The sequence below is a fragment of the Ctenopharyngodon idella genome, chromosome 20, assembly GCF_019924925.1.
Source record: "Ctenopharyngodon idella isolate HZGC_01 chromosome 20, HZGC01, whole genome shotgun sequence".
Taxonomy (NCBI): Eukaryota; Metazoa; Chordata; class Actinopteri; order Cypriniformes; family Xenocyprididae; genus Ctenopharyngodon; species Ctenopharyngodon idella.
The window spans coordinates 13,688,298-13,947,794 of NC_067239.1; the positions used below are offsets into that span (position 1 = coordinate 13,688,298).

The following is a 259,497-nucleotide window of genomic DNA, read 5'->3' on the forward strand; positions in this document are numbered from 1 at the left end:
CCTCTTTTGTGCTAGGAAATAAGTCTCCTGACAGTTCTCTCCCAAGTGGTTCCACTGTTGTTAGCATTAAGGTTGAGAATGATTCAGTGGGCTATATAACACTTTTAATTGTCAAGAAATTACTTCTCTTCAAATGTTTTGGTTCAACATACTTACCTGTTGATCAAACATTGCCTTAAACTTACACCAGAATTTTTTTATTTCATTTTATTTAGTAACTTTTAGGAGGGTGTACTCATTTTTGTTACACAACATTTTATCACCTTGATAAGAAAATCTTATTTTCCTGAATAATTTTGACATGCTTCTTTGGTAATTGATTAAGCAGACTTGCTGGAACATTATATCTCTAAAGAACCCTAACATGTCTTCTAAGTAATTGAGTAATTGCTACTTTTAGGAGTTTCAGAGGGGGTGTACTCATTTATGCTGCACACTGTACATATATATATATATATATATATATATATATATATATATATATATATATATATATATATATATCATTTATTCAACAAAAAAAAAAGACTCATGACTGAACAGCTGTATTGAGAGGCAGGAATAACATTACATCACTTCTCATCCTCTGAAGAATTTCCTCCAGTCCACTTTCTTGTTTTTCATGAATAAGCTCTTTATATGGGTCCTGTGTCTATAGTCCAAGCAATGAGAGCGGAGGAGGAATCAGATACAAGCTGGGAAACTGCATGGTGTGTTTTCAAGAGCTAGTACTGAAAATTAGCATTATGTCAGGGAGAAAAGATGGACCTTGCGTCATAAATAACATACAAGTAAATATACAACTGAAACAAAGTAATTGACGTGGGTTTGTAAGTTTGAATGCATTTCATTTCAGGGTGGTTTTACATCTGACTGACATATAATAGCTGACAGAATAAGCGTTAAATCCCATCAGTGTGGTTTTGTTGCACAGAAAGCTTTATATTCTTATCTTTTGACAGGTAATGATGGATAAACTTTATGTGTTTTTACAACTGGTTTTCACCCTTGTGAAGTTGGGTGAATATGTATTGTGGAGTTCAGAGCCTTGGAAAGAGCTTTTTGTGTTTTTAGCAGCTTTCATTCACTTCATTTATTCATGTCTCAACGTTCTTGCTATTAAAATGAATGGCTGAGTGGAAATCCGGTATAGGTCATGAAAACACTTTTCCCCTTTTCTACAAATCTTTATCAGACATCAGGGCACAGATGTGAACTAGATTACCCCACACTCCCCCATAATATTCTTCTCCTGCACTCTCTCTCTCTCTCTCTCTCTCTCTCTCTCTCTCTCTCTCTCTCTCTCTCTCCCTCACTCTCTTGACCACAAAAGAAAGAAATCATTGAGTTTCTCCCTTTTTATAAACACTCCCTCCCCTTCTAGTAGTCTCCAAATAGGGGCACAGACTTTCAGGTTCCCAAACTTTGTTGGAAGAAGTGAAAAGAAGTTTAGGGCAGGCTGATTATGTGCTCCACTTTTCTGCCTTTGAATGGCAAAGCACAGAACAGAGCTTTGAACATTTGAACAGACACATGGCTCTAACTTGTGACATGGCAGAAGATTCTGGTGAGTTCTGTCAGTTTTTGGCTTTGTGAATTTGATTTTATTCACATTTCTACCTCAAAAAACAAGACGTATGTCTTGATAAATATGGCAGAGATAGTTTATGCATTTTTTTCTGCATTCATGGTCTAAAATATTTTAAACTGACCACTGATTGAGTGCATGTTTCATTGCTTTAGTGATTTGTGTAAATATATCCTGTTAAACATATCCTGTTACTCTTAGGAATATCACCTTTCATTTGACATGTGCAGTGACAGTGCAAGGAGTAAGATACTCAACCTTTAAAAAAAAAAAAAAAATCTTTTTTTTCTTCCTTTGCGCATGTGAGTAGTTGTTATGGGTAATTACAAACATTTTCTTTCATAAGTAAGAGTACATTAAGCCAAAAACTGGAAAAGCGACTTTGTACTTTCCATTCAAAGAGACTTGTGGCTTATTTGCGTAGTCTTCCAATACTGAAAATGTTTCTCTGATGGATGAGTTTCAGGGTGAACATGACAACATACATACACTTGGCATTAATACTGAAGGTTAATTGAGCCCTTTTTTATTTGGACTGAGCATCAGACTTTGTTATCATTAAAAAGATACTGCATTTCCTCAGCTTTGAACTGGTTTGGCATTTATTTTTAGGAATGACACAATGCTACTATAAAGGTGCCTGAAGGAAACATAAAGGTCAAAAACGCTGTTTAAATGGGCTTTTATGGTTCCAATAGTATCATTTAAGCATCTAAAATGTTTAATTGTTTTCTCCGTTGTAAAAAATTACAAGCTTTGGATTGGCAGAGCGTGCAGTTGTGTGGGATAAAAATGGAGCAGCTAATCAAAGGCATTTGTGCCATTGTTCATTCACAATGTTGATCAGTAAATCTAAAAATAATATCTGCATGGTTTAAGAACAATATGATTCATTCCAAGGTATGAAAAACAGTTTCAGTGTTTCTCATCTCAATACATTTGTCTCATTCAGACTCATTCAGACTATAAAAAAACCCTCCAAAAACATTTCAGCATTTAATTTTCACAACGAAAAATAATGAAAGAGATTCATTCATTTTCTCGAAGTGCTTCAGCTAGGACTAAATGAGAAATAAATCAGTGCTTTCATCATTGCGTGCACAGCAGAGCAGAAGTTCATTACAGGCTGTGTTGGTCTGCTGAGTTACAGATATTATCCTTCCTCCATGGAGCACAAATGTCAATCAGCATGAATGAACAGCAAATTACTGCTGTGGAGAGGGCAAAGATGCTCTTGATGATACTTGTTTAAATTGTTCTTTACTAAAAGAGCTTGATAAACATTTATAGTGTCATTGATATTTTTTTTTTTAAATGTAAAAAAAAAAAAATGCAAACAGATTGGATAGGATATGTAACCAGTGACCTTGTTAAAGTTTCATTTGCAGAACTTGATTTGACCAAGTGCATCATGTTACTGGATCAACATCTTTGTTGATCCTGGTACATTCCAGTCAACCAATTAGATTTGAGCGAAGTTTACAGTTTATGTTAAGTTTAGGCTTACAACCAGGGTTAGGTGCTTCTACACCTGTGTTATTCACCTATCATTTTTCTCTGATTTTAGAAATAACTTATAGGTATGGTTAAGTTTAAGGGTAGGGTTATGGTTAGGATTACATTTTCAGACATGAATGTTGTTCCAGGATCAACAAAATATGTTGACCCAGGAGCGTGTCTAACTGCAAAATCAGGATGTGTCCTTAATGCAACCCCACAGATCAAGCCTTTAAAAAAGATGACTGCAGATTGCTCAGATATATATATGAGATGTATGAAATTTTCATGCTGCTCAAGCGAGCTGAACTTTGCTCTACCGCAGAACCCAAAATGCTCACTCTGTGAAAAAGAGCTGCTGTCTACCCTTGAAGACAGATATCGCATTTCACATGTTTCCAGATGTTGAGAGGAGTGTTGGGACGCCCTGGAGTAGACAGGACACTGAAAGAAATTGTGTGAGTGTTCAGTTCAGTCACATCTGGAGACATGAGGGATGAGATGATGAGTCCTCTCTGCATCAGAGAACAGGAGCTATAACAACTTCACTGCAAAATTCGGTTTCTTATCCAGCATTTTTGACTTGATTTGCTGCAAAAATAACTAAACATCCTTAATATAAGGTTTAATTAAGATGCAAAATTGTGTAAGATAATAAGAATTGTTTTCAGAGAATATAGCCCATTATATATTTTTTTAGTAAAAAAAAAAAAATGTTATGTTATGTTATGTCTAAATGTTATGTTTTAAACATGAAATATAAACTTAATTTAATAGCCTATGTGTTCTTTTTACATTTAAATAGCTGCAGTCTTGCCTCTCCAAAATAACAGTCAACATTTTATTTATTTTATTTAACCATTTTAGTTTATAAAATCATTTAAAAGACTTTTTGGTGACATAGTGGTGGCCACTGTCCACTATGCATTGTAGAATCTATGAAAAGGAAAGAATGCCAGGATTAACAAGAGCCTGTGTGATTGTATTATCTAAAATGGGACTCACACTTTTTCTTTGAAAGAGTGAAGAATGAGAGAGCGAGAGAGGTAGAGAGCACTCATCCTTGTACATGCAAGACTAAACAAACAGCCTCCCTTTCTCAGAGGGTCATGTGCTACACCTCAGGGTCCTCACATAAATGAATGTGCTCAATACACATACCAGCAGGAAGCCCCACACCACATGCTCCGGAAAAGCCTGTAAAAGTGACTGCTTCATTTAGCTTTCACAGTACAGTTGGCAGACAGTATAATTTTGTAAATAAAGCAAATTCTTTCATTCCCTGACCTCTCATTTTCTGTCATGTTTTAACATAATTTACAGGAAATTATTGGAAGATATGTGTATTTTTCCTTTTAATCAGTTTGGTATAATATAATATAATATAATATAATATAATATAATATAATATAATATAATATAATATAATATAATATAATTAGTAAGACGCGCGCCAGTATCGAGTTCTCTTTCGCGCTTGAACAAACAATAATACACAGAATTATGCCAAAATGCCCGTTTTGTCGGGTATCCTCATAAGAGCAGTCTTAAATGAGTTAAATAAGGTCTTAAATTAACTTAAAGAGTTGTGAGAAAATGAAATGCGATTCAGATCTGCGTCATGTTCGGCAGCAGCAAGTCTTAAAGTGACAGCAGCCTAATAAATCAGTTGCTGTGATGTCATGTTAATCAAAGAACAAAGGTAACAGAGAAAATTGTCGCTTTAATAAGGATTTATCTATATTTGATTTATAATTCATGCAGTGAAGACTGTAAAGTGTTTGGTAACTTTATTCAATTTCTGTATATTTCCTACCTGTTAGACAGGTAAAAAGATGCCATTAAACAAATATTTAAAATATACTGTCTTTAAGTTGTTTCTACATTAATTTGGAAAGTAACTGTGAAATTATTACAATGTAAAAATATTAAAAACTTCAATGTATCACAATTAATCTTAATATTTTTTTAATCGATTGACAGCACTAATTATATTATATTATATTATATTATATTATATTATATTATATTATATTATATTATAGATTTTTAGTCTGTTCAGATTTTTAGCCTGTTCTCAAAGCAAATCATTACTCAAGCTTCTGTTTATTTCTTCACAGATGAGGTCAGAGCTTTGCAACAGTGGTGATTGTGTGGAAAAGCTCTGTCCAGCTTTGAGAGGCTCAAGAGGGACCTCACATTTCTCATCGCTTGAGTTCTCATCCATCACTCCGTCAAGTCCCAGGTCATAGAGGTTATTCCCTCTTCTGGGTCATGATGAGGCTACACTCAACACTGGGCACTTGGCTCTTCACACTCCTAGTGATGCCAGTCTACTGCCAGAGTGGTGATGATGGAGAGTGGGGATCAGGTGACGTCTCCGGGCCTGTGGTCACTGGCAACTCCTCTGCTTCAGTTTTCCATGCAGCCGGGGATGAGCCAGACAGAACCAGCCCACTTTTTCAAACCCTGCCAGATATGGAAGGTGGCGACTGTTATGTTAACTTCCACACCAGCCAAGTCATGTCAAGGCGGTTACGAGCTTTCAGAGAGGAAGTTACTTATCTAAAGGCTCTTCAACATGGGAACCAGGCAGTGATGGAGAATCTGATCCAGTTTGTAGGAGCAGAAATGGGAGATCAACGCTATGAGGAGGTGATCCAAGAGAACATTGTTGGAATCAGGGAGGAACATGTGAGCTGTGAGAGTGTGGTGACAAAAGCAACAGAGGAGATGGAGAATCAGCTGCAGGGAGACACACAAGACACTTCGGCTGGAATTCAGAAGTGAGATGAGTTGAATCCTAATAAGACAGTCATATCCTCATATCTTTGAGGCAAAACTCCAAGGTTTTTACAAATTTAAACTGCTTAAAGGCAACAAACCTGAATCAGGGGAATTTATAATACGTGGGCGAGAAAATTTTGAGTCAGAATTGTACGATTTGGTCAAAATGGTGATGGAAGATCAGAGGTCATTCTTTTATTATTGTATTTTAGGAATTATTTTATTTGGATTTTGTGGATGCACCAGTATTAAAATATCAATATGAAAATCTCTATACTAATTTGTCTAAATATACAGATATACTGTCACATTAACCTTCAGAAATCATTCTAATATACTGATTTGCTGCTCAAAGAAACATTTCATATTGTTATCAATGTTGAAAACTGCTGTGCTGCTTAATATTTTTGTGGAAACCAGTGATACTTTTTTTCCCAGTATTCTTTGATGAATAGAACGTTAAAAGTACCAGCTTTTATATGAAATATAAATCTTTTATTAATGTTTTTAATGTCACTTTTGATCAATGAAATCGTTTTTTATAATTTATAATTAAAATGGTATAAAGAGTTAAAGGGATAGTTCACCCAAAAATGAAAATTATCCCATGATTTACTCATTCTCAAGCCATCCTAGGTGTATATGATCTTCCTTCAGACGAATACAATCGGAGATATATTTAAAAATATCCTTATTCCTCCAAGGTTTATAATAGTTGTGAATGGGGGGGCCATGTTTTGAAGCCAAAAATATTGCGTCCATCCATAAAAAAAAAGTAATCCATACGACTCCAGGGGGTTAATAAGGCCTTCTGAAGCAAATCTATGGGTTAGGGTTAGAAAACCCCTAACCCCCCCCCAACCCTAACCCTTGTAAGAAAAATATCCATATTTAAAACTTTATAAATTCAAATAACTAGCTTCTGGCGGATGACCGTACGCAGAATGTGCAAGTCGGTTTGCGGTGGAAGAGTATTCTTTGACCTGACGCACCACATAATGACGAACGCGGAGGCGCAGAGGATAGTGCAAAACAAATCATCGGTCATGGATTATAAGTCTAAAACAATCATTTTTAAAGAGAAATGGTGGAGGATTTCAATATAAGACAAGAGGAGCTTAAATTTGTTGCACAGCCCTATTTGTTTGAACCGCGAGAGGTGTCTAAGCTTACAATACTCCAACATCCTGCATCATACATCGCGTTTTGAGGATTACTCATTTGGCGATTAGTCGATTTGCGCATTCTGTGTACGTTTGTCCACCAGAAGCTAGTTATTAGAATTTTTAAATATGGATATTTTTCTTACAAAAACGCATCGCTTTGCTTCAGAAGGCCTTTATTAACCCCCTGGAGTCGTATGGATTACTTTTTTTTATGGATGAATGCATTATTTTTGGCTTCAAAACGCAGCCCTCCATTCACAACCATTATAAACCTTGGAGGACTAAGGATATTTTTAAATATATCTCCGATTGTGTTCATCTGAAAGAAGATAGTCATACACACCTAGGATGGCTTGAGGGTGAGTAAATCATGGGATAATTTTCATTTTTGGGTGATCTCTTTAAAGTTACTTTCTAAACCACCAAGGCTGCATAGCTTATAGTAACACTTTCAAGGTAAAGGATAATAAATACATTACAACCAAATAAAACTCTTAAAAAGAAAGTGTTAAAAAGAAATATATGCTTATAAACACAGTAATGAGTTACAGAAACATAGAGCCTCAGACTAACCACAATGATGCTGCTTTGCTTCTGGTCTCAGGGTTTTCCATCACCAGCCTGGATGGTTGGAAGGAATGCGAATTTCAGCCCCTTTGAGGCCCATGGTTTAAGAAAAAAAACGAAGCTGAGGCCCTAAGGAGGCCCCTGTTCATTTCCTCCTTCTCCTCCATCCCTCTCTCTCTTTCTCTCTCTATGTCTGTCTTAGATTATTTATTTCTGATGTTAGATCTGATTTATGTTTTTATCTAAGGATAAAAGAGGAGTCCCTTGCCTTTGAAGAAATGCTGCGTACCGCGTCAGCCATCGCCACTCGACTGGAGAGTTCCTCAAGAGCCCTGCACGTGGAGATGATCGAACAGCTGAGGAAGAACACGAGACAGCCGCGCTAAACTAAATGACCCAGTGGGAAGCCGTCCAACCTGGAAAAATAGCTAAAGTGTCACTTCTATATTTATCCACAATATTTTAATAACAGTGATACCATGTCATCACTTTAAACAGTCTATATGTGTTATCTCCTGTCCTTACACAGTTTTTATGAAATGGCATTATTGTCAGAGGACTGAAACTATATTTTTCCTCTCTTGTCCGATGTTCATTTGTGAGCCATAATGAAAACATAATGGCTTTGTGTACAAGGAAATTGAAAAAATGATCTTGGCAGTGAGGTGACATCTTAAAAGAATATTTTCTTTTCAAGTACAGACAACCCTGCAGCTATGGTCTGGCTGTCTTGGCGCTAGGGAGCAGATGGTGAAAAGACTGTATGAGGGTCTGGAAAACAACAAGCATGAACTCATATACATTGGAAAGAGAAAGCAAGGCGGAGAAAGAAAAAGGGGAAAAAAGATATGGCAATGATGTCACAGAGGAATAAATGAAAACATGACTTGGCAGCCTAGAGCCAGAATCTAAAGAAACAGATGAAGAAAGCATCATAAATCTTTGCAACCGAAGAATGTTAATGTTCAGTGTATTCCTCTAATAGTCAGTTGTGGTCACTTTTGCTGTATGTGTATTTTGACGCAATTCTGAGTATATGCTAGTGTTTATATGTTCAGATAGAGCCTGTGTGAATTAATGAATTTCAGTGACATGAAATATATAAATATCAAAACTTTTATACTTAAAAATTATTGATGGTAGTCGTTCTTTATGTGCCATTGTTTAATATGATATTCACATAAATTCAACTTTGTGTTAAAAGAATATCAGGGTTCCCACAGTTCTGTAAAACTTAGAAATATCAGGGAGTACATTTTTTTGTTTTGTTTTGTTTTTGAAAGGTCATGGAAAGTTCTATAATGATTATAGATTCTTCAAGTAATTCCTCAGCTTTAAATTGCTCTTTGTGCGTGAACTCTTTAAAGCTGCAGTCCGACATCTCTGTTTGAAACTTGCAATTGCAGTTATTTGCGGAATTATCATCTTTATGTCGGTTGTGCATCGGCAGGGTTCCTCAGCGCGGATTAATCTAATATTTTGAGGAGAATGTGTGGCTGTCAGTCACCGCACCGATAGATACTGTACAGGCACTTCGGAATCACAGATTGTAGTCTTGGAAGTGTGACCAAAACAAGAATTTTCACCGGAGGATGTCATCTGAACAAGTAAGTAACAAATCGGCCACTTTTGTTTAATGGTGATTAAATCTAACGATCGCTTAGCTCATATCACATCAAACCGTGCAAATTATTGTTATACTTTGTTCTCAAATGTTAATGTGAACAACATCAGCATTGCATGACTATGTGTATTTAGTTTGTATTAGAGTTACCTGTAGATTTCAAGTTCTGTACATTCTAATCTCTAATTGTCCATTTGTCACACCATTCAATCTGCCATCAAAATTATAAGTTTAATTATTCCAGCTGCTGTGAGAAAAGGCTATAATTGATCCACCACCTGCAGCATCCTCCACATGCCATATAGCATACTAGCTGGGACTCCTTCTTCATGTAAACAGATGTGACGTAATGACGCAAAGATGAACTGCAGCATGCTCAAATTTCCCACGGAAACCTACCAGTACCACCCGAATTAGAAAACAATGCAAGCATACCGTTGTGAATCGGGCTAAGGTAAGGAGATAGTTTTGAACACTGGCTGGTTATGTACTTGCTCAAAAATTGATTTTGGATTTTTTTTAACGGACAGCAGCTTTAAATTGCTTAAGTATAAAATCCAGATAGGTCTATCACAAACGACTGTAAAAGTCACAGCCGTTAGTCAGAAGGTGTGAGATTTCTGAAATGCAACTTAGAATAAGGAATTGTAACAATTAGGCTGCTTGAATTTGTAACAGTTATGTAAAAATGGTAATGAGACATAATTACTGCCTACTTGTATGACTAAAATATTTATATATAGGCCTAGGCTATAAATAATAAAGTATACATCTAAACAATAGGTAAGTTCAATTATATCAGTTAAATGTAGGCTACATTAATACTGTCACAGTTATGTTCCGTTCTGTTTTATTTTATTTTGACATTCTGATCCAATATACTAATTATTCCTGCGATCTCCTACGTATGCCTGGTTGCGTTTTAATAACAATTTTGTTTCTGGATATTCCGTCGTTTTATTCGTGCGTGTTGACAACATTATGTTGGTTATATGGGCTATTCCTCAATCCATGATCGGTTCACAGAATCGTTCAGTATTCCAGGGTGTTTAATCAGCATGGATGTTAAATTGCTGTTATGAATAGATTCTAAATAGAGTATCTGTCTCTAAACAAACTAGAAAACATGCGTGTCAGTGCACATTCTGCCTGAGTTCTCGTTTCCCTTCAGCATTTATTCAGCTACCCTGACCTCTAGCGGTCATAAGATTCAATAGTTGAATCACTTTAAATCAAGATTTGTCTCCAAACGCGTTCGCGCACGTATTCATTAAATGTTCATTATACTGTTTATATATACAAGAAGAAGAACAAGAGAAAAAAAAAAAAACATTTAGATGTGTTGCTAATTGAAATTGGGCCATTTGAAATCGGGTCAAGATCGTGAACTTGTGATTAGGTCCCTCCCTCACTCCCTTTCTGCCTGACATGAAAGTGGATGGGCGGACTGAGAGAGATGCTCATTCTGGAGTAAACCCTGGAAACAGCAGGAGCCGGTCATGAGTACATCTGTGCACTTTGTGACACAAATGGAGTTACTCTGGGATACATCTAATTCTAAAAATCCTTATTTTTGGATGCAAATGGAAATAAATGATACTTTTGCAGCACGGAATCTGTGTTCCTGATCTTAAACTGAACAGGTGCGCAAAAATTAAGCTTATCATCGTGCCTTTTCACGTAGAGAGAAGGAAACTTCGAGTTTGGAGAAATATGGATAAACACTGGATTTATGCAACTTAAATCGAAACATAACGCCGATTCTGCCAGCACTTAAAATACACGTGATAAAAAAAAATAATAGCTAATTATAAATAATAACTTAATAAAAATAATAATAATAACTTGTGAGGAGAACATATCGCCTCGAATTGCCTACAACCACCAGCCCCAGATGTAGTAGCCTATGACACCACAACAGAAAACACAGAAACCATGAAAAAAACTGAATTCTACGGAAACTGTCGCGTGGAATAGAGCTGGAAAAAATAGAAATGCTTTGAAACTAATTGGCTGTATGATGGAGCGCTTTGAGAATCAGTTCCTGCGGATTACTCTTCTCTGCACTATCCTATGTGAGTCAAGTAAGTTTCACTTCTGTTTCTTCACATTTTTCCACAAATTTTGCTTAAGAAGGGGACTAAAGGAAAGCCTAAAGGTAGCCTATAGCTGCTTTGTTGCTGGTCTAAGTCTGGTCTTTCAGCTTAAACCAGCTAATGCCACACTGGACCAGAAACACAGTCCATTTTAAGATGGATTTTTTATAGGGATTACTTTTAGGCATTACTAACGTACTTTGATCAATTTCATTTATTTGCTTTCTTTGCTTTAAAAAAAAAAAAGAAAAAGAAAAAAAAAAAGCTTTTTTTAAGCTGGTTAGAATGAAGACCAGCTTATTTTAAACCAGCAAACCATCGTGAGGGGTGCGCAGGGGTACAGTATATTTGACTTTCACAACCACATTCAGAGATGTGTAGTGGGCATTAGAATGGCACGCACGATTGCCAGTAAAACGAAACGTCCTCTCCACGGCCAAGTCTCTATGGCGCTTAAATCAAGGCAGATTTATTGGGCTTGCTCATCACTCTGCGTTTACGCTCGCACTCTCCACGAGCGTCTCTTCATTTATGTGGCCGCTCGCTGTCAGCTGCCGCTGGACTCCTGATGAATGAATATCACACTGCGGGCATCTGACACCTCCCGCGTGCGCTCGAGCTGCAGCTGGATGCACTTTACCGCCGCTATTTGCATCGGATTTGCTTAAGGACATCCTGAGCTCTGGAAAGTTTCCAGAGTTGAACGGAGATACACGAAGAAGCAGGTTGCCATCCAATTTCAGGTCCGAGGCTTTGATCTACAGCCTAGTAGACTGTATAGTCAAATCCGTCCACCTGCTCTGCTGCTCACACTCACAGACTGGAGAACAGACGCGCTGTTTGAGAGGCTGCATAACTGACGCAGGCGTCACCATTCCAAAATGGAATTCTGAATGAGGCTAGGATTCTGATGTTCTTTTACATAAAAAATAAATAAAAAGATAAATAAAAATTCACGGGACCCAATAGTTTCTATAGTAGGCTACTACAGTGATTGTTACTTAAGAAAAAAATCACAGTAAATTCACATGAGATCTAATTTAAATGTTGTACACTGTAGAAAATATCAGTTCACATTTCCAAACATTCATTTTGCCATTAATTTTAAGGTTTTAAGCCAGTTATTTATATCCTTTGCTGTAGAGTGTCAGTAGGAAATATCAGTTCACATTTCCATTTTGCCATTAATTTTAATAATCCAGTGAGATTTTTGAATACACAAGGAGTCTGACAACAGCCGGTGCTCCACACGGAGATCTCACCATCATCAAATCCATCTGTGATTACATGAAGAAACATGAAACTGAGACAAACTAAATCCAGAAGAACTGTGGCCATGTCTCCAAGACACTTGAAGAAACCTTCCTGCAAAGCTACCTGAAAAATGATGCCCAAGTGTACCTGGACAAAAGCTATTTTAAATGAAAAGGGTGGTCACACTAAATATTGATTTTATTTAGTTAATAGAAGTTAATTGATAAATAAAATCTATTTATGACAGTATTTTTGAAATCATCCTCACTTTACAGCTTTTTACAGCTCACTTTTTACACAAGTGCCTAAAACTCTTCACAGTACTGTATCTTTGCAGGAAGGTTTCTTCAAGCGTCTTGGAGACACGGCCACAGTTCTTCTGGATTTATTTTGTCTCAGTTTCATCTGTTTCATCTGTTTTTGGAGCACCGGCTGTTATCAGACTCCTTGTGTATTCAAAAATCTCACTGGATTATTACAATTAATGACAAAATAAATATTTGGGAATGTGAACTGATATTTCCTACTGACACACTACAGCAAAAGATATAAATAACTGGCTTAAAACCTTTTTTGGGGGGTGATACTTATGTATATACAGTATATATATATATATGTACAGTATATATATATATATATATATATATATATATATATATATATATATATAGGCTACAGTGCTTAACAAATTTATTAGGCCACCACATAATGTAAGGCAGAAAAAATAGTAAAGCACTTTATTATTTTTTTATTCAGTTATTTACTTGCAGTCCTTAATAGAAAAATAATTAGAAAAATAAATAGTTTTAATGGTTGAATGCTATGCTTGATTAATTTCTGACTTCTTAGAGAAGTTGAATGTGAATTCAGTCTGACATTCCTTACTCCTGTTCAAAATGGTGAATATATATATATTACAATTGTAAATTAAACATTTTTTAAGACAATTAGAACATTAGTGGGGACAAGACGAGATGACAGAAATGATTGTAACAAGAGGAATGTATGGACAAAAAGTTATGACAATAATTAAAAAAAAAAAAGAAGTGTAAAAGAAGGATTCTCAATCTTCCATAATTTTGTTTATTTTTATGACAATGGTGAGTAATACTTTATTTTAGTGGATATATGGTTAAAAAATAATGATAATAATAATAATAATGACTACTAAGAAGAAATATCTCTTTATGAAAATAAGCTATATGCTATAAATTAATAATTTGGGTTAGATATGGGTTATAGGCTGTTTTCTTCTAAAAATATAAATTCCCAGCCTCAGAGTAATAATAGCAGTAATTGAACGGCATGACCTGTCCATAATATGCTTAAAAAAAGCAAGAAATGTGCCAGAGGTGAGAAAATATTTTCCTCCCCATCTGCAGGCCACTGACTGTATTCGTTAGCTGTGCTTGGGTTTCACATCATGTCCCACTGTGCTAATGCCCTGTGGTGCAGACCCTAAATCTGACTTGTTAATGGCATGTTGTCATTCGCCCAGAGTGTGACTCATTGTGCCAGCATGACCCTAGGGAGCTCACTTCACCACACAGCAAATGACTGCGCTCAGAGAGCAACTCCAGCCACGCTACAGCACTCAAATAGCAGGCCTGACACATACTATGTGCAAACACTGTCCTCAGGGTTCTGTGTTAATGCCTTCTCAGCTCAGAGATGAGACCGAGTTGGCCAGCTTAATGGTGTCTAGGCTCTGTCCTGCATAGGTGTCAACCAAAGGTACAGAGATTACAGGACATCTCCTCCCGGAAAAAAAAGAGAATCAATCATCATTCAGTTAGCCACACAAGCCCACATATATCATTAAAAATTGCTGGCTTTTTTCATATATCAGGTTTTTTAAGCAATGTTCAGATAGCATTTTTTCTTCTCAGTATAGGTCTAAAGGAAAACTGAAATATAGCAATTTGTTATACAATGGTTAGGTATGGTTCTCAAACCTAGCAGCGTTCTAGTGTACACAAAAAAAAAAAAGAAAAAAAAAAAGGTGCTATATAGCACCAAAAGTGGTTCTTGGCTCGTAATCATAGGGGAACCACTTTTGGTGCTATGTAGCACAATATCTTTAAAGGTGCTCTACAGCTCCTTTGTCAAATGGTGCTATGTAGAACCCATAAGAGGTGCCATATCGCATTTTATTTCTTCAACAAAAATGGTGCTAAACAGTACGAACAGTGGTTCTTTGGCTCGTAAAGAACCTTTAAAGGGGCTTAACGGGGTATTTGTACAGCAGTGGTGCTATATAGCACCTTAACCACCCCAAAGTACCACTGAAGAACCATACAGGGACTTAACAGGTTCTGTATATGGTAGCAGTGCTATATAGCACTTCAGTCATCCCAAAGAACCGGTAAAGAACCGCTGAAGAACCACTGAAGCACCAAGATTTGGTACTATACAGCACTTAAAGTGGTTCCCCTATGATTACGAGCCAAAGAATCACTTTTAGTACTATATGGCACCATTTTTTTTTAGAGTGGCAGCAATGGAACTGACAGGCTATTCCAGATAGCCTGTCAGTCGTTTTTGCGTTTAAATACAAGAGCCTCATGGCAGTGTAATTAAAAAAAAAAACTTTTAAAGCTACACTATGTAACTTTTGACCCTCTAGCGGTTACAAAAATAAAACTGCATTACAAAAATCAAGTCCTGCCCTACATTTCTTCTTGTTTGAGAAGCTGTTTCACTCAGATATACCTCACAATAGGGAAGAAAAGACTATCACAACTTCCATTTCATGCCGACTTTAAATACGGGAGTGAATCCTCTAAATGATCGTTCTGTATTGATATGGAACACAACTCACTCCCGAAGTTTCGATGATTGACACCGTTGTAACCACGGTGAATTGACAACCGAATTTAGCTGCAGTGTGTAGACCTATGTGGAAAAACAATGGAAAAGTAGCACTGTGGAAAATGTGTTCTATGTGAACTATTTCTGCAACATCTTTGTATGACATAGGCTATAGTAAGAATAGTATGCCTGTGATAAGAGTGTGATATTTCGATTGGGTCATTGAATCATTTACTCAACCAATTCATTAAAACACACTGATTCATTCAGGAACGAAACACGGGTTCTTTGTTTGGAAGTATTCTTGTTGTCAGATCAACAACAGAAAAAGTAACAGGCGTTATTATTGCCTAAAATATGTTACTTAATATTAACTTCTTGAACTGTTGTTTATAGGTAATATTATACTAGCAAATCATACTGTTTTCAGCTGTGATTACCCGCGGCACTCGGCAGATACTGTACCGTTGATTTTCAGAAAAACAGAACTCTTGCTCATGTGATATTGCTTAAGTTTAAGGTTGTGGAATAATTTGCCTGGAAACATTTTTGAGCACATCCATTACTGCCAGTCAACAGATGAGAAGTGATGGTGCGTGTAATTATATATGATTAGAGAAATGAATGAGAGTTAATCCCTGATGAAGCGCTTTAATACTATATGTTTTACTTATTTAACATGCAAATAGTGTGGTCAGTGAGCCCTAGATAAATTAATAAACTAATAGGACAGAGAGTCTATTAAGTATTTAAAGTCTAGCTTGGCAAATTCACACACTTAATTAATGATTTGTCATGCCATTCTCAAATCTATAAGAAAACTTTCAAAGTGCTGAGTGTGTGAAACCGCTTGCTTCTAGCACTCGGGATGTTTTGTACTGAAGTTCAATACAGATCAGATGATGGAATTTAGTTTAAATGTGTGCATGACTGACATTATATAATGACAAGCTGTGGATAGGATAATAAAACAATATAAATTGTCTCCACTCTCTCTTGATTGTGTGTGTTAACGTGGAGTCAGGCTAGATTAGTTATGTGAAATACTCACTGTATGTTTAAACATATAAAATGTTTTGTTGTTGTTGTTTGCCGAACAGTAGCTGAATTAGATAAAAAAAAAAAAAAAAATCACACTAGTCTTATAAGATATCTATATTGGAATTTCTTTTGAAACATTTTATTTGACAAAATATAAATATTGGCTGTACATTTTTTAAAAAAAGTTTAATGTCTTTTCCACTGGCAGTTTCTTGTTGTGAGAAGATTGACTCACACGCTGAAGATGAACTCTTCAAAAAGCTCTTTGACGGCTACAACAAGTGGTCAAGGCCTGTACCAAACACCTCTGATGTTGTCATCGTCAAGTTCGGTTTATCTATCGCCCAGCTGATTGATGTGGTAAGGTACTGCAGGCTATAGCTTGAAAAGATGAAATAAAGAGTGACACCCAATTTATCATGATTTCAACATGTTAGCACCTGAAAATTCCTACTACCTGTATGATTTAACATGAACATGATGAACAATTTAAAATTAGGCTATATAGAGACTTACATATACACTGTAAACCTGAATCAGTTGGCAAAACTCAAAAAAAATTGAGGCAATCAGTTGCCTCAAAATTTTTAAGTTAAGAAATTCAAAGTTTAAGTAAGCAGAACTGGCAGATTTTTAATTTGTACTACTCATACATTTTAATTGTTCGTAACTTGAGTACACTCATAGATTTAACTTAAAATTATGTAATCTAAATGTAAAAATTTGTATTAGTGTAAAACTAGCTAGCTATAACAAGCTAATCCAGAAAATGCTAACTTGCTAATTTGCTAACATGTTAACAATAGCATGGTATAGCACTTGTTGAATTAGTACAGCAATATAATGCATTTAACATACTTGCTCTCAAACCAAGCTGCATGCACCATTGTCACCATGATGGTATAACGCTCCAAAAACCCACATTAACAGAAACTCTTCTAAATTAGCATAACAAAACATTAATCACTACTAAATTTCCCACTTAACATTAATCTTGTACAAAAAACATTATATAACATACTTTTAGCATGTACTCTCCCTCTCGAGTGTCATCGAGTTTCAGTTAAACTTAAATTTGTCTAAATTAAAATAAGTTCATAAAACTCAAATTAATTAAACAGTTCAGTTTACATAAAATATTTCAGTTCGGTGAACTTGAAAGAAAAAGAAAGTGCTAAATACTCATAAAAGTTAATTTGACTGAACTAATTTGTTTAATTTAAGTTTGTCCGACTCAAACCAATTAATTATTTTGAACATTAGACAGACTTAAAGCTATATATGCTCGTGTCTATGCATTCAAAAGCTAGGGAATGGTAAGATTTTTTTAAAATGTTTAAGTCTCTTATGCTCACAAAAGGTGCATTTATCTGATTAAGAATACAGTAAAAACAATAATATTGTGAAATATTATTACAATTTAAAATACCTAAATTTATTTTATTATATATATTATAAAATGTAATTTATTCCTGTGATGGCAAAGCTGAATTTTCAGTATCATTACTCCAGTCAGTGTCACATGATCCTTCAGAAATCATTTTAATATGCTGATTTGCTGCTCAAGAAACATTTCATACTATTAATGTTGCTTAAAATTTTTGTGGAAACTGATACATTGTTTCAGGATTATTTGTTAACTATGACACTGTAGTTAACATAGTACTATTTTATGCTATTACTATTATACATCTACTATTACTATTATACATCTACTACTGCTTTGTCAGATTGCAATGGAGATAAATGGAAGAAAAAACACAAATGTCCCTGTCATTAGCTTACACAGATTTCCATTCATTTCAAACCTTTAAAAAAAATTAGGAACCAGTTTGTAGCCTATATTTAAAGTGCATCCTTGATCAATATTGGAGAACAACGGTCTGTTTTGGCCCAAGGCATCTAAAGATTAGTATACTTGTAACAATACATAACAAAATGCCAGTTGTTTTTCTGTTTTGCTTACAGATGTAGTTAATTATTCACTTAATAGAGGCAGTAATGCCAAACTTACTGTAAATTTCAAAGGGCCCTAAAACCTTAGAATCTTGATGAACTAGGGTACATGGTCCTTGAAGACTTCAAGTCCATCAGAAGATTAAAATGTTAAGGTGTCTGTGACCTTTCTGAACCAAAAGCTTTCTGCTGGAGCAAACCCAGCATCCTGACTCATCTAATACCTACTGTCCTTCCTTCTTTTTGTCCTCCACAGGACGAGAAGAATCAGATGATGACAACAAATGTCTGGCTAAAGCAGGTATGTGCAGCAGGAAAGTTAATACATGGAACAGAGAAGAAAAAAAAGTTTCAAATGATCTGGCACCATAAATAAGAGCAAAGCTGGTTAATTAATAAAATGACTAACCTCAAATTGGCAAATATAATAGTGGTAGACATTAAATATTTGTGGCCTCTCTCTCAGGAGTGGAATGACTATAAACTACGCTGGAAGCCTTCAGACTACGACAATGTGACTTCTATCAGGGTTCCGTCTGAACTTATCTGGGTCCCGGATATAGTCTTGTACAACAAGTGAGTAACAATTTATCTAAGCTAAACAACACAACAGTTAAATACAAAGAAATCAAGCCAGAGCATAAAATATTAACCGTGTAATGCTGTGTAGACTGCTTTAAATGCAGAGTCGGTTCTCAGAAGCGCACAAGCAGTGACATGATCTATAAGGTGTATGTAATACAATGCCATTGGAGTTGCTCTTAAACTGAAATGAACTCGCACACTTTTTTAGACTACCACCTACTGTTTGAGTGAGGTAATGCAAAGAGGCAGTTCATACACTGTTTACTGCTGGATCATTATTATTATTAACAAATCTGTCCTGTCTGAAACTCCACGTGAAAGGCATCATTTATAACATAACAGCTTATAAAATAATATGAATATAGTTTGACTATACTGTTTTGCAATTTATTTATTTATTTAAAACATCATTAATCCTGTTATTTTCCTTTTGTGATATGTGATATAAGTAAAATAGCAAAATGTCCAAAGTCCTATAACCAAAGTGTGTAAATTTAGTGTAAATCTTATTATAAAATGGTTAGTTCCTGTCCTTGATTCTGATTGGTCAATAGTTGTGTTTTATTCACGATAAAACATGGCTATGACCACTTCACCCAACGGTTCAGTGTATCACTACACAACACCCTTAGCAACCACTCTTAGCAACGTAAACTGTATGTTCTCAAATGATATTGTTCATTGAAGCTTGTTATGAGGAGTGTTGTGAGAAAAAGATTGAGTGAGCGAGTTTATTACCTGCATTCAGATTTAGCATTTTCCTTCAGGTCAGTCCTATGTTCATAATAAAAAATCTGTTTAAATGTCCGATGTATCATCTTGTCCTTTTAACATTTAAGGGGTTTTCCCGTGACTAACAGCACTAGTCAAAGCATTTATCAGTTGCATCTTGTTCCGTTTTCAAAAATTCAGTCTTTTCAATAAAGTCTTCGCTACTGACTGACACACTCATAAAGACAGTCTTTGCCACCATTTAATGGCGTGAAAATGTAACTTCTGTTGCTGTTTACGGTCAGGGACTATTTTTTTCGGGCGGAAGGAAGGCTTTTAGAAAATGTTTACTTCATGAAAGTTGCATTGATACATATTTCTGGCTTTGATATTTGTATTGTGTGGTTATTGCTTACTTAAAAACATCATATTTATAGCTATTGTTACTGTCATTGTAGCTGAAAGCATGCTGAAATACCTCTTGTCCCCTTAATCTGGTACACCACTTATGTATTTATATATTTTTAGTTAATTAATATTGTTTTGTTTTGGTTTATTTTTATAAGGCTTCATTAATCAGTTAAAAGTCTAAAAAGTCCTATAACCAAACTGTGTGCATTTAGTGTAAAACAGTTTGGAAAATAATAATACAAATAGTAATAAAACATCATATCCATTGTTACAGTCATTGTAACTGCAAGCATGCAAGTTTAATTGCTTCAAAGCAAATATTAAAAAGTGGCAACTGCTGAAATAAATGTTGTTGTCCTCTTCAGTGCAGATGGGGAGTTTGCGGTGACCCACATGACCAAAGCCCACCTCTTCCACACAGGTAAAGTGCGCTGGGTTCCACCTGCCATCTACAAGAGCTCATGCAGCATCGATGTCACCTTCTTCCCCTTTGACCAGCAGAACTGCAAGATGAAATTCGGCTCGTGGACTTATGACAAAGCCAAGATCGACCTGGAGCGCATCGAGAACACGGTGGACTTGAAAGATTACTGGGAGAGTGGTGAGTGGGCCATCATCAATGCTGTTGGCACCTACAACACCAAGAAGTACGACTGCTGCCATGAGATCTACCCAGACATCACCTACTTTTTCATCATTCGCCGTCTTCCGCTCTTCTACACCATCAACCTCATCATCCCCTGCCTGCTCATCTCCTGCCTAACCGTGCTGGTTTTCTACCTCCCGTCAGACTGCGGTGAGAAGATCACATTGTGTATCTCAGTCCTCCTCTCCCTCACTGTCTTCCTGCTGCTTATCACAGAAATCATCCCGTCCACCTCGCTCGTGATCCCGCTCATTGGCGAATATCTGCTCTTCACTATGATCTTCGTCACCCTGTCCATTGTTATCACGGTCTTTGTGCTTAACGTCCATCACCGATCGCCCAGCACTCATAAGATGCCCCGCTGGGTTCACTCAGTCTTCTTGGATTTGATCCCACGGTGGCTGTTTATGCGCAGACCTGCACCGGACAGCCGTCGCAGGCAGAAACTCCTCCTCCTGCAGCGGCAGGGCCAAGGAATGACGTCACGGGTGCTTGGACCGGCAAACACAAGCCTCAGTACCTCTACTAGCTGGTTCAGAGGGGAGAACTCTGGGGAGGAGTCCCGCAGGCGCTTCTGTTATAAGGACTTAGAACTGGGGACACTGTCCTCTGCGATCTCCCTTTCACTCCAAACTGCTTCGCCCTGCCCTCTTGGCTCAACTCCACCTCCTCTACAGAAATTCAGTCCCTCCCCTAGACTGGAGATGGGCACAGCTTCCAGGCAGCCCTGTGGAAGAGCTAATGTCACAAAGAGGCCTGACAACCTAATACCAGACAAGCCAGGGTTTCCGCTCTCCCCCAGTGTCCTGCAAGCTCTGGAGGGGGTTCACTATATAGCAGACCACCTGAGAGCAGAAGATGCTGACTTTAGTGTAAGTGTCTTTCAGATTTCCTTACATGAAAAATACAATGAAAAAATGTGAATACTACCGTTCAAAAGTTTTGGGGTGGGTAAGACTTTAAATAGTTTTTGAAAGAAGTCTTAAGCTTATCAAGGCTTCATTTATTTGATAAAAAAATACAGTTATATTGTGAAATATTATTACAATTTCAAAACTGTTTTCTATTTTATTACATACACTATATTGCCAAAAGTATTGGGACACCCCTCCAAATCATTGAATTCTGGTGTTCCAATCACTTCCATGGCCACAGGTGTATAAAATCAAGCATCTAGGAATGCAGACTGCGTCTACAAACATTTGTGAAAGAATGGGTCGCTCTCAGGAGCTCAGTAAATTCAAGCGTGGTACTGTGATAGGTTGCCACCTGTGCAATAAGTCCATTCGTGAAATTTCCTCACTACTAAATATTCCACGGTCAACTGTTAGTGGTATCATAACAAAGTGGAAGCAATTGGGAACAACAGCAACTCAGCCACAAAGTGGTATGCCACGTAATCACAGAGCGCGGTCAGCGCATGCTGAGGCGCACAGTGCGCAGAGGTCGCCAACTCTCTGCAGAGTTGATAGCTACAGACCTCCAAACTTTGTGTGGCCTTCAGATTAGCTCAAGAACAGTGCGTAGAGAGCTTTATGGAATGGGTTTCCATGTCCGAGCAGCTGCATCCAAGCCTCACATCACCAAGTGCAATGCAAAGTGTTGGATGCAGTGGTGTAAAGCACGCCGCCACTGGACTCTAGAGCAGTGGAGACATGTTCTCTGGAATGACGAATCACGCTTCTCTGTCTGGCAATCCGATGGATGAGTCTGGGTTTGGCGGTTGCCAGGAGAACGGTACTTGCCTGACTGCATTGTGCCAAGTGTAAAGTTTGGTGGAGGGGAGATTATGGTGTGGGGTTGTTTTTCAGGAGTTGGACTTGGCCCCTTAGTTCCATTGAAAGGAACTCTTAATGCTTCAGCATGCACAAAGCAAGGTCCATAAAGACATGGATAAGGGAGTTTGGTGTGGAGGAACTTGACTGGCCTGCACAGAGTCCGATAGAACACCTTTGGGATGAATTAGAGCGGAGACTGTGAGCCAGGCCTTCTCTTCCAACATCAGTGCCTGACCTCACAAATGCGCTTCTAGAAGAATGGTCAAAAATTCTCATAAACACACTCCTAAAATATTCTGAAATATTCTACCTGTTCACATAAGAACAGCTTGGACTGTTGAAATGTTCAAGTTGTTGCTTAAGACCCAGCTGTATTCCTTAGCTTTCATTTCGAGTTGAGTTTTGACACTGTGACATTTTCTACAGGGTTTTTGTTTAGTTTATTTGTTTGTGTATCCTGATATTGTTAAGCACTTTGGTCAACTATGGTTGCTTTTAAATGTGCTATATAAATAAAATTGAAATTTAGAAGTAAAAAAATAATAATAATAATAATTCATACTGCTCCTAAACTTTTGAACGGTAGTATATAAAATGGCAATTTCAATATTATCCTATTTATTTTTTATTTAATATTTATTTATAATATACATAAACTTTTTCTATAGTTTTCAAGTTACAGTACATCATCAAATTTAGCCTGTTAAAGGCACAATATGTAAGATTTTTGGATTAAAATATCCAAAAACCACTAGAACAATGTTATATATTTTGTTGACTTGTGTACTTACATTATCCCAGATGTTTCCAATAATGTTTAAATCCAGAGAAATAACCAATTTTACCTGCGTTACCCTCGATTTCCGGTTTTATAGTGTAGAAACCATGGAAACACCAAAAATGCTTTAATATATTATATCTTTTATTAGACAAGGGAACAACTGTTTGGATACATTTATAGACAGAAAACGAATCACTGTTATATAGCTCAACACGTTTATTCTTGTTGTTTGAATCTCGTTTTCTTGATTATATTAATATGATATTCTAATATCGATCTAGCTTACTGAAGTGTGCAACAAGCGTCTCATAGAAGCAGCTGAGCGAACACACAGAGTAACATTATAACATCATTTTCAACACCCTCAAATGTATATGATGTGATAAAACAGTGCTGCATTACTCTACATACACTTGACCGGAAGAAGCTGAAGCAGCAGCTGTGGCATAATAAAAGTTCTGCTCTCGAGACGTGTCGCGCTCATCTCTCATTAGCAATCACTCCAGTGATTCAGCTCCCACAGCACGCAGCCCTGTCCTGCTTCATACTACAGTAACGTTAATAATCTCATCCATGAACATGATTTCTCCCTGAGCGAGTCCCGTCGGATTCTTTTCGTCTGGCTGTGAGGTAAAGACGACATATCCCATGATTCCACGCTCAATGTTGTTGTCATTAAGCTACGCCTTTGTTTTGAACAGGTGACCTTTAGCAGCGAAAATTTACATATTGTGCCTTTAAGATCTATTTTAAACGTTCGAGAAAGAATTTGTCAAGTCAACATCAAAGTTTTACAAACTTCTTTCTTTTATAGTAACATGTTGTGTTACTGCTATAATAATCCACTCATTTGTCTTATCTCTTCACACAGGTAAAAGAGGACTGGAAGTATGTTGCTATGGTAATAGACAGAATCTTCCTATGGATGTTCATCATAGTATGTTTGCTGGGAACAATCGGGCTCTTTCTCCCACCCTGGCTCGCAGGCATGATCTAGAAAACACGCCAGTGAGTACATTATATGAACAACAAGGACTTCTAAATTATGGGCTTCCACAGGAAGAACCAGCATGGGGGCACAAAGCCCCTCCTAGCAGGGATATTTCCCCTGCATGGGGTAAGAAGATGCATGTTTGACATCAGGAATGTGGCACCAAATGCCTGATATTTTTTTTAGGACAGAAATTGAGAGGAGAGAAGCTTGTATATGAAAACGCTTGTATTTGAATGTACTGTATAACCTTGAATATTATTGTCCAAATTAAAAGTGCCAACTGGATAAGAGACTTGGTGACTTACTATAACCGAATACACAAATAAAATCACTGCGGTTGGTATTTCTCATGTCTTGGTACTCTTCATATCAAGGAGTGTACACTAAAGAGATAGAGACAAAGTGGTTTGTGGGTATGCGTATAATGGTGAGTCTGTTTGACTTAAAGAGAAAGAGAAAATTCTGTCATTTACTCACACTCATGTCTTTATAAAACTGTATGCATGTCTTTGTTCTGTGGAACATGAAAATATTTTTAGAAATGTTTCAGTGTTTGGCAACAGTTTGGTTACCAACATTCTTCAAAATTTCTTCTTTTGTGTTTTGCAGAAGAAAGTCATAAAGGTTTGGAATGATATGAGGGTGATTAAATGATTAAATTTTTGAATTAACTATTCCTTTAAAGACTGACTATATGTAAGAATTTTCGGTAACACTTCACAATAAGGTTCATTAGTTTACTACATTAGTTAACATGAACTAATAATGAACTCCACTTATACAGAAATTATTAATCTTTGTTAATGTTAATTTCAACATTTACTAATACATTATTAAAATCTTCTTAACATTTAGTTAATGCACTGTGAACTAACATGAACAAACAATGAACAACTGTATTTTCATGAACTAATGCTAACGAAGATTAGTAAATACAGTAACAAATGTATTGCTCATGGCTAGTTCATGTTAGTTAATACATTAACTAATTTTTAATGAACCTTATTGTAAAGTGTTACCAGATTTTCATTTATTAATTACTTTTTTTAAATTTTTTTTATTACCTATGTGTAAACAGCTTGTAATGAAAACAAACAAACAAAAAAGACCTTCCGTGACTTCCTAGGTTGTCTATCAAATCCTGTAGACTGATTTTTATGTAAAGGACTTGGGTCGTTTTTGCTGGGAAAATCAAAAGGGTGTGATGTTTTTGCGTGCTCCCGAGAGCCTCTCTTCTGACACACGAAATGAATTTTGCTTCTCAAATATACTTTAGGTATTAAAATTAGACTATGATGTTGGCATGATGCCGGTGAATTGCAGACCTGGTGCAAACATATCCACATCGCTATGATCAGATGCTTTCTTAAAGGTAGGGTAGGCAGTTTGTTTTTTAAACACTTTGTTATACTGGTTGAAACTCTCTTCACATCCTGATAGCAATCAATAATAGAAGTGGTCTAAATATTAAAACATGTACATATATCTTATGTGGAAGTCTCAGGACCAAAAAAAATGTTCATCCAATCAGATACCTCTGCTTGCGCAGACATTACACATCAACAGCGCATTCCATAAGGCTATGCAGAATTGCTGACAGACAGCCACTGATTGCCAAAAAACAAACAGCAGCCACCTGTTACAGTTCCTCCTGAAACAAAACAATGAGTTTATGCTGCGTTCACGCCATGTCGTAACAGTAATTACGAGATGGCAACCCGCAACGTTCTACCTGAAGCTGTTCAAGTGATCAGACTTGGATTTATGCATTTCTATGTCAACACTATCAACGCCAAAATTAATCTGCAGCAGTCAGGTGGTACAACTCTGTAAGTTGTTTACGATCATTATTATTGTAATGTTATGTGCTTTGAGACATGAGGTATTTTAACCTGTGAGAGTGACACTTTACAGACTCTGCTATGGCTGTGTGCATTCATGTGTTTTGAAGGAGGCGTGGCTTTGGAGATGCTCTGAAAAGAGGGTGGGATATTATGTTTTCAAAGCTAACTTGCTATTGCTAGCCTCTCTGCAATTGCCTACCCTACCTTTAACTCGAATCAAGTTCAGTCTTTTGTACGTTATGTGTGCACAAGTACAAGCACAAGCATGCAATAAGTTGCTGGCTGCAGTTCACTTAATGGCCACCGGTGTCGCTAATAACAACGGTTTCTGAATTCTACATATCTCCTTTAATACAGATACCAGTAACAACATCTTTTAATGTTGTTTGCAAACATAAAAAGCATATTTGCTTATATGTGATAGTTTATATAGTTTTGGTCTACAATACATAAAAATGTAATTAATAAGACAATATGTCCAGAGGAATGTTAGGGTCATGTAGACGGATCAGCAAGCTAGTTGTTATTAACATTTATACAAGATGTTTTCTCCAAACAAAATCTAAAAACAAACTAAAATACTTGGATTTCTGAATCATAAAAGTTTACATGGAGCACTTAACATGATATGACAGCAGTAAAACTATTGGATGTTTCATGTTCCATATTGGTGTTTGTGTTCTGTTAATACAAACAGGTGATTCAATCTGTCCTGTACTCAAGCTGTGAGTCGGCATGTCCCAAGCTGCTCCTCTAGTCTGCGTCCTCAGGTTTGGGTCTGGCCAGGTTCGAGCGCACCCGTGCCTGGTCTACAGCATCTAACAGGTTCTTGGCATCCATGGCCAAACTGTGGGCCGCAATCAGCATCTGTTTCTTGCACTCTTCCTTCAGAGAGGTGATGGCGTTCTGCTGGGCCAGACGCATCTTACTGATGAGCTCAGCCAAGTCCTTATTCAACAACTTCTGAGTGCCTTCAATCTGAGAGCAGAGACAAAGCAATGTTGAGTTTACCTTTGTGCTCTTAAAGTCTAATATGTATTGGAGAAGATTAAACTTACTTTTAGCGACACTTAGGGGGCATTTCACTATGAAAATGCAAAACCGTATAGACCATTATATTGTTAGGGCCCTATTTTAACGATCTAAGCGCATGGTCTAAAGCGCACGGCGCAAGTGCGCTTAGGGCGTGTCCAAATCCACTTTTGCTAGTTTAAGGACGGGAAAAATGGTTGGCGTGCAGTCTAAAAGGGTTGTCTCTATTCCCTTAATGAGAAATGGGTGCGTTTTGGGCGTAACGTGCAATAAACCAATCAGAGTCTTGTCTCCCATTCCCTTTAAAAGCCTGTTGCGCTCGCGCCATGGCGGATTCGCTATTTACATAGTGGAATTTGCAAGCGGAAAAGCTGAATGCTTCTGTTCGGATCTGTTCGTGCGCGAGGTTAAAGCGTGCGAGCAGACCATCTACGGGACAAGCCGGATTCCACCAAAGCATTTTTATCTTTATGCACACAATAATAATCTTTTACATTTTAATTCTTTTATTTGTAATATTTGGCATGTTTGTTTGCTGCTGCGCGTCCCTGTGTGTGTAATAAGCAGAGTGTACGCGCATTGTGCACCCGCATATAGGTGCATATTACTAACGAAATATTGCAGCATTTACTTTGCGCCATTGACCAACTGAAACCTGGTCTAGTCTATTTCAGTTGCCTTAAAATAGTAACGCACCAACATTGCACCTCAACACACCTCGTTTTCAGACCAGCACGCCCATGGGCGCACAATTGGGCGCAAATGCATTTGCTATTTAAACAACGTAGCACAGGACGTGAAAATGATAACTGCGTCGGGCTGAAACTAGCAAAAAACACTTGCGTCGCGCCTGGTGCCACATTGCGCTGGGTGTATGATAGGGCCCATAGTCTCATGAAATCAGGTCTAATACCTCTGTTCTACAGGAATCATGCAGAGTTGGTAGTATATCATCCACACTGTTGATCAGATTTCTTAATGAGAGTCCGACAGTCTGCAAATGAACAGGCAAAAACATTAAAAGTGTGTGAATCCACATAGTACAAACCTCAGACCAAAAATGTAATCAGTTTTAAATCTAGGCTTTTTGTTTTTGTTGTCACTAGGTGTGGGCGATATGACCAAAATCGTATTTCACGATGGGAAATTTTATTTCACTGTTCACGATATAGTTTCAATCTCATACATTTTAACTAACTGAATATTGCTTGTTCCTTAGCTAGCCATATTTTAACCATGTTCATACTTTTTAACTTGAATATATTTTTTTAACTTAATAAATTATTTTAAAATCAACAGATTTATGATGATTTGAATAAATGCATTTTGAAAATATGATTATTTGAACAAAATAAAATAGATGCTAATAGTCTATGCCATTAAATCTTACCCGTTTCATTTATGTATAACATACAACAGTATAACAGTGTAATCCAAATGGATGGAAATTTTACCGTTCGATTACAAAAATATAAAATTTAGGCATAAATATTTTTTAATGTATAGTCTTCACTGTATGAATTAAATATAAACTGATTCTTATTACATATAAGATACAAAATTTATTCAGTCAAGAGAAGTGTGATTTTGTCTGTCTTTTGTTGTTCACCATTTTCTTCTAGAGCTGCTGTGCAGCCAAAACTATTTTGCTGTTATCACTGTATAGCTGCTTTGACACAATCTGCATTGTAAAAAGCGCTATATACATAAAGAAGACTTGACTTGACTTTGATTAATAATGACACAGACAGCACCAGGTATATTACGCTGTCAGTCAGTCTGAGTAATGCATTTAGTTTTTCTTTTCAAAGCTTATTGCACTTAATAACTCTTTTTAACATCACACATCCCACTCTTTATTTTCTCATTCATTCATGTTTCTTTATCACTAATAAGTGTCAATAAATTTAAGTAGTACTCTACATCTCTATGACAGACACTTTATATTGTCACTACGATATATCCTCATATCGCCCAGGCCTAATCTCACCTTGACAGGAGAGATGTATTCAGTAGATGGCAGTGTGTTAATGTCATTTTTCAGCTGCACCACCACTTTCACCACGTCCATGACACACTGGTACACATTATCCTCTGAGCGGTCCAGCTCTGCTGTAGGAGTAGGCTGAAAGAGAGAGAACAGACATAAAAATGAATTATGGTTACAATCATTGTACTCGGAAAGTGGGGTCAATTATTTACACATTAAACATATACAACCTGCATACTGTACATAAGTGTAAATGAGTCTTTACCTGCATTGCAGTTCTGGGTGGTTTTGAAGGAGGATGATGCAGTTCAGCTTTAAGTAGATACAGGGAACAGTCAGTATAGGAGGTAAAAGGTTAATACGACACAAGAATTACATTAATTTTCTCATCAAATATAAACACATGCAATATAATTTGCAATAGATTGACAGCCATATCTTGATTTGAAATTAAGAGTAAAATTATCACTTTGAATGCACTTTTTTACTGGAACAGAGGACTTACCATAACTAAGTGGCAGTTCAGGTGCCTGTTAATAAATAAAAAAAATCATTATTGGTGTTGTCAAGTTATCTGACAATAAAATTTTAGATTCAGGTTTTTTTTTACATAGTACTATGAACTGAAATCTGGAATGAAAATATAATTGATCAAACATGTAATATGGATTTAAAAATTAAAGAACATACACACCTCAGGAATATTTGTGTCCTCATGAACCATTGGGTCCTGAGAAAGAGCAGTGAGCATGCAATGTGCATTATAACAAATATTAAAGACAGACCTATATTTCCATACATAAGAGATGGGTAAAAAGGTTTTCCTCCTTACCAGAAGCTTCTCCTCCTTCTTTAACCATTTTGTATCCTCCTCCATCTGCTCTTTCTGCATCTTCATAGTATCCTGCATGCGATCCTTCTCCACCTGCCACAGCCGCTGGGCATCTTCCTTACTGGATGGCCCAAAACTGAACTCACCCTCCTACCCCATACACACACACACAAACACATATAGCTTCTAATGAAAGTCTGCAGTTATTTTATAATTTATTTATTTATTTATTTTTAAACATATGATAATAAAATAATGAAATCAAATAAAAATACATTTAAAATAGACATCATGGCCTAATTTTACCACAAGACTGAGGCGTCGGGGTGAGGTCTTGGGAACGGACAGGAGGTTGGTTGAGTCCACAGGTGACTGGTAATCACACGGGCTGGCCAGGTCTGGGGAACTGGCACATAAAGCCTCATTAAGCTGGTGAAAATAAGAGCAGAACAGACTGAATTAATATAAAATTAAATATATATAAATTCTAATTTTTTACATTTCTCATGTACAATATTATACTCCTATATACAGTATAGGTATATGCAATATATGATTAAATATTCAATTATTCTATATTTACAACAATTCAGTGCTTAGTGTTTTAAACCTAAAAGTATACTTTTCCTGTAGAACATTTAAACAAAAAGAACAAACTACCTGAAGATGTAGGCCGACTCCAAGGGTATTTCCGAAGCGGGCAGTATTGACTCTGGACGGCTAGAGGTGTAAACAAAATACACTGACTGTTAAGAGGAATGTGCTGCTGTAACTGAGTGTAAGGGCAAACAAAAAGCAAATGAAAGCTCAGAGCTACCTTTGGTGGAGGTTCACTAATGTTAAACTTGGGCTCCAGGTACCGGTTGTTACGGACTTTGTCTCTCTCTCTCTCCACCTCCGCCTCCTTCTCCATTTGGTGGACATCGCTGTTAAAAAGAGTGTGTTAGTTACAATGAATATAAACACAATGGAAAAAGATTAATAAAATGTCAGTTAATGCAATGTTCTCACCACCACCAAAAAAAACAAGATCTCATATCAATAACAGTAATTATTATAGGGCAGAAACCTGATGTTGCAGGCTAGTTCAGTGAAGGTAGGTCTCTCGCAGGGGTCATAGCTCCAGCAGCGGGTCATGAGTGAGTACAGGGCAGGAGGGCACTGCTCAGGTTTGGGCAGCCTGTTGCCCTGTTCCAGCTGGTTAATCACATCACGATTGTCCAGCCAGTGAAATGGCTGTTTACCTCGGCTGAATATCTCCCACATGCACACAGCTGGATGGGAGCAACACGAGAGAATAAAATGGACATGAGGAGGAATCACATTTGACTCTTCTCATTCTCAAATTTACTTATTTGATTAGTGACTCTTTTTTTTTTCCATTTTACATCATATGTTCCTTTGTTTAAAAAATTTCAAATCGTAAAACTTTATTTCCATGTATGGACTTTTTAGCCCACTGTATGCATATAAACAATCTAAGTGATTTCCCAGAATGCTTTGTGTTTTAAAAATGTATAAGCATTAGGTAACACTTTATTTTACATCAGTCTGAAAGCAATGATTGGACGAACATTTTTTGGCCCTGAGACTTCCACAGATGATATTTGTACTTTTTTTTTTTTTTTTTTTTTTTTTTAAGTTTAATTTAGACCACTTCTATCATTGATTGCTATCAGGATGTGAAGAGAGTTTCAACCAGAATAACAAAAAGTGTTTATGAAAAAAATTGCCTACCCTACCTTTAATCTTGTTTAAAGTGGTGGTATAATGCCACTTTTACAAGATGTAAAATAAGTCTCTGATGTCCCCAGAGTGTGTATGTGAAGTTTTAGCTTAAAATACCCTACAGATAATTTTTTAGGGTGAGCAAAAACGCTCAGTTTTTGTATGTGTCCCTTTAAATGCAAATGAGCTGCTGCTCTCAAAAGGGGGCGGAGTTTCAGGAGCTTGTGTTAGCACTTAGCAGGGCCTCACAATACCTCATGCAGACTCCCTAAAAATGTCAGAAACTGTTCAGCCTTTTGTGTTCAAAATGGAGTCGGACAATGATATAGAGACTCAAGAAGAAGTGACAACATGTAGAATACAACAGGATGCTTCTGAACGGTTAGTTGATGAATTTATGTAGCTGATGTGGATCTTAAAGTCATTCATTAGCATATTCTGTCATTATAATCTATAAATCGCTCCTGTGGGAACTGTTGTAAGATGCTTACAGAGCCAGAGAATATATGCTGCATGAAGAAAGAACAGGTATAGTTTAGTTTAAGTACGGTTATATGACTTGTCATTTTGTCATCTTGCTTTTATGACATGCTGCTATTGCATTTGTATTACATACTATAATGCAGAAACATGGCCTCAGCCCCTTTGTTGCGTGTTCTCTAAAATTAAAAAAAAGTGAAATTGCAATGAACCACCCCTTTAATGTTAATTTCAACATTTACTACTCATTGTTAATGTTAGTTATTAATGGGACCTTACTGTAAAGTGTTACCTTTTTAAAAAAAATAAATTAATACTTATATTCAGCAAATATGCATTAAATTGATCCACAACATTAAAGACATTTAATTCAGAATAAATTTTCAGTTCCTCTTTTCTGAAAAAGTGAAGGCCAAACTCGAGTAACTGTTTTGGGATCTTTTTCCTTGCTTTTTCCTTGCTTCAGCACTGAAGATGGTGCATCTGGAGGAGCAGCACTCTTATGTGAAGCCATCCATCAGAGAGACTGAATGAAAGCTCATGATTCACATGGCAGCTGGGGCCCAGAAACAGAGGGGTCTCTGTCTCTCTAGTCACGTGTTATTTACCCAATGTGTCAGTTAGGGGCTTCAGAAATAAAATAAAATCTGTTGATGTCTCAAGCTCAATATAAAGGAAGATACTGTATCAGTTATTTGAAGATTAATATAAATACAGTACAGAAAAAGCATAACAGTTGTGTTTTATATCAATATGACTCTTTAGTAATCATACCAAGAAATAAGAACTAGCAAATTGTTGTGAAGGAAATTGAAGTCAGTTATTGTATGATAATTTGTATAAATTAAGTTTGATAGTGGGCCTGGAGCACTGAATAATGTTTTCAATCAGGAGATGGTTAAGCATGTCAAAACAGGAAACTGGTTTCATAAAAATGAATTATGTGCCCTCTGAGAACTTTACGATGACTAATAAAGATAGAGCAATTTTATAAATACTTGTTTCTACACACCAGACTTAATTAATTTAAAGTATAAATATATACAAATTTTGGGGGGCAATATTTATTAGCATTTGTTAAATCTGATTATTTTCTTTTATTCACTCACCAAACATCCACACATCACTGGCCGCAGTAAAGCGTCTGAAGTTAATGGATTCAGGAGCCATCCATTTGATTGGTAAACGAGTAACAGATGCTGCAGACATAATGCAAGGTAATGAGAAATTGCTACGCTTCCTAAACAAAAAATAAACACCAACACAACTAAGAATGTTTTTTAAGATTTATGTAACGTGGCATTAGAGGTGTTTACATGCAGTTTCAACAGGGAATGAAACAATGAATCATGAAATGATTAAAAAAAAATTACAACTCTTATGAGTGTGTAAAACAGCTGAGGTAACCTTTGTAATATTCTTCATCCTCAATGTATCTGGAAAGGCCGAAGTCACCCAGCTTCACAGAATCAGGGGTGGCAACAAGCACATTTCGTACAGCTATGTCTCTGTCAACCAGATGACAAACAACAACAACAATGAAAATTTAAGATTAATGCATGGATTTCACAATGTCTTAGTATTTGGTTTGTCTCTTTTGCTGTAATGACAGCAGCACTCAAGCTGCATGAACTTCACATGTTTGTGTAAAACCTGATGATCATGTTTACTTCCAAGTATGGACTTTTTGGCTCACTGTATGTATATAAACAATTTGAGTGATATCCCAGAATGCTGTGTGTTAAAAATGTAAACACATTACTACAGTACATGCAATAACAGTTAAAAAGTGTAGGGTCAGTAAAATGTTTAAAAGTATTCATTTCAAATAAATGCTATTATTTTGAACTTTCTACTTAAAGAATCCTAAATTATATATATATATATATATATATATATATATATATATACACATACACATATACACCAGACGGATGATAGAAAATTAAAAATACTGAAATGAATGTCACACCGGTGGACCATGTTCATTCCCTGTAGGTAAACAAGCGCTTTGCAGATCTGTAGGCTGAAGAGAACCAGAGTCACGCTGGTCAAACTCTGCTGATTTTTTGTCAAGTACTTCCCCAGCTGTAAGAGCAAAATATGTACTTTTAGAGAAGGATTAGTGTGGAAAAATAAAGCCACTTTGAAAGATTTCCACTTTATTAAAGTGGAGCATTACACATCATATAGAAATACAGTTTTTCTTCAGCCCTGAAAGGCATTTTTCAGGCTCTATGATGGTTTCTAAAGGACTGACTTACTGTATTAAATCACGCCCATGTTTGTGCTTACCACTACTTGACTGACAAGAATCAGTGGTGTTGATTCATTTAATACTGAACTTCCTGTGAGTTTGTAAACAGTTTATGATGGTTTTACAGAGGCTGTAAATGTTAATAGAACCACATCTATGGCATTCACTTAATTGAGTTTGCTACATCAATCACAGCCGTTCAGCAAATGGAATTACACTATGGATTGAAAGGGAATTTTATTGATTTAATTTAAAAGTTACGTAAACCATCTCATATAATATATTACTACCCTTGCCAAAATAATCCCTCAAAGTGACAACATTATTGGCCCTACAATTTTCCAAAAGACGTGTTTTGACATATAATAAAAATAAGAGTGATAACATCCAGCATCAGGGCTCTTGCTTACCTCTCCGTGCTGACACAGCTCCATGACGATCCATACCGGGTCTTCCTCAATGACACCGATCAGCCGCACTATGTGTGGATGATCTAGGTTCTTCATGATAACTAGACAGATGGGATGTTATAATGCAAAAAGAATACAGTTACTTATTATTTAACATTTAGCATAGTACCATTGTACCATGCCTTTTTGTATATTTTTGCTAGATTCCAAATATGTCTGTATAGAAGGACCCAGAAAATGAAAATCCATCATCATTAACCATTACATAAAACTTGAAAATCTATTTTGTGAAAACTACTTATTATATATTATTAATAAATTGTATGACTTTTTTATTTCTACCAGATAAAATATTTTAGCCGAACGTGACAACTAGAAACGTATATTAATTATAAAATTTTTTTTAAAAAATGTCGTGTTCAGATTTTTTTTCCATATTCAACTTACTAAAAAAGCTTTTTTTGTATGCTGAATATGGAAGGTGGTCTGGCAGAAGATAGATATTTTACTTTATAACTTGTTAAATATGGATATTTTCGGAAGACCTTTATTAACCCCCTGGAGCCGTGTGGAGTATGTTTATGATGGATGGATGCACTTTCTTGAGCTTCAAACTCGTTGGTCCCATTCATTGCCATTATAAAGTTTTGATGCATCAAGACATTTATTAATATAACTCCAATTGTGTTCATCAGAAAGAAGAAAGTCATATACACCTAGGATGGCTTGAGGGTAAGTAAATTTTGGGGTAATTTTCATTTTAAAGTGAACTAATCCTTTAATTTTCATGACTTTTTCACTTTTAAAATTAGGCCTCCTTATACAGTATTTCACATATCAAAAGAAAAAACAGTTTGTGGTGGTGATTTAAAATAATAATTATCTGATTATCTAGATTTTTAGTTGTTTTGTATTATTTTAAATCACTTTAAGTCATCTTGAGGCCCCCTTGGAAGTAGGGTGACCACCTGGCTATTGATCTGTTGCAGGACAGTAGATGTGATTTTGCGGGTCAATCCGGGACACGATTACTACGCTATGTAAATATTGATTTATATTTGTTGGCAAACTTGGCATATGCACCAATTAATGTTTTTGGCGGTGGGTGCCCACACTATAATGTTGCGCTTCTGGCAACATTAAATCCTGGAGAGAAGACAATTCTAGATTCATGGCTGCACATGCAGGAGGACAAAGTTTGAGCACGCACATGTAATATCTGAGCGAGAGCGCGCGCGCACGTCCAGAATCCACCTGTGAGCTGAGAGATTGCTGCTCGCGCATTTGATGTGCTCGTGTTACAATAATGCACTCTCGACATTTTTCATTATAATAACGCCAAAGAACCCACATTAAATTAACTATTAACGTGAAAAGCAAGTCCTGTCTGAAAGTCGCAATCATTTTTTTATTGGTTAAAACAAATGGAGAATATCTAATGTTTTTCCGCAGGTGCTCGACCATTTCCGTGGGTGGCGCTCGAGCATCAGCGCATGTTCGTTGGAAATATTTAACATCAGGATGGATGATTACATGCTTTAAATCATCAGTTTGGGCAGCTTTGAGCAGCTCTTGATGTTCTTATCCAGTATGTGAGATGGAATTCCTACTGGTGTGTAGTTGTGTTTACTGACATTGATGAGGACCGCACTTAGCTATTCCTTTGCGCTGTCCACTCAGTTGTCATCAGCGGGAAAAACCTCTCTCTATGTTTGTGTTAGTTGGTTATTTTCACAGCTAGAATATGACGGCTGTACAATTAGATTTTTAAATGCCAGTCACAGTTTTTATTATATTTCTTATTGTGGTATTGCAATTCCAGGGATGAAAAAAAATTATAATACCGACATAAATGAAATGCGGGACACTATTTAAGTCTTGCGGGACAAAGCTCCCAATTTCGGGACTGTCCCGCAAAATGCGGGACGGGTGGTCACCCTACTAGGAAGTGTGCTGAAGGCCCCTAGTGGGCCCCGGCCCCCTGGATAAGAACCACTGGTGTAGAAGAAAAATGCAATAAATAAATAAAAAGCAAGTTAAATATAAGTTTTTTCTTGTGCATCATTTCTAATCAAGCTGCAATTTTTTCAAATTATGCAAAAATATTTATTAAATATGTGTATGTAAAAGACATAAAATGCTAGCTATGATATTAGCCTTAGCAAGATAAAGGAGTCTGAAATTTTAATCCAAAAATATTTATAATGTTATTTCCACTAGATAATGTTATTAAACAATATATCATTTGAGATATGCTTGAAAAAATTGACAGTTGTGACAGACAATGACAGAATTCTCTGGTGATTGATATGTACTGTATATACACTTGTTGTATATACACAAATTAAATATGGTGTACTCACACTAGACGCGGTTGCCTTGAACCGAGCCCGAGCGCGATTGTCCCCCCTCCCCCCTCCCCCGCTGGCCTGCACTCATATTGCACTTAACGTTCCGTGCCGGAGCATGCTTACGTCATATACAATGCAACTTTTTGAATGGAAGAAAACAGGAAGAAATGCACTTTCGCGCTAATATATTTTATGTCATTTATGCCGCGCAAAGATTTTCACTTGCACGTATCAGAGGATTACAAAGGCAGCTGACATTAATGGAGGAATTTGCAGCTTTACTCGCAAACTACAATTCCCTTTCATCAAAGGTGAGAAGCAGACCCGTTAAAAACCCAAATACACTCGAATTACTTACATGAATTGATAAGTGTACTATCAGAGTAGTACTAAAGATGTTTGCCGTCGTAATGATGACAGTAGTACACACAAAAAGTAGCAGCTGTTCCGTGCTCCGGCGCGATTAGTGCTCACACTGCATGCAAACCGCGCTCTGGCCCACCTCTTCCAAGCGGGCCAGGGCCGGCTAAACAAACCGCACCCGGGCAGGGTTTGGAGCGATCACACTAGTCAAACGAACCGGGCTTTGGGGGTCAAACGCGCTCGGGCACGGTTCAGAGCGCCTAGTGTGAGTACACCCTAAAAGTCCACAGGTCCAAAATTTCCCACAGTTGAAGAAACACCCATCTCTTGACGTCAGACACACTTATGTCATAGGCTTTAATAAGTACCTTAAGTTTTCATTCACATACCTGCTTCACCAACAAACTTCTCTCTGACGTCAGGTGCACACTCCTTACAGGTCTTCACCGCAACACTGATCTTCTCCCCATTCTAACCAAGACAATTATTGAAAATTCTAATTATTCAATTAAAATATTCATAATCATGTTAGTTAAGTCACTGATGATAAGATTTACTAATGTTATTGTGAGACATCTAACAACATTATGCTAAATGTAAAATGAAAAATCCAGATTTGACCCACTAAAAGCATTTTAGAATTTGTTGCATCATCACACGACTAAAGTGTCTGGAAGTACTGCTTGCCTTTTTCTGGTAAACTCCTTCATGAACCTCCCCAAAGAACCCTTCACCCAGCATACGTTTCAGGACAATATCTTTCCTGTACAGGCCCACCTTTGCTATTGTGAAACACATGAAAAACTATAAGAGGACTCGAACATCAATACAAAACATCAATACAGTACAAACAATAGCGATTTTACAGTGCTATAAAAACAATTCCTTTACATACCAGGTGGTGGCGGCTTTTCATCTGGGATTTCGCAGTATATATCAGAGTCTGAAAGATGGAGTTGATGTTATTCACATTGTCGAAAAGATGTTACAGTAAATATCAAGCTGGGTTCCTGAATGGGACTGTAAGTAAAGGAGGGTCTGATACTCACTGCTGTATCTGAAGCTTTCTGTCTGCTTCCTAACAGCAGGAAAGAGTGAACAGCACTAAGGACAAAGTATCTAAAAACTGTGCAATGTTTAATCAGCATGTCCAGATCTATCTCACTTATTGTAAATTATTCCATATGAGATCACTTTAGAGTTATAGTAATTAATATTCGTTCTGTGGAGAAGAAAACAGAGATAGAGGAATGTTGATGTACTTACCCAGAGGGAATTTCAGGAAGAGAGTTTCGCAACTGCACTCCTAAGATAGCAAAGATAAATCACAGTTTGCAACACAGAGATATATGGCATTTCCCAAACCCACATTAATCAAAAGACATGATTCAAAATGCACAACGTTTAGAAGAACGCTGCTATAAACTTTATTCTCAGATTAACTGGAAAACTTTTAGTAATTTATCTCATTGGTAAATGCCTCCGAAACTAGCTCACACAAAATCCTTTAATTGACACTTTTCCAGATGACTATTGACATTTGTAGACGTTCATTAATTGGGCCTTACCTTGAGATTTACTTTTATTTGGCCCAGCTATCAAAGATGAGTCTGTGTGGTTAAGCAGCCGACAGTAGCCATCGATCAGATCAGCCATGTTCTCCGCAGTGGCAAGAGACGCCACGCTGACAGAGAGAGGCTATGAATGGAAAGAAGGTCATGGCTAGTTTAATACAAGAGTGGCATTGTGGATATAAAGTTTAACATCCTGAAACTGAAGTAAGCACATTCTTACCTGTTTGGCACCCTCAATATCAATAAGTAACAATGTTCTGCCATCACTTTGTGTGTTATACTTGATACTTCGGATCTGTTTAAATTCAGCAAGACAGACAGCCTGGGGAGTAAAAGAGAATGAACTTGAAACAACATCTGGAGACTGACAACTATGGAAGCCAGAGAATAAAAAGGTAATTGCAACTTTTTATCTCACAATTCTGACTTTTTTCTGTCAATTTTGAGATTATATATAACAATTTTGACTTTTTTCCACAGATTTGCCAGTTATATATCTCGCAATTCTGAATTTCAAGTTATACATCTTTGCAATTCATAATTTTTTCTCAGAATTCTGAATTTACATCTTGCAATTCTCACATTTTTACTCAGAATTCTGCATGTGCATGTGATAAGGTCAAGTGTCTAAACATTTGGGAATAAAAACAGAACTGTGAGATGTGAACTCAGAATTATTTAACTAGCAATTGCGGGATATAAAAATGCATTTCTGACCAAAAAAGTTAGAATTACGTGATAAAAACTCAGGTCCCAGGTCCAAGATAAAACTTGCAATTACCTTTTTTATATTTTTATTCTGGGCAGAAATAAGCTTCCATAGACAACTGACATGAGAATGAAAATTAAGTGATTGTAATTGAAACGCTGCTCACTGTGGAGTCTGCTTTGGTGCGTTGACGAATGCCTTTGGGACCAATGACTAAATCCACTGCTAGACTCCAGCCTTGCTGTGTAGATTAAGAAGGACTTCAGTAAATTAAGTAGTACATTTTTAAGCAAGGCCACAACTCTTTGAATAATCCCCAACATTTTTTAACACCTAAGTTAGGAAATGTGTGGGAACTTACCACTAGCTCACAAGGGAATATTTCCTCATCAAAGCTGGAGAATTCTCCATAAGTCTCGAAGAACTTGACCATACACTCGTCCTCTTTTAGTATAGCATACTGCTGAAACGTCTGCTGGATGAGCTTCCGAAGTTGCTTAGACTGTTAAAACCAAAATTTTACAGTTTAGATGTAGAATTTCAGTGTGTTAAGCTCTCATAAGCTGACACTTTTTTTTATTATTATTATTTTTTTGTTTATTTTATCAGGGTCCTGATGACCCTGAGAGGCTTTATTTGGTGATACTTTTTTTTCCCTTCTCTGCTTTTTATTCATTCAGTCAAAAATATGTCATATGAGCCAATATGAATTTATGCTGAATTTAAATGTCTTACTGGTAAAAGGTTTGCAATTGGTATTATAGGTTGTGCCGAACAGCTGGTTAAGGAGAAATGATTACTAGTACTATTTAACATACAGAAGACAACTTCAACTTTAACTTGGGAAATGCCATCCAATCAACTATTGTCACTACTGAAAAGCGTAAGACAAGTCTAACCTTCATACTGTCAATAAGTCCCTTAGGAAAGAACAGGTCCAGACCAACATCTTTTCTAAATAAAAAAGCCACAATATTAAACAAAATCACCTTTTTAAAATGACTTTTGTAGAAATGAAAAATATGAACTTACTCTAGCAAGTCAAAATTTGTCTTTTTCTCTAGACCTTTGGCATTCATGTCTTTATAAAATCTCCTGAAAGACAGAACAAACCACATGTGTGAATAAAGTAAATTGAATTGTAACTGTGCTGGAAAAGTTCTGGAAAAACTTTATATACTGTACAGCACTGGAAATATAGTTCTCAGTTGTTGGTCATGAAGTCCTGCAGTTACACTCAATAACAGACAAACAGAGAATGCTGTTCTTTACCTGATCTCTAAACAGCCTAGCTGAAGTGCCATGCCATCGCTAACTTTGCTAGCATGAAGTTGCATGTAGTCACTGCGTACCTGGCACAAGAGGAACAGTATTTTCATGCACTGACCAACAAAAGGTGACTACATACAACCACAGAGAGGAAGCAAATCTGGAGATGTTTGCTGACCTGTTGATAGAAATACAACAGGAAGGTTCTGTCTTCTTTTATCCTCTTCATGAAATCAACAGGAATGTAGCGAATTCTAAGGTCATATCTGAAATAAAACACACATATATATGCAAAATAGAAATAACAGCCAGTTTATTGGTAATGTGAGTGGGAGTGTTGACCACCGTCATTGTCCCTCACCTCCACTCTGCCTCAGCATGATGGCTCTCATAGCGTTGCTCAACCTCTCCTACAGTCAGGTCTGGGTGAAGCCAGTGGACCTCCTCAGATTTGAGGTGTTTGAGCCTCAGCCCAAAGCAGCCTGGGTTCTGAACATTTGGGCCCAAACGCCCACTGTTCAGAATAGACTGGATGATAGTCTGATGGATTTAAGCAAAATACCACATGTTCAGACAATGTGTTCCAACATTTGGGATATTATTACTAGAAATACCATGAATTAGTTTTGCCAATCATATACGCTAACGTTCAAAAGTTTAGGCTCAGTAAAAAAAAGTATTTCACTCAGCAAGGATGCATTAAATTAATAAATAGATAAAGTGATAGTAAAGACATTTATAAATATAGCTGCAAGCAGCAATTAAGGGGCCAAGCACAAAGAAGGCACAAGTCATGCCAACATGGCTGGGAGCATCAGATCAAGCGCAACAGTGAACAATTAAAGACCTATTAAGATCATTTTAGGCAAAATAGCTGAAAAATCATAAATGCAGTCAATAATAAAGATTTACTGGTTTATCACTTTCTACCAATAGGTGGCACTGTGACCAAATTAATGTGGCATGGTCAGCGTGAGGTGACAATGACACTCGCAAAGTTTGGTGTCAATATGTCAAAGCTTTGCAGAGATACAGCATCAAGAGTCATTTTGGCATCAAGCCTCAAATTCGTAGCTGTGGTATACGAAAACGGTTTCGTCTATCAACACGAAATCCATAACTTTTTGCAGGAGTGGTCTGAAGATGATACGATTTGATTTTGGTGAAAATTGGACCAACGGTCTAGGAGGAAAAAGTATGTTTTTAAAGAAAATCAAAATGGCGGACAGGAAGTTTGGCTGACTATGGCAAAATTGGCATCAATGTGCACAGAATGACCCATGGAATCTATTAAGACCAGTCTCATTACAATAGGCTACATTTATAAAGCTATTAGCATTTTATAATATTTCATTATAACATTTGACCACAAGGAGGCGCTGTCTCAACCTTTTTAGTACCTTCAGAGCATGGTGCCGATGGCACATACTGAGTTTCGTAATTGTACACCAATGCATTCATAAAATATAACATTTTATATCATGATACTGTATTGTAGTTAATGGTAATTTCATGTTTTGTTCAATTATTAAGCCACCTATTGCCCGATCTCCACCACTTTGTTTATGTGTCCTCAGAGTGAGCCCATACATGTGTGTGTCAAATTTGGTGAAAATATCTTATTTCGTTTCAGAGTTATAGGAATTTATATGTATGAGAACATAAAAAATGACCCATGGGCGACTTTGATTTGACTTTTTTGCCACTTCCTATCAAAATTTTGACATTTGGGCTACAACATTTAGTTAACCAACTATGGTTCCATGTTTCCTAGGCTGGTTTCATCTCGATCGGACTAATGGTTTTCGAAGATATTTGCAAAAGTTTTTTGAGCGCTAAATCACCGTTGCACAAACCATAAGGACGAAACCTAGCATGTTTGGTATCGTTGGACTCGGCAAGGATTCAGGAATCTAAGGAGATGACTCCCATGAAAATAAGTCAAACACATCCAAAGTTATAAGCATATAAATATTTTTTTTCTCCACTAGGTGGCGCTGGTCTGAAACTTCTCAGGCTCATTCAGGGCACCGTGCTGATGACCCATACCAAGTTTTGTGACGATACGCTAATGCGTTCATAAAATACAGCATTTCAGCACAAAATTCAAAATGGCCTCTGCCAAAATGGCCGATATGGGAAAATTCCATATCATTCCACTCATGATATTGGGATGCCCCAAATCTAACAAGACCACATTTATGATTTTTGGACAAACCGTTAAAAATACACATTTTTCATATCTCTGGACCAGTAGGTGGCACTGCGCCGAAACGCTGCATTTTGCCTCAGGTCATGCTTGTGATGACATGCACCAAATTTGGTCTGAATACGCAAGCATTGCGGATGTCTATTTTCGCAAATGCTACGTAAAATTTGTTTGCACGTTTTTCGGAAACGGTTTGAGAAATCAACTTGAATTCCATAACTTTTTGTCAGCATGGTCTGAAGATGATCTGGTTCAATTTTCGTGAAAATCGGAGCAACAGCCTAGGTTTTAGCAGTTAAAAAAAGTAGGTTTTTTGGATAAATTAAAAATGCCGGGAAAATTTTCATGATGGAAAATGACGTCATAGGGTGCAATCGAATTGTCAAGCCAAGGAATCAGAAGAAAAAAGGATTTTGTTTCTAATCCTTATGGTTTAAAAGTTATTAGCATAAATATGAGTGAAATTTTGGACAGGTGGTGGCACTAGAGGGATTGAGTTAGAGACTCCAAATTTGCTATGGACACATTTCAGACTGTCCTCTATCAGTTGACCAAATTTCACAACTTTTTAACATATGGTTCTATGGGCTGCCATAGACTTCCAGAGCGGAAGAATAATAATATGAAAACTAACAATTTCTAAAGGTGCCTATGCATCTTCGGTGCTTGGCCCCTAATGATACAAAAATTTCTATTTCAAATTTCTGTTTAGAAATTTCTTTTTAGAAACCTCTTTCAAAAACATTTAAAAAAATCTTACCAACCCCAAACTTTTGAAAGGCAGTGTATGTATACCTTGATCTGCCATGAACTGTCACATTTGACCAGTTTGAAGTTTTTGCTGAGGTTGTTGCTGCTACTGAAGCACACTTTGATGATCTTCACAGGGCCGCCATCTCCAACAGGACCCAGGTCAGGGCTTTTGATTCCCCCATCCCAGTCCTGTGTGGGTAACTTCCAGGAAAGGGTGCTTGCATCACTCGCCATGTCCAAGTAACGTCCTCAAAGATATCCACACACCATTACACAATCATCTCATCTGCTAGTAAGAACAGGGTTTATAGTTAGAAGAATCATTTGTGGCATGTGCTAAGGCTTTAACAATTAAGACACTGTATAAAATACTTTTATATCACTTTTACCATTTTACAGTAGGAATTGTAATTACAGTAGGATATTCATTTTGAGATTTGCTAAAGATTACATTTAACAGTGTTTTTAAATTATAGTGTTTTTAAAGATTAACTGTAAGTGAGCGTTGGATGGTGGCAAAGGTGATCTACATATAAAAATAAGGTAAATTAGCATGCATAATTAAATATACAATATCAACAAATACTGCTAAATAAAAAAAACTCTAAAATCGGCTGATAACTGATATATGGTAGGCTACCCATACCCCTAAACTGTGCATTGTTATTAGACAACCTGAAAAACGCAGATTCCAAATGGATGTTATACATGCACATCCTACAAAATCCATTAGACCAAACCAAAGTTTACACTGTGTTTGCTCACACTGGTTGTGTTTCTGTCCCCACACCCATGTGATTGCATTTTCTTGAATACAGAGCTGATACAATATTGATTATTGATTTGCAGTGTGATGTCATAGACTGTTCTGAGATTATCAGAGGGTGTTTGACATAAAATCTAAAGGCACAGCAAGATTGTAGTTTATAGGAGGTTTATGAATGCATGTATGTGAGCATGTGCATCCGTGTGTGTATTCTCTTTTAGGGCCTGTCTTGCTGTTTTGTTTGCCTGAAGCAATGAATTCCTGGAAGTAAGGCTTCTTTCACTCAAGCACGACCTGTGTTTGTGCACAAGCAACCGGAACAGTCTTGTGCAATGCATGCATATGACAAAACCCATGTGTCTCTGTTTCTTTAAATGGTGTGAGATTAAATAGTGTGAGATCCATTGCGGTTAATGATGTTTACACAGGGCTAAAGTTTAAGTGTCACATGAGTAAAGTTGACATTATTTTTAAAGTATTGTTAGTTAAAAACAATGATGAAAACATCAGTGTAGCAACCAGAATTACTTGTTAATATAACACAGATAACAAGTATGTGGGATTTGACCTCTGGAGGCTACAGTTTTTGCAAGCTAACGCTAGCTCAGAGATACAGAGCACACAAAACAGAACTAGCCCAAGGGAGGAGTTCTACGTGCAAACAGCATTTTCAATTACCTGGAAAAAGAATGTCAATGTTATGTTCTAAAACAAGAATTTTAGTTTTATGTCTAACATTTTTAAATTACACTTTTATAAGTAACTGATTTATATAAATTTATGTTTTGTTGTTTATATACTGAAGCATATGCCCTGGCTGAGAGCAGAACTCAAGAATGAAGGAACAAATAAATTATACATAAATCATACATTTCGCTACACACTCTTGTGTTCTGGTGTTCATGTTATTTTACACTTCACAATGATAATAAACATTTTAAAAGTCTGATGTTCTTGACATTTTCCCCAATCATCCCTTGTGTAATAATCAAATAATAAATATCTTTAATTATTTTATTGTGTGTGTTTTCCTGAATCCTGTACTGTACTGACTTGCTGTAAACGCCTATCAAAGGGTGAAATACTTGGTTAAGAAACTGACAACCATAAACACTTCTAAAGACGAAATAAACATTAGGCAGACCACACTATTAAATCCTAGAGAGCAGCAGATTGCGTCGACAGAATACCTACATGCTCTATGGAGGCACTGGAATGCGCGTGCACATAACCGTACCTGCGCAGACTTGCCCTCTCAAAACGCTACATAGTCTACATAATTGCATGTAAAAGAGTTTTAATATAAAATTACGTATTTTAATTAATAGCATGTCCGTATATTACAACACTTTGGAATGTATTGCACGTTTTGTGATTTTAATGAGTGACTTAACTATTAAATTAACAATTTGATGTTACAGTAATAGGAAAACAAACAGTTAGTACAATGTGTTGCCCATCGCCGTCAACGCTCTTTTCATTTAAGTTGCTCACTAACCTTGCAAAGTTGTGCTCTTGGTTTTTTTCTTATTTCCTTTATGTTCCCAAGACAGTCAAAGTCCAGCTCTCAGAATCAGGTAGATAGACTGTTCAAGCCACTCCCAGTCACTTCGCTCGAGTGCACTTCCTGCTCTTAGCAGTGTCAAATGCTATCCGTTATAGGTGAGAGCAAACGGTCACCGCCAATTACACGTCAATTGCACACATTTGATTTGAAACTCCATCCACTTTGCAAAAGTCATAATATGTTTTAACTGATATTTTATGAGCAATGATCAAAAGGAAGGATTTTTTTTTTTCATCAAATAAGCATTTCTAAGAAACCATTTTTTTCTACAGAAACTGTGAATCGATGTTTTTTGCATTAAACGCGACTGACATCTAGTGGCCAAATAAGTAAGTGCCCTTTCGTAAGGTGATGCAAACCTGTCCTGTCCTGAACGTTTACATTGTAAATTCGTTAAAATAACCATTAGTGACACATTGTAATTTTATGTTGAATAAAGGAGCAATGTAACATTGAGGAGCTCGTACGGACTTAGACAAAAAAAATGCGAAACCACAGCCAAGAGAGAAAAACTCCCCTCCAACCCACTCACGACCAGATGAAATCTCCAAATTATCCAGTCTGACAGAGTGTGTTAAAGAAGTAAAACATTGGATGACTAGTAATTTTCTTCTATTAAATTCTGATAAGACTGAAGTATTACTTATTGGACCAAAAACCTGTACACACAGAATCTCTTAGACTACAATTTGCATTTAGAAGGATGTACTGTTACTCCATCCTCGACAGTTAAAGACCTGGGTGTTATATTAGACAGCAACTCATAGTCATAGTTCATGCTTTCATGACGTATAGACTAGATTACTGTAATGCATTACTAGCTGGTTGTCCTGCTTCCTCAATAAACAAGCTACAATTACTCCAAAATGCAGCTGCTAGAGTTCTTACCAGGTCAAGAAAATATGATCATATAACACCAATTTTATCATCTCTACACTGGTAACCTATTAAGTTACGTATCGATTATAAAGTATTGCTACTGACCTATAAGGCCCTAAATGGTTTAGCTCCTGCTACATAACTGACCTTCTATTGCCCTACAATCCTTCACGCACTTTAAGATCACAAAACTCTGGACTTCTGGTTGTACCTAGGATCTCTATCTAAGTCCACTAAAGGAGGGAGAGCGTTTTAACATTTGGCTCCTAAACTCTGGAACAGCCTTCCTGATAATGTTCGGGGCTCAGACTTGCTCACCCAGTTTAAATCTCTTTAGCCAAGCATTCACATAATGCATCTCATATCAGATCACTTTCACATGACTATCTTTGCTTAATGTTATGAACAGCAGCTACGCTAATTATTCTCCATTTGCTTTGATGTTTTATCTCGGGACACCTGTCCCGAGGTGACTAGAGAGTACATCAGCTTCAGTTTGGATCCAGCCTCTTAAGAAGACCTCAGATGACCAACACCTTTGAAGAGACGGCACTTGCGAGGACTTCAGATGTTGCAACATCTGGATCAACATGCACATTCCCAAATTTCTATATATCCTAATTATTGTTAATATGTAATTCATTATTTCCAGGAGCTCATTGCTTCTACCTTTAATTAAACTGCTAACAGTGATTGTAAATTAAATTGCCTAAATTATTACTTTGTTAGCTAACTGCATGATTATATGTACATTTCTGAAACCACATACATTGGACAGTCACCTCCGATACCAGATTCTCTAAATTGTAATGTTGACATGCTTTCTCTGTAAAGCTGCTTTGAAACGATATGTATCGTGAAAAGTGCTATACAAATAAATGTGAATTGAATTGAATTAAACATAGAGTATATTAACTTTAGAATCTTAACATTAGCTTTGGTTGATCGTTAAATTAACATGTTTTTTTTTTCTTCCCCATAACAATTAGATTGAAATCTAGAATTAAAATAAAGCTGAAAAAATAAGAATATAGCCTAATTAATACTAAAATAGCAATGCCATTGCCCACCTGTTGAAGACCCCATATCAATTCAGCCAATCAGATTATGGCACCAGAACTTAGTGTTATGGGTTATATGTTAGTCTGTAATATCTGTGCACCAGAAATACACCACAAAAGTTCTGCAACAAATCATAAATTGTCTTCCTCAGTAGATGGCAGTATATACACAGAAAAACAGAGTTACCATCAGCCATTGCAAAAGATCTCAGCATAATTCTTTGTGCAGTGTCTAGAAAATGACAATACGGTTGATTTCCTGTTCACAGACACTGCATGGACCTTAAACTTACTTCTGACAGCTTGACCCCTCAGGATGAGTGAGCCATGCGTGAGGGACTTGTGCAGACTCCAGTGCTGTGGGCAGATGGAAATCGCACTGATCAGATGTTAATAATCAGACTGTTTAATGTGTAGAAGAATCACAGTGTAGACACGCACACCAAGAGCAGACTCATTTTACTGAGCTTACTGCTTCAATTACGTTAGATTTACCATTTCTGTACTGTAAATGAACAATATTTTGTTCAACAATTTTAAAAGTAGCCTATCATCTTTCAGTTTCTTTCTTGGATCTTTGATTTGTGTCCAACTATATGATGAATGAAATTAGAGCCGTTCCTGCATCAGAGGTTGTGTATTGGCGGCCTGTTCTGAAACATCTCAACCAAGAAGAATTCCAAATGGGAAGCTTTAATGGGACACGTTTAAATGCTCATTATATTGATGGTCACACCTATTGCTCTTTTTTGCTGTCATCCTGTCTCCACATTGATATAAACGAGTTGAGCAGTCGTTTAACTATGCACACATGCTCTTTCTCAAGGTGGTACACTGTAAAAAAAAACAACATCATTTTTATCATTTTATTCATATAAGTAGTTTTCCATTTTACTATAGTTAAATGACAACTGCATTGTGTCTTCACAGTGAACACACTCTAAGAAACCCAGTGTACTAATATGAAGGAATTTTCCGTATTGATTTTTCACAGCTGTTTTATCCATTATTTACCTGTCATTTTTAATTGGCCAACACATTGCATTGTGTTGTGTTTCAGGGTTAAAGGAAATATGGGAGACTGGGGATGGAAGTTACATTTTTTGTTTGAGCATCAGTAACTCAGTGGTTGTTTGTGCTAGATCTCTCAAACTTTGGTACAAATGTGGCAACATCTGTCCACTACAGTTACCCCACTACTGGCTAGCTCAAAAAGGTGATGGGAGTGTATGATATTGATGACATCACCACAGCTCTATTCTGACTTGTCAAACTGACAGTGTGAAAACTGACCCACTGTTACAACACTCCCAGTCCGTGAACTTAAAGGGTGATTTACACACCCTCAAGCCATCCTAGGTGTATATGACTATCTAGAGGGTTAATAAAGGTCTTCTGAAGCGAAGCGATGAGTTTTTGTAAGAAAAAAATCCATATTTAAAACTTTATAAATTCAAATAACTAGCTTCCGGCATACGACCGTAAGCATACTAATGGAGCGTTCAAGTCCTCCTGGGAAGTTCGTATTTACGACGGCAGGTGCGTTCAAGTTACTTTCGTCGTAGTAAGATGGCGGCGTACCTTCTCTTAATTAATTACACATAGATACAGCACTTCTACTTATTGAAAATGAAGAACAAAGAATGTGCATCAGGTGTGTTTTGCTCTTTTTTTATGTTTTTAGTGAATTTATGAAGCCACTGTAAACTTTATCATTACATATTATATTGTTATATTATAATGCTACCATATTTTGTGCAGGCAATTAGCTTACTTCATTGTAAATATAAAAGCTGGACAATGTCGCTGCTAAATACCTATAATATTGTAGTATTCCGCCATGTTTCGCACTGACACGCCCCCAACTCGTACAGATCGGGGCTTAAAGAAAATCCCGAACTTCCCACTCGTATTTACGACATTGTGGGGGCGTTCATGTGCGTTCAGCGCCTCTCGCGGTTCAAACAAATAGGGCTGGGCAACAAACTCAAGCTCCTCTTCTCTTATATTGAAATCCTCCGACATTTCTCTTTAAAAATGATTGTTTTAGGCTTCTAATACGTGACCAGTGTTTTCTTTTGCTCTATCCTCTGCGCTTCCGCGTTCGTCATTACGTCATGCGTCGGGTCAGGGGTTGCTCTTCCGCAGCAAATGGATGCATATGGCCATCTGCCAGAAGGTATTATAGTTAATAAAGTTTTAAATATGGATATTTTTCTTACAAAAACCAATCACTTCGCTTCAGAAGGCCATTATTAACCTCCTGGAGCAGTATGGATTACTTTTATGATGGATGGATGCATTTTTTTTTTTTTTTTTTTTTTTGGCTTCAAAATGTGAACCCCCATTCACAACCATTATAAAGCTTGGAGGAGCAAGGATATTTTTAAATACATCTCCGATTGTGTTCGTCTGAAAGAAGATCATATACACCTAGGATGGCTTGAGGGTGAGTAAATCATGGGATAATTTTCATTTTTGGGTGAACTATCCCTTTAACGGATAATGTTCTGCCAGAAAATTACCAGTACATTTTCTCTTTTTCTAATAATAATAATAATAACTTAATTTTATATAGCGTCTTTCTGCAAACTCAAGGTCGCTTTACAATTCAGTAACATTACTGTCATGAAGTAGCATGTGCTGCAGATTTTTTTTCTGTTGCTGTTGTTTTTGGTGTCTATTATACTGTATTTTAAAGACCTAGCCTGAATTGATTTCGCTGTAAACTTCTAAATACAGTATTTTATTGTAACAAATTGCTGTTAAATATTGTAAAATCCTGCCATTTGTTTTTACAGCTTAATGTTTATCGTTTTATCAGGATCATGAATGATGAACAGACACATTCACATATGACAATCCATTAGATACAGTATACGCAAGTAGTCCGCAAGCAAACTAGCAAGGTCTTCCTGAACAGGCTCATTTTAATTAGAGTCAGGTATCTCATTTCTACACAGAATCATCCTATACTACTCAGAGAAACATGTGGGAGGACATCACACCTGTGGCTCATGACACCCCAATTACTGCTTTGCTGCTTATCACAGTACAGGCCGGCTATTACTGCTGCTTCTCACTGTACCGCTGAGGGCAAAGTGGGCTGTGCTGGGTCTCCTATGTCATAATTAAATTAGACTTTATTACAGTGACATCAAGCTTGTGAGCAAACACACACACACACACACGTGCACTTAAATGTCAAGCATCAATGGATTAATGAGAGCTATACAATTACATGTGCCATATGTGTTGTCACATATAAACTGCTATAAAATAGAGGTTGATAATATTTATGAATTTAAATATGGTCATAATTTATGTGCCAAAAATTTAATATGATGTTTTTCAGTTTTGATAAATAAATACTCTATGTGATGTATTGGACCGGAGGTCAAGTCTATTTGCTTACTAAAAACTCAAATGTAAACCATAATATTTTGACTTTATATGTAATAAATAATTTAATAACCATTTCTGTGCTTTTCAACAAATGAAGCTAAAATTATTCTTGCATTTTGTATATTAATAGTCACATATTAAAGTGACAGTGACAGTAAAGACATAATGTTACAAAAGATTTCTCTTTCAAATAAATACTTTAAAAAATAATAATAATTACTTTTAATTCATCAAAGAATCCTGAATTATGTATCAGATAAGCAGCACAACTGTTAATAATAAGAAGAAGAATAAAAACTGATAATAATATAAATAATAATAATAAATGTTTCTTAAGCAACAAATCAGCATATTATAATTATTTCTGAAGGATCATGTGACACTGAAGACTGAAGTAATGATGCTAAAAATTCAGCTTTGACATCACAGGGATAAATTGCAGTTTGAAATATATTAAAACAGAAAACAATCATTTTAAATTGTAAACATATTTCACAATATTACTGTTTTTACTGTATGTTTGATCAAATGCAGCCTGGTTGAGCATAAGAGACTTCTTTTCAAAAACGTTTAATCTTTTACATTTATAGAATATACATTAAAGAGTATAAAATATTTAATATGATAAGCCTTTTTGTCAGTCCTGTGATTTTGTAGTGGGAAAATGCATGAATGTGGCAACTCTTACTTTCAAAGGGTTCTGGGTTTCTATTTAAACCTAAATTGTAGCTGTAACTCAGTAATTTGCTACAAATTCCAGCACATGGTCATCACATTATTCCACACGCAAACAAAACGGAAACCTCTGCTTGACAAGTTTCCGCATTTTGCCATAAGTGTAGGGGGTAAAACCAGCCATGGTAAAAAGAGGTGTTGACATGTCCCTGTCATTAAAGATGCCTATGGACAGACAGTTCACACTGAAAAAGCACAGTTGATTTAGCACATCAGGCCACATTAATGTTAGCAGAAATGAGGTACAGGGTGAAGTCCCTTTTCCCTGTTGTTCATGGCAGTTTATGTGTGTTGCTGTTTTGCACATTTAAACAACTTCTGGAGATATTGCTCAGAGACACAACTGTACATGTCTCAACAGCAAGTTGGACCTCAGAAAAGGCACAGAGATATTGACAGACAGAGATAGACTAGTGTAAAAACTTTTGTTGAAGGTATTTTATATGCAGAAGGTATTCAAGCCAGACATATCTGAAAGAAAGAGACAGGCCCTTACTTGAATTTGGAGCAAGGCATGCAAGTATAGCCCTGAGTAATTTTCACAAAAACAAAGGCTAAACAAACATTTGGCAAACCTCTAACCTTAAGCCAGTTCCTAGATATAAAACAGTTTTATTTTTCAATGTCCTGGTGGCTTTCTGGATGGATTAGACAGTAGTGGGACTTCTGGGACAGGAGACTGTAGAGGGAATATGGCTGAGAGACTCAGTGACTCCCGTCACAGTCATGCCTTGAGACACGCACACATACACTGGGGACCCGGAACGCACTGATGTGTATCAGATTTGAATGCCCCTCCCTCCAAAACACAAGGGCCCAACAGTGTGTGTGTGTGTGTCTGGAGAGACATACTTCTGTGAGTTTCTCTCCTTAGGCTGTATACTGTGAGAGCATGTGACTTTTTTTTAACAGAGAAAATGTTTCTTGTCTAACACAAGCTAAATTAACCATATGTTTCTATGTTGTTGTTTTTTCATAATTCTTGATAGATTTCTACATTTAATTGAACTTATAGGATGATGTAAAAAAAAAGGTCTAAATAATAATGTTGATCATTAGCACAGTTCATTAATGACATCACAAAGCACAACATCACAAGAACAAGATTCTAAAATCATATATTTAAAAAGCTGATATTCATTTGACAGTCTATGACATCATCAAAAGGCGCCCTGAAGTCTGTGTGGTGCTGCAGCAAAGTAAGTTTTACGGTGCATTTCAAATGGGATATATCGCCCTCCGCCACTTCAAAGGGCCCTTCAGAATTAAGGATTTCAAAGGGTACAACTGATGGACACTTCGGCCCCCATGATCCTTTGCACAGGGAAGTTGTTTGACATCACAGAATGGGTACAGGAGGCTCAGAGTTCGATTTGACCTATAAATGTATGTATAGTATTTTTTTCTATACTACTGTAATATTTATATGAGTTAGATTTTATGGTCAAAATGACATTGTACTTCAACAAAAATACTTTACAGCTACATTTATTAGTCCATTCAAATATTTCAAATACATAGACACAATATACATTATATTTAACGTAAAAAAAACGGCAGTAGCTTATAATGTTACTACAGTAAATTAATGCATATTAATACATTGAGTACACCAGGGGAAAAAAGACCAAGGTGCCTCCTTGATTGTCTCGTTAAGATGATGCAGAAGTGCGTTCCAAAAAAAGAGTTTTTTTGACCCCTACACCCTTCATCCCTTCGAAGCTCACACTTCGAAGGGTAAAGCCTTTCAAGGAATTAGGGCATAGGGATGAGCCCTTCCGAATGGAATGCAGGGTATTACTCTTAAATATTTGAAAATTTCACCTTTTCATGGTGTGGTGACCTAAGATAAAAAAAACACATATCCAAAAAATGCCAAAAAAGAGCTTTTATTGTTAGATTTTTTGAAAAAAATGTTTTGTTGTGAATAACTGTGATTAACTTTAGTGGTCAAGCTCACTGTTTGATATAGGTGGCCAGTTGATAGCCTGCAATATAAGCAGAAGTAGAAGTTTCATCATTCAGAGAAAAGTTTTTGTCATTCTGTGTTCTCTGTTACACCACAGTCAGTGTCATCCATTACACTGAATGACAGTATCACTGTATAACAATTTTAACATCTTATTTATAGTAGGCTACAGTTAAATGATGAATGTTTAGAACTGACAAATATGTGTTAAACTTAATAAATATTAATATTTTAATGCATTTTTATTGTTTTATTTGTATTATTGATTCATTTTAGATGCCCACGAACAGAAAGAGTTGCTACATTAGCCAAAAAGCTAATGTAAGCCAAGTAAATGCAGACCCAGTAGCTTGGGCAGCACTCTTTGTTTTTGATTGCATTTGCAATTGATTGCAATTGTCAGAATAATAGGTTATCAACCCTTTTTGTCTTTGACCCTGCCCCAGGTTTGTTTACTAATTGTTTTGTGTCATTTTGATTTTGTATGGATTGCAAATTTTTGCGTATCATTTGTGTATCCTTGTTTAAGGATGTCAAAATAAATGATGAGTTTGAATCGCTTGATAATGATGACGTCTGTTCATATTCATCTCTTCCATTCCTTGTTGCCTTGACATTCATTACCACCATAACAACACCATGGCAAATTACACAAGGTAATTACATCAAGCTTGGACAAGTTTCACACAATGACTTTTTTGGTTTCTACCCCTTGCCTTTTTCTTTCTTTTCTGTATTATTAAACCAAAAGTATTTTAATTAGTCCTGAACCCCCTCAAAACCAGTTTGAGTGGGCTTAAAACTAAATACATTTAAAGTATTTTTCAATTAGGGCTTCAAATATTGTAGTAACCACAAACGATCACAACTCAAACTACATGTTTTTACGTGCTGGTAAATGGACAACAACAGAAATCGTGTTTGCCTAAGGAGGTAACCTGTCAGGGTTCTCCTCGGACAGTTCTATCGGTCTTGTCTTTGTTTAATGTGTGTTTGTTTGTGTTGTGCTTGAGCACATGGCTCTGTCTTTGTTTGTGTTGGCCATGTGCTCTCTTGTCCCGCCTCCTTGTTTCCAATTACCACGCCCTCTTGTTTAGTCCTTGATGAGTCCTCGTTTGTCTGAGTGTTGTCATCTGTTACTCATGTTCTCGGCTCCCTTTATATTGTGCTCTCTTTCCCTCATATTTTGGCATTTCATTAATCATTGTGCCACTGTTTACTTCCTAGTACTTTTCTTATCGCTTAAGTCTGTTGTATGTTATTTGTAGAAGTTAGTTTTTCTTGTTATTCTAGTCGTGTCTTGATCTGCCTTGTTCCTGAGTACCCTTGATATTATTTAGTATTTTTCCATTTTGTGTTTTTAGTTTTTACTTTAGTTCTTAGATTACTTTAGTAATTAGACTTTTATTATTTTACTAGTTCTCTAGTTTTTTTTCCCCTTGTAGCTAAAGTTTGGTTTTCTCTTTATTTAGCTTACTACTTTAGTAGTAGTTCTAATCCTTGCTTAGCATTGGTTTTGGCTATCAGTCTTGTCATGTATCTATCAGTCTTGTCTTGTGTCATCTTGTCTTGTCTAGTTCTGTAGGCTGAGGGTCTGCTCACAGTTTCTACAAAGCAGTAAGACCGGTGCTGTGTGTGATTGTGCCCTGTTTGTCTATCCTCTTGAGTTGTGAGATCCCTCCCGGTCAATCATGTTTCCCTCCAGTCTTGCACAGCCTTACCATCACTGCTCTCCAACCCTCCGTCATCCAGGGCTGGCCTCTCTCTGTCTGCCTGTCTTTGTGCCTCCAACCTCCTTATTGTTTGGACTGTAATCACCACCTCTTCCTCAATGTCTTGTCTAATAATTTGTCTTGTCAATAAACCTGTCAACACTCATTCTGCGATTGGCAAAAGTAGGATGCTTAAGCATTGGAAACATTGACAAAACAAATTAATCAAATGATTATATATTACAAGGCCGTAACATGTCTTGAACATAATTTTGAGAAATAATAATTTTAAACTATTTGCAATTATTTCAAATTTTATTTGTATGCCTAATATGTTGAAAAAGTAAAACATTTCTGGTCTCATCACTTTGTTAGGAATTACATGAATCAGGTAAACTTTCTATTCAAAACGGCCATATTTGAGAAAAAAAGTCGAGTAGTTTGCATCACTGGATGTTACTGTCGGCTGTTTAACATTTCTATCATACAACAGTCGACATGTATTAATTGTTTCGCTATTTACATCTTGCATCACTCTCTTTCAGCGTTAAACTGATGCTTCACACTGGAATTCACGCTCTGCTTCTGTGAATGGTAAACCCCGCCTACTTTGATTTAATTGGTCATCTCAATCATTTTGACATTGACGAGCGCTGTTAGACTGCCAAGGCAGACCAGACTAAAAAATATAACTTTTAAACATTTTTGTCATCCTAATAAAATACAGAGCACTGCATTGTGAAGCAGAGCAGTGCAAGAATTTCAAATATTAGGGGGGACAATTTGGCCATGTCTAAATAGTCAAGTCAAGTCACCTTTATTTATATAGCGTTTTTTACAATGCAGATTGTGTCAAAGCAGCTTTACAGTGATAACTGGTATATAATTTTGGCTGCACAGCAGTTCTTAAAGAAAATGGTGTCATTGTCCAGCTTAAGTAAATTCAGTATTGATTCATTCCGTTGTAAGAATCAATAGTTATTCATTTAGATAATTTATCTATATCAGCACTGGTAAACAGTGATGTCATCATCCAGCTCAGTTCAGTTCGCATACAATGGTGTCGATGCAAGCAGATCAAAAACATTGTTGAATATCAAATGTGTCCCCAACTAAGCAAGCCAAAGGCAAGTAACCCAAACTCCAACAGGTGACATCAGGTGGCAAACAGGTGTTAAAATGGAGAAAAAACCCAGGTGAAAAAAAAGTACATTTTTATAATGTACTTAAAGTGCTCTATTTTCATGCACTAATTTTGTACTTAAGAAGTACTAAAGAAGAATTTTTAGTATATTAAGATAATCTTAAGAACATCTAAGTGTACTCAACTGTGCTATTTTGAGACACCATGAAATATGAACTTAAATGTGCTTTTAATATACTATCTCTGTATTTAAAAAATGTATTTAGATACTACTTACAGTACATTTGAACCAATAGTGTACTACAAGTGGTAACTAAATATATTTTTTAAATACAGAGATAGTATACTAAAAGCACATTTCATGGTGTCTCAAAATAGCACAGTTGAGTACACTTAGATGTTCTTAAGATTATCTTAAGAAGTACTAAAGAAGAATTTTTAGTATATTAAGTACAAAATTAGTGCGCGAAAATAGAGCACTTTAAGTACATTATTGAAATGTACTTTTTTTCACCTGGGAAACTTTGGGAGAAACCAGGCTCAGTCAGGGGGCCAGTTCTCTGGCCAACAGCGAACAGTGCATGATTATGATTCAGGCAGCTTTCATAAGTCTGATTGGGATCGCAACAGTCAAAGTATTTATTCCAGTTCCATCTAGTTGAGGATCATATTCATCACGCTGGTATGGAACGGTTTGTTGAGGATCTGTGCCACTGGCTATCGTGTCGATGAGGCCTTCACAGGGGATGATCTAGTTGACACTTCAGCTGACACTTCAGGGCTGCGTTGTCCTCGTGTCAAGGCGCAGGTCCTCGATCTCACCTGGATACGGATCAAATCCGGCTGACTAGGGTAAACCTCGGGATAAACAGAGAGACTAATATTAGCATAGATGCCATTCTTCTTCTGATGTAACGAGTACATCTGGTGTTTTAGGAAGTGTTCCCGGTTCCAGCTGACCTAAATATTGGGGGGGACTTGTCCCCCCTCAATGTCTATGGTGGTTACGGCCCTGATATATTAAATATATCACAAATGTAACGGAGCGGTCCCATTTTCTGAATTTTCTGAATTCTATAGAAATCCACATGATTGGAAATTCTGTGTAAGGTCGAGATATTTCCCCATGCAGATTTCGAAATGGGTTTAAGTTGGTCATGACCAACATTGACCAAGAAAGCTGCTTAGTTTGAAAGTGACTTTTGTGTGAACTGTGCTTAATACATTGACAATAGAGTAGACCTTTTTTTACCTGCAAAATTTCATCCAAATTTCATTCATGTGACCGCAAAGTCTGTATGATGGTTGACATTTGACTAACAAAAAATCCTTTAAAATGTTGACCCCCTCAACTTCACTGTTATTGTATAATATAAGATCCCAAAGCTGTTTCACTTCAGGTCTTCTTTTGTCTATTTTGGAGTTGCTCTTAATGTCATCCTCATTTTTTTTCTTCTTCAGCTCTTCTTTCTCTGCAGAGAACGAAGTCAGCGGGGCAGTGTTTGGAGCAAACCCAAAAGCTGAGCCAAACTGAGCCCTTCTTATTCTCTCAGGTCACTAAAACTTACAGTACTTTCTCTTATTCTGCTCTCTCTCCCTTTCTTTTATCCACTGTTCCCTTCATTCAAAACACAGTCGGGGTCTCCAAGAAATCTCAGCAATGGTCCCTGACCTTCCCAGCCTTCTGTTCGCACTCTCAGGGGTAAATGAATGGGCAGCACTCAAAACAGAATGATTACTTTCACAGATTGCTTACCAACTCCCCCATTGCAATTAAACAACATTAAAGTTTAAGGTGAATTGACATCTTTAAAAATTAAGGAGGCAACAATATTGATCTGCTTCTGTCCTGTATGTGGGGGCTGGGCGCTTTATCAGTGTGGACGTTTGAAATGTGCCAAGTGGGTATAGGCAAATATTGTTGTGACTGTTCATTACTAATATTTAGACTCTTAAAAAAATATAATGACCACAATATAGCTCAAAATTGTGCATTTCAAGCTTTACTGTTAAATTAGGCTAATTATTTTGCAAATAGTAAGCATAGTGTGCAGCATTATTATTCACAGACATGAAATGTGCATGACTAAAAAAAAAAAAAAAAAAGGTTATGCTGAGGACAAAAACAATGTCAATTTCCACTGGTTAGTTTGTTTGTTAAAACTGGAGACTGTTTTTTTTTCTTTAAAGGGAAGAATGTTGCAAAAAGTAATTGCATGTTGTTTTGGCGGAACTGGGCAATTAGTTTATATGACAGACAAGACACTGGAAATATTTTTCTTCCAATCTTCCACTGATATTGTCTATTTGCAGCACCTCAAATTCTTCTTGTTCCAACATACATATGCAAACATGCACCTACACCTCGGGTCTCATACTTTTTGCTGCAAGCTTTGCGAGTTTTTGCAAGTTGTCATGTAAATCAACATTATGACCACACAAACATCCCCCCCCCCCCAACCCCGCACAAACACTGGCAAAGGCCATTCAATATTTCATTCTTAATGTACTTTCCTCAGCACTTACTCATGCAATACTGTCAGCCTGTGTGTTAATGCGAATTTACCCACTTTTTCATGCTGTCTTTGCATGTTTGCTATGAAGTCTTGACACCTAAGGAAATTTGAACGTGCTTACTGATGCACTTTCCTGATTTAAAAGTGATGGAAGTCACAAATGACTACTACTTTTATTTTTATTTTCTGTTCTTTTCTTTTCACAAAACTCTTCCCCACCAAGAATCTTAAAAATAGCTGCAACAAACGTTCTGAGCTCGAGGTTCCTCACTGATTCTCTTGGGAAACTGAGGTTATAGAAGTTAGTTATAGAAATACAGCACTATTGGTTGGCACCAGGTATTAGTTGGCAACAGGTGCCTTGTTGCCAGGGCAACTAGTCAGCATGCGTGATTTCGTAAAGTGAGAAATAATAAAGTTACTGAAAGATTGAGACCTTTTAATATGTTATGGCAATGTTTGCAGTGACAACCTTTCACCAGTGAGTTGACTCCAATATACTGTTAAAGTATCTGTGGGATAGTATAATATTGTCAGAGGTTAGAATTTCTATCATTCACATGTACACAACCTTAGTTGTAAATGTCACTTGTTTAGTTTTTGAGTAGATTAACCTTGGTTGGTGTGCAGATAGTCCGTAAAATAGGCTCCAATGTACTGCTGTGTTAAAATGAAGGTAGGCCTATTGATTTTTCACAGGTGTTTTTCCTGTATTTTGAATTATGCATTGACCGTGTTGCATTTTAGGGTTAAAGGAAATGTCAGTAAACTTAACGGATAATGTCCTGTCAGAATTACCAGTATAGGCTACCGTTTTCTAGAGGTTTTTGTCTTACAGTGCAGATTCTAAATGGAAAGAAAATGTACAGTATATTGACATGGCATATAGGAAAGTTATCCTTTAATTTATGAGAGAAAAGCATGATAAAAATAAATCAATTTTCAGACAGGTTGATTTGAAAACACAAAACAGTCCAGAAACATCTGGCCACTTCAGATCTTGTGATGTATCATTGCATCTCTACAGAACCATACAAATTATTGTAAAAATGAAACAAATGCAGAGAGTTCTTTAATTTGAGAAGCTGAGTGGAGTGCAACATTTGCATTGTAAAAATGGAACAAATAGTTGCCAACTCAAAACTTAGCAACTTAGTAAGCATCTTCAAACAAAATAATGACTGGAGATGAATGAAAATCTGAAGAAACAGCACAAAATGAGCCATCCATCTTCATTCTGTTTACCTTCAGGATGTCACCATTGTTTCCAGAGGATTCATCATGCTGTTCAGTACTATCCCAGAAACATATTGTGCCTGGCTGATGTTCATAATTCATCAAATGGCTCTAAGTGACTCAGACAGTGTCATCAAAAAATGGGCTCAGTGTAAATGTGTTGATCTTTAAAATGCGGTATACAGTGGATTGTGGTTCCTTATTAATGCTAGTTGGGCATATCAAACTTTCATCAGGATTGAAGGACATGAGTTAACTGCTCACTGACATTACACCTGCATGAAGTAAATGGAGCTTGTTAAAAAGTCAGAGCTCCCTCATAGCTGTATTCTCTCATAGATTGGCAGATTTTAAAACACTCTTCTTACAGAGCACCCGAAACAGGAAAAAAAGGGCATGTTTGACAGGTGATATCATCAGATTTAACAAATGTAACCTTCATTCTGCCTTACTTCAAGGAGATTGAATTCGATGCTGACCTTGTGGGCTACATGCAAAACAAACACTCGTCACAATGTTATAACTTACGAACGAGTAAATTCTTAGTCTTGAGAGTGAATCAAACACATACAGTACAGCAAGACCAGGGTAGCCTGATTCCTGAGACGAATGACTCTTATCATTTGTTTTGAATGAATATTTCAAAAAGACAAGATACCGGCTTAAAGGGATAGTTCACCCAAACATTTTGTCATTACTTAACTCACCCTCAAGTTGTTCCAAACCTGTATGAGTTTCTTTCTTCTGTTGAACATAAAAGAAGATATTTTAAAGAATGCTGGTAACCAGACAGTTGACGCCACCCATTGACTTCCATAGTATTTTTTTCCTACTATGGAAGTCAATGGGTGCTGTCAACTGTCTGGTTACCAACATTGTTTAAAATATCTTCTTTTCTGTTCAACAGAAGAAAGAAACTCATACAGGTTTGAAACAACATGATGGTGAGTAAATGATGACAATATTTTCATTTTTGGGTGAACTATCCCTTTAAATCATGAAACACTACGCTGTACATCTAACAGCCTCTATGTAAGCAAATGGACTTAATAACTGATTATACCCAAATGAATCAGAATTGAAACCAGTCATGTTAAAATCTAAATGGAATCAAATTTTGTAATTGTAGTAACAAAAGCATTTGCTGACTTATCCAGAGGGTGTCAGATACTGTACCAACTCACGCACATTAATTCCACCTGAGGTTTACTCATGTGCGCCTCCTGCTCTGGGCCAGATAAACCTGACTCAAGGGATGAGTCCGTTTAATGGAGCTGAACACGCAAGCCCTTTCTGTATATCTGGGTGAGTGGCCCCATAAAGATGGAACTCTGTTTACTGAAGCAGGTAAATAGAGAGGAACCAAACAGTCATGCCTCATCAATCAGAACACACATAGAGCTGTTAGTGCCAGGATCCACAGTCTGACAGTTCTCTCTCTATATGATCCATTCTTTTAGAACCCTCTAATTGCAGGAAATATTTGAACACACACAATGAATGATATATTTGTTTTATTTTATTTATTTTTATAAAACTATTTGACCATCAATGGAGAAAGCTCCTCTTTTAAAGATGGTGCAGTTATGACATCTACCAGCAGCAGTTAATAGGCTCATGCTTGCTATGCAGACTTTGACTCTCTTCTAGTATTTGTAACAAGGTTGACCGAAGTGTCCAAAAATAAGTCATGAACTGGGGGAAAAAAACAGAATAAATAAAACATAGGCTTGTTCAGTTACCCTTTGGGTATAGGAGAAATTCTGTTTTCCAAATATTAAAACATAAGTGCCGATCAATGCTGGGGGCATTACTGAAACCCTTTGGGTTTTAAAGCCTGTAACACTTAGAAATCCTTGCACAACAAAACAGTCCTCTTTCTATACTGCAGGCACGTCCCTAGTACACACATTTATTTCATGCATCCATGCACACACACATTTACGTGCACACAGAGTCTCATAAAGTGATTACTCCTGACAGCTCTACTTTCTGTGATGGGAAATCTGGGGTATTCACATCTGAAACAGGCACATCTCTTTTTCCAATCCTCTCCACCAACAGGCCATTTTAGCAGAAACAAAAAGTGCCACATACCAATAAAAATGCCATGAAATTTTAAAGATTTAGCTCAATTTCTTTTTCTAGAGCCCCAGGCATTTCAGAGCTGACAGTCAACTGAATATAGGTATAGGAACACTCAATAGCTCAGAAAAAAAATATATATATTGTATATTTAAAGGGGCTATATGTAGAATTCAGAAATTCTTGTTATTAGCGACATGTTATTGGCCGTTAAGTGAACTGCAGCCAGCGACTTGTGCTTGTGCTCGTGCTCGCACTCGCACTCATAACACCGCGTCCTAACCAGACGCGATGCGATAAGATTCCAGCGACGATCAATTTGACTGTCCACACTGCTGAGAGCAATGTTCAGATGAATATGTGCTGTGCGCTTTCCTCTCAATAGCAAAATAAACACTCAAAAATGACAGCGGTGAGAAAACAGCAGTTAAGAAAGCATCTGATCATAGCGATGTGGATATGTTTGCACCAGGTCTGCAATTCACTGGCATCATGTGGACAGATGAGGTAATTAAAATTACACTATGTCCTAACCAGACGCGATGCGATAAGATTCGAGCGACAAGCAATTTGACTGTCCACTAGACGCGACGCAACAATGAGAAGCGATAAAATCAATCAAAAACCACAGCCAATCAGAAGAGAGTGCGGACGGGCTCTCTCGGCAAGAGCACAACAGACACAATGAAATGGGCAAGTTATTTACATAGTATAATTCATAAATATTACACCATTTAAACATTATTTAAAGTACATACGGAGTGACTGAACCAATCTTTGTCATAGAATACACTTGTATGTTCGCATTGAGTTGAAGTTTGAACGTTCTTGTGCCCATTTATTTATTTTCAAGATTTGAGGTGAATTAGTGTTGTTTTCATTAAGGCTAAAAAGCTGGGAACATAGAATGATATTCAAACTCAAATTAAACGCTTAAATAAAGCACACAAACAGTAACTGATATGATCATTGCCATACTTTGTGTTGCTGTTCCAGCCGTGACGTCGAGGAGAAATAGAAACTGTTTCTAAAATAGAATTGTCGCGTGTCGCCGTCGCGGCTGGTTAGGACAAAAACTCTGATTAACATGGAAAAGATGCCTTTTATTGCGTGTCGCGGCATCGCGGCACGTCTGGTTAGGACACGGTGTTACACTTATGATAGTTTGATTATAAAGTATAGCTATTTGAGACTAGACTATATAGATCTGGCTATGTGAGACTATAGTTTGAATCCCTTTTCTTTGCATGACACATTGACATTACAGTACAGAATGGCTTGTATAAGCATTTGTTTTATGTTTCATAGAATGGAAGAGAGGCTTAAAAACGTCACATCCTTTTGATTTTCCTTTTGATTTTGAGAGTCCTTCACATAAAAACCTGCCTTTCATAAGGTCAATTCACACCATACAGACAAATGCCAACAAACAAGTTGGCAGTTGGATTTAGAATTTTATGAAAAATAACTGTCATGTTTACACCAGTGTTGCCAACTATTTTCAAAGGAAAGTAGCTAAAGCCTGCCCAAAAAGTCGCTATATGCCGCCAGATGACGTCATGCGTGAATTAGCATATTTGTGACGTCATCATGTCGTACTTGCATTCTGCTTGCCGGTAACACTTCAGCATATGGGAACACGTATTCACTATTAACTACAACTTTTGCCTCAGTTAACTCCTAATTAACTGCTTATTCACAGCCCGCCTAATGTTTTCTCTCCTAATGTGCTCACAAACTGTATTTTAGTATAATATAATATAGCCGAATGTCCAATAAAGCTGTTCTCATTTCCTCTATATTTAAGCTCTGTGATAGTGAGTAATATAAGTGATAAGCAGACGAGAATGGAAATCAAAATGATCAAACTAAATTCTTTAAATATAAAAAAAGGAGAAGCAGATAATGGTTTGTGGCAACACTCTCATGCGTAGCTCGTTCATTCACATATGTCAGATGCAGTGCGCACATCAGAATGTGGTGCTATTCCTCTCAGCCACTTACTAAAGTGACTGCAGTGGGAAAGCAAGACCTTACACTCGCGGGACAGTACTGAGGTTTGTCCAAAAATTCGCTAGATTTGTCGCTAGGCGCTTTTTTGAAAAAATAAAAAAAAGGGGTCTGAAAAGTTACTAATCTAGCGACAAAGTCGCTAAGTTGGCAACACTGGTTCACACTGCCCCAACAGACACCAACAAACAGTGATTGAACATGGTCATTCAGGTGAAAACCAACTCCGACCAACTCCAACAGACGCCAGCAGAGGTAACACAGTGATCAGACAAAACCCATTTAGCAAACGTGTTTGTTGGTGTTTGTGCGGTGTGAATTGGCCTATAGACAACCTAGGAAATTGGGGAAGGTCTCGTTTTTTAACTTTTGTTACAAGCTGTTCATACATTGGCAATAAGAAAGTAAGAAATATTACATGAAAATTCTTGCATATAGTGGAAATTTCTTGCCTTTAAATGTGGAAATTTTTTAAGTTCCACTTTGTGAACAATTACACAATACAGAACATACAAGCCATTAATGGCTCAGAAGTACAGGGAAGGTTATTTTGATTCACATGAGCAGATGGTATACTCTCAAAGAACTGGCTTCTCAGCTGTCTATGAGCAATGTAATGGCTTTCAAAGGCAACCAAGCGTTTCCTGTTCGAGGTCCAAAGGCACCTAATTACTAAAGAGTTTTTAAATTTGTTTAATTGGAACAAGTGCTCATGAGATTATGTGCATTAGAAATGCTTTGGGGAAAAATGAATACAGAACAATCATTGCGCTTTTGCGGTGAGTAGTCCTAACTGACTGCATAATAATGTACAGCACTGGATCTCAATAAGGGGGCCGGGGACCATTAGGGGCATCAGTAAATTTCCAAGGGGACTCGATATGAAGTAAAATGTTTTAGAATAAGACAAAACAAGCATTTAAATCAGCCAAAACAACCAAAAAATAAGACATTCCTTAATTTAATTCACCCCACACCAACCTTTTTTTTTTCTTTTTTTTTCTACAAAGAACTCAAAAATCTCCTGCAGCTGGTTGTCTTATTAAGTTTTCTCAACTTTTGATGTTTTACAGTGTAGGCCTGGAAAAGTCGTGTATAATAAAATCATATAACTCAATAGGCATTCTAGTTATGCCGAAATCTAAAAAATGTATTGGGTCAGTTATAAATATATTTTTTTTTAAATAATAATACAAATAAAATGTATTCATTCTTAATCCTTATAAAGTAAATAGCAAAAACCTGGAAAAGACATGGGGCCCTCATTTATTGTTATGGACAATGGACAATTGCAGTCAAAAATGGTTGAGAACCACTGTCAAATTTTGTAAGTTATTCATATAAGATACGCTATTCTGTGTTAAATTTTAAACTGAACTGATGTAGCCTATAAAAACAATTTTTTTTTTTTTTTTTTTGAACAGCAGTATATTTGGTTTGAACAGCATGCATATGCCATCCAGGTACCCACTGTCCCAGTGACCCATTGTTTTCATTTTTCAGTCTTTGACAGACCTTTATGACAGAAGATAAGAAATGCATTCTGTCTGTGTTCCTTCAGATTCAGTCATACAGCACTTCTACTCTTCAGTATAGAGAACCATGTAGAATTGTTGCTCTTTATATGTCGAGCAGCACATTGATACATCCACCATCGTACTGTATAAAAGAGTGAATACCTGCATGGATAAATCCAGCTCTTCTGCTAGAGTAAAGATGCTTCTCTGTGCGCTGGCGGAGGGCTTATTATTGGATTTTTTTTGCCCAGAGGGTAATAAGGCAGGGAAGGTAACAGCCCACAGGAATGAAAATGAAACCAGCAGACCCACCATGCCTCATCTGCCAATGTCTACTTATCTGTATCCCACAATTTCACATTCTCCTCCAGATCACCTCCAGATTTCCTACGTATCTCAAAACACTGAAAAAAGACAAGACATGCTCGAGTGGCTTTAGAAGTAGAGGGATGAATTCTTTCTCTAGCTTGTCAGAAGTCAAGCTGCGAAGGCTGTCCCCAAGAGATCCCACATTTCCCTCCGGGCATAATTAAGTCAGTCTTGCAGGTAAAGGCATTCAAGTGGCCTATACTTTATGAAAAGAGGTAAAAATACCTCTTTAGCCAATCAGACTATAAAAAGTTTTAACTGTAAATACCCATTATAACATAAACATGCCTAGGGTTTTAAATTGACTTTGAATTGAATGAATCATCTTGTTATGAACTGTGAACAGTATGTTTGCCTGGAAAATTATATTAATATTCTGTTCATAAATATATGATTTCTGTTATCCCAAGGGTCTTCAAACTGGGTCCAGAGAACCTCAAGGAGGTGCTTGGGGGTTTGTGAAAAATTTAAGGGAAAATGTTTTTTATGCTATTATTTTTTAAATTATTCAGACGTGGACAAAATTGTTGGTACCCTTGATAAATATGATCAAAGATGACTGTAAAAACAAATCTACATTGTTTATCCTTTTGATCTTTCATAAAATTAGCAAAGGTTAGACTTTTCATTGAAGGAAAAGAAGTGAAAATGGGGGGAAAGTCACATTATGAAATATGTTTTTCTCCAAAACACGTTGGCCACAGTTATTGGCACCCTTTTATTCAATACTTTTTGCAACCTCCTTTTGCCAAGATCACAGCTCTGAGTCTTCACCTATAATGCCTGATGAGTTTGGAGAACACCTGACAAGAGATCAGAGACCATTCCTTCATGCAGAATCTTTCCAGATCCTTCAGATTCCCAGCTTCATGTCGGTGCTTCTTCTCTTCAGTTCACTCCACTCATTTTCTTTAGGGTTCAGGTCAGGGAACTGGGATGGCCATGGCAGAAGCTTCATTTTGTGCTCAGTCACACATTTTTGTGTTGGTTTTGATGTTTGTTTTGGATCATTGTTGTGATGGATGATCCAACCATGGCCCATTATAAGATTTCTAGCAGAAGCGGTCAGGTTTTGATTTTTTATCTGTTGGTATTTTATAGAATCCATGATACCATGTATCTGAACAAGATGTCCAGGACCTCCAGCAGAAAAATAGACATTAAAGATCCAGCAGTATATTTAACCGTGGGCATGGGGTACTTTTTATCCATGTGTGCACCAAACCCATCTGGTGGGTTTGCTGCCAAAAAGCTCTTTTTTTTAGTTTCATCTGAGCATAGAAGCCGGTCCCGGTTGAAGTTCCAGTCTTGTCTGACATCTGAATATGCTGGAGATTGTTTTTGGATGAGAGCAGAGGATTTTTCTTGAAACCCTCCCGAACAACTTGTGGGGATGTAGGTGCTGTTTGATCATTTTTTTAGGCTTTCTGAGACTCAAGACTCAACTCTGCAGTTCTCCAGCTGTGATCATTGGAGAGTCTTTGGCCACTCAAACTTTCCTCCTCACCGCGCATTAGGACGATTTAGACACACGTCCTCTTCCAGGCAGATTTGTAACATTCTCTGCAGTTCTCCAGCTGTGATCATTGGAGAGTCTTTGGCCACTCAAACTTTCCTCCTCACCGCGCATTAGGACGATTTAGACACACGTCCTCTTCCAGGCAGATTTGTAACATCTTTAGATGATTGGAACTTCTTAATTATTGCCCTGATAGTGGAAATGAGGATTTTCAATGCTTTAGCTATTTTCTTACAGCCACTTTCTATTTTGTGAAGCTCAACAATCTTTTGCTGCACATCAGAACTATATTCTTTGGTTTTACTCATTGTGATGAATGATTAAGGGAAATTTGGCCTTTGTGTTTCCTCATGTTTATACTCCTGTGGAACAGTTCATGATCACCCTGGTGTGCTAAAAAATGTAAATGTATTTTACTCATAAAAAATTCCAGAGGTGCCAAAAATTGTGGCCAATGTGTTTTGGAGAAAAACATTTATTTCATAATGTGATTTTTTTTTTTTCCCCTCACTTTCAATTCTTTTCCTTCAATGAAAGGTTAGATTTTTGCTAATTTTATAAATTAAAGATCAAAAGGATAAACAATGCAGATTTATTCATTCTATTTTCCAAAGACATGCGATTGATCATGAATATTTAATTCTATTGACAGCCACATAGTTACAACTTAATCACATATAGTTTTATGGGGGGGGGGGAACTCCTGTATTATGCAACCAGAAAATGGTCAGAACGTCATTTCACATGGAAACTTCATGACTTAATGCAGATTGCATGTTTTATAGTTGTGCTGACATAGGGCAGTGCCCTTTTAAAAGAAAAAAGAAAAAAACTCACTAAAGGGCACTGTAGAGAGTAAAAAAGAGCACTATAGGGATACTGGGATGCTCACATGCTTAATTCATGTCTTCCGTGTTTCTTCTGAAGAAGAATGAGAAGGGAAAACAATGCTTTACAATGCAGTTACTCAAGAAACAGAGTGATATCTGTTCATTTTCTGTGCCAAAACCAATATTTAAAACCAACACCAGGTGAAATCTGTATATTCTTTCCCCTAGCCCTAAACAACCCTCACAGGAAGCAATCTGCATTTTTATATTAAAAAATAAAAAAACAAACAAAAAAACATAAATTAATATGATTTATAAGCTGTTATCCTCATGGGGACCAAACAAAAAATTCCTCACAAGGTCAAAATTTTCAGGTTTTACTATATTTATGGGGACATTTGGTCGTAGAATTTGTAGTACGTAGGGTTCACCAGGACCACACACACACGCACACACATTGATGGTGTGATCATCATTTAAAAAATCTCCTGCATTTTCACATTTGTAAATGGAAATGACATGGCAGATTCTTTAATTTTTAGATGTTCTTGTGCTGGTGTGTATAAGTGGATGGTTGTGTATATGCTTCAGATGTCATTCTTCTTACATAAGTCTGTACAGTGCCAAGCCACACCAGGCCTTCACAGTATGAGACTGTGTTATACAACTGAAGTACACCACCAGCACCATGCTCATTGGTTTCACAAAGTGACTAGACATGAGACTGCCTTTCGGAAGACAAGATGATAGCTGAAACATGAACAATAATGAGTGCTGGTTTAAAACTGCTTTAAAATGTCAGGCAACTGCTGTCCACAAGACAAGACAAGAAACGCTAACATAGGCTAATGTTAAAAATAGGGTTTTAAATAATCTTTAATGTATCCTGAGTATCCTTTGAAAATGAATAGTATGTTTTGTAATGGCTACTACTGAGGCATGTTGTCTGAGTAAAACAGACAAAAATCTTCAATCATTAACGGTTCTTCAAGTGACACCAACCATATGTTGAACATTATAAAGCTTTGCGTTGTATTTACATGCTGCTGCTTCGCCAGTTGTCATCAATCTATTTTTATAAAACTGGCCTATTCAGAAAAACATTTTGAGATTAAGTTACTTTTTATGGAAGAACAAACTAATGTTAAAGTGATATTTATGTATGTTCTTGAAACATTGTCTTGATATATGTTTATGGGTGACAGATTATTTAGTTTTATCATAAATACTGTAAACTTCCATTCAAAAGTTTGGGTTCAGTAAGATTTTTTTTTTTTTTTTTTTTTTCTTCAGTAAAGACATTTGTAAGGTTACAAAAGATTTCCATGTCAAATAAATGCTGTTATTCTGAACTTTCTATTAATCAAAAAATACTGAAAAAAATCATCAAATATTATTTCCACAAAAATAATAAACAGCACAACTGTTTTTAACATCGATAGTAATAATAAATGTTTCCGTAACACTTTACAATAAGGTTCATTAGTTAACATTAGTTAACTGCATTAGTTAACATGAACTAATAATGAACTGCTCTTCTATAGCGTTTAATAATCTTTGTTAATGTTAATTTCAACATTCACTAATGCATTAATACAATCTTGTTAAAATTAGTTAATGCACTGTGAACTAACATGAGCAAACAATGAACAACTGTATTTTAATTAACTAACGTTAATGAAGATTAGTAAATACAGTAACAAATGTTAGTTCATATTAGTTAATACGTTAACTATTTTTAATTAATGAACCTTATTGTAAAGTGTTACCAATGTTTCTTGAACAGCAAATCAGCATATTAGAATAATTTCTGAAGGATTATGTGACATTGAAGACTGGATTAATGGCTGCTGAAAATTCAGCTTTGCAGTCATAGGAATCAATTATCAAATATATTACATTAAAAATTGAATTTAATAGTTCCCTGTTTACACAGTTTAACACATATTTAACACATATGGTAACTTAAACCTCAATCAATTTTCTTGTCTTACAAGGTTAAGTGTTGGTGGCACAGTTGGCTACCGTTGCCATGGAGACGCAGTGGCCCTAACAAGAATGATTGCCGTGGTTTAGGTCTGTGGTAATACCATGGAATATAGTTCTGAGTATGAACACTCAATCACTGGCTTTATATTTCCACCTATCGCAGATGAAGGAAATTATAATAAGTCTTCACCTTATAACTATAAAAAACTGTGCCACATTTTCTATAACAATAAAATGTAGTGTTACTTAATAGTTTTACTTCAACAAAATGTTTGTGGCAATACTGAAAAAAGGTCAGTCAATAGAAAATCTACTTTTCTAAAACTTACCTTGTTGAGATTGTTCAGCACATTAAAAAACATAAATATTGAAATATTCAAATATTTTCAAACCACATAATATACTGTATGCTACATGTCTGAAAACATGTAGTATTTAAGTAAAATTGCTAAAAATAGCTAAATTGCATTTAGCATGTCACACCAGGGTTTACACGGACACGTGATGTGTGTAAATCTACAGTGCTGGTACGAATGTAATACTGCATATCTCTTCTCACAAAGCACTGAAGAGGAGCTGCCTGTCAGTAAATGCTAGCAGACTGTCATCATTAAGATCGACCCAAGGGATCAGGTATTCTGTTGTAGCACTGCCTCTGCTGTGGCACTGGAAGGGAAGTGCTGTATCTTTAGCATATGTATTAAGAGCATATAGAGTCCCCATATGTGCATGTTGTGCTCATTATCTCTGGCTATTGTAAATCAGTCTGATGTGGCATCACTGGGGCATCTGCAGGTACTGAAAATAAGAAAGCCATTAGCTTACACTGATATGTTTGTCTGATCATTCGACCAGAGATGCATTTCCCAAAAGCATTGCTAAGCCTAGTTTTGACGTGAATGCTTAGCGTATGCTTACAGCCAAACACACAGCCTTTTAAAGTATATTCTATTTGATTGCATGGGCAAATACAGGTGTTCAACATGTCCGCACTAGACAGTTTCATACTTGTTATCACTGATAAACATTATACTCTGTACTCGTTTAAGTAAGCAATAAGGTACGAGAGGCTGTGCTGTATCATGAATAAGTCACGGCTGAAGGGCGTTGTTAGGCACGGCGCGAAGCGGAGTGACTTATTTACGATACAGCACTAGCCTTGAGTACCTTTTTGCTTTTATAAAACAGTTACCACACAATACAAATATTAAAGCTAGAAATATGTATCAATGCAACTTTCATGAAGTAAACATTTTCTAAAAGCCTTCTGCTGTAAAAAAAAATAGTCCCTGACCGTGAACAGCAACAGAAGTTACATTTTTGCGCCATTAGATGGCGGCAAAGACTGTCTTTATGAGTGTGTCAGTCAGTAGCGAAGACTTTTATATTGAAAACAGTGAATTGTTGTGAACACGGAACAGACTGTCTTTATGAGTGTGTCAGTCAGTAGCGAAGACTTTTATATTGAAAACAGTGAATTGTTGTGAACACGGAACAGACTGTCTTTATGAGTGTGTCAGTCAGTAGCGAAGACTTTTATATTGAAAACAGTGAATTGTTGTGAACACGGAACAAGACGCAACTGACAAATGCTTTGGCTAGCGCTGTCAGGAAAACCCCTTAAATGTTAAAAGGACAAGATGATACATCGGACATTTAAACAGATATTTATTATGAACATAGGACTGACCTGAAGGAAAATGCTAAATCTGAATGCAGGTAATAAACTCGCTCACTCGATCTTTTTCTCACAACACTCTTCTACATAATACAGTAAGCTTCAATGAACAATATCAATTTAGAACATTAGGGCTGTGTATTGCCAAGAATCTGGCGATACGATACGTATCACGATACAGGGGTTACAATACAATATATTGTGATATATTGCGATACTGTAAGAAAGCTGATATATTGTTGGGTTTTTTTTTTAGAAAAAGGATGTAATTTTAGAAAAAAGTAATAAAGAACACACCACCATATATAAAGCCTTACAAACAACTTTATTTTATTTAATCAATACAGTATCATTTGCATTCATATCACAATCACTATTTTGTGCAATCTAAGGGAAAATAGTAGTGACTGCAGGATTCTTTATGTGTATATGTTTTAAAGGTTCAAAGTATACCAGTTTTTAATTTCTAAACTATTTAACAACTAGTGTATAGTCCATTTCATGACTGAATGTCTGTTTGTTTTATATGTAATACTGTAAAGCTGCTTGCTTTAGCAGTCTAATGTATAAAGTGCTATTTAAATAAACGTGCCTTCACTGAAGTGCTGAACAGAGCTGTTGCAAACATATCCACATCGCTATGATCAGATGCTTTCTTAATGCTGTCTCCGATGTCTTTTTTTCTTTTGTGTTTATTTTGTTACTGAGAGGAAAACGTGCAGTACATATTCTATCGAACGCCTCTCTCAGGAGCGCGGATGGCATCGGCAGATTCAATGAGTTTCCCGAGTTTTGGATTATATAACATGGTCTATTTTGCAAACAACTGACTCTTGTCGATCTCCTTTAGTGGGTTCTTTATTTGAAGCCAAATGAGTCAACACTTCAGCTCTGTATGCTACGGGAGCGGAATAATTCTATCGTCTTTTGAGCTGGGTTTGCTAATGCTAACACTATTGATGCACCTCGCGCTTCTCATGGCTACGCGTCAGTTTACGTTCTGAGATAACGCTGACATCTAGCGGTTGGGTTTTATACAGTCTGTGGTTTAAACCGAACACAAACCCACGAATATTGGATGTAAATAAATAAATAAATAAATAAATATCGATACAGTGTTTTTGAGAATCGATACAGTATCGCCAAACATAATATCACGATATTCATGTGTATCGATATTTTCTTACACCCCTAGAGAACATACAGTTTACGTTGCTAAGAGTGGTTGTTAAGGGAGTTGTGTAGTGATACACAGAACCGTTGGGTGAAGCGGTCATAGCCGTGTTTTACCGTGATTCGTGAATAAAACACAGCTATTGACCAATCAGAATCAAGGACAGGAACTAACCGTTTTATAAAATAGAGTTATATCTCTTAATCCTCTCATAAAAGCAATCATCAACACGGTTGTTGTTGTTCCGTCTCATTGGTTTCTTTTTCGACTGTGAAACAACAGGCCTTGGTAGTGTTATCATCACTAAAAAAAATGAATTTGTGCAAAAAAAAACCTTAAAGGGTTAGTTCACCCAAAAATGAAAATAATGTAATTTATTACTCACCCTCATGCCGTTCCACACCCGTAAGACCTTCGTTAATCTTCGGAACACAAATTGAGATATTTTTGTTGAAATCCGATGGCTCTGTGAGGCCTACATAGGGAGCAATGATTGGCCATCACTATAGAAGTCGTTATTTTGGTTTTTTTTGGCGCACCAAAAATATTCTCATCGCTTTATAATATTAATATTGAACCACTGTACTCACATGAACTGATTTAAATATGTTTTTAGTACCTTTATGGATCTTAAGAGAGGAAATGTCATTGCTGGCTATGTAGGCCTCACGGAGCCATCAGATTGTAACAAAAATATCTCAATTTGCGTTCTGAAGACTAACGAAAGTCTTACGGGTGTGGAACGGCATGAGGGTGAGTAATAAATGACAGAATTTTCATTTTTGGGTGAACTAACCCTTTAAGGCGCACATGTGAGCTGAGCATACATTGTACATGCGGTTAGAAAAATCTGACTGCATGCGTACAGTACAAGTGTACTACTGTATGCTAATGAGGAAATTTGCATCACGCGCACTGTACGGATACCCTAGTGCAGTGTTTCCCTACCCTGTTCCTAGAGGCACACTAACAGTACACGTTTTGGATGTCTCCCTTATCTAACCCATATATTTCTAGTTGAATCAGGTGTGTTTGATTAGGAAGAGTTAGAAAATGTGTAGTGTTGGTGTGCCTCCAGGAACAGGGTTGGGAAACGCTGCCCTAGCGTACAAGTAAAAACGTCTTGGTTACTGTTGTAACCTTCGTTCCCTGATGGAGGGAACAAACATAGGGTCGATGTAATGACACTAGGAGTCGCACCTCTGGTACTTCAGAAAAGGCCAATGAGTATTGGCGAGAGGAATTTGCATGCCACTCCCTCGGACAGACGGGTATAAAAGGAGGCGGCTTGCTCCACTCTTTCAGGTTGTGCTGAGGAGCCAGGAGAGTGTCTTGGCTATTTCAGTGGGTATTTCAGTGCTGTGGCATGAGGGACACAAAGTCTCATTCCCTCCGTCAGGGAACGGAGGTTACAACAGTAACCAAGACGTTCCCTATCTGTCACTCACTTTGACATTATGTTAATGTGATGACACTAGGGGTCCCTATACAATGCACCACAACCAGCTGAACTGTTACAAGGATTGGCGGTGCAGATATTGGTGGTGCAGATGTTGGCAGGCTGCTGCATACCTAGAAATAAGTTCATTCGTCCATGTACTAACCTTCCCAATGGCCAAAGTAATCTTCCGTAGTCCCCTGTACCACGAGGGGGCATTAAGAATGGCAAGATGGCGCCGGTGTACATGGCATGCCATCTCTCCTATCCAGTTTGTTTTTTATAGCTGTATTACTAACAACATTTTTTATACGAAATGCTACCTCCGCACTGATTTATGATCGTCATACACTTTTAAATATTAGGAGCTCATACGAAAAAGTTTTTAAAGAAGGAAGAGGCGAGCTGCAGCTCCCTATTACTAAGCCGCCGCTGATTATTCCCACCTGGTTGAAACAAGAGTCCTGGCCTCCATTGGAAAAGAAACGGCGCCGCCGTGGAAAGCGGGGAGGAAAGTTGGTGAAACTTAAAGCTTACCTGGTCTCTCTTCCGAGAACGCCTCGTCCAGTGGACGCGCTGTTATGGGGATTGCGTGGTGGTCGGGTGTTATATCGGCGCTCGGAGAGCGCGCTGCCGCGGTGGATTCAGCCAGTTGAACCGGCGGGGTCCTTGGCGCCTTGTCTACGGCGTACCTTGCATCTCCATTGGAATGGAGTTCATCTGCAGAATCTTCGCCCTGTACCGTTTGGCCCGCAGCAGTCTGACGACGCCTCGGTGGACGATACGGGACCAGCGATCAGGTTGGCGATGATAAACGTCCGTTCGTTGAGAAACAAGACCTTCATTTTAAATGACTTAATTAGAGCCCGAAATTTAGATTTTTTTTTTTTTTATTTATCACTGAAACCTGGTTGAACGTCGGGGATATGTCTGCTTTTTGAGAAGCGGTGCCTAGTAATTTTACAGTTTTTAATACTCCCAGAGAAACGGGAAGGGGAGGTGGTGTGGCTTCTATTTATAAGAATATTTTTATTTGCACTAGACTCAAATTTGAGCCTTTTTCAAGCTTTGAACTCCAAGTCTTTGAAATGCATCTATTATCTCCGGTGCTATGTGCCGTTGTCTATCGACCGCCTGGATTTAATAAGAACTTTTTGTCAGAATTGTCTATGTTTTTAGCAGACATTGTTGCGAAATATGACAAAATACTAATACTGGGGGACTTCAGTATTCACATATGCTGTCCGACAAACTCTTTTACAAAGGATTTTTTAAATCTCATTGACTGTTGGCCTTCAGCAAATGGTAAATGGTCCCACACATATTCATGGTCACACGCTAGATTTGATTCTGTCACTTGGTGTCAGTCAGTGACATTATCATAGATGATCTCCTGGTAGCTGATCATAACCCTGTTTTATTTACTGTTTTTTTTTGTCCATGTCAACCAAAGAAAGTTTGTGCCACAAAGAGACTGGTTCGTGATAAAGTCAACTACATATGTGGACTTTAATGGATCTTTTATGTACTCTTTGCAGAATGTAAAATCGGACCTCTTATCACCCCATCTTAGTGTGGAGGAGACGGTTAATATTTTTAATTCTGTTTGCTTGGATACATTAGATCAGGTGGCGCCTCTAAGGCAGGTGCATAGAAATCAGCTCCACGGTTGAATGAACATATCAGGTCCCTAAGAAGGGAATGTAGAAGGGAAAGAATTGCTATGCTATCTGAATTTGAGCCCATCTCCATGTCCACTTTGAATGATATTTTTTTGTAAGCTGAAGCCTACTTTTGATATTATTCCGACATCTCTGTTAAGGCAAATCATTGAAACGGTCGGTCCGTATATAGTTTCTATAATAAATAAAAGTTTTATTTCAGGGATTGTCCCCGACTACTGTAAACACGCTGTAGTTCAGCCCTTACTGAAAAAAAGAAAATCTGGATAAGAGCGTTCTCTGCAACTTTAGACCAATTTCTAAACTTCCATTTCTGGCCAAGATTTTAGAGAAAAGTGTTTTTATTCAACTGGAGTCTTTCCTTGATGAAAATGATATTTATGAAGTATTTCAGTCAGGTTTTAAGAAATATCATAGCACAGAAACAGCATTATTAAAGGTTTTTAATGATATTTTTTGGCAATCGATCAAGGGAATCTGACTGCACTCTTGCTTTTAGATCTCACAGCAGCATTTGACACAATTGACCATCATATTCTCATCTCACGACTTGAAACATGTGCTGTCGTTTCTGGAAATGCCTTAAAGTGGTTTAAATCCTATTTGTTAAATAGAAGTTTCTCTGTTGGTATGGGTGAGTGTACATCAGCCTCATCATCGTGTGGTATTCTCTTTATCGTGTGGTATTCTTCAAGGGTCTGTGTTAGCACCGCTTCTCTTTTCTCTTTATATGCTCCCATTAGGTTCAATTCTGCATAAATACAGTATGTCCTTTCACTGCTACGCAGATAATACACAATTGTATGTACCATTCAAGTCAAATGATTCCACTACATTGGAAAGATTGTTGGCTTGTCTGAATGATGTCAAGGCATGGATGTCTATAAATTTTTTGAGCCTAAATGAATCGAAAACAGAATTGATTATCTTTGGTCCTTCTGAACTTGATAACGCAGTTAAAATTAAGCTGGGTCCCCTGAGCCCCTTTAGGAAACATCATGTAAAAAATTTGGGGATGATTTGCGATAGCACACTAAAGTTTGACAAGCAGATAAATGAAATTGTCAGAACGAGTGTTTTCAAACTGAGAATGATCTCTAAGATTAAGCCTTTTTTATCCCAGAAAGATTTGGAAAAAGTTATTCATGCATTTATCGTCTCAAGATTAGATTACTGCAACTCTCTATATTATGGTGCTCAAAATAAAGTCTTAGACAGACTGCAAATGGTCCAAAATGCGGCTGCAAGAATGCTCACAGGCACTGGTAAATTAGATCATATTACCCCGGTGTTAAAGTCATTGCACTGGCTGCCTGTTTCTTTTAGGGTCAATTTTAAAATTGTATTATTTGTATTTAAATCTCTACATGGCATAGTTCCATCTTATATTGCTGATCTAATTCAGGAACAAAAGCCAATAAGATCCATACGATCTCAATCACAGAAACTTCTTGTTGTTCTCCGGTCTAAGATGAAATCCAGAGGGGATCGCGCGTTTGCGGTTGCTGCCCCTAAATTATGGAACAGCCTGCTGTTATATATTAGGAATGTACCGACGCTCGGCCAGTTTAAAAGCCATTTGAAAACATATCTTTTTACGATAGCGTAAAGGTTGCGGAGGTTGCTAGTATCATATATGCGTCTTCTGATCCTAGTTAGGATGTACTTTGATTGTCTTTTTAAGGTTTCTTTTTACATTACTTATATAACTATATGGATGTGATCCTTTTTTTAAAAGTTGTGTAACTGCTCTAACACTGTTACCTTTAAAGGTTGTGTTTTTCCGCGCCATTAACCATCTTTTTAGAGGAGTATTTAGCCAGGTACTATACCTGAAGAAGTAGGCAAGCGTTTGGATAGAGGAAGCAATGGCTTTCTGGTGCTGTTAAAGCTTTCTTTCTGAGGTCCTATGATTGAGGAATTTGTTTCCTTTTGGACAATCAGTAAGTAGTGTTGGGTTTTTTTGTTTTTTTTTATGCATTGTATGTTTTTGGTGATTTGAACTTAATATGTAATTGTATTGTGTATGTATTGATCACTGAGACAATCATGCATGCTAATTGTGAATGTGTCTTTTGTTTAGATGGACCTTTATTCCTATGCTTTCTTTCTTATGAGGAAAGTAGTTCAAAAGGTTTGTTTCCACGGCCCGCTTTGTTTGTCTCTGGACTCGTGAACACTTGGGGCGTTTTACACAAACACAAAGAACTGGAGGATTTTATATGTGGAAGATAGGAGGATTCATTGTTACATCAAGTTTGACTTGCTTATGTCATCAAATTCATATTTTCTATTTGGTGTTTTGTGCAATGTAAATGTTGGTGGTGATTGATTGTGATGTTGAATATAATATACGTGAAATTCTTTTGGAAGTTTGGGTTTGTTGCTTCAAATGCTTTGTTTGATAAACCAAAGGAGGTCAACATTCATCTAATAGTACCTAGTTTTAGGTACTATTAGATTACTTAAGCTAAAAAAAAAAGGGTAGCGGTTATAGTTGTCTTCTGCTTATTGTGTTATTGTTTGTACAGCACTATGGACAATGTTGTTGTTTTTTTTCAGTGCTTTATAAATAAATTTGAATTTAAGACCGTCTGGCAATGGGAACCGGTTGCTTCAGCCATTTCTTGACCTTTTCTATTTATTTATTTATTTTTTTAAATAAAGGATAAAAACTTACAGCTGTGCAGACCAGGAGTTTGAACTGGGGAAAGTGTTATTTTCCTATGAAGAAAAAAGGACACTACGGAGGCCACATCTTGCCTGAACGGGGAGGTTAGCATGTGGAGAATACATCACATGGACTTACCGAATCGGAAGTATCACACATGGAAAGAAGTCTCTGTGGTGGGTTCTGCCTGAGAAGGGAAAAACTCTACACCCACAGTGACTGGTGGCAGAGCGAGGCTCTGCCCAGATGAAGACATAGGGTTTACCAATAGGGAAACCGAACAGTGGAGAATACATCATGTAGGATTACCATTAGGGAATCAGCACATGTGGAGTGCTCAGTTCATAGTACAAGGGCTCACCTGAAAAGGGGCATACCAAAAGTAATGGGCCTGGCAGCGAATTCCTCCTCCGAATTTGGCTACCAATAAGTGCTGGAGAATAGGAGAGCGTCCAGGGTTCGCCGGACATGGGGAACTCACACCTCAGGGAGAGCAAAGGCGCTACGCACAAGTGATACACCCGGGCAGTTGCTCATAATTTACCTGTTTGTACTTGGGACGTAATCGGCTCAAACTAGAGATTGTAAATAATTGTGAAGGTATTGGGCCTGGTGAACTGAATTGCATAGTCAAGTTGAATTGTTCTGATGAGCCAGCAAAAAGGGTTGGAAGCACTAACCATGCAAACGCAAAGTGTCGCAGCGATTGTGGCCATCTGATGGAAACAGCTGTGGACTGCATCCAGAAATTCACAGGCGAAAAGGCATCTTTAAAAAGATGTTTTTGCCAGTGTTTGCTCGTTTACAGGAAACTTTCTCTTTTATGGAAAGATTCTCTTGCTAGAGAATATTCTCTTTGGGAAATTTCTCTTTCTATTTGCTCATTGAAGCGCCCAGGGGAACACAAGCTTAATGGTGCCTTAATGGTGCCTGTGGGAGAGAGAACCGCTGAAATGTCCAGTACAAGAATCCAATGAAGCTTCTAGGACATCTCAGGAACCACATGCCAGTGGTTCAAGTCTTTCCTCTCAGGTAGGTCCTTCGGGGTGTCATAGAGGGGTTGAGGTGTCTAAGTCACAACATCTAGCTACTGGGGTGCCTCAGGGCTCAGTGCTTGGACTACTTCTCTTCTCCATCTACATGCCATCACTAGTATCTGTCATTCAGAAATATGGTTTTTCCTGTCACTGCTATGCAAATCTACCTCTCATTCTAGCCAGATGATCTGACAGTAGCTGCTTGCATCTCAGCCTGCCTGACAGACATTTCTTGCTGGATAAAGGACCACCCTATTCAACTCAGCCTTGCAAAGACAGAACTGCTTGTGTGGTCTCAGCCAACCCAACAACTTCTCCATTCAGCTAGGTTTGTCAACCATAACTCCATCCAGGACAGCCAGGAACCTTGGAGTTGTGATTGATGATCAGGTAAACTTCACAGACCACATTGCTAGAACTGCTTGGTCATGCAGATTTGCCTTATACAACATTAGGTAGACCAGGCCCTTCCTATCGGAGCATGCTACCAACACCTTGTCCAAGACTTGTCCAGACTGGACTATTGTAATGCTCTCTTGGCAGGCCTTTCAGCATGCACTGTCAAACCTCTGCAACTGATCCAGAATGCTGCAGCAAGAGTGGTCTTTAACAAGCCGAAGAGAACACACATCACACCTTTCTTCATAAACCTGCACTGGTTGCCAATTGCCGCTTGCATCAAATTCAAGGCACTGATGTTTGCCTACAGAACAACCATTGGCTCTGCACCCCTATACTTGAACTCACTGCTTCAGACTTATGTGCCCTCCAGAAGCTTGCATTCTGCAACTGAATAGCACCCTGTGGTGCCATCACAAAGAGGCACAAAATCACTTTCATGGACCTTTACCTTGACTGTTTCATGCTAGTGGAATGAGCTGTCTAACTCAACCAGAGCTCATCCATTTGCCAATTCTCATTGGATTTTTCTGAAGTATCAGAGGTGTTTGGGGCTCCCAAGTGTGACCCCTAGTGTCATCACATCAACTTGATCAGTTATATATTCTAATTCATGACCGGTGTTTTGCTTTGCTCTATCCTCTGCGCTTCCACGTTCGTCATTACGTCATGCGTCAAGTCATGCGTTCACTCTTTCGCCGTAAATCGATGTGTACGGCCGTCTGTCGGAAGCTAGTTATTTTAGTTTTTAAAGTTTTAAATATGGATATTTTTCTTACACAAATGCATCGTTTTGCTTCAGAAGGCCTCTATTAACCCCCGGAGCCATGTGGATATCTTTTATTATGGATGGTTGCACTTTTTTGGGCTTCAAAATCTCATCCTCTATTTACTGTTATTATAAAGCTTGGAAGAGCCAGGACATTATTTAATACCAAAAATGTTAATATAACTCCGATTGTACTAGTCTCAGGATACACCTAGGATAGCTTGATGGCGAGTAAATCATGGGGTAATTTTTATTTTTGGGTGAACCAACCCTTTAAGGCTATGAAAATAAGTTATTAATAATTTTATAAAGATTAACTTAAAGTGACAACCATCAGTTAATATTTTAAGTCTGTTTATGAAGTATTTACATAGACGTTCAATGTGGATGAGCTTAAAGGGAGCACACTGAGATTAAATTGGAGCAGCAACAATTTTTAATTAATAAATATTACATTCAATTTAAAGGACACAATTTTGATAAATAATCTAGGTCATGTACTAAGTTTATACATATTTTAATATGAACAACTATTATTGACAATATCTATGAAATTATACTTCTTCTTATTGATGTCACGCTGAAGCAGTGTGATTTTTATAGTACTGCACCCTTTAAGCTCACCTAACAATAATATGAAGTCTTCAAAAATTGCAGCAGTTTAAAACCACAGACCATCAATAAACTGTAAATGTATAATATTATGGATTTAAAAGTACAAGCCAGTAATGCCTGAAAAGTAATATATTAGTGTAGCAAACAATCTTATACAGCTAGTAGGCTAACTATGTTCTGTAGCATCTGCGCTATGTTGCTCAAACTATCTTTTAGAACTAACTGTAATAATTTTCCACATGCAGGTTCCAGGTTATACTATGCAAAAGTCTAAACATTAATCTCTTAATTTTGCAGTAAGTAGTTATAACTACCCCCCAAAAAGGCTTAACCACCTTAAAAATGCACATTTAAGAGGCTCCTCTTTTGGTGAAAGTTTTCAGACAGCTTTCAAAATGGCCGCCAGACAGTGTGAATGGATACCCATATCTCAGTGTGCAATGGTCTGATTTTCTTGAAATTACAGGAGATATGTAGTAACAAACACATCAATTGGTTAAGACATCAAGTAGGATAATACATTATTTTTTCTTTTTATAATCTGAGCTCAAAGATGGTAGTGTGCTTAATGGGTACTTGAGCTTAATAGGTACGTTTACCCTATACTTTGGGCTTTAGCCAATTGAAGAGCTTGCATGTGCCAATGTGCTCTAGTACCCTGGAGGAATGTATCCACTAATTAATCAAACATTGGTAAGCAAAAAGCAAAGCAACGGAGAACAAAAATAGCAAAATGGTCATCAGATGTCATGTAACAAAGTTACTTCAGTTTCGGGAAACAGTCATAACAAGCTAATTAATAAAGCAAGTTACGCTGTTGTACAGGAAACGCACCCCAGCCCAATATAGCAACATTGGCTGAATCAATGGTTTGAGTTTCAGGGCGTGGTTATATGTTTAGCCGACCAATGGCAAACAGGGGAACCTTTTATTTTTCAGAAATCATGTTTGAAAACAATTTACTTAAAAAATAATAAACAGTTCTCACTCAGAAATTTCAAGTAAATTTCACAATTCACAATGGCAAGTAACTGAATTAAATGTGTGCTAAATTAATATTCACCAATATTATTGATCTGACTGTACTGATGCTGTTGTATGAGAACGGAACTTAAGCTGGACGGTGATATCATTTCTTGCGGAACTCCTTTTATAGTTTAAATGAATAATAATTGATGATCTTTACAGCGGAACTGAATCAACACTGAACTGACTTCAGCTGAACATGATCATCCGAAATGCATAATTATCCTGTTGTCACTGTAGAGTGACAACTGTATCTGTATTGTATAAAGTGCTATATAAATAAAGGTGACTTGACTAAAATTATGAAGTAGAAAGACTGAAATAGTATTTTCTTGTAAAACACTCCAATAATTTTTGTTTTATTTACAACTTCGAAAGATTTTTTTTTCTTTACTTTTCTTTTTACAGTGTATCACACTGCACTAGAAAGAATCAGGCAAACATACACTAACATCAACAATTTTTGGCATTCTCACCAATATCAACAGCAATATGTTGACTTGAGAAACATTACCAAATGTTGTAAAAATGCATTGAATGTTTGATGTACTAATTAGATTAAAATACAACATTGGCCACCAGCCCCTGGAAAGCTGGCAGACAGACTTTGATTTTAGTCCAGTAAGTATTTAGAGAAGCCTCGTGTCTTCTTGCAAAGATGGTGTTTTTTGGCAAGACATCACACAGTGTTGAAACACTGACAGATATTCAGATATTCTGGTATTCTGGGAAATAGCTTGTCCAAGAAAGAAAAGAAAATAATATATATGTATATATATAATTAAATATCAAAACGCATGTCTCTTCCTGATATTATTTTCACACTATTATATGAAGCGAAGAGAATCGTGTGGGTGGTAGCCTCAACTCTTCAGGAAGGCTTCGTGCTAAGTATAGCTGTGTTGCTCAAATAGTTTGTGTTTTATTTTGCCATTTGAAATGGAGTTCTTTTGAGCTGTGTGTGGTGTTTTGAGATGACTGATATCAAATAAATTGACCATAAAAGTAAACACAGTATCTCTGATTGTTGGATATGCAGCAGACATTGTTCCTAGCACTGCTAGAGCATTCAGAATCCCCTTTAACAATGCTGGAATTATGATGCAACATAATCGTAACATAAAAAACCTTGATGACATTTCCTCCCTCCCACAACACTATCATGTAAACTAAGTACTGTCAAATTATTATGACAAATGCCTCACTACATTGCTTCTCAACCATTTGGCTTGACACACAAGAAGCTGCATCATCAGACAGTTAGTCTGATGGAGCACAGGAAAATACAGCCTAGTTCCTTTTCAATAGGGGTGTAACGATACCCTCATGTCAAGATTCGATACATATCACGATACTGAGCTCACGATATGATGTTATTGCGCTACTCCAAGACATATGGTAAAAGGTTAACAAAAAATTAACTGTTGATTAAAATGCTAAATTTGGTATTACATTGGAAATAGACTTGGACTTGGTGCTGGTAACCCAATGCACAGGACAATGGTGACGCCAGAATAAAAAAATTCATGAATATGAGGCTAAAAATACAGAATTATTTTAGATGAATATGCTTGCACTCTGTCACTGACTACATATATTTAAAATAATGTAGGCCACTTTTTACTGGTAACATAAGACATTTGGCATTATCAGGACCCACAAATATTCCCCCATTGCATTATTATACATTATATTCAACATTATATAATAGTGGTTTATTGAAGTACTGACACTAAAACTCTGTAAACTTGAATTTTTTTTTCTCACACAGTCATTTTCATTAGTATTCACAATAAATATGGTCACTATACATATTGTTGCATTTTTGTATTGCCATATATTGTGACGCTATATACAGGTGCTGGTCATATAATTAGAATATCATCAAAAAGCTGATTTATTTCACTAATTCCATTCAAAAAGTGAAACTTGTATATTGTATTCATTCATTACACACAGACTGATATATTTCAAATGTTTATTTCTTTTAATTTTGATGATTAGAACTGACAACTAAGGAAAATCCCAAATTCAGTATCTCAGAAAATTAGAATATTGTGAAAAGGTTCAATATTGAAGACACCTGGTGCCACACTCTAATCAGCTAATTAACTCAAAACACCTGCAAAGGCCTTTAAATGGTCTCTCAGTCTAGTTCTGTAGACTACACAATCATGGGGAAGACTGCTGACTTGACAGTTGTCCAAAAGATGACCATTGACACCTTGCACAAGGAGGGCAAGACACAAAAGGTCATTACAAAAGAGGCTGGCTGTTCACAGAGCTCTGTGTCCAAGCACATTAATAGAGAGGCGAAGGGAAGGAAAAGATGTGGTAGAAAAAAGTGTACAAGCAATAGGGATAACCGCACCCTGGAGAGGATTGTGAAACAAAACCCATTCAAAAATGTGGGGGAGATTCACAAAGAGTGGACTGCAGCTGGAGTCAGTGCTTCAAGAACCACTACGCACAGACGTATGCAAGACATGGGTTTCAGCTGTCGCATTCCATTCCAGCGTCAGAAGCGTCTCGCCTGGGCTAAAGAAAACAAGGACTGGACTGCTGCTGAGTGGTCCAAAGTTATGTTCTCTGATGAAAGTAAATTTTGCATTTCCTTTGGAAATCAGGGTCCCAGAGTCTGGAGGAAGAGAGGAGAGGCACACAATCCACGTTGCTTGAGGTCCAGTGTAAAGTTCCCACAGTCAGTGATGGTTTGGGGTGCCATGTCATCTGCTGGTGTTGGTCCACTGTGTTTTCTGAGGTCCAAGGTCAACGTAGCTGTATACCAGGAAGTTTTAGAGCACTTCATGCTTCCTGCTGCTGACCAACTTTATGGAGATGCAGATTTCATTTTCCAACAGGACTTGGCACCTGCACACAGTGCCAAAGCTACCAGTACCTGGTTTAAGGACCATGGTATCCCTGTTCTTAATTGGCCAGCAAACTCGCCTGACCTTAACCCTATAGAAAATCTATGGGGTATTGTGAAGAGGAAGATGCGATATGCCAGACCCAACAATGCAGAAGAGCTGAAGGCCACTATCAGAGCAACCTGGGCTCTTATAACACCTGAGCAGTGCCACAGACTGATCGACCCCATGCCACGCCGCATTGCTGCAGTAATTCAGGCAAAAGGAGCCAAGTATTGAGTGCTGTACATGCTCGTACTTTTCATGTTCATACTTTTCAGTTGGCCAATATTTCTAAAAATCCTTTCTTTGTATTGGTCTTAAGTAATATTCTAATTTTCTGAGATACTGAATTTGGGATTTTCCTTAGTTGTCAGTTATAATCATCAAAATTAAAAGAAATAAACATTTGAAATATATCAGTCTGTGTGTAATGAATGAATATAATATACAAGTTTCACTTTTTGAATGGAATTAGTGAAATAAATCAACTTTTTGATAATATTCTAATTATATGACCAGCACCTGTATTGTTACAGCCCTACTTTACAAATGACCATATATTATATGCATGTAATGTATATTTGTTTTTGTTTTTTTTAAAAAAAGCATGGCAATTTATAGAACTGTATTGCCCATCACTAATATGTGTAGCACAACTTAAAACACTTAAAACCATATAGGCCTGAAGAGGAAAAAGTTAAATCAATCCATAAACATAATTGATTCCAGTGTGTATCATCAATATAGCAGATTTGAATGTGCGAAAGTGAATATATGGAATGTGTACTTGCGATCGCCTGGCTTTTGGGACAGGGCTGAAGTCTTTTGCGCTCTCCTTACAATACTTCCTTACCTCTGTGTACTGTCAGGATGGCTTATTTTTCAACTCTAGTCATTCCACATTTGACATCTGTGAAATTTGCCTGGATGGTTTCAGCAAATGATCTTAATTTACAGAGTAACTCTCAAGTCCATCTGGAGGGATCTGATTATAGAAAATAGATTCAAAAGTCCTCAGGTCAACACTGTTGGCAAGGTAGGACATTTCCATGGAGATTAAGGTTGAAGTTGTCAAGGAAACAGCTGCACTGTATCACAACTTGGAGACAAAGACAGAAGTTCTGTTGGAGTTGGGTCAGTGTGTCAGGATCATTCCATTTTTTTTTTTTTCTGACATTTGAGATTATCAGAGATTAATTGAATAATTGACAATAACAGGACAATATCGACTAAGTTAAACATACTGTGTGTAATGCAATGACATTTCTAATAATACAAAAACTGTGCATTATAATATAAGTTAAATGAAAAAATGACAAGATGAGCAAATTAGCACAATTAAATTTTTATTTTATAACATCAGTGTATTACACTGTATATAACAAATTATTAATATTCATGCCAGTGTGGTAAAAATAAACACTTTCCCCCACCTCCCTCAGAAATATTATCATAACAATATTTTTTACACTGATAAAAAGGCAGTCTCATTTACAGTGGAAAAGGAGCTTAATAAACTCAGTGGTCACTGCTTCCAAAAGGGTAAGAGGAGCCTGGGCAGCACTTCAGCTATGAGGACAGATGAGAGCAATGCAATTCTGCTGATGTCTGAAAACATGCCGGTCTGAAAGAAAGTGATGATTGACCCTACCTCCAGTGTGTGAATGAACAGAAATGATTTACCTAACACCTATTTCTATACTGTTAGAAGCTAGTTATAACCTCGGCTGTTTTTTTTATTTTTTTATTTTGTTTTGTTTTTTTTAATTCAAAAGCATGAGGTTCTTTTTAGGTAAATGTCTAATCTAAAGTTCCTATATTCATTCAATTTTTCATGTTTTATTGTTGTACAGCACTGAATCACGGTGGACTGAATCATTTGGCTTATTGACTGATCAACAAAAAAAAAAAAAGGTAACACTTTATTTTACAGTGCTGTAGTTACACGTTACTACATGTACTTACTATTGTAATAACTGTAAATTATGCATAATTACAAGTAACTAACCCTAAACCTAACCCTAACTGTAACTCTATAGTAAGTACATGTAGTTAATTAATAGTACTCAGTACTTATTTGAGTTATTACAATGTAACTACGGCACTGTAAAATAAAGTAACCAAAAAAAAAAAACAAAAAAAACTTTAATTTCAAAAGGTTAAACAAATCTCAAGTGATTAAAATAATCATGAATATAAATATGGTAAGTATTCATTCTTTATTGTGACTCACCAAATCATCGCTGGTGCAGCCAGCTGGTTTGTAGTCATATAAATACATAATGTTAAATGACTCTCACTTTTGTGTAGTCTCTGATGATTTAAATACATCTATCTGCAAAGTCCAAGTTTTGATGAGTCAGAACTGCGGCTGTAGAACATAAACCATGAAGAAAAACTAATATTCCAACCAAAAGTAATACAAAGGCACAAGCCAGGAAATGGATACAAGAAGAGTTCCAAGTCACTGAATATCATTGGAGTTAAATCAGTAATTAAGAAATGGACAAGCTTTAGTCGCAGCTTTATGGGAGAGTAACAAAGAGAAGTCACTGTTAGAAAATGGCATATGACATCTCATCTACATTTTGCCAGAAGACATGTGGGAGATTCTGAAGCCAGCTGGAAGAAGGTTCTGTTGCCTGATGAGACTAAAATTGAGCTTTCTGGCCATCAGGCTAAACGGCATGTTTGTTGTAAGCCAAACTGCACATGATCAGAAACACACCCTCATGGGGATGCTTCTTTCCAAAAAGGCCCTGGCAGGTTTGTGAAGGTGGAGGGTAAAATGAATGCAGCAAAATACAGAGAAGTTCTGATGAAGTTCTGGGAGAATCAATTTCCAGCAAAATGGTGACCTCAAGTATAAATCTAATGATTAATATTAACAAATTCAAAAGTCCGGATGTCAGTCAAACTGAGAATTTATGGGTTGCACTTTACTTAAAGGGTTAGTTCACCCAAAAGTGAAAATAATGTTATTTATTACTCACCCTCATGTCGTTCATGTCGGAACACAAATTAAGATATTGTTGATGAAATCCGATGGCTCAGTGAGGCCTCTATTGAGAGCAAAGCCATTGAAACTCTCAAGGTCCATAAAGGTACTAAAAACATATTTGAAACAGTTCATGTGAGTTCAGTGGTTCTACCTTAATATTATAAAGCGACAAGAATACTTTTTGTGTGCCAAAAAAACAAAATAATGACTTTTCATCAATATCTAGTGATGGGCCGATTTCAAAACACTGCTTCAGAGCTTTACGAATCGAATCAGTGAATCGGAGCGCCAAAGTCACGTGATTTCAGCAGTTTAGCCGTTTGATAGGAGATCCGAATCACTAATTCGAAACAAAAAATTCATAAAGCTCAGAAGCTTCATGAAGCAGTGTTTTGAAATCAGCCCATCACTAGATATTGTTGAAAAGTCGTTATTTTGTTTTTTTGGCGCACAAAAAGTATTCTTGTCGCTTTATAATATTAAGGTAGAACCACTGTAGACACATGAACTGTTTCAAATATGTTTTTAGTACCTTTATGGATCTTGAGAGTTTCAATGGCTTTGCTCTTAATAGTGGCCTCACTGAGCCATCGGATTTCATCAACAATATCTTAATTTGTGTTCTGAAGATTAACAAGGGTCTTGCAAGTGTAGAATGACATGAGGGTGAGTAATAAATGACATTATTTTCATTTTTGGGTGACCTAACCCTTTAAGATATTCATGCAACCCGGCAGAGCTTGCCCCAATTCAGAAAAGAATGGGGCAAAATTGTGCCATGCAATAATTTTGTTTAACAACTGTAAGAAGTTCTGACCAATGGGCAATGTAGACATTTGACATAAAAGAGTATAAAAAAAAAAGCCAAATTATATCACGTGAGGTTTAATGTTATAAAACAATACAACACAAAAACTTTAAATGGCATGAATCCTTTTTAAAGGCACTGTAGCTAATATTTGGTGAGAGACAATCAATATTCCTGTTATTAAATAAACTATTGTAGGTCAAAAAAAAAAAAAAAAAAAAAAGCGTTAAATAAATGAATTTTCTTTAAATTCCTTCAGTTTATTTAGTTTATTTATTTTTTAACATCATCCCACCATCTGCTGATTGTGTTACAATGGCCAGCATGTATTGATAGTCATCAAAAACTTCCTGTATTGACATGTATACTTTTAATGAACAGTATAACATTGTATTTGTGATGTGTTTTTTGTGATTTAGTGCCCAGGCCTCTGCCCATTTTGTATATGTGTGTGCATGAAAGGTCGCAGCAAAACACTGCTTTGGCAGGCAAATATCATTCTCATTGGCATTAAGTTTTATACAGTTCAAAAATGCAGCATGCAGTCAGATGCCAGAGACCAACGCCTCACTGGAGTCCAACACTCATCAGCTCCAGCGTGTGTGGATCGGGCACGTCATCCCAAACCCTCCCCACTCCAAAAAGTTTCAATACCCAGTGGAGTTGAATACCCTCATAATTTTGTGAAAACTGTGTGTAATCCTCGGAACAGGCACCCTGGGGTTCACGCAGTGAGCCAGCTCCATTCGATTACGAGGCTCACGTCGTCTGCCACACTATTACAGCTTTTAGCATCTATTATATCCATCTCTTCAATTTCATGGGAGACTCAAAGAATAATCCTTTCACTGTCTGTGCTCCTCTCTGCTGGGCTGAATGACAGGAAAAATAACTCAAACAGAATGACGGAGCACGGGACACTGAAATCTCAAGGCATGAAACCAGTAAATGAAAAAAGCACATAATCAAGGGTGTTATTTTTTTTATGATGCTCAAAGTTTGAGATATTATTAGAGGATATTATTAAACCATGTCTACACCAGACGCAAGCAGCGCAGTGTAATGCGTCAAAGGCAAATAAAACCCATTATAATCAGTGATGCTGTCTACACTGGATGTGGCACGGCGCGGCATGACGAATCAGACAATAAACTGATGCCCCGTTCTATTTCTGATGTACTCCAGGCACTTGCGCTACTTCTGATATGAAGAACAAATAGATTTGCAGTGGCCGCTTTGTGTCGTCCAGTGAAGATAGCCTTAGGGGTGGGCGATATACCAGTAGACACGATTAACTGGTAGAAATTTGTCAACCGGTAGACATTTTGGACTATCTTCTCTATCGCGGTTATGCTCACGCCTTGCTGTGCTGCGCGGTCATGAAAGCTTATCATTTGCATGCGTTTTTAAGCATTGCAGTTTAAAAACAAGTGGTTTTAAATATGTGCACGCTCTCAGAGAGCCTGTTTGTCAGTGCTGTCCGAGAGACACGCGACATGAAACCGCTGCTCATAGAGCGTGTGAGGACTGAACTGAGTGCTTTTTGCCGCCTAATTGGGCTTGAACGGTTAAAATTACAAATATTTATGTGTCAAAGTGACCATGTATTTGCAAGCAAACAGAGCCATTTATGTCTTAAGTTAAGGTACAGTTGAGAAAGACAAGGCATGAGTATAATGGATTTGTGCAGTCAGTCTTAAAAGGACAGCATCCAAATTTACCCTCTGTCATTATTAATGCTAATCAAACAACAAAAAAGAGAGAAAATCCCTCCCTGCTCGCTTTTTTTAATGTAGTATTGCTTGAAGTTTTTTTTTTTAGGTAGGTCTATTTCATTTGTCTTTGTTCTATTGTAGTTTTCTCTTTCTTTAACACTGTTTACTTGTCTTCAGTAAGCTTGAGAGTTTTTTTAAGGCTAGTATTCACTTTTTAAATGATATTGAAAATGGTGATAAGAATTATGTAATTTCAATGGTATGAAATAATGGTATGAAAAAAATTTATATTAAAAAAAAATAGTTATTTTTGCTTTTTTTAAAGCAAAAATAACTATATTGTGATATATCGTTATGATATAAAATGACTCATATCGTAATATAAGATTTTGGTCATATCACCCACCCCTAGATAGCCTCAAGCTGTTGTGGCACGGCGCAGCAACTGTCACGTCCGGTGTAGACAAGGTGTAATTGTTATTAATATTTTCATGCTTCAAAAAGTTGTCAGCTTGAAAAGTTTACCCGAAGATGAAAATTCTGTCATCCTTTACTCACTCTCATATCATTAAAACCAATATGACTTATATGGCAAAAGGTGATATGTTAAAGAATGTACTAGCACCTCTTTTCCATATAATTTAAGTTAATGGGAATCCAAGCTGTCAAGTTACAAAAAAACACAACTAAAATGTAAAATTCACCAGTACATCAACATTTCTCATTTTGTGTTCCTCTAAAGAAAGAAATTCATACAGGTTTGGAATGAAATGGTGATAAAATGATGATTTTTTTTTTTTTTTTTTTTTAGTGAACTATCCCTTAAAACAATTCTCAACAATTCAAATCATGGGGTTTGGAAATACTACAACCAGTAAATGATATTTCTCTGAATATCGTCATCTTTCAAATGTTTATTTTGCTTAAGTAGCGGAACAGTGATGCTGAGGGTCATTTACATATCTGTAAACCTAATAAGGCTTTTATCACCATCCACTGGTGACAAGTAATAATGAGATTGGTAATTTCAGCAGGACACTGATGTAATATTATTAGTACAAAAGTACTAATGTCTTTGGTCCCAATGAACATCATAACCTCTGAAATGATGATTAAACAAAAAGATTAGTAGTGAACTAATATTATTATCTGAGCACTTACAGTGATGAGCATGTGTTTATCAAAGACAAAACCAAATTAGGGAATAAGTAGAGGGATATACAATAAAGGCTATTGCTTTGAAGTACCGTTGAAGGACTGTTGCTTGTTTGTGGATTGCTTTAAGACAGAACATTTCATTTTAAAGGATCTATAGGCAGTAACAGTAAAATTAATACAACCACACTCCTGTTGTTGTAGTATTAATCTTAATAGTTTCTCTTCTGATCCCCATTCATAACTGAACATCCCTTGTGTTAGTATGAACATCACCAGAATGGACTAATAACATTACAACAGAACTGATGGGAAATAAGAGGTGAAGGAGCATTAGTCATTACGCTATAATCCCTCTAAAGCACCCTTTATGCTGATATGCAGTGAGTCACTGCCTGTGAATATAATAACATAATATTAGGAAGGTTCCCCACAGCACTTTCAAATGACCATCCATTAGGTACTTTCAAAAACAACACCTTAGTAGGCAGTTTAGTGTGGATTTAATCTGGGTACTGCATTAAAATGTGAACGTTTTGAAATATGCATCTGGACTGAAATTAATTGCGGGTAGTATATATTGATATCTATTGGGAAACAATACCAGGGATCCATGACCTTTTATATGAAACACACAATGTTGATGTCATGCAAAGAATTCAATGCATGCTTGTACAATTTCCAAATGACCTGAATGTGTTCATGCTTTCCCAAAATGCAGGCCCCCTTTGTGACTTGCACTTTGTATGTTTGCATAATTGATAAGGGAAAAACAATTAGTCCCTAGTCCTACCATGCCAGAGCTAAATCCATCCAGCATGCAGATATATCTCTCTAAAACATGTAAAGCAGCTCCCCAAAAACTGGGCTAAGTCATTTCTCTCTATTATAACATTCCACAAAATAATAATGATAATGGAATTTGAAACAGCGGTGGTAATGAAATGGGTTTCGCATATCAAAAGTGAGTTTAGTTATTGGATTATCTCCTTAAACACATCCAAGAAATCATCTATGCAAACAATCTCACAAACTTCCAATCATTATGCTTATAAAGGAGAACTGCATACTGGGTTAAAGAGATAGTTCACCTAAAAATTAAAGTTCTGTCATCATTTACTCACCCTGATGTAATTTCAAATCTGTATGACTTTCTTTCTTTTGTCATATACAAAATCTTGAAAAATGTTTAGTGTTTTTTTTTTTTTTTTTTTGTCCATACAATGAAAGTCTATATTTTGGAACGCAATAGGCCTACATATTCAATAAACGAAACTCACTTACTGATGGCTGCTTTCAAATGTTCATGTGGGCTTTGTGAAGAGCACTTGCGGAAAGCAGTTGTGTATGACTCTATCACATAAGCAGTTAAATTAATTAGCAATTAATTAAGAAAATGTAGATTTTTTTGGAATCGGATCATGACTCCCAGAATTGGAATCAGATCGGATTGTGAGGTGCCTATAGATTCCCACCCTTAATTGGAAGTAAATTCATTATGGATCATTACACATTCTTTGCTTTGAAAGTACCAAGTACTCAAACAGTGAGAAAAAAGAAATCCTGTATAGAAAAAAAAGAGATGTTATTCAAAATATTCAAAATGTCTTCTTTTGTGCTTTGGAGCGACATGAGGGTGATTAAACGATGGCAGAATTTTCATTTTTGGGTGAACTATTCCTTTAAATGATTGTAGCTATTAATAGCCATTTCACAATTAAGAATGACCGATGGAGGTATTAAACAAGCCTGATTCTGCCTTACAGCAACCCAAGATCCCACATCTGGGGCATCAAGCTGTCACTCAAAGAGAAAATGCCCTGAAATATCACCTGGTTAGAAGATCCTGTGTGCAATGTCAGAATAAAATCATCTCCGCATGCAGCCGATTCCGTACGTGTTCAAGCAACTACTATCCATAGAGAAGATTTCATTGGCAGGCCAGATTCCAGCTGGACATGCAAGTATATATTTACAACAGCAAGGATCCTTCCCCTAATCATCAATATTCACATTTCCTTCCTGAGTAAGAGGAAGGGAAGTGATAAATAAAAACAGCATATCAATATCTAAATATATTTCTCCTAATTCAAAGGGGTCCATCGTCCCCCTCCGTCTCTGGAGTGACAGGCTGAGAAAGGGCAAAGATGTCCTGGCACTGAAGTGTAGTTTTTGGCGAGGAGGTCTGAGGAGGTGGGGAAGGTTTCCTCTTCTCCGACAGAAGTCTCAAAATCTCCCCCACCTGGTCCTCCAGAGCTGCTAGCCGGCTATTTAACGTCTGGATGTCACCTTTTAGTTCCAGCTTTGCCTCATACAGGCTGTTTTGAAGCACAGCCTGTTCAGGGACAGGCTGAAATTGAATCCCCCGAAGGGTCACGTTACCCACTCCGGGACTGGGCTGATCGTATGGGCTCCTTTCCATCGAGGCCCTATCGTACAGGCTCCGTGAATCACCTACCCGGTCAATACGCAAGTCACTCTTTGTTATTCCGCTGTCGCAAGAATCAGTCTTGTGTAGTGCAGTATTCTCATCAGTCTCATCACTACTATTACCATTTCCACCAGGACCCCTTTCATCAGATCCCCCACCCTCTGCTTCCTGGCTCTTCCCATTCCCTGAGATGACATTCAGGGGCTGGGACACATCCCCCCACTCCTCTTCCTTCTGCTGCGGCTTCTTCTCTAGTTCCAGTGAAAGCATGGGCGATGATCCTGATGCAATGTTATGGAATCGCATCCAGCCTCGTCCCCTTCCTCCTCTGGGTCTCACGGGACTTGTTACTTTTAGACAATTCGAGTCCTCTATGCCAAAGCTGGGCTTGAGCTCCATAGCCTCATGGTCTTCACTCCTGTTGGGTTCCTCGGTCTGAACGTAGGCTAGAGCGTTCTGGATTGGGGTTATCTGTGAGACTGTTACAACGCTAGAACCACTGTTCCCGTTTCCTGAGCCAGGGGCCCCGTTTTGCATGGTGGTCACATGTTGGTGTTGAAGGGGATGGTGGCCCTGGTACTGGGACTGATATTGCTGCTGATGAAGCTGGTGGGACAGTGGATGGAGGTGATGTTCCACCTGAAATTGGTTCCTTTCCAGGTCATGCTGGGATGAACCTTGCGTACGCATCTCCTTCTGCTGCTTAAATTTTTGGAAAAGTTTGCGGACAGGATGGTCCACGGGGATGGACAAGGTCACCTCGTTTTTCTGGTGTCTCCTCTCTTCTTCCTCTTTCTTCACATCAACAATCTTGCGAAAAACAATCTGTGGAGACACAATGATATGTAAGAAATCTGAATGTTTGGACTCCTTGTCTGCACTGAATTAATTAATTAAAAACTTGATTCAAGCTCTAAAGAAGCGCTACAGATAGAATGAACATAAGACAGCATGAACATTTTTATGCTGGTTGAATCATCCACTGATTAATTACATCCGAACAAGAACATATTTGTCACGGCTAACATTGCAGAGAGTAAATTTGTCAACTATTCTTCACACTTGTGACCTTTACATACAGGGGAATAGGTCACCATATATAACTCCTGATAATACTTTAATCCCATAGCTAGAGAAGCCAGTTTCTGCCTCAGAGTATAAAACAATTAAATGTGTTTGTGTGAAATAAGTAAGAAATAAAGTGACATTTTGAAATGTGCAAAATATGTTTACCTTCATGGATGCAACGGCTTGTCACTGGGGCAGCACCCTCAAAGTGGCATCTTTGTATCTTATTTACCCCTAAAAGGTTCATAGTAGTACCTTACACCTTTCAGCAGAAGATAAGGTAAAAAATTGTCCCTTTAAGGGTACTGCCCCAGTTGTACCCCTAAAGCAGAGGTGTCCAATCCTGCTCCTGGAGGGCTTAGTCCTGCAGAGTTTAGCTCCAACCCCAATTAAACACACCTGAACCAGCTAATCAAGGTCATACTAGGCATACTAGAAACTTCCTTGCAGGTGTGTTGAGGCAAGTTGGAGCTAAACTCTACAGGACAGTGGCCCTCCAGGACTGACTTTGGACACCCCTGCCCTACAGGGTACAGGTACAAGTTTTGCACATTTTTTTCTGACACTGCATTTATGAGATATAAAGTCATACTGTGAGATATAAAGTCAAAACTGTGAGAAACATGGTTGCAATTGTGAACTAAGTGGCATATATCAGAAATAGTCACATTGTGGGATATGAAGTCAGAATTGGGAGATGTAAAGTCACAATTATAAGGAAGTTGCAGTTGCGAGATATACCTAGTTCTGCCACGAAACTCTAGATAGCACAGGGAATGAAAGGTTCATTGTTTGCTATAAGCTGGTCCTACAGAATTCCTCTGAAATCGTCTACCTCCCCCAGCTCCACCTGTCTAGATTCACTATGGATAATATTATGCTTTTTGCGCAGCAGTGGCATGGCTACATGCCAACAGCAGCGTGTCTGTTATGTATTGGCAGTAGCAAATCTCTATACATGCTCTGAAGCAGCAGCAATAACAGCAGCAGCAGCATGTGTAGCAGATCTGGTCCGCCAATGTCAAATTCATTAACATACCAAACTATCCCGAGAGTTATTATAGAAATAAAGTCACATTGTGACATGCAGTCACACTGCAAAGTATAACAATAAATAACGAAAAAAAACTTTTTACTGAATGAAACATTCACTGAATTTTGGAATGGGAACTATTATGTTGTGCAGCTGGGTTTATGTTTCAGCAAGAGCCCTTGATGATTTACACATCAGTGTAAAAGATGTAGTATTGCTCTCATGCTGGCAGCCAGTTACAGTATGGGGTCAAGTGCCATTGGCATGGTTCCTGAGGCATGACAGTATTGAGCAGGACAGTAGTACGCAAATGAAACTAACAACACTGGAGTTGTGCCCACTGGAGTGGTGGGTCAACATTCAGGTTCAGGAATATCAATAGTGTCTAAAGTTTTAGCATTTAAACCACCAATACCCAGAGGCTACCACAGATCTGTACACTGTTTCAGAGCTTTCACCCAGCAGCAACACGGCACCTCGCAGAAATAGATCGCCTGCCTGTCTTCCTTCCCTCCTCATCGCATCTCTTTCAGCTGTGTGCATACACATGGCACTAGCTTTGATCGCATACGTTTTAATTAGAGAGTGTTAATTAGCCACCCAAGCCCCCAAGCTGAGGACCCTAGGGAGGTCTGTACAGCCCCACCTGACATACTGAGGAGGTCATGCGGCCACACGGCTTGTTATTTTTAATGGGATTTCATCACACATTCAAAGACCAGCCTGGAATAACGCATTTTGTTTTGTGTAAAACTCACACTTGTACAGAGGTATAATCTTTATATCACTTACACATTTTAGTTACCATGAACTCACAGAAAATTACTGCATTCTTTTTCTTCACTATCACTGTAATGTGCGATAACATAACAGCGACCATGCTGACTTTAAAAAAAAGAATTCCTCCGGGCAAACATTGGTCTGTAGTGTTAAAAATAGAACCGAGCGTGTCACGTGCCCTTTAGTTATCCCTGTGCAGTCTTTCGGCACCCTGAAGTGCTGCGTCGCATGTCACTTCTCATCTCCCAGGAGGACTCTGGTAAATAATGAATCCAGCCCCCTTCTGCCTCTTCATATTATTTAAATGTCGCTTAGTACGAGCAGAATGAGATGGGAGTGATGGAGTCAAAAAAAAAAGTGAGAGTGGGCTAGGAATGCTGTGTAGCCAAATACAAAATAAGTGCTAGGGCACAGAATGAGAATGCTACAAAAGAAACAGAGGTGTGTGCTGTGATGGATGCTAAATATATTTGGAAAATGGCAGGAAATTGTTCTAAAAAATTGTGTTGGAAACAATAATCATCACATAACTGCTATTAACAGTTGTGACATTTAATTTGCATTCTGAAGTTAACAAACATCTATTTAGTTGCTATTCAGAACAGTTCAAATTTGGGTTGTACTGACATTAAAAGTCTGGCCAATACTGATAAGCTTTTAAAGGGTTAGTTCACCCAAAAATGAAAATTTTGTCATTAATTACTCACCCTCATGTCGTTCCAAACCCAACCCAAACTTTATTCAACAATATCTAGTGATGGACGATTTCAAAACACTGCTTCATGAAGCTTTGAAGCTTTACGAATCTTTTGTTTCGAATCAGTGATTTTCGAAGTCACGTGCTTTCAGTAAGTGAGGCTTCGTTACGTCGTAAGTGTTTCGAAATTTCAATGTTCAAGTTAGGAGTAATTAACATGTATGAGTTCCACAAACTCAAAGCTTGATAGTTCTGCTTACTTAAAATTGGGAACATCATAACTCAAAAAATTTGATGTAACTGATTACCTCAATTTTTTTGAGTTAGCCCAACTTATTCAGGTTTACAGTGTTGGATTTTACCAAAAACAGCTTAATTTGTGTTCCGAAGATGAACGAAGGTCAGTAATTAATGACAGAATTTTCATTTTTGGGTGAACTAACCCTTTAATTATTTTTTTGTCAAGTCAGATAATCCATTTATTAAAATTCAATGCTATTTTGTCTAAATAAATAGAAATTACAAAAAAGTAGGAACCATAAAATTATTATATACAGTATAAAAAAGATATACATTTTGAAATTGGCTAAAGATTACATTTAACAGTTTTATAAATTATTAGTGTTTTTAAAGACTCAACTTTAAATGTGTTAGATGACAACAAAAGTAATCTTAAAGTAAAGAGGGAAAATGAGCATATAAATTAAATATTCATTACCAACTGATACCAGTCAATTAAAAAATAGGCTATATATAATATTGCTATTAACCAGTATGGTACCAATATATAATGCATCTCAAGTTTAAACAGCCATATGTGTATCTGAGCAAACTTTTAAAACAATCCACATGCTTTAAAGGGTGAAGGGCAAAGCTGCTTAATATAGATAAATAATATTCTCTTTCCACTATTACACTGCATTCTCACATTCATATATAATGGTAAATGATACGTACAATATATAGGCGCAATGTGCTGTGCCCTTGGAATAAAAAAAAGAGCTGTGAATTATGTGGAGTGCCATTATGCCAGAATATAAAGAATTTACTCTTTAGCCTCAGCTATGCACGCTGTTTAATTATTCCCTTTGTGCAGCCTCTTATTGGATAATGACAATTATCACAACGCTCAAGCTATCTGCTAAATAAAAGCAGAGACAGAAAGAAAAAAAAACATGTGTCAACAGCCTGCATCTCTGCTGCAGAGGAAAACTGATTAGGGATTTATAATGATCTCTTAGCATCAATGGGGAATTTTAATGAAGAATCCAATATTTCATTTACACTCTCTGGAGCCAGTGTTATTATTCTAACATTCTTCACCTGTGTGAAGTGACTTTTTTTCCTCTTCCAACAAAGATGGATTGTATAATTGGAATAATTGCACAGGCATGCTGGGTCAGTCTTGTTTTATTTAACACAGCTGTGAGTTCATTTCTGGACAGAAACTCAAACTAATGAGCTGTAGTATTAGAGTAGTGTTGCTGCATGTCTGAACATAAAAAACTGTTCAGCCTGCAATTCAACAGAACTGTCACCGTAAGAGTATCGGGGACAAATCTACACAGCATTTCTTCTAGATTTCCTGAGATAACATCAGCCCCACACAGCAACAGCGAATCAACCAATGGAGTAAGTTAGGGGGCGGGGCTATCTGTTTGGCCAACCAATGGCAGACGATTTCGCCTGCCATTCAAACGTTCAACAGGGAACCGAAGAAACAAATTTTTTTTTTTGCCGTTGTGTCAATACACTGAAAATTATTGGGGTCCTACTGATTGTTGTTTTGGACCCTATTGACTTTCATTGTATGGACAAAAAATAAAAAAAAGGTTGAAACATTCTTAAATCTTCTTCTGTCATTCAGGTTTGGAACAACCTAAGGGTGAGTAAATGATAACATGAGTATATGATAACAGAATGTTTATTTTTGTGTGAAATGTCCTTTTAAGATGAACAACATTATCAAGAAAAAATGTCAAAGAGGTTAAGTTTACCAGTAGAAATTGTCAGTGTAACACATAAACACCAACTTTAAACCATGTGGAACGTCTTTAGTGGTACTTGATGCAAACAGATTTTGGGACAGAAGTAGAGCAGATCAACGAGCTCAGAAAACAGGCTACATGGTTTCAGAGGAAAAAAGACAACATGAATGATTTATCTCACTTATCTCACTTCCCTTGATTTTAAAGTGCCCCTATTATGCTTTTTTGAATATTGCATTTCATGCAGTGTGTAATATAGCTGATTGTGAATGTAAAAGGTCTGCAAAGTTTTAAAGATCAAAGTGCACAAGAAATAAAGTTACTGTCACCTAAAAGAATTCGAATCGACTCTGAACTGCCAAAACGAGACGTCAGCAATTCCAGTTTCACTTCCTGTTAAAGTGAAACCTATGTAGGTTTGTAACAAATTTGCATAATGGCAGCCTATGTTCTTCATTGGCTGCCCGCAAACAACATCTACTTTAACCCTCAAACACTGTTGTTATAGCTGAGGCCTGGAAGAGTTTGGTTCATGTTGTCGACATGTCGAGAAGATGCAAATCTACTTTGCATGCACTAAATTCAAATATGGTAATGAATGTTTTGTTTCTGATACGTGCTGTAAGCAGTAAACTAATCACTACAGATTGGGCTATCTGACCTCTTCAATAAATAAGGTGATGTGCGATGTACACTGCTCAAAAAATTTAAAGGAACACTTTGAAAACACATCAGATCTCAATGGGGAAAAATATGCTGGATATCTATACTGATATGGACTGGGTAATGTGTTAAGAACGAAAGGATGCCACATCGTTTGATGGAAATGAAAATGATCAACCTAGTTGATCATTTTCCAGAGGACTGAATTCAAAGACATCCCGAAAATCAAAGTGAAAAAATGATGCAGCAGGCTAGTCCATTTTGCTGAAATTTCATTGCAGCAACTCAAAATGTCACTCAGTAGTTTGTATGGCCCCCACGTGCTTGTATGCATGCCTGACAACGTCGGGGCATGCTCCGAATGAGACGGCGGATGGTGTCCTGGGGTATTTCCTCCCAGATCTGGACCAGGGCATAACTAAGCTCCTGGACAGACTGAGGTGCAACCTGGCGGCGTCGGATGGACCGAAACATTATGTCCCAGAGGTGTTCTATTGGATTTAGGTCAGGCGAGCGTGGGGGCCATTCAATGGTATCAATTCCTTCATCCTCCAGGAACTGCCTGCACACTCTCGCCACATGAGGCCTGGCATTGTTGTGCACCAGGAGGAACCCAGGACCCACTGCACCAGCGTAGGGTCTGACAATGGATTTCATCCCGATACCTAATGGCAGTCAGGGTGTCATCGTCTAGCCTGTAGAGGTCTGTGCATCCCTCCATGGATATGCCTCCCCAGACCATCACTGACCCACCACCAAACCGGTCATGCTGAACGATGTTACAGGCAGCATAATGTTCTCCACGGCTTCTCCAGACCCTTTCACGTCTGTCACATGTGCTCAGGGTGAACCTGCTCTCATCTGTAAAAAGCACACTGCGCCAGTGGCGGACCTGCCCATTCTGGTGTTTAATGGCAAATGTCAATCAATCTCCACGGTGCCGGGCAGTGAGCATAAGGCCACTAGAGGACATCGGGCCCTCAGGCCGCCCTCATGAAGTCTGTTTCTGATTGTTTGGTCAGAGACATTCACACAAGTGGCCTGCTGGAGGTCATTTGTAGGGCTCTGGCAGTGCTCATCCTGTTCCTCCTTGCACAAAGGAGCAGATACCGGACCTGCTGATGGGTTAAGGACCTTCTACGGCCCTGTCCAGCTCTCCTAGAGTAACTGCCTGTCTCCTGGAATCTTCTCCATGCTCTTGAGACTGTGCTGGGAGACACAGCAAATCATCAGGCAATGGTACGTATTGATGTGATATCCTGAAGGAGTTGGACTGCCTGTGCAACCTCTGTAGGGTCCAGGTATCGCCTCATGCTACCAGTAGTGACACTGACCCTAGCCAAATGCAAAACTAGTGAAAAACAGTCAGAAAAGATGAGTAGGGGAAAAAAAAATGTCAGTGGCCTCCACCTGTAAAACCATTCCTGTTTTGGGGGTCATCTCATTGTTGCCCATCTAGTCATTAACACCAAAGCAGCTGAAACTGATTAACAACCCCCTCTGCTACTTAACTGACCAGATCAATATCCCAGGAGTTTACCTGACTTGACAAGCTATTCTCTGATTATAAAGTGTTCCATTAATTTTTTTGAGCAGTATATATTATGAAGAAACTAAAGTGTTTTTTGACTTTGGATGTATATAAAACTATTGTAGAAAACATCAAAAACAAAATGAGGAACCTTTAAAATAGCATAATAGGGGCGCTTTAAATGAAACAAACTAAATATTCACCAAACGCCTAACCAAACTGCTTTTCTTTATAAGTATTGTGACATAAATTAAGGGTAGCTATTAAAAAATGTTTGGTATACCTGACACATGCAATACTTCTAAACAAAGCAATTATTTAGCTGAACTATTTAGGAACTGCTCTCAAGAGATGTCCAACTTAAATGGTACAGTTTCTCATTTATATGCCTAAAATGTGAGCTCTGGGAAATACTGTAAGAAACTCATAACAGCATTTTATCAAACAACAACAAAAAAAAAAAACAGTCTGCAGTTCTGAGAATAAGAGAGTGTTTTCTCTTTATCATCTTTCCTCTTTAATGCACCTTCAATTTGGGCTAAGTATGCTAAATATATTGTGCTAAATATACAAGAATGTTCATTTTTCATTATAAATTAAGTAAAATGTCAATGATACACACTTAAAATGAACGTGATAATTACAGTAGGTTTTACACAAATTGTGGAGCTCATGCAGCTCGATTGCTGCTGCTATTAAGGCAAAAGAGAGACAAACCAAATACTAAGACATTCTGAGTATTCAGTTAGACAGATGCCACAGAATAGAAGCAATTTAGTGGTTCTTTGTTTTGCATGGCAACATGACAGAGGTTTAAAAGTGTGTACTCATGAAAAAACAAGCCTTCAGAGTTCATTAGCTCTCATGTAACACGTACTGTATTCAGGCAATAGGCTGTCTAATAAGTTAAACTCTCAAATACCTGTTTCTTTATGAAATACATTTAGTTAAACAACAAAAAAGGTCCCTTTTCAAAAGAAAATATTCTCACAATCTTGTTTATTCCCCTTGGACTTTGGCTGGCTTTGATAAATACATGAAAGGAATGAGACGACACTTTCATCACTCATGACAAGAGCCACATGGAACATAACATGCGCTGACAGTGACTGAGTGACAGACAGCAGGAATGGTGACAGTTACACCGCCTGCCATTTCCTTGGGGATGAGGTGGATTATGAGAAAAAGGCCTTAATGTACAAAAATCCATTTATTTCTTCTCATTCAGGTTGTTGTTTTTTATGAATACCATTTCCTTCTCACAAAATATATTGATATGCATTAAGATAAACATTATAAATGCTACTGATTTTGCTACTGATTACATTTACAATATTTACTTTTATTTAAATTGGTTATTGATGATAAAGCTACCAATGTTGACATCACATTTTTGAAAACTAACACAAAAGTAAGCCTTAGTTAGGGCTATAATGGGAGATAAACATTAAAAATGTTTTGAAAAAATTAAACAATATATGTCTAAATGCCCCAAATTTGCAATAAATAAATAAACAAAATGGAATAAATAACTAAAAAGTAATAACAAAATAATAACATACAGCATATTTTAGTTCAGTAAGCACTGTGGTTAAGTGGTATTTACAGTGATGCACCATGAAGCTTTTCACATGTGAAGGTTAACAATGAAAAAGTATGGAGAGTTTTCTAGTTATAAAATCCGTTTCCAACTTTTATATGAGCTTTTTTTTTTTATTAAGCCTGTGTTCTCTTGGGTATTCTGATACAAGAGAAGAAGAAATGTGATAAACTGTATACAGTGTGTGCACATGTAATGTAAGAGTAATTTATATTTTATATGTAGCTAAATTATCCTTTACTGGTTTGGTGTTTATCATTCTATAGAGCAATAAGCACAACCAGCAATGGAAAATGAATCAGAAAGTCAAATGCACAGCATGACTGCTGACACTTCTTTTTCTTGAGAAGCATGAAAACATTCTCCCTCGTTCTGGTTTGCATTGTGACACGGCTTGAAAAGGTTACAAGTCATATTATACCCAGGTGCAGAGATCCTTTTTTTATATTACATGATAATCAACTCACAGGGTTTATTTCTGTGCCTGGTTTGAAATTATTCAAATTACTCACATTAGCCCTGCTGAGGTGTAGTAACAGCAGCTGTTGAAAGCCTTCCAGTCTCTGTGTTCTTTCGTACAGCTGATGTAGCTTTAGTTTTGTTAGAAACTGTTGAAAATACATCCATTTGCAGCTGAAGATAAATCAAATATCTTTGGACTGGAATGCCAGTCTAAGCAAGTGGTTTAAAGCTGAACCTAATTTGATCGCAGTCACACTCTGCTATCCCATGAGCAAAATGCAACTACTGTATATGGTTTCTTGCTTATTCTGGGTTTCATTTCGTCAAACTTCTGAACAGTCCCACTGAAATGTGAATATACCAAAAGCAGAAAAAGGTCATTTACAGTGACTTACACTCAAGATGAAATACAATATTCCTCAATACTCCACTGGTCTTGATTATGAAAAAAGATGATAGAAAAGTCAAATAATCAAAAGATGCATTTGGGATTGTTTGAGCTTATTTCTGTTTTTTTTTTTTTTTTTTTTATATATATATATATATATATATACTTACAGTATGGAGATCTGCCTAGCTGCAGAAGTTTCCTCCAGTTCAATCAAACACAAATAAAGTCTTTAGACTCACTCAAAAATTACAGGAATATGTGTTAGAGCATGACTGGAACTCAATTTTGAAAGATGACTGCACACTTCTGCTTTAAGCGAAAAGTGTATATCAGCCGAAAATAAGCCATACTATAGGTTGTAAATAAATACAGGGGCAAATAAACTGAAAAATGAGACCCGCAAGGGCATTTGTTTTTATGGTTTTTATTACTATAGTAGTTATGTTTGGGTGTGAAACAACTTAGTGACATTTGCTGTAGGAGATTTGAAATTTTAAGAAAATAAGCTCATGAGTTTTGAAAGATTCAGATGATTTTCTGCAGTGCAAATGGGTGTAAAAGCAAAAAGCACAGAGAATTGAAACAAAAGTGCACTAAGCCTTCCAACACAGCAAAATCCAACAGTGTAGATTAATGGGATCTGGCAAGCATTTTCTTTCGCAGCCCCCCTCCCATTCAACACTCCTCCACTTTGCTACTTTAAGTATATCGGGATGCTGAAGATCTGCCAGAGATGGGGTCCACTTCACCCTCCATCCCAATGCTGAGGCATCACCAGCCTGGGAACACCCCGCTCAGCATTTTCCAAACGCGTCCAGCCAATCAGCAGATTACTGCCCACTACTACAGAGTCAGGACTATGATAGTCCCTCTCAGACGATCACGTTCATTTCTCTGCATTCAGACATTCAAGTGCCTCTTTTCACTCAGCTATAATGCTTCCTGTCAAAAATACAATGGCTACAAAGAGCTGGTGCCATTTTGCAAGCCATAAAATTAGAGTCTCTGCTTGGGGATCAATACCTATCTTGGCCTTTGCTCTCTCGAAGCCAAAAAGCTGCATTTAATCAATTCATGTCTCTGCCTACAGACCTGGCAGCCAACTTCAACAGAAACTGCAAAGTCTAAAGGATCATTTCCAGATCAGCACAGATTTAATGACAATCTAGTGGAATAAATCTTGAGATACTAACAAAGAAGAAAATCAGCCAAGAATGGACTAAAATAAGTTATTATTAAATCATTATTCATTCAAATAATAAGTTAGATATTACCTTTCTACGATATAGAAATAAAACAAATATTAAAAGTTTTGGGTTTCATTTCTAAAGAAAAAAGGGCTCTTCTACTGCTAGGATTCATGTTCAGTATATCAAGTTTCAGATATTATCTATGTGCAATCTTTATGTTGTTCAGGATTATTGAATTTATTTAATGTCTCCACAAAGTTTACAGACGTAATATAGACTGAGTTCAGGACAAATGCAGCTTTATGGATACTTCTGAAGTAATTTTGGTACATTGATCTATCCCTTAAGTAGAAGCCTTATGGCCCATTAGAGTTACTATTTTTATAGATAATTTCCACAGTGGCTATAGAAAATATTATAGTGATAATTATAGTTGTTTTGGGTCCCGCACAGTTTCCAGGAAGCATATGTACAGATATCTCATACAGCAGATGCTGTGCCCTCTGGAAACAAGACGGAGCAGATCTAATTGTTTCTATTTATTATTTACCAAAGAAAAATGGAAAAAATGTGTCTTGCCTGTTTGGGAGACTACTGACCACTTTTCTTCCACAACACCTCTCAAAATGATCTAATACTTGAGTGTTCTCTGTTTCATGTTTTTAGATGCCCATGTATGCACACAGACACACAACCATATGTACAACCCGAATTCCGGAAAAGTTGGGACGTTTTTGAATAAAATGAAAACTGAAAGACTTTCAAATCACATGAGCCAATATTTTATTCACAATAGAACATAGATAACATAACAAATGTTTAAACGGAGAAATTTTACAATTTTATGCACAAAATGAGCTCACTTCAAATTTGATGCCTGCTACAGGTCTCAAAATAGTTGGGACGGTGGCATGTTTACCATGGTGTAGCATCTCCTTTTCTTTTCAAAACAGTTTGAAGACGTCTGGGCATCGAAGTTATGAGTTTCTGGAGTTTTGGTGTTGGAATTTAGTCCCATTCTTGCCTGATATAGGTTTCCAGCTTCTGAAGAGTTTGTGGTCGTCTTTGACGTATTTTTCGTTTAATGATGCGCCACATGTTCTCTATAGGTGAAAGATCTGGACTGCAGGCAGGCCAAGTCAGCACCCGGACTCTTCTACGATGAAGCCATGCTGTTGTAATAACTGCAGTATGTGGTTTTGCATTGTCCTGCTGAAATACACAAGGCCTTGCCATACAAATGAGCCTTGGCCCACAGGACACGACGGCGCTTCTGGACCATTTTCAAATATGACTTCCTTTTTGCATGATAGAGCTTTAGTTGGCATCTGCAGATGGCACAGCGGATTGTGTTTACCGACAGTGGTTTCTGTAAGTATTCCTGGGCCCATTTAGTAATGTCATTGACACAATCATGCTGATGAGGGCCTGAAGACCACGGGCATCCAATAAAAGTCTTCGGCCTTGTCCCTTACGCACAGAGATTTCTCCAGTTTCTCTGAATCTTTTGATGATGTTATGCACTGTAGATGATAAGATTTGCAAAGTCTTTGCAATTTGACATTGAGGAACATTGTTTTCCACAATCTTTTTATGAACTCTTTCACAGATTGGAGATGCCCATCTTTACTTCTGAGAGACTCTGCCTCTCTAAGACATCCCTTTAATAGCTAATCATGTTACAGACCTGATATCAATTAACTTAATTAGTTGCTAGATGTTCTCACAGCTGAATCTTCTTAAAATTTCTTGCTTTTTCAGCCATTTGTTGCCCCCGTGCCAACTTTTTTGAGACCTGTATAGCAGTCATCAAATTTGAAATGAGCTCATTTAGTGGATAAAAGTTTAAAATTTCTCAGTTTAAACATTTGCTATGTTATCTATGTTCTATTGTAAATAAAATATTGGCTTGTGTGATTTGAAAGTCTTTTAGTTTTCATTTTATTCAAATTTAAACCGTCCCAACTTTTCCGGAATTCGGGTTGTACTACAATCAGACAATTTTCTCATATTTGCCTATTCTACACTAATTTGATTGATTGATTAATTTCTAAAAAAATCTTACTGACCCCAAACTATTGAATGGTAGTATACAGTTTATACACACACACACACACACACACACACACACACACACACACGCACACAGTTTGAAGTTTCCAAGTCTATCACATGTCCTTTTTACAAATTCAATAAAACCTCATTATGTGTCAGCTAGCTAGATAACAGTACCTTGGTGTCAAAGAACGACAATGACATGTATGAGATCAATAAATGTAATTCAAACATCACAGTTTTTGAAAAGGTTTCACTGAGGGACAGATACAAATAACCACACCGGTCATTGCACCAAACAACTGTTCTAAGCACAGCTTATTATCTGTGTGGACACACTGTTTGCTGTTGATTTCTGTATGAATCTTTCTCTTGTTGCTGAGAGAGCATCTCTCTGCCTGTCCTGTTGGTAATGGAGGGGATGACAAAGTTGCTTCGCCCACCTTATTGGCAGGGGTTTGCAGCTTTCTGAAGGCCTTGTAAATCTTGTTAGGAGGAAAGCGTGGCAGGTGTGGAGGATTCTGCTTCCTCTTTGCGTTTGCTGCCGAGATGAATCAGCTCAGGCAAAAAAAGACTCCGATCTGACACTAATCAGCAGCCAAAGACAAACAGTTGTGAGCCCTGTGGGTAATGGTGAAGTATTCATTTGAGATTGGTTTGGATTGTCTGCTGATCTAGCAAAGGGATTGTCTAGTAAACATATGGCTACAGAATGGGATAGACACTCTCAGGCCATTATTTTTGAACTGTATGTTATATACAAAGCTATCTGTCAATATCAAACAATCATAGGTTGTCAGTTCAACAAATCTTCATGTGATCTACTCTAGCCAATATGAACCACAAGTTACTTTAACTGAAAAAAAAAAAGAAGAAGAAAGTTCACAGGAACAGGCCAAGCGCACCGCACAGCTAATCCATGAGTTGATGTAGAGCCGTGAAAATATTCACTCAATAACACCCTGGACCACAGGCCTGGGGCTCTGCTGCTCGTTTTTGAGAGACCTTTCCTTTTTAAATAAATTTACAGGGCTTTCACTAAGCTTTTTTCCTTCCAATCAGAACCTCAGTGAGCCGTTCAGACCAGTGGTGTAGTCTAAGTGATACGCAGGTATACGGCGTATAGTATACCCACTAGGAAAGGTCAAGGATTTTCCGTATACCCACTTAAAAAAGTGCGAGGATACATAGCATCCAATAAATAGCAAAAAGCTTTGTTTTGTTGCTTTTGACATGAAACAAATTCTCATATTTTAAATTCTCCCTATTTTACTACAAAATAAAAAAACAAATACCGTTTTGGCACCCTTTAATGTGGCGCGACATAGTACCTCAGCTCAAGAGAAGCAGCAGCGTGAAGTGCACATGAACTCATCCTCTCTTTCACTTTAATACCAGTTACAGCGCAAAATAAACATGAATGAACATATGAAGGTATGTTAAAAGATACAGTACAACTTACCGAAATACGCATCATGTTTCGTGTAATCGCTTAATCTGTGTTTCAACCGCGGAAAGACGTTATTAACAGCTTGTAAACAATGTCACGCAACATCACATTTACCTCAGAACAAACATATTCAGTGACCATAAACTCGTTAGTCAACTAGAAAAATGAACTCTAGAGAGGAGCATTTAGCTAAATATAGTATAGTAAATATAGTTAGTAGGCCTATTATATCTTTATTATTATAAAAATCTGTAACTTTATTATTATAAAAATATAAAAAATTCCCTTAATTTAAGTAATGTAATTTAAGTTTGTATACAAATCAGTTCATTTTAACCTTCAATATTAATGTAGTACCAACTGATTCCCATGTATATTTTACAGCATTAGTTGAGAGATTTTTTTTTTCTTGAGAAAATTTGCCATGTACTGTACCTGATATAGGCTACAGTATATCCAAATAACTGATATCGAATCGAATTGCAAGCTTGTAAATCGAAATGCCTAACTATGACGACAGACTGGCAGGAAATGGTGCAAAACAGAAAACAAAGTCCAAACAGGGTGATATTGTGACATACTGATATAAGCCTCATCTTTCCATTATTGTTAATAATAGTTGCAACTTGCACTCTTAAATGTGCATTGAAAATTGCCAGCTGATAAAACCTATGCTCCAGGGACCATATTCATATAACATCTGAGGCTAAATGTAGATCTTAACTAGTTGAGTTAGATGGTGATTGACACTAACAGTAAAAAATCAGCCCAGTCTCTCCAGCTGTAAATGTAATTGGCTGTTAAAGTCTTGTGTTGCTTATAATAAATTGACATGTTGATAACACACACATAAGCAGTTTTTCAGAATGCTCTCAATTACATGTAGCCTACAGATGCATGTTATGCATTATTGAGTGTGGTGGTGCTTATAGAGTGTCGCTCTGGGACGGGTGAGTATGAGGCTGGAAGGGAAAAATCACAGTATACTCACTATAAAAAACTAGACTACACCACTGGTTCAGACATTGACCAGTGAAGATAATGAGGGAGTCTGAAGGACAGCTGAAAAAAGTTTGAGTTGAAAGGCTGTGAATCTTTCATTTTTCTAATTATGCTGCCTCAAGACACATTTTTTTAGGACAAATTCTAAGGCATTATCACATGTTCACACAATCCCAGAATGAAATATGATAAGCTCAGTGAAAAAAGTAAGTCCAAGATGTTGGACAAGGTACGAGAAATAAACATATAATAGCCCACTACTGTTCAAAAGTTGGGGGTCAATACAATCTTTTAAAAAGTAATTAATACTTTTAATCAGATGCATTAAACTGACCAAAAGTGTCAATAAGGACAATTATAATGTTACAAAAGACACTGAATACTGGAGTAATGGTTGCTGAAAATTGAGCTTTGCCATCACAGGAATAAATTACATTTTAAAATATATTAAAACAGACATTTTAAATTGCAATATTATTATATTATACTATTTTATTACAATATTATTGCAATAACAATATATTTCATAATATTACTGTTTTTACTGTATTTTTAATGAATGCAGCCTTGGTAAGCATGAGACTTCTTTCAAAAACATTAAAAAAAAATTACTGACCCCAAACTTTTAAAGTAGGGAGACAGGGAATGGGGATGGTGACATTACTGTCTGTATCTTAGAGTTCTTTTAAGCCAGTGCATTTAAAATGTGATTAAAACTAGTTACAAGTGTCAGCTATTAAATGTAGTTCCAAGCGTAGGTTCGGGAGGAGCCTAAATATTCAGTCCTGTCAATCATCATTATGAGCGTATATAAGCAGCAGTCACTGCATCATCCCAACGACAATTCTACTGGCATCCATCCTCCTCCCCATCTCCTCCTCTATTTCTTTTATTCTTCCTCTGCGCAGTACCGTTATAGGGGGGTTTAGCTCGGAGCTAAGTTTGTTTACCACTAACTATTAAGACTGAATGGGCAGGAGAACTTGTGAAATTACATAGCTGTTATCTTTGCAGCACAAACAGAAAATGTGTGGTTTAGTTTTAAACACGAGGAGTGAAATGTTACAATTCACCCAATAGTCTGGGTTAGTTGTAACAGACCCTGGGGTGAGATGAAACATTATGATATCCACCAGAGTGAGATGTAACATTATGAAATAAGGATTATAACAAAAAAAATCAGTTCTGAAAGCTTTTTATTCAACACAGACTTTTTAAACATAATTGGTGTGTGTGCGTGTGGAACAAAAATGCTCATTTTACATCCCTCAGTTTGTCTTTCTCTTCCAAGACTTTGGCCGGGGGTGTCCAATCCTGCTCCTGCGGGCCATCATTATGCAGAGTTCAGCAACAACCCCAATTAAACACACTTGAACCAGCTAATCAAGGTCTACTAGGCATACTAGAAACTTCCAGTCAGGTGTGTTGAGGCAAGTTGGAGCTAAACTTTGCAGGACTGTGGCCCTTCAGGACTGAGTTTGGACAACCCTGACCTGAGGCATACTAAAAAAAAAAAAAAAACATAAATACAACTAAAAATGTACTTGGGGTAGGCTGAAACATGCTTCATTGACGTTACAACTAACCCAGGGTCTTGTAGCCATGAACTAGCTCACCTTACAGCTAACAGCCAAAACATTAGCGCTAACGACTTGAATGAAAAATATCTACACAGATATACAATAACTTTGATGAGTTTAACTACAAAGCAGGAATTGCCATAACAAAAATAAATTAAGTAAAAAAAAGTTACTTTCTTACATCAAAATTAGTTTTTCTCCTCTAAAATCTGCTGTGTCTGTCACAGGGCTCTACTTTTCTGCATGTGGAATAAGGACTAAACCGAGCATGTGTGAAGTGAATCAGGTGATTTGTAACTTGTTCCTGATTGGAAAAATTGGAATTGTTACAATTAAGCTGTGTTACAACCATCCCCAGTCTCCCCCTATAAATAAATATAATTCATTCAGTAGGCTATAGGTTATCACTAAAATAGTCCAGTGTAATGACAAATTGATTCTATTCTCATACACACAAAATTTAAAACAATGTAAGTTACTTTAACATATCACTAATGTCAGGTTAAGACTACACAATATCAGCCCTTTTTTGGCAAAATCCATTTGACGTAGGGTGTCGTGGTGATTCATAAACGACAATGGTCGTCGGGACACAAGAATGAATCATTTCATATAGTGTGTCATAGTGGACGCGTCTGCGACTCTTCACAATGTCACGAAATAAAGACTAGCATGTTTAATTTTTGTCAGTCCTCCACAACAAGCTCCGTCATATCTGTGATGCTGACCAATAGGAGCACAGAAGCTCTTCTGTACACAGCTTTCAAACATGGCAAAACGACAGAGAGATGATAGTATTGGTGCTTTTAAGGTGGAATTATGCAATGGAGGAAAGGTTCGTGGAGCTATGGCAATAATACTTCTGCCTTTATGATGTTTTCTCGAGGGACTACCATGACAGAGTGAAAAAAGAGAAATGCTGGTGAAAGATAGTGGAAACGCTTCATTAAGCTAGTACAATCATTGTTTGTTCATGCTCTTGTTTCCGGAAGTCAGTCACTAGTTCCGCCTTTTCAATGACATCACACAAGCCTATAAAGACGGCAAGCGGTGATTAGTCGGGAAGCAACGTGTAGTCTGACATGTTTCTTGTCCACGACACGAAAAGAATTTAGGAGTCAAAATCGCATAATCTGACACAGTGACTATCGTAACAGACAAAAATATTGTGTAGTCTCAACCCAATCTCACGGCAATTCGTACGTATTTTTACGAGTTGGCTAATTCGTACAAATTCGTACAACCTCACTCGTACTTTTTTTGCTAAATCGTACATATTTTACGAGTTGCAAAATTCGTATGAATACCCCTAACCTAGCCCCTAAACCTACCCGTCACTGGGGTTTAGACAAATGGTATGAATTCATACGAGTGAGGTCGTACGAATTTGTATGAATTAGCCACCTCGTAAAATACATAAGAACTGGTCGTGAGATAGCGTTGGTAGTATGAACCCGGCATAGGTCTTCTCATTTTTGCAATTCAAATCAATGTTTGACTAACACAACATGAACATTGGTCATGTTGTGTGTAGGGTGAAGATGTAATGACAATAATTTCATAATATTAGTAAGAGGCAACACTTCTTGTTATTATGCATGATAAATGTGCGTGTTGTGTGTGAGTCGGTGTGTGTGCGTGTATTCCCGCTGATTTGACTCATGCTTTATTCAGAGTGTGCGCTGCGGGGGGCCGTTCCTCCTCGGTAAAGTCGGCCCATCAGCAGCGTTACCCAGTCGACTGAGCACAGCAGGGCAATGGGGCGGCCTCTGTCACTCCACCAACAAAGAAACCAACGCTCTGCCCTTAAAACACTTCACACTATTTTCACCTCATCCTGGTCAGTATAATTGATGGTTCTCTGCTTGACGTAACCTCTGTGGTAAGCCTAAGTTAGCATATTCAAATAATAATCAACAGTAAAACCCATCAGAAAAATCACAGTATGTATACTAAAAGACACTATGACAAAATTAATATTGCAACAAGAATTTTTCAAATAAAGCATGTCGTCTACTAATTAAAGATGTATCCTGAGCTCCACAAATCAACTGCATGCAAAATTCATGATCTCAAAGTTACTCAGAGACCTTGAAGAATCACAAACCTTTAAATCAATTAATTTGTGCCCTTAGCAAAGTATCCTCTCATTAGACAGGTCCTCTTTTGCTGTGGCCAGAGGAAATAAATTAATATCGTGGCTCAGTGAGTCCAGTCCGTGTCCAAGAAGTCCAGCTGCTCTATGAAAGAATTTACCAATTTAACTTGTTTACTTGGGAGAATGCAAGATCTCCTCCCTCATTATTTAAAGATGAGCTTAACACACCTAATTTGTTTCAGAGCATCCTTTCCTCATTGATATAGATTAGATATAGCAACAGAGGAAATCTTTGCATCTAAATATAGGTTTACACAATGCTTACTAATTATGTAACTCAATGGCGGTAAAGTGCACAGCTGAGGTCTCCTAATTGTGTTGTGAATGCACAGGGTCTTTCTTTCGTCAAGAGATCCAAAGTTCTCCATGGGCGGTCTGTCAGAATGAATCATTTATGTATTTAAGGAATGTGAGGTCAGGTCTGAAAGACACAGCAGAGCTCTGAACTCATGCCAACACAGCACACAGCAGGACTGCACACCACACATTCAGGTCAAAGTGCACCAGGATGTGCTTGAATCTCTGAGACAAATAATCTGATTGATATGAGATGGAAAATATAAATAGATCATACATTATATACACTGCCCGGCCAAAAAAAAAAAAAAAAAGTCGCTATTTGGATTTCAAATGCTCTATCAAAGAATCTATAAATAGATAATTATTACAGTGATTATTATGTTTCTAACATGTTGTATGTTTGGCAACGGTTCTTTTAACCCTTAAAGATGGAGTATATAACTTTTAATTTCTTAAACAACCACGTAGGAAGACACATCATGGCCATATTCCAGGATGACAATGTCAAGATTCACCAGGGTTAAAATTGTGAAAGAATGGTTCAGAGAGCATGAAGAATCATGAAATCATCATTACATGAATTGACAACTCTGAGTCCAGACCTTAATTTCATTGAAAGTCTTTGGGATGTGCTGGAGGAGACTTTACAGAGTGCTCACCTCTTGCATTGTCAATACAAGATCTTGACTAAAAATTGATGCACCTCTTGATGGAAATAACATCACAACATTTATTTCCATCGAGAGGTGCATCATTTTTTGGTCAAGATCTTGTACTGACAATGCAAGAGGTGAGCACTCTGTAAAGTCTCCTCCAGCACATCCCAAAAACTTACACTGAGGTTAAGGTCAGTGCCAATTCATGTGTGAAAATGATTCTTCATGCTCCCTCCCAACAATTCTTTCACAGTTTGAGCCTGATGAATCTTGACATTGTCATCCTGGAATATGGCCATGATACATCTTAATACATGGTTGTTTAAGAAATAAAAAGCTTCACACTCCATCTTTTAGGGTTAAAAGAACCGTTGCCAAACATACAACATGCTAGAAAAATAATAATCACTGTAATAATGATCCATCCATAGTATTTGCCTATTAAAATCCAAACAGCAACTTTTTTTTTTTTTGTCCGGGCAGTGTATATTATGAAAAGCGAAACTCAAGTTTCAAGAGCAACAACATTTTCATGAACCACTGCATTTACCATCTTTTTGCCTAAAATAAATGAAAAAATAAAAAAGTCAATCATTTTAAAAGTGAACAAATGACAGCAAAGGTAATCTAAATTTAACAATGTAGGAACTAAGCATGAACAAATAAAAATCCAATATAGACCAATACTGATAATTAAAAAAATAATAATAAATAATAATAATGCTGATAACCAATATGTTATACATGCCGCAAATCCCTAGCCATTTTTATCCAAATAGACTATGTCATTCGCAATGCTTCATGGGATTGTTGCTTCATTTTTCTGGTTTTCATATGTAGTATTTTTTGTTTTAAATCAAAGTTTATCATCATGCAATTCATCGCAGACCTGGTTAATTTTGTTCAGGTTTTTAATTTCATGACTTTTAATGCAGAAAATGAATGGGAAAAAAAGTCTTCTTGAACCAAGACTGGAGAAAAAGTGGGCGATCGCGCTTGTATTCTATTCTCCAAGGCTTTTCAACTATCAGAATGGATTCAGCAAAGTCTGTTGCCATTAGAATGTGATACACATGTATGTGTATGTGGCGCTTACCCGCTTGCGGAGGTTGCAGGTGAGGATGAGGTTTCGGGAGAAGGAGTTGGCGAAGGCTGTGTAGAACTCCAGCACTTTGAGTAACGCATCCCTCCTGATGACATGCAGGTCGCAGTATGTCAGAGCCCTCACATTAGCACAGGCGTGTGCCAGCGTGGATTCCTTCCAAAACACGTCTCCAAACACATCGCCCTTACCTGGGACAGAAGAGAGGGATTATAGTTTTAAATTACACCATTAGTAAAGTTGTAAAGCATGTAAACCCTTTGGATTTGCTTGGATGTCTGTATAAAATGATTCCAGTGAATTTTCAGCATCATTACTCCAGTATTCAGCATCACATGATCCTTCAGAAATCATTCTAATTTGCTGATGTGCTGCTCAAGAAACATTTCTTATTATTATTAAAGTTAAAAACAGTTGAGCTGCTTAATATTTTTGTGGAAACCGTGATACATTTTTTCAGTATTCTTTGATTAATAGAAAGTTCAGAATTTTTTACTGTCACTTTTTGATAAATTTAATGTCTTTACTGATTCAAAGTTCTAATTATTAAAATGACTTGAAGATCAGATCACATTTAATGACCAATTTTTGCAGAAAGGGTTCACGTGTTTTACTGCAACTACAGTATATTGATAGGGCTTGTATATGAGCTTTTACTCTAAATCAGACAGACTACAGTAGGACATAAGTATCTTCTAAGTTCTCACACCACACTCATGAGAGAATCTGTACAAAGTACCCAGTCTTCAGCGCTTTTGATGAGGGGCATCATTAGGAGCCCAGCAGGTTTAGCCTGGTGGGTTCAAGTAAATGCCTTGGGGCTAATTAACTCGCAGCACTCGCATCTTATTTCATTTTATAATCATTAAAGCAAAAGAGCATCTGATCTGATTCCCCATTAGAGAGAAGAAGCATTAACTTCTCTACAGTGTCTCATAAGGTCTAATGTCATGTCGTTTGCGGTTACAGCGCGTCAGTGAAGGGCACGTCACATTCTTGCGGCAGCGGTACATCAGCAAGACTCAAGAGATAAAGAGATCAAACTCTTAAATGTGCGCATGTGTTATTTACAACAAAATAGCCATCTGTTTTTATTGTTCATAGTGGAATTGGTGCCAGGCTCAGAGTTAAATACAGAGTTAGTAACTGTTCCTTTGTTGCAGAGACATTTGGTAAAAACAAAAATAATGCTACAACAAATTAGCCAGATGCACAAGGCCAGGATTGTTGTTGCTTTCTCAAATTCCAATAGGACGTTTACGAGCCTGGACTTACTCATCTTTTACAAGAGCGGTGTGTATTTGTGCTTTCTCTGGTCATCGTTATAGCACTGCAATGAGGCTGTGTGAACTATCAGTGCACATCCCTGTGAAACAGAAGACTCAACAATCAATTGACGAAGAATCGGTCCCCACAGTTCCTTTACAGCAGGATAAGGAGATGCCGTGGACAGAGTAACAAATGCTACATATAGCATATGTAGTTGACTGTAGCCTTTTATGTTACTTCAGAGAATGAACGTTAGCGAGTTCACTGTGCAAGATTCATTTTTTTTAGAATCCACTGCGTTAGTATTGTGTCCTTTATAAGTTTATTTTTCTTCACTTGTCCAAATTTTGATATGTTTTTGGAGCTGTGGTATGTGCCCTCAGGAAAAACCTGCAGAGCTCTGAAGTATTACAGTACTACAAACTGCCTAATTGTGCAGCATTTGTCTTTCTTGATAGGATGTGGGAATACTGGGGTGTTGTGCAGAAATGATTTAAAACAGTACCAAAGTATATATTGAAATAAAACAGGGTTCTGTTTTTATTCAAGAATATCCAACCTGCTTAAAAGCAGAATATACTGGATACTGTCACATGTTTTACACCACTGAATATTTCTTAGAGTGGCGTAATTATTGAAGTCTATTAAACAAAATTTTGAATTGCTATTGGCCAGGAAAACACAGCTGATCTTCTGTGACCACAGAGGGGCATGTTGTCATGTTGTATGGGGTAAGGTGTTACAATGGGAACCCACTATAAACAAATATAAACTAATAAAAATGAAAAAACCTCCTATATAAATTTATATTATTATTATATAATACTATAATAGTATATAGATAACACTAAAACAACTGCTCATTACAGCAGTTTGAAGTAAAAAAAATCTAAAAGGTAGAGTAAAGAGGAATTTTTAGCAAGATCTATACAAGATCTCTTCTTTCAGGGAGTCCTGGTTTTATAATGACAAAAAATTTAAAATTGCATCATATAAACCATTTGAGAATATAATTCAACATTCCTGTTAAAACCTACCTTTATATATTATATGTGACCCTGGACCACAAAACCAGTCACACAGGTATATTTGTAGCAATAGCCAACAATACATTGTATGGGTCAAAATTATCGATTTCTTTTTTTATGCCAAAAATCATTAGGATATTGAGTAAAGATCATGTTCAATGAAGATATTTCCTACCATAAATATATCAAAAATTTATTTTTGTGAGTGGATATGCATTGCTAAGGACTTCATTTGGACAACTTTAAAGGCAATTTTCTCAATATTTTGATTATTTTGATGTTTTCGCAGTGATTCCATACAAGAACTATTTTTGGATTCCCCAAAGAACCTTTAAGTTCTTAAAAGAACCACTTTTTCAAAGGGAATATATATATATATATATATATATATATATATATATATATATCAATGCTAGTAAAAAAAAAAAAACTTTATTTTTAAGAGTTTACATTTAAGTAACTGGATCATAGTAACTGAGATATAGCTCTTCTGACAACTCTCCAATGTGACAACTAACCCCTGACTTCTCCCTTAAATTGTTGTTTTTCTTCCCAGAGTGGAAAGAATGATTTAGCTCACCTAAAATGGCAATAACCTCATCATCCTGAATGACCTCCAGCGATCCAGACACCACGAAGCAAAGAGTGTCCACACTCTCCCCTGCGTGGAAAATGAGATCTCCTGGAGCGCAGTGTGTGGTCTGGAACTCTACCGCCAAAGAACGCAGACAGCCGTCACTGGCCAGCCGGAAGGCAGGGTGCTCGTTGAAAACCTGGCGGTTCAGGTGCACACAGATGTCTGCACGCATGTCCTTAGGACAGATGGACAGAACCTAACAAGTAAAGCAAGGAAACCTATGTCTTAATGACACATTCTTTCAAACATATGTACACAGTCCAACGAAACTCTTCTTGTTGTAGCTGGGATCATTTGTTCTATTTTTGACCTGCAACTACATATTAAATGTATTTTTGCTAAAAACATTAGGAAAAAGTAATGTATAAATCAGAAATAAAGTACCCTATGGGATGATACCAGAGCACTTCACTTCATATTTGGGTCCTGATCACCCTCTCAGGGTTTATTCTACATTAATGAAGAGATGACTGCGCATTATCCCACTTATTACACAGCTACTTATATAAAATAAAAAATATAAATAATGTATATATAATATAAAATGTAAAAATTAAAAAAAAAAAATGATGAAAAGTGATGAATGAATGAATGAATGAATGAATGAATTGAATTAAATTGAATAAATAAATACTGATTTAAGTAAAAAAAAAAAAATGGAATGTGGAATAAGCCAGTTATTAAAATAATAGGCTACAGCACAGACTTGCATTGGTAAGCAGATAGCCTTACTGCACTTCATTACTTAGGCTAGAAAGAAAAAAAGAAGTCAAACAGAAACATGTTCAGTTGCTGGTGGTATTTGGAAATGTCAGCTTCTGAATATTTCACTTGTGTGCTGTCTACAGTGAGAGCTAAATTAACACTGAGCTGAAGAACTTGAGGTTATTACAAAAAATAATCAATATCATTTACACTGTAATGCTATTAACATACTAAGATTAGCTGCCCATTGACACAACTGATTAACAATTAACTTTTATGTATAATAACAAAAGATGATTAGAACTGATTCAGCCAGTTAATCAACTGTTTTTTTTGTTGTTGTTTTTTTTGTTTCTTGATTCCAATAAAAACCCAAATGAAGTCACCCATTAGTGAGCTTAAGTGTCTCATTTAGATTTTGGCAATAACAAAATCGCAAAATTTCACATCATAACAAATAGGGATTTATGGAGATTATTATTAAGACAAATATGTACTATTATCTGTAAATATATCTAACTGTTTGTCTTCATACATTCCATATACAGTACAGTGTACATATTATTTGAATGCATTAACAAAAAATTCGGTGTGTGTATATGAATATGAATAGTATGTGTGAATGGGGTTACAGCATTAATATGACATCATTAAGCGTCCATAAAAAATGTGTCATGTACTGGACGCTTCATAAGCGAATGTTTCCATTATGAGCAGAAGCACATGCATGCAGGGCGTTCAGTGCATGGAAAAGATCTAATACACTTCACTTCACCAGAATGCCATTAAAACTCTGCAGAAACCAATTATACTTTGTGCCTCAGTCACCTGTACAGGATCTTTCTGGTCAGGACTATTCTATAGTATGTTCAAATTTGCCCTTTATGCCCATTGCCATATCTCAATAAATGGAGAGGATTTCACACCCCACACTGCATTCTAACCAGTTATGAGAATCCTTTAGAAGTCTAAATTTGAGCCAGGGATTGAATAGATCTACTATATTCCCTGAGGGTTGATGTCTCCTGGGATATAATGCAATTTCCCATTCCTCTTCTAGAATGAAATAAAAATGGGGTCTTGATGGAGAGACACTTACACAAAATGATGGCCTTCTTTTCTCCACCTCCACTATTTTTTTGTTTAACGTTTCTGACAGAATGATAGCATCCATCATAAAAAAGATAAACATAAATGATTTCTCTTTAGTTCAGCATTTGGGATCACACTGCCTATATCCAAACATCTTGATTTGGAGTCCATAGTTAAATTCAATTCAGAAAGAGAGGATAGAGATTTGCTCATGAGCCATTAATTATGTTACCACTGTAAAGATGAAAGAGAAAGTAATTAAACAATGCCTTCCATTGTCAAAACTCAATCCTTCGCCCTACTGATGTAAATAAAAAAAAGTGTGTCTTTCCCAGTCAACAAGAACTGGTGGAATCTGCCATGACTGCCCATGTCTTAAGATTTTAAACCTGTATAAATAATTAATAAATTATAAAGAGTTAAATCAATGGCAATTTTTTGCACATAACGGTTCTATAAAAAGTAACAAAAATGAAAAAAGACCCCACAAAAAAGACGCTACTGATTTTTTATGATGACAAATTTTTAGTGTGATGTTAAAATGCCCCTCTAACTTTTATATTTACATGATTTTTGATCAAAACAAAAATATCTGAACTTTTATAGAAATTATATTTCTCCATCAATATTCAATAAAATTAAATAAGCGAAAATAACACATTTCCCTCAAGGGGCCTTTTCTGCACTTACATTTACAGTATGTGTTCAGAGTGCATCAGAAAGAGGAACAGGTTTACTCACCTTCTCTGTGTCTATGCCTTTGGTCATGGCCCATGTGGACACAATGTAGTCCATAACTCTCTCGCTCAGTCCTTTAGGCACCTGATAGAGCTTCAGGAAGTCTCTCACATTGTTCAGCATCTCATGGTAGCGATTGGTGTTCGTGTACATCTGCTGAAAGATGGTGGTCACGTTTCCAAAGATAGTGGCGTACAGAAGAGCTGCAAATCAGAGAGGGGAGAGAATGAACAGGGCACTTTTGAAAGCTGCTATTTATAAAAATCAAAGGCTAGACTGAAGTGAGAGTGTCTAAAAGTATCTGAAGGGAAATGGGCGTGGTGAATCGCTGGTCAAGTAGAGCTTCATATCGATGCTAGTCTGTGAAATAGAGATCAGATGCAATTTGGACTTTCTCAGTGTATTAAATCCCAGTAATATACCTTATCTATCACATTTTCTATAAGCAAAGTACAGTAAAACCCGCAGCACTGTTAAAAACGTGATTCTGACTGACAACTGAAAACAATTATTTCATTTACTAACTCTATGTATGCACATATTTTTGGATATATATATTAGTATTGTGTGTGTGTGTGTGTGTGTGTGTAAATATGCTGTATATATCAGCAATTATTAGTGAAAGGCACAATATTTCTTAAAATATAAAGTAAAATGTCTATTTAAATACAGAAATAAAATGTAATCAAACTTATTACTAGATACTACATATGCCAAATGTCAAAGAACATTTCAAATATTCACAGAAATCTCTTCTAAGCAACAGCCAGCTACTGTATGTAGCTTTTTAGACTGCTAATATATATTTGCAAGCAGACACTGGCAATATCCCCCTAATCCTATCCCAACTTACACCCGAGCGTTTCCATGGAAACACAGACCAAAATAGTTTCTGAAATCTATTGTTATTTTGTTACCAGTATGTTCTCAGAAGGTGGACAGGAAAATGGCTTAGACAGAAAGGATGATCAGCATTGGCAGAGAGGTAAGATTCCGTTGGAAACCGAGAGGTGTGGGTAATGCACTTTAAATCACATCAGTGATTGACAAGATTCCAGTCATTCAGAGAACAGAGCAGGGTCTGTGCACCAGTCATCCTTGCATTCACCCTCTTTTGACACGCATGCCAAAGACCAGCGGGAGCTTGATCAACATTAATGGTCTATGCAAACCAAAGCATTAATTAACTGCCCATGTGAGTGAACGCAGGCTGAGTGATGATAATAGCGTTTGCACTCTGATGCAGCAATTCATTTCTAGCCAAGATACCAGTGATGCAGATCAATTTCAGGCCGATGATTCATTCATGTGTCAGTCGTCTGCCTGTTTTTACTAGTGTAATCAATATGAACGAGCGCAATAAAGACTCATCAACAGCGACATATTTTTAACTTGTCTGGTAGTCAAGAAATATGTGCATAGGACGAATAGGTGCCAATCCACATTATAACACACACCTGAATGATAGCCGACAGGACAAAGACAGTGTAATTTACACACAGGCAATTGCAGTAAATTAAGTTCAGTTTTACATAATGTACATATGTGTTTGATTAGTAATTAAGCAGGGATTAGTCAGAGCTTACAGTTAATTGATAAGGTTGTTTTTTCAGTGGCTGAGTTCACTGTTATTATAAAGGTTATGCAAGAACATGATGAACTAGAAGAAACAGAGCTAACAAAATAGGAAATCTCACTGCATTGCATAGACTATGCGAAAATTGAAAATTTAGAGGAAAAAAAGAGAAAGAGAGAGAAATCAGAAACAATAAGGAAGCTCATAAAGAACATAAACTTAACTGGGAAAACAAATTAGTTTGTTTGATACTCTACACTCTGAAAAATGCTGGGTTAAAAACAACCCAAGTCGGGTTGTAAATGGACTTACCCAGCAATTGGGTTGTTTTAACCCAGTGGTTGGGTTATATGTTTGGCCAACGTGCTGGGTAGTTTTATTTAACCCAACTATTGTTTAAAAATTACTATATGGCTGGCTTAAAATGAACCCAAAATAGGTTGGAAAATAAAAATAATTACTAGAGGCAACAATAATAATCAAAAGGCGAATATTTATTAATATTAATTTGATAAATGTTTATTGTTTAATTATTATTCATTAAACATTAATAAATGTTAATTTATTAAACATATGAATAAATGTTAATTTCCAACATATTTTGGGTTCATATTAAGCAAGCAATACAGTATTTTTTTAAATGATAGTTGAGTTAAATAAAACTATCCAGCAGGTTGGGCGAACATTTAACCCAACCACTGAGTTAACACGTCTCAGGTTACGCATGTAACCACGGTTCCCTGAGAAGGTGAATAAGACGCTGCGTACCCTTGTGGGCGCTATGGGGAATGCCTCAGGCATGACTGGTGTCTGAAACATGAGTGTAAATATGACAATGAACTTGACATTGGCAGGCGGCAGCCTATGACGTCAACGCAGGTGTGGATGAGAGTATAAAAGGGCACCTGAGAAATACGTCATCCACTTCTTGTCTTCAGGAACACCTGAAGCATGGCAAAGGGATGCAGCTCTCGTTCCACTTCTCAGGGGACCATGGTTACATGTGTAACCTGAAACATTCCCTTTCGAATGGGAATGCATCCCCTAGAGGGCGCTATGGGGAACTGTATACCCACGCCACCATGCTGAAGGGATGAGTGCCTTATTGGCTTAACTAAGTCAAAGACTCAAAGGAGTTCTCCCCCCTACACCAGCAATGTCATAGACCAGAGCTTCTTGAGAATGGAGGCCTCAACAGGATGCCTCAAATACGATACTCTGAAATGACTAAGGTCAGTAGCCAAGGAGGCTCCAGAGAGCCTAACAACCCAGCATACTGCCCCACCGCCTAGCCGAGCTCTGGGAGCGAAGGCCTCAATATGAAGGCCTACTACGCCCCAGGCTCAGGACATCTCGTAAGGAGGCTCACAGAGAGCCTACAATTCACAGATGCTGTCCTAGTAGAGCTCTGGCAAGCGGAGGACTCAATGAAGGAAACTCTCTGAAGCAAGAGGAGGCCTGTAGATGCTCGCAGTAGATGGCTGAGTTCTAGGAGCGGAGGCCTCAGCATGACGACTCTCTAAAGCGAGAGGAGGCCTAACCACACCCCACGCGTAGGATACCTTGCAAGGAGGCTCATGGAGAGCCTACAACCTGCCATATTGTGTCCTAGTGGAGCGCTGGCGAGTGGAGGCCTCTATAAAGATAACTTTCTGAAGCGAGAGGAAGCCTGACAACACTCGCAGTAGATTGCCAAACTCTAGAAGCTGAGGCCTCAACATGATAACTCTCTAAGCGAGAGGAGGCCTAACTATGCCCCACGTACAGAATACCATGTAAGGAGGCTCACAGAAAGCCTACAACTCAGAGATGCTATCCTAGTGGAGCTCTGGCGAGGAGAGGCTTCTAAGAAGATAACTCTCTTAAGTGAGAGGAGGCCTGAAGACGCTCGCAGCCCTAGAAGCGAAGGCCTCAGCATGAAGACTCTCTAAATCGAGAGGAGGCCTAACTACGCCCCACACATAGGATGCCATGTAAGGAGGCTCACAGAGAGCCTACAACTCACAGATGCTGTCCTAGCGGAGCTCTGGCGATCAGAGGCCTCTTTGAAGATAACCTTCTGAAGTGAGAGGAGGCCTGACGACGCTCGCAGTAGATGGCCGAGCTCTAGGAGCAGAGCATGACGACTCTCTAAAGCGAGAGGAGGCCTAACTACGCTCCATGCATAGGGCCTGGTCGGAGCCTTCAAAGAGGACGCCTCATCTACTAAGAAACAGTAGAAAGACACTGACACATTCCATTAAATATGGAATCCCTTATGATCTTTATACCTCAGCATAGAGATCAAAGGAAAACAGAAGGCTCACAGGGGCAGGCAGTATATACAGACAGAATTGTTATCCACAAAACCTTCTTGTGCAGCCATAACAGATCTAATCTGTCATTGGTACAATAATAATAATAACTACAGCACTTTTCTGTCTCTAATTCCTCAGAATTAGACACATAAAGAACCATAGTGCTATTAAGAAAACAAGAGGAGCCAAAAAAGGAAGACTTGCTCTGCCTACAAGCCTTAATCCCACCTCACCGAAATGACGGTCGCGGGACCCAACTGCAGGCGCTCAACTCTCATCCCTCAAGAGAGAGTCAAGCCAGGGTGGAAACAATTACTGCAACCGCATCGCAAAAAGCGCGCATATAACCTCAAGCGTGCCAGTTCAACGACAGATTCTAACACTCTGAAAAGAATCATATGAGAACAGATGCGAATGCATTGTCTTAAACTCCTCCGAGAGCCGAACATGCACGTGCAAATGCTAACTACAATCCCTCAGGAAAGAGCAGAAAGGAAAGAGTTCCTTACCTGTCTCTTGTAGTCCGTCTCATGAATGCATCATACCTAGCGCATCCAGCATTCTCGAAGAGAAGACAGCATTCCACCCAAACACACGTCCCACATCCCTCGAGAATAGGGATGGCGCGAATGGAGCTTTCATTGAGAAATCCTTCAATGCGTGCATTCTTCTCCCTCTGGATCTAAACGCACGTGGCCTAACTCATGTACAAATAAACAGAGGATGACGTATTTCTCAGGTGCCCTTTTATAATCTCTGCCGCACCTGCGTTGATGTCATAGCCTGCCGCCTGCCAATGTCAAGTTTATTGTCATGTTACAGTCATGCCAGATGTATTCCCTCTAGGGGACGCAGCACGAGTTCCTATTTGAAAGGGAACAACCCAATCGCTGTGTACCATTCAAGTTTTGGGTCTGTATTATTAATACTAATTAATACTGGAGTAAAACTCCAGTCTTTAGTGTCAAATACAGCTTAAAACTATACTGTTTTTTTGTTTTGTTTTGTTTTTTTGCATGCAGAAAAGAATATATTTAGCAGAAGGTCCATTCACCAAAAGTGATGATGATGTGATTTGGAGGGGGGATGATGCACATGAAATTATGATATTACTCCATCTCTTCAGCTCTGTAGTCTTATTTGCTCTCCATGAGCACCAAGCCCCATCAATTCTGCATTACTTCACATTCATGGCCTAATCAAATCTACTGAAGACATGATAGTGGGTGGTCCTCTCATGAGAAGGGAATATTATATCCCTATGGGTGTTGAATAAATGTTGATTGATGGAGTCAAAAGAATGGTAGCGTGTTAGCCAGACATCATTTCTCATCGTCATTTCTGGCACCATCGTTTTCATAAATGTCTTCTCTTCTCCACTGAAGCAGACATTTTCTCATTAGGTCAGGGTAATAGCCAATTTGATGCCATTTTATGGGGCGGTAATGGGAATAACAAAGGCCTTGCAGATGCACTTTTGATGATGGCTGATGAAATAAGAAAGAGTGGTACCGGACTGGAGAGGATTTTCGATTGGACTGAATTTCTCATGTGCTGAATGCAGAAGAAGGAAATAGTCACCCTTGCCCTTTGCAATTACAGTAAAATGATACATGTGCTAGGAGGAAGCTTGCCTTGTGTCCTTTACTGTATTCAGCAGGATGGGTTTTGAACTACTGAGTGCGTGTAGAAGGCCAACCTATAAAAATGTTGTTGTGGGTCTTAAAACAGCCCAGAATAAGAAAATACTGTTTATTTAGAATCATCAAAACATTCAAACGCAGGGTTTCCCAAACAAAGGTTCACAGCCCCTAGCGGTTTGTGATGGAACTGCAGAGTTTTGTGAGATTTTGATATAAATGACAATGCCAAATGTTCATAAATAAAACTGCAAAATTTTGTTAAATAAAGTATCTAAATGGTTTTAATGGTCATTATACAGAGGTAAATTATTCTTTTTCAAAACATAAGTATATCATTAGAAAGTTTAAAAATTGTGCAATATAATTTTTTTTACAACTCAGTGCTTATTATTAATATATGAAAATAAATAGCAATTGCTATAACAAATGCTGCAATAAAATTGTGATATCTTTGTGGGGATTTTAATTGTTGCATAAAAGGTCAATTTGCAATAATCGTAGAAATCGTGAAATCATGATATTTTATCATATAATAATCATACAGTCAAAAATTCACATCATGACATCCCTATATTAAGGTACTTTGAAGTGAGTTAATTTTTTCTTAATGTGCATAATCATGAACCTCATTCAATATCATTAGATTTTTCTGAAAACAAGACCTAATATCTAATATCTTAAGTCAATTTATCTTCTTTTAAGGATGTTTAGATGTAAAAATCAAGTAACATGAATGATTTTTTCAGTGTTGAATCACAATTACTGTCCTTTTGAATAATGAGCACAGTAAAATATCTACACAAGGCACAGCGATTCCCAAAGGCATCTGGGGTCACAGTAACAGTCTGTTCAGGCAGGTGTTAATAGCAACGGTTTTGATTCATTCAAATCCCGGTCTTTCATACACTCAACTTTGGAAAAAGCTCAGTCTCAGAACGATCCCTCAGAGCACCTTCACTCAGAGCATCAAATGAATGATTCATTGCTGCATTGAATAGGTGGCAATCTCTAGGATGTGACAGTGATATTAAGAGTGATGACAGCACTACAAAGCGAATCCCTTGTAATAGCTCCACTGCTCAATATCCAAGCTCTTATTAAATATTTACAGGACTGACTCATGCGCTGCCCGGTGGCACAAAGTCGTGAGATGCAACCCCGCAGAGTCCACACAAGCTCAGCGCGAGTAATTGTGTTGAACACATCCCAAAAAAATAAGCGCAGCAATGCAGAGCCATATTAACAAGATTAGGAAGGCGATGACTTAATACATGTAAGTACAGATGATTGTGCAGGGCTGAGTCCCAGAGCTCCACAGTGGCTTGATTTTGTTATGCGTGAGAAGTGGGCCTGTGAGCTCTGAGATGTATGCGGAGGAAATGTACTGTGTAGTCAAGCTTGCTATTCAATTCCTCCTCTGGCCAAAACTTTCATACATAGAAAAACATTGTCTGTGCAGTGTTTGTGATGTCTTGAGAGACTGTAAATGTACTGTTGGTGATGAGACAATTCTATTAGGATTTACCACAATGTATTATTTAGTACTAGGGAAAAGCAACATACATACATACATACATACATATTATTTTATTATAATATATAATATATATATAATATATATATATAGTCAAACCAAAATTTATTCAGACACCTTGAACATTTCATTCATTAATACAGTTTATTCACTATAGTTTAAGAAAAATGGTAATAAAATATGACAAGATCTCAGTTAAACTGTGTCAGAAAAAAAAAAAAAAAAAGTAATTATGTCAGATAACACTTAAGCAAAACATGGTCAGGTCAAAGTGTCTGAATAATTTTTGGTTCCAAATTTTTATCAATTTTACTGGTAATCCACTGTATGAAGAAATTTTGGGTAAGTCACAGTTTACTTTATTTTACTATCCTCACTTACATAAATGAACTATAGCGTCCTGCACCCACTAGTAAGAATATATAAAAAATGTCTTAATAATTTTTGGTTTGACTGTATATACATATTCCAAAACATACTGTGTTTACAACAGTTAAACCTATATGATTTAAACATTTTAGATACTGATTAAGAATAGGCAAAATGGCATATTTTAGTGCACAATAGTAGCATTTAGTGTTTTTAAGGTCTCAGCAGTCGTTTCTATTGAAGAGCTGAACAGGAATGTGGTGTGATGTCCTTCATCAGCATGGTCTGTTTTGTGTGAGTCTATCTGTACCTCTTTGAAGTGTATAAGACTGTGGGAACCGTAACTCCATCACAGCTTGATCAGGAAGAACTAAACCACAGGGAGCAGGTGCTGAAAGCCAGGTGTTTGCAGTCACCATACTGACATCAAATTCAGATCTTACTGTAACTTCTTCATGGAGAATAAACTTTGTTATCATTAAAATAACTGGTTTAACCCTTCTTTCTTTCTTAGGAATCCACAGCATCTCTGGCTTCATTTAATGCAACATCTTAAACAAACAGTAGTTGAGCTAAGGAGAAAACCTTTCGCTTTCTATCAGGAATAATGATTAACACTAATTTGATGATGTTAGCTTAACCTTAAAGGACTAAAGATTTAAAGGTCAAATTCATCATGTCGTCCCACAACAGCTTTTTGTTCCGGAGTAATGGATCTGAGTATGACAAATGCAGGGACAGTCCCCCTGGGGCAACCTGGAGTTAAGCACTTTGCTCAAGGGCGTAATGGCAATAGGGTCATGTGCTGCACTTTAGACGGTAATGAGCATGTAACTCTGACTGAAGAAGAACAATTAAAGACCCCCTGTGGTGAAAATCAAGTTTTTAATGTTTTTTATACGTATGTCTATGTGGTGTTTTTAATATGCTTTAAGACAAACCATGTGCAAATTCATCAGTCAACACCATTGATGAATATTTTCTCCTTAAAACTGCAGTTTACCAAAGACAATCTCGAAAACGTGCCGCCTGTTCTCTACGTCACAAACACGTTGTAACCAATCTCGTCAATGTGCAGGGTGGGCTTTAGCACAGTGGTTCCCAAACACGTTCCTGGAGGCCTCCCAACACTGCATATTTTCAGAGGTGTAAAGAGTACCTGAAAACCATACTTGAGTAAAAGTACCTTAAATCGAAAATGACTCCACTACAAGTTACAAGTCGCCAATTCTAATACGACTTGAGTAAAAGTCTTAAAGTATCTGATTTTAACAGTACTTAAGTATTTTACTCATGCTGAATGTAGGCTCAGTCCTGAGTGACATGCCAGTGAAAATAAGAAACAATTAATTTGTAAGATGAGAAATCAAGTTTATTTTCTAAAATCAAAATAAAACTGAACACCTCAATATTGCAATAAATCAAGGTCGACGCAACCTTTTAAACGTCTACAGCTCAAGTGCACAGAAAGGCCATAAGTAAACCAATATCCTTCAAAACGGTCTTGTCAGTATAGCGGATAAATAAAACAATGTTAAGTAAAATTAAATAGTCAAAGTCTACTGTATGTGCTGGTTTGAGCCTCATCACCAGCTGCAATCATTTCCTCATCTAATAAATAAAACATCTGCGATCAGCAACTACCTGCTAATGCGTAAAGTATCCTTGTTGACAAGTTTTGGGTGAGTAAAGGCAAAATGCACAAGATATAGTACCTTCAATGCCCTTAGATGGCGATATCGCTTCTTTATATCAGAAACAAACTGAGGCAGAAAAAGTTAGCTGCCATGAAAAATGTAATTTGTAAATGCATTACTCATCACAAATGTAGTGGAGCTAAAAAGTACATTTACTGCTCAAAAATGTAGTCAAGTAGAGAGTAAAAGTTGCCAATATCTTTGATACTCAGTACAACTACAAATAGCCAAAAAGATACTTAAGTACAGTAACTAATTACATTTACTCAAGTACTTTACATCTCTGCATATTTTGTATCTCTCCTTTGGGCCCATCCACACGGAGACGAGTTTAGCTGTATATGCAAAAATTTTGTATCGTATAGGCATTTTGTCGATCCGGCGTTTTCAGAAGGTGAAACCGCTATTTTTTTTAACCGAGTCCCAGAGTGGATAAATCTGAAAACGACGCCCTTGCGTTTTCGTGTGTACAGCCAATCTGTATATTTTGTGAAACGAACCAAGAGAAGTCAGGTTAAATCGGGGATATTTAGCAATATAGCGGGTGAATTATGAATATGATGTATATTACTATGTTATGATGAACTATAGGCCTTTCTCCACTGATGTTCTAAGTTGTTCAAAGTGTTTCTAAGCATGCTGATTGTTAGAAGGCAGCTGTCTGACTGAGATGGTGAATGGGAACATGGTTTGTTTAACATTAGCAACACATTATTAGCTGTTTGATAACGCAAAGGCTAATCATATCAACTACCGTTATGTGCCTGACGTAGAGAGCAATACATAAAACGCATTACCATTCTGAAACATTGACTTAGACGAGCCTGTATAATTCGCTCTTCTACTGAATCAGTTTCTGCTTCAAACATATATGGCTAAATTAAACCAGTATTTCATGTTTTCTTAGCTGGTGTGATTGAGTGGAGGCGGGGATTAAAATGCATATTCATGGATCCGCGTATACTAAATGAAGCAAGGGTGTAGAGTTACATTCAAGCTATTTTTAAGGCATGAAAAAATTATTTTCACAATTATTTTCAGCATTTGACATGCTATATGTTCATACAGCTACAGTGCTATACATTCCAGTATACTTTATGTTCAAATAAACAGAGCTAAAGGCCATGTTCATATTTTATAGCACAAGTGAATTTGTGTTTGCTGTTTGCTGACACATCACACCCTAAAGCAAAGCGCACACACCTGCTAAATTCGCCCACATTCTCTTAGAAAAACACACATATTGTTGCAGGGGATAGTTGATATGTGAGCTGTGTTAAAGGTAGACAGTGTGTCCTCACCTGTCCTAACATCTATTTAGCTCTAATCTATCTACCTACCTACTTGGCTGTCTTTTTGTCTATCTACAGTGTCTATCTATTGTATGTACTTACCTATGTGTCTGTCTTTCTTCTATAGCCTATATTATCAACATACCAGGGGCATTTCCTCCGAGGAGGCAAGGTAGGCAGTGCCTCCTCAGAAAAAAACTGGATGAGAAAATAATCGATATTACAAAAATAATACAATGCAAATGTTAGAAAATTTGACATTAAAAAGTGTAAAAGTCACTCGTTTTTCTAAAGAAACACTGTCAAACAGCGACACCCGCAGGTGAAGTTACAGCAGTAGTCCGTGTCTCTTGTGCCTCCCTTTTGCTCAAAGAAATAAAGCAGAGCCCATATAGCGTGCAGGTGGGTTTAGTGGGGGGTAATTGAGAATAAATGGGGGAAAGTCACATGAGAGGAGGCAGTGCCTCCATTGTGCTATGATTGGACATGATCGGTTATGATTGGACATGACTGGTTTGTGCGATAAATCCCGCCTCTTGTTTTCATGCGCGTTCTCGTCGAATCAGCCTGAATGAAGACAGTGATGGCGTCAATGGAAAGACTAATTAAAAAGTAAGTAAACAACTATCACTTGAATATCACTGCTTTATGTCATGTCAAAATCAAACTTGAAATTGCCTGAAAACATGATGACTCCGGGTGTTTTTAGTGAGCCATCAGCGTGGTGAAATTAAAGGTACATCTTCGTGTCTGTGACCACTGACCAGTGTGTACAAGCTTGATGACTGCTGAAAATAAATTGACTAGTAAAAAGAAAAGCTGAATATTAGTTTATAATAATATATTGTTTAAATTGTTACTGCCTTTAGTTATTATTTGAGAATAAATGTAAAAATGCGTAAAAACACTAACGTTAACTTGATGAAATTTATACTTGGTTTTAATAAATAGAACATTACATAGTGTAAAAATACAAAATAGAATTGTATTTGGTCTCTCTTTTTATGTAATGTTAACTTAACCAGGAAAATTGTGTAACAGGGACATAAATGAGGACTTTGCCTCCTCACTTTAAACCACCACCGCACAACACTGCTATATACCTACCTAGCTGCAATCTACATGTCTATCTACAGCATCTACAGCAGCTACTTACCTACCTACCTACCTGTCTGTCTGTCTATCAATCTCTTCCCCAACTGCAGAACAGTGAACTCCCTGAAAAATCTCTGTAAATTTATATATAGACATATCTCAGAACAAAAAGGAAAGAAATAGACTTGATTGACTTAATTTTATTCAATAGTGCTGTTTTGGGGTCTTAACGAACAGAAAGTCAAACATTAAATGTATTTATAGCTGTGCCTAGCACCATACACACATTAAAAATAATGCCAAATGAGAGGAAGAACCATGAAAGACACCTTTCGTCATTACCAATGGAGTTGTGTGAGCTCCTTTGATCAATCTCTGTGCCATCAGCAAAAACAAATACAAACAGTTGTTACTGCCTCAATGTGAGTACTAAGCACCAATCAAACCAAAGTGTAACTATATGTATCTGTAAAACCCCAACAGACATAGATGGAAATTAAAAGCAGAAATACTGATGAGAGAACGAGATGAGATCTCTCAGATCAAACTCTCCCACTTAATGAAGATGTTCAAACACATTCTTCAAAGTGATATTAAAACACACATCAAGAAAAGATGCATGTGATGAGATATTTTCTGTCCTTTCTCTCGCTTCCATTTTGTTCATAAATAATCACTGGGAAACTGTTTGACGTTATGTGAGCCTGTCAGCTAAGCCCTGACTGAAATGTGCTGCACTCCTCTCCCTAGATGTACAGACGTAAGATTGCTGATGTAGTGATGGGTAAAGATGTCTGAATAATGTGACTCATTGCTAATGAGGTTTATATTAGCATTCTTTCAGATTGATGAGTCATCACCCAGAGATCTCCCTGAGCATGATTTATTCAAGAGGAGAAAGAGTTGTTTCTTACACCTCTAATGATCAGTACGAGGGAAATGGAAAGTCCATCTGGAAGGTAGAAGTTAACAGAGATTTAATCAAGTCATATATATAGATATATGTGATTCTAGCTATATATATATATATATATATATATATATATATATATATATATATATAGCTAGAATCACATAAGGAATTTTCCCCAAAGGACAAAACAAACCAAGACCTCATGATTTCTCTGTATTATATAACAGTCTTGAGCAATGTACTGAGTTTATTTAATGTACAGTCATAGCTAGGTCATCATACAGGCATGTCACTTTCAGTTCCCTATTTCTGTGTGAATAAATAAAGGTTATATACGCTTTATTTACTTTATAGGTAAAGAATATATACTGGGCTCACTAAAGGAATTATGCAAATCAGGTAACGAAAAGGGAAAGAGAAAGACTGAACGACAGGATCGTTTATAAATCTGCCACAATCAAGGAGTGGAGGATCCCACATACTGTACATATTGCTTTTTCATTTACAATACTAACAAATGTTGGGTTGGTGAGAGTCGTTAATTGTTAAGATTAATTCAAAATACTGGGGCGACAATATTTGTGTACTTTATCTAAATTACCTGTGAAAGCAATATTGTATGATAATAAAATCTACAGTGCTGCAATCTTTCATCGTTTTGACTAATACTGATTTACATATAAGCATGCATGGAAAATTCCTTCACGGATAACACTGCTGCCTATTAAGACTACGGATAGTTATTAGTGAATAAAGTCAAATCATGTTTTAGCACTGAAATACCACAATAAATTGCCTGCAAGGGTTTAGTGAATTAACCCAACAGTATTTCTGATAAGATTCAGTAATTTTTCAGCCCTTATAGAGGGATGACCCAGATGAGTCAGTAATTGTAAGTTAATGTAATGCTCTTATGCTTGGAGGAATAAAGTCGACTCAGTTCCAGCATTAGCCCAACAGGGATAGATGCCTTAACACACCCGGTCAGGTTCAGCAATTACTACAGAGCCTGGAGGCACACACCATTTCTGTCCATCACTCTATTTCTCTCTCCCTGTGTTGTACTTCTCTCCTATATCATTTCATATCCCTTCTCTGCAATTTGAACAGTGCTATAGAGCAGGACAAACACATTTTGTCCTCTAATAGAATTAGTAATTGATTCTAATAAGTCATAAAAACAATGTCAACTGCATTATGATAAAAAGGCATACTATGGTCATTAGTCTGAATCTTCACGACAGCAAGTTCTTGGCACATGACTATGACATTAGAGTCAAAAAAGCAGAGTGTGTTTGACAGTACATTCCTCCACAGCTGTCATCCAGCATGCAGCCTGTGACTCCTGTGTGCTGTCATCCAGGTGGAGATGTCCAGGGTTTGCTCATGAGCAAGTGCCACATTCACAATCAATCTGTAAGGTGTCACTTAAGCTGAAGATTTATAAGGTCCACAGCAGGGTCAAAAATTAGCCAGGGCTCCAGGAGAAAATACCACCAAATTACCCAAATTATATATATACATACATACATATATATATACACACACACACATATACATATATATATATATTATACATATACTACCGTTAAAAATAGAGTAAAAACAGTAATATTGTGAAATATTATTACAATTTAAAATAACTGTTTTCTATTTGAAAATATTTTAAAATGTAATTTATTATTGTGTTGGCCAATCTGAATTTTCAGAATCATTACTCCAGTCTTCAGTGTCACATGATCCTTCAGAAATCATTCTAATATGCTGATTTGCTGCTCAAGAAACATTTATTGTGTACAACTGTACAAAATATTTGTGTACAATATTTTTTTTTCAGGATTCTTTGATGAATAGAAAGTTCAAAAGAACAGCGTTTATTTGAAATATAATCTTTTGTAACATTATAAATGTCTTTACTGTCACTTTTGAGCGATTTAATGCATCCTCGTTGAATAAAAGTATTAAGTATTAAAAAAGTATTAAGTACTGACCCCAAACTTTGAATGGTAGTGTATAATGTTACAAAAGCTTTGTATTTCAGATAAATGCTGTTCTTTTGAACTTTCTATTCATCAAGGAATCCTGAAAAAAAAGAACACAACTGTTTTCAACATTGATAATAATAAGAAATGTTTCTTGAGCAGCAAATCAGCATATTAGAATGATTTCTGAAGGATCATGTGACACTGAAGACTGGAGTAATGATGCTGAAAATTCAGCTTTGCCATCACAGGATATATATATATAGTGTATATGTAACTGACTAGATTATGTGCCAGTGTTTCCTGTCATTATTAGTTATGTTCCACACCTGTTCTCTGTTTTATTGATTGCTCCCTGTGTATTTAAGCCCTGAGTTTTCCTTAGTTCCTTGTCCAGTAATTGTTATGTTAGTTGTTTGATGTATTCTCTCAGTCTTCATGCCAATTAAAAGTCTTATAGTCATTCATTCTGTGTCCCGCTCCTTGTTCCTTGGATTATACACAGCAGCCCGTAACAGCCTCCTGTGCTCTTTGAATACTGCTGTAGAGCAGGACATATTTTGTCCTCTAATGGACCCGTTTCACAGACTGTGATGATGTGATTCCGTTATTAAAATAGTAAATATAGCGTTTATAAAGTTTTTTTTTAATATTTTTTATTTAAAAAAAAAAAAGTTAAAGTACATTTATAAGACAGTAGTTTGTGTTTTATTATTTTGGCATTAAATTTCAGAAAACTAGTTAATAGCCGCTTTTCCACCATTGGGCCAAAACGTTCTCTTTGCTTAACTGTTCCATTCCGTGCCGATCCGGCCCAGCCGGAATTAATTTTCATTCGGTTTCATTTTCCACTGTGGGGCTGATAACAGGCCCTCTTTTGAATGTTTGGAATGTGATACAAATGCATCAGATGTTGCCTTGGTAACGCAGGGGTTTACTGATGATATGAGATATAAATAGCAACCGCATTATGGAGAATGATCAGAATTCTTTTAATTTTATTATTAATTTGTGTTTACGTTGCTCAAATAGCATGCTTAGCCAGCTGCAGAGAAATTGGTAGCCAGGCAACAGACAAGTGACCAATTCTGAGTTGCGACATCACTACACACATTCTACCAGCACGGTTAGACAGCCGTGCTGAGAATTCTGGGCCGAGGAACGGTTTGTAATCGTGCCAGGCTCAAGTGGAAACATAACTCGAACAGTTCAGCCCAACAGTGGAAAAGCGTCTACCCAACTATGAAAACTGGCGCTTTTGAGAACCCCCGTGGAAATGTGAAAAGGGTTCATAGTATTACTTATATATTATATTATACTTATTTAAATATATAAGTATAATATGTATATACACTGCTGTTCAAAAGTTTGGGATCAGTAAGATTTTTAATGCTTTTAAAAGAAGTCTCTTATGCTCACCAAGGCTGCATTTATTTGATTAAAAAGAAAGTAATATTGTGAAATATTATTACAATTTAAAATGACTTTTTTCTATTTGAATATATTTTAAAATGTAATTTATTCCTGTGTTGGTAGATCTGAATTTTTAGCATCATTACTCCAGTCTTCAATGTCACATGATCCTTCAAAAATCATTCTAATATGCTGATTTTCTGCTCAAGAAACATTTATTATTATTATTATTATTATTATCAATGTTGAAAACAGTTGTGTAATTTTTTTTCTTTTTTTTCTTCTCAGGATTCTGTAATGAATAGAAAGTAAAAAAAACAAAAAAAAACAGCATTTATTTGAAATAGAATCTGTCACTTTTGATAAATTGAATGCATCCTAGCTGAATAAAAGTATTAATTTCTTAATTCAATTCTTTAATTTCTAATTTTGGAAACTTTCCATAGTCATTTATGCATTTATTGGAGCACTCACTTTCTCAATAGTGAGATCAGCAATCTCTCTCGGCTTACAAGAACAGAGATTTACAACATGCATAGCCTACATCTTCCCGAAACGAACCCTCCTTCCCCTGCTGCATTAAGTAACCTCCTCCTCTCTCTGCATCACAACAATCAATACACCACCTCAAAAAGGCACTGAGTCCCCTAAAGCAGAGGATGCACCACAATAGTGTCTATCACTCACATGTTCCACATCTGTCTCCCAGTAGTGCCCGCTGGTTTTGCACTCATTTTCAATTCTAGCTTTGGTGCAAACATTTTGCAAGCTCATTAGGCACATCCTGATATGTACATAGTTAATATTATCTGAACTAATCCAGTGACTTATGAGTCTCCAATTAAGATGAAATAATTTTACATGCATTCATAATGTAGTGTATAATGCTGTTCTTAAATTAGACACAATTTGACAACAAACTCAGCTGTTTATACTGTTTCTGTACAATAATGATTGTAGGATCAATATACCTGTCATTTGAATGAACTGCTCAAACCACGTATATGCAAGATCAATAAACCCTCTGGACCTTAAACTCCTGACACATTCTAGCTCCCACTTAAAATGCTGCACATAATGATGCATTGCATAATACATGTCAGCCACTGTCCTTGTTTGCTGTAAGACATGATGGGCAATCTAGTTTCTTTTTCCCATGATAGCAGCAAGGGAAAAAAGATTTGTTTTTTCATAATAGGTGCAAACCCAAAATTTATTTGCAGAGTAAACAACAGATGATCATCAGATGTACGCATACAGGAGAGAATACTCATTTGAGTAATTATACATATTTTTTCCCCCTTTGGGTTTGATTGCCCTTCAAATAGAACAATGAGATTTTTGTCAGGTGCATTGAGAGTAGGGCTGTCAATACAACTTGTTATTTTTGTACAATTAATTATATAATAAATAAATGTAATTATGTCCTGTAAGTCATGCTAAATCCCATAGTAAGTAATGGAATGCCAGTATATAATGTAATTAATTTGATTAAAGGGGTCATGACATGAGAAATCAAATATTCCTTGAGCGTTTGATATATGATAGCTCTTTGTACCATTAAAATATCCTTCAAGTTTCATAGCTTAAAACATCCTCCTCATTATAAACAAAACATTTATTTAATCAAGCTCCAAAAACAGCTTGTTTGAATATTGTGGGATCTGTGACATCACATGGGCAAATACATTTGCATATGACTGCCTCTAGAGCAATACATCAGCGAACAGTTACACATCATCACACCATAGGCCCTGCCCACTATCACTCAGTCGATTAACGGCTGACACCTGTCAACACCAAATGCAAGAGTCACGTCAAAAGCAAACAGATTATAATCACTGATGTGATATGCTTTCAATTTCTGTCGTACTCCACGCACTTGAGTCTGTCGACAACAGGACAAATGGAAGAGTGAAAGAATGTTTGCTCTGAAGCGGTCTGTACAGTCTTCAGAAGGATCCCAGCATCAGGAACAAGTGGATGGTTTATTTTTAATGGCATCCCGAATCGCGTTGGAGGATTATATGTTTATTCGGAGCATTTGACTACAGATAGTTTAGTCAAGTCGAGTAGAGATTGTTTCAAAGCAGCTTTACAGGGATAAACAGGAAAATAATGATTCAATGAGGCAAACAGAGTTCAATTTTGCTGTAAAGCAGCTCTAAAAAGAAAATAGTGTCACTGTTTAGCTGAGGTCAGTTCAGTGTTGATTCAGTTCCGTTCAATAAAGTTCATCAATTATGGAATGAGTTCAATTCAGCTATAAGCAGCTCTGGAGGAAACAGTGTTGTCATCATCCAGCTCAGTTCAGTTTTCATAAAATAGTCTCAGTACAGTCAAATCAATAATATTGCCAACATTAAGGGCCCTATTTAAACAGCGCAGGTACATTTAGGGCGTGTCCGAATCCACTTTTGCTAGTTTAACCATAAAAAATAGTTGGCGTGCCAGGCACATAGTCCAAAAGGGTTGTACCTAGTCTCTTAATGAGTCATGGGTGTGTTTTGGGCGTAACGTGAAATAAACCAATCAGAGTGTCATCTCCCATTCCCTTTAAAAGCCAGGTGTGCATGGCGGAATATAGACACCCTCAACCTGACGAGTCAGTTTAAATTCATGTGTGTATTTCCACGATTGATCAAATAATTAGCCAATTTCATTCGTCATTACTGCAAATAGGTCATTTTGATACATACAATGACTATCCATTATGACATGTAGGCATTTTTAGTTATGTACACAATAATAATCTTTTACATTATAATCCTTTTATTTTTAATATTTGGCATGTTTGTGTGCTGCTGTGTGTGTGGAACAAGCAGAGTGTACACACGTTGTGCACCCGCCTTTAGGCGCATATTACTAACGCGCCCTTTAAATAACAACAAAATACTGCGGCCATTGACTTTAGACCAGGTTTTTATTGGTCAATGGTGCAGTCGTTTTCAGTTGCCTCAAAATAGCAACACGCCAACAATGCGCCTGAACAAACCTTGTTTTCAGACCAGCATGCCCATGAGCAAACAGATGGGCAGGAGTGCATTTGCTATTTAAACAACGTGAAAATTATAGCCAATCATAACAGTGGCCGTTTACTGGCAAGCCTTAAGGGTCTGAGGGTTAGAATAAGAGTTGAAAATAATATTTTTTCTGCATATTTTTTTTTTTTTTTTGTGTGTGTGTGTATGTGTGTGTGCAAAAAACTTTATTAACATAAGTGAACCTCAAATAACATTTTAAAATGAAATATCCATGTCATGACCCCTTTAAAATGTTAAATCGCTTGACAGCCCTGCTACTATCAGAAGAACATGGTTTTATGGGAAATGCAAAGGGATGGTAAAAACAGTCAGTGCTCAGCCACAGTCAGTAATTAGCCAGAGACAGCAGATCAATAACTTCACAAATGCAGGAATGGATCACTGTATTGCACTGAATGAACAAGCTAACACATCACCTATATTTGTGAATACTGCTGCTTATTGACTTACGAAGCATGAAGCAAAAGACATCCAGCACAATACTGTGTGCAACTGGTGAGTGGAAATGACTTGCCCAGTGGGGTTTTTCAGACATCTTGTCATAAGCAACACATGCAAACTGTCTAACATGCCCAACATTTTTAAGTCTCCTTGAAATTATAGCTGTTAAAATAATTGTGATCTTATCAATCTAACTGTGCTTATTCCCTTTATTATTTATCATTGCCCAAGTGAAAAAGAAGTACACTTTTGTACTTATATTTAAAAGAAGAGAAAACTGAATGTAATGTTTTCAGACACTTAATTGCATGTTAATTGTAATTAAATTAAAATCTATTATAGTTTAAATTAATAATAAATGCAATTAGCAGATCCTTGTGTTTTTGGCACACTTCAGTATACTGAAGTACATCTTTCTATGCAATTTCATCATTTCTTCTATTGTCTTTAAAATGTGGTCAAAGTGTTTTGCTGAATGCTTACAAGCATTTAATGTAAACTAAAATATAGGCGGTTACTTTATTTTAAAGTGTCATTAACTGGGTTTCCATCCAAACGTGAAGTGAATCTTTTCAAAGTTCACAAAAAAAGAAAGAAAAATGAATGCGAATTAGGTGTGCTTCCATCAAGTTGTTCGAGTGGATGACGGTGGTATGGTAACCTAGTAACCAACAGTAAATAAAACACTGTGACCGAGCGTTCGTGAAAGCTTCGCCTAAACACTAATGAATATGAAAATAATAAACAAGAGCCGTCTGAACTCTTCTCGACTTTATTAAGCGCCACACACATGTGAGAGGACAACCCCGAAAAACCCACGACATTTTAATACAAAAGTGCACATGACTCTTGTCATTCTACAGCAAGCACCAAAGGGAAAATGCATTGCATACACACATATATGAAAAGAGCCAGTACATCCAGAATTAATGCGTCGTAACAGAATCAAACATGTAAGCAATAAGGTATGAGAGATTGTGACTTATAGTCCCTGACTGTGAAAAAACAGTCCCTGACCATGAACAGCAACAGAAGTTACATTATTATGCCATTAGATGGCGGCAAATGAGTGTGTCAGTCAGTAGCAAAGACTTTTACATTGAAAAGACTGAATTGTTGTGAACACGGAACAAGACAAAACTCACACACGCTTTGACTAGCGCTGTCAGTCACGGGAAAACCCCTTAACTGTTAAAAGGACAAGATAATACATCAGACTTTTAAACAGAATTTTTATTATGAACATAGGACTGATCTGAAGGAAAATGCTAAATCTGAATGCAAGTAATAAACTCGCTCACTCGATCTCTTTCTCACAATACTCTTCTAGATAATACAGTAAGCTTCAATGAACAATATCAATTGAGAACATAGCAGTTTACGTTGCTAAGAGTGGTTGCTAAGGGTATTGTGTAGTGATACACAGAACCGTTGGGTGAAGTGGTCATAGCCGTGTTTTATCGTGAATAAAACACAGCTATTGACCAATCAGAATCAAGGACAGGAACTAACCGTTTTATAAAAAAAATGTGTAACATGTCTGTTACAACACCATTAGTGGAAACAGACGATTAGTCACGTGGGTTTAATGTTCGCTAAGTCAGAATTTATTCGGCAAATGCGTTTCCATCTCCCATTATTCGCATTAACACTTTTTCGCACAAGTCAAAAACCACCTCAAGCGAGCATAAAAACTTTATTGCAAATTAAGGGATTTTTTTCGAAATTGCACGTTTCCATCACTCGTTTCTGATGCGATACTTTAAAATGCACATAAAAACAGGGTGATGAACATAGCTAGTATTACAGTGTAATTATACAGTACATTTACGTACTGAGTAATATCAATTAACAGCATGTACTTACTCTAGGGTAGGGTTAGGAATAGGGTTTGGTTTAGGGTTAGTTGCTTGTAATTATGTATAATATACTGTTATTATTACAGTAAGTACCACATGTAACATATGTAGGAGACTGTAAACTAAAGTGTTACCTATATACTTTAATGTCATTTCTATTTAAACTTGTGTCATGTAATTACAATAATGAATAACATACCACAGTTAAAGGGTTAGTTCACCCAAAAATGAAAATAATGTCATTTATTACTCACGCTCATGTCGTTCTACACCTTAAGGACTTCATTCATCTTCAGAACACAAATTAAGATATTTTTTATTAAATCCGATGGCTCAGTGAGGCCTGCATTCAAAGCAATGAAATCTCCTCTCTCAAGATCCATAAAGGTACTAAAAACATATTTAAAACAGTTCATGAGTTCAGTGGTTCTACTTTAATATTATAATGCAACGAGAATACTTTTTGATCCATAAAGCTACTAAAAACATATTTAAAACAGTTCATTTGAGTTCATGTTACCTTAATATTATAAAGCGACGAGAATATTTTTGTGCACCAAAAAAACAAAATAAACTTTTCAACGATTTAGTGATGGGCAGATTTCAAAACACTGCTTCGGAGCTTTACGAATCGAATCAGTGACTCGGATCTCCTATCAAATGGCCAAACTACTGAAATCACGTGACTTTGGCGCTCCGAGTCACTGATTCGATTCGCAAAGCTCCGAGGCAGTGTTTTGAAATCGGCCCATCGCTATATTGTTGAAAAGTCGTTATTTTGTTTTTTTTGGAGCACAAAAATATTCTCGTCGCTTTATAATATTAAGGTAACATGAACTCACACGAACTGTTTTAAATATGTTTTTAGTAGCTTTATGGATCTGGAGAGAGGAAATGTCATTGCTTTGAATGCAGGCCTCACTGAGCCATCAGATTTAATAAAAAATATCTTAATTTGTGTTCGGAAGATGAATGAAGGTCTTACAGGTGTGAAACGACATGAGGGTGAGTAATAAATGACATTATTTTCATTTTTGGTTGAACTAACCCTTTAACACTATAATCAAATACTTTACATCTGCTTTAGGGTGTTGACTAACAAATGTATTTTAAAGCACAACAAATGATTATTAAAACATATTGATGTAAAATGTAAAGTAAAACCTTTAATATGACATTATTACAAAGTGCACTTTTTAGTGTTTTAAGTGTACTTAAGTGTGTTAAGAAACATGAACAAGTAGACGTGAATGGTGTTTTATTTCATTAATATATTATCTGCTAATAGTTTTTTTAAAATATACTTTTAAGATTTGAAGTACACTACAAGTGCACATTCAATACAATTATCTGCACTTCTTTTTTACAAGGATTCTTAACATCCATTTATAAAAAAACATGACATTATTAGATTAGGAGCTTCTGCACAGATACTCAAACTTAAGAAGATCTTACATTAGACATGAGATTTTACATGAACTGAACAAGGCAACAAGCAAAGTAACATTAACTATCTTCTCATATGCATGCTCATATTTGCTTTGGGCCTGTTAACAGATGCTCCTGTTGTTTGTTGACATGCTGAGAATGCACAGACACTTGCTGACTTTAATGCCACTTTACAAGATGGGATTCCATTAGACATAGATCTGTTTCCTCTGATATTGTCTGCTTCACTGAAGGCAAATATCTCCCCTGTGCTGACTGTAAAAGTCCCCTACAACAGTTGATGCTCAAAGATAGCTCAAAATGAGCCACGGAGGGTCATTACGAGTACTGCAGAGTTCTATGAGATGGAGAAACTATCATATCGGTGTACCAGGAACGCATAAACCTTTGGAAAGCCCCTGGGTGAGACATTACTGCTGACTGAACATTACTGCAGTAGTGCTCTGGTCACTGCCAAAGAAAGGAAGAGGTTTCTCGATAGATTCGGGACTTATGAGACAGTGGTCACATGACAGTGTGGCCCCAAGAAGTCCTGATACACAGAGCATCAGTTCCCTTACTCAGCACACACCATAACTCTTATACTGACAGTATTAAAATGTTGTGCTGCTCGGATTCTTCTGAACTACAGTCATGCATGTGTCTTACACCCTACTCAAGTGAGCGAGTGCATGAGGTAAAGAGAGGGAGATGTGGACCTGGCAATTTGTTATGTAATGTATGTATGTTTTATTAATCAGTTCAGACAAGGTCTTAAAGGAATAGTTCATGCAAAAATGAAAATCCTATTATTTTATTGCCTCCATGTGATTCCAAACCCATCTGATACTTTTTTTTCGCTAGAACACAAAATGAGAATGATTGAAAAACAAAATACTTTTACATACAACAATAGTTTATAGTGAGCAAAAAAGACTTGAAACTGATATTAAGAAAATTTAGAAATGTTGCCTTGGCAAAAATATGAAATGAAATCAGCTTAAAGGCTCAGTTCACCCAAAAATGAAATTTGTAATTAATTACTCACCCTCATGTCGTTTCACACCCGTAAGACCTTCGCTCATCTTCAGAACACAAATTGAGATATTTTTGATAAAATCTGATGGCTCAGTGAGGCCTGAATTACCAGCAAGACAATTAACACTTTCAAACGCCCAGAAAGTTACTAAAGACATATTTAAAACAGCTCATGTGACTACAGTGGTTCAACCTTAATGTTATGAAGCGTCGAGATTACTTTTTGTGCACCAAAAAAACAAAATAATGACTTTAATCAACAATATCTAGCGATTTCAAAACACTGCTTCATGAAGCTTCGAAGCGTTAAGGATCTTTTGTTTTCGAATCAGTGGTTCGGAGCATGTATCAAACTGCCAAGGTCACGTGAACCATTGAAATTTCGAAACATTCATGACGCAATGAAGCTTTGTTTACTGAAATCATGTGACTTTGGCAGTTGATACACACTCTGAACCACTGATTCGAAACAAGCTTCGAAGCTTCACTTTCTGGGTGTTTGAAAGCGTTAATTATCTTGCTGTCAATGGAGGCCTCACTGAGCCATCGGAATTTATCAAAAATATCTTAATTTGTGTTCCGAAGATGAACGAAGGTCTTACGGGAGTAGAACGACATGGGGGTGAGTAATTAATGCCAGAAATTTCATTTTTGGGTGAACTAACCCTTTAAGTTGAAGTAGTAAAGTTCCTAAGAATATATATACAAAAAAAAAATAAAAAAAATAGATACATTTAAAACACAAAACAAAAATAACAAAATTACTGAAACAAACTAAAATTAAAATTAAAATATCTAAATAAAAGCTCATTCCAAATATGAATAAATACTATAACAGTACATATATTCTACTAAAATAATAATTCAGAAACAGAATCAAAATTTCTGAATGATTCATTCACAATTCAGAGTTCAACTCACTGACCAAATAACTGACAGCAATTCTCAAGATAACAGCTCACTGGAAGTGAACATAAGCAGTGAATATAATCACTTTGTGTTTCACAGAATAAATGCCATAAGTCCTGTTGGGTTTGGAACTACACGAGTAATGATGACAGAGTTTCCTTTTTTGAATGAACTGTCCCTTTAAGGGCCCCAGTAGCAGTACTACTTGCTCTCTCTCAGTCCCACAAATATAAGTAGATCCTTAACAAGCCTAGAAGCCCAGGATTTACATTTAAAAAAGGAAGAACAAAGCAAATTTATGCAACAAAGGAGAAGAACAAGAGTCTAAACTGTAGCTCTATTTCACTTAAACAAAAAGGCCCTGATCATCACAGCTGGCTTTAACATGGTGATTAGTCTAATGGTAATTCCACAGATCTAATATAAATCCAGTCCCATTCATACCATGCATTAAACATGTATTCACCAACACCACACAAAAAGTACATCCACAGATCCGTGATAAGCACAAATATGACTCAGGCAATTAAACTCAATTTGTGTAAATCCACTGGTCTTTATGAATTCATATGGTTCATTAATGCAAAATGTCTGCTACATCATAATTTACTATAAGCTGGATTTGGCTAATGTAGTACAACAGAATACAACACAATGCACCATATTGTAGCACTGTGAGATAAATCCACAAACAACACAAGACTTTCTCCCCATCTGCTGTCATTTGTGTTCGCAGAGAGAAGTATGACAGAAACTCAGACGGTGCAGAACAACCAAGCAATAAACCAACAGCAAGCACTGCGCTACTACACATCAGGAAGTGATTAGCACCGCGCCACTCTACTGCTAAATCTGATCTGAAGCCAGCTGTGCTTTATAAGCTAGAGTCTGCCAAATTAAACTACCTTTAGTAGCTTTCTAATTAAAACTTTAAAGCTGAAGCATGTAATTTCTGCGCTACTAGTGACACTCACTGAAAGTGTAAAATTGAAAACTCACACCACATACTGAGCCACAAGTGTCATACTATTCAAATAAACAGAGCAATCACTGCTAAAATATATTTGGACATTTTTTTGAAAAAAATAAATAAATGTAAAGGGCTGTAGTAAATTTTATAAATAAATAAAAAGGCTGTCACGATTTCCCTGTGTCTTTTTTCTAGGTCTTTTATTTTTTTATATTGTTTTGTCTGACTATGTCTGGTTTTCATTTGCTGTGTTTAGTTCTTGTTTAACATTGTCTCTATAGTTACCCTTGTTAGTCTCTATGCTTACTCATCACTCACACTTGTTCCTCATTGTCCATCTTGTTACTCGCGCTGCATCCGAAATCGCATATTGTCTGAGTAGGTACTACATTTAAATGTGAACTTCTTTTGCAAACATTAAAAAGTATGTTCTATATAGTATGAATGTGCAATGTGATCTCATGAGAATACGCGTGTATTTTTACTTTTGTGTTTTTTTTTGTGTTTTACTTTTGTGTATTTTTATTTTTGTGTTTCTACCACACGTACATTTACTGACGTTTTCATACACACAAAAATGTACAATATTGACGTATTTATAGCACTAAAATGTAAAATACTTACATATTAACAGCAATAAAACGTAAATTATTTATGTATTCAAGTGTGAATGTGTATGAATTCCCATGTATTAATATTAAGATCTTAGATCCTCTGCCCCTTTGAGGTTGCCCCCGCGTTCCCATTTCTGCCCCCCAGAACACGATTTCTACCACGGAGAACAATGCTAGTGTTAGCATTACCAAACCCAGCTCACAAGACGATAGAATTATTCCGCTCCCGCGGTATACGGAGCTGAAGTGTGGACTCATTTTGGCTTCAGCTATAAAGAAGCCACTAAGGAAATCGACAAGAGTCATTTTGTTTGCAAAATAGGCCATGCTAAAATCCAAATACTCGGGAAACGCATTGAATCTGAGAGCTCGCTTAACATCCCGACGTCATCCGCGCTGCTGAGAAGCATTTCGATAGAATATGTGATAGAATATATTTCACAATATATCGTATTGTAACCCCTGTATCGTGATACGTATTGTATTGCCAGATTCTTGGCAATACACAGCCCTACTATTAATAACTTAAATTCTGCTCAGTACCCCATAAAAAACTATTACTGCCAGAGAGGACTGCAACTTCTCATTATTTGAAATACTTTTGGTACCATTTTTGACATTTTCACAATAAATAAATGACTGTAATTACGCTTGTTTGTCTGTTATTCTTTTATTTATAACAGTACGTAGTTTTAAGAAATGGTTATGGGTAGGTTTAGGGGTAGGTGTAGGATTAGAGGCTCAAAATATTGTTTTAATGCTATATTGTTACTAAAATTGTCATTTTCCTACACATTTCTGTCCATTATATTTTATACTTTTAATATTCTGTATAAAATGGGTATGTTTAGGTTTGGGGTGGGGTTTAGGGATCATACATTTATCTACAAAACGATAAAAGGGAAATTATACATATATCTTCATGACATGAAAGTTTCATAAATATTTTACATTTTTTCACTGTAAAAAGTAATAATGCTACGTTTAAATGCTGCCAATACATCCATATTGTACATTTCAGCACCAATCCAAACGTACAAAAATGTACGTTTTGTGTCTTTGAAAGTTACGTATTAATATCTACGTATTAACAATGAGACCAGGCTGGAATGTGGGTAGTATGAATGAAATTTGGACGTGCTACATCCGCTATGTTGTTACTGTCACATGACCTACCAGCGACAGTTGCGTCGCTTCACCGCCATTCATAAATCCTCTCCTGTGGCCTTATGGGATAGTAAAGTGTCCAGCGAATGCACACTTCAGCATCTCGCCGGAAGCAGTAGGTCATCCGGGGACTTTTCGCCTACTGTTTTTGAAATACTATGCATTCAGACATACTACTCTGTTACTGTTTTTCACATACTATATAGGAGAGAAGTATTTGATTTCAGACGCAGCGTCTGTGTATTTATACTCTTGTGTTTCAGTCTGCAGTTGTCAGGCGTTATCTTTACACTGCAGTTGTAAAGCTGCTACGTTTCTTGTTTCCCTGGTTGGATTATTGTCTGTGTCTTCATGTTTGGATTATTGCCATTGGCTTCTTATGTGAATTATCTTTGTGTTTGTGTGTTCATGGAATAAAGATTAATTGGTAAAATATTCTCACCTCTCTTCTTCCCTGCATACCCGCGGCAATAGAAACCCAGCAATCCTACATGTGTCAAACGGTTTGGATAAATTGATGGATGGTAATTTTTTTAATGTCAATTTATGTTGTCGAAATAAATTTATCTTGTAAGGATGTTTAGATATTTTAGAAAACAAGACAAAAACACTCATTAAGAAAATTATTTTTTGCAATGATGTTTTGAAAAAGGTTGACTCATGCATGTCTCTGCATATTAAACTAGGATAGAAGGTAGTATTTTAGCATCTAAAAAATTACACACTCAACCTTGAACTGTAATCTAACTGGCATTTAATTTGTCAGAAGTATTGCACAATATGTCTCTTCCTAACTACGTATTCAGCAGTGCCACGGATCACCACTGAATCACTCCTGGCTGCCTACCACTCGCCATTTCAGCCAAAAGCTACTAGTCACAGCTTAGTTTACAGTAGCTCATGCTATCTGCTAGCCCTGTGGATCTCTAAAGGATTACTGAAGGAACTGCTCAGTAACTCAAAAGCTGACCTGCACTACTACAGTACTTAGGATACTTGGAAAACTCTGAAGATAATAGCTAATGATTAGGTGATGAAGAGCAAAATGCAGCGTTACAGTCTGAAGAGGTTTAAAGCCTGCACAAGCTTTTTCATTTTTTATCAAATGTTCCAGTTTAGAGAGAGAAGTTTCAGGAAATATTTTCAAAGATGCTTCGCAGGTCTTATTAGGACATGATGCAAATGTTTTTCTAAACAGAAATCCTGCAAGGGCAGAAAATTGTTTTATATCAAATTATGTGATGTTATATGATACCTATCAATGTGTCTGCAATGCTTTTAAATGGCACTTAAAGTTTGCTGACGTGCTGATTGTTGAGAATGTAATAAGCACTACGCTGATGCTATTTTAAGCGCATCCCTACTGAGAAGATCAGCATTAAACCATACGGCATGATATTAAAATTCTGCCCAATACCGATAAGATGAATATTTTCCTGTTTCATAATTGGCCAATATCAAAATTCTACACTTTTTTGTCTAAATAAATAAAAAATTTAAATATAAAAATTAAAATCAGTTATTTTAAATGCTACAGGTTAATTTAGGTTTATTTTGACTTTATTTTATCATAATGTAAAGTATGAAGATTAAATTTAAGTGAGTGTAAAGATGGCAAAGGCAATCAAAAACTACCATGTATAATTAAATACACAATATTGAGCATTACAAAAAACATCTCTAATATCAGCCAATAACTGGTAAGGCACCGATATATCGCACATTCCTAATGTCCGTGCATTAACCAACCATTTGAGGCTCAAGCGGTCTAGTAAAGCATCCATGAAGCAAGGAAACCATTTAGTGATACTTACAGCCCACCATCATCATGGCCACAGAGAAGATCTTCTCCCCGTCTGTAGTTGGTGCAATGTTCCCAAAGCCAATGGTGGTGAGACTTGTCATGGTGAAATAGAGAGATGATATGTAGAGCGTGTGCTTACTGGGACCACCCTCCCACTGGCCAGAGCCGCTGGCATTGTAGCGGTATGGTGTGCCAATACTGATAGCTAACTGATAAAGCCAGCTGTCCGTTTTGATGCTGTTGGTGGCCTCATCGATGACCTCGTAATCACCAATGCTGTACCAGATGCAGGCCAGCCAATGTGCCACTAGGCCAAAGACACACACCAGTAAAACTAATACAGCAGCACCGTATTCCAGATAGTGGTCCAGTTTGCGTGCCACTCGACCCAGGCGGAGTAAACGCACCACTTTCAATGAGCTGAACAGGCTGCTGAGACCCTGCCAAAGAAAAAGAGAGATGGTAAGAGCATGTTAAAACTAGTTGACCTACAGACACAAGACAAAATAACACTCAAAACTAAGAAGATCTGCCATGAACACATGCAAGTGTGCACATCTTAATCATTATTTTCAAAAATGATGGGTATATACATATGAGATGAGATGACAGGGTCTGCAGGTTCTCTCTATAATGAATCTCTCTGTAGTTTTTCCCGCATGTTACTACGTTGGTCGCATCAAATGACTTTGATTTCACAAACAAAGATTTTATTATATTTTATAATATATTATTTTAATAAATTAAAATTATTATATTTTAACAAAACTGCTTTACTTTTTTATTTTTATTTTTTTTTTACAATACATATAATAAAGGATTATCCCAAACTATTCAATTTTCAAGAATTTCATCCTTTTAATAGGACTTTTTTCCATTATGAGATCAGGATAGTTATAATTTTTTTTATAGAAGAGTTGTATTCAAGTCATTGTATGCATAAAAATACATTAATACATCCAGACAAAGAAAGAGCATTATGACCTCTTTACATTTTACTTCTATGCAGCACATTGTTGCACAGGTTTAGAAGATTACATGCCTCTCTGTGTGTGCAACATTAACATATCAGACTGAAAAGAAAACAATCTGGGTTAAGAAAAAGCTTACATTCATAAGGTGCACTTAAAAGGCTTAGTTAATACAGCTCATGACTTTAAAAAAGACAGGAGTGGATTTCAAGGTGAGATCTTCCATGTCCACTTGAACATGAATAATTTCAGGTTGATGGGTGTCATATAGCTCCAGAGACCTGCTCTTTCAGCCTATAGCCACTTTGATCTGGCACCTTTCATGTCAGAGGAGGAGGAGAGGATGTATAGCTTGGGTTCCTTGACTGATCACACCACACAGCACATCCAAAGAGAATCTTAGATCTCACGAGTGAACAAAGTTGTTTTATTGATCAGGCAAATTCTTTTAAGCTTATGAAAGATAACAGCTAATAGTTTGGATTTATGTTGTCTAGTCAGTGTCATTAAAGGGTGGAATAAATATAGTCTTTTTGGCTCTGAAAGCAAAATAAAGAGGATGCTTTCACTCAGCTACGCCTACACTTGCACTGTATCCCTTTGAACAAAAGCTTAAACATTGCTTGTCAACTTCAGGTCAGTGCAGATTATAGGTCTTTAAAGAAAAAAAGCCCACTCTGATTAACATATATTTGTTAGAGTTTACTTAACATACACAAATACAGCATTAACTCATTGGTAGGCCTACAAAGAGCATGCAGACATTTTCTGACATATGGGGGAAGATCTGCAGAATGGACTTAATATGGGGTTAAACTCAGTTGAAAGTGCTACAATTCTAAAGGGTCACTTAAGTTCACAGTGACAGAGGTTTAATCACTGGAGTTTTCTTGCTAGTAGGCGTTTCTCTACAAATGCAATATCAAAGTGAATCAGGAATCAAATCGCATGACACAACTGTTTGTGCTTTCACCGGTTTTACCCACAGTACATTGCTGCTCATATGCTTAACATCACCAGTGGTCGCTGTCACTCCCATTGAAAATTAAAGACTTGTTTCAGTGTAGTTGAAAATTCGGGTCACACCAATATTACAATTCTAGTCAATACAATAAGCTGATAATTGTTTACATTATGTCATTGTGCCATAATAACATTTATTTCAATCATGGCAACTCTTAAAAATAGTTTTAGCATGTTAATGAGTAGAAAATGTTAATGTATTTGGTCTTGGTGGACTAGATATGCTACGCTTCTGCTGCAGCTGCTTATTATTGCTGCTGCAGAGCAAGTATGGACTTGCTACTAGGGTTGTCACAGTACCAAAATTTCAGTAGTCGGTACCAACACCAGTAAAATTTTGCAGTTCTCTGTACCAATTTTGGTACCAGAGCAAAAACTGTTGAATTAAGTACTTTAAAAAAAATTGTCCCATATTTGTCTCATCCATTGGTTATCACTGTTGCAGTTTCCGATTCAATCGTGCATTAAAATACAGTTGTCAATCCAGAAACTCTGCAGTGTACTTAGCAGGATGAAAAACTAAACTTGTATTCAGATTGTGAATGGGTAATAAACAGAAAGCAAGAGCGGAGTCCTCCCTTTATAATCACTAAGGCCGTCAATCTCAAAAGCGCAGGCTCACTGAATTCTGCAATCTTGCAAAAACTCCTGTTGTAATAAAAAAAAAGCTGTCTAATTGTACAATGAATCTCTTATTTACGTTGTGTTTACATGTTGTTATAATTAAAGAATTCACACATGCAGCTCACTTTGAACAAAACAAAACCTTGTGCATTTTCAGCAGCGTTAAGCAGATTCTGACTAACTTACTCGCACCTCTGATTAGGGCTGGGTATCGAATTCAATACTTTTTAGGTACCGACCGAATTGCCTCGATACTATCGAGTATCGAAAAGTGTCTTGTCATTCGTTACCAAATTTCGATACCTCTGAACAGAGCCGGGAAGAGAGGGCGGAGAAATGCTTTCGCTGTCTCGTTGAGCAATGTAATAACGTTGCACTACATTGTTATTTATATCTAAATATATAAAACTATGCGCGCGAGAGAGCGAGTGACTCAACGGTTTAACTTTCAGTTTATCTCCGAAAAGGACGGGTGAGTATCTGTAGTATCTGTACACTACAGTATCTGTAGTGAACCGGCTGCTCGCATAAACAGCCGGTTCACTACAGATACTGTGAACAGAAAACAGAAGGGCCGCACAACCTGCACAAACAGCGGGACGCGCAATGTTTTTTAGACTAGTTACAGACCGGTACAACACACAGCGGCGGTACATCAGCGTTCGTTCCTCAGATCTATGGAAACACGCGACCGGTTCGTGACGGCCTCTAGTTCGCCTGTACGAGCACATGCTCTGGCTCCAGAACGCGAACAATTCTGGTGGAAAAGGGATATCAGCATCCTCCTGATACTGCCATACTGCGGATAATCTGCGGGTCGGGCCAAGTAATAAAAAAATAACATTCAAATTAATTGCGGGTGGATGAGAGATGAATCATTAATGTGTTGATTTTAATAAAGACAAGGAACTCTCATTTCAAGGTAAGATGCAACGAACGTGCGTCACTCTTTCAACTGAACATATTTCTCTTCAGAGAAAATCAATCAAGGAAAACATGTGCATAGAACACCTCCTAATGGTCATTATAGAAAACACAAAGGAAAACCCACATGAGATATTGCTTTATAACTTAACAGTTTTAACTAAAAATATACACAAGCTTAACTAACAGAAAATATATAATTATATATTATATATAATTATATATCCAGCAATGATGTAAGGAAACAGTGACAATTTAAGTCTGAAGGGAGTAAAGCCTGTTTTAGGCTGTTAAGGAAATGTAATTTAGCCAAATAAGAACTTTAATTTTAAATAAATGTTAATTTATAAGCAGCCTACTTTAGTGTGATATGTTACCATATCATCATGCTTAACACTGAGAATTTGAATAATTGTAATGTGATGATCAGGTGCAGATAATCAGATAAATCAGAGAATATCATTGGACGGTTGGCGGGTAGATGCACAGACTTTGTCTTTGTTCAATTTGTACAATGAACATGGGTTGGAGCTCTTTATTTTGAACTCTCAAAGTGCACCAAATTAATGAATTTATCATTAAAATGTACAAAATTTTCTATATATATATATATATATATATTTTGTTAATAATAATTAATTTTTTGAAAAAGAAGAAGAAGAAGAACAATTGCTGAGTGATTTAAAGATCTGCAGTGAGCCTCACATACTGACTTTTTGCATTGAAAACTTAACTTTATTAAAACTACTTGCACTGATTCATTGTGTTGGTTACAGTACATTTTGTTCATTTATGTTTTTTTATTCCTTTGTGCAGTGGCTCAGGCGATGAGTCTCTGAGTCTGTAAAAAAGTCAACAAACTTAAAAAAAATTGGTATCGAAAAAGGTATCGTTCAGGAATCGGTATCAAAGTCAAGGTATCGGTACCGTATCGGTATCGAAACTTTTTGAACGATACCCAGCCCTTCCTCTGATAGGCCACTGCATTTACACGCTCAACAGATATGATTGTGATTGGCTACAATGTTCAACGCTTGCAAAAACATGCTGTAAATAGAAACCTTTGATGCTCAGAAAGTGCTCAAACAAACACGAACAAGAGCGTTTGAAAGCAGCACCTATCAGTGGGTACAGATAATACCCGCCATTCAGTACTACCAGTACTGCAGAAATGCTGGTACCATCAACTCTTTATTTTTTCAGTTCCGACTGGTACACGTTTGACAACCCTACTTGTTACTACTAACAGATTCACAGACATGCTGCTGTGAGCATGTAAGATATGCTGCTGCTGCATCAATAAACTAGCCGATCTAGGCAGGTGGAGCTGGGGGAGGTGGAGGGTTTCAGAGGAACTCTGATATGTTCAGCAAGCAATCTCATTGGCTGTAAGATCAGCAGAGCCCAATCAGCTTATGCCATGTGGTAATGATGTGATTGTTTGCTAACTGCAAGTTAGGACCTATCAGCCTGTGCCCTCAAGAGTTTCATGACTGAACTAGATATTTATATTATGGCCAATAAACAATAAATGGCCAACATTAAAAATCCATACTATATTGCATAAATAAATTAAAAATAAATCACTAAAAAACTAAAATAGACTGAAATGCTACAACTGAATTTAGGCTTCACAGCTTTATAATGTACAGAATGAAAAATGGATATCCATTTTGAGATTCACTATAGCTTACATTTAGCAGTGCCATTAAATTATTAGTGTTTTTAAACATTAACTTTAAGTGAGCGTTAGATGATGACAAAGGATCTGTCATCTAAATGTAAAAACAGAGGAAATGAGCAGGAACAAATATTCAATAACTTTATTAATAAGCATTACTAAACATTAATTGAATTAACATGAGAGAGCAGGAGCATGTATATGGCTTCATGATGATGGTTGTTCAAATTCACTGTCAAAATCAGCCATTTCTTATTGTATTTAAGAAAAAAAAAAAACTCTTTAATGTAATTTCTATGATACATCCAAAATGTTTCACAGTCAAATGTTTTCTGTCTTCTATAGGACAACTGGGAGGTTATCTGGAGGACAAAATGGAACAACACGTTCTCTGCAGACACTTGATGGAATTCACTTTTTAAGCTGGCAGAGTGAAAATGAGGGGGTGAGAAGTAAGTATACCTAATTGTTGCATGCATCCTCAACAGCTTTGGACTGTCAGCCCAAAACTGTTTATAAATAGTGGCCGTGATATGTACCTCACAGGTTTAATTAGCATTTCCTCCACCGAGGATTTCTGCTTTTTTGTTCCAGCCGTCACATAATCAAAAGGCTAATTTTTCAAACATGCTTTATGTTCCTGAAAGGAGCAATTTTCCCTAGACACTGACACAGAGGAAGGAAGGTAAAAATAGATGTGTTCATTCTGCAATATTGCATGAAAACCTAAGGCTTTTATTACGCTAGCAAAAAACTGATGCTAATTTTGCCAACACAGTCAACTCCCCAGGCAGAGCAGCTCCTAATGGATACTTTTCCAAGTAATTTATCATTTTGAGGGCCTATATCTAATTTGCAACTGTGCTTATGTAGCATTTAGTAAACCATAAAGTTTTTTGTCTTTGTCTTTAAGGCCAAACAGATAAGTAGCTGAAAGGGTGTGAACATTAGAAGGTTATGTGTGCTCATAAATGTTCAGTTAGATGTGACGACCCCACAGATGTACCATGGGATAATGAAAGAGAAACATTAATGCCTATCGGTGAAACATGTTTTGTGTGGTTGTGTGTGTCAGGGCATGGAGAATGAAGCTTGCACCATCTAATTTGAATTGACTCGCATCTAAAATCACTTTAGATAAACAAACACACTAAGGGGTTCAGCATTCAGAGCAACATTAGCATAAATTAGAGAGCCATTAGTGCATCTCTACTCAACATTGAATAGGGGAGAGGTTACTGAACTGCTGTACAAATGAGAAAATGGGGCAGAAGAGCCATAAACAACTCAAGAAAGGAGAGCGAACTTACAGGCAACACCGAGTCCTCCGCACGTGTGGCGTTGCGTGGAGAGTGGGCCGCAGCTGGCATGTGGCCCACCGCAGAAGAGTCTGCAATGGGATCCTAAGTCAGAAAGACAGAGGCAGACGTTTCACATCACGCCAAACTGCACTCTCGCATGCATGTAATAAGCTCAGAGATGGACTTCAGGATTCAAGAGACCTATTTACAGATATTAGATCTGCACAGCAACACACTGAACGTGTCAAAGTAATTAGTATGAACAGAACAGCAGCTGTAAGCAGGCAGGACGTCAAATCAAGATGCTAAAAAACACGAACATTATATAACAAGTGTCCTGTAACAACAACTGACATGCACCGTCTGAACAATGTAAGTGTGAAATGATTAAAGGAATAGTTCACTTGAGAATTCTGTCATCACTCGCTCACCTTCATATTGTTTCAAACTTAAATGACTTTATTTTGTGGACCAAAAAATATATATACATATTATATATAACACACACACACACACACGCACATATAGATATATAGATTAATCCTTATTAAAGCTACAATTTTCTCTGTTACCTTTGCTCTTTGGTTAACATTAATGACAGACATCAGAGCAACTGGTTTATTAGGCTGCTGTCACTTTAAGACCTGCCACTGCCAAACATGATGTGGATCTCATTTTGGCTACTTCTTCAGTGCAAGGGCTTCATAACTTCCTTTTATTTTCCACAAAAGAAAGAAAGTTTGGAACAAGATGAGGGTGAGTAAATGACAGATTTTCCATTTAATATATATCCCTTTGATATTTGCAGAAAAAGATCAAGTATTATACAACACAAGTCAAGAGACCGGAATAGCCAATAGACAGGGACATGTGGTCCACAGGGGACACAAAGACAGAACAGGCTCCAGCTCATAGGAGAAAATCTGACAGCTGCACATCAATCCCCATGGCAGACAGCCACACTCTTGCCAACTGCCTGTACGTTCAAATATTTATAACACACTTTGCAGCATTTTATTATGAGCAGACTTTTTTTGTTTGTTTGTTTTTTGTTAGTGATATCACAACTTTTCTGTTTGCTTAAGTTTCAAAGGCATTTAAGAGCATTTAATAAACTGCAAATATTTTTTTCGGTAAGTATTTTTGTCATTTAAAATCTAATAAAAATAAATCTAATAAAAAATATTCTTATATAATATCATTTATGTTTTCATTATTTTCATAATATTACTTTTCTAAATGCAAACTTTTCTGCTTAAAAAAGAAACAAAAAAACTGTTTGCCAATGGGGTATGACATTAAATTATTTCAACATCATATTGATTATTCTAATAAAAATGTTAAATATTATATGTTTTATTAGATTATTATTTATTGGAATACTAACTATTACTTTTGCTTGAGTCTCCTGGCCCAATGGCATAAAAAAAGCAACATCTGAAAATATTTTTATAATGGAGTCTTGAAAGAGATTACAGCAAGACAATAAAGAGATCTCTCGTTTCTCATTTTGGACTCCTCTCTCTCAGAACTTTCTCATGTCTTAGTTGTGTCTACTTTTTTTTTTTTTTTCCTAAGGAATTTTAGGAGAAACATCTGAGACTGTTGATACTACAATGAGAGATATATGAGTATCACTACTAAGTCTCATAAGCAATAAAATATTCCTTTAATGGAGTCTTGATAGAGACTCCAGACAATAAAGAGCTGTTCTATGTTTTTTCCACCACATTCTCAGTTGGAACTCCTTTTCTCTCAGATATTTCTCATTTCTGTCTACTCTCATTTATCCTAAGGAATTTTAGGAGAAACATCTGAAATGCTGTTGATACTAAAATGAGGGATATATGAGAATCACAACTAAGTCTCATGAGCTTAGGAAAAGCAACCATTGAGCAATACATTTTTCCTCTGGGTGGCACTGACATTTTTAAAATATGCCAGTGCAAGTTGCTTTCAGTTAAAACAGCCCAAACATGCATTTTAGTGTGGGACTAGGCTTAAGTCTTGTAAACTGGGGGATAGTGTTGATAATTTGCACTGCATCTTCAAAACCCTGTTTGGATTTCAGGGCTCAGTGGGCATCTAGCATTAACACCTGCCAGCTCAACAAGTGTCCTGTTGTGGTTTGTGTCAGGTTTGGGAGACAAACAGAATTCATTGGGGGTCAGCTGAGAAAGCTGGGTATGACATTTCAACAGCAGCTGTGTCAGAGACCATCAGCTTTCATAAAAACACCTTCTGCTGGTAAATATATACAGTATGCACAATATAAACAAGCACATTGGCATGTAACGCACACATGCATAAATGCATGGAGAAAACTGAGATGCTTAACTCAACATTTCCTTTATTCCCTCCCTAAATTCCCTAATGCTTTTGAGTTTGATCAATCAAATCATCTATTTCTCCTCTGTTCTCTATCCTTTTAATTCTCTATCTTGATCTGTTTCCTTCTTTATTAAAACGTCATCTAAAGCTGTTTTAGACAAAGATGTAGGTCATCTCCTCACACTATTAATAATAAAGGTTCTTAAATGGTTCTTTACAGCATCATAGGTTCAATGAAATTCCTTATCAAGAACCATTTTCGCAGTATTGAGTTGCTATATTGCTCTATGAAAATTAAAAAGAAAATCTTTGATATTAGGCTACATTTTAAGTTTTTCACCTCAGCTTATTGCTTTCATAACTTTTTAATAACTGGTGACTGGTTTTTTTTTTGTTTTTTTTTGACAAGATAATGTAAAGTGTAAGAATAACATGGGCTCTGAAACAAATACAGCAAATACAGTACATTTATGAAGAATTTGTAACATCTTCCACTCCAGAGATTACAGCACACAAGTGACTGTAATTTTGTTTGATTTTAAGTGTATTTCTTTAGATTTCATTATACTCCTAAATTTATGGTAAACTAAAAATGCAAAAAACTATTGAACATAATACCCAAAAACTTCCCGCTGTATAGTCCAATACCATCTCACTAAAAGTGTAATATGAGTTGCCTTTGGTCACAGAATCATCCCTAGGAAATAAAGCAGCCGCTCAAACAAACATTAGTTTATCTCCCCTATTCCAACTACAGACCAAGTATCTGAAGATGTAACCTTAGCTGAACTCAGCCTGCACATGCAGATTTCAACCACATCAAGAGTGATAGAGCAGTGCCTGCACGGTCCCAGATGACACAGGAACACTTTACTGAGATCCGGGCACACTGCAGTTTTTGGAACTTCATTGTATTCCAATGATGCAGAGACTAATGCATTCCAACAACATCACCACAATGGGAGAGGATGTCTGTTGCCTGGGCAACTGTGAACTTACGGGCACCAGTAGGAAGCCGAAGAGTTATTTTATTGGATAAATATATCATACCATGCATTTGGAGATTAATAATGTAAAGAAGCTTAAAGGAGAATCATATTTTATTCTGAATGTCCACAGTCGCCCAATTCAACCTACAGCCATTAGGACGTCTGCGTCCATTTAAAGTTCGGATGATTACTTCCTTCTCAGCGCTCTATATTAGTTGGACTGATGCCTCCAGACAGATAAAAAAAATATGGCGAGTAAAATCTCCCGCTGATCCTCCAGAAAAATGTCAAGTACACAGAAGTACAAAAAGAGCACTGGAAGTGCTTTACACTCAAAACACAGGTGTAAGAGTTTATCTAGGCACTTTAGTACGCTATAATTCATTTCAAGAACACTTAAAGGGATAGTTCAGCCATTTATGCCATCATTTAACACTCACGTCATCCCAAACCTGTATGATAATGTTCTGCGGAACACAAAAGAAGATATTTTGAAGAATGTTGTTAACCAAAACCATTCAATATTTCCATTCCATTCAAAATATTCAATTATATGAACAACAAAAAAAAAAAAAATCACTGGAAGCATTTCTCAAAATATCTTCAGATTCTACGATTCAACCAGCTCACTTATCACTGAACTGTCTGGCTGGGTAGAGGCCATTTAGGCTAATGCCCAGTACAGTGAGCAGCCACTGATACGGAAAAAGATGGCAGTAATGGATATAGTTTGTCAGAGTTTCAGCCACTAGAAATGTTGGGGAAGGATCCACTAAATCCCAATCCTTTTGGCGAGAAAAATAAAGCATTACTGACACGCGCAAAAGCACGTATTCAGCAGCACCGCTCATGCAAGTGAAAGACAGAGGAACAAAAGCTGCATTCGTTTCTTCTCAGTAAGAGATGGAAATGTATGCTGGAGAAGTCCTGTGCAAACAGTAATTACCACAAACAAGATCCACAGATAAATAATAACCAACTTTAGTAACATGGAGGAGGATCAATTATAATGCAAGAGCTGAGCACAGAAAATTTGATTGGAATACTCCATAAACGTAAGACCAAAGTAATAAAAGCAAAGAAGATGAAGGGTTATTGATTTGTGCTTTTGCCTATAATTGGTCATCTGAGAACAATCAGATGTGTTACATCTGATCAAATAGTTACAAACTGTAAACAAAAGATTTTAGTGTGGCAGTAATTTGGATGAAAGACATAATGCAGAGGGTAAATTGTTTCAAAGTCTTCTGCAGTTAAATCATCATTCAAGCTGCTAAATTATTTAGTTAAGTCATTATGACAGCAGAGACCAACAAATAAAAGCTGATGAAACAGGATCACATCATTCATACATCCTCTCCAAATGAGTGTGAATCAGAGGATATACACTATGGCTAGGGATGGGAATCATAAGGATCTGATAACAATTTGGATTACTCTTAAAGATTCCTGAACTGTTCCATTAATGATTCTTTTGAATTAGAGAAAGAAATATTTGGGGAAAAATACATTTAATTCTAACTTCATATGACAAAATAATGTCAATGTCAAATCACTGTAATATGCTGTTTTGGTGCTCAAGAAACATTTTTTATTATTATCTGTTAAAAACAGTTGTGCTACTTAATATTTTTGTTGAAACCATGATTTTTTTCAGCATTCTTTAAAGAATAGTTCAAAAGAAAAACATTTAAATTTTTTTGGTTACAGTGTAAAAGTCTTTACTGTCACTTTTAATCAATTAAATGTATACTAAATTATTTATATCTATATCTATCTATCTATCTATCTATCTATATATATATATATATATATATATATATATATATATATATATGGTAACACTTCAGTATAGGGAACACGTATGAACTATTAACTACGACTTTTCCCTCAATAAACTCCTAATTTACTGCTTATTAATAGTTAGTAAGGTAGTTGTTAAGTTTAGGTATTGGGTAGGATTAAGAAAGTAGAATAAGGTCATGCAGAATAAGGCATTAATATGTGCTTAATAAGTACTAATAGATAGCCAATATTCTATTAATATGCATGCTAATAAGCAACTAGTTAAAAGACCCTAAAATAAAGTGTTACCGTATATATATATATATATACACTGTATGTAATGTGTGTGATTATTATTAATATTTATATTTTTATTAAAATTCTAAATTAATATTGCTTAAATAAAAACTTGTGCTTACCTCATCCACGTTTTCAAAGGCATTGATGATGTCATAGGGCAGGCAAGACAGCAGGTCTATGACAAACCAGGTCTTCAAGTAGTTCATACGTATGAGCTTTGGGTCAGATATGACCTCTCCTCCAGGTCCCACAAAAGTTGTATGAAAGTTCAATACAATATCCACTAGAAAGATGACATCCACCACGCTGTCCAGTACCAACCATACCAGGTTGTTCTGTTTGGTCTTAAATGACACATTATAGGGCACCATGATGGCCGTGTAGAAGGTGAGGATGAGGATGACCCAGTCCCAAGTGGTCTTAAAGGTGCAGTAGTGCAATATAATGTGAGGTGGAGTTTTAGGAGCCTCTTGCTTGTATTGAGGGAGGATGTCAGAGCCCAACTGAAGTGCCTGAATGAGACAGAAACTGAATGAGTTAATAAAAATGACATAGAGAAATGAAAAAAAGAGGGTCAGACACTGAGATTTGTAGTCATCAGCATGTTTTGGATGGACTTTTGATGTTCTGGAGTCACCACGTTTGACACCAAACTGCTTTGCTTGAGCAAAACCTACCTTTAATCAACTAGCTTTGCTATAAAGTCTTTTTTTGCTAATTTAAGCATAAAGGCCCGTTCACACCAAGGACAGTAACAATTTCATTTTTACCAAGGACGGTAAAAACTTAGCCAATCACAGCTTAAAAGAGTTTGAGCATTTAAAGTGGCAGATGACAAAACTGCACAGCACGATTGCAATAAACAGAATATTATCACCTGTTGGTGTGAACGGTAATATAGTTATAATTACAGTAATCATTCTTGGTGTGAACGGGCTGCAATCGATTTTGTTAGAATTTTGCTTAAAACAATGCCAATGGAGTAAAAAAAAATCTTAAAAAGTAAATTGATCTTGTATTAAGGATGTCTGTATATTTTTTTACCAGAAAATAAGACAAAATACTGATTAAGACAAGGTTTTGTTTTTTGTTTTTTTTGTTTTTTGCAGTGCAGTGCAGTGCAGTGCAGCAAAACCACCACAAAAAATAATGCTGGTCTAAGCTGGTCTTTTTCCTATAAAAATTATGCACTGTAAGGTATATATACTATGCTGTACCTCATGAATTAAAAGGCCATTCATGTTGTAAGGGCAGCATAAGATGTAATACACCCAAGTTTTAGAGACATAAAGCTTACGTCAGCAGCTATTGGACAGCTGAGTCAACTATCATTTGTCTGGAAATGACTTTATTTCTGCAATGTGGGACTGACAAAGACAGCTGACCTTTTTATATGTGCATATAGATTATATGTGTGTGGGTCAGGTTTTTCCCACATTGGGAGGCTCAGATGTCTCCAAAAAGACAGTAAATGGAAATCAGGCATAAAACCTGACCACCTAAAGGTCCTAGCAAGTAAAAAAGCTCAATACAGTTTTAATGAAAATTTAAAAATGCAAAAAGGCTTCTATGAAGGTTAAGTTTATGGTTAAGGGACAGAAAAGATTATTAGCTTAATCAATGGAAAGTCCCTAACCAGATGAAAAAAAAAAAAAATGTGTATGACACTTACCTCTGCCAGTCGTGAATGCTTGTGGCTGACCTCAGTCTTGTTCATAGGCGTGAGTTGCTGAAGTGTACCACGGCTATTGGTTAACGCCCTGGTTAGCCTTGCAAACTTGGTCCATCCTGCCACACAGAGCACCAAAATGATGTATCAGCAACTTGAAACACTTTTTTGCATCTTCTCTACCTTACTTCCTGTTTACTTTACTCACAAACACACTTTTCCAAACAACTAGTAGCACTGCTGGCATCACGGTCCACAACCGAAAAGGAAAGGCCCATGCTGATTTCCACTGAGGCTCTTTCAATTGCTGACACCAGTGAAAATTGTTCTTCCTCATCGCTTCCTTCCAAATAAAGTCACATATTTTGTGTATCCACGTTCCAAGTCTATGCCATCAACATGTCGCAAACTTAACCAGCCTACTCTTTCCTCATCTATTCACTTTGAGACATAAACTTAACATTTGGGGGCTCTTCACAAAGGCGTAATGTTTATTTCTTCTTTTTTTTTAAAGTTATATTTATGGGCTATTTGTGCCTTTATTTGGAGAGCACAGTAGAGAGCAGACAACAAAGCATTGGGCGGAGAGAGGGGGTTGCGATCGGCAAAGGACCTCAAGACGGGAATCGAACTCGGGTCGCCGTGAACACATTTGTGCCATATGTCGGCACGCTAACCACTAGGCTATCGGTGCCAACATAATGTTTCTTTATGACTTTAAAATGAAAGCATCATGACATGGTGGAGACACGAAGGGAGAAGTTGCATCCAATGGGGAGCCTCGTTTGAAGTCATTGCTTTCTTATTAATAAAGACCGATGGGAAGTTTTTTCTCTTGAACTCAATAACCCTAAAGTCAGTTGAGTCCTGCACAAGAAGATCTTCACCAAGTGATTACAAAGTGTATTCCAATGTAATTGCAATGTTTTACCACTAATCTCATCCATGCTCTTTTTTCTTTCAGGATGGACGGCCCATTTTTAAAAGCTTAGATGGTGGGAAAAGAAGTAAAACATTAATAACAGTGTGGCTCTCCCATTTAAGTCACATCTCATGAATGTACAACACAACAATACCGTGAGTAAGTCTGAACACATCGAGGCTCTTGCAGCCACTCTCTCTCATTACAACAGGGACATAGAGGGGAAGTCTTTCTGCACGGCCACATGAACAATGAACTCAGTGAAGGGATAAGGAGGGGAAATCAGCCGTGTGCACTTATTGGTAGGATGTATGAAAATAGCACGCTGGTCTGTTCAAGCCCATTCAGCGGGGAACAGCTTTATGTCAGAACAAACTGGCTACATGTAAGTTAAAAGAACTTTCTAGGTTCATTACAAGTTAAACTCAATTAATACAAGTCAAGCATTTATGTTTTCTACGAGAAAAAGTCATTTTGACTCATCCCTCCTTTTCTTTTACAAAAGCGAACACCCGGGTTATGGAGTCATTTACAATGGAACTGAATATGTATTATTTGAGCTGTAAAGTTGTTTAAATTGTCATTTTTTACAGCCGTTTTTGTGTTTATAGTGTAACCTTGTCAAGGTGACAAAGTTGTAAAAAAGTTTAGCAATCGATTTCTTCACACTAAAAACATGTTAACACTCAGTATTGTTTAGGGTTTGTGGTGTTTTTTATACATATACAGTATATGGACATATTGGACAATGAAACTGAAACCCCAGGTTTTAGACCACAATAATTCATTAGTATGGTGTAGGGCAGGAATCCTCAAATAGCAGACCGCAGTCCAGTTCCTGACCCTGGCTTGGTTTCAACCGGGCTGCGAGACAAAATGACAACTGTAGCACCATTTTACCGTTTCTACAGTTTTTAGTTTTTAGTGAAAACCAACGAAGCTGTTCACACCAAAAGAGCTCAGGGCCGTTTATGGTAAGGATCATTTGGAGCTATATACTAATATTTTCAGCTTCATTCAAGCCCTTTCTGCCCTGTGCGCTTAGAAATTAGTTAACTTTGTTTTCTGTTCATAATGAGATCAACTTGATTATCTTATTATACTTATTTTAAACAAAATATAAAAATGTTCCAGACATTAAGGAGAAAAATTGAACCCCTATACAGTATATTTTATCATTCACATGGCCTTCTGCCATACATAGAGGTATCTAAATGTAAAACTAATAACAGCCTGATAAGACATCTCATCTTACCTTTTAATATTCATATCCAGTTGGGCTCAACTGATGAAATATATACAGTATATATTTTTAATTCTCAGATGCCACTGCTTTGGCTCTCGGGACCGATATCCTCATCTTTGTTTACTATTTTGACTGTTTAAAAAAAATTTTATTTTACAAAGTACTACTGCTGCCCAGATGGAAATATATATAACTGTTCTTTAATTGAATACTCCTGGTGTAGGGACTCCTTTTGTGGCCAATCAATTGGTCTTGGGAATGACAGATACAAGTTGTTCACAGTGGTCAGAGGGATTTTGAGCAATTCCTCTTCCAGAACAGTGGCCAGGTCACTATCTGATGCTGGTAGAGGAAAATGTTTTCTGATTTGCTCCTCCAAAATACCACAAAGTAGCACAAAAATATTTAGATCTGGTAACTGTGCAGGCCATGGGAGAAGTTCAACTTCACTTTCACCTTCGAACCATTCTGTCTGAAGTGTTGCTGTGTGTATTGGTGCATTATCATGCTGATACATGGGTACAATGTTTGAACCATTAGGTGCACATGGTTTTCCGGAATGGTTTGGTAGTCCTTGACAGTGACACAGTAGGCAATGCCATGATATAGCAGCCCAAACCATCACTGATCCACCCTGTGCTTCACTCTAAGCACGCAACAGTCCCGGTGTCAAGACATTTTGGGGCTTCTCCACACCGTAACTCACATGAGAGACAGTTAAGGTGGACTCAGAGAACAAATACATATTTCAAATTGTCCACAGCCCAAGATTTGCACTGTTGGCACCATTGAAACTGACATTTGGTACTGGCATGAGTGACCAAAGGTTTGGCTATAGCAGCCAGACCTGAATACTGACTCTGTGGAGCTCCCGATAAACAGTTTTGGTGGAAACAGGAGAGTCATATATAGGCGTGAAACCTCCAACACTAAATTGTCCAGTAAAGGAATGAGACGAAAAAATGAACTATGTCACAGACAGAAGGAAGAAAAGGAGAAAAACAATGGATGGTTCAGGCCATCTGGCTGTCTCAGGGCAAAGAGTCACTGCACAGGACCCCTGAGGTCTCTTCCAGATATAGTCCTTCAACAGGGGAAAATGGCGCTAGGTAGCCTGTGTCGAGTAACCACAAGGCAAGCCTCAGAGAAGTCTCTGTTTGGCCATCGCAGCCTCATAGAACACTATCAGTCCTAAACTACAATGGAGCATATGTTTGCCCAAATGCACCACATCTGGCAGAAGAGTGGCAAACAAGGTCTGCTAGACTGCAGACATGCAACAGTGAAGCAAACACAGACTAAGGGGAGACTTCACTTAGAATCACACTCACTGATAGCAGCGTTTATTTGCACATGATATTTGCATTGTTTTGCCACCCAATTCACTAAAGGAATTAAGCAAATAAGGTAATGATACACATGAACAAACAAATTCTGAATGCAATTTTCTTCAGGGTTTATGGCTCAAATAGTATGATATAGAAGAACAATGAGCTCATACTCGAGGAGAAAACACCTTTATTGATGTAAATCAATAAAGATCTTCATCTTTAACAGTATAGCAGACTAGTTACATAAAATGCATATAAATACAAGTTATTACTCTATATCTCCCAATAATATGTCTTAGTAAGATGATATTTAAATACTTAGTTTTATGATTAGCTTATTATTCGAAAAAACACATGTGTACCAAACCTAGAGGGGGATGTATTTAGAATTATACTAAAAGACCTTTAGTATAAATCAAACAACAGAAGGAATGTAGTAGATTGTGTACAACAGATTTTCCAGCAAAGTTTTGATCATGTTGATATGTTGAGGCCGTGGAAATTTGTATATTAAATATTATACAGCAGGCTTTGTGGGTTAATATGCAGAAAATGCACTAAATATATGCCCATCTATAATGCTTTTCATATAATTTGATCAACAGCTGCCATGATCAACAAAAAGTATCTCTCTTTTAAAATAAGATTTTGTTTATTGCTTGTGCTGGCAGTATAGTTAATCTTCCTGTCTATAACTCTGAACCTAATCATAAACACATGTTCTTCCTTTATTTGATTGCTGCTAACTATGTTCCCTTGAACTTCTACTGGCAAGCTCTCAATTTATACTTGTGTCAGTGCTGAGGTCTTAAAGTATACATTTGATGAGCTGAAAATCCTCGCCAGGTAACTATCAGATGCTTACAGAAAGATCTGGAAGGATCTCAAAGGGTTTCACTGTTGCCATGGAGCCCATATTCATTCCTCATTTTCCTTCCCTATTTGCTATTATTTGAAGTTTGTGCCCCTGGGTAAGTCACCATCAATGAGATCACGCTGATAGGTCAGAGGTCCTCAGAGAGAGGACACTCGCTTGTGGTTTAAATGTATTCACAAATCATTTAAACGCAAGGGACGAATACACAGTCAACACAAAATAACCCAATGTGCATTGGGGGCACTGACGCCTAATGGTGCTTTATTATGCAGATGCTTTGCATATTTCATTGGACCACCAGTGCAGAGCAGAGCCTTACCGACAGGAACACTATTCCAATGGGATTTTGAGCCCAGCATACATGGAAACATACATGAACACACATACTGTAATTTTGCTTTTAGCTCTATCTTCTCCCCAGAGGGAGCAGAAACAGTCACATGGATTGAAGCTCTAGGGAAGATCTCTATTATACAACTAATTACAAAATACTTCCTGTGATGCAAATAACACTAAAAGCTTCACTAACTATGCTCAATGCATGTTATTCTTTACCTAAAAAAACAACAGTGGAAGCTAAAGTCTGGATTAAAGGAGCAGTTCACTTCAAAATTATATTACTATTTAAAATGTTTAAAATAGTAACATTAACAAACATTAATAATCTGATATTATAAAAGGTGATAATGTGTAAATACTAGGGGTGTAACGATTCACTCGTTTTCTCGATGCATTGATTACAAATCCTGATGATGCATATGCATCTATCTTGAAATGTTTTTTGAATCGTGAATCGTTAATTTCGGTTGATAATCGATGTAAAATGCTAAGAATCGGATTAATAGCGATTCCATAGCGATTCAGTGCTTTAAAATATATAAACATTAAATTTCTACATGCGCGAATTGATGGAGAGCAGATGACAGTCTCTATTATAACAGCAATAGTCCTGAGTCAAACCGATCAAGCCACTGATAGAGCTGCCAAGTCATTGCGTAGTCACTACTGTTGAAATAAAACACTTTCATTGCGTGGAAATGTCACCGTTATTTTCTATGAGATACAATACTCAAGTTTTATGGAAATGGGTCATACCATTGACACTACATAAGCAGTTGAGGTAAGACCGTGCATTTATTGCATGGACAGAGCAAACACATAATGTAAGTGTCTCATACGCACAGTTCCAATGAATGATAAATGAAATTTAACTTAATGTTGTTAAACTGAATGTACGAAGGAAACTGCTGAAATAACTACAACCTTAACAACACTGAAATGACCAGGCGGTTTATCTAACAGTAAGATGCGCATTAAAGTTGCGTTCGTGTTACTATAGCAACAGTAGACCCACCCAGCGCGCTTTCTTTCAGAATCATCATAAGGGAAATGTTCTGTATAAAGAGAAGAGGGCTTTTCTTACTATTCCGTGAAGAAAAGTTAGTTTAGGATTAGTTGGGAAAGTGCATGATATTCTTGGGTAGTCTCTCCATGTAAGCATTAGTATGTTTAATGTACCTGGAACACTTTAATAGGGTTGTGTAGCCATTAACACTATCCTGCACTATAGTTAACATGAACTAACAATACTTTTAAAGCCTTTTAAAATTTTGGCTTATGTAAATTTCTACAAATGCCAATTTTTAGGCTATTAAAATAATGTAGCATCATTAAGAACTAACATGAACTAACATTAACAATGGACAAAAGGGTTTTTTTTGCCCTTACTCTCTGACCTCCTGAAGGCCGCTGTGTAATTCGCACTCTGACTAAGACACATTGGGGAAAGCATTTCAATAACCCTATGATTGCATATAAAAATGCAGAATCGAATCAAATTAATCAAATCGCATCGAATTTTAATGTGAATCGTCTCGAATCGAATCGTTCTGAATTTGCAAAAATCGAATCGAACACCTACGAATCGTGAATCAAATCGGTTCGCTATATACCTAAAGATTCACAGCCCTAGTATATAGTACAGTTCAGTTTGGGAGTTTTAACGTTCTTGAAAGAAGACTCTTATTCTCACCAAATTTGCATTTATTTCATACAGTAATATTGTAAAATATTATTACAATTTTAAATAACTGTTTTCAATATTTGATATATATTAACACATAATTTATTCCTGTGATTGCAGAGCTGAATTTTTTTAGCAGTCATTACTACAGTCTTCAGTGTCACAAGATCCTTCGGAAATAATTCTAATATGCTGATTTGGTGCATTTTGGTAGTTTTTGGCTTAGTATACCTGATGCTGAACTCTCTCATCAGTACATGCACATGAGCTATTCATGAAGCAATACTGAATACACACCTGGAGTGTGACGTTTAACAAATGCCCCTTTAGAACAACAGATCTCATATTTACCTAACAACAAGCTCAAGAGACGTGCCAGTCTATGAATAATCTGATTGTGCTGTTAATATTTATTAGTGCATCAAGGGTCAGGAGCGGCATAGATTAACATTTTGATAAGGGCAAAGAGTCCTTCATTTACAAAGTAATCACTGTAGATGATTTGAATGCCTGCTTAAATAAAGTTTGTGGTTTGGTGTGGTGATAAGCAGCTCATATTCTCGACACGGCCAGAATAGAGGCCCTTCTATGTCAAAGGAATGTGAAGGCAGTCAACTGTGATGCATAATTTTTTATATTCATGAATATTTAGTAAAAGCCATATGGATATACACTGCTCAAAAAAAATTAAAGGAACACTTTTTAATCAGAGAATATCATCAAGTCAGTTAAACCTCTGGGATATTGATCTGGTCAGTTAAGTAGCAGAGGGGGTTGTTAATTAGTTTCAGCTGCTCAGCTGCTTTGGTGTTAATGAAATTAACAACAGGTGCACTAGATGGGCAACAATGAGACGACCCCCAAAACAGGAATGGTTTTACAGGTGGAGGCCACTGACATTTTTTTCCCTACTCATCTTTTCTGACACTTTTTCACTAGTTTTGCATTTGCCTAGGGTCAGTGTCACTACTGGTAGCATGAGGCGATACCTGGACCCTACAGAGGTTGCACAGGCAGTCCAACTCCTCCAGGATGGCACATCAGTATGTGCCATTGCCTGAAGATTTGCTGTGTCTCCCAGCACAGTCTCAAGAGCATGGAGGAAATTCCAGGAGGCAGGCAGTTACTCTAGGAGAGCTGGACAGGGCCGTAGAAGGTCCTTAACCCATCAGCAGGACCGGTATCTGCTCCTTTGTGCAAGGAGGAACAGGATGAACACTGCCAGAGCCCTACAAAATGACCTCCAGCAGGCCACTGGTGTGAATGTCTCTGACCAAACAATCACAATCAGACTTCATGAGGGTGGCCTGAGGGGCCGACATCCTCTAGTGGGCCCTGTGCTCACTGCCCGGCACCGTGGAGCTCGACTGGCATTTAACATTGAACACCAGAATGGGCAGGTCCGCCACTGGCGCCCTGTGCTTTTCACAGATGAGAGCAGGTTCATCCTGAGCACATGTGACAGATGTGAAAGGGTCTGGAGAAGCCGTGGAGAACGTTATGCTGCCTGTAACATCGTTCAGCATGACCGGTTTGGTGGTGGGTCAGTGATGGCCTGGGGAGGCATATCCATGGGACAAACAGACCTCTACAGGCTAGACAATGACACCCTGACTGCCATTAGGTATCGGGATGAAATCCTTGGACCCACTGTCAAACCTTAGGCTGGTGCAGTGGGTCCTGGGTTCCTCCTGGTGCACAACAATGACCTGCCTCATGTGGCAAGAGTGTGCAGGCAGGTCCTGGAGGATGAAGGAATTGATACCATTGAATGGCCCCCACGCTCGCCTGACCTAAATCCAACAGAACACCTCTGGGACAATATGATTCGGTCCATTCAACGCCGTCAGGTTGCACCTCAGACTGTCCAGGAGCTCAGTGATGCCCTGGTCCAGATCTGGGAGGAAATACCCCAGGACACCATCCGCCGTCTCATTAGGAGCATGCCCCAACATTGTCAGGCATGCATACAAGCATGTGGGTGCCATACAAACTACTGAGTATCATTTTGAGATGCTGCAATGAAATTTCAGCAATATGGACTAGCCTGCTGCATCATTTTTTCACTTGATTTTTTGGGTGTCTTTGAATTCAGTCTTCTGTAGGTTGATAATTTTTATTTCCATCACACGATGTGGTATCCTTTCGTTCCTAACACATTACCCAGTCCATATCAGCATGATATTATTTCCCATTGAGATCTGATGTGTTTTCAAAGTGTTCCTTTAATTTTTTTGAGCAGTGTATATGGCTAGGCCAGTTTTGTTTTGTTAAATAACTTTGAGAAGATATGCAGTAATTGGTTGAGCCCACAGTCATAATCACTGTCTTCATTGACATTTTCATACCATGTGACTGCAATTGCCAAAGCAGGTAGATTATGATGCAAGCACTATAGCTAGACCATAACATATGTTAATAACTGCAGAGAGGTTTAATTTCACCACTGCTTGTGCATTGGAGGGTTTATCTATCTGACTGGCTATCTATCTGATAAATAGTGAAAATACTCGCTGAACTTCTACTTCTTGTCGCTCTGTACACACCCACTGACAAGAGACTCAGCTGGGCACAGGTGCCCTGCCACAAAGTGACAGCAGCTGCTATCAAGTCTCTGAGGGGAAATTCCAAATATATATATATCTGTGTGTGTGTGTGTGTGTGTGTGTGTGTGTGTGTGTGTTTCTTTAAAGAGCTCCTGTGTGGGCTAGGATCACTGTCAAAGGACAAGTGCTTCAGTTTAGCAGTGGCACAAGCTGACAAGGAAAATAGCCACTGGTATATAAGAGATCGAGAGAGAGAAAAGCAGAAAGAGAGAGTAAATGGAGGAAAAAGTGGGATCTGACAATGCCCATCAATAATATACACATATATACAAGGAACGCTCAATGGCTGACTGCAGTGCTGCCCATAAGCAGCACTCTCCAACATAAAGTGACAGCTTGTCGCTCTCATTATACAACCATATACTATTATGCCAAGCAGGCTGCAACACATAGTTAAAACACATCCAACCAGTGGCGAGGCTATATAAGGGCCAGGGTGGCACTGGCCCACTTAGATTGTCGGCTGGTCCACCCAATCAAATGAGAGACAAAATAATTTTTTGTGGGAAAGAAGAGAAAAAATCGTGCATGCATGATTATAATAATCGCTCAAATACATGAATTACGCGGATGTCACTCCCAAAACTTTGCAGCGTGTACATGGCTGCTGGTCAAGCATGAAAAACAAAAGATTTATTCAAATTCTGAATTGATTATATATCGCCTAGAAAGCGTGCAAAGAGTCCATTTATAATCACTCAAAAGCTGTCACTCATCTTAGTCGCGATCTCATGAAGCTCCATTATAATCAGAGCCGGGTCTCTTTAGAAAAACGTACCTCTGGGAACGTTTTCACGAGTCACAAAATACCAATACGTACATATCACTGCAGTTTCAATGTGAAATGTCCACTGAGTGGTGCTAGAAGCATGTTTATGTTTTTTTTTTTTTTTTTGTCGGAACAGATAAACGTGAATATGGTACATTTTTATGATGTTGGTTTTATACCAATTACCGCAGTTCTGATTTGAAATTTTGTCCGGTGAGTGGCGCTTAAAAGTGTAGCGCTCCATTATTTTTTAAAATAACGTACCATCAACACTACACCTAAACCTACCTGATAGTGTTAACAAAAGCAAATGTGATATAAAAAGCATCCGTAATCGTGCCGTTTTAGCTTGTTTTTATCTCTCATCTATGAGCTCTTTTACTGTGACTCGTTTTCCCCCAGATTCGTACCCAAGGCTTCCTCGTCCTAAGACCAACTCTGTATCAGCTGAGCTACCGAGCAAGCTTGTTAAAGCGAAACATATGGAGCTGGTTAACCAATGCAAAGTCCAAAATATATTCGTTTACAAATTGTGCACTTTGGTAAAAAGCGTTTTGAAGTCATAACATAATATTGTGCAAGGAGACGTAAAAACAAGTCTTTATTAATCCATAATCTGTCCCTGTAATCGTAACTGTGTATGAAAACGATTAAAAGCGTTTGCTGTTTTACTGCCTCTAGTGTTCATTTCTGTTGGAAACTGCAGTGATATGTACGTATTGGTAAGTATTTTTGCGACTCGCGAAAACGTTCCTACAGGTACGTCTTTCCATGGGACCAGGTTGTATAATCACTAAAGCTTTCTACAATAAATCTCTTATTTACATAATGTCTACACTTTGTTATGAGAGGATTTGCGAGCGTGCAGACTGCAGCATTGGACTGGACTGAAAACTCCGGCTTTGAGCAGTGAGTGGATTCTAACTTAAACACCTCTGATTGGCCATTGCGTTCAAGAAATCAACAGACATGTTACACTGCTCAATGCAACAAAAACAAGTTGTAAATAGAAAGATATGACGCTTTACAAAGTGCAAACATTAATGCACATGGAATCTTTTGCCAAATCACCAATATGCTAATATTACGGAGAAAACTGATCATAGACCAGCAGTTATGAAGTCAGAAGCAGCAACAGCCAGTGGTTTGAGTGAGAAAATTCCACACTAGTCTCAAGTCCATTGCCAGGGGAAGGCTAAGGGTGCGCCTCAATCAGCTCCATAGTTCAGTAGTCAAGTCACTGATCAGGGAGTCGGCCATTTTAAGGGTTGTCTCAATTGCAAAATCCTTCCAGTGCACTGGAACGTTTGCTCCCTAAAAAGTCCCACAATGCACCATGAAAACCAGGGAGCATCGATGCTCACTGTGTTCCCTTAACAGAAGTTCTGAATCGCGAAACATAAATCACGTGAGCCAACTCACTACACATAATGACATGCGAATCGATAGATGTTTTTTTAAAATACAAACCTTTATTTAATTATATTTTAACATCAACATGTTCACCTAGACAGGTAATGAACATAATCTAGCTAACATTTATAATTTATTTATTATAAATACATAATGTAATTTAAATAATAATAAAACATAATGTCGGAAAGATATCAGGTCTTCTGTTGTTCATAAATACCAGTAGTGATGTTGTACAATGAGGACGTTGTCATGTTGCTGGAAATAGAGCCATCAGTGTCCCAATGTGTAGTGAGCCAGGGTCCTAACTGTCCTTATATCTTCATGACCTAGGAAGCTAAGGAGCTGACTGAGATGCACCCTCAGCCTTGCCCAGCCATACACACTCTACGTCAATGATTATTTACCTTCATTTATTGCTCTTATCCTGTTAATTAGTTATTTTATTTATAAATGGATTTTGTTGTTTTCAAGAAACTGTTGGCTGACAATAAATCACAATTAGACTCTTAAGTGTCTAATTATTTTTATCCCATGTACAATGATGTAATTTGAAAGTAGGCATGATTAAGGTCTAAATATCTTTAAAATATAAGATCAATCTACTTAAAATATTGTATAAGATAATAGGGATATTTATTAGGGATATTATTGTTTAAGATATTAAGCACTTTTATATTTAAACCTCTCAATTTTTTTGAGTTATATACTTTTTTAAAAATAAAACAATTAAATAAATAAATAAATCAATTATTAAATTAAGTCATTTAAATAAATATATTTGTTTACATATTATGAAAAATAAACTTAATTCAAGATATATTCTCTGAAATCAAAGAGTCAAAATGCTGCTTAATATTATTGGAAAACGAGAAAAATACAACTGAAAAAATAGTAAAAATCTAAAATGTTTATTTATTAAAAGTTTTTTTATTTTTTTGCAGAGTGTTTAACTTTTAACTTTTTCAACTTAAAAACACAAACTGAGAATTATGAATTATGCTTTTTGGTGTGCTAATGCAAAAGTCTGAAAAATTCTACACTTAAGATGAGGTTTAGAGTCCTTACCTCTGGTGGTCTCATCTTCAATGGGCTGCTTGAAGACAGTGATATCCTTAAAAGTGCAGAGGAACAGGACCACCTTATCGTTCTCATTCCTGATGGGGGCCACCTGCATGTAGAGCCACACAGGGGTTCCTGACGACACCGGATGAATGCAATGAGAGAGGAGAGAGAGCAGGATGAAAGAAAAGGAAAGTATGAAAAGTGGTATGTGAGAAGAAGCAAATTGAGAGTTTTAAAGGAGTCATGACCAAGAAGATAAAAGACATGGATGAAAATGATAAGAATAGTGAGGTAAAGTGAAAGTGACAGAGAGGTTAAAGGAAGGGAAGGAGAGGAATAAATGATGATGAGATCATGGTGGTGAATAATGATTGCAGGAGAAAGACAGGGATTGAGAAAAAAGAGACATGAAGATCATTGAGACCAAGGTCCTCAGTCCACCCATATGAGAAATATACTGTGTAACCCGTGTGCCTAATGGGTCATTACATTTGAGCTTAACAGGGCAGCTTTATCTTACAGAGGCAACATGGGGTGATTTATCTTTACAGTAACTACATTACAGAAATTCAAGAGCAGAGAGGATGCAATTGTGCCCAAAATGCAAGATGCCTCGAGGTGTAAACGATCAAATAACTCAGCAAATATACTGATTTTTTAGGGATGGGCATGAATAGCCGATAATCAGACATGATCATAAATTATTTGACTTTTTACAATATCTAGATAAGGAGAGCGGGAATGTGTGCACACAGACATACACACTAATCAACAGCTAAATTGCGCCCAACTGAATATATAGGTTCTTCAGACTCTTTAAAATAACTATTTTAACTTCTTACTGCGTAAACACGCGACGCAGAGTGCGAAAACAGAAAGTGGGCTGCATCGCAGGGGTACTAAAAAAACATATAACACGATGTAAAAACCAAACACGTCCGCTTGATGCAGATCAATGCAGATATTTTTTAAGCATCTGCACAATTACCCTGAGTACTCGAGTAGACAAAATGACTAAAATGCCCATACCTGTTTTTAGCAAGACACTTTTTTTTGCAAAAGAGTGGAGAAAAGTTTCAGAATGATGTAGCGTCTTATTTGCCTGCCTTTAGCTCAGGGGCGGAGCTACAATTGACAGCTTGCCCACCCTGGCAGATCCATGAAAATAAATAATTTAGTTCAATGACTTTAAGGGGGCTTTCACACTGGGCATGTTTGCTGCGGTCCAAGTCCGAGTGCGAGTGCGATTGTTCCTGGTGGCCCCCGCAGTGTTGGTCTGGTTTCACACTCAAGCTGTGTCCCAATTCAGAGGATGCATATCAAAGCCGCTTGAAGGCAAGCATGCAAGGTTAGCAAAAACAAAAGCATACTGCCGTGGTAGGGAAGGAGGCCAGGTGTTGCAGGATAGGCTTCACTGCGCTGAATAAACTGTTTTTGTGGGAAAACAGCTTATCATTTAATGAATCGACAGCCTATCGGCTAATCTTCAACATGTTTGCCATCAAACAATTGTTTCAGATTGAACTAAGTTACATACTTTTTGCGATAGGTAGTTTACTGCACTTCTCATTCATTCCTATGGTGTCCGTAAACAGCGATTGACTGTCGCACAACTCTGAGTGAAATTTAATGATGTCAAGGCTGTAAAGTGATTGGTTATCAAGGTACACATGATCCAAGTTGACTGTTATGTTTTCTCCAATGGCAGAGTCGCTGACCCTTTTATCTCCCGATAATAAGATCATCTCTGGCTGCATCCTTCGAAGGCCGCATTCAGACCGACTGCATAACAGCGGTGCGGCAAAGGCTGTCCCAATTCGAAGTATTCAAATGCAGCCTCGAAATGTGTCCTTCGTTTCCCATGTGTCCCTTCACAGCCTACCCTGCCCCAGAATTCATTGTGACAGGATTTTTTGAGAGAAACTGCCGGATTACATTTTTAAATGTAAGTATTGGCTTGCACTCAAATATCTAATGATACAAATGTAAAAATTAAAAAAAAAATTTTTTAAAGTGGCTTTATATAGTTTATACTCTTTATTGTGTACAGAAATGGACCAAGGTGAACATATTTAGACAGGTTGTGAACCCTGTTTTGATTTCAGACAGTTGAAAATAACTTTCAAAAAAGTCCAGTACAAACGTTGCTGCAGCTTGTCTCAGCTGCTAGGCGACAAGAACAATCCAAGACAATCCCATTTCACAACGGTCGGTCCGATCTTTGTGGCCTTCGAAGGATGCAGCCTCTGAATTGGGACACAGCTTAAACTTGATTCATTTGACCTCGGTGCATTTGTGTTCATCTTACGCCATCACAAATGTGCACGGCACAGGACGCAGTTCAATATATTATGTTTTTTAATTAATTTGGCGCTATTATACACAGCAGAGTGAATGACACTTGGGTTCACTGTATGTATGTACTGTATGTCACGCCACTGAAACTCAGTGGAACTGAACTCAGACCACCTCTTACAGGTAGTCACAGGTTCGGTACCCCGTTGCGCTCCTATGTCCGCATGGCAGCTGTCACATTACCAATTTTTCATGCGAAATTTGCAAACCATGCCTCATTTCAAACTATACTGCCAGTGTGAAAGCACCCTAAATGTCATGTATTTTATTAGAACTATAACCTAATATTAATAATAATATGCTAATTCAGGCCATTGTTTGTCGATCATAAGACTCAGACATTGTGATTTCTCTTATTAGTGATACAGTGGTATCTTAATTCATTGGCGCTAGTGCCACAGGAACCAGTCCTTGTTTTTGTCTTGTTTTTTTAAAAAATTATCAAATTAAGGTGGTTAAAAAACATGTTATAAAAAACAAATTATTCAGGCCCATCCACACTTTAAGAGACCCACCCATCAACCACTTTCTGTATCGGACACTGCTTTAACTCATTAAGTGAGTTTGCTTTCGGCTACGCCAATCTGCGAGATTTGCAACTTGCGGTCGGGGGACGAGCCAACAAATCGGGCACTTTCTGCTTTCTGCAGTAACGCTCACATGGTGTTTGAATATAAATGTAGCAACTAGAAACACTTTTCAGTGAATAGATCATGTGCTGCCTGTATGTAAAAGAAAAAAGTTCAAAATATGCCTATATTATTTGGGTAGTAATAAAGTGGGGTCTCCATTTTTATCACTTTCATTTTGATAAACTTGACACATTAAGATTACATGAACAGAGTTTTTACTGCTATGAAAAAACAGATTTGAGAGCATTAGCGGAACTGAAGGTGTCATCAGAGCTTGTGCAGCCGCTCTGCAGAATTTGCACCAACTGAGCCAGATGGCTGCTCTAGAAACACTTTGATGGCATATGCATAAGTCTGACAAAATTTCTAACCAACATGCAGCACTTCAAATCAGATGCCATATTATATATATACACACACAATATAAACAATACTAACAGAGAAATAAACTTTGTCTTAAGCCATTTTCTCAAGTCATTTTCATTCATTTCTGGAATTCAGCTTCTTATATAGAGCACAATTACATCTCTGCACTTTCAATCTTCTGCTAGATTCAGCAGGCACAGCTAAACAATCATAGCTGGGAATACTCACTGTTCTTCTTATACAGCAGCACTTCAAAGCAATTGGATTCATAGTTATCAAAGGTCTGTCTGACTTTGTCTATTGTCTTCTTGTCTGTCAGCTCGCCGTACATGAAACTGCCAGGGGGACAGAGAGACAAAAGAGTAAAAGTCAAAAAAGGTTTTGAGAGTGGGAAAAGTGGGTGGGAAAAGGAGAAGCAGGTGATGAAAATGAGCGAGACAAAGAGAACAGAAAAAGAGAGTTAGGGGAGTGCGCACACCTGTGTGGCACACACATCCGCCTAGCAAACTCTACCTTGTCTTTCACTGTCAGTTAATTCAGAGAGTGTGCACAAGGGGGAGTGGCTGATGACACGGGCTGTCAGTTCCTGCAGCCGCTCTATTTAACTTACGGAGGCTGGACAAACAGTAGATACGAAGCAACAGTTCAAACATGCTCTACACCTTAACGTTATGTAAAAGGAAGGAAACATTAAACTTTAAAGTTTAGGAAATTCCAAACAGCAGCAAAAACAAGGTATTCTTGTGGGTTTTACTGACTGAAGTTTTTGCAAATGTTTGCAAATAAGGTGTCTGTGAACAGTGGAGTTCAAAAGTCTGAAATCACATTCAAAATCTGGCATTCAAAATCTAATTTCAGTCTGGAAAAATACGATCGGTTATAGGAAGCATAAAATGAATAAGAAATCGTTCTTGCTAATCAAATAAGCTAATTTATGACACTGATCATGTGAACTCCTTTGTACAATCCTTTATTTGAGCATCTTAAGTGCTGATTTTATTAAAGGGAGGAATACAAAAAAGAAAATCATTATCCAATTCAGCTTTTCACTAAAACTGATATGCCTATTATATAATTTTAAATACAAAAAAAAAAAAATTGCATTAAATAGGAAAATGCCAACTAGAAGTAGTTTCAGAATTTTGGATAATACAACCCGAATTCCTGGAAATGTTGGGATGTTTTTTAAATTTGAATAAAATGAAAACTAAAAGACTTTTAAATCACATAAGCCAGTATTTTATTCACAATAGAACACAGATAACATAAATGTTTAAACGGAGAAATTTTACAATTTTATGCACAAAATTAGCTCATTTCAAATTTGATGCCTGCTACAGGTCTCAAAATAGTTGGGACAGGGGCATGTTTACCATGGTGTAGCATCTCCTCTTCTTTTCAAAACAGTTTGAAGACGTCTGGGCATCGAGGTCATGAGTTTCTGGAGTTTTGGTGTTGGAATTTGGTCCCATTCTTGCCTGATTTAGGTTTCCAGCTGCTGAAGAGTTTGTGGTCGTCTTTGACGTATTTTTCTCTATAGGTGAAAGATCTGGACTGCAGGTAGGCCAATTCAGCACCCGGACTCTTCTACGACGAAGCCATGCTGTTGTAATAGCTGCAGTATGTGGTTTTGCATTGTCCTGCTGAAATACACAAGGCCTTCCCTGAAATAGACGTCGTCTGGAGGGGAGCATATGTTGTCCTAAAACCTTTATATACCTTTCAGCATTCATAGTGCCTTCCAAAACATGCAAGCTGCCCATACCGTATGCACTTATGCACCCCCATACCATCAGAAGCATCTCTTGAACTGAACGCTGATAACACGCTGGAAGGTCTCCCTCCTCTTTAGCCCGGAGGACACGGCGTCAGTGATTTCCAACAAGAATGTCAAATTTGGTCTCGTCTGACCATAGAACACTTTTCCACTTTGAAACAGTCCATTTTAAATGAGCATTGGCCCACAGGACACGATGGGGCTTCTGGACCATGTTCACATATGGCTTCCTTTTTACCGACAGTGGTTTCTGGAAGTATTCCTGGGCCCATTTAGTAATGTCATTGACACAATCATGCCGATGAGTGATGCAGTGTCGTCTGAGTGCTCGAAGACCACTGGCATCCAATAAAGGTCTTCGGCCTTGTCCCTTACACACAGAAATTTCTCCAGTTTCTCTGAATCTTTTGATGATGTTATGCACTGTAGATGATGAGATTTTCAAAGCCTTTGCAATTTGATTTTGAGGAACATTGTTTTTAAAGTATTCCACAATCTTTTTACGCACTCTTTCACAGATTGGAGAGCCTCTGCCCATCTTTACTTCTGAGAGACTCTGCCTCTCTAAGACATCCCTTTTATAGCTAATCATGTTACAGACCTGATGTCAATTAACTTAATTAGTTGCTAGATGTTCTCCCAGACGAATCTTTTTAAAATTTCTTGCTTTTTCAGCCATTTGTTGCCCCCATGCCGACTTTTTTGAGACCTGTAGCAGGCATCAAATTTGAAATGAGCTCATTTAGTGGATAAAAGTTTAAAATTTCTCAGTTTAAACATTTGTTATGTTATCTACGTTCTATTGTGAATAAAATACTGGCTCATGTGATTTAAAAGTCTTTTAGTTTTCATTTTATTCAAATTTTAAAAAAAATGTCCCAACACTTCCGGAATTCGGGTTGTATAATTTAATGACAACAAATGAAACATTGGCCTACACAAAATTCCTTAAATGATCATTTAATAAATATTACCTCAGCACTTCAGCTTCTATAAAACCAAAAATACAGAGATTTATGGTCCATTTGAGTTCTGTGGCTATAAGCTACTCAAAGATTTTTAGCATCAAATCTTCACCCTTATTGCTTTACCTGACAAAGACTTGTGCCAAATCTACCTCTAAAATTCCCCTTGAATCCTGATTCAATCTGGAGTCATATCACAGTCTGTAGGCAGATCCATATCACTGCATGTAGGTAGAGCCAAATCACCATAGATGGTATTTCTATTTCTGCTCATATGATTGGCACCTTACTGAGTTTATTTAGCGCTAACAAGGTGTTCGGTGATGGCTCAGGAGAAATGCGCTCTCTGAGTGGCTAAATAGCGCAAGCAGACTCACTATGGCTACTATGGCTTAACGCAGCTGAACTAATGTGAGAAGTATGTTTTAGCAGTATTGCTAACTCAAGCAGAGTGAGAAAATGACACTTCTGTCTCTAACACTTCACCAAATCATTAGAGAAACATCCTCACTCCTGTGACAAGTGAAACTGGCAGGAATAGAGAGGTTAGTACTCACTTGAGAAATAAAAAACAAAACAATCAAACTCTGTTGTTCCTCTCCTTCCACTACTTCACATTCTGCACTGCATCAGTTTAATAGATTTAGCTTCAGCTATCCAAGCATAATCTCTCTGGGAAAGTGTGTGAAGCTTCTTTTCCGTATTCCAAATAATGTAATTCTGTAAAAACACATAATTTAGTTATGATGCACACGAATGCATTTTTGGATCCTGCATGCCTTCCAATGAAAAGTTATGAATATAAATTTGCCTGTCACTGTCTGTCCTTGACTAAAGAATAAAGACAGGGTAAAAATAGACAGGCGGGAGAGGCACTCACCTGCAGGTGCTGCTCTTCTGCATGACCTCTGCCCTGTGGTAACCAGAGAGTTTGCAGAATCCGTCATTACTGTAAACTATAGGCCATTCCACAATTTGCGCATTCCCCAACAAGAAACTTGTCTCTGCAATGAAAAATAAGAGAAGGTAGAAGGACACATTTATTAATGTACCTAAATAACTATTACAGTTAAGAAACAAAACTGCATGCGTCTTGAGGAAGAACATTGTAGCCGGAGCTACTTCTCTCTGTTTATGGATATGATGAGTCACGCAGGTAGTGAGCTACTCCGCAGCGGTTGGCGTCCCGCTCGGTCTAAAATAGTCAGAATATAAATACTTATTATAGGCATTCCATAGTGATTCAGAGTCAGAAAACAACACAGTTTGGAAGATGGATTCATGATGTACTCGCTCATATAAATTTTGTAAATAAAATTTTTTCAGTTTTCCTGAAAGCCTAAACTTTCAGAAGCCTAATTTTTAAGAACAAATAGAATATTGCCGCAGGGAAGAAAGTATGGCAGTTCATGCTAGTCGGTTAGCCCCTGCTGGTAAACTAAATAACTAAGTCTCTTATTCTCATCATGGCTGCATTTATTTCATTAAAAATTCAGTAAGAACAGTAATATTATGAAATTTTATTTCAAATTAAAATGACTTTTCTATTTTAATATATGTTAAAATGTAATTTATTCCTGTGATCAAAGCTGAATTTCACAGACAAGATTTAAGATAGTCTCAGACTAAAATGCATTTTTGAGCTGTTTTAATTGAAAGTAACTTGCACTGACATATCTTAAAATATGTCAGCGCCATTGTTTTGTCTTAAGATGCACACAAGTAATGTTTTTTTTCTAGGGTACATTTATAAAAGCTACTTAAATGTCCTAATTGAACTAAAGCCTAATCCTGGTTTAGTCTAAGCCAGGGGTGTCAAACATACGGCCCACAGGCCGAATATGGCCTATGACGGTGTCCCATCCGGCCCGGGGGATGATTTGAACAATAATAGAAAATAGGCCATAAATCGGAACGTTTTTAAGTTTTATTTTGGCCGATCTCTATACCGTACTTGCACACAAACTGCTTTGCAATCGCTTTCCAAAATGTCATCTGTGTGGGAATATTACAAATACAAAGTCTGTAAACAGGATGTTAAAACAGGCCAGACGGGGTACGTTGAATATGGACGCAAAGAGGAGAACACAGACGCGCCAGCAGAGCAAAAACTATACCACGCACAGAAGGCTCACTGTTCGCGAAATATAGGAAGAAAAATATAAATATTGAAATGGGGTATGGGGTTAATATGAATGTATCTATGAAGGGAATTGTCTTCAGAATAGTTTCGACGGCATTTTCTTGTCCTTTTACCTACGTATAAAGTAGTGTTTATTAGCGCAGCGCTGCTTTGTATACATCTGTAAACAAGGAAACACTATATTGCTGCTGTCCATAAGTGCCACCTACTAACAGAGAGTGAATTTGCATTTTCATTCAGTCCGTCTGCTGTTTTGGTTTTGTGCAGGTGTCTTATAGCATAATTTCACAAAACAAAAGACCATTCTGTTTTTGCTTTAAATCTTGAAATCTAATTTTAAATAAAAAATAACTCATGCTACATATGTGTAGCATCTTTGTTTGCATCATGATAAAAATGTAGTGCTAGCCTCTAATTTCAAATGGCTATAGGTATTTTTTTAAGACCAGTTTGTCTGTCATAGAGCAAATAAACAAAAAACTAACTTGCTTAAATAAAAAAAAAAAATCAGCAACAGGTATGGGAATAGGCCAATTTGCTTGTAAAAATTGGAATCAGCCATGAAAAATCATAATAATCACTGTAAAAAAAAAAAAAAAAACATTTTTCACAGAACAGTGTGTTTTACTAGTTTTCTTGCCAATTAATTTGTAGTTTGTATGGTTAATATTAATGTAGGCTAATAAATGTCAGCACACTAAGGTTTAAAAAAGGTAATGCACATGGTTACATTTTTTCCCAATCAACCCTCAACCTAAAATGAGTTTGACACCCCTGGTCTAAGCCCTGTCTGTGAAACTGGCCTATCGGTACTTAAATTGGTACCAAGTCAATACAAAAATTTTATAAATTATATAATGATACCAGTCTTTCTGAAGAACAGTTCAAATTGGTAAACATGTAGGCTACTGTTATTCCAATTTACGATCACAGCAAAAATACTAGCCTAACCAATAGTCAGGAATGGTTGTTGTAGTAACGTGCACAACGAAAGGAGTAGAGAACAAAAAAGTCTTTAATAATTCCACAAGGAACACTCAGGAGATCGTAGGAGAAAACATTAACACAACCACGTTAAAGGATTAGTTCATTTTCAAATGAAAATTACCCCAAGCTTTACTCACCCTAGGTGTATATGACTGTCTTCTTTCTGATGAACACAATCTGAGATATTTTAATAAATATCCTGACGCATCCAAGCCAGACCGCCTTCTGTATTCACCTTACGAAAAAAACGGAACTGGTATCACGTCAGTAAAGCTTTTTCCGTAAGTTGAATAGGGAAGGCGTAGGACATAGTGTAAGAATTTTGAACCGTGAGAGTTTTACACTTTCTTCGTAAGTTGAATACAGAAGGCAGTCTGGCGGAAGCTAGATATTTTACTTCATAACTTATTAAATGGATATTTTATTTACACAAACGCATTGCTTCGCTTCGGAAGGCCTTTATTAACCCCCTGGAGCCATGTGTGGAGTACACGTTTATGATGGATGGATGTGGATGGAGGCACTTTCTTCAGTTCATTCTCAGTACCCCTGTTTACTGCCACTATAAAGCTCGGATGCGTCAGGATATTTATTAATATATCTCCGATTGTGTTCATCAGAAAGAAGTAAGTCATATACACCTAGGATAGCTTGAGGGTGAGTAAAGCTTGGGGTATTTTTAATTGAAAGTGAACTAATCCTTTAAATAAAGATGATACCAGACAAATGAACCGAGGAAACTCATGGCTTAAATACGTAGAGAGAGTAATCAAGATAAAAAGGAACAGGTGAGTAGAACTAATTAACAATCAAGAAAACTAACTAGAGAAAACAGGCAGGCAACACAGGGAAAACGAAGCACAGTGAAAACTAAACCAAATATATGACACTAATATAGTTCAAACATTAAAGACAAGTAAACAGTCAATAATAAAATAAGAACAAATAAAGCAATAGCACAAATAAATACAATAAGATACAAATTAAATAAACAGTGCTTTACAGTGCTTGTGAAACTGTATTAATGTATGAAGTAAATATACACAGATACCTATTAAAGCTACAGAAGTTAAGAGCAGTGAATGATTCTCTTTTTCTTTTGCTGTTTGATTGACATTATTAACATAGGAAACAGAAGGTATATGAGGCTGCTGTCACTTTAAGACCTAATGCACAAATCCATTTTATTGACACACATCCAATATTTTCTAACTGTTATAACTGTTTATGTTCACTTAAGACATAACCAACTGTGTTTACAAGGATACTCGTCAAGACAGGCATTTTGACATAATTTTGTGAGTATTTGCTTAAGAAGACTTAAAAGAGAACTCAATTCAGTACTCGCATGCTGTCTGAGAGGCAGCTTTCTATGTGGCAACAGGTGCACTTCCAAGGCGATCATTCGTGTTTATAAAGCATATACAGTTGTATTTTTTTAGAAAATGACCGATTGTTTCGCTAGATAAGACCCTTATTCCTCGTCTGGTATCGTTTAAAGCCCTTTGAAGCTGCACTGAAACTGTAATTTTGACCTTCAACCATTTGGAGGCCATTGAAGTCCACTATAAGGAGAATAATCCTGGAATGTTTTCATCAAAAATCTTAATTTCTTTTTGACTGAAGAAAGAAGGACATGGACATCTTGGATGACATGGAAGTGAGTAAATTATCAGGAAAATTTTATTTGAAAGTAGACTAATCCTTTAAAAATTATAAATTAAAGTAAGCAACACTGACCTGATCGTTCAGATAGGTGATTATAGTTATAAGGGGCTGAGATGACAGACAGAAAAAGGGCCTAGAACTGCCCCTGATGAAAATAAAGTTTAAAAGAGTTATAAAAGGCTTTACAGTCACTTTTGATCAGTTTAATGCATCCTTGCTGAATAAAAGTATTAATTTCTTTTAAAAAATAACTTACTGGTCCCTAACTTGTTTTGAACAGTAGTGTATACATATATATTCTTTTATTTATAAAAAAATAAAAACATACATGTCCTAAATATACTTACTACAAACTAACGTGTTGGTTAAATCTGCAAAATATATAACTATTTAACAAACTAAGGTTTTAAACTGCATTTGTAGTTTATGTAGTTGTGTGACTGCAAAAAAAATATAAATATCAAATAAAACAGCACATGTAACATTTTGCCTAATCACCTGAGGTGGACAGACTCCTTTCAATGGCACTTTGTTGAAAAGAAAAAAGACTTGAGTTTCAAGTCCTATTTTGGACTTCATTTGTGGAAACCGCCTTAATTAGTTCATTCTTTCATTTGACAAACTGAAGTGGATTGCAGTCTTAACATCAGTGTAATTGATGCATGGTGGTCTAGCAATAGCAGGTGGGTTAAAGACCTGAACATTGTTCCTGTGAGACTATGCCATTAAAGAGACTAAGTCATGCTCTCTAGTCTTCATTAGCATTTTAGTGAGGCTGACTTCAGCCTCCCAACACAGGTATAAAAATAGCCAGGCAAAGAGGACATCACAGCACAAATCAGGACACAAATTGTTACAGAAATGTCTGTGACAATACAAATCCTTACACACATAAAGACACCCACAAACAAAATTGCCTTTGCTCACACATACACACACAAGGTTTTTATACTGCGGCAGAGCTACAGTTCTCTCTGGACACATGCAGTCCCCCCCTGAGGAAAACAGAGAGAGAGAGAACGTGGCATTTGACACAGCCATTTAAAAAAAAAGTGGCTGCTTCTCTCCTCCATTGAATAGCCTCCATTATCTCTCCTCTTCCTCCTCCTCTTTCAGTTTGCCTCCGCAGGACCAGCTGAAAGGAGAAGCGGAAAGGATAGAGTGAAGTGCTGTCCCCTTGAGGAAGGAGAGTGGAGACTCATTACAGCGGTCTCCACGCCATGGCCCCTGCCCTCGGATCAGGGGCCAATTGCGAGGAAGTACTCCCTGAGGATGCAAGAGACCTAGATCCTGTTCGCAGATCAGGGCTCGGTGATATGATAATCATGTAATGCTCTGTCACTGATGATATATCGTATTCTCAGCCAAGACAGCACGTTCAGACTAATAAAGATTCTGCCAAGAAGTCAAGCATTAATAACTAATATGGAAAAGGAGTTCAGGCGAGTGGAGCAGTCACTTCCACAGCACAACGATAACGTAGAAAAGTCTTTGCGAGGAATGACTGTTGGGTTGAGCTCAGATGTTGTTGCAATGAGAGTCATAACAGTTTAGATTTTTTAAAGCTAAATTTATTGCTATTTTATTTATTTATATGTATATTATTCTTTTTTCATTTTTATTTGTTATTTTTTTAGAATTATTTTTAATTTATTTTAGATTTCATTAGTTTTAAGTAGCCTCTAAAGGGACATGGTGAAGAAAAAAAATGAGTTACAGCAAACATGACGCCATTACAGTTTACAAGTCACCAATTCCAATACCACTTGAGTGAAAGTCTTACCCCCCATTTTACAGACAAGGCTTAAGCCTAGTCCCAGACTAAATTGCATGTTTGAGCTATTTTATCTGAAAGCAACTTGCACTGACGTCTTATATCTAAGCCATGTCTGTGAAACCAGGGCTTAGAGTCTCTGATTTTAAAGCCCAAAGTATACTTTGTACGCGCAGGTCGCATTTAATTTTTTCTTTTTTTTTTTGCAGTAATTAGTTTATCCACAGGGTGGCAACCATGCCCTCGGGGTGTTAATTCACAAGATACTTGAAGAAAACCAGCATAAACAGAACAGACCAGAACGCATGCAAGCTACAGCGACAATGGAGGCCTGTATAGATGACAGATTGTGCAAAGAGGTTAGAAAGTACCCTCATTTGTACAACTCTAGCATGAACGAACACAAATATATTTACATGGGTTGTAACTCGTGGCGAGAGATTGCTTAAAACTACACGTGAGCAAAGACTATAGAATACCACAATACGCCTCACTCATATTGTTTTGAATGGGAGAAAGTGCAACGCGCAATATGGCGGAATAAGTCCCGCCTTCTAAATAAGAGCCAATCGGCGATTGGTAAAGTCATCGCGTCACTGCAGCCGCCGTTAGAAGCTCCGGTTCCTATAGAAACAGTCAGACATGCGCCTCCGAAATGAGACATAAGAGATGCGCACTTAGGACTGCGCATGCGCATTAGCTTGATCCAGCCTGAAAAATACTGGGGGGGTTTTTTGTCATGATTCGAGCGTTTAGAATAAAAATGTATGAGACAGTTGTTGTCAGATTTCATTGGTGATTTCAAATATGAAATTTAATCAAAAGCTTGGCAAACAGCTTTGGAGAATTTGATGTTTCCCCATTCAAAGAGACAGGAGCTGCACTTGCATGCCCGAGAGGTGTTTCAAAGATGGCCACCGAGTGAAATGACTTGTCTTCAGGGCGTGACATTAACTTTTTTGCTCACCAGCCATTGTGGCTAGTGGTTTTCCAAAGTTACTAGCTACTCAGCATTTTCACTGGCCACAATTTTGCTGTTGGGAAATTACATTTTATATGATTAAAGCTGACTTTGACATGCTAAAATTACTTGATTTTGAGTCATTTTACTTATTTAGCTAGATTTAAAACCCTTTCAAACTTTCAAATGCAGACTGACCACCCAAATCAAGACTAGGCCTACATGGTATATCAGCTGGTATGTACGGGTGGGCAAGAGGTGGGTAATATGGCCATAATATGATACATTTTATAATTGTGTAAGTTATTTTTGTTAGGCTATATAAAAAGAACAAAGAAACAAATTAGACTCTTTTTTCAGATATAGTAGATTTATTTAACATTTATTGAACATCTTCTGTTGTTTGATTAACATTAATGACAGACAGGTATTTAATTGGGCTGCTGAATGTATGGATGTAATATACTGACACATATCCAGTTATTACCCACCTGTTTACGTCCATTTAAGCCATAACCGACTGTATTCACGCGAGATACTCCATATGATGGACATTTTGACATCGGTGTGTGCATGTATTTGACTATTCAGGCGCAAGGAGATCTGATCGCGCGCGACAAAGAGAGAGAGCGCGCACGCGAGAGAGCGCTTCTGTTGCGTGTCATTCAGCGTGATTCCGCCGATCCCGCCTTCACTAACTGCAAGTTAATCGATAACGAATTGTGATCGGATTGTAATTTTGTGCTACAACGAGCTTAGCTACCTTTCATTAGACTGTAGGCTGAAATTATATTCAACCCGCCAAAGTGGCTAGTGGGAATGGCTGTCTTACCCGCCACATCTGAAATCTACCCGCATTTGGTGGGTTGGCGGGTGTTAATGTCAAGCACTGCTTGTCTTAAAGGGAACCCCTGGTGTTAAGACTTGTATGGCTTAATATAACGTAAATGATGTCTATTACTGAAGTAGTAGAAAACCCATGAAAGATTTACGTTATTTAAAAAATCCATGACATATTTGGACAATAGGCGGCGCCATTTTGTTTAGGTGCACAGTGTGTTCAATGTCGATGACGTCAAATGGTTGCACTCGGTGAGCTACTGACACTGTCATATTGCTATTTTTACTGCAACACAACTCGGAATATAATATACGATGCCACATTGTGCAGCTTTTGGTTGTAATTTTCAGTCGATGGACAACAAGAGAAGCGATGTAAGTCTTTACTGCTTTACTAGCTGTTGTGTATTAATGAGGATAGGAGAAAAGAATGGGAAGTTGTGAAGAATGTGGACGAATAAAACTTCCTAACTGCATCTTTGTTCTCTTCACTTTAGCCCTGATGACTTTGAGGCTTTTTATCTGTATGTTTTGGTGCAACGGTAATCTAGTAACGCATAAGTCTTAATATCAGCGGGGCTCCTTTTCAAATCTGAGCCCCGGACATGACATGCAGGAAAAAAAATAGTAATCGTGCGCACGATTTATTAATTCGTTCCCTCAATTTACTAAAACGTGCACACGATTTACTACTTTGTTCCCTTGTTTTATAAATCTTGCGCATGATTTAGTAAATCGAGGGAACGAATTAGTAAATCGTGCGCACTATTTAATTTTTTTTCTTGCATGTCATGTGCGGGGCTCTGTAAAAACCCGATCAGCCTTTTCAATTTGAGTCAAAGCGCAAAATTAGTGAGGATGAAAACATTGAAGACGTGCAAATGTCTCTGTGGCTATTCGAACTACTGATGTATGATTGACATGTAAAAATCGTCTGATCACCTGAATGCATACACACAGTTAAACATGCTGAGAAGATGCTGCTGTTTTATGCAATCACAGATATCTCATACATCACGGCACACACAAGCTTTGAGGCAGTATGTCTCAATCCAGATGTGTTATAGGTTGCCCACACATATAAAGCACACACATATATCCATCGCCAAAGGGTAAGCTCTTTCAGCTGTGGTCTACTAAAAGCCTCAAAGGCACCAGAGCTAAAGTGAAGAGAACAAAGACGCAGATCTTTAGGAAGTTTTATTTGTCCACATTCATCAACTTCTCATTCTTTTCTCCTCTTATCGCTAGTAAAGCAGTAAAGACTTACATCGCTTCTCTCGTGGCTCATCAACTGAAAATTACAACCAAAAGCTGCACAATGTGGCATCATATATTATTTTCCGAGTTGTGTTGCGGTAAAAATAGCAATAGGACAGTGACAGTAGCTCACAGAGTGCAACCATTTGACGTCATCGACATAGAACACACTGTGCAGCTAAACAAAATTGCGCCGCCCATTGTCCAAATCGGTCCAAATATGTCATGGATTTTTTAAATAACGTAAATCTTTCACGTTAAAGCTTAAAAAGCCTACTTGCACTGGATGTGCTGGTTTCGGCTTCATCACCGACCTCACCTGCAGTCATGTCCTTATCTCATATATGAAACACCCGTGAATTCGCAACTACCTGCTAATGCACTCACATTCGCGTAAAGTAGTCTTGTTGACAAATTTGGGTGAGTAAGAGCAAAATGCACAAGATATAGTACCTTCAGTGCCCTGTAGATGGTGATATCACTTCTTTTGTAGCAGAAATAAACTATTTTATATATATATATATATATATATATATATATATATATATATATATATATATATATATATATATCTCAGTGGCATGCGGTGGTGTTTCAAAATGTCCTCATTTATGTCCCTGTTACACAATTTTAAGTTAACATTACATAAAAAGAGAGACCAAATACAATTCTATTTTGTTCTATTTTTACACTATGTAATGTTCTATTTATTAAAACCAAGTATAAATTTCATCAAGTTAGTGTTTTTACACATTTTTACATTTATTCCAAAATAATAACTAAAGGCAGTAACAATTTAAACAATATATATTATTTTTATACTAATATTAAGCTTTTATTTTTAATAGTCAATTTATTTTCAGCAGTCATCAAGCTTGTACACACTGGTCACTCACTCACAGACACAAAGATGTACCTTTAATTTCACCACGCTGATTGCTCACTAAAACCCCCTCAGTCATCATGTTTTTAGGCCATTTCGAGTTTGATTTTGACATGATACAAAGCGGTGATATCTAAGTGACAGTTGTTTACTTACTTTTTAATTAGTCTTCCCATTAACGCCATCACTGTCTTCATTCAGGCCGATTCGACGAGAACGCGCACGAAAACGAGAGGCGGGATTTATCGCACGAACCAGTCATGTCCAATCATAACCGATCATATCCAATCATAGACTTTCCCCCATTCATTCTCAATTACCCCCCACTAAACCCACCGCACTCTTAGGGGGCTCTGCTTTGTTTCTATGAGCTGAAGGGAAGCATAGAGACGCTGACTCCCTGCTGTAACTTTACCTGCGGGTGTCGCTGTTTGACAGTGTTTCTTTAGAAAAACGAGTGACTTTTACACTTTTTAATGTCAAATTTAGTAACATTTGCGTTGTATTTTTGTGATATCAATTATTTTCTCATCCAGTTTTTTTGAGGAGGCACTGCCTCCCTTGCCTCCTCGGAGGAAACGCCCCTGATATATATATATATATATATATATATATATATATATATATATATGAATGTGTTGCGTGCTTCGAAAAGCTTATTGTGTTAATGAAAAATATATAAATAAAACATTCAAAATATTAATAAAAACTATAATGATATCCCAATGAAACTAAAATAACACTGCCTCACAAAACATTTGCGATCTAATTATTATGAACATTATTTACTTATAATTAAAATTATATGGACAAAGACAATTGAAACATTATTCAAAATGTCTTCGTGAACCCCGCTATAAAGAAATGCAACACACAGACTGCACAGATCCACCTCAAGGCAAAAAGAGCATCCATTTCACAGGCCATAAGAGGACACAGCTGTTTTGTCTGGCAGCATGTGAAATCAATGGAATATTGAGACTAGAATGACTTTAATCTTTATAATCTCACTTGAGGCAAATGAACACTTAAGCTTACCTGTGTCTCTATTGAATTAGTCTTGTTGTTTTTAAGATCAGCTCATATCAGCTGATGCAGACCTTAAATAGCCCAAGTGGCTGTTACACATTGATCACACTTCCAGATCCACGTGAAGCCTACGGCAGTCCATCAGCGCTTTATGTGTGATATGGGATGCTGCCGAAAGCTTATTGTGTAAATGGTGAATAAGAGGCATATTGACAGTGATGAAAGACTTAGTGATGTGCGTGCCAACCCCACGTGGGAGGCCAACAGACAGCTGCTAGGTTGCTCTCCACAATTCCACAGCAGTGTTTACAGGAAAAACATCTCATATAAGCACTCACATGGCCACATTTACATATATACATATCATTTTCTTTCCGCTTTACTTGCCCACTCACACAAACTCATGAAACAGCTGCATCTTCTCTTGCACATATAAATAAAACACATGTAAATGCAACATAATAAAATTCACTATTAAAAAAAATGGAAACAGTTCAAAATCAAAGCTGAGCAACGTGATGCGTTTTCAGTTATGTTAAGCCATTTTGCACTGGATGACTTGTAAATTTCAGAGAAAAAAAAAATTAGTTGACTAAATGCAAAATGTACTACAGACTTTTTGTTCAACAATTTATCAATTATTTTTATTTTCATCAATTATGTGTAAGACGGAAATTAAAAACTGTGAGGAAGAGAATATCTAGCAAGGCAAATATTTATTATTATTACACGGCTCTGTGGAATACTTGATTCTGATTGGTCAATTGCACCATCCAGCGGCATGTTATTCTCAGATAACAACCGCTAAAAACAGATAACACAGGCTCATCCGGGTAACTGAAGTTTGCAGCGCTATATGCTTGCTAGGAACGTTTTTTTTCCTCGTGGAAGTTTTGCGTTTGGTGAGCTAATAAAATATTAAAACCCAGTCAAATCAATATTTTGTGTACAGTTATTTAATTATGTCATCCGGTATGGCGAACTCGCTCTCTCATTTCATACAAACGCAGCTGCTGCCATTTTGCGACTATTGTTTTGTTCATTGTAATGGATTATAAGATAACAAACAGGTACGATTTTAAATCAGTTTCATCTCAGATCAATATCTCTTATTCCCATAATTATTTATGTGGGGCGAAATGCCGTATAATATGTGGTATGACCGTACCATATCTCTTAAATGTCCGTCTAGTTTGAACTTGCCGCTTGCTAGCAACTGCTCTCTGCGCGGAAGCTTTGCGTTTAAAGAGCTAATAAAATATTTCTACTTAGATCAATATTTCCTAATTATTTACTTAAGTGGCAAGTAGCCATGTAATAAGTGGGATAATGTACATCCAGCCGGTTGTTATTGCAGAATAAACCCCGACAGGGTGATCAGGACCCCGACGTGAAGTGGAGGGGTCTTGAATCAGTCTGAAGGGGTTAATTCTGCGATAACAACCGGCTGGATGTACATTATCCCTTACATATTATATGTAATAGTTTCATTTAGAAGCATATAAAAAAATGCATATAAAAAAAACTCAAATAAACATCACTAACAGTAGCAAGTTCTAATCTGGGGTGCGTTTCCCGAAAGCATCGTTAGCCAAATATGGTCGTAAGTCCCAATGAACTTGCGGCCCAATGTCGTAAGTCCCAATGACGGAACTTGCGGCCATAGTTCGCTTTGGGAAATGCACCCCTGATTGGTTGCCAACTCCCTTTTTCTTTCAGTCAGAAATTATCAACACATATATTTTACCACAGTTTGTTTGTTTTTATGGCATTTAGGGGCGTGTTTAATGAAATATATATTTCATTTAAACCTGTCCCTAAATTCCTCTTAATAAATATATATTTCCTTAAACCCACGCCTTAACGCCATAAAAACTAACAAACTGTGGTTGGTCACTTTAAATGTCAGTAACAGTCTCTTCCTGTTAAAGTTGGAAGTTCTACATACCTACATTCATACTATATAGTTGGTGAAAAACAGTATGTGAACCGAGTAGTATGTCCGAATTCATAGTATTCATTAAACAGTAGGCAAAAACTATCTGGATGACCTACTACTTCTGGCAAGATTCTGAAGTGCACATTAGATGAACACTTTACTATCCCATGGTAGATAGTTGAGGCCATGGTAGAGGATTTGTGGAGGTGAAGATGGCAATGACAGCATGGTGGATGTAGTATGTCTGAATTTCATACTTTCATAATTTCATACTACACACATTCATACTATATAAAACACTTTTATTTTAATGGTCATAAAGTAAGTTTGAAACAGTACCTACTATATAATATGTGATTTCGGAAGCAGCACTTGTTTGCAATAAGCTACAACAATTAAGGGCCGGTTGCATAAACTGCTAAGACTAGTCTTACAACTTAGTCATCAATTTTTTTTTTCTTTAAGACTGTTCATAACTTTTTTAAGTCAGTTACATAAAAACGTAGATTGGTCTGCTTTGATACCGAAGAGTAAGGCTGAATGCCACTTGGCTAACTGCTAGCTGGTCAGACTAGTTCTTAAGATTTAACATACTGGCTATGTTTATGCAACTGGCCCCAGGTCTTATGCCACAGGTCAAACGTCTGACTACGCAAGACTTAAATAATGCTGACAATCAATACACCTCAACAGCATAAAGTCAGCAAAAGACAAAACGTTGCATCATAACACTATCCACGCAATTTATTCCTGCTGCAATGCATGCTGGGAGCACACAAGTCAGCAATATTGTTCAATATGAAACTGTTTGTTCAAACGACTCTCTTAGGCTAGAGCAACAACATTTGAGAGAAATATTATTGGCCTCACACATGTTTTTTATGTATTCAAAGTCATTCACATTTCTTAGCATTTGTGAAGCACTCTAGAAAAAAAAAAAAAAGTTATTTCTTGACATTTGGAATGCAGTGTTCTAACAAGAAAGACAGGCCATGATTCAGATTCAAAACTTTTAGGTTTGACAAAAGAGAACAGTAGATCTATAAATTGCACTGATTATTAAACCCTGTGCGGAAGACTCTCTGCTGTCAGACAATTTGTGACCTTTCTCTGGCTCCATCGCCTCTCACTGTCTTTCTTTATCTCTCTATAATTCTCTATTCAATTACGGCGTGACACTTTGTGTGTGTCAGCATTTGACTCCATTACTTCCAGCAAGAAGAAAGATGTCCACGGCATGTGCATTAGGAAATAACCACTGCCAATCTCCAACCGAAGGTCCTGCCTCAAGCAAACGGCTTTGAGGATAGTTGTCAATTTAATCTGAAACGTACACTTTGGAATTCCAATAGAGAATTCAGACCAGGTCTGACGAACTTTGAGATTTCCTGAGGGCTAATATGTCACCTTTAATAAAACACATTTGTCCAAACTGCCACAAGTCTTAAAAAATCTTACTGACCCCAAACATTGAACGGTAATGTAGATAGTGAGCAGCATTGTTCTTTTTTTTCTTCCTTTTAAAGGGTTAATGCGACATATTGAATTTGATGTGACCGCAAATGTGTTCATGAGTCATAAGGAACATTTTATGGTATTTTATGGTGCTTTTTGTATCTTGATAGATCTAGTCCTCATTTATTTATATTGGGTATATTGTAATCAAAACACTTTCTACAACTCATTTTGTCAACCCGATCTCACAGCAATTCGTACATATTTTACAAGGTGGCTCGTATGAATTCGTACGTTTTTTGCTAAATCATATGTATTTTACGAGTTACCAAATTCGTATGAATTCGTACGAATGACCTACCCCTAACCCACCCCTAAACGTACCCGTGACTGGGGTTTAGACAAATCATATGAATTTTTACGAGTGAAGTCGTATGAATTAGCCACCTCATAAAATACGTACAAATTGGCCGTGAGATAGCATTGCATTTTGTCATCCCCGGAAGGAAGTCTGAAATGGCATTTTGTATGGGTTTGGCGAGTAAATAATGACAGAATTTTCTCTTGTTTTTCTTTCTTCTTTTTTTTTGCTATTCTTTTAACCCTATACAATTTTGTTTTAGTTTAAATTTTATGCTAATTTCTCCATTGTAGGCTCAATCAGTTACAAAGATGAGAGAAAGCAAAACAAAACCCGATTCTTATAGAAAACAACCAGCAATTAAACTTAAGTGAGACAGTGGAGTTTATACAGCAACCATCCAGAATGGAAAAATGGGGATGGTACAAAGTCACAAATACATGGAAATCCACTGAACAACAGACTGGACTGGACTGTCAACACAGTGATGCTGTAGAAGAAAGCCCAGAGCAGCCTGTACTTTCTGAGGGAGCTGTCAGAGATGTTCTACTAGTATTCTAGGCTAAAAAAGAAGATGGTGGGGCAATTGGAGACCAAGTACATGCTCCCTACAGCTGATATTAGGAGGTACAAAGTGTCTTCTCCTGGACTCTTCTGCAGTGGGAAGTGATGACATTGAACAAGCATACATTCTTCTATTTTTGGATCCATTAACATATGCATTCTGATTTTTCTCTGTGTATGTGATGCTATTGCATTGTGTTCATGCACTGCTTACGAGGAAGCAGGTTGGGGCACCTGCTTCTGGATGAAAGGATGACTACAGGGAAAGTGGAAGAAGAAACAGATCCTATTAAGATAAACCTATATTTACACGGAGTACACCATTCTTAGCGCCTGTGATCTTTGTGAAAACGATTTTCTGTTGGCCATTATGGATCCCAAGCATGTAAAAAAGACTATTTTCAGTGTAGATACACATCAGATATTGGGTTCCCTCTGGTTTATTGAACACAAAACATAACCAGCTTTCTGTAAACAGTGGTTAGCACTAAGGTACTTTCTTTTTTCTGCTTTGGCTTTCTAATCTGCATTCATATCTTTTCCCCTCTGACACTAGTCTTATGATCTCCTTAAGGGTATTTTTTGGTTCTCTCAAAAGTTTCATTTTACCACACAAACCCTACTTCATTAAATCTTTCAGCTTCCCTTTCATAAGTTTGTTGCTAAAGTATATGTTTGTTCTCCATCTTATTTATTTTACTTCTCTTTTTAACATATTTTAATATCCTTTGTGTGTGTGTGTGTGTGTGTGTGTGTGTGTGTGTGTGTGTGTGTGTCTCTTTCTCTCTTTGAGAGTGTGTAGCGTGCATGTATACCTTACACTGTGACAAGCGCTACAAAAGAGCAAGCTGAGGATGGCCGGGGGCAGCCATGCTCAGACGAGCCGTGGTATATTGCATAAGCCCCATACGCAATACGCAAAAGAGAGAGAATAAATGAGTACAAGAGTGGGAGAAAATATATAGCACTGCATACTGAAAATAACAACACAACGACATTAAAATAATAATAATTATTATTAAAAAATAATATATACATATATATATAAAACACTGAAACCATACTATATAACCAAACACAATATATGCAATTTATTTGTCAGTCTTAAATGCTGGTTTACAGGTATGAGCTTTTCCTCAATGTGAAAAAGCACTCTTGAAATCATTTAATTTCCCAGTCAGTGAGAACCCCGTTGTCATTGATTAGCCAAACATCAACCTGAATACAAAAAGCTTCTTTACCCACATTAAAACTCCCCACAGTTGTTTCTATGCTTACATAAGAAAATTGGATGGAAATACTGCTTTTGCTGTTCTAACAATGATATGTAAGGTAAAAAGCCTTATAAAAGTTGACTTCGTTTGCCCCCAGCTGTGCGTCTCGATTGCCCTAAGTGGGCTGGCAAAACTCAAACAAACTGCACTGTCCCCAAACAAAAGAGAAGACCTACAGGGAGGAGCTGGATAAATGAGGGACAGAAACACAAAGCCTCAGAAACACCTACATCATTTCGACAGCTGCACTCATGAAAGGCTTCATTATTTTGACATGCTGCGTATGACGATACAAGAGGTATATGAAAAACAAATTGCTTTATCAATTTAAACTCTTGACTGAATTATGCTCAAAGATTGGATAATTTTCAGCTATTACATAATTGACAATAATGAAGAGTTTTGATAGCTTGGCTTATTACGCCCCGTTCAACCAGCCAAGTGCAATTTAAAGCCTGAGGAGTTTTGGGGTTTCAACTAAAATGATGAAAGAAGTAGTACTCTTTTAAAGTCAAACCAAATCATTTCTCATCTTTTGAAAAATATTTTTTGAAACCTTACTATCCTAACTTCATAAAGACAACATAAAAGACTTCTACTACCTCTGTAGTTTCCAACTACGCTGAGATCCTGTTCCTGCCAAACTCGTTCCAATTTATTCCAAAAAAAAAAAAAAAAACTCACACTCACTGTAAAAAAAATATTTTCATGATGTTATCATAACATTTGTCAAACCAACTTAGATAATTAATGTAGTTCAGATAACATAATATTTTGAGTTTCTGTTTAATAAACCAATCGCCTTCATTGTATTAACTCAAATTTTTAATTTCAATGAACTTTTTCAAGTTAAACCAACAATTCTTTTTTACAGTGCTTGTTCACTTCCTTTATTTAACTCTTGCACACAACTGGCTTATTATAGCTGCAAAATCAGATTGTAAATAATTCTAAAACATTATGATAATTTTGTAGTGTTCATCCATACGATTTTAAAATTGTATCACCATCAGCATGGAGCCTCATTTGGAGCTGGCAGTTCATTGGCAGCTATTCGGCACAGACTTTAGATATATTTTTAAATGTTCCTTGGTGAAATTTTGGTAAGGATGAGGTTTTTACCATGCCTTTTAATTACACTCAACCTCTCATTTTTATTCTTGACAGGCATTACATACTTTTTGACTCTTCTTGACTTTGACTTGTGCCTACTGACGGCTGTGAAAGAGTTCATTCATCCAGATACAGAATGCATGAACTTCCCTATTTAAAAAGCCTATGACAAGAAAATAAATGTAAATTTAAACACAAGAATTAATTATCCAGCCCATTCAGATTCTGGCAGCATATTTGAAGTAGTAATGGGATGTGAGTGTATGAGATGTGCTCAACAACTTCATCTGCACTAGAATTCTAAATTCTTCCAATCACTGCATCGATTAAACATTAAACGATGATCACAGTGACAGGGGAGCTCGCAGAATACAAACATCGACATCTCGTTAAAACAGTGACTGCGATTAGGATTTATAAAAAATAATGTAGAGTCTTTTTTTCTCAAAAGATACAAGCTCTGCCTCAGATTTGGTAAAGAGTGTGTGGGAGATCCGGAGACCCTTGCGGTTCAGAGAGCTGCCTACAGCAAATGTCAGGGCATGGTATTATGAGCTGAGGGCACCACATGAAAAAACACACAAGCATAGTTTATCAGACAAAACTGTCTGGTCTCAATATACCAAAACACCCAAATGTGTGCTTTCAACTTAAGTTTGTGTATTTGTATGAGACATGAGTGCAGGGATATTAATAGCTTTTGATGCAGTAATCATGTGTGACCTCTGCTGGTGAGGTCCTTGTTCACAAACCCATACTGAACCTGTGGCAGATTCACACGGAAAATGTACAGTATGTGACACAAAATGACTCTGCAATTCACACTACAGGAATCAAGCCCTTCACAGATGAGAAGATCCACTGCAGAGCAGCCCAAAAAATAAAATAAATAAATAAATAAATAAAAAATAAAACGTATCACCTTTAAATTAACTTTTGCTATGATCAAAAATAATTTAATGATACAAGCAACCGAGAAATGAACATGTAGATTCTAGTCCCTCTTTGACTAATTTGGATAAAATTAATAATAATAATAACAATAATAATAATAATAATTATTATTATTATTATAAATAAAACTGAAAATAAATGCTATTAAAAACTGATTACAATGCATAATTTAATTTAAAAATATTTGTATTATTTTAATTTTATAAATTTTTTATTTATAATAGTCAAGTTCCTATCAAACACAATAAACGAAGTCCCAGCTTAAATGTTTGGTTTAAAGTTTACTACGTAAGCTAGAAATGTTGTTCGTGTGACGAAATGGTTGTTTGCGTGACTCCACATAAAAAACACGCACTTTTCACAAACGTCAATTGACGCAAGTAAATGTTTCCCCGTGTGAGATTCATCCCGTGTGTAGGTTGTAGACGTCATAAAATAATAAAGCCTTACTGATGCATTAATACATTGTTGCTGCTAATGGACAGCAATAGTAAAGGTAATGTTTTGGGAAGCGACCGGGCAATGTGCCATTAACAGCGTTTAATTAACATTATTATGGTAATGGTGCAGTCATGTTTTGCTCACGGTTGTTTTCCTGTTTTGCAGCTCAGTTTTTAATATTAAACATTAATATTAAGTTTATTAAACAGTCAACAAAGAAGAGTATCTAGAAGTTACTGTGCGTATACTTGCGTCGTATGTAAATATTCAAGCTTACTTTGATGAGATAAATAATTAGGTTTCCCATTTTTATAGAAAGAAACGTACAAACTTTACTTTTACGCATAATTCTGAGCAAATACACTGTTAAAGTTAAAAACAAACAGACCTAAGCACCGAAGAAAGCGCGAGAGAATTTATACATATCTTAAGACATCATGAGACTTTGCCTCTTTGCTTTATCAGGTACTGCAATCTGAAGAAACCGATCATCTTACCACTTGAGCGACGAACAATATTTTCCAAAAAAGTGTTCTGTGGTGCCACCAGTCCTCTTTTTCCCCCGTGCATTCTGCGTCCGGGCAACGTCGGTCAGGCTCGCGGACTTGGTGGAAGCTGGTCGTTAAAGTGATGCAGGCGGGATGGGAATCTATCGGTGGGATGGAGAAGATCATGGTAACGCTGCGCCGTGCCTGACTGTTATGGGTCCTTTGTACCACAGAGCGCTCGCAGTTCTGCAGGCTCCGCGCTCCCCGGGTCTGCGCCTGCGCACTTGCAAGCTGTAACAATAAAAATTGACTGGCACAGGAATCTTGAGCTCGATGCCCGATGCCATGGAGATAGTCTCATCCAACAGATGGTGCCAATTGCGCGCGATTTAGAAACAGGAAAACTCAGTCAGAGTTACCGTAAATGTAGGTAATGTCATCTGAAGTGAGCAAAAAGTGAATTGAACACTTACAGTAACTAGTGGAATGTTATAATTTATGAACAGAAGGAAGAAAGTCTTACGCGTAATCTTGATGATATCAGTATACGCTTGCTCGACGTCAAAATAATGAAGATGTCGGGATTTATGGTGAATATTTTATAAAACTTTCTATGATGGTTTCTTAAAGCCTTATAAAAGCTGACTTTGTTTGCCCACAGCTGTGCGTCTCGATTGCCCTAAGTGGGCTGGCAAAACTCAAACGAACTCCACTGTCCCTAAACAAAAGAGAAGACCTACAGGGAGGAGCTGGATAAATGAGGGACAGAGACAAAGCCTCAGAAACACCTACATCATTTCGACAGCTGCACTCGTGAAAGGCTTCATTATTTTGACATGCTGCGTATGACGATACAAGAGGTATATGAAAAACAAATTGCTTGAACACTTTAAACTCTTGACTGAATTATGCTCAGAGATTGGATCATTTTTGTCTATTACATAATTGACAATAATGAAGAGTTCTGATAGCTTGGCTTATTACGACCCGTTCAACCATCCTGCCAAGTGCAATTTAAAGCCTGGGGTATTTTTGGGTTTCAGCTAAAATGATGGAAGTGAGCCACAGAGCGCACGCAGTTCTGCAGGCTCCGCGCTCCCCGGGTCTGCGCCTGCGCACTTCAAAGCTGTAACAATAAAAATTGACTGGCACAGGAATCTTGAGCTTGATGCCCGGTTTCATGGAGGTAGTCACATGCAACAGAAGGTGCCAATTGCGCGCGACTTAGAAACATGAAAACTCAGTCAGAGATACTGTAAATGAAGGAAACGTCAGCCTGAGGTTTATCATCACGAGACTGCCATCGCTGAAAGAAAAAGAACATTGAATAAATTAATTTGAACGAAACTATAGATAAATTATTTAATTGTCAAAATGATTAGGCTGTTTTGTTTATTATTGCTTGACAAATGTGAGTGAACAAACGAACGGATCTTTGTGAATTTCTCGAAAGAAAGAAAGAAAGAACCCACTGAGCAAAGACACGTCCAAAAGACGTAAATTTAACGTCTTTGTCGAACGTTCAAAAGACGTCCACTGAGGAGCCAGAATGAAAGTTTTTGCGATGTCTTTTTAGACGTCTTGTTAGCGTTCACTATTGTCGTCCAAGTGACATAAATAGTGAAGGTTAAAAACTGTTAAAAAAACTATTGCACATCCAGCAGACGTACAAAAGTGGATACAGAAATGATCTGAACGTCTCCCTGACGTGAAGAAAGAAAGAAAGAAAGTGAATGAATGAATGAATGAATGAAAATCCAATTTAAGCCATCCTTCCCAGTGGCGCCATATTTTAGGAAATGCAATAAGATTCGGAACGTCCTCCCGCCCCTCCTGTGCCGCTGAAGTCCCCTGTCTGAGGGGGCTGTGGACAGAGCCCCTATTGTTCCCAGCCCACTCCTGCCTAATATGGAATTCGCAAGGAAACCAATGATTTCCTGACAGTGACGATGCGTAGCCGCGTAGGGGCGAATGTGGAAAGCTGTTTGGAGTATGAAGGGAGTAAACAGTGTCACAGACACGGCTTTTGAATTGGTTTCGTCGTCGGACCTGGAAAATGTAAAATAACGGAATGCAAGTTGTAGGAGTTATCTTGAGTTTTCATGAAACTGCTGTCGATGGCGCCGGATTGTTTCGGAAGCGCGAGCTAAAGCGTGGGTCACCTACTTGACGGATTTGCCTGCTCACCGTATACGACACGTAAACTCGAGTGTTTAAACTGGTCAAACGAAGATTAACGTCTCAGAGATTGATATTTCTGTCGACCGAAGACTTGGCTACCTGTGGTGAATATAGTTTCTGGACTTGTCTAACTATCATGCCTACTCTCAGCTCGAAAAGTAGGCAGAATGCAGTGGAATCGGTTGAGGATGGAGGCAGTAACAGCAATCCTGTCGATACTACGACCAAGAAGATGTTGAAATGTGTTGTGGTCGGCGATGGAGCGGTGGGAAAAACCTGTTTGCTGATGAGTTACGCAAATGATGCTTTTCCCGAGGAATATGTGCCAACTGTATTCGATCACTACGCAGGTAAGATGGTTTCCAGCTCAAAGCATTCAACTGAAATCCCTGTTTATGAAGTGCAGTTTACAGTATGTCTGCCTAATCCTTGTCTACCCCCTACAGTCGGGTAGGGGACGGTCCCAAGAATAGCCGTCTGAAAGAGGAGATATCAACTGCCAGAGCGAGGACTGCAGGGCCGACAGACTAAAAAGTAGAAACGGGGTACGAATAGTTTGTGGGGGGTCTTACCCCACTAATTTAGGTTGATCAAAAATTATACAGGCCTGTTATACTTAAAGAAAAAGAGTTATCTTAATTTAAATAGTGAACAGTGTTTTTAAAAAACAAAATTTAAATAGATGCTTGCAAACTTCCAAGTTGAGTTGGAATAAATCGGTAACCATAGAAACAATGCGTTGCTCGAGCGCTTTGCTCGTGAATCGACACAAGTCCTTCATTATTACGCAATAATAGTAGCAAAAAATAACGAAGTGTTTGTTATTGTGTGTTTAAAACTTCTTTAAGGTAGTTTCCGTTTACCTTACTGTGCTAGGGACGTCAAAAGAGAATTTATGTTGCTCGAGATGGGTAAATAGTAGCGAGATGCATATCAGTGTCAGAGCTCGCGAGTGCCACAACCTGTTGATCACACGAGCTGACGAAATCTAAACACGTTGTCAATACTGTACTTTATGCATCATATCTTTGTGGAACCATAGTGGTTTACATAAATGTGTTGCCATTTATTAAGTTTGCCATCTATTAAGTTTTTTTCTCGTTCTCGACATGAAAGCATAAGGCTTTGGTTTCTCTGAAGGGGAAAGCCCCATTGACACATGCCTGCTCTGAGAATCCTATGAGGGTCAAGCCCTAATTACACAGTGGCAGACAGGTCAGCTTTAACATCCTCTGAGAGTGGTACAGCTCCGTGAGAACAGCAGGGCATTTCCCTCATAAATACAATGTATGCCAAAAACAAAGAATCTTCTTGAAAGAACTTAGGATGAAATATTACAAATAGTATCTCTTACAATCAGTTTTCCCTCAATCAATTCTCACAAGCTCTCCAAAATTCTCAGCTGAACATTGCGTGTTAACACTTTTTAAAGTAGAGTGCTACAGAAGTAGACCTTCCCAATGCAATGTGTGGCTTTTTTCTTCATTTGATGTTATTAGCAGTGAGAAAAGTTATTTTTACAGAATAGAAAGGGAGGAGAGAAATTGTCATATTTACACTGTTTGCAAAATCTTTTATTCAGAATTTTCATATGATTAAAGGCACCACAATGACAGTGTTTCACATATTTTCTGAGGCTGGATAGAAAGAGCTTGTGGATTAGCAAAGACTATCAAACATAATTATGACAAAAAATAATCTTTATGGCTCTCTCATTTGTGAAAGCTATTTTGTTGGCTTGAAAACCTTAAAGCAGGTATTGTCAAAGGATTTTCTTTCCTTTTTTCTCCTTTCTAATGTGCCATATGATCAAATAAGGCGTGTTTATCTGGACTGTGCCAAAAAGAAGAACTATTTTGCTTTCTATGAGATTTTAATAGTATCCTGTGTTGTAATTTTCTCCAGCTGGCCAGTGCAGGCTCAAGACGTAAAGACAGACTGAACTCATTCAAGGAGAGAGTAAAACTTTTAAACTCTTGGGAGTTGAATGAGATGGAAAGATTTTCAAGGAGTGTGATTCTCGGTCAACTCTTCTGGTTAAGTTTAGCTGATGAGTTATGATGAGGAGGCCGTCCAGAGGACACTTAAATGGATGTTGTCACAGACCAAAAATTTGAATGCAGACATGTTGATGAAAAAATAAGGAATGAAGAGCCTGCCTGAGCTGCATTTAACCTTATGGTTTTTAAAGGTGTAGTGTGTATTTAATTTACAATATTTAAAACTTTCTCATATCCTTTTTTCATAAGCACTTTATATCAACATTTTTACAATTCATTTATGTGATGTTAGTAGTGCATTAATTACACACTTTAGCTCTAAGGTTCTCATTAAAAATAGGGGATTTTTATTTGGTTCCATTATAGTGTGCTGGCAAACAAACTGAATTCAAATTTTAGGTCATGGTATGTAAAAGTTAGATGCGCTTAAACACTTTTTAGAGGTAGAATATCATCATTACAGTACATGAAAGTAGAAATGCATGTAGGTTTTAATTTTGTAAAACCCTCTAAATAGTAGAGTGTCCATCAAATACTCTGTTGTTCAATGATGAAGATCAGCGATTGAGATTTGCATTAGAAATCATTTTATGGAATAATTTTATATTTTATATCTAGAAAGAGTTATCAGCACTATACAGTTCTTCCATGTATAGAGACAGTGTTAGCGAAATGGAAATTGAGAGAGAACAGAGACAATATTCTTCCAGTGCCAATCAATCACTTACATTTATATTAGGCCCCACTACTGTCTCCACATTGAGAGGGGCCTTAACACAGCATCATAATACGGTAGCGAATTGTCACATAGTGGCTTAATGTCCAGGCTAAAGAGCACAGAGCTCCCATTGTAGGCCACTGAAAGCTTTACTGTGCTGCTATGCTAGAATTGGTCTTAAATGAAAAACTCTGTATTTATTCCATTCATGCTCCAGCAGTAACACAACAGTTTGCAATAGGAAGCATTGGGAATACTGTAATCAAAATATCAGTGAAAATATAATTAATAAGTATGCATCTTTTTCAAATGTATGAACTAAAATTGTGACCTGAGTAATCCAAGCAGCAGGTATTTGAAAGTTCATTCAAAGTTTGGGGTCAGTAAGATTTTTTAATGTTTTTGAAAGAAGTCTCTTAGACTCATCAATGCTGCATTAAAGTAAACCCAGTAATATAATAATATATAATAGTAGTATATAACAGTATTACAATTTAAAAAAAAACTGTTGTTTTCTTATTCCTGTGTTGGCAAAGCTGAATTTTCATCAGTCATTACTCCAGTCTTCAGTGGCTTCAGAAACCATTCTAATATGCTGACTTGCTGTTCAAGATAAATGTATTATTAACAACTGCTCAATATTTTTGTGAAAACCATGATACATTCATTTCAGGATTTTGTAACAATGTAAAAGCCTTTACTGTCACCTTTGATCAATTTAATGCATCCTTGCTAAATAAAAGTATATATATTTGAAAAATAAACTTGCTGACCCCAAACTTTGAGACAGTAGTGTACATTAAAGATACTATGTAAGCAAAAAGGTACGAGAGGCTGTGCTGTATCATGAATAAGTCACGATGTATCAATGCAGCTTTATGAAGTAAACTTTTTCTAAAAGCCTTCCTTCCGCCGCAAAAAAATAGTCCCTGACCATGAACAGCAACAGAAGTTACATTTTCACGCCATTAGATGGTGGCAAAGACTGTCTTTATGAGTGTGTCAGTCAGTAGCAAAGACTTTTACATTGAAAAGACTGAATTGTTGTGAACACGGAACAAGACGCAACTGACAAATGCTTTGACTAGCGCTATTAGTCACAGGAAAACCCCTTAAATGTTAAAAGGACAAGATGATACATCAGACATTTAAACATTTTTTATCATGAACATAGGACTGACCTGAAGGAAAATGCTAAATCTGAATGCAGGTAATAAACTCGCTCACTCGATCTCTTTCTCACAACGCTCTTCTACATAATACAGTAAGTTTCAATAAACAATGTCAATTGAGAACATAGAGTTTACGTTGCTAAGAGTGGTTGCTAAGGGTGTTGTGTAGTGATACACAGAACTGTTGGGTGAAATGGTCATAGCCATGTTTTATCGTGAATAAAACACAGCTATTGACCAATCAGAATCAAGGACAGGAACTAACCGTTTTAAACATTTTCATACAGCATTTCACCTTTCAGCTAATATGTCGTTTAAACAATGTTTTTTTTTTTTTTTGGTTGTGTTGGTGGCTTAATTGTAATATATACCAACTACTTTTGAAGAATAAATAAGGCCAAATATAACATATTTAAAGTGAGTGAACTGACATTAAATTTTGACACAATATTATATATTTTCACAAGAACCATTGTGATTGCAACCTACGAGAGTCAGAGCTCAACCCAAGAGTTTGTGGGACTATGGTTTCCTTCAATAAATCCCATGGGATCAGAATTCCCTTGTCCAAAACAAACTGATGACATTCCCGGTCCATGACACAGTGCCTGCTAATGCGTTTGAGATGAGTCATCGTCTAGTGTGGCTCCCACTAGACTCCTAACAAAATCAACTAATCCGCCAATTATATTGCATTGTAGATATTGCCACATGGTCAATACTGAAATGCCTACAGCTATAAAGCTAAAGTTTTTTAGTCAGGGACAGGATAGGAAAGTAGCAGTTCACCTTTCAGTGTTAAACATTTGTCTGAGCATTATTGTTTTCTCATTATTCCTCCACTCCACTGCATTTTCTATCATTGGATTGGCAGATCTGTAAAGCATGTAAGTTTTTTGAAAGGTTTTTAACTCACTATAAGCAAGAATATTCATCTGAACTATACAAAATAAAACAATAGCCTATCAGTTAGATTGTTTATTAACACTGACATCCATAATAGTTAAATAGTTAAATTAATACCAGTAAAAGATACATCCAGAAAAGTTCTGTTGAGTTGTGTTCTGGTTTTGAAGATGTATTTTATTCTTTGTTGCCTATGATATCCCATAATCCTGTGTATGTGGTTTGACGGTCAGGGTTATAACAAGCCAGATTTGGTTAGTGGTTGGCTGGTGGAAAGAAAAAAAAGTTGTGTCTGATGGAGTGGTTGAAAGAAGTAAACTTTTGAACTTATCACTTATATTTTAGAGGTAAATGTTTACTTGATTACGTCTAAAGCTCACTTGGATTTGTTCTAGATAATTTAATTATTAAGAAAAATTTGATAATTTTTGGAACACAAAATAAGAATGTTTAAACTGTTTTGTCCATACAATGAAAGTCAGTGGGGTCCAAAACAGAATTGAAAACATTTTTCAAAATATCTTCATCTGTTTCACAGAAGAGAGAAAATCATACAGGTTTGTGATGCCAATAGGTTAAGTAAATGATGACAGAATTTCCATTTCTGGGTAAACTGTCTCTTTAATTAATATTACAAATGTCAATATTTTGAGTATCGAAAGAGAGAGTTCATAATTATGTAATTAAATAAAAGCTCATAATTAGTGGTGTATATACAGTGAGTGGTTAAGTTTATTTAACGTTTTGCTGATTGGAAGTACTGTCACAAAACATTCACCAGAAGGCACAAGCTCAATCTTATAACGAGTGCTGTGTAAGGGCCTTACAGATTCTTTTGGCTTCAGGACGCAAGATTAATCACATTAATGCCTTTTTTTAGTTATGCTATGCAAAATGTGTAGATTATGTACACTTCGATCCTCTGGCAAGCACTGTTCTGCAGCAACAGGAATTAAAACCCTATAGCTTATTTTGGACTTTGACCCACCAATGCCTTCAAAGAAACACTAGCAGTACAAGCTCCTTCTTTAGAAATCACACTTCAGGAATTCCAACCACTCGAAAAACATACAAACCCATTTATACATCACCACACTGCAAGCACATACTGGATATATTTGGCATGTCGACGTAAAGGTTTTGCTACTTGGTCAAAGAGCAGTTCTTATAGAATACTGCGTAGGAAATTATGTACATACAGTATTTACAAGTCCTAGTAAACATGATTTACAAGAATTAAAAAACTGGGTTTGAAGAATGTCTATCTTTTCAAACTTTTTTTTTAAAGGATTTGTAAAGTCAACATTTAGATTTAATTTTGACAAATTCTGCTTTTCTAATTAAAAAATTACATTTAAAATAATTTTAATTCTACTTCCTTACATTCAAATTCGAATTGCAATTCTGCATCCTGTTTACTACTTAATTCAAATTCAGGAGCTGATCTGGAATTTTCATTTTTCTTCTTAATCGCTTTGGCTCAATTTTCTCAATTTTTTCTCAAAACAATAAGTTCAGGTTTGAATTTCTTATTCATTTGAGCAAATTACACATGTGGCCCATGTGCAAAAGATTAAGTATAATTGTCTACAATTTCGAAGTAACTGAATGCGCATGGCTTGGTGATCAATACTGATGAGTTCAATTAAATTGTCACTCTTCACAACATTTTTTCCATCATGTGAGCCATTGAAAAATGATTAATTCAGTAATCAAAATCTTTCTGACATACAGGTATATTTCATAAATATCTTTGACATTGAATGATTTATATATAACAAACATCTCCACGGTTGATTGCCATGGTGAAAAAAAATGATCATTTTGGAAGCATTTGCCAATTTGCTGACAAAATAACTTGGTCTTGAAGCATGAATTAAATATTTTGGGTAAGTTACTACATATTTTTAGACATGCATAAAACAGTGACATTTGCACTTGTTAAAGGGTGAGAATGTTAAAGGGTTAGTTCACCCAAAAATGAAAATTACGTCATTAATTACTCATCCTCATGTCGTTCCAAACCCGTAAGACCTTCGTTCATCTTCAGAACACAAATTAATATATTTTTTATAAAATCCAGTGGCTAAGTGAGGCCAGCATTGCCAGCAAGACAATTAACATAGATACAGAATGCTTTTTGTGTGCCAAAAAAACAAAATAACGACTTTATTCAACAATATCTAGTGATGGGCGATTTCAAAACACTGCTTCATGAAGCTTCGAAGCTTTACGAATCTTTTGTTTTGAATCAGTGGTTCGGAGCGTGTATCAAACTGCCAAAGTCACGCCCCCAGTGGTGAACCATTGAAATTTCGAAACACTTATGACGTAACGAAGCCTCGTTTACTGAAATCACGTGACTTTGGCAGTTTGGTACGCGCTCCACGCGAACCACTGATTCGAAACAAAAGATTCGTAAAGCTTTGAAGCTTCATGAAGCAGTGTTTTGAAATCGCCCATCACTAGATATTCTTGAATAAAGTCGTTTTCTTTTTTTTGTTTTGTTTGTCAAATTTTGTTTTTTTTGGCGTCACTTCATAACATTAAGGTTGAACCAATGTAGTCACATGAACTGTTTTAAATATGTCTTTAGTAGCTTTCTGGGCATTGAAAGTGTTAATTGTCTTGCTGTCAATGCAGGCCTCACTGAGCCATCAGATTTTATCAAAAATATCTTAATTTGTGTTCCAAAGATGAATGAAGGTCTTACGGGTGTGGAACGACATGAGGGTGAGTAATTAATGACAGAATTTTCATTTTTGGGTGAACTAACCCTTTAAGACTTTCAAAAAATGAGCCAAAGCAATTGAGAAAACCTTTTTTGAGGCATTCTCAGATCAATTCTGAGTGCTGTCAGACACACTGATTTCAAGATTCCAGCTAAGATACATTTATTTCTAAAAGACATGGGAAATTTGCTGGACTGGATGGTGGACAACAGACTACCATGGAAGAATGGGTGTCATTTGCAATTGAGCAGTGAAAGCACCTACAGTAAATGGTTAGCGCTTAAGACCTAATGCATCTGTGCTGGAATGGAAAGTGTCTAAATTAAATTTGCAGTCTCTTGCTATTACCATGTGAGTATCTATACAATTCGCTGTACTGTTCTTATGGGTTAAAGCTCTTAAATGCAGATAGCGGCTGACTCCAATGTCACAGGCCAGTCTGTGAAAGAGAAAGAGGTAAGAAAGTTGAGGCCTGGAAGGACGTGGGTGCTTCTGACACCCCAAATCACATTTCACAACAGTGGGTTAGACTTAAGTGAGACTGTAACTCAACATTGATTTTTCTCCAGGCCACAGAATGGGGGCTGGGGTTTGCAGAGAGCTCGAGCCTCATGGGGAAAAGCAGCTGACCGGAGAGAACAGCTGAGGGTCTGATTCACAGCCACCAAACCTTCTTTGTCTCCACCGACTTGTATTTCTTTACGGCAGTTTCTACATCTCTCAAACCTTCACCTCACCTCACATCACCTCAGTCTTGTTTTGTATTAGTAGTTCTTCTCATTTATAGGTAAAGAACGAGTCAGAGAATCAGTAAGAGAGAAAAGCTTGTTTGTGTGTATTTGCACTTAGTTTAGACTCCTTATTTAGCCCGGCCCCAGGAGGGGAAGAGAATCATGTTGGTAAAAAGACTTGTTAGGAACAGCTGATATGCAGCAGCAGACTCAAGGCCACTGTTTCAGGTTCATCCTCACAGTCTACAGGGAAAGAACTTCTAAGCACATCTAATCAAAACACCGCTTGGCTAGATTCCCACAGCTGCAACGCCTCGCCCCTTTATTTCAGAAAAAAACCACCCTGGAGGTTCTTGCACACCACGGTCCACGTGGCTCCTCAGTGACCCTGTGTTCCTTCATGAAGCTCAGCTAGGAGCATTAGGGCTAGTGCTGCTTTGAATTTGTCTCTTGTCCCCAGTGTTGAGCACATGATTGTTAAAATTAGCATTGAGATTAGCAATTGCTCAAAGCGATGTAAGATATGACTGAAAATTTCATTTGAATTTTAAAAGGGGTGCATAGTCCCTTGTAATCATAAATTATGAAACAAACATTATGCTCTGTTAAGTGAAGCAGTAAAGCTAGCATAAGTACTTCTTTAGGGCTTTTTAGTGTCTTTTAGGATTTCATATTTGTTTAAAACTGACTAGGTCCGTTCAAATTATGCTTTCAGTATATCAAGTTTAGAAAGTGTTCCTTGAACAAAGGAACAAAGAAACTTTTCTCATAATAAAATTGACTTTAGACCATGTTTTTGTTGGTCAATGGCGCAGTCATTTTCAGTTGCCTTCTTTTGTATTACTGAAAGAAACTGCAACGCGCATTATGGCAGAATACGCCCCAAATGGCAACTGGTAAAGTCATCGCATCACTGCAACTGTTGACATATATACTTTTTAAATGCTATTTGAGCATAAGAAACAATAGATGGGATAGTTCATGTCGAACAATTTGTTCATGAATTAGACATTGATACTCTCACAGGGCAATCATATGACTTCAGTGGGCTTGTAATATAGCACAAAAGTTGTATGAACCACTTTTATACAGTAGTTTTTATGGTGCTTTTTGTCATTTTTGCCTTGATTTATTGTCATAATATTGGAGTGTTTAATCTGAATCATCTGTAGTGGATTTCTTCTGAACATTTTGCTGGTCTTGTTTTCAAAGAACGTTGGAGAGGTTGTCTGTTTTCTCCTTTTCCAGAAGCTTCTTGACTCATCCAGGCAGCTAGTGCTATAGATTGCTGGAAGTGCTTTGGTTCGGTCCTCAATTTTCATGACAGGAAAGTCATTGGCCATGTTGGAAGCATTCATGGGTATCTGGCTCAGTACAGTTGGCGGATTATCAAAAATATAATAAAATCCTAGACATTAATTATGCCATCTCAGGCATCAGTATTTCAGACAATCATGAAGTTGAGAAGATTGAATTCAGTTCAGGGTGTCTCAGAAAGTGCTTATGGTCTACAGAATCTAGTGCCGCTGCTACTCTATTCAGCATTTCTTTCTTTCTTTCTTTCTTCTCTCACACACATTCCTATAGAGTTAATCAGCCTTATCAAACCACTACATGCTCAAAACATTGAGTCTGAGAAGAGTGTGGACACATGGTGGATAGTATCTGCAGTTTGTTTGATACCTCAGTGAAATGTTGAGTCCAGCTGTTCTCCTGTTCTCAGGAGTGGTCCTTTATTGCATGTTGTTTGATGACAAAAGATTGACTTGTCTGGGTTCTTTCCTTTTACTTGTGTCAACACAGCCGTTCTCTCCCCCTTATCACCCACAACACAGAATGAAATATGTATGTGCGCGCACACACCACTCTTCCCTCCCTGTTTTCCAAAACCGGTCACCCCTTGCTGTTGACAGCTGTCCTGTTCCAAATCAACCTCTGTTCCCACCCACAACCAAACAGCAGGTCCAGAGTTCTGGAAGTACATCAGAGGGATGTGATACAGCAGGAGCAGAAACACTTTTACTGACATATTCTGCACTGTTTACACGTATAACAAATCTGTTGTTTTGTTTTTTTACAGTGAATGTAACAGTATCTGGAAGGCAGCACTTACTGGGATTGTACGATACTGCTGGACAAGTAAGTTAAAGCTTCCGAGGTCTATATAGCATCAATAGCGCATCTGCTAAACAACCTGAGTAAAGACCCGTTCACACCAAGAACAATAACTATAATGATAACCATTATCATCCCATTATCATCCACACCGTTGGACAATAATGTTATGTTTATGTTTAAGAAGTCCGGCATACGACACCAGAGAGTAATCTGTTATTTTACAGGAAGCTTAAGTTATGATATTTTGATTAAAATTACAAGGTCAAAATAACTGAAGCATATGCATGGCTGAATCACTCACAATATGTTCTATAGCATAAATTTCAGATCTTTTCATTTCGACTTCAAACCTTGCAAAACCTCAAAAAGACTGAATTTAAATGCATTTGAGTGCAGTCATTCAGACACTCAGTATATACCAAACACCAACTGAATACAGTCAAATAAAAACAGACATGACACAAAACAAAGTAATGTTTTTCACTAGGCTTATTTCAACCTTTCCTACTAAATACAGTCTAATTTCATGATACTCATGAAACTAAAACTAAACTAAATCACTAAATGACATTGTAGCATCAAATCACTCTGAATTTAAACTCCTTTTGCATTACAGTCACGTTTAATGGCAGAATTTACTGCATGTTTTGAATAATGTTGTAAATAAAGCTGCAAGCACTGACTCGAAATTACAACAAACCACAGGCTGGGTTGTTTTTGTCACTGTCAGCTCACCATAATGACTTTGATTTTGGCTTATTGCTGTGATTCTTCAAAAAGAATCTCACATGACTAATCAGATCCAGCCTTAAGAAATGCATCTAAATCAAAGCCCAGCTGTTTACTTTTCTTGTGTGTCTAAAGGCATCACAGAATCAGCCGTCCCTGCAATAGTCATCTTATGAGACCCCAGTTAATACAAGTTTTAATCCTGGAATATTTAATGCAACAGATTACAATGTCTGAACATAAACATAAAGAACTTGTTCAAACAATGACTCTCTTCCACTCTTTCTATCCAGTGCCTGTGTAACATTCAAATTAGCTTGAGTTTAAATTTTTTCTATGTACAGTGTCAGACAATGTTATTTTAGTTTTTATATACTATTATAGTATTTATTAGTACTTTGTATTTTTTTTAATTCAAAAGTAAAATTGACATTTTTTTATTTTAGTTTAGTTTTATTAATTTTGTTATATGTGCTTTTGTCATTTTTAGTAGTTTTTGTATTTTTAAATATTTCTTTTAAGCTTTAACTTAATTACACTTTAAGCTTTAACTTTTTTTATTTCAGTTTTAGTTTTTGTAATTTTACTAATTATTTCAGTTAGTTTGACAGGGCAACATTTTTAATTTATGCTTTTTATAGTTTTGCATCTAATATTTATATTGTTTTATTTTATTTCTTTATTTCAATTACAAAGAAAATGTGTGTGTATATATATATATTATTATAGTTTTAGTTAACAATATCAACACTGGCTTGGTTGTTGTATCACATCTCACTTTTTTCAGCATTTTAGGATAAAATAGTTTAAATAAAAGTTTTCAGAAACTGAAAATGACACCGTCACCAATTCAAAAGTAAAAATGAGGCATTTGTGTATAGTTGTTACTGAATTTTGATCATTATAAAAAGTTATTTAAAAAATAGTCACATAATTATTCTGTTTTCATGATTGATCATTACTGTCAGCTTGTTAAGATTGCTCTTATAAGGAATTCTATTATTCCTATGAGGAAAATTCTATTAAAAAGGCTTTGGCGCTTGGCAGTTGCTGACATTGCACTGGAGGACGGCATTCATTAAATAAGATGTACGGAGTTTCTTATAGAGCATACATTTGAATAAATAATGAGGGAATAAACAATTCTTTTATATGCAAAAACATGCAATGGGTACAAAGAGAAAAGCATTATGTGCAAATTTTAAAATGGATGTCTCAGATACAGCAGTAGACTAGTATGTGCAATAGGGTACCAATTTGCATAACAGTATAAATATACATATTTACAAACAGTGCACTGAGGGTCACTTTTTTGACTGTTTTAAGGACTGTTTTTGCCTGAAGTAATAAAGAAAGCTAAAGTGTGAGTATTACTGTTCAGCTTGATATAATTATGTAAATGTTTCTTAGGACCTATAGCTGTGGCAAGCACACTATGAGCTGTAATGACGAATATTTGCTGTGTTTCAGAATTGAACAGACTGACTAATGTAGTGCTGTATAAATGAAAGTTACATAATTCAGCATATCTGCTCTTATAAGCAGTTCACTGATACAGAGGAGCATTTGTGTGAAGTCTGGCCCTTCTCTTCTATTGATCACTGACTAAAAGATCAATGGCACTCAAGAAGAACTGACTTTTACAAGATGCTGGCGCTGGTGCAGAGTTGTCATTCGGCGCTGACACTTTAAAAGCCTAATGTAAATTATTTATGTTCATTTTCATTTCATAATAAGTGACAGAATAAAGCCATAGATATTAATGATGCTCTACTTGTAAATTGCATTGATTACCATGAGCATTACATCTAGTGATTCAGGGTCCTCATTTTTAATATGCTCTTTTAAATGACTATTGTAAAATACTCAGATATGACACTTATTTACATGCAGTGGTTTAGTTCGGTGATCCCCAAACGGGCACATGCATGCCAGGTTGTACTTGAAGGGTTAGTTCACTAAAAAATGAAAATTATCCTATAATTTACTCACCTCAAGCCATCCTAGGTGTATATGACTTTCTTCTTTCAGACAAACACAGTTATATTAAAAAAATATCTTCCAAGCTTCATAATGAGAGTGAATGGTACCCAAAATTTTGAAGCCCAAAAAAGTGCATTCATCCATCATAAAAGGATGAATAATCCATACGGCTCCAGGGGGTTAATAAAGGCCTTCTGAAGTGAAGCAATGCATTTTTGTAAGAAAAATATCAATATTTATAACATTATAAACTATAATCACTGGCTTCCGGTAACGGCTGTATGCAAGTCGAGTTCCAGAGGAAGAGTGACCTCTGACCCAACGTATGACGTAGGATGAGGAGGCTCATAAGCTTAGGTGAGAGTAGAGGCCTCTCGCGGTTCAAACAAATAGGGCTGGGCAACAATCTCAAGCTCCTCTTATATCGAAATCCTCTGACATTTCTCTATAAAAATTCTCGTTTTAGATTTCTAATTCATGACCGGTGTTTTGTTTTGCTCTATCCTCTGCGCTTCAGTGTTCATCAATACGTCATGCGTCGGGTTAGAGGTCACTCATCCTCCAGAACTAGACTCGCATACTGCCGTTATTGGGAGCCAGTGATTATAGTTTTAAAGTTATAAATATGGATATTTTTCTTACAAAAATGCATTGCTTCACTTCAGAAGACCTTTATTAACCCCCAAGAGCCTTATGGATTACTTTTATGATGGATGAATGCATTTTTATTTTTTCTTGGGTACTATTCACTCCCATTATAAATCTTGTAAAAGCCAGGATATTTTTTTAATATAACTCTGATTGTGTTCGGCTGGAAGAAGAAATTCATATGCACCTAGGATGCCTTGAGGGTGAGTAAATTATGGGATAATTTTCATTTTTGGGTGAACTATACTTTTAAGCCTATTTAACCTATAAAATGAAATTACAATTTGACTGGTTTTCATGTACTCTCCTATTCAAAAGTTTGTGGTCGATAAGATTTTTTTTGTTTTGTTTTGTTTTTTGAAAGAAGTCTCTTATGCTCGCCAGTGCTGCAGTAAAAACTGTAGTATTGTTAAATTTTATTACAGTTTAAAATAAGTATTTTAATATATTTAAAAATGTAATTTATTCCTGTAATGGCGAAACTGAATTTTCAGCAGCCATTATTCCAGTCTTCAGTGTCACATGATCCTTCAGAAATCATACTAACAGGCTGGCTTTCTGCTCAAGTAACATTTCTTCATATTATCAATGTTGTGCTATTTAATACTTTTATGGAAACCATGACAGATTATTTTCTTATTTTTCGATGAATAAAAAGTTAAAATAGAACAGTGTTTATTTGAATTAGAAATCTCGTGTGACATTATAAATGTCTTAACATTTTCACAGTTGTGTATTTATAAATTTGATTAGATCTTTTTTGGGAACACTTCATGATTTCCTCTAAAACATGTAAAAAAGACAAACAAGCTGAAGTCTCTCATTAAAGGAAGATTCTAATTGGCAAGTCTTTGTCACCTACAGTATTAATTGTGTATAGTTTAAAGTGCATTATTGTAATAATGGACACTTTAATAAAATGAATGATAATGCTGAATGCTATCCAGTGTAATATTCAAAAGAAACACTTCTGGTGGGGGTTGAAGTATCTTAATACTTGAAATTAATCAAGAATAATCGCCATTACAGTTCTGTGCTTTCCACAGCTATAGGTCCTGAGAAATGTTTAACTGTAACACTCACACTTTAGGGTAAGCAATCTTTGAATCAAAGTCTGTCAGTTAAACGCACAAAAAATATTTGTTTGTTAATAAATAAATATATTTATACTGTTAAGTAAATTGAGCCTCACTGATGGGGTTGTGGCAAAAAAAAAAAAAAAGAGTTGGAAACCTTTAACCTTTAAATTAATTATCTGCCCTCTTTATCTTATATTTACTTCACTCATCAATTTCATCTTCGGAATGTGTTACAGGAGGATTACAATCAGCTGCGGCCCCTCTCTTACCCCAACACAGACGTCTTTCTCATCTGCTTCTCCGTCGTGAATCCAGCTTCCTATCACAATGTTCAGGAGGAATGGGTACCCGAGCTCAAATCCTGCATGCCTCACGTGCCCTACATCCTCATTGGAACACAGGTGCAAGAGTTTCTAATTCAGGCAGTAATGTGATTTTTTCATTATTATTGATAGTAATAATAACAATAATAATAATAATATTTTTGTTGTTGTTTATATTTTATTATCGGATCAAATAATAATAATATAATAATAATACATTTTTAATATTATTAAAAATAATTATTGTATTTATATTATCAGATCAACCATTAATATTATTAATAATAGTAGTAATAATTATTATTATTGTTGTTATTTTTTATTTTTAGATCAAATACTGAGATTAGTTATCAGATCAAATAAAAATAAAAAATCTGAATATTTATGGACTGCTGAGGAGCTTGAAAAAGATCCCAGAAAAAGATCCCTGTAGAGAACATTCTGGCTTTTTTTTTTTTTCTTTAGTAAAATACCCAGCACTGGTCTGCAATTTATTTACTTTTGTTCTATTTCATTCAGATTGATTTGCGAGATGACCCAAAGACACTGGCACGTCTGCTCCAGATGAAGGAGAAGCCACTGACCTATGAGCAAGGCCTCAAACTAGCCAGAGAGGTGATGGGATTTTCATATTTTTGGTGGTTTGGCTTAGTTGTCGTTTGCTCTTGATGTGTCCAGCTTTCAAAAAACAGAAAGCATGATTCATGAACTATTACCACTGTGTGGCAAAGCACTGAAAGGATTAGTTAAATTCAGTCTCACCCTCATGTCGTTCCAAGCCTGTATGACTTCCTTTCTCATATGGAACACAAAAAAAAGATGTTTAACAGAATGTTTGAGCTGTTTTTTCCATTCATTTAGAGTGAATGGTGACCACATTTTCAAGGCAAATTTTTTAGTGAATAAAAATGTACATTTAAGGTTTATAAGAGGACAAGTTATTAGGACTACTTTGAAGATAATTTTAGGAGCTTGATTGTTCCTGGTTACTGTGGTCCATTTTCATTGTAAAAGAGCAGCTCTGACATTCTGCTAAACTTTTCCTTTTGTGTTCTATGGAAGAAAAAAGTCATATAGGTTTGGAACAACATGACGGTGAGTAAATGATGACAAAGTATACTTCAGTGAACTATCCTTTAGCCTAAAGCTGAGTGTTTTGTCTTAATATTGTATATTGTTGTCCACAGATTGGAGCCCAGTGCTATTTGGAGTGTTCGGCACTGACTCAGAAGGGACTAAAGACAGTGTTTGATGAGGCCATCCTGACAATCTTCAGCCCTAAGAAACAAAAACGGGGATGCACGGCCTGCAGCAGCTGTTGTGCTATCGTGTGAGGATAAAATGTCTCCAACTGTGAAAACCCACACTCCTCCAAAGCTTCGGGTAGCGTAACAGACCCTAAACCGCCTCCAGTCTGCTGTACATCCTTCCTTTCTCCATCCGCCCGTTGTCCCTCAGGACAATGAGCGTTCTTTCCCTCGGTTTGTGTGTCTTGTGGAGAGCTTCCAAAACAAGTGCCTTAATTTCTCCCCACATTGCCTTTCAGGATTCACTACTAAAGCCAAAGAAGTTTCAGACTGGACTGCGGTTACTTGAACCGACATGGTTCGATGTCGCCAATCTCCAATCAAACAAACGTTTTAGATTCAGCTTTAGGCCAGTGGATTTTTTTTAATACCGACTATATTATATGGTTTCTCAAGGCTTATGAAATAATGAAAATCCATTCCTCCATGCAAGCTGGTTTTTCTCAGTCACCTCAAATCAATATTGTGCTCTTTCTGGAGTCAATGCTTCAGCAGTTCGAGCTAGTTAATAAGGGAAATTCTCTGGAGGATGGCCCAACTCATCAATAGAGGTAGAGCAGAAGGAAGAAGAGAGAGAGAGAGCATGTGTAAGAAGTGCATCTTTACCAAAAATAATTGGGTCATTCAAAATTAGCAACTAACAATTAGCAAAAAACACTGATAAACCGTTGCATACCTACACATCCAGACACAAATAATAATACAATGACAATCAAGCACACTATGTGGAGACTGAAGTCTATCAGTGACAGGATAAAGGGAAATGTATATTGTGACAACATTAGCCCATGAATTATTCACATTTCCTTGGGTTTTTAAAACCAAGATGCCCTTAAGTGTACTTAGTCACATTTTTGTGAGCCATCAGACCTTGATCTTTATACAATGTAGATGTAGAACAATGATGCCATATAATGGTGCTGTAATTATTATATTTTTCATGCGCATTTACATTTTGATTTTTGAAGTATAAACTACAGATAAAATATAGAAGACAAATTACTCTGCCTATACACATTTTAAAAAATGCTCTCATTGTCCTTATTAAAAATGAGCAGATGGAGGACTGTAAGTGCCACTTAAAAATAAAATTAACTAATCACCAATGTACTAATTCCAAAATTAAAATATAAATATTAAATGAACAATTTAGTTAAATGTAATAATTTTTAAATACTTTTATAAAGCATGTTGTTTTTTAAAATGCATTTTAAGAGTAATTGATGTATTATTTTAGTTAAATTTAACATTTTAATCATGAAATGTCAACGGTTTACTTATTTGTAAATCTTAAAGGGATAGTTCACCCAAAAATGGAAATTCTGTCATCATTTATTCACCCTCAGGTTGTTCCAAACCTGTATGAATTTCTTTTTTCTGCTGAACACAAAGGAAGATATTTTGAAGAATGGTGGCCCGCTTTGGGGCACCATTGACTTCCATAGTAGGAAAAAAAAAATACTATGGAAGTCAATGGTGCCCCAGAATTGTTCAGTTTCCCACATTTTTCAAAATATCTTCCTTTGTGTTCAGCAGAACAAAGAAATTTATACAGGTTTGGAACAACTTAAGGGTGAGTTGATGATGACAGAATTTTCATTTTTTTGGTGAACTATCCCTTTAAAGGTTGACTTTCCTTTTTATAATGTCATTTAAATTTGTATATTTTATTTTTTAATATTTATCACTATTATTTTATTTTTAAGTGGCACTCATAGTACTCCATATGATCCTACAACTGTGAAAAAAAACACTCAACCTATCACTCCCTATTTCAGCTGAAGTACTGGTGTGTTTACTAAGAACCAGGCTTGTACACTGTCTAACTGTTCTGTTTTTCCTCTGGCTAAAACCGCCCCCTTATTTTCCCCTTTAAAGATCAGTTAAAACACAAATGGCTTTGTTCTTCAGACTTGTTTTTTTTTCCTCATGTGTGCAGCGTGGTCATGCTGTAAAGTGCAGTCCCGCCTTATGTGGCCTTTTCAAAATGAGGACGTTCCCTACTGTATTTTGGTACAAATGTCAAATAATATGGACAATATGTGTAGCCCTTACCTTTCTGTTTTGGACATATGACATAATTTTTTAGGTATATTAACTATCTGCCAAAGCATTGAACTGAACACTTGCAGTTCAAGTCTCCATATTATCACTTCACTTACCAAAAACTTGTAGTTCTCAGACGACCATGTTTTTGGACACCAGAACTGGTACTGATTTCTTGTGATTGCTCTTCACATCAGTCGTTCCTTAGTTTGACCTCAGGGACTTCTTTCCAGAGCCCCGCAAGGTGCTAGCGACCTTCCTCGGGCTGAGGAATCAAGCCTGCTCCACAGAGAGGAGGAAGAATGAGCCTCATTCACTTGCCTTTAATGTAGCATAGAGTTTGTTTCTTCACTCAGTTTAAGTGCACTTACGACACTGTGCCTTGCATTGTACTATGCAATTGTTTATATACTGTAATGCTAATGAGAAGACCAGTTTTCAGTCGCTGGTTGAAAGAGCTATAACTTGAACTCAGTCTTGAACTCAACTGTAAACTTATATTTAATATTTTTAATAAGTTTTTTTTTTTCTTTAAATTTCATGTATTGGTTTATATGCTTAAGAAATGTGACAGCTTTCTTTGCCAAAACTAAAAATTTGTTGTAAATATACACAGAGTGATTAAAGATTGTGATAAAACTTTTTAACTTGTCTTTGAATATTCATTAATGAAAGTACTCACAATTTAATCCAATTTTAATCAGAATGCTGATGGAGGTCCACTGTCCTGTCAGACCTGCTTTAAAGTCAATCAAAGTTGACTATTCTTATTTTTATTATTTTATTAAAATATGCCCTCATATCCTTTGATTGAAATAAGTCCTCCCTCTTGCAGCAACATCTCTTTTCTGATGACGTTTACAGGTGAGAGGGCGGGACAACCTGTCACTCACATGACATCACAGGAATAGCAAACCACAACCATCCAATCAATTCCCGAGGGACAAAGTCAAGTCCCGCCCTCCTTTTTTTTTTTCTTTTTTTTTTATATATAAAATCAAATCTCTTCTTTTTTAAATATAGGCCTACTATAAAACATGTTTTTTCCTGAATATGAATGTAGCCATTTAAAATAAACTTTTACTTAGTTAAATAATGTTTAGCAGGGTATATTTTGTGAAGGAGTTAAAGATACTTCTTTGACCTTGTTTGTTAAGACAGCGATTGGTCAGAAGCTATATTTTCCCAGTCAACATCACTCACAAATTGACTCCTATATGCCATTACATTTGGTAATGGCATATAGGAAACAATTTTTTTTTTTTTTATAGAAAAGGGCTCTTATCGATATGATATAATTATTAAAACAAAATAAGTATTTTACCTACAAGGGAGTGTTTTGGTGAGAGGGGTGGGAGTTGCTAGTAATCTAATCTAATCTTTTTTACTGTTTAAACAACATACATATTCCATAAGAAACACAGTTGCGAATTCCCTTGGTGGTATGAGGATGTTGTATTTTGCCAAGAATTCCTCATAAGTAAAAAGAGTTAAATATCTAAGTTAAATAACTGGTCCACCAAAACAATATTATTTCGAAACCAATTTTCAAAGAAGATATATTTTCTAGAGTCTTTTGTTTATATAGAATGCCCTTATTATTCCAGATAAAGTATTTGTGAGGTAAAAAAGTTCTTTGTAAATTAAAAGAGTTTTACAGATATTTTGTTGATTTCAAAGTTGCAAATAAGGAAGAAATTTATGCCACCCAGGCTATATAAAATATGGAGGGGAATAAAAACAGAGACTGGACACTTAACAAGCTGTCAAATCCAGTTGATTTTAAATGTATTGTTTAGTGTAGCGAAGTCCAGGAAGTTGAGACCACTATTTTCATTTGAGTACATTTAAAACGTCTTCCTATAATGTATCCTGTTTTTCCAAACAAAATTAAACAGCATTTTATCAATCTCTTTTGATATTTTATCATCAATCTGCAGAGCCAATGCTGTAAGCTAACCGAGATATACCTTCTGCTTTGGAAATTAAAACTCATCCTTGACAAGTCTTTAATGACAATCTCTTAAAAGCCATTGATTAAACTTCCTCTGAGTTTTTTTGATAATAGGATTAAACTTTAATGAACTTCTATTCTGCTGATTCTTATTTACTGTAGGTACTTAACTTCCATTTTGACTGGAATGTTACAATAAGATGACACTGAACATTCTTTGACCGCAATAAGTTCACACTTCTATACATTCAGATAAACATTAGATGCTTTAGAAAGCTCTGTTACTTTAATTGTGATGGGGATTTGTTCATCATTTCAACGAAAGAGGGTGGTGTCATCTGCTAATTGCGTTATAACAAATTCTTTATCAATAATAGTCATATCTTTAATCGTATTGGCTTTAATATTAGCAAGGAGTTGGTCTAATCCCTCTAGACAAATTAATCAAGAAATGCCTCCCAACAATTTAATTGAACTGATGCTGTTTTAATTGCGCTAGTGAAGAAATTTCCAAAACCAAATTTTATAAGTGACTCAAAAATAAACTCATGCTCTACAGATTTAAAAGCCTTCAAGAAATCAAGAAAAAGAATAAAACCATTATCTACAGTAAATTCAGGATAATCCAAAATATCTCAAACTAATCTTATGTTGTTTGTTATATGCCTATTCCTCATGGAGCCAGACTGTTTCTTCGATAATTTAATCAAATACGACTAAGTCTTTAAGCTAATATCAGAGCAAATAATTTATAATCATTATTCTATAATTGGATGCCAATTATCATGAATAAGTGAATCGTTTTTTTGGTTTGGGGATTAATGTGATTAACCCTTGAGTCAAGGTGGGTGTAAGGCATTGATTACTGATACTTTCATTAAACAACTTAAGCAAAAAAAGAGGCTAAATCTTAGAGCAAACCATACTGAATAACCCCATTCAAATAACTCCAAAATTTTGAATCTCCTTTAGTAGAATCTGGTAAACACTGAAATCAAAGTGGTATCAAATCAGCACCTTTATCTAAAGTAACTAAAAGTTAGGAAAATAGCCTACTTTTTATTACCCATGGTGGCTGTCTAACAAATCTCTTTTAAATTTCCAGATTAATATTAGCGAACTGGTCATACCTTTTTGAACACAGATTTTGTGACCCGGACTTTTTTGTAAAACTACATATTGTCCATAGTTATTAGAGTACAGTTCGGACTCGGAGCAGCATAGGGATTCAGTGTAACAGAGGAACTCGAAATTCTGAGAATCTTGAGAAAGTATTGAAAATATCTCTTTCTGCTCCTCTCACCCTGTAACTTCTGTTCCTTCAATAAATCTGGGACCTCCGACAAATTAAGCAGATTTGCCATCAGCACATGCTTTTTTGATCAAATGATGAGAAGTTCGGATCATTTTACTGACTCGGATCTTTGAGTCTCATTCAGCAAAATGAATGAACCTTTTTTCCAAATGTTACATGTTAGTAGCCAAATTCCCCAACATGTAGCAAACGTTGATTACATTTAGAATAAAAAAAAAAAAACGATAATACAGCTAAGGCCATATTATGGGAAGCAGAAATTATTAATTCATTGCTTAGCTAGGTCTTCAGGCTATGCAGTCTGATTCGACTGCATTCGTTCTTTTGTCACGTCACATCTCCATAGGCTGAAGCTATGCAGTCTGTACCGGAAACAGAATGATTAGTTAACCTCCCGAGTATTTGGGTCGGAGTCGTTCGTTCATCACGAGTTATGGAAAAGAACCATCATGACAGAAATTCACAAATTCATAAACTGTAAGAAATCTGAGACCGGAAACGCATCACGTAACTGTAAGCGTAAAAAAACTATGCGCTTGTTTGTGAGGAAGGTTGGTAATTATTAACTAATTTCTGTATTCAATATGTCGGTCACGTTACATGACAAAAGAACGAACTAATCATTTCTGTTTCCGGTATAGACTGCATAGCCTTAGCCTTTGGGGCTGTCACGGGATGAACGAACGACTCGGACAATTAACTGATCATTTCTTCTTCCTGTACAGAACCTATGGGATGTTGCAAATACGTGGTCAACACAAAAAAAAAAAAAAAAAAAAAAAAAAACACTCGATGTTACGGTGTCATATTAAAGAATCGTTCAAAATGAACATCACTAGTGGCCACAACTTCGGTCTACAGTCTCTGTCCTCCTTTGTCAGATCCTCCTTAAACTGCATCTCTGAATCTTCTAGCAGTGAACCGAATTATTGTTGTGCGGGGCCTCGTCTTATTAGCACGTTTGGTTCCCAGTCGATGAGCAACATCTACAGCATCTGGTAGTTTCATTGCTTCATGTGGTAACACTTCTTGGGACATCCGCGGATAACCTCCTCTCGCACATTCTCTTTGGTCGTTTCTGGCAGTCCATGAGGTTCCAGAGCCTACCGTACCATTTCAAATCCATCACCCGACTCATGTACACCCAGTTTGTTTGTTCGCCATTCCATCCGTGTCTCAATGTGAAGCATTTTGCTTTTCAGCTCTTTTATTTCTGCACAGGCAGTTTGCACCATTTTTTCCAGGGCATCACTGCTTATATTGATAAGAAATTAGCGAGCGTTGTGATGGCCTCATGAGAATTAGATATATTTCCAGCATAACTTTGCAGAATGTTGGCTTTTTTGCGAGTGGAGGTTTGCTCAGAGTTGCAGGGAATGGCGGAAATTCTTCATCTTTTGCCAGATGCTTGTCTTGGATCAATGGCTGTTATTAGCAAGCGCACATGAATCCTCTTTTCCAGAGTCAATGGCTTTTTTTTTCTTTCTTCTTTTTCGTGCAGATTTAGCCATGTCAAAGCCCTCTTAGATCCAGTGCATAGGCCTAACCCTATATAAATTTTGCTGACAGCTATGTTAAATGCTTTCTTATTTTGGCACAGAGAGCTTGAAACTTTTGACTGTTGCTGCCATCTTGCCGGTGTTGTGCCGAATTCTGACCCCCGACACAACAGATTATGATGCCCTATCGGTATGTTTAGGATTAGGCAATCAGGTAGTTGGTTCATTGAGGGGAGTAATAATCTGGAAAGGAGTCGAAATTCAGCACAACACTGGATCTCCCCATTTTTTCTTGTTCAAGAAGCCGTTTGAGTCTGATATACGTCATAATATAGAAGAAAAGACAATCTCAACTTCCGTTTCATGCTGACTTTAATTACAGGCAGGTGTGTCTGGTCAGGGTCTTTGTGGACATTTAGGCTCATTTGAGCACAAACCACATGCTTTTTCCTTAATGTAATTGTTGCAAGTGTAACAATTTAGTTGATTTTTCATATCAGGGAGTACTTTCACCGACATAATACATAGTCAAGGTGTGTTTGGACAGGTTTTGACAGCGGAACTTTCGAGAACGTTTAAAATTGTTCCAACTACCCCTATTCAGGCACTGTTTTATAAAGTAGCCTACATACAAACAGTATTACTTTACTTTATCATGAATAGTTAGTATGCGACTACCTCAAAAGCGATTGCGGGGTCTCGTGTGATAATTGATGACTCCTCTTCTCTCGTCAAGGTAAAGTTCTTCATGGCTGGAGAAGGAGCGCGAGACCAACTAATTAATGTAGCTTGCAGCCCCATCTGTTGGTGAAAATAATCACTACACGACTGCTCTGGTAACCAACATTGTATCAGGGTCCGTCGCATCAGACCAATCTAACTGATTGCACTAAAATACCACGTTTAGTTTTACATGAAATTAATTCTCTAGAGTGGAATGTGTTTTAAGGTAAACTGATCGACGCACAAACTGGATTAAAATGGCACATTTAAGCTATTACTAGATTTACTTAATACACTTCGCCATTCTTATTTTCTCAGAACCAAGAGATCATAAAATCTATTTTTGTCTATATTAATTATAATATTCTTAGTGTAATGAATACACTAAGTCTAATAGGTCAATCAGATTTTCAATCTGCAAATACAGAACTTCAAATTCAGAAAAAATATCTTAGAAACTTCCAAAAAAAAAAAAAAAGCACACATGGGAAGAAAAAAAAAAAAAAGCAAGCAAACAATTTATCACAAAAAACAGGTTTATTTAATATCTCTTTCTTTTTTAAAATAATTAGATTTATTCTATTCATCAAACCCTTTCTTTTGAATTTTTTATACATATCAAACTTGGGCCATCATAAAACACAATGAGCTTGGGAGAGTTAAAACAAGGAAGAGAGAAAGAGAGACACGTGATTAAGCCAAAAAAATAAAATATAATAAAATACATCCTCCTCACATGTAAAATCCACAACCACGATTGTTGAGACTTCAAATAAAAGAAGAGAAGAAAGGGGGCTGAAGTCCCATGAGAACAACTAATGATCTAACTCGAAGTGCTGTTTAGTTCTAGCCTGCCCTGGTGGCTGGTATTTCAGAAGAGAGATTATGGCCTACCGGATCAGAGTTTACCAACATAGGCCCTAAAAACCCCAATACAAGCAGGATTTCATTTCAAACACTCAATGAACAGAAAGAAAAACCTTGTCTTGCTGAGCTCGGTCATGTAGACGACATCCAACCACCCTGAAATCGAAAACTAAGAGCCGAGCAGTGGAAATCTGGGTGGAACATGAAAAGAATGTTCAGAATATTCTTTACGAAAAATATATATGTCACGTAACGGTTTTAAAAACACTGGATGAGCTCTGAACACTGTGTGCCACCGAAATTCCAAACTAGTGTCCTTACTAGTGTCGGAGAAACTGAGCTTGACATACTCTTGGTTACTACTGAATTTCCACATGGGAATTCCCAAGAGTCTCCACAGCAGACAGCATGAAACTATGACCAGATCATTACCTGGTTCACAAGTTAAAAAAATAAAGGTCCTCAGAGAGGTTTGTCCTCTTTATTGAGCACAGGTAACCACCGTAGCCGGCTGCGGCCCATCTTGGATGTTAAGCTTCCTGGTCAGCGAAAAGCACCTGTCCATAATGTACAGTAAAGGACCAGGCTGATCATCCTGTAAAAGAAAAAAAATGCACACCACAGAGAGGATGTTTAATGTTTTTTTTTTTTTTTCTCCCCACTTCTGTTTTCCTTAGATTCACGTCATGGGTTTCTGGTTTGTGTCCCCTGAGTCAGGGGAGTCAAATTATGTCTAGATGGAAAAGTCTCTCTTCATTAAAAAAAAAATAAATAAAAAAATTGTGGTGGCAGCGGGATCCTCATATAAGACATCTTTAATCGCAGGGTGAGCACAGACCCTAAAGTCCCAGGGCACTTCCTTGGAGAACAATATCGACATGGAGACACTGAACAACTTCTGAACTGAAAGGTTTTTTTAAAATATATCCTTTGACCATAGTTGATTATCATTTTACCATATTTTTTTTACAACAAGGAGTGCACATTAAGTCTCTCTTCAAATTTTCTTCTTTTTTTTTTTTTTCTTCTTCCTTTCAGTGTAGTAGTATGATACAGGAAAGAAGGAGAGGATTATTTACAGTGCTGTTGAAAGAGAGGAAATGAATGAGGGAGTGTGCGGTAAAGTACGCAGCATGAGAAGCAAAGAGGGGTCCCTGTGGAAGAGTAGAAAGGGATTGGTTGGGGTCAAACAGAAGGTTGGAGGCGAGGTCCGTGTTAGGTGGGAATGACACCGTCGCTGTTCTGGATGCCCCGTCTGAGCTCCAGGTCCTCCAGCTTTCTCCATAGATCCTCCCGTTCCTTGTCCTTCTTCCTTTCCCTACAGGAGAGCAAGAAAGAGGTTATTTGAACCGCTTTGTAAAGTGCAGGAGTTTAAAACAATACTGTACACTGTATGTTTCTTGCCTTTGCCTGTCTGATTTGTAATTGGCAGCGAGTTCATCAAACAAAGCGCTGTTCATCTCCATGAATGCTTTGAGGACATTGTAGATCAAAGCAGATATTGCCCTGATGGTGGAGAAAAGCAGACATGAACATCAAAACACTTTGTCTAAAGTTTCTACTCTGCAATTAATAATACACACCATTCAAAAGTTTGGGGGTGAGTAAGTTTTTTAGAAATTAATTTGATTAAGCAAGGCTATATTAAATTGATCAAAAGTGACAGTTAAGATTTTTCCATTATTACAAAAGATTTCTATTTCAAATAAATGCTCTTTCTTTTGAAATTTCAACTTATCAATGAATTCTGAAAAAAAAAAAAAAAAAAAAAAATGGTGTTCACAAAAAAATATTAAGCAGCACAACTGTTTTCAACATTGATAAGTAATGTTTTGTGAGCAGCAAATCAATATATTAGAATGCTTAAGGATCAAGTGACGCTGAAGACTGGAGTAATGACTGCTGAAAATTGTCATCACAGGAATAAATAACTTAAAATAACTACTATAATATATAAAAATGTAGTTTTACATTGTAATATTTCACAATATTATTGTTTTCACTGTATTTGATCAAATAAATGCAGCCTTGGTAAGCAGACTTTATTAAAAATATTGTATTAATTTAAAATCTTAAAGGGTTAGTTCACCCAAAAATGAAATTTCTGCCATTAATTAATCACCCTTATATCATTCCACACCTGTAAGACCTTCGTTCATCTTCAAAACATAAATTATGATATTTTTGATTAAATCCGAGGGTATCTGATTCTGAACCACACATAGGCAGCAACATCATTGCACCTTTTGAGGTCCAGAAAGATAGTAAAAACATTGATAAAATAGTCAACGTGACTACAGTGGTTCAACCTTAATGTTATGAAGCGATGAGAATACTTTTTGTGCGCAAAAACAAAACAAAAATAACGACTTTATTCAACAATTTGAACTCATCATTGCGTCAGCATCACACTCATGCATCGAGCTGCTCACGTGTTCCACATCGGCCAATACGGAGTCGGCGTTCGGACGTAAACAAGGAAGCCTGCACTGAGTTCACTACGTTAACTACGTATGACAACAGTTCAAATTGTTAAATAAAGTCATTATTTTTGTTTTGTTTTTGCGTAAAAAAGTATTCTCTTAACTTTATAACATTAAAGGGGGGGGTGTAATGCTATTTCATGCATTCTGACTTGTTTACACTGTTAAAGAGTTGCGTTCTCATGCTAAACATGGCCAAAGTTTCAAAACACGAGTTGGACGTATGACAGAGTATTTCTATGCCAAATATACAACTTCCAGTTGTGGACAGGTTTCGCCAAATTTTTTTCAAATATGGCCTAAATGACGTCATAAAAGGGTGGAATTCCTTGTATAGGCACTTCTCCCTGATAAGCGTGCGCACACACATCACCCAGAGCAAGAGCAACAGCACACCCATCAACGCAATTCGCTCGGGATACAGAAGCCGAGAGATTTTTCAACAATGGCTGTGTCCCAGTTTAAGGACTACACCCTTTGAAGGCTGCATACATCATCGAAGCAGTCTCATTTAAGAAAAACAACTGTTAGTTTGCAACGTAAGAAGGAAATTACAGTATTTTACACCTCACAATGAATATCAGTCAATTTTATTACGGTTACTTTTCTTAAATATGACATCCTTGATGACGTATGCAGCCATCAAATGTGACCTCCGGAGGACGCAGCCTGCAAAATGAGACACAGCTCCTGTCACCAAAGGAGTGTGTTTTTGGTTGTGAGGGAAATTACCTTTTTCAGCTTCCCAAAGAACCCAGCGTTAAGGGAACAGTGGATGAAGTTTGTTTTTCCGGGGCAGCAACGGAGTTGTGCATGTATGTTTGTTTGTTCCTGGGATTTCGGTGATGAATACTTCGTAAACGAGTCCCAGTTCGGCGCTGGATTTGCAGATCGCGGGTGGTGAGTAAAGCTGCATCAGATGTCTGTGTTTTGTTGGCAATCGGCGCTCAAGTGCATAAAATGTAAACAACGCGTTTTTGTTCCCTTTTTATTTATAATGATATCGCAGCTAGCAGGCAATCTCTACGCAAAAGCTGCGCACGCTCGTGACTCTTTAGCTCTGCCCACGGCACTGATGGCAGGCACGCCTCCAGGAGCTCGTTTTTTTTCGGAAAGACTCAGTACAGCGTATCTATCTTTTATAAATATGATAAAAGTAAAGACTTTTCAGAGATATGAAGGATGCAATACTACTCTATATGTACTCAAGATTAACATGAGATTGGCAGAAACTGTGTGTGATACCCCCCATTTAAGGTTGAACCACTGTAGTCACATTGACTATTTTAACAGTGTTTTTACTACCTTTCTGGACCTCAAAAGGTGCAATGATGTTGCTGCCTATGTTTAGTTCAGATACCCTCGGATTTCATCAAAAATTTCTTAATTTGTGTTCCGAAGATGAACGAAGGTTTTACTGGTGTGGAACGACATAAATACTTAATTACAGAAATTTTATTTTTGGGTGAACTAACACTTTAATATATACATTATATGGACAAAAGTATTGGGACACTTGGCCATTACACCAACACAACAATTTTGTGGGAATTTTTGCCTATTCATCCAGTAGAGCAGCAGAGGTCCTCAACCCTGATCCTAGAGACCCACTGTCCTGAAAAGATTATAACCTGCATGTATATTTTCAAGCGACACTGAAGAGCTTGATTATCTTCTTTAGGTGTTTTTGACTGGGATTAAAGCTAAACTCTGGAGGACAGTGGGTCCCCAGGACCAGGTTTGAAGACCTCTGCAGTCAAGCATTTGTAAGGTCAGGGACTGATGTTGGACATTAAGTCCTGGCTAGCAATCTCCTTTCCAGTTCATCCCAAAGGTGTTCGATGGGGTTGAGGTCAGGGCTCTGTGTGTCGGCCAGTCAGGTTCTTACACACCCAACTCTCCAACCATGTCTTTATGGACCTTGATTGTGCATTGGGGCATTGTAAACCCCTGAAAAACAGTCCCATACACAATTATCCCTCCCTTCCACCAAACTTTACAGTTGGCACAATGCAATCAGGCAGGTAACGTTTTCCTGGCATCTGCCAAACCCAGACTTGCCCATCAGACTGCCAGACAGAGAAGAACGATTCGTCACTCCACTGCTCCAGAGTCCAGTGGTGGCATGCTTTACCCCACTCCATCCAACGCTTGCCAATTGTACTTGGTGAGGTTTGCATGCAGCTGCTTGGCCATTAATGCCAGTGGAAGTTTGTAACTCTTCAGCTATGGAATCAGCAGAGCATTGGTGACTTTTTACGCACATCAGCACTCGGTGACCCCACTTTTTGACTTTACATGGACTGCTGTTACTAAACACTTCCACTTCTCAATAATACCACTTACAGATGAGTGTGGAATATCTAGCAGGGATAAAATTTCACAAATGACTTGAATACACTGAGCTCTTCAGAACGACCCTTTTTTGACACCAATATTTGTAAATGTAGACTGCATGGCTAGGTGCTTACTTTTATAGACCTGTGACAGTGGGTCGAATTGAAACACCTTAATTCAGGAATTAAGAGCTATGTCCCAATACTGAATACAGTGTGTATGACATGAAACTCACGGGTTCCAATGCTCTTTGGAGATCCTGTAGAGACTAGCGAACATGATAGGCAGGATGACGCTAGAGTTTTCCTCAATCAGACTCATGATGTACTCATTGTTCCAGTAGTACAAGGCTCGCTCTGCCACCTGAAACAATATACAATCGCCATTTTAAACGTTTTAAAATAATTTAATATCAGTAATTTTTACACAGGGGTTTTAGACTGCAGAACCTGAAGCACTCACTTGCACTCAAATGTGCCATTTTCATGCCAAAAACATAACTTAACTAAACACTTAAGTAAAGACTTAAAAGTGGAAGCAGAGTTGATTTTGCAAGAGCAAATGTTTCTTATTTTTTCTTAATTTAATAGATCTTATGCCCAGAATTTTGTGATATTAATGATCCAACATGCTAACAGAACAGTGGACTGGTAACGTAAGCAAATATGGATCAGGGTTTCCCTGGGAAATTGCTTTTGAATATCTTCATGTTTAAGTTTCTAGCTATTATAAAATATCACAAGGTTTGTGAGGGTGGAGTGTGTTTACCTGAAAATGGGGGCTGGACACACATCTAGCAATCTGTTTGAAGAGTGGATCCTGGATCTTAACAAACTGAGTGGGCTCAATCACATCTAGAATCTCCTCCAACTCTCCAAGAAACATAACCTACAAAAAAAAACAATGCAGTCAATGTTACAGAAACATTTAGGACAAGTATGTGAAGCATTTCTCTTGAATAATGCATGAAAATAATAGTGGAAGAAATCATATCTTCACTTTCTAAGACTTTTTAAATTATGGTTTGGTAGAAGATTCAACAGTTAATTTGCTTTTGAGAGCAAGTCACAAAAAAATGGAAACTGGAATAATGATTTGCAGGTAGGATTCCATAAAATGAAGACATTACCTCTTTTTGACTGCAGGTTTTTGGCCAAAATTTTAACAAGCCTCTGATCACCTGAAAACAAAAAACAAAAAAACAATCAGAGGCAAACTAGTGAAAATCCAAGGAACAAGACGAAACAAGATGGGACTTGATGAAGAATGAGGAAGATAATAGTGACAAGGAACACTTACAGGTTCTGTTAACGTGGGATCTTTCTCTAGGAACTGTACAATACAATAGGCCAGCTACAAAAAAGGTGACTGCAGATTAATATAAATGCATTTCAAATGTTTAGATTCATAAACTGTGCCATAAACAAGCATGACAACAAGGATTTGGTTTCTTCTATCCTTGAAATGCAAGTAAGCAAGCACAGACGTGTAGATATAACAAACAGTTGAGTGTGTGTACCTGGGCATGGAAGAGAGACAAGCTCCTCACAGTGTGCAGAGGCAGCAGCACTTTCACAAGGAACTGTTTGTGCTCAGCTTTGAGAGGAAGCGCAAAACCATTGATGATGCTGTAAACCAGAGACGTATGAGGCTTCACCGCTGATCTGACATTGATAACCACGACAAAAACTGATAATATGCAGGAGACTGAGACATCTAAATGACACCTAAAGGCCCTGATATACTTCAAGCGAAATTGAAGAAAAAACTGGTGTGATGTCATTTCGAACAAAATCAGGCCAAAACGAAGTTTGTTGTGTGTTCGTTTCGGGAGTTCGAAACAACTTGCGAAAGCGATCTTTCCGGAAAAGTTCTTTGACATGTTCGGTCCGTCAAGGTCAGACGTCCGCGAGTGAAAACATGAACACACTGGAAAGCCACTTTATAGTAGAAAAAGAGGTTGTAATTCTGATGAAATGAGACACTGGCACTGGTTTTCATGTTTATTACTGTAAAGCTGCTTGCTTTTAAGCAATCTATTGTATAAAGTGCTATATAAATAAATGTGACGTGACTTTAGAGTGCCAAATTGCAGAGCTTGTGCAAACATATCCATATTGCTATGATCAGATTCTTATACAGGTGCATCTCAATAAATTAGAATATCATGAAAAGTTTTTTCTGTAATTTAATTCAAAAAGTAAAACTTAAATATATTCTAGATTTATTAGACAAAGTAAAATATTTCCAGACTTTTTTGTTTTCATTTTGATGATTACAGCTTGCTGCTCATCAAAATCAAAAAAATCAGTATCTCAAATTATTAAAATATTTAATTTCAAGTTCTATTAAATTACCATTCTCAGGGTATAAATACTGGGTTTAGGTCAGTAATCCCAACAGCAGTCATGGGGAAATCTGCTGACTTGACCAGAAAACGATCATCAAGACCCTCTACAATGAGGGTAAGCCACAGACAGTCACTACTGAAAGAGCTGGCTGTTCGCAGAGTGCTGTGCCAAAGCATATTCATAGAAAGTTGACTGGAAGGAAAAAGTGTGGTAGGAAAAGGTGTACAAGTGAAAGGAATGACCGCAGGCTTGAGAAGATTGTCAGGCGAAGCCGATTTAAGAACTTAGGAGAGCTTCAAAAGGAGCGGACTGAAGCTGGAGTCAGTGCATCAAGAGCCACCGCACATAGACGTCTTCAGGAAATGGGCTACAACTGTCACATTCCACGTACCAAGCCACTTCTGAACCAAAGACAACGTCAGATGCATCTTACCTGGGCTAAGAAGAAAAAGAACTGGACTGTTGCTCAGTGGTCCAAAGTGCTCTTTACAGATGAAAGTAAATTTTGTATTTCATTTGGGAAATCAAGGTCCCAGAGTCTGGAGGAAGAGTGGAGAGGCACAGAAACCATGTTGCTTGAAGTCCAGTGTGAAGTTTCCACAGTCAGTGATGATTTGGGCTGCCATGTCATCTGCTGGTGTTGGTCCACTGTGTTTTCTGAAGTCCACAGTCAACGCAGCCATCTACCAGGAAATTGTAGGGCGCACTTCATGCTTCCATCTGCTGACAAGCTTTATGGAGATGCTGATTTCATTTTCCAGCAGGATTTGGCACCTGCCCACACTGCCAAAGGTACCAAAAGCTGGTTCAATGACCATGGCGTTACTGTGCTTGATTGGCCAGCAAACTCGCCTGACCTGAACCCTGTAGAGAATCTATGGGGTATTGTCAAGAGGAAGATGAGAGACACCAGATCCAACAATGCAGATGACCCGAAGGCTGCTATCAAAGCAACCTGGGCTTCCATTACACCTGAGCAGTGCCACAGGCTGATTGCCTCCATGCCATGCCGCATTGATGCAGTAATTCATGCAAAACTGATCTTATGAAGTATTCTAATTTTTTGAGATAGTGAATTGGTGGGTTTTTGTTAAATGTGAGCCAAAATCATCACAATTAAAAGAACCAAAGACTTAAAGTACTTCACAGTCTGTGTGCATTGAATTTATTTAATACACGAGTTCCACAATTTGAGTTGAATTACTGAAATAAATGAACTTTTCCACGACATTCTAATTTATTGAGATGCACCTGTACTTTTATATATAAAAAAAAAAAAAAAAAAAAAAAAAAACCAACATGCTGTTTTCTCAGTTTGATGCACGATTATTTTGTTATTGAGAGGGCAGCACTTATTTACATATTCATCTAATCGCCACTCTCAGCAGTGTGGGCAGCATCGGGATGTTCGCTAAAGGTATATCGAAAAAGAACTTTGCCGTGAGTATATCGGGGCCTTAAGACAGGGTGGAGTAAGATAAAACAGGAATGTGACCTTTTTGGGTCGCCCCTTCATTGTCTTCCCAAACTTTCAGTTTCTTGGTTTCAATTTCTCCACATCTCTTCCAACCAATTAATAGGTTCTAAAATATGACATACCTTCCCAAAATCTCCAGCAGTTCAGCTACGCCATTGAAGCGTTCGGTCTCATATACAAAACTGTCAAAGCAGGACAGGAGGAAAAAGAGCTATGTCAGCATACTGTAATATTTTATCTTGTATATACAAAACTAAAAAGCTTGACAGTTACTTACCAAAGAAAAATGTTGTTGATCTGTTTGCGGATGAAGGCCCTGAGGCCGAGGAACTTGCCATAGATTCTGTGCAGAACTGTCTTCAGGCAGTCCCTCTCCCGCGGATCCTCGCTATCAAACAGCTCCAAGAGCTAGAAATTAGGAAGAGTTTTATTAACTACATTATCTTCATCATAAGCAATGTGTATCGTCGAAATAAAACAAAAACCAACCAAACCAAACACTGATTTGAGATTAAATTAATTATGTGAGAAGAGCGCTAGTTCAGTAACAGCACTTTAGGGAACTGGTTATCAGTGACAACCGTAAAATGTACTGTTTAGTGGCAATTATTCTAAACTATTTGACAACAAATTGCCACAACTGACCAATGAGAATAAACTATTCCAGAGAGCTATATCAGTGCTGTTTTACTGGCAATAATGGCTTCATTTGATTTATACTAGGATGAGAAGTCATATAACATTTCACAGGCAATCACTCACCTGTAATACAAATTTCTGGTCAATGTATTTTTTGGCAACGCTGGGCTGAAATTCCTGACTTTCCAAGAAGCGAATGAAGAACTCATAAACAAGCTTAAGCAGAAAAGGAAGAGAGAAATCAGAAAACTTGTCCTTGAAAGATGAGATATTTGCAAGGTCTCATCTTTCAACTGCACAAGACTTTTATAAAGCCCATGTTTTATTTATACATGTTTGACCGTTGAAATATAAAACACAATGCATGTAGAAACAGACAAAGTGTAAATTAAGTATTTACACTGATTAAGTCCTATTGCATTTGTTGGCAGCCAGGGCTCTGTACCTGTAAGTGTGGCCATGAGGCCTCCAGCGTGGGCTCATCTTCCTCTGGGTCAAACTCGTTACTGTCACTAGGCGGAAGAGTCCGAAATATATTGCAGGACACCTGTGACAAATCAAAAGGAGGAAACACTTGAGGTATATCTGAAATATTGATATAGGCATATAAATTAGATGATAACAGTAGAGAAAATGTCCAATCACACAAGAGGCTTCTAATCTTTGAATCTTACCATTTTGACCACCTCGGGGTAGGTCTGTTCAGTCAAGTAACCCCGGCTGAGGGTGACATAGTCCACCAGCTCATTAAGGGTGGACCGCTTATACTCTTTCATTTTGAGGTCAGAAAGTGTGTCCAAGAAGTCAAACAGGGTACAGCACTGCTGCAGCTTCTTGAGGAACAGCTCTGGTTGCTCCTGCGCAGAAACATCTAGACAGAAAGAGAACGAGATTTAATGCAAAACAGTCCAGTAGTACTAAAGTTACACAAATGGTTTATATCAACCTCCTTGACTTTCGTACTGTAATCTGTCTCACGTTTCGGGACTGTTGATGGGAGGCCTAAAATACTTCATTATTAGCTTGGAGGTCCATCTGGCATTTAACCCCTATATATTCCAAGTAATAGGGGCTTGAGTTTGAAAAGCCATTCAAGACACAGTATATGTGCCATAACCAACCATTACAGTGATAATGTTCATGTAGTACGAAGGTTTATCAACAGTATTTGAATACTTTAGACAAACAGAAAGATAGCGCACACACACACACACACTTTAAGCAAAACAATGCACAAAGACGTTTTTAGGCTTTAAAATGATAAAACAACACATATACTGTTCACAAATGAAGATAATGTACATACTTTGTGGTTGTCAAACTTCAGTCTAGGGCTGGGCGGTTTTTCTGATTTTTCGATTAATTCGAATTTATGTTTTGCCTCGATTTTATTATTTTTTTTAATCGAGAAATCGCGATTTTGAATAAAAATGTTAGCAAGCGTTCAATTAGACATGCTGACAATACAGCAATGATAACCGTATTAGGAGAAGGAAATGATCCGACCTCACGATGGCGCCGGCGCGCCTGATAACCGCTCTATGAACGGAGAACACATCACTAGCTATTCTTAAGCGGCTGTTCATTCAGAAATCCGTTATTGCTTTATAAAAATGAGAGGCAGGCAGTGGAACGAGAAAAAAGTGCAAAATTATTAAACGCGAGTTGAGCTTTTTTTTTTTTTTACTTGACCGCCGTGTTTTTAGAATGCCGTTTCATGGGTGAGACGCTGCAAAAGACGCGAGACAAGTGCAACACCTAAACATGTCCGCCAAACATAAAAACAATAGGACAAATAGCGCAATGGAATGCAAACAGCTGTAAACCTGTTTGATATTTCATGTTTGCATGATGGTGACAGGCTGAAAGCTGCTGTTGTTTTCTGTATTTACAACGCATTTGCTGTTAATAGCCTATTACTGGTGTTATTTATTGCTATTTTTGGCTAAGAAATATTTAGCATTTTCTTATTTTATATTATTTCTGAGTAGGATGTGTTTAAGATAAATTTGTACAACATTTGTCTTCATATTTCAGGCATATTTCTGCAAAGATATTTAACAAATTGTTTTACATTTACACTATGTTGATCACTTCATGTGTGGTGCACTTGGAGTGGAACTTCTTTTTTTTTTAACCAGATTGTTAATAAAGAGAATGTTACTTAAATCATATTGTAGTTAAGTTAAGGTGACTAGTTAAACAGTTAAAAAAAAATAATAAAATAAATCGAAATCGTGAATCGGTCAATCGTTCTGAAAAATCGAGATTTTATTTTTTTTGCCATATCACCCAGCCCTACTTCAGTCAAACATGTTCATGATTAATGTGATGAACTACACTTCAGAAGCAATGACTTCTTACATCCACAACAAATAAACTAGGCAATGACTGATACACTACTATTAGTTGTTGTTTTTTGGAAAGTTTACAATATTATAAAAGATTAATATTTCCAAAAAAATGTAGATATATTTTCTATTCAATTCATCAAAGAATCATGAAAGAAATTTAATTATATAAATTATACTTTAAAATATATAAACAAAAAACAAAAACCTGAAAATTGTAATAAAACATTTTAAATTGTAATAATATTTCACAATATTATGGGTTTTACTCTGTGTTGATTAAATAAATGCAGCCTTGGTGAGCATAAGAGACTACTGTCCAACCCCAAATACAGACATTAAATCTGCGACAACATGACAGACTTGACAGAACAATCCCATCTTAACATTTAAGACCTTTCTTTCACATGGGTCACACAGGTTTGACTGCATTCCGTTTCGCTTTCCTTTTTCGCTATTATAGTACAACCATCTTTATCAGCTCTATCGGACCAATTAAAATAGCTCAAAGCCACTGTGACATCACCAACCATTATCTTCATGTGTCACATAAACAGAGCTTACCTTTCAGCAGAGGCAGCGGCACCAGCTCTATGGGCTTGTCCTGAGATCTGAACTGGGATGAGCTCTGTGCTCGTTTCTGCCTGGCTTTTCTGACAGACTTCCTGGAGAAGCCGTCCACCTTGTCCACCGACGGGGCTGTGGTGGCTGCTGAAGACATAGCCCTGTGCCGGAGAAACAGAGAACAGTCAGGTATAATGTGCAGAATGAATGTAAAATCTTGCACAAAATGAGATTAAAATGAGAGAAAATCATGGTCAACATGTACTTCATATTTAATTTAACTGGACAAAAAAAAAAAAAAGTAAAAAAAAAAATTAGATGTGAAAAAAAAAGACAGTAAGACCTATATTTTTATGCAACCAACTGAGCGGACTGTACAACCTCACACATTTTCATTCATGTTAAATTAAATATGGCATGAAGAAAATCCATAGTACTCAATGGAATACGAGTACTGAATATGCATACTTCCCTACTATATAGTATGTGAAAAGAGTAGTATATTTAGGGCTGCATGATTTATCGCGATTAAATCGCACGTGATTTGGCAAAGGCTGCGATTATTTAATGCGCAGCTTGTCAGAGCTGTACGGCTCTGTGATCAGTAGTAAATGCTTCTCCATCTGAAAACAAGAGGGCACTCTTGTGCAGAAACTCAAAATATGCCCTGCCGCAGAAGAAGATAACACGCATCATATCGCTGTAGCTGAATAAACAGAAGATTGAAATGCTTTGATTGATTAAACATAACTAATAAACACACGACTGCCTTATTCTGTGTAAGAAGCCACATCTCACAGAAGGATGCTCAACTGTCATTATGAAGTGAGTCTGGAGTAAAAACATGTTATTAAATGTTGTCTTTTGTTGGACAAGATGTTAATAAATGCTTCTCATGTCTGGAAAGATGTTTGATGCGTGTTGCTTTTTCAAATGTACATTATAAGCGATTCAAACTCGCAGTGCTTTCAGATGGATTAGTATTTGGAGCCATACTTCATTGACAAGCTGCACATAAAAAAAAAAAAAAAAAAATAATAATAATAATAATAATAATAATAATAATAGCAGCCTTTGCGAATTCATAAGGGATGTGTTTAAGGGATAATCGCATTTAAGTTCAATGTTATTTTTCGTATTGTGCGATAAATCATGCAGCCCCAGTATATATTCACAGTAGATTTTCCACAAGAGTCTAAAGTGCACATCAAATGGACACTTAACTATCCCATGAGGCCACGGGAGCGGATTTATGAATGGCAATGAAGCGACACAAATGACAATGTAGGTTTACATTACTTCCGAATTACACTGATAATATATCGAAAATACTTTTTTAATGGTTGTGAAGAACTTATTCAAAAAAAAGAAGCATGCGATTGTGAATTTAGCTCTCGTCAAAATGCCCACTATGGCTATGATTTACGACTGATGATTATTTACGAAAACATAGTCGGTTATGTCTTCAGTGAACGTAAACAGTTGGGAAAACATTAGATGTGAATCAGTATATTGAATCTGTGCATTAGATTAGGGCTGCAACAACGATTCAATAAAATCGATAATAATCGATGATTTTCATTATCGACAACGATTCACATTATCGATTAGTTGGGTCTGCCCACTGTGCACGGAAGACTTCCGCCAGTCGCGTCAACTTACAGCACTGAATAACGCATTTCTATGGACAAAATACATCTAAAAAATAGTGAAGGGAACAGACTGAGCAGCTGCGGGAAAGGTACGTGATCAAAGCTGATCAAAACATGAGAATTCTTTATTTTAAGCTTCAAGTTAATGCATTAGTGTAATGGTTTGCCCTGTCAGGCGCTTCTACAGATGCATGTGCGACCAGAGCGCAAAACGTTCATTCTACAGCTATATCCTTATCTGTAAATGTTACAAATTCACGCAACCATTTACAATTTGCATAAAGGCTCGTCTTAAACTACAGTCTGCGTTAAACTTCAAACTTTACTGAATGAGCGCCGGCGCGTGCACCCGCGTCAGACAGACGGACCGCGGCAGAGAGGGATATTCAGCGCAAAAAATATTCATTTTGCTGAAATATCTGTTGTTTAAAGTTAAATTTAGATTTAAAAATCAACATGTCATTCAAGTATTTTATAAGAGTAGTAACCGTAAAGGGATAACAACATATAACTGAATATAAATGTAAGACGTTTCTTATAGCCTATTTACAGGATAAATAAATGACAGTAAGAGATGATTGTGTCCAGAGTGAATGTGTTCCTGCAGAACATTTATCTTGCCTGTTGGTTAACTCTGACTATATTCAACTATATTCATATATACAGCGCTAAAGTTATTAGACATCTGATACCCAATGTATGGTTTGTGCCACAGGTCAGGGCAGCCTAAACTATCAGTATTGGTGATTAATCCACCAGTATGTGTAGGCTCTTTAGTCACAGCAGTATTTCTAAAGCTACAATATATTTATTTGTTGTTATCCATACATTTTTTATTTTACTGTTTTACAAGAAAGGCAGGAAAAAGTAAAACACTTCATAGTTTGTTTGTTTTTTTTTTCCTTCAGATGCCCAAATTACAGTCAATAAGAACAGAGACTGTTATTATTTTTTTTTATGTGTGAATATTATTTAGAAACTATTTAGTTGTTTCAGTTTGTTATTTTCCTAATAAAATGGCAATAGCATTTTTAGCTTTAAACAAGTTTTGATAGATTCATAAAATATTTGTGCTCTCTCTTTATTATGACAGGTAGTCTAATAAATTAAGCGCTATGTTTTCATAGAATTTAATTGGCACATTTGTTTTTAAGTGCATTGGGCAGGATGTACAATGGTGTTTTTTTTTTTTTTGTCAATAAAATAAATAAAATTAGGATTTTTTATCCGATTAATCGAGAAAAAAAAATAATCGGCCAACTAATTGATTATCAAAATAATCAGTTACAGCCCTACATTAGATCTTAAAGTGACAAAAGCCTAATATGCCTGCTGCTGTCTAAACATGTGTCGATATACAGTAATATGATATATCTCACAATAATGAACATGCATAATATTGTTATTGTAGGCACTTCAAAATACAGTGAATAATTCCTTATTATGAATTACTCAGATTTTTAGAATGCATTTTAAGAATCAACCGGCTAAAATTTACAACACTGCCTGTATGCTGCGTCAAAGAGGCACTCTTTACTTTTTCCCAGTAAAAATTAGAAGTGCAAATCCGTGCACACTCTTAACGGCTAATATTGCCCACAACCCTTATATTTCATCTACAACAGGATTGTGAACTTTTATAACGATGCGTTTGGTCATTAACTTTTAAATGCATCATTATGAAAACATGAAGAGAGTTCTCCATGACTGGCAGATCAACGCAATACATTTCTCTCAGAAATGGTAGGAAATTAAATTTAATTGAATGTGGAGGATTTTAACTGTTACAAGATGATTGACGACAGTTTAAATGGTGACAGGATGCACGTAACTAAGCGTCCGTTAAAGACGCAATTATGATGAAGTAGTATGTCTCAATGCTTGCATACTCTTCTGCTACACACTCAAAAGTACTTTTTCTTCACAAAAACAGTACATACTTTTAGGGCATAGTATAAGTAGGCGAATTGGGAAGCAGCATATGTTTCTGAACAGTATTTAAATGTTTCAAACAGACATTCATATTTTTGTATTCACTATGTTGCTCAACACAGCATCAAATACTCAATACTTAAAGATATAATAAGCCATGTATTTTCAAACCTACAGTTTTACATTTTAATCTGGATTAAACCATGCCCTATGTTGATTGAAAATATGAAATATTTTCAATAATTCTTTGTTATTGTTCGGTAACACTTTACAAGGTTTCATTTGTTAACATTAGTTAATTCATTATTTAACATTAAAAATACTTCTAAATCATTTATTAATCTTAGTTAATGTTAAATTCAGTATTATGTTATATTCAGTATTACACTATTTCAGTAAAAGTTGTATCTGTTAATATTATACTTAATGGACCCGAACCTACAATGAACAGTTATTTTTATTAACAGTATTTTTATTAACAATAACAAAGAATAATAACTACTGTAACAAATCTAGCCTAGATATTGCTCATTGTTAGTTAGTGGATTAAGATTAAACGGTAACACTTTATTTTAGGGTCTTTTAACTAGTTGTTTATTAGCATGCATATTACTAGAATATTGGCTGTTTATTAGTACTTAGTAAGCACATATTAATGCCTTATTCTGCATGACCTTATTCTACATTCTTAATCCTACCCAATACCTAAACATAACAACTACCTTACTAACTATTAATAAGCAGTAAATTAGGAGTTTACTGAGGGAAAAGTCGTAGTTAATAGTGAATATGTGTTCCCTATACTAAAGTGTTACTGATTAAACTAATGGGCCTCATTATTAAGTGCTATACCTATTGTTCTCTATATTGTTCTCGCTCAACCCTAAACAACAGTTTAAAGAATGTGATTGATAATATAATTAACCAACATGATGCTCATGCCTTCAATGTCAAACAAGTGCGATTTATTTTGTGACAAGCAAACTTTTCATCTTTGGAGTTTGATGAGGCAGTTGAGGGCAGTAATACTTTAATTTGGCTTGATCCTTTTATCAAAGTTGCAAATCTCTCTACCTCAGCTTGTTTAAATTAATAAATAAAACAATTAATTTTTAAGTTCCATGTTCTGTCATCTATTTTTCAATTACTTTTCTTGTTTTAGGTTTTTGCTGTATTATTAGTAGAGATATTTTAGTCCCATATCAGTCATAATTTTAGTAGTGACAACACTAATCTAAGGGACAAATGCAAGCGAGCTGCCTACAGGAGGAGGCATTTTAAGAACATGCTCCAGAGTCTGTTCCAAATTAAAATCCTCACCCAGTCATGATCAGGACAGACGTGTACTTGAACACTTGACCTGTACCTGTTTCAGCTTTTCAAATGCAAAGTTAGTAAACAGCGATGAGTTATCACAGGTTAAATTGTACTTAGATTGACTTGAGGGGCTGGTGTCCCTGAGGCTTCTCAGCCTTACATAAGGGCTCAAAACACACCCACAGGACTGCTGTGCACTGGGATTACCGTGGGCTGGATGGGACAGGAAGTGATAAGGCTTTAGCACTCCTCCCAGGCAAAGCAGGAAGTAGAGGAGTGGCAGGAGGAGGTGAGGACTTCACACTGTACACGTGTTTAGCAATCTAGGCCATATAGGAGTGGCGTGTTGGACATGATGAGTGACAAAACAAAAAAGCCGAAAAAACAAAACAAAACCCAAAGCAAAAATGAAACTGAAAAAAGACAAAAAAAAACAACAATTTGGCTGTGTTTAGACATTGAAATAAAGATTTAAATCATTATTGTTCAGATTCCAGTAAAATTCCTAAATTTAATTAATTCTTTTATTAATTTGTATAATTTTTATTAATAACTATGTACTTAAATATACAAAAACAAAACTACTTTTTAGCACAATTTTCTCTTCTAAATCTACTGAACAACCGGACAGAAATTAGACTGGTTCTCACATGCCTCATGTGGACAAAACACAGTGAACTAACAGTTCAATTCATTTATAGAAATAAAAAAAATTCTGTCATCATTTAATCACCCTCAAGTTGTTCCAAACCTGTATAAAAAAAAATAAAATAAAAAAAATTCTCCTGAACACAAAGGAAGATATTTTGAAGAATGTTGATAACCAAACAGCCAAATAGTTGATGGACCCCATTGACTCTGGGGTCTGTGGGGCCCTTCAACTGTTTGGTTGCCCACATACTTCAAAATATATTCTTTTGTGTTCAGCAGAAGAAATAAGTTCATACAAGTAAATGATGACAGAATTTTCATTTTTGGGACCTTTTGAGACAGACTTATTCATAACTCGAGAGTTCAAGTTTGTGTTTGAAGTCCTTAAAAAGACCATAATGTAGAATAATGAAAATCATTCTTCCCAACTAAGAACCAGTTCTTGGATCCTAACCCCACTTGTCTTTTCAGTTAAAATGTTAACATCCTGACACACTGCTATGGTAGGAGCTGGATGAGAATAACAGACAGCTGATTAATTTCACAGCAGGCACAGATACTTTGTTTTCCAGAGAGAATCTACAGGGGGTCTATGGATGTGACCTTCTGTTCTGCCCCATGTCCTACATTTGGTTCATGTGAATTTCAGGTCCAGCTTACCAAAACGAAACCTAACTAAAAACCAGAGAAAACAAATTAGCTATTAGCATTAAACATTAATAATTAAACATTCTATAGATTTTTAAACACACATCACCATTACTAACTAGTGTAATAACTAGGGTTGGGACAATATATCAATGCCTCGCGATTCGTGGATCGTTTCTGATATTTTCCAAATGCATCGCAAATCAATTCTGAGCTTAGTTTTTAACAGCAGATGGCGATCTAGGCTATTTTTCAACCGCACAGTTAAATGCTTGTGAAGAAGACCACTCGTGTGTTCGGCTGAGTCTGAGAATGTATTTGAGATTAATGTAAACAGCCCACTGCAAACACCCTTGTAATTCGCTTTATCCTTCAACCTTCAAACTTTATGAATGATTATTTTTTAGAAGGTTCAAGTGGTGTGTGTAAGGAATTGGAAGGAAGCGGAGTACGGCTGTTTTTAAAGCACGCAGTACCATCTGCTGTTGAAAACTAAGCTCAGAATCGATTCGAGAGAGAATCACGATACATACGGAAAATATCAGAATCGATCCAGAATCATTTCTAGATTCGCAATACATCAATGTATTGTCCCAGCTCTAGTAATAACTATTCATTCACAGTAACCAAGTGTTTCTGCACACTAGGATTTTTCTACACACATTACAATAAACACAAATCCATTATACTGCAAAGGTTTTTCACTTTTTCTACAGACTCTTCGAGATGCTGTACTACTGACCTGAACCTTTATGGATTCAAGTTAATGATCTAGGGCCTTTTGCTTTCATCTAGATTCGCCTACAGGGCGTTGGCTAACAGAGTCCTCACAGTTACGGTTACTGTGCAAATCAAAGTGCTCTCATTATGACAACTCATATCATTATCACCAGAGTCCTCCAACAATGACCAGCAAACATATACCAATTAAAAACATTTTATCTGCTGACAAGGAAGGAGCAAGACTCATCTGAAAGTTAATGTAAAGAAGACATAAAATATTTCGCTTAAGTCTACATATCTGGCCGGTTGAAAGTTCGCACTATCACAACTGCTCTGCCTTGGCCTGATATCTCTGTTTCTTACCCTACTTGTGTTTAATCTCCATACTTGGCTTCCTTGAACTTGTCAAAATAAAAGGCATTTGCACTAAAAATGAAACAAACAAAAAAAGTTTTGATGTTTTGCACAGCCATTTGCTATGATGAGCATTGCTGTTGGGTGTACATTTGATTTCTTATATGGGTTTACTGACTTTATCTGGTAGCCAACCAGGTAAAGCTTAACAGTGAAATATGTCCAATTTAAAGTGTTTAATTTAAAAGTAACAAATAAAAGCATACCTTTTATAGAGTCAAAAACTACTTATGCATTCCAATGTAAACTAAAGTTCTTGTAAGAAAGACAAATGCCCTTGGCATTTATAAAAAAAAAAAAAAAAAAAAAAAAAAAAAAAAAACTAATTGTGTGTAATCTACAAAGCAAAAGGGAAAAGCCTCCCAAATGAAAGGCAATGTCAAGTTTAAGCAAGCTCTTATGCTTAATAAATACTCTTTGCTTATAAATTTCACAACTAACAGAGTGTGTAACTGTCAGTTATCAGGCTGATAAATGTGAGGCTGTCATAACACTAGTCATAAACTAAAAGGACTTTGGAGGCAAAGCCATGCCATGTAAGGAAGTGTTTCTGCCATCCCTGAAGCTGCTTGTGTATTGAAAAACAAGAACAAGCCATATAAAAGGGCTCGACAATAAGGACTGTCAATAAGTCAGTTATTGAAATGCTTTATTTTCAAAAATGTCACTTTACTCAATTCATTAATATAACAAATTTGACTGTCTTTTTCTGCAAAACCAGTCCATTTGTGTTTTTTTTTTTTTTTGCAAAAACTTCTAAGTCCACCTCTTTGGACAACATGACATAGTAAAATGTCCATTTCTGTCAGTTTTACAGCAGCAAAAGGAACACTGTTGTGTTTACTTGCTACTCGTGAAATCCTGTCATTGCCACTGTAACGATGGATAAAACATGGTAAAAACTTGCAGCTCGGCAATTGAAAGCCAGCTCATACGCACACTGTCATTCATCTTGAAATCACTGGATTCAATTTGCGTCTTCCGACTGGTTCTTCTGTGGACTTAGAGGCTTTTGCTGACAAAGGCAAGTGGCGTTTAGCCGTTTCTGCCAACGAACTGGTATTTTCTGAATGGGCTGATGCTGGGATTTAGTGGATTTGAAGCGGAAGTATTTGATGAACGTATACTATGTGGGGAAAGCATTCGCTCAATATCACATTTTTGACGAAGGTGGCATTTAGCGGCTTTTGCATCTGACACTTCATTTATTCGAATACAAATGTTACATGGGTCAAAACATAGACAACAAAACCTTTTTCTTTTCTTTTTTTTCTTTTTTTTTGGTGGGGCCATTGATAATTTTGGCGGGGTAAGTAAAAATTTGAACCACTGGCACAGTAGAAAAAAATCCTTTCCTCTGATCCCTATAGAAAAGTAAGTTACATTTAACAGTTATCCTGCCGTCAACCCAAACTGTAACATAAAAGGTCACAAATCTAATGTTTATATTTCTAACTCTTCAGCAAGAAGCAACTAAACACAACACAACCTTAGATACTGACATGGTTTCAGTGATCTGTTTTTCATATGATGAACTGCATGTAGCCCATGGATGCCTTACCAAAACAGAGATGAACTAAAGACCACGAGACCCTTATGTAAAAGTGAACTTTGAAGAACAGCCGACTGCTTTTCCATTATGCGAATGTGTTTACATTATGGTGGCTGTAATATGGCCCTAAACGGCCTGCCAGTGCGAGCCTGGGATTTAAAGCACAGAGAAACAAAGCACCGCACATTTAACAGCGGTCCAAGATTTATTCATTCACCTAACAGTATTACAAATCAACGCTCAAGATACCAAGTTGTTTATTAGATGTTCAAGGTTTCATACACAAGGCCTTTGCATACATCGGTAAGAGAAGGACTGTGATAACATTTAAGTCACTTAATTTAACACAAAATGTAAGCTCACCTTCTTCAGAGTTCATTGACTGAACTACTGAACTTCTCACGTCATGTCAAGCAAGGAAATGTCAACTGGAGAGTCAGGACTTTGACTTGGCTGTTCTAAAGCATAAAATGTCTTCGCCTGAAACTGCTTGGTTATACATTTACTTAAGAGTGTAGGATCATTGTTGTACAGCATGACCCAGATTTGGTTAAGCTTCGGCTCACAAACGGACACCTTGACTCTCTTACAATCTCCTGTAAAACACCCAGGCAAAATACTGAATTTGTTGTTTCACTGAGACAATTTTAAAGGTGTCCCATTCCTGAGATGGAAAAATCAGACCCAAAATATTACACCCCCTTACATCATGAACAGGATGCGGCCACCAATATCTTTCTGGAAGTCCTCCAATTAAGAGCATTCAGTGTTTTCTAGGTGGTTGATTCGCTACACAAACTGATGGTACTGATAGACATGACGTAAAACAAAAAAGGGAGATAGAAAAAAACAACAGCAACAACTTAGCAGTATGTAAAGTGTAAATCTCTGAAAAACGGACTGAAAGTCAATTTATTTCCAATGGAGAGTAACAAATGATATGATCTAATCAAAACTATAAAATTAGCAAAGAACACCAATATTTAGTGAGAATTACAAAAAAAAAAAAAAATTACTGATATTTAAAGTATTTGCATCGATTAGCCCTAAAAACTTTTTTAAAAATGTGACCCTGAACCACAAAACCAGTCATAAGGGTCTTATATATATATATATATATATATATATATATATAAAAAGGTTTCCTGGGTTACTGAGGTTTCCTCAGTATTTCTCAGAGTTTTTTGCAGCGTCAGATTCCAGATTTTTAGTTATAGTTGTATCTCAGCTAAATATTGTCTTATCCTAACAGACCATATTTAGCCGAGATACAACTATAACTAAAAATCTGGAATCTGACGCTGCAAAAAACTCTGAGAAATACTGAGGAAACCGCCTTTAAAGTTGTCCAAATGAAGTCCTTAGCAATGCATATCCTCTCACAAAAATAAATTGATATATTTACGGTAGGAAATTTACAAAATATCTTCATGGAACATGATCTTTACTTAACATCCTAATGATTTTTGGCATAAAAGAAAAATCGATAATTTTGACCCATACAATGTATTGGCTATTGCTACAAATATACCCCTGCGGATTGGTTTTGTGGTCCAGGGTCACAAATTACATTTTGCTTTTGGTGTGGCTATAGTCATACACATTATTCACTCATTTTACCATGGCGAATAAATGGCTGCTTCATGAGTGATTTGTAGGTTCCATGCATCCGCGGGTGAAATGCAACAATCGTATAGGCTTAAAACATGATAATGGTATAGTTCTAATTGGACTGACTGAATTTAGACAAATGCACAATAGGGTTGTAACTAAATAGCGGTATGACGGTATATCATGTATGAACACGTACGATTATCATATTGTGTACATACATACAACGGAGAAAATGTCAGAGACAGAGGCTGTTATCTCTAATCCCATGTTGAAAAATAAGTTAAAATTGAGAGAACACTTAATGAGCATTTCGTCCTTTTATTTGAAAAAACCATTGTCAAATACACTCTGAAACTCAGAAGCTCTTAAATACAACCCGTCAAAATAAAAGTCATATTTTTAACTCGAAGAAATAGACAGAAATATATTACGATTGTACAATAGAATGTACTTCTCAAAATAATAATAATCATAATATTAATAAGACAATTTAATCATTATTTAAGAAATATAATTTGTCCATGTTTTAATTTAGTAAATCTCTGTTCTTATTAATTCATTAGTTATTAATGTAATCAATCAGTTATTAAATGTAATTGATTATACTTTTTTTGATTATTGAAATGTAAATAAAACAAACAAAAGCTTGTTATAATAAAGCATTTGTCAAACCAAAAAAAACTGTTTTCATTCATTTATTGGTCATTTTAACTGATGATATACAATGATACCGTGAAACCGTGATATTTTCTGAGACGGTTATACAGTGAAAATCTCATACCGTTACAACCCTAATGCACAATTTTAGCTACAATGTTGTAGACACCTTTTTTTACCTTTAATAATCATGCAATTAAATATACTATTTTGTCTCAAAATCTTAAGCGACCTGACAAATCTGACTGTATTGTAGTAACCCTTTCCAACTTCAGGAATAGCAACATTCTTTTTTTTTTTTGTCCCAAAGAAACACTTTCACTAATAAATTTTAAACTTTGCAAGCCTCAAATTTAAAGAGCATACTGAGAGACAACAGCTAGAGTCTGTGTGTGTTTTATAAGGAAGGGCCCTATACAATTGACTCATCTCGTTGATTGGAACGTCTGACTTAAATTACAAGCATTATATAGATGGTTTTCCTTTAGATTAAGACAACATTTTTGACAAAGCAAACACTGGATCAATTTTATAAAGCAAACTTTCCTTCTATATATTAGAGTATAGGACTACCCAATCTAAATCAAGAGCTTATATGGACAGTTCTGACAAGTCACTCAAATTGTTCAAGATTTAACTATTTTTATTCTCATCCACAAAGTGCATTTCCTGAATCTCAGCAAAAGTGAGGGTATGATCTTGCACTGCACTTTCTGATGAAACGCACACCCTTGAAAGATAAAAATGTCTCCTGCCTCAATATAAGCACTATCAGACAGAATACCAGGAGGTCAGGAGAGTTTGAATCAGTGTGCCTGAAAAGTCTCAATTGTCAGTCCGTGAAACGCATGACCGCAGCTGTGGAACAAAAACAGGTGTGGAGTATATTGCATTCCCAAGAGCCTGAAAGACAAGGCCAATAAACAAGACTGTTGACTTGTTAAAGCGGGCAAAAGCACAAGAAAACCTGAAGAAGACAACCCAGGTTATTTGGAATTATGTTCAAAGATGAACTCAGTGGACATTCTGGACAACATATTAAATGGACACTTCAAAAATGTCTTATACAAGCTACTAAAAAAGGGGGGGAGGGGGGGAATCAAAACAAGATTACAGCAGATTTAGAAAGTGAGATGATGTTCTCATCCTATCAAAGGCTGATCAGACTCACAACACAAGTGCCTGAGAATATACCTCAACATTTGTGAAGAAAATACAATAATCAATCATCACTGCACAGTGAACAACTGCTGCTCATTTCAAAGCAGTGTCCCAAACCAGAATGAAGAAGGCGTTGCTGAATACCTCAAGTGAGCAGATATGTAAAAAGCTGAATGACAAGATTATAATCTTTAATCTTAACTTCTGAGGTCGATTCGTATTTATCTCAGAGGTTTAGATTTTTATTAGAGTGTATAGTCCTCTGGTTATAAATAAGTAGCTTGTCACACCTCTTTAAATGATCGGACACTTGTTAATTATCACTCTAAAATCACTATTAATTTAGTAAAGCAGTGTTCAATTGGGCTTCTTACCTCTCTCGATGGTTCTCGGGTCCAGGTGGCTCGTTTTAAACAGCTAACCTTGTACTTGCAGGCGACCCAGCTAGCCAGCTAACTCAAACGCTTCACTTGCGGACTATTTAAACCGGTCTCGGCTTTGGAATACAATCCGCGTATGAATGGTGAGGATTTTTCCGACTGAAGACACACCAGAATCCCCGTTTATGAGATAATTAGCAAGCCGCCTGAAGGTATGTCAGCATTGCACTGCTAGCAGGAGCTCCCCGTACAGCTAATCCCTGTAGCTGCCGTCCCAGCCTGCACCAAAAGCCACATTCATACACATTCGCTGACCGACTACATACCCAGATGTTGGTCACTAAAGTCAGATTGTCCTTCTCCTTAGTGCTAAACTCACTCAAATAGCGACTAATTGCTAACCTGTTATCACAAGTAAATGTTAGCAGGCTGTGCTAGTGCTCTGTGCCAATTTTTTCCTGGCTCAAAACAGACCGGTAAACCTAGTATGATGGAACGCTGGTATATGCTATTCAGCCAATAATTGGCCAGTTTCTGCACAAAGAACGAGTGGATTGGTCCCAGGAGCTGTCAATCAAAACGGTTTTAGGTACGCCTCGAAAGTCAAACGTCATTGATGTCGAGGAGCTATGGAGGTAGGTTGCGGCGTAAATGTCTGAGATGGAGATTGGATGAAGACAAGGACCAGAAATGCCCGTATGGCAAGAAATGTCACCCGAGCTGTGGTCTGCTCGGTCTCTGCATGCTCTGTTTTTCTCAAATGAGTTACATTACAACAAATTAATTACGCTTATAAAGCCGCAGACGACTAGAGAGACGACGGTTCCACTAACGTTTCTTATTCTTAGAAAAGGATTTGGGGGATTTTCCCCCGCTTCAATTAGTCCTCACTTTGAACACGATGTTACATAACATGAATGACATTGACCAGTGATGATATTTCTCCTCGTTCATTTTATTCATCTCCATCTATTCGTTCTCGTTTCTTCTGTCAACTGAGAAATGTAATGCTTCCATTGCCACGTTATTTTATACAGCTATTGCAATTACTTTTTTTTTTTTTTAACTAAAATGTAATTAAGAGAATTAATAAACAGTTGTAGTCTCTCAACTTTTTTGAATTGAGCTGTATCTTCAATAGGTTTAGATCTGGGACGAGAGTTTTAAGAATATAACTCCCGCTATTCAGTAGCCTATGGTGTATCGTACAAATTGGTGCTTAAGTGTGTAAATTTTAGCGGCATCTAGCGGTGAGATTGCGAATTGCAATATAGAGAAGCTACAGTGGCCAACGCAGGACAAAAATGTCGTCTGAGACAGCAGAGAGTAGCTAGGCAGGCAAACGCGCTCTGTTGAGCACTTTTGAAAGCGATTTACTTTTACTGGATTTTCTTAGTAGATTCGTAGAACAGACAATTTTTAATAAAGTATAATATGACTTATTTTGGTCCTGAACGACTCGGTATATTAACCCTCTGGTGTTGTTCGGTCATTTTAGACCGAAAAAAAAAAATGTTTTGAAATTTTAAAAATCGTTACTTCATCGATCGGAATGGTACGAAACTCTGCAACTTTTATGGCAGTCGCTATGTGACCACACAAAAAAAACGTAGACTTGATTCTAAAAAGCTAAATGGTCACACTTGTACTGTTCGCGGTCAAAAATGACCACCGCATTGGAAATGAATGGGAAATATGTAAAAACACGAAAATACAGAGACTTTTTTTGTGTACATCTACAAATCATCCACGATGCAGAAAAAAAGTGCACAGAATGAAGGGTGATACTCTAAAATATCAAAAGTACTAAATAGACACCCACTCACTGACACACAAACACAAAACACACTATTATACACACACAAATGAACTGGTTTGGCTGTAACAATATGGCAAAATTGAGCCAGAAGACTCAAATAAGAGGTTGAGGTCAGATTGATTAACCTCTGATAAAGCATTCTTGGTCATTTCTGTTGAATTTTAATGTTACATGTGTAATAAAATGTCTTTCTCTGTGTTCAGATTTGACTGTTGTAAAATTAATGCAAAAACTGACACTTCAAACAAACATTTCAGACAAAAAAAAAAAAACTTTACAAAAACTTGTCTTTGAAAATGTTTAAATATATATCCAAATTCACAACTTAATAAAAAATAGGGTATTTATGTCTAAAAACAACTAGAGAATTTATAAGCCTTTTTATATAGAGCTATATAGGAATCTAGTGGTTAAACCATGGCATTACAGATGTTTACTCCCACCAGATGGCACTAATCTTGGCACTCTTGGGGGGAGTTATTTCAGGTGTTCGGTCACTTCTGACTGCAAACAACACAAGTGTGACCCCCAAATGAACAATACCAGAGGGTTAAGGAATCCATTTAAAAGATTCTCACTAGTCGCCGCCTATGTTGTAATTATACAATGCACAAATCTTTTGGTGAATGGATTTAAAAGTCATTTAAGTATCAAAATCCTCACCACTAATGTCCGTTCTTATGAAAATTAGTTCTTTAATTGTTTTAGCGGTTAACTACACCATTACATGATAATTATATTAACATTTCATTTTTTTAGAACCGGAGGAAAGTTCAATAATTCATTCCACTGTTCCCCACGATGCACTTTGTACTTACAACCACAAGATGGCGATAAGGTACCTTAACTTCGTGCCTGGCATTCTGTATGAAGGTTCAGTATGAGATGAACTCAATGAACACAGTTTGATAAAATATGAAAACCGTTCAAAATTCTTCCCTGGTAGATGACAAATAAAGTGTTTACGATATTTAAGTTTACTTTGTCCTGTTTTAAAAATGTAAATATTCTATATTGTAGTATTATAAGGTCATAAAAACATCTTTTTTAGAATTGGAAAAAGTAAGTCACATTACTGATGTCACTGCTTGAAATTTCATGGCAACTACCCTCCCAATAAATAGGGTTTTAATTTGCAGTGAATGTGAAAAAAACAACCTGAGTAATGCTGCCTTCACGTGCTTTCGGAAATTTCGTACTTCCCATTTCGGAAGTCGTGATTACGAGCTCATCGCATTAAAATTTTGACTTGAGGTGGCCCTCATGTCCAATTTTTTAAACTAGGAAACTAGTATTTACGATAATTCCGATCGCACGTGAAGGCAGCATTAATAATGAATGTGGAAAAATACAACCTGAGTTAGTACACAGTCACAGAGCCTAAATATATGTGTATTGTAGGAGGACGATGACTATAGTGTGTAAATGTATGTGCAGTAGGAAATAAGCAAGGTCCCCTAGTGCTAACACTGTAGGTTAAAATCAATACAT

General features: G+C 36.9%; 5 protein-coding genes and 1 long non-coding RNA gene across 9 annotated transcripts; 3 read left to right on the top strand and 3 right to left on the bottom strand.

The window, feature by feature from the left end:
* Positions 1 to 1,397: 1,397 nt before the first annotated feature.
* Positions 1,398 to 8,735, top strand: LOC127502372 (uncharacterized). Its single transcript, XR_007926844.1, has 3 exons — positions 1,398 to 1,567; positions 5,206 to 5,871; positions 7,853 to 8,735. It is a non-coding gene; the product is annotated as an uncharacterized LOC127502372 (long non-coding RNA).
* A 1,969-nt stretch (positions 8,736 to 10,704) lies between these two features.
* On the top strand, positions 10,705 to 24,581 carry chrna2b (cholinergic receptor, nicotinic, alpha 2b (neuronal)). Of its 2 annotated transcripts, none has more exons than XM_051875464.1 (6): positions 10,705 to 11,313; positions 16,640 to 16,791; positions 18,644 to 18,688; positions 18,854 to 18,963; positions 20,460 to 21,612; positions 24,171 to 24,581. In XM_051875464.1, the coding sequence occupies exons 1-6, from the start codon at positions 11,247 to 11,249 to the stop codon at positions 24,294 to 24,296; spliced, it is 1,653 nt and encodes a 550-aa protein (XP_051731424.1). In that variant the 5' UTR covers positions 10,705 to 11,246; the 3' UTR covers positions 24,297 to 24,581. The 2 variants fall into 2 exon arrangements, with proteins under 2 accessions (XP_051731424.1, XP_051731425.1); XM_051875465.1 differs by having other exon boundaries at positions 10,705 to 11,304.
* ptk2bb (protein tyrosine kinase 2 beta, b) lies at positions 23,420 to 46,502 on the bottom strand. 2 transcript variants are annotated; one of them, XM_051875461.1, is made up of 31 exons: positions 46,359 to 46,502; positions 44,137 to 44,380; positions 41,494 to 41,672; positions 41,311 to 41,398; positions 41,136 to 41,215; positions 40,896 to 40,958; positions 40,763 to 40,817; positions 40,225 to 40,365; positions 40,030 to 40,104; positions 39,375 to 39,476; positions 39,149 to 39,278; positions 38,847 to 38,886; positions 38,630 to 38,658; positions 38,476 to 38,523; positions 38,268 to 38,362; positions 37,970 to 38,051; positions 34,867 to 34,967; positions 34,172 to 34,287; positions 33,607 to 33,707; positions 33,309 to 33,398; positions 31,061 to 31,265; positions 30,809 to 30,917; positions 30,652 to 30,711; positions 30,298 to 30,420; positions 29,992 to 30,141; positions 29,854 to 29,889; positions 29,665 to 29,689; positions 29,425 to 29,471; positions 29,160 to 29,294; positions 28,083 to 28,163; positions 23,420 to 27,115 (listed from the first exon to the last, which is right to left on the bottom strand). In XM_051875461.1, exons 2-31 carry the CDS (start codon positions 44,326 to 44,328, stop codon positions 26,891 to 26,893), a joined length of 3,003 nt encoding a protein of 1,000 aa, XP_051731421.1. In that variant the 5' UTR covers positions 44,329 to 44,380; positions 46,359 to 46,502; the 3' UTR covers positions 23,420 to 26,890. The 2 variants fall into 2 exon arrangements, with proteins under 2 accessions (XP_051731421.1, XP_051731422.1); XM_051875462.1 differs by having other exon boundaries at positions 44,137 to 44,383; positions 46,359 to 46,496.
* Positions 46,503 to 92,472: 45,970 nt separating this feature from the next.
* On the bottom strand, positions 92,473 to 206,035 carry kcnh5a (potassium voltage-gated channel, subfamily H (eag-related), member 5a). Its single transcript, XM_051875355.1, has 12 exons — positions 204,263 to 206,035; positions 185,000 to 185,123; positions 181,606 to 181,712; positions 178,028 to 178,156; positions 165,776 to 165,891; positions 164,223 to 164,615; positions 158,708 to 158,800; positions 152,185 to 152,614; positions 123,093 to 123,292; positions 120,498 to 120,750; positions 117,615 to 117,811; positions 92,473 to 96,739 (listed from the first exon to the last, which is right to left on the bottom strand). Exons 1-12 carry the CDS (start codon positions 204,333 to 204,335, stop codon positions 95,573 to 95,575), a joined length of 3,282 nt encoding a protein of 1,093 aa, XP_051731315.1. The 5' UTR covers positions 204,336 to 206,035; the 3' UTR covers positions 92,473 to 95,572.
* Positions 206,036 to 206,199: 164 nt separating this feature from the next.
* rhoj (ras homolog family member J) lies at positions 206,200 to 225,569 on the top strand. The gene is made up of 5 exons (XM_051875357.1): positions 206,200 to 206,784; positions 216,774 to 216,832; positions 221,487 to 221,651; positions 222,093 to 222,188; positions 222,761 to 225,569. Exons 1-5 carry the CDS (start codon positions 206,571 to 206,573, stop codon positions 222,905 to 222,907), a joined length of 681 nt encoding a protein of 226 aa, XP_051731317.1. The 5' UTR covers positions 206,200 to 206,570; the 3' UTR covers positions 222,908 to 225,569.
* A 5,366-nt stretch (positions 225,570 to 230,935) lies between these two features.
* On the bottom strand, positions 230,936 to 256,680 carry ppp2r5ea (protein phosphatase 2, regulatory subunit B', epsilon isoform a). 2 transcript variants are annotated; one of them, XM_051875257.1, is made up of 14 exons: positions 256,182 to 256,680; positions 243,487 to 243,647; positions 241,246 to 241,442; positions 241,017 to 241,118; positions 240,695 to 240,787; positions 240,210 to 240,340; positions 240,055 to 240,114; positions 237,624 to 237,768; positions 237,404 to 237,457; positions 237,234 to 237,284; positions 236,873 to 236,992; positions 236,340 to 236,467; positions 232,689 to 232,790; positions 230,936 to 232,602 (listed from the first exon to the last, which is right to left on the bottom strand). In XM_051875257.1, the coding sequence occupies exons 2-14, from the start codon at positions 243,641 to 243,643 to the stop codon at positions 232,500 to 232,502; spliced, it is 1,443 nt and encodes a 480-aa protein (XP_051731217.1). In that variant the 5' UTR covers positions 243,644 to 243,647; positions 256,182 to 256,680; the 3' UTR covers positions 230,936 to 232,499. The 2 variants fall into 2 exon arrangements, with proteins under 2 accessions (XP_051731217.1, XP_051731219.1); XM_051875259.1 differs by having other exon boundaries at positions 237,624 to 237,732; positions 256,182 to 256,679.
* Positions 256,681 to 259,497: the final 2,817 nt, after the last annotated feature.

Coding starts and splice junctions, on each gene's coding strand:
- rhoj (XM_051875357.1), top strand. CDS start 206,571: ATGCCTACTCTCAGCTCGAAAAGTAGGCAGAATGCAGTGGAATCGGTT. Junction 206,785..216,773: donor TGTATTCGATCACTACGCAG/GTAAGATGGTTT, acceptor GTTTTTTTACAG/TGAATGTAACAGTATCTGGA. Junction 221,652..222,092: donor ACATCCTCATTGGAACACAG/GTGCAAGAGTTT, acceptor TATTTCATTCAG/ATTGATTTGCGAGATGACCC.
- kcnh5a (XM_051875355.1), bottom strand. CDS start 204,335: ATGCACGGGGGAAAAAGAGGACTGGTGGCACCACAGAACACTTTTTTG. Junction 185,124..204,262: donor TATTGTTCGTCGCTCAAGTG/GTAAGATGATCG, acceptor TTTTCATTGCAG/AGACAAGTTTCTTGTTGGGG. Junction 164,616..165,775: donor AGCATTCACGACTGGCAGAG/GTAAGTGTCATA, acceptor TGTCTCATTCAG/GCACTTCAGTTGGGCTCTGA.
- ptk2bb (XM_051875461.1), bottom strand. CDS start 44,328: ATGGCGAGTGATGCAAGCACCCTTTCCTGGAAGTTACCCACACAGGAC. Junction 38,052..38,267: donor AAGGAGTTTACCAGAAAAAG/GCAAGCAGTACT, acceptor TGTCTTGGTTAG/AATGGGGAGAAGATCAGTGT. Junction 30,712..30,808: donor TTAGTGAACCTCCACCAAAG/GTAGCTCTGAGC, acceptor TTACACCTCTAG/CCGTCCAGAGTCAATACTGC.
- chrna2b (XM_051875464.1), top strand. CDS start 11,247: ATGATGGAGCGCTTTGAGAATCAGTTCCTGCGGATTACTCTTCTCTGC. Junction 11,314..16,639: donor CACTATCCTATGTGAGTCAA/GTAAGTTTCACT, acceptor TTCCACTGGCAG/TTTCTTGTTGTGAGAAGATT. Junction 18,689..18,853: donor CAAATGTCTGGCTAAAGCAG/GTATGTGCAGCA, acceptor CCTCTCTCTCAG/GAGTGGAATGACTATAAACT.
- ppp2r5ea (XM_051875257.1), bottom strand. CDS start 243,643: ATGTCTTCAGCAGCCACCACAGCCCCGTCGGTGGACAAGGTGGACGGC. Junction 237,458..237,623: donor TGTCTCTCTTCCATGCCCAG/GTACACACACTC, acceptor CCTTTTTTGTAG/CTGGCCTATTGTATTGTACA. Junction 232,603..232,688: donor TACAAATCAGACAGGCAAAG/GCAAGAAACATA, acceptor GCTCTCCTGTAG/GGAAAGGAAGAAGGACAAGG.